This window comes from Moschus berezovskii, chromosome 10, assembly GCF_049115385.1.
Source record: "Moschus berezovskii isolate FMDL1 chromosome 10, NW_MosBer_1.0, whole genome shotgun sequence".
In the NCBI taxonomy this organism is placed as follows: domain Eukaryota; kingdom Metazoa; phylum Chordata; class Mammalia; order Artiodactyla; family Moschidae; genus Moschus; species Moschus berezovskii.
In genome coordinates, this window is record NC_142469.1 from 43,667,073 (window position 1) to 43,955,430 (window position 288,358).

A 288,358-nucleotide genomic window follows, 5' to 3' on the forward strand; every position below is an offset into this window, starting at 1 on the left:
TAGAAACATTAAAAATCTGAGTAGGTTCAAGGAAGGGTACAAAACAATATAAATCAAATTTTACTGTAATAAATATAACTAACAGCAGAGGGCTCTCTTCCACGTCTGGCAAATTCTCAAAGCAGACAATCTTCAAATGGAGTTTTTCTTTTCTAGTAACTTCTGCTAGCAATTGAATATTTTCATATGTAGTGGGGAAAAAAACAACTTTGCAATCGTAAATAAATTACAAACACAATATTTAGATCACCAGGTCCTAAGGCTTTTTAAAAAATTTTTCCACTGTGCTTTTGCTAATGAGAAACTTTATCTGAAATCATTAATACAATAATTCAGGATAGTCTAGTTATAAAATGCCTCAAGATAGAAGGATGACAAGAAGTTACAATCCAGAATAGTCAAATACTTAGCAATTATGATCTTGAATCATCTGATAGGATTTCTTTTTAAATGAAAATAAGATTTTTAGAATTAATAGTGATATATACTCATTAGGGGAAATAAAAACAGAAAGAGGAAAAACTCAGTAAGTTTGTCCTCCAGGTACATCCTTAGCTATTTTGGTGAGTTTTTTTTTTTTTTTCAATCTCTTTTATGTATAACTTTGTTTCCATGTTAATACATAGATTGATTATCAAATTGTGTATAGAATTTACAACTTTCATCTTGCTTCAGTAATGAACATTTTATTAAAACATGTCATACTCTAGTAAAAATTTATTTGTATACATAACTCTTAAAAATTACATAGCATTCAGTAACATGAGCATATGTACTAAAAACTATTTAACCAGATATAGCTGGATATTTAAGCACATTCTAAATATTCTTTTTACATAGTATAATACCTTTTTGCTTAAAATATCTCTTTCCTATATTGTGAATTACCTCAAGTTAGTCTTCTAAATAAAATTTTTGACAACAGAGTATGAAATAAGTAGCCAGTTTAAATATACTCCTGTTTAAGTCGAGATGAAATAGTTAAACTGTAAAACTTAGCAAAGCAATAGAATGACCATTTTTAGCCACACTGCTACCCCTGAAGGACAGCTAATAATACACGGTAAATACCCATAGCATAGAATACATCAGAGGAGACCACTTGGGTTTGATCATTTGCAACAGAAATACACTAAGTTATACCTATGTTTGTGTGTTTTTATATTGCTTTTAAACCTATTCATATTTTTTACTTTTAAGTTAACTGGGGAAAAGGACATAGTACATTCTGAAATATTGGTATCATTATTTTCTTAATTCATCATACTGTTGTTTTAAAATCCTGAATTAATGGGGACTTCCCTGCTGTGCTGTGGTTAAGACTCTGTGCTTCTAATACTGGGGGTATGGGTTCCATCCCTGGTCAGGGAACTAAGATCCCACATGCCACATGGCCAAAAATAAATTAACTAACTTAAAAAACTAAAACCCTGAATTAATGAAAACATTAAGAATTATTAAGAAGAGATATGTGAGTCAGTTAGTAACCACTGACACTTCAAGTAAAGATTCTGGTACTTGAATAGCAGACCCAAATAGCCACCCTTTAAAACACAGAGCCTGCTGGGGTGGGCTTTTGCCTTCACAGTGACCATGAAGTTTGAGTGGTGTGATGGGCTAAGCACAGAATCTGCAATAAGATGATTTGGATTCAAGTTTTGCCCTGATTGTTACCAGATGCATGATTTTGTACTAGTGAAGTAATCCTTGGAATTCACTTAGAGGATTAAAAAAAGAGAGAGAGAGACAGTAAAGTGATTTCTCTAAACCCTCTCATGCATTTCAGACTATTCACCTGATGACACAGACAGAATTTCCATAAAATTGCAATTTGGGGCCTATAATTCCTGTATCCAAACATGCAAAATGGAAACACAAGAAGGCTGTACTCTGCAACCAGGACCCTTGAACAAATCAGAGCCCAGAGAGAACAGACATCTGGTTAAACACTAAGATGTTTTAAAATCAAATCAAAACCCTCTTTATATTTTTATAAGATACTTTTAAAGTTTTTGAATAATTTATAAAGCACATTATGTAGTAAACTATGTAATACATTCATATTTTCAATAAGTTGTTTTTAATTTATTGTGAAAAATAAAGACAAAAATAAATTTTTGCCCCCAAATTTTGTCATTCAATTTGCACATTGTCCTTAGAAAGGACAATGATTTTTCAAAGACAGTTTTACTGCTAGTCAAGTAGGGCACTTATCTGAATACTGATATTTTTACTTAAATGCATATATCTGATAGCTTCTTAGGATTCATCAAAGCATATCATTAACCACATCAGGGGTCAACAGATTTCAGCCCTTCAACTCAAGGGCCAAATTCAGTTGGCTGCCTGTTGTGCACAGCCTACAAGTAAAGAATGATGTTTATATTTTTAAATGACAAAAAAATAAAAAGATGCATGATATTTCATAACATATAGAGATTATATGAAATTCAAGATTGTGTCCATAAAGTTTTTAATTTCACTAATAGAAAATTTGTGGAAAAAAAAAAGAAATTGTGGAAATTTTTTTTCTCTTGTTATGTAAGTGCTTACATAACACCCTTAATTTTGCTGTTTGGCTCACAGAACTTAGAATATTTTATTTACTACTCAGCTCTAAACAGAAAAAGTTTGCCAAGCTCTAAGCAACACCAAAACCCCAGACCATTATTTAATGCTCCTTGGCTCTTCATAAATAATTAAATACTTTCCCCACTTTAGCATTAGAAGCAAATAGTCTGTAACAAATTTTTTGGTTACCCAAATTATCTAACTGAAATTACCAGGGTACTGTCAAAAAAAATTTTGATGTTTGTGTCCCAGCCCCAGAGATTGTGACCTAATTGATCTTGGGCATGCCATCAGCTTTGAAAATTTTTAAGGATGCACAAGTGATTCTAACATGGAGCTGAGGAACCATCCAGCACTTTGGCAGATCTAATCTATCCAACTTCATCTAGTTCTCCCTTCTGCAGACAGTCCTCCGGCTCCTTCTGCTGATTCCCTCAAGTCAGTCAGTCAGTCAGTTCAGTCGCTCAGTCGTGTCCGACTCTCTGCGACCCCATGAATCACAGCATGCCAGGCCTCCCTGTCCATCACCAACTCCCAGAGTTCACTCAAACTCATGTCCATCGAGTCGGTGATGCCATCCAGACATCCCACTCTCTGTCGTCCCCTTCTCCTCCCGCCCCCAGTCCCTCCCAGCATCAGACTCTTTTCCAGTGAGTCAACTCATCGCATGAGGTGGCTTCAGCATCAGTCCTTCCAATGAACACCCAGGATTGATCTCCTTTAGAATGGACTGGTTGGATCTCCTTGCAGTCCAAGGGACTCTCAAGAGTCCCTACCACACAGCAAACTGCAGCTGCTCCACACCCTCCAAATTCTCCTTAAGTCTTCCATTCCCAATGCCCAGACTTCATTTCTAATAGAAAGTGACCTCCTCCCCAACGTGATTGAGACAATCAAGGCCAATTCATCACCAAGTTCGCCTACCTTACTTCCTGAATGGAATTCCTTCCTCAAGTTCATTCTCTTCTGCCCAACCCTTCTAGAGGGAATATACTATGGTGATTATAAAGAGATTTTGACTCAGGTTGATCTGAATTTGAGTCCCTGTTCCTCTACTTACAAGACATGTGACCTTGAACAAATTATTTAATCAGTTTGACCATCAGTTTTCTCATTCATAGAGTAGCAATAAAAATAATCCTTACCTCATAGGGATCTTTGTGAGAATTAAATGAGATTTGCTTGCTACTTAAAGTGTTGTCCTCAGACTAGCATCATTAGCATCACCTTTGCCAACAAAGGTCCGTCTAGTCAAGGCTATGGTTTTTCCCGTGGTCCTGTATGGATGTGAGAATTGGACTGTGAAGAAAGCTGATCGCTGAAGAATTGATGCTTTTGAACTGTGGTGTTGGAGAAGACTCTTGAGAGTCTCTTGGACTGCAAGGAGATCCAACCAGTCCATTCTAAAGGAGATCAATCCTGGGTGTTCATTGGAAGGACTGATGCTGAAGCTGAAACTCCAATACTTTGGCCACCTCATGCGACGAGTTGACTCACTGGAAAAGACTCTGATGCTGGGAGGGATAGAGGGCGGAAGGAGAAGGGGACAACAGAGAATGAGATGTCTGGATGGCATCACCGACTCTATGGACATGAGTTTGAGTGAACTCCGGGAGTTGGTGATAGACAGGGAGGCCTGGCGTGCTGTGATTCATGGGGTCGCAAAGAGTCGGACACGACTGAGCGACTGAACTGAACTGAACTGAACTGAAGCACTTGTTAGAATTTCACATCCCACCCAGACCTTCTGAATCAGAATCTGCGTTTTTATGAGATTTGTTTGTGATTAGGGGAGCCTGGTGGGCTTCCGTCTGTGGGGTCACACAGAGTCGGACACAACTGGGGTGACTTGGCAGCGGCAGCAGCAGTATACACATTAAAGTTTAAGAATCATGGTGCTAGGAAGCTTTTCATTTCACTGCACTCTTAGGCTGAGTCTCTTTTCAGCCCTTCAATAACAACACCACACATATATGACATGACGGTGCCCTGGAGCATGAATTTTATGTACAAAAAGAGATTTTCTTAATTAAAAGAAAACTGATCTGTAGTCATGTACAAAGATAATTTGAAATCAAGAGTAGTGTGGAGAAAAGTGAAAGTGTTAGTTGCTAAGCCATCTTCAACTCTATGTGATCCCATGGACGATAGCCTGATAGGCTCCTTTGTTCATGGGAATCTCCAAGCAAGAATACTGGAGTGGGCTGCCATTCCCTTCTCCAAGGGATCTTCCCAACCCAGGGACTGAACCTGGGTCACTTACATTGCAGGCAGATACTTTCCCATCTGAGCCACCTGGGAAGCCAGTGTGGGGAAAACAGATGGTTAAAAAGTTCAGGGTCACCCTCATGAAACGGAAAATATACCCCTCCTGAATATTTATGATCCCACATGTGCACACCTGGTGAGCTGAGTCCCTGTGTAGTTTAGGAAAACATACTCCTCTGGGCTTCCCTGGTGGCTCAATAGTAAAGAATCCACCCGCCATGCCGGAGACTTGGGTTCGATCCCTGGGTCAGGCAGATCCCCTGGAGAAGGAAATGGCTACCCACTCCAGTATTCTTGCCTGGAGACTTCCATGGACAGAGGAGCCTGATGGGCTACAGTTCATCGGGTTGCAAAAGTCAGACACAACTGAGTGACTAACACACACTGGGCTGTGCTGCCCTGTTTCAAAGCACATAACTTGCCAAACACAGCAGGGCCTCTGCCAGTTGGCCATGGGCAGTATGTGGCAACGCTTTGGAGGTGAGATTAGTTGAAGTGCTGAACTAGCTCGTGGTCAGTTGGAGAGAAAAGCAAGGATGGATTCCAGAAAAATGCCAAAATGATGGAGTGCAATGGGGAAAAGGTAGGGTGGAAAGTGAGGTTGTTAAGGAAGACTTCTGGGATGAGGTAGGATTTGCCACAAGGCCTTGTATAAGCAGCCCTTATATAGCAGGAAGAACAATGGACTAGAAAGGGGGAGGGCGTTATTGAAGAGTCTCAACTCCTAGACTGTGAATTTGAAACTATATTATTTTCTTCCAGTGATAGTACTAACTATGCTAGACCAACCCCCCCAAAACAATAACAACTTACCCCTAATTTATGCTTTTAGTCACTTTATTTGATTAAAATATCATGTTATATCCAGTTTATCACATTCTTCTCCCTCCCTCTAGACAGGGATGTGGCCTTTGTCAGATGCCAGCTCCCTTCCTCATCTTCCCTGAAATATCTCCTTTAGAGTTGGGGCAGGGTAGAGCGAGCTTGCATGCTTCCCCTTTACCCCCGTCTCTGCTTGACTGTGGCTCCAGCATGCTTCCCTCTCACCAACACTCCCTCCGAGTCATCACTCTAAGCATTGGCAATTCCTTACGAAATGTGGCCACATTTCTGGCTGACCTCAGCTGGCACTGTTATGTCACATTCTTTTGTCCCTTGTTATGAGATTCCTCTAGAGACACATGATCGTGAACTCTAACTTCCTTGGCCTGTTTGTAAGCTTGCAGCATATATATGTAGGAGCACTCTCAGTAGCTCTTAAAAGGGGGCACATGTGAGAAGTCCTAGTGGTCTCTGCATGGGAGGGCTCCTTCCCCTGCATCCAAGTACGTGTTGCCCATCTGCGATCTCTCCTCTCTCTCTCTGTCTCTCTCTCTCTCACACACACACACAGAATAGCTCAGAGGTAGTTCATCAGCTCTGCTAACTAAGTAGATATTCAACCAGGGAAAGAAGTGTCAGTGGGACTTTCATTAGCCACCCCCAAATAAATGAATGATTCTCTCAGACTTCCTTCTCTTGCCTTCAGTGAAAGAGATAAAGAGAAGAAGTGAGCACTTCACTCCTTCAAAAGGCTTGTCTTTCTCATACATCAGCAGGGGATAAGATAGTGGAACAATAATGCCCAGTCTGCTGAAATAATCCTTCTCAGTTACCCCTGCAAAGAAAGAGACAATAGGTCCCATTAGCTACAGCTCTCAGGGCTTAGAATCTGGGGAACAGCCCCAGTTCTGGGTCTTACTGATGATTCTGGGACAACAGGGAAAATCCTACTCAGCCCCTGTTGTTACCTTGTCACGAGATTAAGACATTAATTCTCAGAGTAGGGATATGTTTGCCCAGTATCAATTAAGAGGTGAGATGTAGATACCAACACCATGCTCCTCCCACCGGTTCTCCATAAGGCAGCTTACCTATTCATAACGTGAAAGCTTTTGAGCTAGGTGACTTCAGGAAAATGAGAGTGGACAGCCAAATTATGTAAGCACAGCCACCAGTTTATCCCAGTGAGTACCTCTACATGCTTTTCACAAATTGATGTGATTAGCCAAAGAGCTGAATGCTATGCCTAATTCACTCATCAGTTATAAGTATTTCAATATGTTATATTGGTTTAAAAAAAAAAAAACACTCCCAATTATCCACTGTATCCATTACCCCATAGATTTAGACTTGAACACTGGAGCATTAATACAACCAGCAAGGAAATGGGGAAGAACTTTCCTTGGAAACATTTTCCTCCCTACATCAAGACATTCCAACCTGTAGCTATGGATGGCTACAGTTAAACCAGCTTCCTGTGCCTTCAGAAAGGTCAAGCTGGAGATTATCTTAAGCAAATATTTATTTTTATGTTAGGCCAGGTCTATAAGAGCAAAGGGAGAGAAAACACTCTACCATTAACTAAAGCATTTGGTTCATCTCCAAGAACAAACCAAGATCCTTTGCAGACATGTTTATAGGTAGGACACTGAGCATTTACTTAAATCCTCAAGTTACTGAATATTTATGCTCTCTTTCATTTTACTGGGGATTAGAAGGTTTCCCTGCATGGAGATACTACATTGAGAAAGCCAGTGCAGGGCTGTGACCAGGAGGTCCATAAATACCACTGGGTCAGATGAAGGTGCTTTAGAGGCAATTTGAGTCAAACATGACTTCAGCTAACAAGTATTTAGTGAGCACCTGCTCTGTATTGAGCTCTGTGCAGGGGTCGTAAATCGTGACTCAATATAACTTCCCTGTGAGCCAGAGATATTTTCTATTCATTTTTTTCTAAAGGCACAATACAAAGATATTGTGGCTTGGCCACGTTTTCAATGCTTTGTTCATCCTTATTGCACTGATCCATGCTGTGAGGTTCAAGGTCTTTGGTGCTTTCCAGATGGCAAGTCTGCTTTCCCTCTTTTGATATAATCCATTTTGAGTTGGCACCAGCTGGGAAATCTTTGCTTGCCTCACTTAATTCAGCTGTCAGTCTAGTTCCCAATCTAGATTTGTTTCAAAAAATGAAGGAGGGAAGGAAAACAGGACGAGAGGAAGGGAAGCTAAGGTTAATTCTAGCCCCTAGTGTTACAGTCTTAACCCATGGCTTTTTGAAGTGGAATTAACATGCCATTCTCCAGATGCTCCATTTTGTGGAGTAAGAAGCCCCCAAAGAAATGTTTAAGCACTACTGTTAAACAGCCATCACTAAGTATCCCACTGTGGTTTGATGATGCATTTACCTCATTTACATATATATCCTCTTCACCTTGATAAGAAGTGATCAGTAAATATTTAATGGATGAATGGAAAATAAATAGATGTCCAAAGGCAACCAGAGTGTTTAAGTGCCTGCCCACAGGAACTAATGACCCACGACAACTGGTAAAAGGAGACAAAGGCACCAAGAAAAGGCTCAGCAGAGGGTTGAGCTACTCAGACACAAAGTTACTGGCCATGGAATAATCTGTAGATTTGCAACATTTAAAACCAGTAGCAGAAATAATAGAAGTTGCCATAGATCTTCCTTATGACCTGGAATAATGAAAATCCTACCAACTTCCTTTGTAGAAGTAGCTTAGTTCTGTTGAATACAAAGAACCAAGCAGTTAATTAACTTATTAGAAGAGATTAAAAAAATAACACCATAGAAAGTATAATAGAAAAGACAGGCTGTGGGGAAAGATAAAGGCAGAGGAGAGGAAGGAGGGGAGGGAGAGAGAGACTGATTTCTCCCCTCAGAGCTAACCTGGGGTGCAGACTCATTAAATAAAGAGCATGTCTCTCCTTGAGAGATGGCATTAGGTTCAAACTAATGCCACAAATAAGACATCAATTTTCTGCTAGTGCCACTGAAAAGAGATGAAGAGCTTGCAATGGTTGGGGGCAGCTTGGTGATAATCAGGAGCCTGCAGTCTGTCTGCCAAGTTTATTTCAGAAATGGACAAAGAATGAAGTTAAACAATGAAATTTATGTTCCTTTTTGGTCCACAGCTGAAACATCAAGCTCCAGTGTGAAAGAAAATGCAGTATCATCCCCTCAAGTGTTTTGTTCTCAATAATATGTGCTTGCCTGCTCCAGGAGAATTGTATTTGTCAGAAAATGCAACTGCATGTAATCCCGCTAATAGACATTGTTACGATGTCCATACTTTGCTTTAAAATGTTGTTACTTCAGCATCAGTTCAGTTCAGTTCAGTCGCTCAGTCGTGTCCAACTCTTTGCGACCCCATGAATCACAGCACGCCAGGCCTCCCTGTCCATCACCAACTCCCGGAGTTCACTCAAACTCATGTCCATCGAGTTGGTGATGCCATCCAGCCATCTCATTCTCTGTCATCTCCTTCTCTTCCTGCCCCCAATCCCTCCCAGCATCAGAGTCTTTTCCAGTGAGTCAACTCTTCGCATGAGGTGGACTTCAGCATAAATAGCACTTATTAAAGTAAAGCTTTAAGTTCTGTGTGTTGTCCTAAGCAGAAATTCCCATCCCAGGGATGGTCAGTAAGCTACTTAGTTACAGTTAATTGGGAAGCCCACACTTCAGAGGAGGCTAGCACAGCTTTCAGATATGCTTTCCTCCATCTATACCAGAGAGTTATGAAATTAGCATAAAGAATATTAGGAATGGGCTCTCAGTGATGAAATCATCAGTTCAGTTCAGTTCAATCGCTCAGTCGTGTCCGACTCTCCGCGACCCCATGAATCACAGCACGTCAGGTCTCCCTGTCCATCACCAACTCCCGGAGTACACTCAAACTCATGTCCACAGAGTCGGTGATGCCATCCAGCCATCTCATTTTCCGTCGTCCCCTTCTCCTCCCGCCCCCAACCTTTCCCAGCATCAGAGTCTTTTCCAGTGAGTCAACTCGTCGCATGAGGTGGCCAAAGTATTGCAGTTTCAGTTTTAGCATCAGTCCTTCCAATGAACACCCAGGATTGATCTCCTTTAGAATGGACTGGTTGGATCTCCTTGCAGTATAAGGGACTCACAAGAGTCTTCTCCAACACCACAGTTCAAAAGCATCGATTCTTCGGTGATCAGCTTTCTTCACAGTCCAACTCTCACATCCATACATGACCACGGGAAAAACCATTGCCTTGACTAGACAAACCTTGGTTGGCAAAGTAATGTCTCTGCTTTTTAATATACTATCAAGGTTGGTCATAACTTTCCTTCCAAGGAGCAAGCGTCTTTTAATTTCATGGCTGCAATCAGCATCTGCAGTGATTTTGGAGCCCAAAAAAATAAAGTCTGACACTGTTTCCAATGTTTATCCATCTATTTCCCGTGAAGTGATGGGACCAGATGCCATGATCTTTGTTTTCTGAATGTTGAGCTTCAAGCCAACCTTTTCACTCTCCTCTTTCACTTTCATCAAGAGGCTTTTGACTTCCTCTTCACTTTCTGCCATAAGGGTAGTGTCATCTGCATATCTGAGGTTATTGATATTTCTCCCGGCAATCTTGATTCCAGCTTGTGCTTCTTCCAGCCCAGCGTTCCTCATGATGTACTCTGCATATAAGTTAAATAAGCAAGGTGACAATATACAACCTTGACGCACTCCTTTTCCTATTTGGAACCAGTCTGTTGTTCCATGTCCAGTTCTAACTGTTGCTTCCTGACCTGCATACAGGTTTCTCAAGAGGCAGGTCAGGTGGTCTGGGATCCCCATCTCTTTCAGAATGTTCCACAGTTTATTGTGATCCACACAGTCAAAGGCTTTGGCATAGTCAATGAAGCAGAAATAGATGTTTTTCTGAAACTCTCTTGCTTTCTCCATGATACAGCGGATATTGGCAATTTGATCTCTGGTGCCTCTGCCTTTTCTAAAACCTGCTTGAACATCTGGAAGTTCATGGTTCACATATTGCTGAAGCCTGGCTTGGAGAATTTTGAGCATGACTTTACTAGCGTGTGAGATGAGTGCAATTGTGCGGTAGTTTGAGCATTCTTTGGCATTTCCTTTCTTTGGGATTGGAATGAAGACTGACCTTTTCCAGTCCTGTGGCCACTGCTGAGTTTTCCAAATCTGCTGGCATATTGAGTGTGGCACTTTCACAGCATCATCTTTCAAGACTTGAAATAGCTCAACTGGAATTCCATCACCTCCACTAGCTTTGTTCGTAGTGATGCTTTCTAAGACCCACTTGACTTCACATTCCAAGATGTCTGGCTCTAGGTCAGTGATCACGTTATCGTGACTATCTTGGTCGTGAAGATCTTTTTTGTACAGTTCTTCTGTGTATTCCTGCCACCTCTTCTTAATTTCTTCTGCTTCTGTTAGGACCATACCATTTCTGTCCTTTATCGAGACCATCTTTGCATGAAATGTTCCTTTGGAATCTCTAATCTTCTTGATGAGATCTCTTGTTTTTCCTATTCTGTTGTTTTCCTCTATTTCTTTGCATGGATCACTGAGGAAGTCTTTCTTATCTCTCCTTGCTATTCTTTGGAACTCTGCATTCAGATGCTTATATCTTTCCTTTTCTCCTTTGCTTTTTGCCTCTCTTCTTTTCACAGCTATTTGTAAGGCCTCCTCAGACAGCCATTTCGCTCTTTTGCATTTCTTTTCCATGGGGATGGTCTTGGTCCCTGTCTCCTGTACAATGTCACGAACCTCCGTCCAGAGTTCATCAGGCACTCTATCTATCAGATCTAGTCCCTTAAATCTATTTCTCACTTCCAGTGTATAATCATAAGGGATTTGATTGAGGTCATATCTGAATGGTCTAGTGGTTTTCCCTACTTTCTTCAATTTAAGTCTGAATTTCGCAATAAGGAGTTCTTTATTCTCGCGCAGACGCGAAGCGAGAGACGCCGGCCCCGGTGCAACGAACCACACAAAGAGGTGCGGCCGTGAGGAGCTACCCCACGCCTGAGGCCAGGGCCGGCGGCCGAGAGGAGCTACCCCACGTCCAACAGGCGGTGGCTGCGCTGGCGCAGGAGGGCTGAGAGGAGCTACTCTGCGTTCAAGGTCAGGAGGGGCGGCCTTGAGGAGATACCCCTCGTCCAAGGTAAGGTACAGTGGCTGCACTTTGCTGGAGCGGCTGTGAAGAGATTTTCCACGACCAAGGTAAGAGAAACCCAAATAAGACGGTAGGTATTGCTAGGGGGCATCAGAGGGCAGACAAACTGAAATCATAATCACAGGAAACTAGTCGGTCTGATCACATGGACCACAGACGAAAGTGGTCCACTGGAGAAGGGAATGGCAAACCACTTCAGTATACTTGCCTTGAGAACCCCATGAACAGTAACAAAGGGCAAAATGATAGGATACTAAATGAGGAATTCCCCAGGTCGGTAGGTGCCCAGCATGCTACTGGAGCTCAGTGGAGAAATAACTATAGAAGGAATAAAGGGATGGAGCAAAAGCAAAACCAATACCCAGTTGTGGATGTGACCAGTGATAGAAGCAAGGTCCGGTGCTGTAAAGAGCAATATTGCATAGGAACCTGGAATGTTAGGTCCATCAATCAAGGCAAATTGGAAGTGGTCAAACAGGAGATGGTAAGAGTGAACATAGACATTCTAGGAATCAGTGAATTAAAATGGACTGGAATGGGTGAATTTAACTCGGATGACCATTATATCTACTACTGTGGGCAGGAATCCCTTAGAAGAAATGGAGTAGCCATCATGGTCAACAAAAGAGTCCGAAATGCAGTACTTGGATGCAATCTTAAAAATGACAGAATGATTTCTGTTCGTTTCCAAGGCAAACCATTCAATATTACAGTAATCCAGGCCTATGCCCCAACCAGTAATGCTGAAGAAGCCGAAGTTAATCGGTTCTATGAAGACCTACAAGACCTTTTAGAACTAACACCCAAAACAGATGTCCTTTTCATTGTAGGGGACTGGAATCCAAAAGTAAGAAGTCAAGAAACACCTGGAGTAACAGGCAAATTTGGCCTTGGAGCACGGAATGAAGCAGGGCAAAGGCTAATAGAGTTTTGCCAAGAGAATGCACTGGTCATAGCAAACACCCTCTTCCAACAACACAAGAGGAGACTCTACACATGGACATCACCAGATGGTCAACACCGAAATCAGATTGATTATATTCTTTGCAGCCAAAGATGGAGAAGCTGTATACAGTTAGCGAAAACAAGACCAGAAGATGTCTGTGGCTCAGATGAAATCATAGGCACCATAAATATACAGAGGGGGCTTCCCTGGTGACTCAGTTGTAAAGAGTCCACCTGCCAATGAAGGACACATGGGTTCAATCCCTGAATAGGGAAGATCCCCTGGAGAAACAGCTTGACACGACTGAGCAAGTAACGCACCTATATAAGTAGAGGGGCTTCCCAGCCGATGCTCGTGGTAAAGAACCTGCCTGCCAGTGCGGGAGATGCAGGTTCAATTCCTGGGTTGGGAAGACCCCCTGGAGGAGGGCATGCAACCCACTCCAGTATTCCTGCCTGGGAAATCCCCTTGACAGGGGAGTCTGGAGGGTTCCAGTCCATAGGGTCTCAAAGAGTCAGACACAACTGAGCGACTAGACAATAACTGACAGATAGAGGAGGTAAAATAAAATCGTTGGAGAGATTCTCCACCCTAAAATAAAAGTTTAACCTGACCTGTAGCTTGTGCCTGCCGTCCTGTATCCAGCTGGGAAGTCAGAAGACTTCTGTTTGCTCGATGTCACCTGTCAGGGTAACAAAATCCTGTCTCCAGGAAATCGGTGTGTCTGCCTCAATTAAACTTTCCACGTAACAGGCAGTTAAATCACCTAAAATCAGATAGTTAAGACCTCCTCAGTCTTAAAGTGTTGAGCTGGTTTGGCCCTGCTTAGTAATAAATGTTAACAAGTGTCTATATATGACTCTAGAATTTTGTTTGAGAATTTCTTTCATCGTCACTTCATACAAAGGTGATGAGAGTGGAGCATCAAATAGCTGGAATCTCTGTGTGTGTGTGTGCTAAGTTGCTTTCAGTTCAGTTCAGTTCAGTTGCTCAGTCGTGTCCGACTCTCTGCGACCCCATGAATCACGGCACGACAGGCCTCCCTGTCCATCACCAACTCCCAGAGTTCACTCAGACTCATGTCCACAGAGTCGGTGATGCCATCCAGCCATCTCATTCTCTGTCGTCCCCTTCTCCTCCTGCCCCCAACCTTTCCCAGCATCAGAGTCTTTAGTTGTGTCCAATTCTTTGTGACCCTATGGACTATAGCCCGCCAGACTCCTCTGTCCATGGGATTCTCCAAGCAAGAATACTGGAGTGGGTTGATATGCGCCATTTCAGGGGAATCTTACCAACCCAAGGATCAAAACTGCATCTCTTATGTCTTCGGCATTAGCAAGTGGGTTCTTTACCACTAGCACCACCTGGGAATCCAGGAATGTCCTATTATCCACCAAAACTATCTTAAGTGTTGAGCATTTCCAAAATGTCCTGGCTCAATTTGCTATAGATAAACAATTAAGCTTAATAGAAACTCTTGCTTTCAAATGTGCCTTTCAAGTGTTGGAAAGTTCAGCTCAAAAAAGAGTTCCTGGAGCATCAGGCCACTCAAGTCTAGATATTGATAATTCTAGCTGCTGATTACAGGGACTATCCCCGCTGTGACTTTGGCCTAACCCTCACGATCACTGATACAGGCTTCCTCATGTTACAAGTAGGGATGAGCACTACTCTCATCACTTCAGTATTTGTTTTGATTTTATACATCACAAAATTTATGTCTCCAATATAGATGTGTCTCTCTGCATATATTTATATGCCTAGGATATTAATGTGGAAGATTAGTACAATGAAGAAGACTAGTGTACACTTTAGACAGAATGTATTCCACTAAAGTGAGCACTGACTTCCAAGAATGTCAAACATGCAATTAAAAATTCAACATTAAACAATGCTAAATACAAGGCATTAATGTAGCTTGTATTCAACAAATACATTTTCAGCTGAGACTGGATCATAGCTTTGGGATAGAAATAACTTAGACAAAGAGTATTTGACTTAAAATATAGAAGGTTGATGGCAAATTGGCTCATCACAGCTGACATTTATAAACATGTTTCCTTAGAGGGTTCCAAAATATTTTACTAAGAGTTTTTATTTCTTTATTTCTAAAGCATTGCCATGCTCACCTAACAGAAGAGTAAACTAAAGAAGAAAAATTCCAATGTTTGGTCCTCCGGTAGCATAGAAAGGTAAAAGATCAAAGGAAAGTGACTGTTTGAATGTATCTCCCTTCAAATCCGAATCATACAGGTAGATATTATAAAGATTAATTAGTCCTGCAAAGACTATGAAGGAAAACAGCAGTGACCAGCCTCACCCTTGCCCATACCCAGCCCTGCTTTCCAATGGCACCCAGTTTTCAATTTTATTTCCCATAGTAGTCATTCACATTTTAAAATGATATGTGTGCTGCTATTCTTAGTTTATGAATTTTACATGGTAACCTACTGGTTTCCTATTAAGGAAATTGAAGACTCTGACTCTTGAGCTCATTGGCAAGGTTCAGTTCAGTTCAGTTCAGTCACTCAGTCGTGTCCGACTCTTTGAGACCCCATGAATCACAGCACGCAGGCCTCCCTGTCTATCACCAACTCCCAGAGCTCACTCAAACTCATGTCCATCGAGTCGGTGATGCCACCCAGCCATCTCATTCTCTGTCGTCCCTGCCCCCTCCCACCCCGAATCCTTCCTAGCATCAGAGTCTTTTCCAGTGAGTCAACTCGTCGCATGAGGTGGCCAAAGTATTGCAGTTTCCGTTTTAGCATCAGTCCTTCCAATGAACACCCAGGATTGATCTCCTTTAGAATGGACTGGTTGGATCTTCTTCCAGTCCAAGGGACTCTCAAGAGTCTTCTCCAGCACCACAGTTCAAAAGCATCAATTCTTCGGCAATCAGCTTTCTTCACAGTCCAACTCTCACATCCATACATGACCACAGGAAAAACCATAGCCTTGACTAGACAGACCTTGGTTGGAATGTCTCTGCTTTTTAATATGCTATCTAGGTTGGTCATAACTTTCCTTCCAAGGAGTAAGCGTCTTTTAATTTCCTGGCTGCAGTCAGCATCTGCAGTAATTTTGGAGCCCAAAAAATAAAGTCTGACACTGTTTCCACTGTTTTCCCATCTATTTCCCATGAAGTGATGGGACCAGATGCCATGATCTTCGTTTTCTGAATGTTGAGCTTCAAGCCAACCTTTTCACTCTCCTCTTTCACTTTCATCAAGAGGCTTTTGACTTCCTCTTCACTTTCTGCCATAAGGGTGGTGTCATCTGCATATCTGAGGTTATTGATATTTCTCCCGGCAGTCTTGATTCCAGCTTGTGCTTCTTCCAGCCCAGCGTTCCTCATGATGTACTCTGCATATAAGTTAAATAAGCAGTGTGACAATATACAGCCTTGACGTACTCCTTTTCCTATTTGGAACCAGTCTTTTGTTCCACATCCAGTTCTAACTGTTGCTTCCTGACCTGCATACAGGTTTCTCAAGAGGCAGGTCAGGTGGTCTGGGATCCCCATCTCTTTCAGAATGTTCCACAGTTTATTGTAATCCACACAGTCAAAGGCTTTGGCTTAGTCAATGAAGCAGAAATAGATGTTTTTCTGGAACTCTCTTGCTTTCTCCATGATACAGCGGATGTTGGCAATTTGATCTCTGGTGCCTCTGCCTTTTCTAAAACCTGCTTGAACATCTGGAAGTTCATGGTTCACATATTGCTGAAGCCTGGCTTGGAGAATTTTGAGCATGACTTTACTAGCATGTGAGATGAGTGCAATTGTGCGGTAGTTTGAGCATTCTTTGGCATTTCCTTTCTTTGGGATTGGAATGAAGACTGACCTTTTCCAGTCCTGTGGCCACTGCTGAGTTTTCCAAATCTGCTGGCATATTGAGTGCAGCACTTTCACAGCATCATCTTTCAGGATTTGAAATAGCTCAACTGGAATTCCATCACCTCCACTAGCTTTGTTCGTAGTGATGTTCTCTAAGGCCCACTTGACTTGACATTCCAAGATGTCTGGCTCCAGGTGGGTGATCACGCCATCGTGATTATCTTCATCGTGAAGATCTTTTTTGTACAGTTCTTCTGTGTATTCTTGCCACCTCTTCTTAATATCTTCTGCTTCTGTTAGGTCCACACCATTTCTGTCCTTTATCAAGCCCATCTTTGGCAAGGTTAAATTTACACAAAGAAGTCAGAATATGAAGAAGAAAAAAAATTTGAGAAGAAGTATCTGGAGGAATTTATGCTGGGATAACCAGTTCTTTTCTACAAAAGGGCAGGGATGTCATGTCAGTTTCAACTTCTTTAGCTTCAAGTCCAAAAAAAAGAATCGGTCTTCAAAGTGAACAAACACCAGAGGGAATCACACATTATCCTCCAGTGGAACACAGTAGAAATGTCTCTAACTACTGCCCAAGAAATCTTAAAGGAAAAATCCAGCAGGCTGCTTTGGTGGCAAGACAGAGAAAGCTGAGTCTGTGTTGAGAACTGTGCTTCCCTGATGGTGGTCAAAAGTCTGTGAAACTCAGGATCCAAGTGTGGAACCTGTAGAGGGTATGGTGAACATAAGGAGATCACCAATGAATCACAGTCCCATACAATTCCCTCCTGTTGAATGGGGCCAGCACCTGTGACTGGCCCCTAGCTGATAGAATATGACAAGGACTGGATATCACTGCTTTGATTATGTTACATTGTATGATGAAGTGTTGGAATGTCCCTCCCATGATTAGGCAAAGAGGATGGGGTAGTCACTTGTGTGACTGTGTTACATTGCATTGCATAAAACGGCCTCTTTGCAACCAAGATAGAGATTCAACTTCTCTTCAAAAGAGTAGCTTCCATGCTGTCAAAGTGCCTGTGAGAGGGAATATGACAGAGAACTGTATGTTCTAGGAGCTAAGAACAGCCCCTGGTTGATGGCCAGCTAGAAAACATGGACCCCAATCCTACAACCACTAGGAAATGGAATTCTGCAAACAATCTCATGAGCTTGGAAGAGAACCTTGAGTTCCAGAAAGGAATGCACCCCATGCAAATCTTGACTACAGCCTTGTGAGACCATGAGCAGAGGGCCCAGCTAAGTTGTGCCCAGAGTCCTGACCCATGGAAACTGAGATAAGAAATGTGTGTGACTTCAAACCACTAATTATTTTGTGTGACAAAATAAAATTAAAATTAGTATAATAGAAATGTTGTCCTGGGGTAATAAGAGAAAGGAGCCTGCCCAGAGCACAAAAAGACCTTCAGTAGCAGGATTCCAAGGAATGATCATCTAAAACCAGAAGCTGACTGAGGGTTGGGAGTGGCCTGTCAAAGGATAACATGTACTGCCCATCACATCAGAAGTATCTGATGATGGGAGTCTCCAAATAACTCACAGGTCAGGGGAAAAGAGGTGAACTGTCTAATAAGTCTAGAGAGCACAAAGCCACTGTAAACAAAGAATGCTATTAACAGGCCCTCATCCAGAAATAGCACACTGAATGACCTAACAATGGAATCCTTGCCTGACCTAGGAATAAACCCTCCTAGCACCATGAGACAAATTGGTCAGGAACTGCCTCCTAAACTACTTGGTCAAATTTGACCAAATGAGGGCACTATAAACAATGTCCCCTACCATTCCAGTTCTATGAGGGTCAAATCATTAGCCACTATAGTTACTGACTTACAAGTATGCCTTGAAAGGAATTCAGGATGAAGCATTCTGTCTTTTGGATATATGGTCGGTAGGTAAAACACATATCTAACCTCATGCAAAGAGTTGACTCATTGGAAAAGACTCTGATGCTGGGAGGGATTGGGGGCAGGAGGAGAAGGGGACAACAGAGAATGAGATGGTTAGATGGCATCACCGACTCGATGCACGTAAGTTTGAGTGAACTCCGGGAATTGGTGATGGACAGGGAGGCCTGGAGTGCTGTGATTCATGGGGTCGCAAAGAGTTAGACACGACTGAGCGACTGAACTGAACTGAACTGAAGGAAGAATTTCAACAACCCCAGAGTCTTGCATCTTCTCATAATAGAAAAGCACTAAAATCATTGCGTTATCTGATCCTTATGACTGCTGCTGCTAAGTCGCGTCAGTCGTGTCCGACTCTGTGTGACCCCATAGACGGCAGCCTACCAGGCTTCCCCGTCCCTGGGATTCTCCAGCCAAGAACACTGGAGTGGGTTGCCATTTCCTTCTCCAATGCATGAAAGTGAAAAGTGAAAGTGAAGTCGCTCAGTCGTGTCGGACTCTTTGCGACCCCATCTGGAGTGGGGTGCCATTGCCTTCTCCAGATCCTCATGAGTAGTAGTAACCTTTTGCTGCAATCTTGATCTTGACAGCATGTGTATGTACTGGCTCCTCCTATACTTCTTTGGACTAGTTTCTCAGAGCTATGTGAGATGCTGTCTTCTGTCTCCTAGGCTGTAGTCTTTAGTGAGAATAAACTCAACTCAGCTTTTATGTTGTGTCTGTGTGTTTTTTGTTTGTTTTTTTTTTTAAGTTGAAACACCAAGGGCCAGGGCAAATCCAAGACTGACAGTGGGTTAGCAAAAACAGCTATCCAGAGAGGGGAAAGTCCTGACTTATAGCACTTACCAATTTCTGTGGTATAAAAATACCCACCATGATTGATTGGGAGATGGAAATGGCAACCCACTCCAGTATTTTTGCCTGGAGAATCCTGTGGACAGAGGAGCCTGGTGAACTGCTGTCCATCGGGTCACACAGAGTCGGACATGACTGAAGTGACTTAGCATGCATGCATGCATTGGAGAAGGAAATGGCAACCCACTCCAGTATTTTTGCCTGGAGAATCCCGGGGATGGTGGAGCCTGGTGGGCTGCTGTCTATGGGGTCACACAGAGTCGGACATAACTGAAGCAACTTAGCAGCAGCAGCAGCATGATTGATTTCAAGTTACCAACAGTTTAAAAACTCTCTCATAGTTTTCCTGATACTTAACAACTAGCTCTTGGGAGCCATTGTTCTAACACATCAGGGCTGCCTTCACTTTCCTTTACCCTCTTTCTTCCACCCTGGAAGGATTAACCAGCTTCCAGGAATAGGAGTTGCCATGGAGAGAAGAGAAGTCTGACCTTCAAAACTTCGTCTTCAGTCAGGGAGAGGGTAAGAAGAGACTTAACCTTGACTGGAGATTGATGTGGTGGCTAATACCTCAGAGTGGACTGTTGGAAAGTTGAGACTCCATCTTCATGACTTAAGAAGATGTGGAATTGCCTATTTTACAAGGATGAGTGAAAGGTCATAGGATCTGTCCAGAGTTTCATATACACATTCACACGCATGTGCACACACACACACACATAATGTGCCAGCAAAATAAAGCAATTTTCTCTGTAGGTTATCTCTATTCAAGATAAGAGATAAAAATTGCAGAGCTACCATTTTCTTTCTTCTTTTTTAAAAAACTATTTCTTAATATTTCCCTCTTTAATCAAAATGCCTTTCTAAACTCGGTGCCTCATAAATTCCAAAGTTCTAATCAGAGAAACGAATGATTAAATGTGTAGAGTCAATTTCCTAATGTTGTTTGTCTGTTTCAAAGTGCTGCTGCCGTCTCAGGAAGCTACCTGCTTAAATGCTCATTCAGTTAAAGCATACAAAAAGGTGCTCTGCTGTGGGGCATCTCAGGAGATGCCAGGAAAAAAAACATCTTCTTTTAAAAGCAGTAAGATGTGAGCAGCTTTTCATACCTAAACAGACCTGACAGCTAAGTGCGGCTAAGATGAATATTTACTTCAGGAAACTCATACGGTACAGAAGAGGAAAGACACTTCAACCTTGGGTGGAGCCGGACCTCTGGGGTCAAGATGAATTTGTCTATACTGTTTCCATTGGATTTCCACTCATTAGTCCTTGGGTGAGTAATATGGGAGCGGTTTGTGCAGTTGTCATGGGTTACCCTTTTAGAATATTCTCCAAGGGATCAAAGTCCCCAGATTTCCCACAATGTATACTGAGTTCTGGAAGAATATCACTTTGAGTCATACATCAAAGAGCTGCCCATGGCAGCTATTCTCTGTACACCCTGTTACAGTACTTCTCGAACTGAACTCTTCCCTCCACTGATTCTGTGTAAGTGAAACTGGAAAATGATGCTTAACAGAAACAGTTCAAAAGTAAAACACTTCTTTGACATAATATTTATAGCTTCGTAAAATTTTTTGACTCTCCTTGCTCTCAGATGCTGACCTCAATTCTCTCTTCACTGGGAAATAGAAGCAATTAAAAGAAAATTTCCACAAGCAACTACTAAAATATCCACCCACATTCTTTGCATACCCACCTCTTCCATGGATGAAATTTCCATTTTCCTAAGTGTCAGCCCCTCTCTGTGTATACCACATCCCATCCTTCTTGTCTAACCAAGGATATTGATCTACCAACTCTTATCTCCTACACCATTCATTTTTCACTGTCCTTTGAATCATTTTATCACTATTCAAACATGCTATTATGTGTCTGATCTTAAAAAGAAAAAAAAAGAAAGCACTTGTTCTGACCGCACTTGCCCTACCAACGCCCTTCCATTATCCCTTCCCTGCCTCCTGGATTAGTAACTCTACTTTTCCCTCAGGGTTAGTGTTGGAGAGCACCCACACTCAGCCCTTGGCCTCTTCTTCATCTGCCCTCTCTCCCTTCAGTTCAGTTCAGTCGCTCAGTCGTGTCTGAACCCCATGAATCACAGCACGCCAGGCCTCCCTATCCATCACCAACTCCCAGAGTACACTCAAACTCATGTCCACAGAGTCGGTGATGCCATCCAGACATCTCATTCTCTGTCGTCCCCTTCTCCTCCCGCCCCCAACCTTTCCCAGCATCAGAGTCTTTTCCAGTGAGTCAACTCGTCGCATGAGGTGGCCAAAGTATTGCAGTTTCAGCTTCAGCATCAGTCCTTCCAATGAACACCCAGGATTGATCTCCTTTAGAATGGACTGGTTGGATCTCTTTGCAGTATAAGGGACTCTCAAGAGTCTTCTCCAACACCACAGTTCAAAAGCATCGATTCTTCGGTGATCAGCTTTCTTCACAGTCCAACTCTCACATCCATACATGACCACGGGAAAAACCATAGCCTTGACTAGACGGACCTTGGTTGGCAAAGTAATGTCTCTGCTTTTTAATATACTATCAAGGTTGGTCATAACTTTCCTTCCAAGGAGCAAGCGTCTTTTAATTTCATGGCTGCAATCAGCATCCACAGTGATCAAAAAATAAAGTCTGACACTGTTTCCACCGTTTTTCCATCTATTTCCCATGAAGTGATGGGACCAGATGCCATGATCTTTGTTTTCTGAATGTTGAGCTTCAAGCCAACCTTTTCACTCTCCTCTTTCACTTTTGTCAAGAGGCTTTTGAGTTCCTCTTCACTTTCTGCCATAAGGGTAGTGTCATCTGCATATCTGAGGTTATTGATATTTCTCCCAGCAATCTTGATTCCAGCTTGTGCTTCTTCCAGCCCAGCGTTCCTCATGATGTACTCTGCATATAAATTAAATAATATAAGATCTCTCCCTTAGTGATCCCATTAAGTCCCTGACTTCCTCATCATCTATATGTTGGTAACGCCAAAATGTAGATCTTCAACTCGAATCTCTCTCCCAAATTCTAGATTCATAGCCAACTGCTTCCTTCATATCTTCAGCTGGATATCTCACCTCTCAAATTTAACACATCCAAACTGAACTCTTGACTTCCTGAAATCTGCTCCAACAGCAGCCTTCTCCATTTCATCTGGGGAAAACTCCATCCTTCTACTTTTCTCAGGCCAAAACCTTCAGTGGTATCCTCGATTCTTCTCTTTCCCTAATACATACAACCAACCAGAAGATTGCACTGGCTTTACCTTCAGAATCTGAGCACTTCTTACCACATCCCCTGCTCCCTGATGGTCCATGCACCATCCTCTCTCATCTGAATTACTATAACAGCCTTCTATAAGTCTCCCAGCATCCATTATTGCCCTCTAGTGTCTCTTGCAATATAACAGCCATTAATTTGAAACAAACTCTGTTATTCCTCTGCTTAAAACCCTGCAGTCCTCAGCATCTTCTGCAAGACAACTGCCTCAAGGGGGGCCACTGCAGTCTTCAGGCTGAAAGAGACTAGCTTCCCTAGTCAGAGAGGAAAAGATGCTTCTACTAGCAAAGTAAGCAGAGCTTAGAGGTACATTCTACAGCTACATTAAATTCTACATGTTTCCATTCTAATTTTCAGGGTCCACTACTTCACAATAAATGCCATCACTTCAACATAAGAGATCCAGAAATGTTCTGAATTCAGTTTACTGCTTAAGGGTAGATTACTACGTTGCATAGGTTTCAATAAACAGTGTTTTTCTTGTCACTACTTTTTTCCTAGTTTGTAATTGAATTTGATACCCTTGTTAAACCAAGAGCTGTTTGAAAGGGTGTTTTTAAACTTCTAAATGGATAAATATTTTTAAAAAGTATTCTACTCCTGTTAATGTCAACTTTTGTGAGACTGTTGTGAGATAGTATGTTACGTACTGCTTCTTTTTTCTTGAATGTGTTAAGATTTTATATGTGTCTTAATACATAGACAACCGAATATAACTATTTCCTGTGTGGTTGGGAAACAATTTCATTCTGTACTTTTACATATAGTTAATATGTTAATTCTGTTTATGAAATTCTCTCTAGCCTTCCATATTTTGTATTGACTTAATTTGTCAATTTCTGATAAAGGTACATTAAGGGAGAGAAATTCTTGTTGTGACTCTCATCACATGCAGAGAAAAAACCCAAGTCCTTACAGTGGTGGCAAAGCCCCCCTGCCTCACTGCATCTCTGGCCTCTTTTTCTATCCCCCTCCTCCTTCCTCACCACTATCTCTCTTCCAGCCAGAAGCCTGTTTGCTGCTCCCCAAACGTGACTTTTGCTCTGTGTTCCCTCTGCCTGGAATGCTCTTCCCCAGAATCCACCCAGCTAACTCCATCACTGCCTTTGAATCTTTGTTCAAATCTCACCTCTTCAATGACAACTACCCTCTCACCTTATTTAATACACCATCGTTCCCCACCTCCAAACGGCAGTCTCAGTCCCCCCTTCCCTACTCTATTTTTTCCTCTTTTTCATAGCATTTATATTACCCTTTGACCTACTATGTCATTTACTTATTTTGCTTATTCATTATTGTCTATCTTCTCTACTTGAAAGTAAACTGTGAGAGACAGATGTTTGTCTGTTTTGTCAACTAGTTTATTTCAAAACCCTGGAACTGTGCCTGGCACATAGTAAAGACTTTGTAAACACTTGATGAATGAATGCTCTATCTCTGAGCAGAGGCTTTCGTTTTGGTTACCTTCTGAAACCTTTCTCAACTCTCTACTGGGAAAAATAAATAACATTTTATATGTGTTCCAATGGGTCATTAGCCATAGGTCTTGTTATGAGATCACATCACAATGCATCTATTTGCCAGTTATTTACTTTAAAAGTGTAGCAATTTAGTTAGTATAAATGTATGTTATCATTACCAAAAAGATCACACACAGCCAGCATTTCTTAACTCTTTATGGCTTACTGCTATCATGGCCCAGAAAAAAAAATGTATGTACACATATTTTCTTTCAAATTCATGGTCTAAGGTACCCCAACTCTTCTTCATGAATCTCTAGGCATCCATTGAGGTCAGTAAGAGACTCCATGCACACATACACTCACAGAGGCATGTACGAACACTTGGCATATAATTTACATGGACTCTCTGATTTCAATCTTTTTCTCCTGTACTCTTTAACTTTCCCCTACATCTTATCAAGTTGTTGGGTTTTTTTCCTGTTTATTGAAATGACTTTAGAGTGTTTCAGTTTCACAAAAAGCATGCAAGTACAGGACGACCACATGAAAATCCCACGGGAAAGACATCGTGTAAATTTTCACTTCAAAGCAAATGAAATGCAAAATGAGGGTGTGGAAATAATTTCTTGGCTGATAAATATTTAATAAGCTTTTGGGTTGATGGGTGTCAAGTGGAAAACTTATAATGTACTGTATTTAGAAGTAAAATACATAGTCGTGCAATTCTTTGTGTGACAAACTATTAATCTACCAGTTATATTCCTTCTCTTCAGAATGCCTTATTAATTTGTATGCTGTTAATTATAATTATAAAAGGCAGTTCTGCTTGTGGTCTCTGAACAATTGTTTACTATCAAAAGTTTAAAAGTCTACCTAGGGGAAATAGGCAGGCTCTGTTTGTACTATAGACAAGTGGCTTTTGCAATACCTGAAGTTTATGAGGCTCTTCTGCGCCACTTTACAATTACGTATTGTAGTTTTCCTGACTCAGTTACATTCCACTGAATCAGAATCTCCCAGGTGGTGCCCAGGCATGTAAGTTTGGAAAACTTACAGATGAATCTTTGAAGACAAATTGAGAAGCCCTGCACAGACAGTGAGATGTATTTCTTTCTTTCTTTCCAGTTTGTATTTTGGGGTAGTACCTGATTTATAGAAAAGTTGCTAAAATCAAACAGGATGTTCCCATATCCTTTCATCCAGCTTCTCCTAACCTTAACAGTTTACATACTCATGAGTAATTTATCAAAACTAAGAAGTTAATATTAATTAGTTCAGTTCAGTCACTCAGTCACATCTGACTCTTTGCAACCCCATAAATTGCAGAACTCCAGGCTTCTCTGTCCATCACCAACTCCCAGAGCTTGCTCAAACTCATGTCCATCGAGTTGGTGATGCCATTCCACCTCAGTCATCCCTTTCTCCTCCTGCCTTCAGTCTTTCCCAGCATCAGGGTCTTTTCCAATGAGAAATTAATAGTAATTAATTAATTAGCATTAACATTAGTTAATGATAAATTAACATTAATACATTACCTCTAATTAATCTACAGACTTGATTTGGATTTCCCCAGTTGTTCCACTAATATTCTTTCTCTGTCCCAGGATCCAGGGGACCACACTGCATCATGTCTCCTTAGTCTCCTTTATCTGTGAAAGTTTCTTACTCTTCCTAGTTTTTCGTGACCTTGACACTTTTGAAGAGTATTGGTCAGTTATTTTGTAGAACATCCCTCAATTTTAGTTTATTTGTTGTTTTCTCGTGACTTGAGGGAAGGATACCCCAGAGGTGACATGCCCCATTCATTCTCTAATAAGGGGGAACATAATGTTAAAACCACTTATCAATCACTGGTGAGGTGATCACATGATTAAGGTACTGTTTATTAGTTTTCTCCACTGCATAGCGACAACTTTTTTCCGTTTTCTAACAACACTCATTAGAGGGGTGGTGCTAAGTCTACCTACACTAAAGGAGAAGAGAATTAAGTTCTCCCTCTCAGAGAGGGGAGTGGTATCTATTAATACATAAATTATTTGAAATTCTTCTGTAAGAGAGATTTGCCCCTCCCCCCTCATTTATTTATTCAACCAACCATTTATTTGCACTAGTATGAAGGTTGGAATTTTTAAAAAATTCTTTGAGATATAATTCAGTTCTCTCACTTTGCTGAAATTTGTTCTACCTTTGGCCATTGCAAGCTCTTTCAAGTTGATTCCTGTGTCCTTTTGAAATGCTCCATCTTTTTTTTTTTTTTTTTTTAATGCAGTTCCTCTGTTTCTGGCACTGTGAGTGCTCCAGGCTCATCACTGATTTTCTGTGACCCAGGACTAGAATCAGACATTTCTCCAAGGAGCTTTGGTTCCTAGTGTTGGAAAATGACTTCTGGAAACCAGGTCTACGTGCCAGCGTGCTTGTTGCTACTGGGGTTTCACTGCTTCTCGGCCCTCTCAAAGGACAGAGCTAGGAAATACACACATGTGTACTAACCCATGTAAACATACATATCAATAATTCTTTTGTATCCATCTGTTCAAGTATCAAACCAAACATGCATTCGTACTGATGTTTCCAACTCTAATCTTCTACTGTCAGGTTTATTTCAGCCTTCCCTACTTATTTGTAACTTCCGTTCCTGCCAGTTAGAAACCTGATCCCATTATCTGCAGTTTATTTACATATTTGTTCATTCCTTATATACCTGAAAGTAGTCTTACAACTGCTAACCCATAACCCTGTAAGAAATGAATTTCCCAACTAGAGTACAGTGTTATGTATCATTCTTTTCATTTTCAGTTTTATAGCATCTAGTAAAAACACTATTTTCCAAAGTTACTTAGATCAGCTCCTTTTAATCCCACCAGTTTACTTTTAAATAATATTTTTGCCTTGTTACACAAGTAATATATGCTCAGTATAGAGATACGAGCAAGCAAAAATAAGAAAATACAACTCATCCCAATACTATAACTCAGCAATAACAAGATAAGCACTGCTTACATTTTGCTGAACTGTGTATATGTATGTTATCTTTACTAATATTGAAACTATTCCTTATATTCCTTTGTATGATTTTTTTTTTTTGCCTAACACTATGGATCTTTAAGGAATTATAGATTTATAGACAGAGGCATCCACTGTTAAGATTTATGTTATAAAGTCCACTCTGGTGATAGGGAGAGAATACATTGGAAGTGTAGAGAAGGAAGCAGGTACTGAAATCAGAAACACTAATCCATAAGATAGAATTATCTAGACTGAGAGAAAATATGTGACATATTTAGAGGTACAATGGGAATAGTTGGATTTGAGAGGCATTCAAGACAGAATTTAGCAAATGATTGGATATTGAAGTGAGATAGAGAAAGAGAAGTTGAAGAACTCTGACATTTTAAGATAGAACGGATCCATCAGCAGTGATGACATTTACCAATGTCCACAAAGCAAAAGGATGGGTTTTAGAGAGAAGGTGATAGTCTTATTTTTACACATGCTGAGTTTGAGATGCTTTAGGTCTTCCAGCTGGAGCAGTTCAAGGATCAGTTGGAAGCTTGTGTCTGGTGCTCAGATAAGAGGATCGAACAAGAGGCAGAACTTGTAGAGAAAATTTTGGAGTTCATGCCAAGAGATTAGGTGAAAGTCAGGGTGATCCGTAAAGCTGAGGAAAAGAACAAGAAAGAGAGTTGGAAACTTAACAACATTTAATATTTAGGAAGAAGGAAGAAGTATCAACAAAGTAAAAAGAAGAAAAGGAAAAGTGGTCGAAGAGCTAAGAAGAAAACCAAAAGCAAGTTGTATCTAGAAAGTGAAAAGTGTGAAGACTTCAAGGAACAGAGTGGTCATCTGCCAGTGCTGCGGTCACAAAGATGAGAAGGTTTCCAAAGACTGAAGGAGGCAAGGATGCCGAAATAACACATCAGCTCGATTCCAAGAATGTGAAGGTGAAAACAAGCCAAATCATAGCCTGGTATCTTGAGGAAAGGTTAGGGTAGATGAGAGTCATTGTTTCCTTTCTTTCTCTCCTTTTCAGGACTGCGAACACTAACAGGCCACAAGCTGGAAGGAGAGGAGGCTTTCCAAAGTCTGATGTCCAGGTGGGTCTCCTGCCCTTTAAGTGACCCTTATAGATGAAAGGCCTAGTGAGAAGTTATTGCCAATGTAAAGAAATTGGAAATTCTTAGTGTGGGTTAGGTCTGGGCAGGGCTCACCGAAAATACTTTAAGTCTACACTATTTATACACACAAACATGCAGAAGACAAGAAGAAATAACAAGGTTACTTGTTTAAAATGGTGTCTGGGAGAGCTGTTGTATAACAGAGTTAAAGCTACAGTTAGAAATCCTGAGATTCCTTGAAGAGAAACATAATGCAACTTACCCATGATATAGTTTTTAAACTCAGTTTATAATGTTCAAGTTGTTCAAGAACAATAATACAATGTATTTCCTGAGGGTTTCATATATGTAATGAACTTGAGCATGAATGGAACTCCAGTTAACCACTATAATACTGTGAGAAAAATCTAAGCCTCAAAAGAAAAGTAGACATTTCATCATTTGTGTGGGGAGCAAATGTTTTAGATATGTCTAAACAAACAATTTCAACTTATTTACTTATGTTACATTTTATAGAAGACTGCATTGAAAACATAAACAATACTAAACTGAAATAAGGGCTGTTTATTTATTGAATGGCTCTTTTCAAAGATAATAATGTGAGTCACAGAAGTTAACTGTTCCCTTTTACAATACAACATGGAATTTCTTTTGATGTGAACAAAGAAACAATTATTTACAAGTAAAATAAATAGAATTTTTTAATTTTTAAAATTAAGATAAGAAGACTGATTTATATCAAACTTTGACTGAATACAGATAGAGAATTCTCTGTGCTCTGCACTTGCTACACTATTCTGTGCATGCACGCTCAGGTATATCTGCCTCTTGGCAACCCTCTGGACTATAGCCTGCCAGGCTCCTCTGTCCATGAGATCCTCCAGGCAAGAATACTGAAGTGGGTTGCCATCCCATTCTCCGGGAGATCTTCCCAATCCAGGGAGCAAAGCTGGGTCTCCTGCATTGCAGGCAGATTCTTTACTGTCTGAGCCACCAGGGAAGCCCACCACTGTACTATACTCTATACTTATTACAGCGTAAGTATATTCTGTAGAAGAGCCTTCATGGTGAGGAGTGAGAAATAGAGCTGTGAGTGCCAACCCCAGTTCTGTTGCCAAATGGCAGGCACTTGCAGTCTCTGGATTTTGATCAGAGTACATTTTGCCAGTTGTTTGATTCCAGTCTCCTATACGAAACGTGTGATTCCATTTTCATCTCTGGAAATCAGAGAGATAAAATCTTCTGATGAGGTGACTAAGGCAAAAAGAAACTCATTGACTTACTGAAGACAAAGAACAAAGACATCAAAAGAACCAGATAAAAGACAGAATGTCTCAGTTCACACCAGCACAGCACAGTGGCCAACAGTAAAAGCTAAGGATTGGGACTGCCTGAGCTGGAGCTCTGAGTAAGTTATTTTACCTCAACATCTGCATCCTAAAAACGGACTAATAAAAGACCTACTGCTTAGGGTTGTTGTGAGAGCTGAGGAGTTAGATAAAGAAAAATGCTTGAAACAGTGCCTACTACATGTAAAAGACTCAAGAAATGTTAGTTATTCATATTATTTGCACTATCTTCTTCATATTTAACCTTTAGGGGCTTAAATTTCTTAGTCAAACACAACATAGATTAAACTATTCAAAAAGTCAGTCAACCAAAGCCAGATGCCATTAGTGGCCTGAAGAGTATACAGTTTGAGAGGATTGTGAACACAGCAAAGCCCCTGTCAGAAGCCAGGCATTTGAGGATCCTGAAGTGTACGCATGATCAGCATCCTTTTCTATCCATCCTCCTCTGCCCTCCACCGTCACATTATAGAACACAGCATGTTACTATGCCTTGTAAACTCTCTGGTTGTAAAACAGAACAAATGTAGGAATTCTAGTCCTGACTCCACTGAGAGGTTCTTGGATCCTCTACAACTCATGGCTGGGACACTCACAGAATGTTTGAAGTTGGAAGAGACCAACTGGATGTTTTTATTATGAAAGCATGCTTTACGTGCAGGCCCAGAGGCCAGCTCTGTAATTGCTGGGTCCTGACATCCAGGAGGAGCAGACGGGGATGGTGGGGCTGCCAAAGAGCAGGGCCCCAAGCAGCTGCATGCGGGGCAAGTGTTGAGAGCCAGCTTTCTCAGACAGTGCTTGTATGGATGGCTCAAGTTACCCAACGCCTGGGTGAAGTGAGCTGTTATTTATTCTAAGAGAATAGAACTGAAGTGGGAAATGAACAGGATAACAGTAAAAGAAAGGGAAAGCAATGTTTCCTGCTTGTCCACTCAAAAGGCAAGGAGACATTTTCCTTAATGACTTCGCTCTGACAGGACAACACTCCCTTGAATACTTCACTACAAGGCAGTGAAAGGAGAGCCAGGCTGCAGGAGAGCAGGAGCATTTGAAGGCAAACAAATGCGGAGAGTTTTCTTTTTTAAAAAAAAAAAATTTTCCTAGAAAACCATCCAAAACCCATGCAGTTGTAATTATTTATCTCTACTAAGCAAGCTTAATCATTAACATACTAATAAAATTTCTTCTCCCTTTGTGGCGGTCCAGGCAAGGGTAGTGTTATGAAAGAAGAAAAAAGGGAATATTGGAATTATCTTTATAGATCATCTGTAAAATCCTTTTGAAGAAAGCAGTACAGCTCAGTGATTAACATGGCTTGGCTCCATTTCTTTTCAGCTGCATCCTGGATAACGGGTAAACATTTCTTAACCTTAGTCTCCTAGAATGTGAAACAGGGAGGAACAAGGCGCCTGTCTCATGGGAATGCTGGGGAGGCTGAATGAGACAAGACAAACCAAGCTCCTAGCAAGGCACCCATTAAGTGCTCTAAAAGTGCAGTATGAGCATTGGACTATTGGGTGTGACTTGATACTTTCTTCATCCAACATATCAATCACTTCACTAGTCAAAGCAAATATAACCTGAAGCTTTCTTAAAAGTTGTTGTTGTTTAGTCACTCAATTGTGTCCAGCTCTTTGCAACCCCATGGACTGTAGCCCCCCAGGATCCTCTGTCCATGGAATTTCCCAGGCAAGATACTAGAGTGGGTTGTTGCCATTTCCTCCTTCAGGGGATCTTCCCGACCCAGGGACTGAACCAGTGTCTCCTATTTGGCAGACAGATTATTTACCATTGAGCCACCAGAGAAATCACAACAATTACTAAACTTTTTTTTTTATTTTTCTTGATTGTTAACTCGCTGTTCCCCAAATTATAGCTTTGTGCTTTTAGTTTTTAAAATGTGAAAAATCACCAACTGAAGGCCTCCAAGTTGAACATTTCCATAGAACACCAGCTAAGGCTGAAACTGCATTAAGAAACAGTGCTCTCAGATGAGAACACAATGTTTGGAAACTTGTCATTAATATCCTATTAAACCCTGAAATCTATTCTTGGGAGGATACTCAGATCTGTTGCAGAAGTAGAGTGAGGTCCTTGGCCCTGAGAAGTTTATCATTTAATAGAGCAACTGGCTGTAGACAGAATCACATAAATAAATGTAACAGAAGCACATAAGCAAACATTTATACATAGCTGAGCACAGCTGCTTAGGTTTACACAGGTGCAAAATAATATATCAGGGAAAATATTTTTAAATGGTTATTATAGTACTTGGCAACTAGCATACCGAGCAATGTAAGTTTGAAACTGCATAGAACAACATACACACGGTCTTCATAGTTGCTAAAAATAAGTGAAGCCTAAAGAAGCTCAGAGATTAATGAAGAATCAAGGATTTCCAAATTTGGGGAAGCAAAAGGCAAAGGAGAAAAGGAAAGATATACCCATCTGAATGCAGAGTTCCAATGAATAGCAAGGAGAGATAAGATAGCCTTCCGAAGTGATCAGTGCAAAGAAAGAGAGGAAAAAATAAAGGAAAGACTGGAGATCTCTTCAAGAAAATTAGAGCTACCAAGGGAAAATTTCATGCAAAGATGGGCACAATAAAGCACAAAAACAATGACCCAACAGAAGCAGAAGATATTAAGAAGAGGTGGCAAGAATACACAGAAGAACTATACAAAAAAGATCTTCATGACCCAGATAACCATGATGATGTGATCACTCACCTAGAGCCAGACATCCTGGAATGCAAAATCAAGTGGGCCTTAGAAAGCATCACTATGAAGAAAGCTAGTGAAGGTGATGGAATTCCAGCTGAGCTATTCCAAATCCTAAAAGATGACTCTGTTAAAGTGATGCATTCAATATGCCAGCAAATTTGGAAAACTCAGCAGTGGCCACAGAACTGGAAAAGGTCAGTTTTCATTCCAATGCCAAACAATGTTCAAGCTACCACAAAATTACACTTTTCACAATTATTTCACAAGCTAGCAAAGTAATGCTCAAAATTCTTCAAGCTAGGCTTCAACAGTATGTGAATTGAGAACTTCCAGATGTTCAAACTGGATTTAGAAAAGGCAGAGGAACCAGAGATCAAATTGCGAACATCAGTTGGATCATAGAAAAAGCAAGAGAATTCCAGAAAAATATCTACTCTGCTTCATTGACTATGCTAAAACCTCTGATCGTGTGCATCACAACAAACTGTGGAAAATTCTTCAAGACATGGGAATACCAGACCACCTTACCTGCCTCCTGAAAACCTGTATGCAGGTTAAGAAGCAAGTTAGAACTGGACATGGAACAACAGACTGGTTCCAAATTGGAAAAGGAGTACATCAAGGCTGTATACTGTCACCCTGATTATTTAACTTATATGCAGAGTACATCATGAGAAATGCTGGGGTATATGAAGCACAAACTGGAATCAAGATTGTTGGGAGAAATATCAATAACCTAAGATATGCAGGTGATACCACCCTTATGACAGAAAGCAAAGAAGAACTAAAGAGCCTCTTGATGAAAGTGAAAGAGGAGAGTGAAAAAGCTGTCTTAAAACTCAACATTCAAAAAATGAAGATCATGGCATCTGGTCCCATCACTTCATGGCAAATAGATGGGGAAACAAAGGAAACAATGACAGATTTTATTTTGGGGGGCTCCAAAATTACTGCAGATGGTAACTGTAGCCTTGTAATTAATAGATGCTTGCTCCTTGGAAGAAAAGCTATGACAAATCTAGACAGCGTATTAAAAACCAGAGACATTACTTTGCCAACAAAGGTCTATATGATCAAAGCTCTTGTTTTTCCAGTAGTCATGTATGGATGTGAAAGTTGGACCATAAAGAAGGCTGAGCACTGAAGAATTGATGTTTGTGAACTGTGGCGTTGGAGAAGACTCTGGAGAGTCCCTTGAACTGCAAGAAGATCAAACCAGTCAATCCTAAAGGAAATTAGCCCTTAATATTCATTGGAAGGACCGATGCTGAAGCTGAAACTCCAATACTTTGGCCACCTGATGTGAAAAGCCAACTCATTAGAAAAGACCCTAATGGTGGGAAAGATTAAAGGCAGGAGAAAGGGATGAAAGAGGATGATATGGTTGGATTGCACCACCAATTCAATAGACGTGAGTTTGAGCAAGTTCTGGGAGACGGTGAAGGACATGGAAGCCTGGCATGCTACAGTCCATGGGGCACAAAGAGTTGGACGTGACTGAGCGACTGAACAACAACAACAATAAATTTGGGTAAGAGCAAGTACAATGGATTCGAAATGAATAGGGCTGCATTGTTGTTGACAATTATTCATGACTAATATTTGAGCATTTCGGGAGGAGAAGGGGACGCCAGAGAATGAGATGGCTGGATGGCATCACCGACTCTGTGGACATGAGTTTGAGTGAACTCCGGGAGTTGGTGATGGACAGGGAGGCCTGGCGTGCTGTGATTCATGGGGTCGTGGAGAGTCGGACACGACTGAGCGACTGAACTGGACTGAACTGAACTGAATGTACCAAAAGGGGCTTCCCTGGCAGCTCAAATGGTAAAGAATCTGCCTGCAATGCAGGAGACCCAGGTTCAGTTCCTGGGTCAGGAATGTCCCCTGGAGAAGGAAATGGCAACCCACTTCAGGATTCTTGCCTGAAGAATTACATGGACAGAGGAGCCTGGCAGGCTACAGACCATGGGGTCACAAAGAGTCAGACACAACTCAGCAACACACACACACAATATACCAAGAACAAGGCTTTAAATGAATCTCACTATCCAAAAAGGTTGTGTCTTTGTTACTTCACATTTCACAGACGAGGAAACTGAAACTCTGGAAAATTCAGCGCCTTCAGTGCTAAGCGTCAGTGAGTGCCAGTACTGGCACTTGAACCTGGGTCTGTCTGATTTTAAAACTCCCAGTGCATTGAGACAACCCAGAGGGATGGGATGGAGAGGGAGGTGGGATGGGGGTTTGGGATGGGGGGACACATGTATACCTGTGGGTGATTCATGTCAATGTATGAAGAAAACCACCACAATATTGTAAAGTAATTAGCCTCCAATTAAAATAAATAAATTAACAACAAAAAAGAAAACTCCCTCTTATTATTCCACTTCCTTGCTGTCATGAACTGAAAAGATAAGAGAGGTAAAAGTGACTAATTTTAAAGCAGACAGTGGGATAAAAGGCTGTTAACTAAGCCTCTTAAAGCCCCAAATGAAGATCATGACAGGACCAAACTGTGCAGAAAAGGAGGGTATGGGAAGAGGAGCCCTGGGTGAGGAAGAGCCAGCAAGAGCGGCTCAATGGCATACATTTCTCTAACATCTAAAGCATTACAGACAAACTCTTCCTTTATTACTAAGCAAATCATTTTTACCTGAAAACTTTTACTCCCTAACAAACACTGCAGCATCACAATACCACATAGTAAAGAGAAGGTCATTCAAAACATGCTTGTAGATAAACATAGAGTACTGGTTATATATTCGGTGACGTGGTCAATTGGTAAATGAAGTGGAAAACTATCTGCTGCCCTAACAACTACTCCATCAAGTTACTTTCTCTGAATGAGTTCCTTGTACAGCATTCTCTGTTAACCTAACCATTAGAGTAAGAGTGAATGTCTCAGAAGGGTGGACCTGGACTCAGGTCTCATTGGCTTTGGACCCCAGACAAGCTTCATGAGAGATCTAGGCATCATCTCTAACATATGCCGAGTAGATTTATTCTAGGGTTATGGAGAGGACTGAGATGATGCATGTGAAACACTCAGTATGAATACACTGCTTACCCCCAGAGTAAGTGCTCAAACATGTTGCAAGTGTGCAGTAATGTCTGACTCTTTGCAACCCCAAAGACTATAGCCCACCAGCCTCCTCTGTTCATGGGATACTCCAACAAGAATATTGGGGCCATTTTCTCTTCCAGGGGATCTTCCCGACCCAGTAATTGAACCTCATCTCCTGCATTGCAGGCAGATTCTTTACGGAGGAGCCACTGGGGAAGCCTGCTCTAACATATTAGCTGTTGTTATTAAAGATGTTATAAGATAGGTGAAGTCGCTCAGTCGTGTCCAACTCTTTGCAACCCCATGGACTGTAGCCCACCAGGCTCCTCCCTCCATGGGATTCTCCAAGCAAGAGTACTGGAGTGGGTTGCCATTTCCTTCTCCAGGGGATCTTCCCAACCCAGGGATCGAACCCGGGTCTCCTGCATTCCAGGCAGACGCTATAACCTCTGAGCCACCAGGGAAGCCCCTTACTTTATAACCCCTTCAAGGCAGTTAGAGTCATCCTTTCTCTTTGCTACTGAAATTACCAATGATATTCTTCTGTTGAGGATATTAAAATCTACCATTTAGCACCTCTGAATTAGACAAGCACACTTCTGCTTTGGGTGGTACCACTTATTCATGTGGGATAGAGATCTAGTTAAGCACAATACATTGGAATTCCAGTAGTCAAACCTTATAGCTGCAATGGTCTGGAGTCAGGGGTGAGGGTGCACTGCTAATTTGAACATTTCCTCTCAGCTTTTTGTTTCCCTCTGTCTTCTTACGAAACTGCTTGCTGGGCTCAAATGCAGTCAGGGTTTGCAGTGCATTTAAATGATTCTCCTATCACACAGTTGTACAAGGTTTTGTTTGGGTGCTGTTTGATCAAAATGATGTAGGGGTGGAGTGGGGAAGGGAATGCAATCTACTGCAGCTGTTCATCATTACCCAGATAAGCTGGAGAAGCCTCCCAATTAAACTTCATGTGTAATAAAGCCAATCAGTACATGAAAACAAGAATTTCTCATTTACTGAAATTATATTTGGCTTGTAATTGCTGTCTGGGAATGTTGAGCCAGGTAGAAAACACTAAGAAAACTGTCCTCCTCCCCACAGATTTAAGCTTGGTGATCACTGGGAAAAAAAAGACCAAGAACTTCATTTGATAGCCTAAACTGTTTTTATTCTGTTTTCAATGTAAGAATAAAAATATACATTACTTCCTCTGCTGTAAAATAATAAACTAAAGCATACTTGCAACTTTAAACCTGAAATAAATGTATGGGGCATATAAATGTTTTCCTAAGTCCTTATGGCTTAATCTAAACAACAGAAATTAATTTGAAAACATATTTTCCTTACATGTATGTTTCATCTTATCAGAGAAAGAAAACAAAGTAACAAAGAAAACAAATGATTCATTTATGTAAATAAGAGACAGACACATCACCATAAAAAATTAATAAAGCGTCAAATGATACCATTTTTTGAAATCTTGCTGCATATATATTAGTGTACTATCTATGCTGGATGATCAATATAATATTAAGGGTGAGAAGAATTAAGCCTCATTAATTTTGTGACTAATAGGCCCTCAAATATTTATTGAAATGACTTTAACTTAATTGAATTGAATTATATTGATGTGAATCAGGACAATTATAAGTCACTGCCACTATACTTAAATCTCCAAACTAACTAAAGAATTAAAATATAAATGCATGAAAATTTTAATAATACAACTATGAATAACAAAACATGACTATATATATATTTTTAAATAATGACTGTTCTCCAGAACAGTAGTTGTTTATCTCTGTCCACCTTCTCTCCAAACAAACATGTGCCATCAACCTCATGGAAAATTCAGTGAATGTGGGGATGGACCCTAGGGTTTCAGAACTATCTTTTTAGTTGTGAACTAAAGGCCAACGAAGATTATGAGGAAAACGAGCAACAGTTATCTTAAGAACAGTCAGTTCAAGGGCTAGTGCAAAGGATGAATTGCACACTATTGAAGCAGAGGCAGTGAATTATGAAAGCAGTCCAATTAAAGTAGCACTGGCAACTTTGAAAATGTCTATTCAGCCAACAGTTTCCTGTGAGAGCTCTGAAATAACACCACCTGGGATCTTACAGTTGAAGTGTGGTTTAGGGCTTGTGCATATTAGTGCACACACCTAGTAGCTGTAAAGGAAGATGCAGATCCAAAGATGAAGAGAAGGAGGATGTGACACTCTTAAGTATATCTGGAAAACCTTCCTTCCCCCAGAAGTGATATCAAGTTAACAGAAAAAAGTAAAATAAGATGACTACGATGTTGATTTTGGTAATAGGAAAGCTAAAGAAAAAAAGCTCTAGTAAAGAAATCCATATAAGATACTCCAGCCAAAAATGCACAAAAAACAAACCAGAATGGAAAAAAACCTCGAAAACTTCAACCCCAAGATCAAAGGTCAAGAATTCTTTAAAAAATAGGAAAGAACTCCTAAAACACTGAAAGAATCTAGTTCTGTAGAAGACATTAAAGCAAAAATACAAGCAAGTATAGAAAAAGAATGTTTCCCAGAGTGGAAGCCAACATCATCAACTATGTGAAGGATTATTTCCAGATGACTGGGCAGGAGTCTACTCAAGATCTCTGGCAGTGGAAGTGGAGGAAGTCTCTTTAAAAAAAAAAGTTTAAATGGTTTATTAAAATTTTCCATCTAATTTCATATCTGTAACAATTGACATCTGGCAGTCCTTTTCATAATGAAGAAGAGAACCATCCCTACCATGTCTGATAAATGTTGTCCAGGTTCCATTGCCAAGAGTGTGTTGTCCAAAATGCCTAATTGAGTTTTTAAAGAAGGAACTCCACCCTTTGCTTGGTTTTAAGTACACATGAAATGTTATCATAGGGCATAGGTATAGTGGTGGTAAGACAATGGAAATGGTGAGGAGACAAATATACATATGAAATAAATTCAAGATGTTAAATAAAAAATCAATATAACCTATAAATCATGCCCAACTCTTTGAGACCCCTTGGACTAGAGCCTGTCAAGCTTCTCTGTCCATGGGATTTCCCAGACAGGAATACTGGGGTGGGTTGCCATTTCATTCTCCAGGGGATCTTCCCAACCCAGGAGTCAAACTTGATTTTCCTGTGGCTCTTGCATTCGCAGGCAGATTCTTTCCAACTGAGCCACCTTCAGTTCAGTTCAGTTCAGTCACTCAGTCGTGTCCGACTCTTTGTGACCCCATAGACTGCAGCACACCAGGCCTCCCTGTCCATCGCCAACTCCCAGAGTTTACTCAAACTCATGTTCATTGAGTCAGTGATGCCATCCAATCATCTCATCCTCTTTCGTCCCCTTCTCCTCCTGCCTTCAATCTTTCCCAGCATCAGGGTCCAAGGAATCAGTTCTTCACATCAGGTGGCCAAAGTATTGGGAGTTTCACCTTCAACATCAGTCCTTCCAATGAATATTCAGGACTGATTTCCTTTAGGATGGACTGGTTGGATTTCCTTGCAGTCCAACGGACTCTCAAGAGCCTTCTCCAACACTACAGTTCAAAAGCACCAATTCTTTAGCACTCAGTTTTCTTTATAGTCCAACTCTCACATCCATACATGACTACTGGAAAAACCATAGTTTTGACTAGATGGACCTTTGTTGGCAAAGTAATGTCTCTGCTTTTTAATATGCTGTCTAGGTTGGTCACCTTAGATAAATATCACACAGAAAGTTGCGAAAGTGACACACAGAATCCCATTGATCTTTTACACAGCTTCCATAGTGCCACCTTCTATGACTGTAGTATAATATCAAAACCAGGCAACCGACATTGGTACCATACTGATAACTAGACTACAGACTTCATCTGACGTTCACTTTTTGCCTGCTACTCAATTGTGTGTTTATGTGTGTGTGTACGCTTATAAGCACATGTAGTTCTATGAAATTTAATCCCCTGTATAGAATTGTGTAACCACTACCAAGGAGAAGGTAATGGCAAGCCACTCCAGTACTCTTGCCTAGAAAATCCCATGGATGGAGGAGCCTGGTAGGCTGCAGTCTGTGGGGTCGCTGAGGGTCGGAAACTACTGAGCGACTTCACTTTCACTTTTCACTTTCACACATTGGAGAAGGAAATGGCAACCCACTCCAGTGTTCTTGCCTGGAGAATCCCAGGGATGGGGGAGCCTGGTGGGCTTCCGTCTGTGGGGTCACATAGAGTCGGACACGACTGAAGTGACTTAGCAGCAGCAGCAGCAGCAGCAGCAACCACTACCAAGTCAGGACACAGAACTATTCCCTCACCACAAAGCTACTCTTTCCGTATACCCCGTTGTAATCACACCCACCTTCTACCACAGTCACTAATGTGTTCTCCATTTTTATTGCTTTGCCATTCAGAGAACGTTATATAAGTAGAATCATATAGTATGTAACCTTCAGAGACTGTCTTTTTCCATTAAGCATAATGCCCTTGAAATCCATCTAAGTTGATCCATTTTGTCAATAGATTGATTTTTTATGGCTGAGCCATATTCCATGATATGGACATACCATGACTGTTTAACCATTCACCCATTAAAAGACATTTGGGTTGTTCCCAATTTACAGCTACTACAATCAAAACTGCTGTGAACATTCATGTATACGTACTTTTGTCGATCTAAGTTTCCATTTCTCTGGATGAATGCCCAGAAGTATAAATACTGTGTTGTACAGTAGTTGCACTGTTAGCTTTGAAGAAACTTCCATACATTCCCACCCACAGGTATGAGAGATTCGGCTGCTCCACATGCTCCAGTATTTAGTTTTACTACTGCCTTTCATTTTAACCATCCCAGTATGGTGTAGTGATATCTCATTGTGGTTTTTTTATCAATAATTTAAATGTTGCTATTGTTCAGTTGCTAAGTTCTGTCCAACTCCTTCGTGACCCCACAGACTGTAGCCCACCGGGCTCCTCTGTCCATGGGTTTTCCCATGCAAAAATATTAGAGTGGGTTGCCATTTCCTTCTCCAGGGGATATTCCTGACCCAGGGATCAAACCCAGGTCTCCTGAATTGCAGGCGGATTCTTTGCCGCTGAGCCACCAGGCTCAATACACAACAATTTAAGAGATGTCACATGAGAGTTAATTGATGGCCAAATTGTATGAACTACTTTTCTCTTCCATTTTGGTGGGTTTTCAGTATTGACTTTATGTTAGAATCACCTGGGAAGCTTTAAAATCATCTCTAAATCCAGACTTCACATACATGCCTGCTAAGTCACTTCAGTCGTATTCGACTCTGTGCAATGCTATGGACTGTTCAGTCATGTTCGATTCTTTGTGACCCTATGAACTGTAGCCCGCCACGCTCCTCTGTCCATGGGATTCTCCAGGCAAGAATCTGGAGTGTGGGTCGCCATGCTCTCCTCCAGGGGATCTTGCCAACCCAAGGATCGAACACATGTCTCTTATGTCTCCTGCACTGGCAGATAGGTTCTTTACCACCAGCGCCACTTGGGAAGTCCAAGTCCAGACTATACCTCAGACCAATTAAATTTGAATCTCTCAGGGCAAACCCAGGTATCATTACTTATTTGTTAAAATCATCCAGATAATTATAATATGCAACCAAGGTTGAGAACTAATGTTGAATCTAATTTCTACATAGACACCATAAATATAATCATAATTAAAGCTCTTTGCTGACTCTCTCGTAATCTGTGTGCAGATAAAACCCAAGCTCACTGACCAGCCTCTCCAAATCTTGCTCCCTGCATTATCTCCAGCCCTAATAATCTCCACTTTCTCTCCACATTTTATGCTCTGGTAGTAACAAATTATTTGTAGCTTTCCATGCAGTTAGGACCTTAGAATTTACTTTTTTTTAATCAAAAATTATAAATGATCCTGAGGAACAATAATATTTGAAAGACACTATACTTCCACTAATTGCAAAGTGATTTGGTTTTTATTACTCTATTCTTCATCTATTCATTCATCCCAAAAGTATTAATTGAGGACCTTATATGTAGAAGTCACTGAAGAGAATTACTTAAGGTTCAGTGATGGAAAGTCCTCGCAGACAAAAAAATGTAACAAGTACCAGCGTGGGTAAGCACAGGGGTTTAAGGAGATTACAAATGTGGCACCCCACCCAGTGATAGTAGATGTAGTTTGAGACTTGACGGATGAGTAGAATTAGCCAGGCAAAGAGGGACACAGGAAAGAATATAGAGAAAAAAGCATGTTTAAAAGTTAACAATAGAATAACATGCCTTGTTCAGAAAAGCTTAAGATCTTTGGTATGGCTGGAGGAAGAAGGAAAAGGAATAAACATAAACATCTAAATGCTCAAATATTTTAATCATATTAATGACTCTAATAAAGTAATATCAATTAATAAGAATCAATGGCAATGAAAGGGTGAAGTCATTTTTCTTAAGCAAACAGTAATTGCTAATCCAGCCTGAAGGGCTTTTGAAGATTCACTTGGAAATAACCTTCACCTCATTAAACTCTATTAACAGCATTTTTTTTTTTTTAAGCTTCTAACCCTGCCCAAGAGTCGTTGACCTCAGCTTCAGGGTCAAGAGATTTGCTTCAGGCACTTATTTCAGACCCTAGATTTTATGGGAACTAAGTACTCTTTCTTAATCCAAGCGTTAATCTCTGCTGAAGGAAATTGCTCTGTTCTCTAAATGACACTAACACTTCACTTTTCAAATACATGTCAGCTGTGTTGCTGAACAGCTACAGCATATGTCATTCTGCTGCCTGAGTCGGTGACTCAGAGAAGCTACCCTTCCAGCAGTGTGTGTGTGTGTGTGTGTTTGGAGAGGCTGCTGCTGCTGCTAAGTCGCTTCAGTCGTGTCCGACTCTGTCTCATAGACGTGCCGTCTCATAGACGGCAGCCGACCAGGCTCCCCAGTCCCTGGGATTCTCCGGGCAAGAACACTGGAGTGGGTTGCCATTTCCTTCTCCAATGTGTGAAAGTGAAAAGTGAAAGTGAAGTCACCCAGACTAGTCCGACTAGTAGCGACCCCATGGACCACAGCCCACCAGGCTCCTCAGTCCATGCGATTCTCCAGGCAAGAGTATTGGAATAGCTTGCTATTGCCTTCTCCTTGGAGAGGCTGGAGGGGATTAAAATATAAGATCCCAATTGAAGCACTTTTAAATTGCTAAAAATGCTGCAGACTCCATTGGAACCAAAAGGTGATGAATTCTTCAACTGAGCCATTGAAAAAGTTATCAAGAAAACTGAAAAGGAAAAGGAAGTAAGTAAAATTTCATTTTTAAAGGTTAACTTTAAAAAAAAAAAAAGCAAGTCTCATCTCACTGGGGATCTCTGCTGTTCCAGAATGGCTTTAAGTTCACTTAGGGATATTTTAGTTTTATTTATGTTTTGGCAAAATTTATGAGCTGCAGATCATTTCCTGAGAACAAGACACTCATACTGTCACTGCCAACACTGGAATAAGTTTCATTTTATCAAGCAAAATTATTCAGGCTCACAATTTTTAAAAAGAAAAAATTTATCCCGGATGCTACAGAGGACTTTTCCTCTTCTTCTGGAACTCTAAGAAGAATAAAGCCATGGTGTCTACTTGTGGGAGCAATTCTGCATTAGAAGACTCTGACCTGGATGTCTCCACCAACCAACTATGAATGAGGACTTGCCGCTGCCATCACAACAAAGCCTTAATTAAGAACCTTTCTGAACATGAGGCCATGTAGACAGACTAGCTATGGAGCAGATCTTCTGATAAATTTGAGGGTATTTCAAGAGCCAACAGAGCAGAACATCTGAAATCAGGGCTATCTTAGAAAATCTAAGCCATGTCAGCACTGTTCCTACCCTCAATCAACTTAGCATATTAACCCTGTTGACATGGATGAAGACCAAACCAAAGAAATAAGAACATGTGGTAAACATGGTTAAGAATACATATTCTCAACCAATTATGTTTTTTCACTGTCAGCAGTTATCAAGTCCTTTGAAGGCTCAAAATGCTATAATGGAAGGGGATATCAAAAAGCCCCACTAGCCAGCTTCTCAAGCTACTCATCTTTGCCACTTTATGTAATAAAACTGAAAACAACACAATCTGTTAACCAGAACTGAGGCTAGGGAGGCGGGTGTGTGTGTGTGTGTGTTGGGACAAGTCAGAGCTTGAATACAACACTAAAGAGATTCTACCCATGTCATTATTAAATATCTTAAGCCAATATTATTGCATTTGTGACTGCCCTCTTCAAAAGGTAACTCTGAGTGAGACAGGCCACCCCTTAGAATATCAACAGCCCTTGATACTTCCCTAAAGACAGCCTGAGAGTAGCAGGGTCTTTCTCTCCTGCCTTGAATCCATGTTCACCCAACTTTGGCCCTTTGGTTAATGGAGCATTCAATATGAAAATAAACAAAACCCTCCTCCAAATCACTGCCAGTGTTATGGTGATTGGTCTTCCCCAGACTCCTACACTGTGTGTCTCTTTCCCACCTATCCCAGGGGATGGGTGGGAAATTAAACAGGATGGGCAGAAGAGCAGCAAATTTCAAACTAACGTTTTCCTCCTGTCCTCCCCTCCCCGCACTCCTTCCTTGAGTCTTTGTCCTCTGCCCTAAAAGTGTCTTGTTTATTTCCCCTCTTGTCATCTGGCAGCCAAGAATATTGAATGCGGCTTAAAGAAATAACGTCATATTATGGAAACATCCTTTTATTAAGACAGCTGACTACATATGTTAGTGCATGTACTCATTCTTTAGATTGCTATGCCATTTTAGGACAGAGAGAGGATTTGGATGCAGTCTTCATGCTATTTTTTAAAATTTCATGTGCTGTGGGAAAAAAAAAAAAGCTTGCCATTTTTCATTTTTGCAAGATTATGAGGATTAAGGAGTATTTTTTCCATCCCAAGATTTAACACAACTTTGAAAATTGCCCGTTAACTCCCATTGAGATCTTGATATTGTAAAGCCTGAACAATCTTTAAAAAGCAAAATATAGCTAATTAACAAGGAAACAAAGATTCCTTTCAAAGAATGGCAAGGTACATTTCCGGAGTCTGGCCCAGAAAAGATGAGAAAGGTGATCCTCGCACATTGGCAAGTTCAAGCCTTTAGGCACCATTGTCTTTCTGCAAATGTGCACTTTCCAGCTCACATATGAGACCCTGGCATGTTTATAAGCTGGCTGTTCCTTTCTTGCCCTTCCCTCTCCTGTCTCTTTTATAATCCTTTCTTTTCTCTTCTATAGGAACTAGGCTGCAGGATGGTAAAAGGAAATGATTTCATTAGGGTGGAGAAGGAAAAAGATAGAGCTTTAGTCCCAAATCTTGGAAGTCAATTATGCCAAGCCACCAGCTGAGTCTCCTTAATTGGCAGAGCCTTGCTAAAGCAGATGCACAAGGGAGGGAGCAGTGCAGGGTGGGGTCAGGGAAGAGACAGAACCAAGACTTGCACCTTGGTCCCATGTTCACAATTCTCTATCCTACCATCCTTTCCCTCTCTATTTGAGCAGGAGCAGTGCTCTCCAGAGATCTAGAGTGCTCTGCTGGCAGTCATAACTTCTCTCTCACAAACTGCAGGGAAAGTGAAAGGATTACTAATCTTCTCTGCCTTGGATTGCACAAAATGCCTATTTCTTAGATGGTTGCATAATGTGCTCACTCTGAAAACTAATCTAGAAATAGTTCCAAAAAGTAAGATGCATTTAAAAACTTGGATTTAAGATTCCATCCCAAACCAGAAAAGCACAGTTAATCCTCGGGAAAAAATACTGCAAGGCATGTGCTTACTCTCACTGACTCTTGCTCATCCTGTCATGCTTTATCTCCAGCACACTTCAGAGAGGAGAGGATGCAGAATGTATTAAAATGGTCTGGGTTTTCAGCTCATGATCACACCCAAAATGGATGCTGGTGGGTTTCCTACGTGCAGTGGGGGAACCTGGCTCCTCAATCCAGCCTCTGAGGGGTTCAGATTTGGGAACAGCTGTGAACTTCTTTAAATACCTATTTTGTTAGTGTCTCTATTAATACTTTTGGATGGAAATCTTGGAAATCTCACATTTATTTCTGTCCTCATAATGAGAGGATATTCAAATTATTTAATTGTTTGATGACTGAGGGTCAATTTTTTTTAATTAAAGTCCACCATCTGACCCACCTCTTCCCCTTTGTCATCTCACTTCCTTTCTAACTCTTTCTCAAGGGGAAGGCCTTGTCAAATTGATCCAGCAAATTGTAAGACATTGGCTGGGTGATAATTCACTAGGAAGTAGGGTCAATCTTCATCATTAGACCCCAGCTCACTTGCATTTCTTATGGTCCTTCTAGAGAACAGATGTAACTATTCTTTTCAACATCCTTCGTCCCTGAAACTATTAAGAGGATGCCTTAAAATCTCTTGGCTGGGCACTACAAATACTACCCAATTAGATTTTATCACTAAGTCTTCATGATAATCCATGAGGTATGTACTAATATTATTTCCATTTTACAGATGGGAAGAATGAGTCTCAAAGAATGTTAGTAAGTACAAGTAGAGAGACAGCATCTAAAAGGAGGCAATCTCTTCTGCCTTGCTCTTGACCTCTGAACTATGGAGCATTTCATCTTAAACTCTGCTGCTGGACACTCCACATGAGTCCTGATATCCTGCCAAGGGTACTCATTCCCAGTGCTCCCAAAGTGGGGAGTGACAGGGGTGGAGAGTGCTCTTCTACAGGCCATGGACAGCTGTATTCTAAGCAGAGGCAGAAAGAAAGCCATGATCACCCACTCATTCCTATATGCGTTCTTGTTTTTTAAACTTCATGAAAACCATCCTCCAGTCCTGCCATAACCATTCTTTCTAAGGGCAAGACATGTATCTGTAGACCATAATTTTATCCCCCAGTCTCCCATCAGTGGGTGATTGGGCTCTTTTGTGTTTTCCTTGTCATGAGCAGCACTGCTGTGAACATTCTCAAGATCATGCCCTGTTGCACGTGTGTGGGTTTCTCCTAGGAATTCAGGGAGATGAGGAATAGCTGGGTCACAGGTATGAGGATGGACTTTACATTTACTTTCAGTTCCCTGGCAAGTGTAACGCCTGGTTTATGTTCAAATGGGGACCCCATTCCACAGGAAAATAATTTCTCCAAAGATGTGAGTCGGGAGCCCTGAAGACTCTAGATTGTGGAAAATAGCATAGTGACGAGCCTTAGGCCACAGATAGTTAGGGACTTTACTTACAGTGGTGTAGAAGGGCTCTGAGCTAACATTAGAACCATGTTAGGAAGATCTGTGTTTTTATGATGTCTTTTTATAATCGAGTTAGAGTTTAGCAAACTGTGCATAGTTACTTTCATACTGTGTGGGTTCAGTCATTCTCAATAAATTCTTTCACTGGTTTGTTGCAAATATTCAAATTAAGGAGCTTCTCCAAGTATTGCTGTTGCTACTCCCTGACCATTGGGCGGGGAGTGTTGTAAGTGCACTAACAAATATAGCAAGATTCTAATATCTGAAGGGAGCAATCAGATAAGTCAGATACCGTTTTGCAGATATTGCCTTACTGGCTTATGTGGGTATGCTACATTAAACCACCATTGTAGAGATGCTTCTCCATGCCAGTTATATAGAACTGTTTTCATTTTCAAGAAAGAATCCAAATTCTGTATTTTTTAATCTCTGATTTTAATTTTTTTTTAAATTTTCTCTCTTCTCCTTCCTGCCAAATTATTAGACATCATTTAGTTTTCTTTTATAATTGTGCTTGCTTTTCCCCTTGTGAAATAGTTTTATAATACACTGTGGGCTTAGAAACCACTAGCCAAACCTGTTATCATTGTGGGTAATATAAGAGTAAGCGAGGTCCGAGAGAGTCTGGAGAGGCTTTCTTCCAAGTGAAATGAATCTCATGGACTTGACTTCCAAGGGTTAAAGACTTTTTGGCTCACTTGCTTGTTCTCAGTTGTGTTTTCAGTGGGAGAAGAAACTAAATGCCAAAATTCAAACTATTTAAGATAATTGAGCAAAGGATTCAGATCACAATTCAGATTCTATTTCAGTCCTGAAGATTGATTTCTATGTGGTTAAGTAAGAAACTTAATCATCCCGACCTCTCTCAGTTTATGGAACTAGAAAATGAAAATGGCCACCTCTCCTAAGGTAGAGAAAGGCTTAACTATCATCATGTACCTATTTCTTCAGCTGGATAGCCTTGCCACAGCATAAGCCTTATCCTAGTGAATTAAGATTACTCAGAGCATGTTGACAGAGAAGGCAATGGCAACCCACTCCAGGACTCTTGCCTGGAAAATCCCATGGGTGGAGGAACCTGGTAGGGTGCAGTCCATGGGGTCGCGAAGAGTCAGACATGACTGAGCGACTTCACTTTCATCACTTTCATGCATTGGAGAAGGAAATGGCAACCCACTCCAGTGTTCTTGCCTGGAGAATCCCAGGGACAGCGGAGCCTGGTGGGCTTCCGTCTATGGGGTCGCACAGAGTCGGACACGACTGAAGTGACTTAGCAGCAGCAGCAGCAGAGCATGTTGATCCCTGGTTAGAAACCTCTAGGAAAGCCCCAGTTTCTAAGCCTTTCATTAGGCAAAGAGCCAAGTAGCTGAGCTTTCCTAACAGATATTCCAACTGGTACAAAAACATCATACCAGGCCTGAAGGCAACTATTTTACATAGTTGAAGAGAAAAATTTCAGAATATTGGATATGTAGAAATCGAAGTTTGTCTTAAACCATTATAATAAAGTAGTGTTGTACTGAAGTGGATCAGTGAAAGAAAAAGTCAAGGAGAATGGTACATTTATTCATCTAATTATCTTTGACTAAAATTCGCCAAAGCAGATAGCAGCGAGCTCAGTGTGGTATATTGCAAACATGATCACAAACTTGTCACTTTTGGCCAGTAGGACATTAGCAAACTGGACATAAGCAGAAGCGGAACTAACTGTTGCACACTGGAACATGCCTTCTTATTGTTCTGATAACCTGCCTCTACCATGTAAAGAAGCCTAGACTAGCCTGCTAGAGAACACAAGAACTTTTAAAGGCGAAGCAAATTCCCCAGCTGACAGCCACCCAACCCCTTCAAAGTAGAGCCACCCATAGCTGACTTCGGACACATGAGTCTGAAATTCAAAAGCAAATGCAAAGAACCATCCAGATGAGCCTAGCCTAAATTGCTAAGCCCCAAATCATACACTGAGTAAATGATGATTATTTTAAGCACTAAGTTTTGAGGTGGCTTGTTACTCCATAATAAATCGTTGCTATATTGAACATCTATTTCTCCCTCTTTCTTGCTGTCAGACTTCAAATCAGTCAAGTGATTTAAAGGATGGTGACCTAATCCCCTCCTCTAAGAATGAGTCTTGATTGATCTAGACCATTGATCTACTATCTTGCCATTGATGGTTTATTGTCTATGCCATTGATATCTACAAGTTGCAAATGATCTATTGCCATTGACTGGCGATCTGAAGGGGCAATCTGTCAGGAGGCTGGATCTTTCTCTGCTTCTAGATACTATCGTGTATGGCTATGAGACCTGGAATTGCTGCGGCCCAAGGATAATCAAGATACAGAGAAAAGAAAAACCAAGAGACTCGCAGTAAAGCAGAGCTGGAGCTCTCACATCCTGTGCCTATGGCCACAGCGCCTGCTTCTGGGCCTTTAGTGATGGGAGAACCCAAATTTCTCTATCGTCTGTGCCAGTTTGAGTAGGGGTTTTCAGTTTCTCGCCTTCCTTGAATACTCGCTCCCTGTACAGCAGGACATGCCAGCTAACAGCTAGAAATGTCACTTGAAATAAACATTTTACAGCTATTGCATAAAAATGTTTATCTTTTAAAAATAGAAACACATAACAAACAAAATATTTATTTTTCATGTTTCCACACACTTTGATTTTATTACATTCTGGAAATACTCTTTGATGTAAAAAGAAACAAAATTATGCTGGTGTAGCAGTGAATACAGTTTTGGGAACATAATTTCAGAGCTACATATAGGCTTGGGTAGTTATAACCAAAGTCGGTTCTAAAACCTAAAGAAAAATGTATTTAATCATCTGTTATCAAATAAACTGATAAATTTGGCCTTTATAAAGTGCTAACTATAATAATCTTGGAGCATAGTTTTTCTACTTATGGATGGAAATAATAGCTGTCAATAGAAATTAGTAAATACCACGTAAAAGACAGCCCTTTATAAACCCAAGCAAGGCCAAATGAGAGACAGAGTAAGACGTCTGCTGCTGCTGCTGCTAAGTCACTTCATTCGTGTCCGACTCTGTGCGACCCCATAGACGGCAGCCCACCAGGCTCCTCTGTCCCTGGAATTCTCCAGGCAAGAATGCTGGAGTGGGTTGCCATTTCCTTCTCCAATGCATGAAATTGAAAAGTGAAAGTGAAGTCGCTCAGTCATGTCTGACTCTTCGCGACCCCATGGACTGCAGCCTACCAGGCTCCTCCATCCATGGGATTTTCCAGGAGTTGCCATTTCCTTCTGGAGTGGGTTGCCATTTCCTTCTCTGTAAGATGTCTGCTGACCACTTAAAAGAATTTTGAGCTAAGGAACACTGAGTAAGAATGAAATTGTTTTTATCCATTTTTAAAAGTCTGTGCATCTGTGATTACCTACACATTGATACGGAACTTAAGTGCAACAAACTGCCAAATGTTTATTTCTGGAATCAAAAATAATGTTAAGCAAGAGCCCGCATCCACTCTGCATATAGCTTACTCCTGAATGAATTCAGTGAAATTACACATCAGATGCCTTTTTTAGAGGATGATTTTTTCTCTGCATACATTTGCCAAAATGCATTCCTTTACTTCCAGAGATTCCTCAATAGGTTTCTCTTGAAGTGCTCCTTGGTCTAATTAGTGGAGAAATGCATGGGACCCAATACAAGGCTCTGAGAAGTATTGTTGTTTATTTTTTTCTTAACTGTGTTTATCCTGTTATCTGTAAGATGATACTTTGTGAAAAGGTGCTTTAATCTATTGACTTGGCACTATTAATAGGCAATGAGGTTCAAAAAGGATACAGTAGTAAAAATTGTGTAGATATGTTGAGGCTGGATGATTGGGAAAACAATGGTTATTTTAACATGAAAGGAAGCATGAGAAGGTTTCAGATGTGGGGAAATGATGAGTTCCATTCTGAGCATACTGAGTTTGATGTGAAGACCCCTTATGGGCTATAATTGTTCATTAGCTGGAAATTTAGGACTAGAGCTTACTAGACCAGGTTTCCCTGGTAGCTCATATGGTAAAAAAATCTGCCTACAATGCAGAGGACCTTGGTTCAATTCCCTGGGTCGAGAAGACTCCCTTGGAGACGGGAATGGCAAACCACTCCAGTATTCTCATCTTGAGAATTCCATGGACAGACCGTGGGGTTGCAAGTGTTGGAAGTGACTGAGTGACTAACACACACAAAGCTTACTAGAATGATCCTGACCAGAGATTAAGGTTTCATAGTCACATACAGAAGTAACAACTAAATCCAGGGCAATAGATTAAATTTGTGAAGGAGCTTATGAAAAGAGAAGAAAGAATGCCAAAGGCAAAACATCTCACTGTATTTAGGGAGCTTGATCAGAGAGTCCATATCATTTCTGTCCTTTATTGTGCCCATCTTTGCATGAAATGGTCCCTTGATATCTCTAATTTTCTTGAAAAGATCTGTAGTCTTCCCCATTCTTTTATTTTCCTCTATTTCTTTTCATTGATCACTGAGGAAGGCTTTCTTATCTCTCCTTACTATTCTTTGGAACTCTGCATTCAAAGGAGTATATCTTTCCTTTTCTCCTTTGCCTTTAGGTTCTCTTCTTTTCTCAGCTATTTCTAAGATCTCCTCAGACAACCATTTTGCCTTTTTGCATTTCTTTTTCTTGGGGATTGTCTTGATCACTGCCTCCTGTACAATGTCACGAACCTCCATCCATAGTTCTTCAGGCACTCTATCAGATCTGATCCCTGGAATCTATTTGTCACTTTCACTATATAATCATAAGGGATTTTATTTAGGTCATACCTGAATGGTCTAGTAGTTTTCCCTACTTTCTTCAATTTAAGTCTGAATTTGGAAATAAGGAGTTCATGACCTGAGCCACAGCCAGCTCCCGGTCTTATTTCTGCTGACTGTATAGAGCTTCTCCATCTATGGCTGCAAAGAATATAATCAATCTGATTTCGGTATTGACCATCTGGTGATGTCCATGTGTAGAGTCTTCTCTTATGTTGTTGGAAGAGGGTATTGGCTATAACCAGTGTATTCTCTTGGTAAAACTCTGTTAGCCTTTGCCTTGATTCATTTTGTACTTCAAGGCCAAATTTACCCGTTACTCCAGGTATTCTTTGACTTCCTACTTTTGCATTCCAGTCAAGAATGAGGATACCAGACCACCTGACCTGCGTCCTGAGAAATCTGTATGCAGATCAAGAAGCAACAGTTAGAACTGGACATGGAACAACAGACTGGTACCAAATTGGGAAAGGAGTACATCAAAACTATATATTGTCACCCTGCTTATTTAATTTATATGCAGAGTACATCACGCAAAATACTGGGCTGGATGAAGCACAAACTGGAATCAAGGTTGCCAGCAGAAATATTAGTAACCTCAGATACGCAGATGATACCAAAGCAGAAAGCAAAGAACTAAAGAACCTCTTGATGAAAGTGAAAGAGGAGAGTGAAAAGTTGGCTTACAACTCAACATTTAGAAAACTAAGATCTTGACATCCGGCCCCATCACTTCATGGCAAATAGATGGGGAAACAATGGAAACAGTGAAAGACTTTATTTTCTTGGGCCCCAAAATCACTGCATATGGTGACTGCAGCCATGAAAGTAAAACATGCTTGCTCCTTGGAAGAAAAGCTATGACCAACCTAGACATTATATTAAAAAGCAGAGACATTACTTCACCAACAAAGGTCAGTCTAGTCAAAGCTATTGTTTTTCCAGTAGTCATGTATGGATGTGTGAGTTGGACTGTGAAGAAAGCTGATCGCTGAAGAATTGATGCTTTTGAACTGTGGTGCTGGAGAAGACTCTTCAGAGTCCCTTGGACTGCAAGGAGATCCAACCAGTCCATTCTAAAGGAGATCAATCCTGGGTGTTCATTGGAAGGACTGATGCTAAAGCTGAAACTCCAATACTTCGGCCACCTCATGCGACGAATTGACTCACTGGAAAAGAGTCTGATGCTGGGAGGGATTGGGGGGTGGGAGCAGACGGGGACAACAGAGAATGAGATGGCTGGATGGCATCACCAACTCGATGGACATGAGTTTTAGTGAGCTCTGGGAGTTGGTGATGGACAGGGAGTCCTGGCGTGCTGTGATTCATGGGGTCGCAAAGAGTCGGACACAACTGAGCGACTGAACTGAACTGAACTGAACTGATTCATTGGAAGGACTGATGCTGAAGCTGAAACTCCAGTACTCTGGCCACCTGATGTGAAGAGCCAACTCATTAAAAAGACCCTGATGGTGGGAAAGATTGAAGGCAGGAGAAGGGGATGACAGAGGTGAGATGGTTGAATGGCATCACCAACTTGATGGACATGAGTTTGAGTAAACTCCGGGAGTTGTCGATGGATAGGGAGGCCTGGTGTGCTGCAGTTCATGGGGTCGCAAAGAGTTGGATATGACTGAGTGACTTAACTAAACTGAACTGAACTGATGGTAAGAACCTAAGCTTTATGGAAAAGGCTAAGAATTGAAGGAGTGCAGAGGAACGAATGGCCAAATAGCACTGTCTTAGTATGTCATTGATGAAAGGAATGAGAAAGACAGGTTGGTAATTTAAGCAAGAGAATAGAGGGAAAACTCACATTTTTCAAATGTAGGATGGCCTAAGCTTTCTGTAGGCAAAGGAAGTGATTCCAGATGTAAGCTAAGAGGGAAATAGTTGATAAAGTAATATTTCAAAGGAGTGGGGGACTGAGGTCAGGAACCTTGTTGCTATTGATGTAAGACGAATTGATAAAGCCTTTTTAGAGAGCAATGTGACAATATCTATCAAAATTGTAAGTGTGAGTACCCTTTGATCTAACAATTTCACTAATACAATTCTGTCCCACAGAAAAACTATAGCAGGTATACAAGAATATTCATCATAATATTAATTGTAATTGCAAGAAATGGAGAACCTAAATGTCTTTCAATACAGAAACATCTAAATAAATCATGGTAGACCTCTTCTACAGGATAACACAGAGGCATTAGAAACAATTAAATATATATATATATATATGGAATGAAGCTGAAAAGGAATGAAGTTCAGTATCTTTCCACTGCACTGTGGAGTGGACTGCATAGCTCTCCTGGAGCAAGGACCATGTCTGTTTGATCAGCTTGTATACCCACACCCTAGCATAGAGCTTGACCCAGAGCAGGTGCTCAATAAATACTTGCTAAATGGAATGTTGATTTTAGAAACCTGTTGCAGAATAACATGTAAAATGCAAAAATATACATGCTTAAAATATATATGTGTAGGTTGGCATGTGTGTAGGAAAAAGTTCTGGAAGACTATTCAGCAAATTAGTTATCTTTGGGAAGTAGGGTTGGATGGGAAGTAGAGCAAGAGTACATATTTTATTGTGACTTTTATTTAAGTATTTAAATTTTTATTTATTTATTAATATTTATTTGGCTATGCTGTATCTTAGTTTAGGCATACAGGATCTTCATTCTTTGTTGCAGTATGTGGGATCTTGAGTTTCAGCATGCAAGCTCTTAGTTGCAGCAGGTGGGATCTAGTTCCTCAATCAAGGATTGAACCTGGGCCCCCTGCTTTGGGAGTGTGGAGTCTTAGCCACTGGACCACCAGGAAAGTCCCGACACATTATTTTAATCACTTCTGTACTTCCAAATTCTTAAATTCAAACATGGATTTCTTTCCTAATTTCACTATGTCAATAAAAGATACAAAAATCACTGGGGAAAAGGAAAGAACAGTGCAATAGAATGGACTAACTTTGAACAGGGTCAACCTCCCTCCCTGAAAGAAGGTAGTGAGTAAAGCCAATGTTACAGAAAGGAGGAGAAACTGAGGAGCCCAATCATTTTTATCAATAAAGTAAGAGCCAGCGTCATCCCTAAGAGTGAGGGTGGTGGTAACTGGCATCTGAGAAAGATCATGAAGTTTCAGAACATTGACTCTGTTTTAGAGCTGGGAGGCATTGGAGATGGTTTAGTCTAACCACCCATTTTCACAAAGACTTGTCAAAGAACACATGTTTTTGTGAGCAACAACGCCAGTTCAGTACAACAGCCTCTAGAGATATGAAAAAAAATTACTCAAAACTGATGAATACATGGATTGCCAGGAATTTGTGAGGACTCTGAAAAAGTCAAGAGGAAGGAATTGTAATATAGAATCTATGTTATACATGGCATTCTGTGTCAAGGCCAGGCAGAGAAGCTGGAGCAGAGGCAAGAAGCAGTGAAGAACGGGCAAGCTGGTAAGGGGAGATGGTGATGAGTCCTGGCAAATTAAAAAAAAAAGTTTCAAACAATAAATACATAAAGAAATGGAATGAGGAGCTGGAACTTGTGAGCTAACGAGAAAAATTCTTAGCTCAGGAAAACGGTGTCAAAATGGGAGACAGTTGCAACAGTGACTGACAGATTGTGGAGTTTAGATCGACGGGCTCAAATGAGGGATAGGTCACTGGGTTGTTCCACTGTCATCTGAAGAATCATGTCTATGGATAAGTGAATAGATAAGTGGACGGAGGAGCTGCTTAAATTGTAAAGGCAATATTCACTTGACTAATAAAATACGAAAGCATGCCAGTGAATGAGAAGTCTGTTGGTGAAAGCTGACCTACCACTTTGAACAAGTTTAACAAGCAGTTCAGCCCTTCAGGAAGACAGTGAGTGATTAAGGCTAAACGTAATAGCAGTTGTGTCTGACTGTGACTTAACAGAGGGGTGACTTAAGGACAAGAGAAACATTCTTAAATTCTTTTCCTTTTGTGGTCAGCAGTGGCCTTATTTTTTGTCTGATCTACAGGTCTGAATCTGGCAGAGTCTAAAATAATAACTCATCTTTCTCTTTCCTTTACTGCATTTGATTTATTCCATGAATTGTCCACAGGCTTTCCTGAGGTACCTATCTTCAGGCAGGAATGACCAGCTCCTGGGTTTCATTATTCTATTGGGGATGGTCATGGAATAGTGCTCTCAATCTTGCTTTCTAAACTATCCATTCACTCCTGGCCACGTCCAGAATTGGCATGGTGTCTGGGGATGGTTCCTTTTCTAGAAAATGAGAGCTATAAAGCTGAGTGGAACCCCAGGCTCATCCCGCCATTTATATTTTACAGAGGGAAAAAGTGAAGGCCAGGGAGGTGAGACGAGCTCAAAGCTGTGACTGAGAGGAGCAGCCCTGGGATGGAAACAGCAGGTCTCCAGCGCCCAGGCCAGGGTGTCTTCTCCCCACTGTGCTCTTCCCTAGGCCCTTTAGGGATCTGCTTGTCAGCACTCATCATAACACCAGGTTAAAAACCATACAAGACCTTTCCCAGAGGCGATCCCACTGAATTAAGCACAGAAATGTCAGAGGCTCATCTTCAGTAGCTAGCTGGAAAGTGAAAGTGTTAGTCACCCAATCATGTCTGACTCTCTGCAACCCCTGCCAGGAACCTCTGTCCATGGGACTTCGAAGACAAGAGTACTGGAATGAGTAGCCATTCCCTTCTCCAGGGGATCTTTCCAACCCAGGGATCGAACTGGTTCTCCCTGTACTGCAGGCAGATTCTTTACCATCTGAGCCACCATGGAAGCCCCCAGATAGCTGGAAGAACTGCTTATTTCAAGGTCTTTAGTATACAATCATTTTCACCCAGATTTCTTCCCTTAGAACACAAGCCTGGGCCATGATAAACCTAGGCCTTAAATTGTGCTCAGATAGCCCAGTTCACAAAGAAAGAGAATAAGACTTCATTTTTGTTCAATTGTTTAATGATGAAATATGTCTCCTTCTCTCCAATACATTCCTTCTCTCCAATCCCATGGGAAGGGCTCACGCCAGGCAGAGAACTTGAAAAGCAGCCTTTGCGTCTTGGTCTGCTACTGCCTGATGTTTTCCTTTCTCTCAGTTTCAAGTTGGATAATGGTGCTGACTCCACAGAGTTGTCAGGAAAGTTACTTGGGATAGTGTAAGTGTCAGCATTCTGCTTGCTCAAAATGAAGAAAAATGAAGTCCTATGTAAAATGTCATAATTCTAAAACATTTTAGTAATTATAGAGTCTGAATCTGAGTGCCTGAGAATACTAGACAGGAAACCGTCGCTTAAATTATGGTCTGTGTGCTGTGTTGTGCTAAGTTGCTTCAGTTGTGTCCAACTCTTTGTGACCCTACGGACTGTAGCCCGCCAGGCTCCTCTGCCCATAGGATTCTCTAGGCAAGAGTACTGGAGTGGGTTGCTTCAGTCAGTTCAGTTCAGTGGCTCAGTCGTGACAAAGATCATGGCATCTGGTCCCATCACTTCATGGGAAATAGATGGAGTGGGTTGCTTAGTCCCCTAGAAAAGCCTGTTTACTTCTAGGAACTTATTCATATGGATTTTTACTATATCTGAGTCAACAAATGAAAATTCAAATAGAGAACTGAGTCCATTAAAGGCATGATTCATAATAAAATCACTTTGGACTGAAAGAGCCAAGTAATTAAGAATGAAGTAGTTGGAGCCATGAATTATTTGGATGGTGCCAAGGAGTAAGATGGGACCTACAATGAAGAGCTAGATGTTATCTTAGACTGATAGTGTGACCGCAGCCATGTGATAGACTGAGTGGCAGGCTCCACAAAAAATGTTAACAAATATTAGATACCATATTGATAACAAAGCATCTATAATTAGCTATAGCTTCTGAATATTAAAATGACTAAAAGTGAAAAATAGTTACTGAATTGCTATAGATGACAGAGAATTCTTGATCATCATTAACCTATCTCTTTGTTTTCTAGTTTTCTCCAGAACACATTATTCATATAACCATAGTAACAATACTAAATTAGTAGTAATAATAGCGGCTAGAATTTATTGAGTGCTCATTATTGCCAGGCATCATTCTGGGCAATTTATACACATTATCTTATTTTTACCCTCACAAAAACTATGAAATAGGTACCCTCCCCATTTTACAGATGTGGCAGCTGAGGCTACGAGAATGAAATAATTTCCCAAGATCACACAGCTGGCAAGTAGGAAAATTGAAGAAAATAGACAATCTGAATCTACAGACCAGGTTTTTAACAAATACATCTAAATCCTCTTCTAATAAATGTCTCCAAACTGACAAACTTATGGAAAATCAGTATACACCTTGTTTGCTTTTCTGTTGTCTCCTTCTAGGAGAATAACATTGCTGCTCTGCTAGTGATCTATTTCTCACTAATTCACTCATTAGTAGTTCGTTCAGTTCAGTCGCTCGGTCGTGTCCGACTCTCCGCGACCCCATGAATCACAGCACGCCAGGCCTCTGTCCATCACCAACTCCCGGAGTTTACTCAACTCATGTCCATCGAGTCAGCGATGCCATCCACCCATCTCATTCTCGGTCGTCCCCTTCTCCTCCCGCCCCCAATCCCTCCCAGCATCGGACTCTTTTCCAGTGAGTCAACTCGGTGCATGAGGTGGCCAAAGTATTGGAGCTTCAGCTTTAGCATCAGTCCTTCCAATGAACACCCAGGATTGATCTCCTTTAGAATGGACTGGTTGGATCTCCTTGCAGTATAAGGGACTCTCAAGAGTCTTCTCCAGCACCACAGTTCAAAAGCATCAATGCTTCGGCGATCAGCTTTCTTCACAGTCCAGCTCTCACATCCATACACGACCACTGGAAAAACCATAGCCTTGACTAGACGGACCTTTGTTGGCAAAGTAATGTCTCTGCTTTTTATTATGCTATCTAGGTTGGTCATAACTTTCCTTCCAAGGAGCAAGCGTCTTTTAATTTCATGGCTGCAATCACCATCTGCAATGATTTTGGAGCCCCAAAAAATAAAGTCTGACACTGTTTCCACTGTTTCCCCATCTATTTCCCATGAAGTGATGGGACCAGATGCCATGATCTTCGTTTTCTGAATGTTGAGCTTCAAGCCAACCTTTTCACTCTCCTGTTTCACTTTCATCAAGAGGCTTTTGAGTTCCTCTTCACTTTCTGCCATAAGGGTGGTGTCATCTGCATATCTGAGGTTATTGATATTTCTCCCAGCAATCTTGATTCCAGCCTGTGCTTCTTCCAGCCCACGGTTCCTCATGATGTACTCTGCATATACGTTAAATAAGCAGGGTGACAATATACAGCCCTGATGTACTCCTTTTCCTACTTGGAACCAGTCTGTTGTTCCATGTCCAGTTCTAACTGTTGTTTCCTGACCTGCATACAGGTTTCTCAAGAGGCAGGTCAGGTGGTCTAGTATTCCCATCTCTTTCAGAATTTTCCACAGTTTGTTGTGATCCACACAGTCAAAGGCTTTGGCTTAGTCAATGAAGCAGAAATAGATGTTTTTCTGGAACTCTCTTGCTTTCTCCATGATCCAGCGGATGTTGCCAATTTGATCTCTGGTGCCTCTGCCTTTTCTAAAACCAGCTTGAACATCTGGATGTTCACAGTCCAAGTATTGCTGAAGCCTGGCTTGGAGAATTTTGAGCATGACTTTACTAGCGTGTGAGATGAGTGCAATTGTGCGGTATTTTGAGCATTCTTTGGCATTGCCTTTCTTTGGGATTGGAATGAAGACTGACCTTTTCCAGTCCTGTGGCCACTGCTGAGTTTTCCAAATTTGCTGGCATATTGAGTGTGGCACTTTCACAGCATCATCTTTCAGGATTTGAAATAGGTAATCTGGAATTCCATCACCTCTACTAGCTTTGTTCATAGTGATGCTTTCTAAGGCCCACTTGACTTCACATTCCAAGATGTCTGGCTCTAGGTCAGTGATCACACTATCATGATTCTCTTGGTCATGAATATCTTTTTGTACAGTTCTTCTGTGTATTCTTGCCACCTCTTCTTAATATCTTCTGCTTCTGTTAGGTCCATACCATTTCTGTCCTTTATCGAGCCCATCTTTGCATGAAATGTTCCCTTGGTATCTCTAATTTTCTTGAAGAGACCTCTTGTCTTTCCTATTCTGTTGTTTTCCTCTATTTCTTTGCATTGATCGCTGAGGAAGGTTTTCTTATCTCTCCTTGCTATTCTTTGGAACTCTGCATTCAGATGCTTTTATCTTTCCTTTTCTCCTTTGCTTTTCGCTTCTCTTCTTTTCACAGCTATTTGTAAGGCCTCCTCAGACAGCCATTTCGCTCTTCTGCATTTCTTTTCCATGGGGATGGTCTTGGTCCCTGTCTCCTGTACAATGTCACGAACCTCCATCCATAGTTCATCAGGCACTCTATCTATCAGATCTAGTCCCTTAAATCTATTCCTCACTTCCACTGTATAATCATAAGGGATTTGATTTAGGTCATATCTGAATGGTCTAGTGGTTTTCCCTACTTTCTTCAATTTCAGTCTGAATTTGGCAATAAGGAGTTCATGATCTGAGCCACAGTCAGCTCCTGGTCTTGTTTTTGCTAACTGTATAGAGCTTCTCCATCTTTGGTTGCAAAGAATATAATCAATCTGATTTCGGTGCTGACCATCTGGTGATGTCCATGTGTAGAGTCTTCTCTTGTGTTGTTGAAAGAGGGTGCTTGCTATGACCAGTGCATTCTCTTGGCAAAAACTCTATTAGCCTTTGCCCTGCTTCATTCCATGCTCCAAGGCCAAATTTGCCTGTTACTCCAGGTGTTTCTTGACTTCCTACTTTTGCCTTCCAGTCCCCTATAATGAAAAGGACATCTTTTTTGGGTGTTAGTTCTAAAAGGTCTTGTAGGTCTTCATAGAACCATTCAACTTCAGCTTCTTCAGCGTTACTGGTTGGGGCATAGGCTTGGATTACTGTACTATTGAATGGTTTGCCTTGGAAATGAACAGAAATCATTCTGTTGTTTTTGAGATTGCATCCAAGTACTGCATTTCGGACTCTTTTGTTGACCATGATGGCTACTCCATTTCTTCTAAGGGATTCCTGCCCACAGTAGTAGATATAATGGTCGTCTGAGTTAAATTCACCCATTCCAGTCCATTTTAGTTCACTGATTCCTAGAATGTCGATGTTCACTCTTGTCATCTCCTGTTTGACCACTTCCAATTTGCCTCATTATAGTCTCTTTCAAAAATCACATTTCTTAAATTCCTACTTTTGAAAATCAGAATCCTTTTCTTTGTATCAGAAGCCTTGGGAGTTGATTTAATAGGAAAGATTATCTTTTTATTAAAGGAAATATGTACTTGTGTGTGTGTGTGCTCACTCAGTCATGCCTGACTCTTTGCAATCCCATGGACTGTAGCCTGTCAGGCTCCTCTGTCCATGGAATTTTCCAGGCAAGAATATGGGAATGCGTTTCCATTTCCTACTCCAGGGGGCTCTTCCTGACCCAGGGATAGAACCTGAGTCTCTTGTGTCTCCTGCATTGGCAGAAGAATTCTTTAACACTGCACCACCTGAGAAGCCCCAGTATGTACTAAACTTTAGGTAAATATAATTAAAGACAGTGTGGGACTTTTGAGAAAACAAATGAAGACCAAAAAAAGGAGAAGAAGAAAAGAAAGCAAGAATGAGAGAGAGGAAGGGAGAAAACTATTAGTGGTTATTTGGAAGTAGTTGAAATAGTCAAAGTAAACCCAGGTCAGTAATTAATAAACTTTACTTAAGTATAAAGTATATCATGGATAGAAGCTATCTTAAGGAATTATTGTCAAGCAACACCTTCCGCTGGCAGAGGAGAACGTGTTGTTGCCTGGCAAGCTCATGATGGTGTGTGTTGGCAAGTATCAAAGATTGTTTTCTTTCCCAGCCTATCCATTCCCTTCAAGGGTGAAGTGTTGGGGGAAGGGTGCGGGGGGCTGACTTGAAATTCACCTCAGTTTCAAGGAAATATTGGTTTTACAAATTGAGATGGCTGTGACGCAACTGAATTGACCCAGGGATGGGGAGTTACGTTTGGGAGACACAGTGACAGTTCATAAACATTATTCTATGTGTCACCTAGACTGTTATTGCAACAATCTCCCAACTCGTCCCCCAGGCTCCAGTCTCTCCACTTCAGCGCCCTCTCCACATGGTTAACTCGCCTGTGAGCCTCTCTCTCTCCTAGTAGAAAACTAACTCTCAGGTCCATACTTATCCATTCCATACTATCTCCCATTATCCACCCAAATGAACTTCTCACAATGACTCAGCCAACCTGCCTTTGCCCTTGCCCTTGCATGAACAGGCATGTGTCTTCACTTTTCTATTCCTATGTCTATACTGTTCCATTTGCGTGACATTCCCTTCTCCATGTCCTTCCCACGCCTAATTCCTACATCTTTGTGGAGATCCGGCACAAATCTATAATGCCTTCTCTTAACTGAGCTCAAAGGTTTCCCTTCCTGCTTAAAGCAATGGATTTGCACCCACCTTGGCCACCTACTGTGACCTACATGCTACAAATCTCCCTTACTAGACTATAAGATTGTCCCTAGTATCATCCACAGTATGACCCACAATGGCTTGTAGATCCCAAGTAAAAACACAGTTTGTGCATGATGTATTATGAATTTATAATGTTTTAAAAACAAGTCTTTAAAACAGGAAGGAATACAGTATAAGAATCTTATATAAGAGGCATTTCAAAAACAAAAAAAACTTGTCCAAAACTGAACTTTTCACCATCTCTGTTACCAACTTACACCTTCAATTTTCCTTTCCATGTTAGTAATGGCAAATCAATCATTTAAGTCTGCTCAAGCCAAAAGTATGGACCTCAGCCTTGAGTCCTTTCTTACGCTCATATCCAGAAAATTTCATTAGTTCTACATGCAAATAAATCCAGAATCTGATGACTCTTCACATCTAATGCTAATACTGTGGACCAAGCCACCATCATCTCTCACCTGTACTATTGCAAAGGCCTCTGAATAGTCTCCCTACTCCTTCCCTCATCTCTTTCGTCAAATCACATCACTTGTGTGCAGAACCCCCAGATACTTCCCATCTCACTCAAGGCATAAGCCAGAGTCTTTACAATGATCTCAGAGGTCCTGCATAATCTACCCTTCATGGCCCCTTGCCTTTCCGATTTATCTCCAACTGCTCTTTACCTCAATCGCTTTATTCTAGCCTCTTCCTCAACAAGGTCCACACTTTCCGTACTCTGCAGCCTTCAATCTCTATCCCACAGCATTTTATTCTTATCCATAACACTTACTACTTGACATAATGCATTCCATACATATATGTATTTCTCTTGCTTGTTTATTCTCTTCCTCCTAACCTTGCCTCAGTAAGAATATAAACTTCACGAAGGCAGAAATTTTGATCTGATTCTCACTTACTCTATTCCAGAGCCTATAAAAGTGCCATTTTTGAAGTAGACATTCAAAAATATTTGTTGACTAAATAGGTGATGAATAAATCTTATTTAGAGTGTTAAATTTTCAAAGGCTGTAGGTCACCTAACGGATATAGTGGACAGTGACTTGAGAATCTTTCTTCTAAATGTCAGAATCTGCACATTTGAACTTTTAGAACCAGATCAGTGTCTTATTTTTTAGAGGAGCAATAACTGTACTTCAATTCCAGACGATAAAACACTGTGGAAATATAAGGCATTGTTATAGCTATGTGCTCCCTATTTGAAATTTGTTTTCCAAAGTCTGTTGATTTCCCAAGGTGAACATGTCCAGCATATGTTTTCTGGAGAATAATGCAAGGGATGCAGAGCAAGACTATAGAACATTTGAGTTAGCATCTTACAACCTAGTCTGCAGCTGCTCACACAAAGCAGGTTAGAACACATTTTAGCCCTCTGCCCAGCTTATACAGCCATCACACAGCAAGTCTCCTCTTAAAGAGTCTTCTCTTCCCTTTGTGGTGCTGGGGGTGGGGTATGTGCAAGGACACATAAAGCCCTTTCCTCAGACCTTCTCTTGAATGCTTCTCAGTTCTCCTTAATTGTATAATTTCATTGTCAAGTCTCGGGTGCTCCTGTTTTCTATCGATCTCATCCCTGAGTTAATGGATGCTGATGCCTCCCTACTCAGTTGATTGCATTACCACAGAGCATCCGTCACTTCCCTTTAGCCTGATGAAGTAATTATTCCAGCAGACCTAAAGGAAGGACACAGCAGAGGCGGTCGATAGTCCTCATTAAGACCATCCTCTCTCATCTGTTGGCTTCACCCCTTTCTCCATCAGGTTTGGATCAGGACATCCTCATTGCTATTATCAATCCCAAATGCTCTCCAAGCCCCTTCTTCATTGGTACAGTCCTTGCCCTTGAGGCTGACAGAGCCACTGTAAGAAGAAAGGACTTCCCAGCCTCCTACTGGTCCCTCTCAGCACGGCACTTATCCAGACTAGCCAATCTTCCTAAAATGCCAATCTGAACACTGTGAGCTATTCACAGTAACACCGGAGTTAAGTGATATGACATGGGGGAAAAACATTATATACAGTTTGATTCATTTCTATAAGAAAAATGTAGAAGGAATCTTTAAAATGGACATATATTAAAATATATTTTACATACACAAAAATATATATAATGGAACACATAAAAGGATGATGGAATTCATTAATATAAATGCAACAGAAGCCTGAAGGCATATGCATTTTCAGTGTTGTCAGTCATTGCCCCAGAGTGGTATGATTTCTGGTTCCTTCCTTCTTGCTGGCTATCTGTAATTTCCTATTCTACTGTAATTATACTATATTTTACTATACTTAATATATTTGGTTTTTGAAGCTGAAACTCCAATACTTTGGCCACCTGATGCAAAGAGCTGACTCATTTGAAAAGACCCTGATGCTGGGAAAGATTGAGAGCAGGAGGAGAAGGAGACGACAGAGGATGAGATGGTTGGATGAAATCACTGACTCAATGTACATGCGTCTGGGTAGACTCCGGCAGTTGGTGATGGACAGGGAGGGCTGCAGTTCATGGGGTCGCAAAGAGTCAGACATGACTAAGCGACTGAACTGAACTTAATATATTTGGTACTTTAAAAATTCTTTAAATGCCAACATGAGCAAGTCATTTCCGGGCTTAAATTTCTTGAGAAAATGATCACAATTTTATGATGGGATTGGTCAGAGAAGCAAGTGTGAGCTCTCCCCTACCATGAGATTTCCAGCTGACCATCAAGCGGCAGGAAGTTAAGGTTGAAGAGGGGCTCTTCCGCTCACTGTCTTCTCCAGTCACGCATCTCCTCTGCAAATGACTCCGGTGGGAGTTCAGGCCACCTGAGGAGGAGCAACCGCAAGAGTGCTGAGAGAGGATGGAGATTTTAAAAGCGGCTCTTCCCCGTAAATAAAATGCCATGCTGTACCCTTCAGAACTGGTTAAGAGGGTAGGTCTCGTGTTCTCACCACAGTTAAATTTAAAAAAAAAACAACAACACTTTTTTTTGTTTTCTTTTCAAAGTTGTTCTTCCTCCCAAAAGTTTTCTCAAGCTATTGAGCAGGACATTGGTGTAACTGAGAACAGCTCCTCAGTCTTCAGATCTGCATTTGGGAAGGATCCTTCTATTGCACCAAGTCGGAGGCTGGGAAGCCCTTTCTCCTTACAGGGCTCCCTCTCATGTCCCTGAAGACCATGCATAACTATGCGTTGTGAAGCTGGGGACTCAAAGAGCCTCTGGCTATCCCATGGTCTTCTCACCCTCCTGCCGCACTGGGGCTCTGATGCATTTGTCCTCTGCATACACAGTTCTCCCCTGGGACCACCCTTCTTCCCCTCCTCTCCACAGTTAGGATGCACTGTTTCCCCCTTCCGCAGCCTTTGCCCACCCTCCCTAGCCAAGTCCCCGTAAAGGGCTTCTTCTATATAGACACTTTGATGCCGTTGTTTAGTCACTCAGTTGTGTCCACTCTTTTGCAACCCCATGGACGGCAGCCCTCCAGGCTCCCCTGTCCATGGGATTCCCCAAGCAAGAATACTGGAGAGGGTTGTCATTTCCTTCTCGAGGGTATCTTTCCAACCCAGGAATCGAACCCGTGTCTCCTACCTGGCAGGTGGATTCTTTACTACTGAGCCACTAGGGAAGCCCATATGGATACTTAATTATCAGGATATCTGGACTTCTGTTTTCCATTCCTGGTAATCACTTTTTATTCCTTACAAGGGTCTATGTGTGGTCTGTCCCACCAGACTCTGAATTCCTTGGGAGACAGGATCATGTTTTCATTAGTTTACCCTCAGCATCTCACATGCCACATATAAGTGTTCGATAAATGCTGATTAAATAAATAAGCAAATTAATGACTACATTAAATAGATAATGGATGGAAAGGTTGCAGGCAGCACATGCTCAGGCCAGATGGGGCTGTGACAACTGTCAGAGTCAGGAGACGAAGCACAGAGAGCACGTATTACCCACATCCCGAGCAAAAGTCTGAACACACTGACCGGTAAAGAACCACTTTTAGAAGTCCCATTCTCTCCCAGAACTCTTGCTGTTTCTTCTCCTCAGGTGGCCTAAACTCCCACCAGAGTTGCTCACAGAAGAGACTCGTGACCAGAGAGAAGACAACAGGAAAAGAGGAACAGGAAAAGAGACCCCCTCCCACCTTCCTTACCTTCCTGCCACTCAACTATCCGTGAGAGACCACAAGGCAGGGAGAGTTCATTTGCTTCTCTAACCAATCTCATCACAAAATTGTCACTAGTACACAGTCCCCACAACAATGCTCTGTCTAATTATGTCCAAGATTAGCACTTAAAAATCCAAAATAGCATCTGACATGACTTTCTATTTGCAGAAAGACACATGGGATGTATTAACAACACCCTCACTAGATCCTTGGACGCTATGGACAGGCCCAACAACCAAGTGCTGAAGGGAGTGAGCAGCCCTGATATTTATCTGCTGATAACTGTAGCAGGGGACTCAGAAGAGAATTCCAGAACCCTCTGTTGATAAAGCCTCCAAACCACCAGATCTGCTGCTGCCAGAACTAAAAATAGCTTGGTCTGGTTGGGAAAGGATTGGTCCAGGAATCAGAAGGCATGGGACCCTCATCCTGCACTAACCAGCCTAATGTCCTTGCCATTTAACACCATCTAGTGAAACTGTTAGTTGCTCAGTTGGGTCTGACTCTTTTTGACCCCATGAATGGTAGCCTGCCAGGCTCCTCTGTCCATGGAATTCTCCAGGCAAGAATACTGGAGTGGGTAGCCATTCATTCCCTTCTCCAAGGGATCTCCCCAACCCAGGGATTGAACCCAGGTCTCCTGCATTGCAGGCATATTCTTTACCATCTGAGCCACCAGGGAAGCCCCATTTAACCTCTTAGCTTATCACAATGTTGTGCTCTCTTCTGTGCCTTGGGAATGACAGAGCAGCACCCCTTCCACTGCAGGGTGGGAATCCCAAAAGAGAGAGTGGACATGAAGGTACCTGCTGAATGCCTGGAGAGGGAGAGAGGGAGAGTTGTGATAAGAGAGCAGTCACACTGGAGACACTTCCCAGTTGTAGTATTAGCAGAAATAAAGTGAAAGTGAAGTCTCTCAGTCATGTCCGACTCTTTGCAACCTCGTGGACTGTAGCCTACCAGGCTCCTCCGTCCATGGGATTCTCCAGGCAAGAGTACTGGAGTGGGGTGCCATTTCCTTCTGCAGGGGATCTTCTCACTCATTCAGGCCTTTGATGGTCTTGAGGTGGGCCTTTGATGATGATTACCTTTGTTCTAGTGCCTTCCAATTTGCCATAAAATAGTTAGCCAGTCTCCCGCCTCGCCTGCCTGCTCTGTCACTCTAAGATCCATCACTGCCTCATTCATGGTTATACAGGGAAGTCCCAAGCAGCAACCAGAAATGTGAGCAGCTATTTTCAGCAAATGGAAGGTTATTCAAGTCACAGGATAAATAAACATAGCTATTTTTTCTCTTTAAAAATAAAGATCCTATTCTTTTTTAAGACTTTAAAATACAGTGTAGTTAAATAGTAAGTACTGAGAACTAACCATAGGCCAGGCTGTGTTAATGCTTTAGTCATATTATTCCATTTATTACTCAATGAAAGTGGCATCATGATCCCATTTTGCAGATGAGGAAACTGACGTTCAGAGAGACCAAGTTCTGTCAAACTCCCAGAACCACTGTAAACAAACCAAGGATTTGAAGCCTATTTTCTTTCATACAAAACCCATGTTCTTGTGTATTACTTGCTTTGTCTCAAAAATAATAGTGGCATCTGTAGAAAGAAGATGAGGAAGAAGAGTTAGAAGTACACATTTAATAAAAAATTAAAAGCTCATATGTCTTGAATAAGTGTATTTCTCCCCCCACTGCTCAGGCCTCTCAGAGAATCTGAACACTACCTTGCAAGCAGGAAAAAGAGACTCTGAATAAAATAAAAAAGTGTGCAGCTAACTGACATTAAACGAAGGATGGGACATAATCCTTCAGGAAACAAATGTGAACAGCTTCTGTGTACTGATGAGGTCTATGACTGAAGTCAGAATATTATATGTACATAAATAATAGTAACAATAATAATTATTATTATTAGAAGTTTTTGTTTTTTTTTTAAGTGACAGTGGAACAGGATATTTGAGCATCAAGTTTTTCCTCTTTAGAGTCTGGCCATCTTGTCTCCCAATATAAGTTTCTTGAAGAACCAACCAAACCAAATATATATTCTTAAGTTCTTTTACTTAATTTAGCAAGTTAACCAGCTTATGTGGAAGAAGATGATTGTAAATTAGCTTAATGCTTCATTACAATACTATTTTTATATCTTAAAATGAAAACATTACAGATACTTTGGGATATATGAAAGTTTTTTGCTTTTTCCAGCTTTGGTACTTTTGCACTATACCATTTTGTTGTTGAAAACTCAATGACCTTAGCATCAGATTTACCTGTTCTAGCAGTACTTTTACCACATACCTATTACCAAATGCATATAACAATACTTACCTCATTATAGTGAAGATGGAAATAAATTAGATAATGCAAACTTTTTGACACCTAGAAGGTACTCCAAAAAAAATGGGCATGTCATCTCTTCTGTCTCTGAATGCGTGGCCTTTATTTCACAAGCTTCAGTGTGGTATAAATGTGAAAGATAGTTTTGGAACCAGTGAGAACTGAGTCCAGCTTTCTACCAGCTGTGTGACGGGCAAATGTCCTAGTCTTTCAGAACCTCCCTTTTTAATTCTATAAAAAAGAAATAATAGTCCTATTTTGCAAAAATGCTGTGAGGCTCACAAATAACACATGCAAAGTATCTGGCATATGATAGGTGCAAAATAAATGGCTGTTTTGTATATTCTTAGATTAAATTTTTGTCCTATAAATAGAGCTAACAGTTAGGTTTACTGAAATGTTTTATTGCACGACTATGAGTGATTTCAAACACCTCAGAACTTACTTAAGTGTCATTGTATGAGTGTCTCATCTAATCCTTTTTAAGACATGTTTGGGTCTCATGGGAATGTTTAAAGCTCCTTATAAAGCCCATGAATACAAAGGTATCTCAGCTGTAGTGGCCACTGACCCATCCACATGGGTACCCCAACATACTTGTAGCTCAACTTCACCCCAAAGTCTTGGAAAGGTTAGACAGACAGATGCAGTGGGCATGAGGTTACAGGCCAGGAGGAAGAGGTCCGGCTGTAGGCAGTATATTTGACAGGCTCATACACTGCAAGCCTTGTTTCAGGCCCCTTACAAAGCACCGCTTTAGGAGGAAAACAAGATGTTCTTTGTAAATAAAAGTTCATGCATTTGGGTAATGAAGTCATTTTCCAGCGCTGGAGTGAAAGATATTCTTTTCCCAAGCCCTCTGGGTGAGGAAGAGGGTGGCCAACTAGTCTCCAGGGAAGGTATGAGCATGAAGACCACAGCAGCCTATCTCTAGAAAAGGAGAAAGCTGCCCAAGGAAGCGGGTGCCCTCTCCCCTGCCATCTGGGAGCATCCACCTCTGGCTCCAGCCCCAATCCCTTTCCCACTCACTTTCCTACAAACCAGCGGGGCCACATAAAAGATCTGCATAAATATAGATAAGACATCCGGCACCTTAGCTAAATAAATAAAGAGAAGTGAGGAAGCAATTACAAAAGCTGAATATTCATCTGGGGCACTTGGAGGGGCTCCAAACTGAGAGGGGAGGGGAGGACGCCAGGAAAGGCCCAGCCAGAGTGCCTGAAAGACCAGCTTGGAGGGGGAGGTCCTGGAAGAGAAGGTAAAAAGGGAGTGGTAAGAAGGGGTGTGGGAAGGAAGCCAGGGCAGCGCAACCCTTAGTCCCCACCCGACCGCCGGCCGGGGACAGGAGGTGGCCTGCGCTCCCGGGGCTCGTCCCAACCCCATCCGCCGCTTGATGCTGAGCTTTAAGCTTCATCCATCTGTACATTCTTTAGCCACTGTCTCTGGAGAGAGAGAGAGAAAGTGAGAGGGGGAAACAGAGGGGAGAGAGAAAGAAGAGAGGGAGGCAGGGAGGGAGGCAGGCTCTAGCTTACTCTCTCACTCTCCCTTCTTCTACTAAGTTGCTCTCGGGGCTGCCCTGAGTTCCCACATCTGGATACCGCAGACGCAGAGAAGGTGCCATAAGCGAGGCACCACCGCATCACAGCGGGGACTGGCAAGGACTAACAGTGGCCCGAGCCCCTGGACGAGTCCTGTCGGATGTCAGCGGAGAGATGGCTTTGAGCTCAGCCTGGTGCGCAGTCCTGCCCCTGTGGCTCCTCTGGGGCGCCGCCTGCTCCCGCGCCGCGTCTGGGGACGGCAGCGCCTTCCCTTTTGACATTGAAGGGAGCTCAGCGATCGGCCGACTAGACCCGCCTGAGACCAGCGAGCCCCGCGTGGCTCCCGGGAGCCTGCCGCCTGCCGCCAAGGTACAGTGCCCCTGCCGTTGTCACCCCACTGGGGCACCTGCGCCCGTGCTGCGTGCGCCACCCTCGTGTTCCCCTCCCCCGCCTTCCCTTTTCCACCCCCCTTGAGAGTTTCACCTGGACTAGGTCAGTGCAGAAACTTGAAATAAAGAGTCTTACTTTGTACTTTAGATTTGGACTTTGTGAGTTGAGAGCGGAGACTTTGGAACAGGTCCTTGTTCGAGCTGGCAAAAGGGCATGTATCCTGAATACTCGGAGTCAGTAGGCTAGACTCTGACCTAGGGCCACAGTGGCACTTCTGTGACTTTCTGCCATTTGTGTGTCCCAGCAGAGTCATTTTTGTCAAGTCACACCACATAATGTGTGTGCTCTGTCACTGGCTTCCTGCTCCTCCTCTCCGCGATATTAGGACAGTGGGAACAACAGTGTGGAGCCAATCTTTTGGTCACAAATTAATCAGAAGGTCCTCTGCAACAGGGGAGGGTGAGGGGTGGGTGAGGGCACTAAAGAAGCTGTTAGGAAACTGCAGAGCAAATACCTTAAATAGACAGGAGCCATTATATTCCAGAAACAAGAGGTCATGATGAAAGTCAAGCCACAAACCAAATGTAAAAATGATTAATATATGCTATTGATGATATTCAAAGAGCTGTTGTTTGAATTCCTTGCAATAGCATTTACATTGAAAACATAACCAAAGTGTAGAAATTGGGTAAAGGAAGATGGATCCAGGCTAAGTGATTTAAGAGCCACTTGAGCCAAGACAGACAATAGCATGTCCACTGCGTGGGGGATGTTAAGTAGGAGGAAAATGAAGTCACCTAAGTTCATGGGAAAAAAAAGAGCAGTTGACCTAAGAAGACACACATACACACACCCTATAGCTATGGTTACAGCAACTGTAGAACCAAAGCTATTATGTGGATTGATACCGCTTCTAACAGCACTGAAGTCTGGATTATTGCCATTAGTCCTACTAATTGTTAGTATAACTGTGGCTTTATTAATTACTACTGATAAGATATGCTGCGTGAAGATGGTCCTCCTCCAGGAGTGAGTTCCACCCACACCCTAAAATGAGGGGAGGATGGGTAGAGCCAGAGCATACCAACCCCTATTGTGGTGTGAAATGTAATCCCCATGAGAAAGAGGGGCATGCCTTCTAGTCAACTTTGTACTCAGATGCGGAGAGAAGCCAGACAGGAGACACTCCACACAGTGGGAAGGCTTCACTTCTCTACAGGCTTGGAATCAACCCCTCAGGAAGCATTATCTCCACCTGTTGCTTTGAGTGTGGAAAGTTCCAGGATGAAACGCTTGACTGAAGAGTAGGAATGCCAGATAGAATACAGGACACCAAATTAAATTTGAATTTCAGAAAAACAACAAATAGATTTTTAGTTATGTCTCAAATATTTCATGAGATGTATTTATGCTAAAAAGATTTTTCATTGTTGATCTGAAATTCAGTTTATCTGGGCATTCTGTATTTTTATCTGCTAATTCAAAAAAGACAGGCGCACATAACTTTTTGTAATTCTCCTCTCACAAAAAGTAAGAAAATAATTATTTTATTTTTAGGGAACCTTAAATTTATTGCTGAAATCCCAAACAATTTCTTATGCACTCACATACCCAGTGAAATAATATGAAGTCAGCACATCAGAGTTTTAGATTGCAGGCTTTGCAGTCTGATGGTCCCAAGCTCAAATTTTAGCTTATGTGCTCCTTACCTTGGGCAAACTACAGATGCCCAACTTGCAGATAAAGAAACTGAGGCTTAGAGAAGTTACTGATGTCTACATCATACTTCATATGCTAACTGTGGTGAAGTTAGATAAAATACAGAGGGCTTAACACAGTGACTGACAGTGTAAATGCTTTATACATCCTAAGTGTTGTCTTTAATATTATTATGAAGAATACATGGATTATTGGACTTAAAGAGACCCTTATTTGGGAATATTTCTCAGAAGTTTATTTTTATGCTATTTTACTTAATATTGCTTGTCTGTATTTTTTCAATCAAAAAGAATGTCCTGTAGTGAGTTAAATTTGTAATACTGTCAGAGACTAATAGGTCCAGAATGCTCATTGAGGTTTTTGGTTTAGGGAAACAGAAAGAAGCTATTAGTCATTCAAAGTATATGATGTAGAAAGGGTGGGATTGGGATAATTACATTCCCACTGCATAGTTTCACATAATGCCTCCAGTCAGCCTGCGGTCCCACAGCGATCCCAATGCCCCACCAGTCGGGTTTCCCATGCTCTTTATAGCCAGGAAGGAGACCTGAAATCAAATACATTCTGGAGATTTAATAACATGGTACAACCACTCTGATGAATTGGTTCAGGAGGCTGTATTTTCATCTATAGAAAGAGACATGGGTTCATACAGAACATAATTCATGGGAGGTTTGAGAAGTGGATGGAAGGATATTCTAAAAATACATTCATTTTATTTGAATAGGATACATACATACATATATATGAATGGTTATTCCTCAATTCGCCTTCAAAGGGAAGGAAGAAAAATATTAAGGCAAGCATGGAGCGGTGGGAGGTGCTAGGCTGGTGGTCCTTCTAAGGCTCCCCCAGGCTCCTCCATAGCAGGACTGACATCCTCTCCACCCCTGAGCCCTCCACCCTCAGCACAGAGGAAGGCACACTGGTGCACAGCGTGAGTTGGAGAACAGATGCACTAAATGTGCATTGAGGAAAAGGATAGGATTCACTGGCTGACCAAGAAGGAAGGCCCCTCCCTAGCTTCTAAAATAAGCACAGGCTTCTCCCAGGATGCAGAGAATGTGAAAAGAGGAGCACCCGTGGGTAACTCTGTGCTAGTTGGCAGGATTTCCTCACTATCTAGGTGAGGAAAACACTAGCTTTGTTTTTTTTATATAAGCAGATAATTTACTGAGTCCATTATTCCTGAGTGTATGGTGAGAACAATGATTTTCAGTAGGTAGGGGTGGGGAAAGGGGAAACTAGGTAGTGTCATAAAGTAGATTTAGTACCCTAATATTCCACATTTAAGAAAATAAAGTCTTAATTTTATTATTCAAGTGAATAATAGGCACAATTGAAACTAGGCACAAATCTCTGTGGCCAATATGGAGACACAGAAGAACGGGCAGGGATGCAGGGACGGAGAGAGTCACATCCCCAGAGAAGGGTATAAGAGTGTCCTTGGAAACAGTGACATTCTTGTCCATCAGCAAGAAGCAGGAGTTAAACAAGATCACAAACACTAGGTTAGAGGTTGATTAAAAGAAACCATTCCGTTCCGTTCCCTCGCTCAGTCGTGTCCGACTCTGCGACCACGTGGACTGTAGCCTACCAGGCTTCTCCGTCCATGGGATTCTCCAGGCAAGAATACTGGAGTGGGTTACCATTTCCTTCTCCAAAAGAAACCATTTGTTGGGCATATTTCTCAAGACTTCATGGTGCTGTTATACGTAATATCGCCATTTGTCTATATTCTTTGTGGCTGGAAAGAAGCCACCCAGAGAATCAGAAGGAGAATGGGGACTCTGCTGGAGGGGCAAAGTGTGAAGCGGTGGAGGGCCACAGCACTGTCACTGCTTTTGGTAGGTTATTGAGAAAATAAGGGAAATAATTGACAATATTGAGCAAACTTCTCTGAGAGGGGAAAACAGGAGTTTATCTCCTAATAACCTGCCTGGGTTTTGCTGCTGCTGCTCTTAGCTTCCCTCCAAGAAAATTTGTGCCCCATGAACTGCATGTACAAGTATACCTTGTAAGAGACAAACCTGTTTGCTAAAAAACAAGCGCTATGAAGTAGACTCATTCTGATGGACTTTTCTTCTAGACTCCCTTCATGGTCTATTTGTGATCCCGTATTCCAACACATTGTTAGGTACCTGGCCACTAAAGGACCACAGTATGTTTATTAAAAGACAGCTTAGATCTCTTTCACTATCTGCTTTCCTTTTCCTTATCTTGCTCCCAGACTTTGAAAGAGGCTCTGTAGAATCACACTGAGACTCCCAGTCACTGGTCTGGGCCATCATTCTGTACTGCTCTTCAACAGTGTGGCTGGTGATTTGACACCCTCACGTCCACCCTGGCACACAGTCATTCTTTCATGCACTTGTGTGTGTGTGCTATGTCGGTCTGACCCCGTCCAGCTGTCTGTGACCCCATGGACTGTAGCCCACCAGGCTCCTCTGCCCATGGAATTTCCCAGGCAAGAATACTGGAATGGGTTGCTGTTTCCTACTCCAGAGGATCTTTCCAACCCAGGGATCAAACCTGTGTCTCTTGCATCTCCTGCCTTTGGCAGGCAGATTCACTACCACTGTGCCACCTAGGAAGCCTATTTCATTCAGTATCCTCCAAAGAGGAGGTTTCGAGTTCTGCCATGTAAACAGCAATAAAGCAAGGGCCAGGAGGGACACAAAAAAAGCAGTCACATTCCAACCCTCAAGGAGTAAGCAATCTAAGATAGAAAGAGATATACATAGCCACTATATAAAGCAGAATGAATTAATGTTCTGTAAGAATGACTATCTGGAGAAGGCAATGGCAAGCCACTCCAGTACTCTTGCCTAGAAAATCGCATGGACAGAGGAGCCTGGTGGGCTGCAGTCCATGGGGTCGCTACTAGTCTGACACGACTGAGCGACTTCACTTTCACTTTTCACTTTCACACATTGGAGAAGGAAATGGCAACCCACTCCAGTGTTCTTGCCTGGAGAATCCCAGGGACGGTGGAGCCTGGTGGGCTTCCGTCTGTGGGGTCACACAGAGTCGGACACGACTGAAGTGACTTAGCAGCAGCAGCAAGAATGACTATCACTAATGCCATGGGGGTAATATAGAAAAAGTACTACTCCTGGGGTAGGAGACAGAGCACAGCCACTCATCAAACACTGAAGAAGGCTCGTAGGAAACATTTTAGAAGGACTGGAATATAACAACAACAACAATAATAATGGTAATGCCATGGCCTATATACTCATGACATTCATTGAGTATTTACCATGTGTTGGACACTGGTCTAAGCACTTGCCATGAGTTATTTCCTTTAACCTTCATAACAGTTCAATAGACTGGCATAGTTATCATCTCATTTTACAAACATGGAAACTGAGGCACAGAGCATTTGCCCAGGCATTCTGCCTGGTAAGTGGCACAGCTAGGAAGGAGTTTATGAAAGTAATTCAACTTGCAAGAGTATCTAGGAAAATGTGACTAGGTAAATAGAGCTATATGTGGAAATAATTTTCATCAAAGTTTGGGAATAAAATGAAGATATATAAAATACCATTCAAAGACCATTTATGCAGAGCTTCCCTGGTGGCTCTCAGATGGTAAAGAATCTGCTTGCAATACAGGAGACCTGGGTTCAATCCCTGGGTCGGAAAGATCCCCTGGAGAAGGAAATGGCAACCCACTCCAGTATTCTTGCCTAGAGAATTCCATGGACAGAGGAGCCTGGCAGGCTACAGTCCATGGGGTCGCAAAGAGTCGGACACAACTGAGCGACTAGTACCTGACCTGCTAGATGAGTAGCATAAATTACACGGACTGTATTACAGAATTTATTATAAGATTGCTGAAAAATAGAGAATTCCATTTGCTGTGATTCTAGAGTTCTCAGATTTAACCCGAAGAAAAAACTTTAATTGTGGTAAAATATACACAAAATTTACTATTTTAACCTTTTTTAAATGACATTAGGTAAGTTCACCATTCATCATCCTCCATTGCCATCCATCACCATCACCACCATCCATCTCCAAAGCTTTTTCATCTTCCCAACTGAAACTCAATACTGCATACGTTAAACAGTAATTCCCATTAGCCTTTTCCCCAGGCCCTGGCAGCCACCATTCTACTCTAGGTATCTCATTTAAGTGGAATCTACTTGTCTTTTCTTATCTGCCTTACTGCACTCACTATAACGTGTTCAAGCTTCATCCGTTTTGTAGCATGTGTCCAAATCTCATTCCTTTTTAAGGCTGAATGATATTCTATTCTATGTATATATCGCATTTTGTTTATCCATTTACCTGTTGGTGGACATTGAGTTGTTTCTGCCTTTTGGTTGCTATGAACATTTGTCTACAATTATCCATTTGAGTTTCTTCTTTCAGTTCTTTTGGGTATATACCTAGAAACAGAATTGCTGATCCGATGGAACAGAGAAAGTTTGGAAGCTCAGATTTTTATAGAGGCCAAGCAAAAAACAACTGGGCAGTGAAAGGAACACGTCCTATGAGTGATGGGGTCCAAGAAACAGCAGAGGAAGGCTGCCTCTTCTGGAGGCACCCACCTCTGTGCTTAACGAGGAGATAGAATCTCGATTCTTCAGGGAAACTGCTGACTCAACGTTTTTAATGCCCTGAGGGAAGCACATATGATGGTCCAGTTCAGCCTGAAGACTGTTTATTTGCAGTCCTCCGCTTTACATTTGAAATTCACCTTTCATCAAAGGCGTGATGTGCGCCTCTGGCCAGACAGATGTGTTAGGAATCTAGCTCCCCTACTTTCTAGCTGTTTGATTTTAGGCAGATTAGCTCAGAGGCTTGGTTTGTTTGGTTTAAAATGAGTACAATGTATTTGCCTTATTTGTGAAATTTAAGTGAAATATGTATATAAGCTGCCTAACTCAAAATCTGCCCTCATTCTCTCTTCTCTCCTTCCCTCCGCACCCTCTTTCTTCCACTATCTGTTTTTAACCTACCTGCAAATTTCGGTTTGTAGTATTTGCTTATTTTCATCTAAATTTTTATTTATTCTATAAATTTGATTACTCTAAACTTTTGCTTACAAATTTGTTGATTATTTAACATTGGAGAAGGAAATTAGCTTAATTATTATAATCATTGTATCCCTAATGGTTCTTCAAACATAACCTTTCCCCAGGAATCTAAGTAGTTAAGAAAAACGAACGAGTTTTTAAAAATCTCGAAAAAGTTAAACAAAAAGAAAAAAATGCAAAAAAGTTAAACAAAAAAGAAAAAATTTGATATGACAAGGACTATAACTTTCTTTCCCCCACTCACAATTAAATTCTCAAATCTGAATTGTTATAATTTCCTTAAACATATAATGCAAAAATACTCCTCTCCTTTAGGAATGGAGTTTTTCCTTGCTCAAAGTAATGATATAATGATGGCTAGACATAATTCTGAGACATTTGATTGATTAGAAACCATTAAAATCAGATCATCAGCACATGCTCTGAATTCCAAAACTTAGCATTTCCAAACAATTACTTATGTGTTTTCTAAAGCAAGTAATCTGCTACTTGACTGAGATATAGTCATCACATAGAAGAATATTTAAGTATCTACTCCAGCATTTGCCAAAAAGCAGCATTCTTTTTTCAGCTGTTTTTCTTTTTGCTCCTAGTGTGGTAAAGTTAAATTCTGGGAAATGGTTTACTAAAGGGAAGTTTAACCACAGATGTTTGTAATTCCAACTTAAGTTTCCCATCAAAGTCTTAATGAAATTCAGCTGCCAGCAGTTCAGCTCTGAATCTGAGTCTTTTTATCCTGAGAAACTTAGGGAAAACAGCATTCCGAAGATGAATGGTAGTGGGAAAATGTCCATATTAAAGCCCAAATCCAGTATATAAAGGGAAAAAAATGCACGAAGAAACAAATTCTCTTTAAAAAAAAAAAAAAAAACAAGAGAGGCGTGACCTATACTTTGAGTAACATGCAATATGGCCCTCCTTTCACTTCCAGGAATTTCTTAGTTTGTGTGTTGTGTTTTGTTGGAAGCTAGAGATTCCAGTGTTTACCTAAATGGAGTCAAGTATCAACGTTTATGACTCCATGGGAACCAATGAGTTGGAGAAATCCCATAACATTAAAAGCTGCATTAGCCCAAGTCTCTTGGAGACGAGAGCAGTGATCCATGCTGCATTCTACGGCTAACAGGACTCTCGAGCACAGTGCAGACTCTGTATATTAATATTTATTTTGAAATTATGCCCTCTATTACATGGAGTGGCATGGCTGCTTTAAAGGAAATCGGGATGTCTAGAGATCAAAGATGTCTTCACTTAAATTCACCGTGGACATGACTGTTACATGCTATACTGTTGTCTATTTACAAAGTGAACTACAGCATGGCACCCTGCACTGAGCAGCTCTAAAAAGCCAAATGTGGGACCAACGGAATGCCTTATATAGACACCAGCAGAAGGCAAGACAAATGTCTAGCAAAGCCTTGTATTGTGGGATGCCAGGGCTGTAGAACCATCTACAATTACAACAAGAGCCAGAGCAAAATCAGGGTTTAAAATCACGGCTGGCTTCTTTATCCATAGCAGAATTATTTTATAGTGCCTTTCAGGGTTCACAGTCACAGTGTGTATGCTACCCTTTGATAAACAGTGCTATAATTTGACAAGCTAAGTGTGCCCTAAGTGTAACCTCTCTTCCTATCGGTATGCTATTAGTCCTGGGAACAGCAGAGCAGTTCTGCCATCTGTGATTCTGTCAGTCCCCAGGTCACAGGTGAGGTGCTAAGAGCCTGTTATTTGGAGGCTGAACTGAGTCTGAATGCCTGGAGATCGGCCAGTGTTTCTTTGTGGTGCATGAATGATTGCTTCATTCTGTATTGTTCCCTTGGAATTATTGTCTGTTGTGATTAATGCCAGCAGAAACCTTGAAATGCGACTTAAACTAGAGACAAGCCCTCAAGCCTCTGCTGCAGCACAGAATTCAGCATAGAGGAGAACTGTTTGAATGCCAGCCAGTGGGTGGTTATCACTGGATGTGTAACTCTATTGGATCTTGCAGTGAGAATCGTAAAATCAGAGGGGTCACAGGATATTAGATCTGGAAGGGGAGTTTAGGGATTCAAACCCTCTCATTTCATAGGTAAGGAAGTTGAGTCTTAGAGGGGTTGAGGTGCTTCACTCAAGGACACAAAGCTCACAAGCAGCAGTGCCAGGAACCATGTCTTCTGACTTCCAGCCTTATTTTCTTTCAAATTGTTTCAAGGGACTTAATCATCCTTAGCTTTAGAACCGGGAATCATTAAGTGTTTTATATGTATGTGCTGTGCTTAGTCGCTCAGTCATGTCTGACTCTTTGAACCCCATAGACTATAGCCTGCCAAGTTCCTCTATGGGCATTTTCTAGTCAAGAATACAGGAGTGGGTTGCCATGCCCTCCTCCAGGGGATCTTCCCGACCCAGGGATGGAACTCAGGTCTCCCGCATTGCAGGTGGATTCTTTACCACTAAGCCCTGGTGGTAAAGAATCTGCCTGCCAATGCAGGAGACACAGGTTTGATCTCTGGGTCAGGAAGCCCCTGGAGAAGGAAATGGCAATCCACGCCAATATTCTTGTCTGGGAAAGGTCCATGGGGTCACAAAAGAGTCAGACATGATTTAGTGACTAAACAACAACAATAATATATATATACATAGATGATAGATAGATAGATCTTTAAGAAAAAACTGTTTACTTCTAATATACTAGCCCTGGAGGAGGAAATGGCAACCCACTCCAGTATTTTTGCCTGAAGAATCCCATGGACAGAAGAGCCTAACGGGCTACAGTCCATAGGGTTGCAAAGAGTCAGACATGACTAAGCAGGCATGCATGCAATATACTATCACTTCACTTAAGTTGAATTATCAATAGGAAAGTCTCCCAGAATTGAGTGGAGTGGGAAAAGGCACTGAACTGTGAGTCTGGAACTAACTATTCTGGTTCTTGGCCATGCCGCTAACAATCATATCACCCTTCTCAGTTAAAGGAACCTGAACAAGTCCCTTCATCTCCTGGGATGACTTGAAAAGAATAAAACAAAGTCAAGGTTAATGCAACCAACAAAGTTCTATAATTGTCTAATAGATCAAATTATAAACTGTTAAAGAGAAGCCAACTTAAGGAATAGAGTCACTCAGAGTCCAGCTGCTGTCCTAGTTAGAACCCAGAGATTTAGTATCTGAGCCTGAGGGAAACACGTGGTCCTGATCTGGTGAAGAGGGTGGATGGGAATGGTTTAACAGAGTCCTGTTCCTGCTTCCTCAGAACCCCAGGGGCAGGGCTGAGAATGGAATGAAGAACAGAGCACTGGCCCAGCCATGGACATGAGCCTTTCCAAGGTGACTCACCCAGGAGGTTCCCAGCCAGTATCCAGGACAGAGACCTAAGTGTATCCAATGAACATTTACAGTCTCCCACATCGGGGTTCCTGGATACTGCTGTCTGCCCCCTCCAGACCCCTCAGGGTGACTCTAAGCATTAAGCTCCAAATGGAAAAACAGGAAGTATAGCAATAGACAAGATGAGGGACATGAGGACTCGTGTCCATGTGTCTTCTAACACTTAAGTGACCTGTGACAGAGGGTCCAGAGAGGAGACTGTCTTTTCACTCTGCAAAAGGAAGGAAGAGCCAGTGAGAGATTACTGATTCATCATAAACATCAACTGAAATCACTGTATTATAACAGACACAGTATCATTGCTGCCAACTGAGCCTCTATGATAAGGTAAAGAGGAAGCTTAATTCAATAGCCTTTTCTAGCCTGGGCAGAAATCAGAACTCAACATTTGGAAGCAAATATTTTTTGAAAGGACCTTTCTGGAAGTCAGAATTGTCAGTGTATCAGAATTGCTCAGGAGCGTGAATGACTATGGGCAGGAGGAGTCATGGAGACACCAAGCGTGGCCCAAGGACAGCAGCGCCAGCAGCACATAGGCCGGTGTTGGGCATGCAGACTCCCAGGTCCCACTCCAGAATCAGAATCTGCATTTTCTACCAGATGCCCAGGTTGTTCACAGGCACATTAAAGTATGAGAACAGCTAGCCTCAAAAATGCAGCTGGGCTTAGACTTTAATGGACTTCAGGAAATTGAGAATCCAGAAAAGGAAGTGTTTTTGATGTAATTACAAAAGAGGCCTAAAATATAAAACTAAATCATGGCTGCAAGAGGCTAGTGAGAGAGCTCACAGGTTCACCCCAGTACTAGTGCCTGACCTGGAAAGATGCACTTTAGAATAAAATTCAAGCTTCAAAGAAAACTGCTGCTTCGAGTTCGAGACATCTGGAGGAGCTGAGAAGTTAACATCGCTTCCTGAGAGCCTGGTGAGCACACAGTAGGTGTTCATGATGGGGATTTCAAGAAAGGCATGAAATGATAGGGAAGGTTTCTCCTACTCCCAGCACACACGGCCTAGAAACAGGACCACTGGAGACTCTGTGTCCTTCACAGGAAGGGAGTGGAGATGGGGAGAATTTACTCATGGAATCTTCTTGAAAACAGGGTGTTGCCAGACTCTTAGGAAACGGTGGGATTATAATGTTTCTCTTGCTAATAAGGGAGGCTTTCTATAGGGAGGATGATGTGACTTTGGAGAGGGAGGAGTATGCTCTCTAATATAAACTAGAAATATACTGACAAGAGATTTGGAAAAGCTGCTGCTGCTGCTAAGTCACTTCAGTCGTGTCCAACTCTGTGTGACCCCATAGACGGAAGCCCACCAGGCTCCCCCGTCCCTGGGTTTCTCCAGGCAAGAACACTGGAGTGGGTTGCCATTTCCTTCTCCAATGTGTGAAAGTGAAAAGTGAAAGTGAAGTCGCTCAGTCGTGTCTGACCCTTAGCGACCCCACGGACTGCAGCCTACCAGGCTCCTCCATCCATGGGATTTTCCAGGCAAGAGTACTGGAGTGGCTTGCCATTGCCTTCTAGCTCCCCAAAATGAAAATTACCAAGGCAATTTTAAATAGTCCTTAAGCTAGTACTTTTCTAGAGGGGGCTGAGGTTTGCAGGAAAGTGCTCTTGAGACAGAGTCTCTGTCTCTTCCTGCTTCCGTGGAGTAGTCCCCATCCTCCTGGATGATTCCAGGTCTCCCTGACGCAGCCTCAGCCCTGAGAGGGCCCCTTGTTATTTTATAACAACCTTACAGGACAGCTGTCATTCTTTTAATGCCTAAGCATCTGCTTAGCACTTACTGTGTCCTAGGCATTGTCCTAGGCGTTATTATTATTTTTGCTCATAATGAGGAAGGCACTACTATTAGCACTAGTCTACAGATGAGGAAACTGAGTCATATAGAAGTTGAATAAAAACTTGAGTAACTCACTCAAGGTCACAACTCAGGAAATCTGGCTCCAAGCTCTTAATCTCTGTCTTGTAAATATCCTCTAACATCTGTTTCTAAATCTCAGAGTGTCTTACAGTTGCTCAGCTAATAAGGGTCCCCCGTATCATCGAGGAATGCCAGAGTGGTCTTAGTAGCTGATGAGTTTATTTAAAGAACATTAAATTAGTGGTATGTTTATACTTTGACTTGTTTTTCAAGTTCCAGAGTAAACTCACTCTATCATCTCAGTAACAATGGGAGGTTCTTCCTTGGGCAGAAGAGCCTTAAAGATTGACATAATATCTGAATGTGTATGTATTTATTTATCTCCACCTAAGCTAAACATTACTCGCTTCAGTGGAATCCTGAGTTTACATTAGGAACCTATAACTTAAAAGAACTTGATAGAAAGCTAAAGAAAGAACTTGAACTGTAGTAAAGGCAGACTCAGGGGAAATGATTAGACAAAGTATGTCCACTATAAGAAAACTGAGTGAAGGCTTGGAAACTATTTATCTTTAAATTTTTTCTCTATAAATGACAATATGGAAAGAAAGGGAGCTTAGAAACTGCAGGTTTCAAGTCAGACCTAAAAGACATATAGGCTGTTAACTTCTTCCCTAGAAATTTTCAAGCACTATATATTAATAAAATAACATGTCTGAAATAAGTGAATTACTCACTCAGCTCAAAGTGGCTAAGAGCTGAGAGGAACCAGGCAAGGCATCAATGATTCCATCTGCAACAAACCCAGGTAGCCTCTGCCCTCCTGAACTAGGAGGTCAGCTCTGCTAGCAGTCACTTGTGGAGTCTGTTGTTAACCTTGGAGAAAGGAAGGTGTTACAGCACTGCTTCCCCAGATTGTCATGCCCAAGAATCTCTACTGCTTCTCCTGTTCCTCTAGTCTCTGGTTTTAAACTGTTTGACTTACTTTAGTAGTTTGCTTGGGCTGCCATATTATAGCACAGACTGGGAGATTTAAACAATAGAAATTTATTTTCTCACCTTTATGGAGCCCAGCAGTCTGGAGTCAAGTTGTCAGGATTGGTTTCTGCTGAGAGCTCTCTGCCTGACTTGTAAATGACCATCCTCTCTCTGAATCCTCACATGGCCTCTATTCTGTGCACGGGAGAGAGAGAGAAAGAGAGAGAGATCATCGTGCTTTATAAAAACACCAGTTCTATCAGATTAAGGATTTACCCTTATGATCTCACTCAACCTTTATTACCTCTTTATATGCACTACATCCAAATACACTGATATCATGCATAGAACTTTAACATATGGATTGGATGGGGGTAGGGCAGGGAGCAGTACACATAATTGAGTCAGTAACACCTACCAAGGGAAGTATGTTAAGCAGTATCTCAGTTTTTAATGAGGCAAAGTAATTTATAACAGCAAAAGAGAGCTTCTGATAAAACAATGTGTTATCACTCTGTATTAACTTCAGCCAAAAGCAAAAACAACACAAAAATTTAGCATTTCAGTTCAGTTGTATGTTTCTATGAGCATGTCACAATTAATTTTATTAGATATTTTGAAGTATGAAGAACAGTATATTCAGTCCTATATTGCCACTTTGTATTCCTTAGGTGTCCAGAGACACTTGATTGATCAGCATCAATGTTTTTGTTTTCTTATTTTCAAAGGGTACCTACTACCTCAGCAAGTTGCTTTGTATGCTACAAGGGTGCATAGAACACAGTCAAAGAGATAAAACAAGTAACTAATAGTGTACGACAACTAAATTGGTATGTCATCAAAACTTTTATTTAGGAGGGTTTAGAAGGAATATTCGGAGAAGGAAATGGCAACCCATTCCAGTGTTCTTGCCTGGAGAATCCCAGGGACAGGGGAGCCTGGTGGGTGCCGTCTATGGGGTCACACAGAGTCAGACACAACTGAAGTGACTTAGCAGCAGCAGCAGCAGCAAAAGGAATATTCAGTTCCAGCGGGAAGTTCATAGGTGACTTCATGGATTAGGTGACATTTAAGTTGAATCTTTAAGACTGAGGAGAATTCAAGCTGAGGGTATCAGATAAATAAAGATCAAAGACACAATGTTCTTCTGAAAAGGGAGATAGTCCAAATTGGTGGGACTGGACAACAAGGATTCACTGAAGATTTCAAAGCATAAAGAAGCTCAATGAGAATTCATCAATATTGATCTGGAAAGGGGCTATTGGATGGATAAGGCAGTAGGCAACAGGGAGCCTGGAACCAGAGTAACTTATGTCATGTATTGGTAATTGTCCAGGAGAAAGTAAGAAGGGTCTGGATTTAGATGGTGGCTATGGTCTGCAACAGAGAAAACAGATGCTGGGGTCATTGCAGAGATTTTATTAGATGACTTGCCATGTTTTGGAGAGCAAGGATGACAGAGGAGTCAGAAGTGCTACTGTAGAATTGTACTGTATTACTGTAGTGGAAACAGTGTCAGACTATTTTGGGGGGCTCTGAAATCACTGCTGATTGCAGCCAGGAAATTAAAAGATGCTTACTCCTTGGAAGGAAATTTATGACCAACCTAGATAGCATATTAAAAAGCAGAGACATTACTTTGCCAACCAAGGTCCGTCTAGTCAAGGCTATGATTTTTCCCGTGGTCATGTATGGATGTGAAAGTTGGACTGTGAAGAAAGCTGATCGCCGAAGAATTGATGCTTTTGAACTGTGGTGCTGGAGAAGACTCTTGAGAGTCCCTTGGACTGCAAGGAGATCCAACCAGTCCATTCTAAAGGAGATCAATCCTGGGTGTTCATTGGAAGGACTGATGCTAAAGCTGAAGCTCCAATACTTTGGCCACCTCATGCGACGAGTTGATTCACTGGAAAAGAGTCTGATGCTAGGAGGGATTGGGGGTGGGAGGAGACGGGGACGACAGAGAATGAGATGGCTGGATGGCATCACCGACTCGATGGACATGAGTTTGAGTGAACTCCGGGAGTTGGTGATAGACAGGGAGGCCTGGCGTGCTGGGATTCATGGGGTCGCAAAGAGTCGGACACGACTGAGCGACTGAACTGAACTGAACTGCAGTACAATTGTAGAACTGTAATGCATCATAGGAAAAAAAAATCTCTCTAGAGACCTTTTAACACAAGACCTACTAAACCAGTAGCTTTCAAACTGAGGCTTCATGGAAATGCCCTGCCTCAGGTACAACTCAGGGTGTGGGAGTGTGAGCAGCAAGAGGCAGGGGCTCTGCTTCCTTTAACCAGCGTATCTTTTTAATCAGTTTCATAGGTGAATTCTATACGAGATTTTCCTCATTTAGAAAGAAAAAAAGGGAATTCTTTGCTCCACAATGTTTGAGAATCATGATACTGGGGCTTCCGACCTCATATTCATGACGGATCTCCAAAACGTTGCGCACAATCTCATTCACATCAGTGCTTCCTAGGCAGTCTCTCACTGTTACACACACCTGCCTCAGAGTCAGTGTGTACTGCTGATTGCACAGAGCTTCTGGTGCTCTGAGCACCTCTGCTGCAGCTCCAAACACAAGCTAGAAATCTCTAAACAATTGGTGCTCTCCTGAGAGATATTTTTATGCTTCCTGTTCCTGTCAGAAGATATTTCTGGCCCTTTCCTAGGAAATTCCACTTTTGTCTCAGTTATTACCGGGGAATGCTGAGCAAAACAGCAAATGAGTTTTGGAAAGTTTTGGGGGGTGGTGTTGGGCAGAGCAGATGATGGTATCTTTCAGTCCTCATAGGAACAGTCAGACGTTTGCATGGTTCTTATTTTTCTAAACCAATGATTTTATCATTATTAACATCCTCTTATCTTAAAATCTAACCACCCTTTCTCACCTGCACTCTGACCTGAAAAGATAACTCTTGGTCTTACTTTCCCCTTCCTCAGCACAGGATTGCGCCCATCTGTAGTGCTTCATCTCCAAAGGCCAAAATGCTTCCATATGAATGCTGTGTCTACTAAAAGGGAGAAAATAAATACTTTAATCTTTTTTTATTTGAATAAAAAAGTGACGCCTTTAGCTTTTCACAGTGTCATTAAGGCAAGCTGCCAGATATTTTATTTTGCTTCATGACATATATTCAGAATATGAGACAGAACTGATCTTCTGATAAATTTGGAAAGCTCCCTATATATTTCAACCCAAGTTTAAAGAGCACAGCTTTCAAAAAGCTACTGATATTGGACAAATGTTATTTACAAATGAAAAATAATGGAATTTCCAATGACTAACTTAATCAAAAAACAATGTTAATACTTATAAAGCTTCCGTGATTTACAAGATATATTCATATATATTTCCACCTTTATTCCTTGCAACCATTTTACAAACCAGGCAGGCTAGCTGTTATTAGTCCAATTTATATACATATGTTAGTGTTAGGCTCCCCTGGTGGCTCAGACAAAAAAGAATCTGCCTGCAATGCCACAGGCAGGGGTTCTATCCCTGGGTCAGGAGGATCCCCTGAAGAAGGGAATGGCTACCCACTCCAGTATTCTTGCCTGGGAAATCCCATGGACAGAAGTCCATGGGTTACAAAGAGTTGGATATGACTGAGCTACTAACACGTTCACTTCCCAAAATGTGGACATGTTAAATAATTTGCTCGAAGTTTCATAGCATGGAACAAATATGAAACAGCAGGAAGGTTTACAGAATTCTAGATCATTAGGACGGAAAAGAGCCTAGAAAGCATCGTGCCACAAATATCATTGAAAGAGGAGGAAACTGGAGCTTGAAGCTAAGTCACTTCCTCAAGGTCCCACAGCAGGTTTCCAGAACCAGAACCAACCCAAGTTTCCTGACTTTTAGAGCAGTCCTTTTGTAATACTGAATCATAGCATGGGCACCATAACCAGGGCAAATAATAGGGGTGAGGAACATCTGGTGATCTGTGTGTTGGGATATTAAACAAGTTGGATCAGACAAGAGTGTATCCATGTTCACTTTCTTGTTGTGACATATCACCATTGATGCCTTATTCCTAAATAATTTAACTACTAAGATATTAGAAATTCTCTTGACTTTTGATCAGTATATTTATCCAAATTTTGAATTTAATTTATAACCACACTACTCGTAGCTTCTTTCATTGCAAGAATTTTTGCTTAGGCCCCATATGGCTACTGATTAATTATGCTTTCAGCACCTATACTTAAAAAGAAAGCTTTCAAGTGCAGTAAGATTTCAGAATTTCCGGCTAGAATTTTTCTGATGGTCATACAAAAATAAACAACACATCCTGGATCTCAAAAGGAGGAAAGAAAAAAGATCTACTTCAAAAACGAACAATGACTCTTTTGTTTTAAAACAATTGAAGAACTAAGTTTAAAAATTCCCAGACCACATTATGTCTGCTTTTCCTGCTGCACACAGTCATCATTCAGGTTTCCACATGACTTTAAGAAACTTCCCTATCATGATGCAAAACAATTACAAGTTGAGAAATTAATGAAGAAAATTAAATGTGTGCTGGCACCAAAGTGGTCTCCTCTGGCAGTTGTACCCCATTGTGACTGTCCCAAACTGCTTTGTAACAGTTCTGAGTTTCAGCATCTCCATTTTTATCTGTGGAGCTTTTTCACTGCTGATCTCAAAGCCAAATCACCCTACTTTTCAAACAGAAAGTTTCTCAAAGACAGTCTACCAATTCCCAACAGAACTATAGTTAGTAAAATCCAGGGACTGACCCTGAAATCCAGCCTGCTAGACTCCTCTGTCCATGGGATTTCCCAGGCAAGAATACTGGAGTGGGTAGCCATTTCCTTCTTCAGTGGATCTTCCCGACCCAGGGATTAAACCTGCATCTCCTGCATTGGCAGGAGGATTCTTTATCACTGAACCACCAGAGAAGTACCCCCCACCTCCACACACAAAGTCCAGGGATTGCCCCAGAAATGGCACTGCGTAGATGTGTCCTGAGTCTAATAGGGAATGAGAAATAAGAAAGGCTTGAGGGGGTTAGGGCAGCCTCCACGTAGTCAGCAAAATAAGAAGGTCTCTGGGAGGCAGAACAGCTCGAACCTGCTGCATACTCAATGGTTCACTTTCAAAATAGTGGGCACCATCATCCCTTGTTATCCTCCGGATCTTTGTTGTGGGGAAGATCCTCAGTATGGTGAAAGTAACACTGTATTTAAGAAAATATAAATATCTTTGTAAGATCGAGTAATTATCTTTATGGGGGAAGGATACTACTCTTTGTAAGGTGCTTAAAATCTCTGGACTTTATTAAAGGGCTGGGCTCTTCCTACTCTCAAAGACTATCTGTGATTATTTTGGCAGGTGAAGCACATTTTTCCTGTGACCTGTGTTTCTGGACCTGCAATATATCAAAATGTTCAGTGGAAATAAGCGTTTTGTTCTTTGCTTTCTGCAGAACATCTCTTTGTCTGCTCTCCCATTCAGTTGTCTTGAAAGCTAACAAGTGTTGTACCCTTGTTTTGATTTTAAGACATTGTAACTTCATCTCTGATTATCTAAACTGTTTTGATTTTCCTTTGATTACAGTCTCTCTTTTTTAAATCTGTTAACATAAATTCATCTAGAAAATGTGGTCTCTCCTCAAAGTCATGAGTCAGCATGGATTTCCTTGGAACTTAGCTCACATCATCTAAGAAATTTACCAACTTTTAAAAAGGAGAAAAAACTGAAATAGCAGTCAAAGCTTTAAATGAGGATAGAGTTTTGCTCTGTTTCAATAGTGACTGGGCTATTAACAGTAGAGTAATAAAAACCACGTGCACAAGGTTCTTGCTTTAATTTTTAATAGATTCTCAATCAATTAAATCAATCTTGTAGCTACTGAGAGGGTCATACAACCAAGTATTTCTATTATCATGCTTTGGCTCATCTCACTTTTGCATAAAATGCATTAGATAGCAGAATGAAAGAGGATAATATGAAAATATTCTCTTCTTAGAGTTGAATGGCATTATCCCTATGCACAAATTTTGACTTGGAAATTATTGTCAGTTCCAAACTCCTAACTCCTAGCTACATAACAGTTCTTTATGGGATCCTGGTGACCACAAGGAATTAATGAGGCTTCCAGGCATACCTAACACTTAGTTCAGGGTTTAGGGCATGCCTCCAGTGTTATCTATGAAAACAGAAGGTGGTGTGGACAGAAAGTGGTATCTCCGTGTGAGTATACTGTAAGCCAGAAGGTTGCTGAAGATGTCACATGAGTTTAATCGCTAATATTAAACTAATCCTTCCAAAGAAGATCCCAGAAAGTAGAAAAAAAGTCATTCCATCTGGTGCCTTTTATTGAAGGTTACTGTGGGCTGGGAGGAAGGGAGTAGGGAGGATGTCTACTTGAAGCAATAAAACAATGAGAGGAATATGAGTGCTAGAGCCTCTCTGCCTTATGGGAAGTGATTAAAAACCATCCTGTGTTCCCAGCCGTTCGGCTTCAGTGTTATCTTTCAAGAAAACCCTGCACAGATGCTACCTCCTCTGAAGAATCATTCTTGATCCACTACCCACCCCCAGGTTAAAAGTAAATTTCCCTTCCTCGTCAATCTCTCAGCATTTCTCTGTACTTCTCCTATATTATGATTCTTACCACTTTCTACTATATATTATACCCCTGGTGGCTCAGAGGTTAAAGCATCTGCCTCCAATGCGGGAGACCCGGGTTCGATCCCTGGGTCGGGAAGATCCCCTGGAGAAGGAAATGGTAACCCACTCCAGTATTCTTGCCTGGAGAATCCCATGGACAGAGAAGCCTGGTAGACTACAGTCCACGGGGTCGCAAAGAGTCGGACACGACTGAGCGACGGAACGAACGGACGGAAGTTACATATATACCTTAAATGCCCCAACTAACCTCCTGGAGGCCAGAAGTATCCATAATTCATCTTCTGGTTCCCCAAATTGCCTGGCCAAGTGCCTTCAGGATAATAGTTGCTCAAGAAAACAGGTCACGCTTTCCTTATTTGTTGAATACCTGCTTTGTGACACACACTAAACCAGGCCCTGGGTAAACAGTGCTACATCAAAGAAAAAAGCAGAGCGAATCAACGACCTTGGCAAACACTGAAAGCCAAAATGGTGCTGAGTTTTCTATTTGTGGTACATGTGCATTCTGACATAATCCTGTCATATACTTCTGATGAACAAATCAGCATTCAGTGAACCATGGCGTCCCTAGGCTGTTCACTCCAGGAGCTCTGTGCCACGGGCAAGAATGCCTTTTAAGCTAAAAGCTTTGTCTTTCCCACTGTATACGGAAAAATTGACTATGCACTTTCATGGAGAAGGTCTAGCTAAGAAATGTTTATATTGGAACAAGCCCCATCTCTAAATCTGGGCTTGTTGTTGAATGGTATTTTGTTTCCTTGGATCAGGGAAGGGGTCTGGAAACATCTGTAACTAAACGATCGCTTTAAAATCAGTACAATTTCCCCCCCTTATATGACAGATAACAAAATTACTTTAAATCAAACACTCTCAGCCTTCCTCATCCATTTCCTTTCATAAATGTGTATTATTTTGCTGTCATTAAAACAGCAGTGCAGAGAACAGATCTATGGCACTTGAGGAATTGTCATCTCTACAGTCATTTTCTTTTCACTTTGTATACTTTACCTTCACTTTTATAAACATGCTTTAACAGAATAACTCTCTGGATCAAAACAGTAATTTGGGGACAAAATTTAAAAGCTACAAACAGATGATACCAGATTGTAAAGTGATTCTGAAACTACCCTTCAGAAGTTTTACTAAAAATAAAATGTGCAGGTTATTTATGGTATTTATCAATGTACAATGGAATGAAATAAAGATTTAAATTAAATAGTATTTTACCAAAATCACAAAATAAAATTTTAGAGGAGGGAAGTTAGGGAGGAAAATTGTGGGAAATAATCCCAAATAAGATGAAAAGAATGGAAATTCTGTACCAACTTTGAATATCATTCATGTTCTAAAAATAATAGAACTTATGAACAGTTCATGATATTGTAGTTAACATTTTGTGAGTGTAGATGTTGGAAAAGTTTTTCTGTTGTTGTTTTGTTTTAATTAGCTCCCCAAATTGACGAGCTAAATGTTCAGGATGATAACTCATTTGCCTTGCCTTCTATAAGCGGATAGTGTTTGATATATTTGTTTATTTATGAGCTGTTTGAAAACGGCCCTGTCATCAGAGTCTCTGAATAGACCACCACTCTGAAATACTTCAGTCATGGCCTAAAGATTCTGTCTCCTGAGCCTTCTAAGTGCTTGACATATAGAGATGTAAAATGTTAGCTTAATGAATTATACTGCTCCCATTCTGCAAATAAGAACACTTGGGGTTAGATCACATTGTCATTTGCCTCATAAAATTTGTCTTATAAAACACATCAAAGGCAGCATGTAGGTTCAACTTACAATCCTAAGCTTTGAGCCACTCACAAACCCTCTGTGTGGGATCTAGCCTCCTTCAGTGTTGAAGGACAAAAGTGTTGGTTTCATGGCCCAGTCAAAATGGGAGTGATGGTATTTTATTAGTACAATTTACAGGTCATAGTTTTCCTGTTAGGTGAGGCCAGATGTGTGTCAAGCTGTCACACTTTCTGCCTAACCAGGCATCTGCTTCTGACTCATAAGGGGAAACACCTGCATATGTTACATGAAGGGGGCATCCTTTCCCAAGGCCCATTGTCAGATCCCTCAAATGAAGCAAGGGAGGTGTCAGGGATGCAGCTGGATGTCACATAACCAGCTTCTAACAAGAGCTGACTTCTTTAGTGAGTAATTACATTGTTTGCTTCACAGTCTATTTCTATCTGCACTAAGTAGAAACTGTTAAAAATTGAAATACACCAGCTATAAATTACTATATTTCAATTACAAATAATTGCCATATGTCAAATCTAGTACTACAGAGGGATGATGGACAATGTTTCCTATCTCAACTGAGCCACACACTCACCTGAGCAAGGCTTAAAGTGTTCTCCTCCCTCGCCTGCCCCAACTTCTCCATCCCATCTCACCCCACTCCCTCACCCTCATGCCTGGGGACTGGTATTCAGACCCTTTGATGATTGATAGCACTCAGTTTTGAAATTCAGGAGATGGTACTAATGGGATAACTTTAATGAGATTCTTCACAAATCTAATAACCATGAGCAAAGTTGATTTTTCTCCCAGATATGCCTAGGAAAGGCAGAGATAGACAGTGTGGGCCAGTTTGCAGCCCCAGATGAAGTGTGAGCTTAAGCACAACCCTTTTTTTTTTTTTTTCCTTTGGCCATATCATGTGGCATGTGGGATCTTAGTTCCCCAACCAGTGACCTGGGCACTGGAAGGCAGAGTCTTAACCACTGGACTGCCAGGGAAGTCCCACAAACCTGCACAATTCTTAACATCACTTTTCTCATCATCATCAAAAAGAAGTGTGGTTTAGTGGAAGGTACTCTAAAGGTGGCATTAACTCACTCTATGTAACTGGCTTTAGATAAGTCCCTTACTTTTCTAGGTTGCAATTTTCCAAACTTTAAATGAGAGGTTAGATGAGGGAACCACTAACATCCTTGGCAGCTCTGGAATTCTGTGATTCTGTAATGCCAAGATACATTCACTACATATTCATTAAGCACCTGCTATACAAGGCACTGAGGATACAGTGACAAACCAGAAAAATCCAGATTCTGTTCTCAGGGAGTTAAATCTTCTGAGGAAGAAAGCCAGTGAACCAGGTGTCACTGCTGAGCTATGTCCCATAAAGAAAGACTTAGAGCTTAATGAAGAGCTATCAGTTAAAACAGACAACCCTGGCACAGACACATCCAAAGGAAGGGAGAAAACTAATAGCTATTGAACCCCTTCCATTGGGCTTTAAATGCACAATATTAGTTGATCCTCACAACCACTCTGGGAGATAAAATGGTGATCATTCCCCCTTTTTTTTTTTTCCAGAAAAAAACAAAAACAAAAACCTGAGACCTCATGTTAAATAAGCCAGGCAAGGTTAGTAAAACTGGAATTGGAATCAGATCTCATGCTTTCCACTGCTCCAGTTTGTCTCCAGGGGATTTAACTACAGTGAATTATGGCTTCTCTAAGGAACAGATTCAGAGAAGGCAATGGCAAGCCACTCCAGTACTCTTGCCTAGAAAATCCCATGGATGGAGGAGCCTGGTAGGCTGCATCCCATGGGGTCGCTAGGACACGACTGAGCAACTTCACTTTCACTTTTCACTTTCACACATTGGAGAAGGAAATGGCAACCCACTCCAGTGCTCTTGCCTGGAGAATCCCAGGGATGGGGGAGCCTGGTGGGCTTCTGTCTATGGGGTCACACAGAGTCGGACACGACTGAAGTGACTTAGCAGCAGCAGCAGCAAGGAACAGATTATAGTACACCACATCGATACACATAGGAGATAAAACGGTGAGGTCTAGAATCTGGGGGTATCCTCAATGCAAACATATTTGGAGGAGAAATTCACTCAACAAATATTTACTGAATTGAATCACTGCCAGATGCATGGCTGACAAATGGGGACTTGAACATGGATATACATGTGTGCACTTAAAATGCCAAAGAGTAGGTTTTCAACATATTCTGACAACTTGGGGTGCAAATTCTAAAAAGAAATTACCTACAGATATATGTTACATGGGGAGTGGAGGATCTATTAGCTGTTGGAAGAGTAAGGGGAAAAAAGAGACAGAGAGAACACATTTGGAAAGAAAATTGCCCTACCAATGAAATGCTCTTAATCTAACAACTGTTCCGTTCCGTTCCGTCGCTCAGTCGTGTCCAACTCTATGCGACCCCACGGACTGTAGCCTACCAGGCTTCTCCGTCCATGGGATTCTCCAGGCAAGAATACTGGAGTGGGTTACCATTTCCTTCTCCAGGGGATCTTCCCGACCCAGGGATCGAACCTAGGTCTCCCGCATTGGAGGCAGACGCTTTAACCTCTGAGCCACCAGGGAAGCCCCTAATCTAACAACTAGCTGACTGCAATTCATTGAGAAATCTATCAAAATTGATATTTGAAAGGGATCCTTCCTTTGAATAAAATCTCTTATCTATTTGGATTCCTTGAAAATATGCTTTATCAACTGAACAGGGGAAATCTGTCACTTCTCCCAGATTGTTATAAATTATGAAAGAAGGGTCCAAATATGTGAAGTGCAATCCATCTTTAGATGGTGCAGTTTCAGTCTCCAGATGGATAGAAGTCAATTTGCTAGTTCCTTTCAGTCTATAACAGGCTATTCCAAAAATATGCTTTGTTAGAGACACTCATATCCATATACTTTCCTGACTATGGTCCCTAATAGAACACTTAAAAATCTGTTATCACCCCAAATTAATATTTAGGATGATTACCGCTTAAAAAAGACCTTTCCACTTCAACAAAGAACAGTTATTTTCCAAGAATTGATGAAATGTATATGAAATGTAAAACTGGGTTCAGGATGTTGGAAGAAATCATGGGTGTGGTTATGGTTTTGCCTGTTTTCAGAGGTAAGTCCCAACTAGAATAAATAGGCACCCTTAAAGTCCTCCATATTACACAGGTAGCCTAGGATACATAGCTTTACTGACAGAATAAATAAGTGTAAATCAAATTGTCATTTAAACATTTTAGAAGAATCTAAAAGTTGGTGTATGTTTTAACTTAGACAGACATACAGACATGTGAAAGGCTTCCACATAAGATAAGGTAGCTATTAGCTGTATGGTAGAAAACAAAGGAAGAACAAATTAAGTAAGGAATGTTCTTCTGCTTATTTTTTTAACTGCGTGTGATGATAATGGTACATAAGATGAATAACAAGGAAGTTAATATACACAGGCAGTTGAATCTATTGTCATGACCACATTAGTCACTTCCTAGAGAAGATATTTTAGAGACCTCACCAGGTCTAGACATGTAAATACAATAGCCAGCCAATCTAAGTGGGACCCTTTGTTTTTCTTTCTTCCTTTCGTGGCAACCCACTCCAGTACTCTTGCCTGGAAAATCGCATGGACAGAGGAGCCTGGTAGGCTGCAGTCCACGGGGTCGCTAAGGGTCGGACACGACTGAGCGACTTCACTTTCACTTTTCACTTTCACACATTGGAGAAGGAAATGGCAACCCACTCCAGTGTTCTTGCCTGGAGAATCCCAGGGACGGGGGAGCCTGGTAAGCTTCCGTCTATGGGGTCACACAGAGTTGGACACGACTGAAGTGACTTAGCAGCAGCAGTAGCAGAGAAGATATTTTAGAGACCTCACCAGGTCTAGACATGTAAATACAATAGCCAGCCAATCTAAGTGGGACCCTTCGTTTTTCTTCCTTCCTCTCGTTCTTTCTCTTCCTTTCTTTTTCATGAGCATTTGTATCCCCTACATGTGTATTAAGAAATAAAATATTGCCCATATAGTTAAACCCAGATATCTTCAATCTCACTCTTCTCCTTTACTCTTAAATTGCCTGATTTGGTAGGTTTCAGTTTATTTCTTCTACTTTTCTTTATATGCATGCATCCCTACACGTTATCGGAGAAGGCAATGGCCAGCCACTCCAGCACGCTTGCCTAGAAAATCCCATGCATGGAGGAGCCTGGTGGACTGCAGTCCGTGGGGTCGCTAGGGGTCGGACACAACTGAGCGACTTCATTTTCACTTTTCACTTTCATGCATTGGAGAAGGAAATGGCAACCCACTCCAGTGTTCTTGCCTGGAGAATCCCAGGGACGGGGGAGCCTGGTGGGCTTCCGTCTATGGGGTCACACAGAGTCGGACACAACTGAAGTGACTTAGCAGCAGCAGCAGCAGCTACACGTTATATAACATAAAATTATTTTGCATGTTTTAAAATACAATATAAATATTGTACTGTTTCTATTCTAAGGCTTGCCTTTTTCTTTAATATTTTTCAAAGATTCATTCACGGTTGGAGGTTTTCATTTGTGAGATCTGTCAAATCGCTCTTCAAAGTTTTTACATGATTTTCCCCTCTCTTCATTCCTTCTTTTCAAGTTCAAATCCACTTTTTCAACTAACATTTTCAGCATCTACTGGCTATTTGTTAATCACTCTAATATTAATAGATAATAAGGATACAAAGATGAATAAGACACTATCCCTGTTCTCAAGCAGCTCATGGTGATTTCAGGGCGGCGGGGGTGGAGCGTAAATTAAAACTTGCAGTCGGGACTGCCCTGGCAGTTCAGTGGTTAAGACTTTGTCTTTTAATGCAGGGGGTACAGATTTGACCCCTGGTCAGGGAGCTAAGATTCCACATGACTCATGGCCAAAAAACAGAAGCAATGTTGTAATAAATTCAATAAGGACTTTAAAAATCTTGTAATAGCATGTTCCATGTCTCTAATGAGGTGTGTACAGAGTGCCATGTGAACACAGAGGAGGGACAACTGGGTCTGAGACTGAGGAAAGGAGTCGCAGGGGATGGAGACAAAAAGGCGCCCGAGCCCCTGCTGCACAGCACGTGCGAAGTCAAGGTGGTCAAGAGAAGAGTATGTTGTGCGGTGGAGGAAATATGTCAAGTTAGAGCAGAGGGAGCTGAGGTTGACGTGAAGAGATCGTCAGAAACTGTATTGTGAAATAGGAGCCTTGTATGTCATGCTAAGGAATTTTACTTACTCATGTATGCAATGAATAAAGAGCCATCGGGAGGTCTGAGGCAGAAAAGTAGTATGGTGAAGTTATTAAAAATTACCTCTGAAAAAAAAAATTACCTCTGGTAATAAAGAATGGACCAGAAGGCAGAAAAACTGATGCTCAAGAGAAGAGCATGAAGGTAATCATGATAATCCAGGAGAGAAATGCCAAGATTCTTAACTAAACACTGGTATTAGGAACAAGGAGGAAGAGTCATTTTGCTAAATATTTCAAAGGAAGAGTGCAAACTCTATGAAATCACAGTATACAAAGGGCGACAGGAGGCGGGATCAGTCTTACCCAGGTGGAGGCAGTAAGGGGCGCATTGTATACAGAGAATTTAAAACAGTAATAAGCTTACTAAGCCACAATCTGCTTTTTATTAGCACTGTGTGCCAGCAATTCTAACTAATGTCCATGACAACATTCTCTTCCCTAAAAAATCTTCTGTTGTCTAAATTCTAACCAGTCACTGTGGTAACTGGTAAGTTTTAACAGTATAACAAATACATAAGCATCAAATTAGCACATTCCAGTTAACTTAACCTTGATAAACACTGTATCCTACACAGAAATTAATTCGGCAAACATCCAGTCCTACTGTCCTAACAGATAGAGATATTCATTTAGAGAGGAAATTTATAACAATTCAGAATTGTGTAAAGTAGTTTCTAACTTGAGACTCTAAACTCTGTGATACTTCATTTACCTCCATTTAAACCAGATATTTGAAATAAACAAAGATAGCATAGTGTTTGTAAAAAAAGAGATAAAATATGAGTACTTAAACTTTGTCATTCTATATGCAAAGAATTCCCTGATTATTGCAGAGTTCACTCTTTTGGAAGCATTTCCAAAACCTACATTAATGCAAAATACATTCATGTGATTGAAAAGCATTAATTCATTACTTTTTCCTTTTATGTTCCATAATCTTTATCATTAACCGAGCTATAAGAAGAAAAATAGATTAGGGAGAGACTATACAAGGTCACCGTGGGATACATTTAACTCCATGTGCTTACAGAACTGGAAAAGGACTTGTCTAACAAGCACTTGGAAACAAAAGTGTGGCATAGGAGAGCGAGATCAGGGTTATGTAGCGAGTTTGGGGGGCTACCAGAATATAGATGGAGGCTGAAATTGTGGGAGAGGCTGACCTCACCAAACAAAAGTATGTAGATAGAAAAGAAGGACACAGAGGTTATCCTGGGGAACACCAACCAAGTAGGAGCAGCAGAGGAGGAGGAACAACCTACCGTCCTCCTCAAATGCTCTCTGACCCCAAATACTGAAAAAGACAGGCAGGAGCAAAACCCAAAGAGGGAGTTTTCCTGCAGAGAGAAGAGAGAATTTCAAGGCAAGGCAGTGGGGGGAGGCGGAAATCTCAAAAATATTAAGTACTGGATAAGAACAAGTAACATTGGAAAAGCAAAGCCACAAAGACATCACCTGACAGCTTTGTCAGGGCAGTTTCAGCAGCATAATGGAGACAGAGGCTGGGGTCAGCATAGAAGGAAGCCGAGCCAGTGTGACTGAGTTCTCACTCACCAAACTTGGCTGGGCAAGAATGGAGGAAAATGAAGACGGGGCAGAGCTGAGGGAAGGTGTTCGTACAATCTGAACCTGAGGGAAGAAGTCAGGGCTCATCCAATACAGGACCCGGCACCCAACTGTACCCTGCTTCTCCTCATCACCCTGTGGGTGCAAAGAGACGGGTGGCATGTTAGGGAGGGAGGCTAGGTGTTGGAACAGAGCCTGCTGGCCACAGATGTGCGAGCCCCAAAGCATGGATAGAGGTGAGTCTTTCCTAAGAAGAGAAACATGACCTTCTCTGGGGTGGGCAGAGGACATTAGGACGAATCACGATAAAGATGAGTTTTGAGAAAGAGAAGAGAGGTAGTATGCGATTTTGCACCCAGTGACCTCCATCTTCTCATTAAAAGAAGAATGATTATCTCCTAAGATTAAAAGGATAGAGTAGAGATTTGGCATGAATTTCTCCTTTCATACTAATTCACCACAGTATTTCTTCTGTGATGCATAAACCCATGAGGAAGAGCATAAAGAATGACAGGTACTGCCAGTCACATTCTACTTTGCATCCTGAGTGGTCCGGTGTGAAGGCAGCAATGAACTACACCAGGTACCTCAAGCCAGAAACAGGTATATCTACTAGCAATGGAAATTGATGAAACACCCCAAACAGAGGACTCATCCAAGGAAGCACTGCTGCCTTCCCAGGGCACACTAAACAGGAGCCATTGTCAGTCTATAGACAATTAAACTACTCAATTTCTTGTAAAAAGTAATGGTAATTTAGGCAGACATTTGCAATCCTGTGGGTAATGATCAAATTGGAATATCTATAAAGAGCACTTAGCTCAGTGCCTGGAGTCTGTCAATAAACATTAGCTGTTATTATTCACAAAAAGCAGTTGAAGAGGACAGAGATGTCTGCATCTTACAACACTGATTCCCACTAAGCGGTTAAGGAGTCATATCAAAATCCCCTAAACCTTGTAACTCTGAGGTTATTTCTCTCTCCTTGCTCTTAAGGCTAGCCCTTGTGGTTCGCATCTCTTCCTTTCTTGGAAATGTGTCCATGGCATTTGCCCCAGTAAATTAAATAAAACTGAGTCAGTTTTCAGATATTAAAAAAAAAAAAAATTTGGCAGAGGCTGTGTTGTGTAACCATAACTTGGAAGGCAAGGAGTGAAACGCACAAGCCAGCAACATGAGGCAATGTGAGGAGGACCTGGAGCAGAAAGGCAGATGTTGCAGATTTCTTTTCTTTCCTTTTTTTTTTTTTTTTAAGAAAAATCGAAGGGAAAAAAGGCATTGCTAAAGCCCCATTATGTTTTGTAAGTGGTAATCACTACTATAAATGAGCAACTTAAAAAGTGTTTTAAGTAACTTTTCAAGGAGGAAATTGAAGAAATTTTCATCAGCAATAATGAACATAATCATGCTCCAATCCAGCTCTTCAAAAGGAAAATTTTTATGGCTCTGGGGCTCTAAACTTTTCTTGTTTGATCCTCTTGGTTTTTTAACTAAAGAGAGCTATTTATTAACACACATGGTAAGTATTCCATCACAGCCTGAGTCTGGTGTTATCTACAAGTCCAGATAAGCATTTGATCAAGTACGGGGTTTGAGAACAGTTATTTGAGAAATTTGAGTGGAGTACTGATTTCCATGCCCAAGAGAATACCAAGAAGACCTACAAAGTGTGCTGAGGAATAGCCACAGAAATACAAAGCAAATGCCATGATAAATATCTCTCCACTCTACAAAATTAAACGAGCTGACTTAACTGTGGACAAGATAGTGGTGTTGTGTTCCTCAGAATTCCTCAAGACCTAAATCAGTGTCTCTAGTTCATTTGATTATTAAATTGAGAACTGGAGAGTTTTATAAGCTTGCCAAGGAATGGCAGATAGAGCTCCTAAGCAATAAGCACAAAGGTAGTTCTAAGAGCCAACTAGGAGAAACCAGCACCATGGTTAGTGTTCAGCTGATACCCTAGCTTTATGATGTCAATCCTAAGAAGAAATATCTTTGAACTGGATAAACCCCTGAGGAATGTTGAAACCACTTTCCTAATCAAGCTATGGTGAAATCACTGTCCAAATCTAAAAATTAACTTCACCTATTGAAATGTAGGGAATTTCAATTACACAAACAAGTGCTTAAAGAGACCCAAGGGAGGATACATGGGTAATTCTCTCCTTATTCTAGTAAAGTCAATCAAAAAGGCAATTTCTTGCTAACTGTAGCCCATTTCATAATGCATTTAACTTATTTTGGCACTTCCATTACAGTTTTGTATATGAATAATCAGAACATGTTAAGTCCTATCAAAAAAAAAAAATAGGCAAAGTTATCAATAGCTTAATTAAGGACTGCTTTCCATGACAGATACTTTATCTTTTGTTCTTATAGATATAGAAAAAAATAGCCTGTGAGATGCCTGCATGCATGCATGCTAAGTCACTTCAGTCGTGTCTGACTCTTTGTGATCCTATGGACAATATGCAGCCTGCCAGACTCCTCTATCCATGGACATTCTCCGGGCAAAAATACTGGAGTGGGTTGCCATGCCCTCCTGCAGGGGATCTTCCCAACCCAGGGATCAAACCCACATCTTTTATGTCTCCTGCATTGGCAAGTGGGTTCTTTACCACTAGTGTCACCTGAGAAGCTCGTGAGATGCCTACCCATGTAATAAATTAATATGTTCTTATAAGTCACTCTTCCCCAGCAAAGGCTTAATTGATTTATTTTTATTTTTTAATATTTATTTTTATCTATGTATCTGGTTGTACTGGGTCTCAGTGGCAGCACATGGGATCTTCGATCTTCGTTGTGCATGGGGGATCTTTTAATTGCAGCATATGAGATATTTAGTTAAGGCACGGAGGATCTTTTTTAGTTGTAGCATGTGGGATCTAGTTCCCTGACCAGGGATTGAACCCAGGCCCCTTGTACTGACAGCCCAGAGCTTTAGCCACTGGACCACCAAGGAAGTCCCTAAATTGACATTTTTAAATAGATTAAACTACTGGTTGCTGTTAGGTCCCTAGATACTGATTTTAATTCTGCTCAAGTTTTAAACAGATGGAAGTCAGCATTGTGTAAGATCCAGAGACCCCTGAGTAAAGGCACAAAGCTTTAGATCCTAAATTAGCATAACATTCAATCTTAAGGTGACTAAATTTTAAGGTGATTCACACATTAAAAACGGAAAAAAAAAGGAACTCACTTAAACTAGAGCTAAAATCATTGTTACCTGGAAACAGAGAAAAGTGGATTCATTATGCCCATACAAAAATTGAATCAGGAAGGTAACTGAATGTGGGCTGTTAAATTTTAAGAATACTAATTTAGAAGATAGCAGTGACTCTGTATGCAAGTGAATGAATTTAGAGAAAAAAATTTTTTAAGCTTTCCACACTAAGTCTTCGTAAATTAAAGCAAAAATTAATGAATCAGAATTTTAGGAGTCCAATTCAGAAAGCAAGATGAGTTGAAACATTTGTAAGATATTTGTAGATTCTTGGTTGAAGACACAATACAAAAATTCCAATAATAGGTCAAATCCTATTAAAACAGGCACAGGGCTGTGGAATATGCTCTCAGTAATGGAATTTTATTATCATTAATTCATTATTTGTTGGAACTGGAGATGAGAGTCTGTTTCTCTTTGGGACATCAAGTACCTACTCAGAGATATGTCTCACTCTCTCAGATGACAACTTCAGGCTTCTCCTGCTTCTGCTGCTGCTAAGTCACTTCAGTCGTGTCCGACTCTGTGTGACTCCATAGATGGAAGCCCACCAGGCTCCCCCGTCCCTGGGATTCTCCAGGCAAGAACACTGGAGTGGGTTGCCATAAGTCTGGTCAATTTTTGCCATTGTTAGTTTTTTAATGGGTGACTGGAGACCTCAGATTCCTAAAGAATGCTGTTAGGCTATTTAAGCTGTTTAGTCAACTGGGCTTTTCAACAGTAATTTTGAAGGTCCTCAGTTCAGTTCAGTCCCTCAGTCATGCATGACTCTGCGACCCCATGAACCTCAGCACGCCAGGCTTCTCTGTCCATCATCAACTCCTGGAGTTAGCTCAAACTCTTGTCCATCAAGTCAGTGATGCTCTCTGAAGGTCCTAGAGATTCAGTATCTATGTGAAAGCAGTGGCTTGTAGCCATTCCAATTAATTGGCTCCTCTGTGATAATATTTGGAAAACACAGTGAGATTTTTGTGAGTTTTTAACTTGAAACAGTATTACTTTGCTTGGTACTCACTTTATTTGATAACTCCAAGAGATTTTTAGGAATTTGTCACAACCAAAGGATGCAGACTGAACTGTACTTCAAAAGACTACAATTTAAGAACTTTTAAGAAAATTCAAAACATCTGATGACAGTATTGTTGGTTTAAGTCTAGTGTTTTCAAGGGGATTTCTTTCAATGAGGACAAAGATGATCAGCTGTATAAATGTTATCCTCATTGTTAAGAAACAATCTTAATTATAACTATAGTGAAATAATTAACACCGTGATTATGTGATGAACCTCTGGAAATAATGTCTTCTGCAGAGATATCAACATATTTAGTTCAGTTCAGTTCAGTCACTCAGTCGTGTCCGACTCTTTGCGACCCCATGAATCACAGCACGCCAGGCCTCCCTGTCCATCACCAACTCCCGGAGTCCATGTGCCATTTATATTTAAAAGAACCCACGACTATCATTTTGGGTTCTTTTAAATATAAATGGCACATAGATATGCCACACTAATTTCCTCCTAAGGACCATCTAGTTCTAATTTCTATAAATATAAAATTATTCAAGTACACATACATTCATTTTTTACTCCAAGTCAGACATCACACTACTCATAAGAAAGTAAGCAAATGGCAGTTGTAACTCTTATTCTTCAAAGGCAGAAGTAAATGTTATTGATTAATCCAATCTCAGTGTCAGAGAAGGAGGCAAGCTGTAGTAACAGAGTGGCTTAATAGTGGAGAGCTGTAAAAGGTCTACAAGTGATTTAGTGGAAAGTAACTGGTCAAAAGGAGAAGGCAATGACAAGCCACTCCAGTGTTCTTGCCTGGAGAATCCCAGGGACGTGGGAGCCTGCTGGGCTTCCGTCTATGGGGTCACACAGAGTCGGACACGACTGAAGTGACTTAGCAGCAACAGCAGCAGCAACTGGTCAAAACAACAATGTGGCTGAAGTAACTTGTTTAGAAAGTAAATATTCTCATTCAGTGGCTTTTATATATTAATAACTGGATGTATTTTTAAGCATGTACCTGTTGTCTTTTTTTAATTTTCTGGGGCTTAAATGAGAGATTTTACATGTTTATTCATTTTAGCCTGCTTTGGATTTGCTGTTTATAATAGTAAAACATTGGAAATAACCTGAATGCCCAACAAAAAGGGTTTGATTAGCATATATTAATGGTACACCAGATGGTTAACAGCTCAAATTGATAGTCAAACAATGGATCTAATTTCTGGGCCCACCACTTCTTATCTGTGTTATTTGATCTGGATAACAATTACTGTAAGCCACACAGACCTGATCAGCAAAATGAAGGTAATAGAAGCTACCTCATAGGGCTTTGGTGGGATAAAAACAAAAGACCTATTACACCATGACCAAAGCAGTGACTTAAGCATGGCAGATATTTATGCTCAATTAATTTAAAATGTAAATTAAATACATTTTAAAAACTTATTTACGAGGGGCATCATGGTATAGTAGAGAAACAAGATTCGGGTCAGTCTGAACCTCTTACAAATCTGTGTGATACGATACTGGATGCATTGCTAATCTTCTCTCACTCTCAAGTTTGTTCACTGCTAAATCCAAGTGCTGTGCTCTGCTGCACTGTGCTTAGTTGCTCAGTTGTGTCAGACTCTTTGCAACCCCATGGATTTTAGCCCACCAGGCTCCTCTGTCCATGGGGAGTGGGTTGCCATGCCTTCCTGCAGGGGATCTTCCCAACCCAGGAACTGAAACGGGGTCTCCTGCATTGCAGGCAGATTCTTCACTAGCTGAGCTACCTGGGAAGCCCAAAATGCAGATATTTACATCTAATGCACAGAGTTGCTGTGAAAAGTAAATACTATAACATGGATAAAGTACTTATCACAATACTTGGTACATAGACTTTCAGTAAATAGTAATTATATTATGATTATCATCATTATTGCAATTATCATCCTTGTTATTATCATCAATTTTTTAAAGGTTGTGGCACCATGCCAGAAGGTACAAATCCCCCGAGTGCTCTCTAAATCACCCACCCACATGTTATACAGTTGTCTGCTGTAGGTCAATCTTAGAAAGGCAAGAGGATTCAGGGTGGCATTGAAAAATTGACTGTAAGACTTCTTCTCTTGCTTACACACACATGTATATACACAAACACATCTTTGTTTAGTAAATTCTGGAGAATACTTTCGAGGAAAGCAGACAGGTAATATTTTCTTTGTAAGAAGACTATTCAGCATTCAGTTCAGTTCAGTCTCTCAGTCGTGTCCCGACTCTTTGCAACCCCATGAACCGCAGCACGCCAGGCCTCCCTGTCCATCACCAACTCCCGGAATCCACCCAAACCCATGTCCATTGAGTCAGTGATGCCATCCAACCATCTCATCCTCTGTCATCTCTTTCACCTCTGGCCCTCAATCTTTCCCAGCATCAGGGTCTTTTCAAATGAGTCAGCTCTTAACATCAGGTGGCCAAAGTATTGGAGTTTCAGCTTCAACATCAGTCCTACCAATGAACACCCAGGACTGATCTCCTTTAGGATGGACTGGTTGGATCTCCTTGCAGTCCAAGGGACTCTCAAGACTCTTCACAAGCATCTAAACATCACAGGTCTTGGATTACTTTAAAGATTGTTAAACAGGAGCAAAACTAAAAAAATAGCCACATTTTCATTCTTAAAAATATCACAAAGGTCAATTTTGTCAGTTTCTATAGAATTTCAAACAGAGATTTAGTAAAAATTAACAGAACTTTCTGGGGGGAAAATGATGAAATATTTTTACATGAAAGAATCAGCCTTAAACACTCTTACTAAGGATACTCAAGCTTCTGTCAAATCACATAGCAATCTACCATTCCAAGAAATCCTCTAAAGTTCTACAATTCAAGGTCTAAGTTATCAAGTGTATGGGGTCTAGTAATGGCATCAGAAGCTCCCCATATCCAGGATTTTTATTATCCGATAGTGGTGCCTTCCTGTGAATTTTAAAATGGTGCCTCCCTTCTGGATAGATGAGTTAGAAAATACAATCCTTCCAGGTGTGCAAAACCCAGCAACAAATGAGCTGGCCAGGCTTCCAACTTTTGGTGCCCTCTCAGCAGGGGGCCAAATGACTGTTCCACACAACCTTGTCCCTGCCTCCCTTCTCTTCCCATATCCCACAGTATAAGACCTGAGCCAAGACATCTTTCACATAAGGTCAGAGTCTTTGCCTAATGGGTGGGTAAGTTGATAATGAGAGTGAAGTCACCTCCTAAACTTGGCATAAAGTAAAGATTTCATCTGGTACACAGTCTAGGTAGTGGTTTCCTGGACTGTGATGAGAAAGACTGCAGACCCAACGCAGCCCCAGTAGAGAGCAGTGAGTGGATTAGCAGGATAACCACCGGTTTCCAACAGCTTGTAAGACTCAGATGTGCTATCCTAGTCCAAACCATTCAAATCACAAGCGTTCATTGAGCAATGACCATGTACAACTCACTGTGAGTGCCTCTTTGAAATAATCTTTTCAAACCTGATCTCACAAAGAAATTTCATGGGGTCTTTTAAAAATACATATCCCTAAATTTTTTTCAATATACCTAAAATTATTCTAAAATACAAACTCTTCCCCTTTTTTGTTGCTTTTTGGGTTTTTTCCTACGTTGTGGTAATTTTAGTTTTTTTAAAAATGAGTCTCTTAATTTACTAGGGCCTCAGGGATATAAGAGATTAAACACAGTCATATTTAAAATGATGCATTCATTCAGGGCAAATCTTATTTTCTTTGTTTACTTCAGAAGAGCTGCAAGAATGCCTAAAAGACTTGAGCTACTATCAATTTAAAACACCCTTACAGAAATTTGATTCCTTGGGCCAGAGGAAGGTCTTTACTATAGTTGATGGTACAAGTGGAGCTTTTCATGTACTGCTTCCAGGCATCATGTACTGCTTTTCACGTACTGTTTCCAGACTCTCTGCCACCACCAGTGTGTTTTTCTGTTTCAAATACACCTCCGATCTCTGCCCCACTCCTTGAAAGGCATAGAAACAGAGGCCAGAATGGCGGTTACAGGGGCTGGGATGGGAGACAGGCAAACTGAGAAAGGTTGGTCGGAGTATAACTTCCAGTTTGCTGCTGCTGCTAAGTCACTTCAGTCGTGTCCGACTCTGTGTGACCCCATAGACGGAAGCCCACCAGGCTCCCCCGTCCCTGGGATTCTCCAGGCAAGAACACTGGAGTGGGTTGCCATTTCCTTCTCCAATGTGTGAAAGTGAAAAGTGAAAGTGAAGTCGCTCAGTCGTGTCTGACCGTTAGCGACCCCATGGACTGCAGCCTACCAGGCTCCTCTATCCATGGGATTTTCTAGGCAAGAGTACTGGAGTGGCTTGCCATTGCCTTCTCCGAACTTCCAGTTTAAAAGCTAACAAATTCTGGTTATCTAATGTACAGTTACTAATACTGTATTATACACTTGAGAGTTGCTAAGAGAGCAAATCTTACATGTTTTTACCACAAAAAAGAAATGGTAATTATGTGACAAGATGGAGCTGTTAGCTAATGCTATGGTGGTAATCATTTTGCAATCCATACTATCAAATCAGCATGTTGTATATCTTAAACTTATACAATGTTATATGTCAGTTATATCTCAATAAGGCTGGGGGAAAGAGTTAAACAATTTTTAAAATACAGTATTTATTTTATTCAAAAATGTAGATTCTTTTGCTTAACCATCAGACCTGCTGAATCAGAAACTCCCCAAATCAAATGTCCTTAACTTGGGCAGTTAGAAAACTCAGAAACCACTGGTTTGGAGGCTCCTGAGATAACTAATACTAAGCCCTTCACTACTGTTATCCATTCCTCTTATAGTTAAAAATTTCACCATATGTGAAATTAGGTGGTCTGAATTAAATGCTTCCTACAGCAATTTTAGCACATTTTCCTCTCTTTTGTTCCCTAGTGGAAACTGAAAAAAGGCTTACCATCAACTATAAAGTCTCCATTATAAATTGGTCCCCTCTCAGCCTTTTCACTTAGAAAGACAGAATTTCTTCACCTTTTCTTTATAAAAAAATGTCATTGTGCTGTATTAAACTTCTTTCAAATGGAATATATTAAATTTTAGTTTTAGGACTACAGTGTTTTTATACTGTGAATGGTATCTAGTGAGTCCTTCTCTAGAGAGAAACAAGCAAGAGGAAATGGCTTTGTGTAACAGTCAGGGACCTCAGCCAGATACAATGAAGTTTCCTAGTCAAAGGACAGTACAAACTACAATGAGTCAATGGGGGGTGTGATGGGAACCCTCTTACTTTGTAAGTTTGTGGAAACAACCCAGATTCTTATCTGTCTGGAATTCTTTAGATGTAAATCTGTCTGATAGGCAAGGACTGAACTTCCAGACCTGTGATGGCATGGCATTTCTGCCTTGCAGCGCTGAAACATTCCAAAGAAATGCAAAATACATATCTGTAAGCCAGGAACCATGGCATAAACAATGAACAATCTCATAGTTTCTCAACCTGACTCTACGAGTGACATTTGGGGAGGGCCATTCAGCAAACGCAAGATGGTTTACCATCACAACCCACTGCATCTCCGGGCTTAATTATCTCACCCACTGCATCTCCGGGCTTAATTATCTCACCACTAGAAGGAAGGAAAACAATGTATATCTCACAGTCACGCGGATAAACAAAATACAGGGACGGCACCTACACACAACCCACGACATGTATAAGGATTCATTAACTTCCTAACCCCTCCTTTCAAATCTTTAGGATCTGAAAAGAGGATTTTTTTTAAAGGTACGGCTTTATGAGGCACATCTTTTAAGTTGTTCTCCCACAGCCAATAATTTCTGAACTCGTTAAGTCGTTATTCACAGGAAGCACGATGTAGTTCTTCACCCTGATGTGGTTTTGTTTTGTCTTGTTTTGGAATGAAAGACAAGATTAGAAAATTTCTCCTTCATTGTTAACCTAAAATCTTCTCATTCTTCCTAACAACGTCGAACGGTGTTAAAGGTGTTCCTATTGTCCTCAGAAAGTGACTGGAGTTCGCGCGGTGCAGACGAGGTCACGTGCGCGCCGGCAGCTGCACATCGCGAGAATTGGGCGTCATTTGTTCTCGCGGTGTCCCGGCTGCGTCAGGCGCCCTCCCCCGCAGCCCCCCAAAACCGCAAAGAGTAGGAAAAGAGGAAAGAAAGGTACATAACAAAGACAATTGAATGGTAGCATAAATAGTTCATTTCAGTATGTGTAAATAAATATGTAGATCGTTTACTAATCACCTCTTACTCCTCCCAGAAAATGTTGCCCAAAATTGACCTTTTCAATCATGAAGATGCTTTTGTTTTGTCTGTTTCAGAAATGCGACGCTGGATTCTTCTTTGCCTACTCGGAAGAATGTTTGCCCTGTGACTGTAATGGTAATTCCAACGAGTGCTTGGACGGCTCAGGACTCTGTGTGGTAGGTCTGGGGCATCTGTCACTTTTCATATATTTCACTGAGCCTTTCCATCTCTGGTGGAGATGAAATAGTCTTCCTGGGCATTTGAGCTACGGAGGAGCAAACTGCTAATCATGGTTTCTCTTTACTCTTCAGTTTTTTCTGTAAAACACCTCATATAAACTGCTTATGATTCTAAGTGGCCACCAAGGTATATCTGTGAATGTGCCCCTGTCCCTGGTGGTAACTGCCCCACCACTTTCGCAGCTGGTTTCCATCTATCGGCCAGTGGGGATGGACCTGAAAAATAATACACAGAGGAGGAAACCATCCATCCAAATTCCTCTGTAATAGTATAGGTTGCCATATGTTTGACTTCACGCCACATAAACCAGGAGAATAAAACAGTTGTTTCATAGCCTATTTTATAACTTAAGATAGTCAGGTCTATAGATCAAAATTTCCTAAAAACTGTATTTGAACCAAATAGCTAATAAAAATGAAAACTTTGGCATTGTGGTCTTTGTAACTCTGTAATCAAGCCCCCAGAGACTTTTCCCCCCTTAACTGGAATGAATTTTCTAGTAGACAGTGAAACATGATAGAGATTTATGAAGGAAACTGAGAAACCTTTTAGCAAAAGTGCTTGCTACATATTTCCCATTTTCACTGAATGGATTGAAAACCTAGTGAAAATAGGGATTGAAATATTTACCAGAAGTGACTTCAGTAGAAGTCGTAGGAGGCATTTTTAAAGACTTATACCCTAAAATCATGTTTTCCTTCATGAGCTGTACTACATAGCAGAAGTGGATTCTTCTAGTTCCCAGGAGGCAAAAGAAGCTTCCAAAACGCAAGAATATTTTCGCATAGACTGGAAATTGCAAGAATACTTAAATACACCTATCTACCTCAAAATTAGCATAATTGATGGCATTAGGCAGATGCTTTTGATTATAAGTGGTCTTCATGGTGTGTACGTGAAGGTGTTATTTTACTCACGCATTCCATTAAGATACAAATTAGAACATTTCCATTTATTTTAAACCTAACAATTCACATTTTTCTAGGTACAGAAGTGGCAAACACTAAAGGTTGCTAATGCATTGTAGTGTTTGTTTAGTCCTGGTGTTTCTATTTTCCCCTTCCCCCATCTTCTTAAATAACCATTGCATCCAGGATGTCCTCTGCAGCAGTGTAGGCACAGGCAGCTGCCAAATCGACCCCTTTCTAATGCCTCCATCTCCGGTTTCCTGTTATTTTAATCCCAATGACATTTGAAAAGAGAATCCCATGAATGCACTTGAACTAATAATGTACATCTCTGATAATTTGACCAATTAAGGGCTCTTCGTTATCTGGTTTATTTAAGAGTAAGACAATAGGGACTGGTCAGCCCATCAGCTGCTTTTAGGCAGTCAGTAAGATGGAAGACTGAAATAAATTAGAGGGGGAAAAAATCCCTCCTGTTATGCCTATGGAGAGCTATGATAAAACTACTCTTCCTTACAATGACCTTGTTAAAAAAGGAGCTATCATGGTTTTATCTTCGACCTGGACTTGAGCTTCCAAAGGAGTCAGTCATCATGTGATTCCTTCATAGTTCCTGGGGCATACAATGTTCTGATAAAAGTTTGGGGATGGACTTGGGTATAAACGTTTATAAACACACTCAGGTCAGTTGCCAGTCTTCCTGAAATTACTTTGTTCCAAGTCAGAACATTAAAAAAAAAAAAAAAAGGCCATCTTACTTATCCTAAAAGTGATCCCTCCACCTCACCCTACCTAGACGGAAGTGTCTTTTCCCCGATTAAAGTAATATACGCTCAAAGTAAAAAAGCAAAAAAAAAAAAAAAACCACAGATGTATACTATTCATGGAATTGAGAGTGAAAAATCACCCACAGTCTTATCTCCAAGAGCTAAACATGTGTCTGTATTCCTGCAAATTTAATTTAGGTAAGTAAGACTAGATGATGGGCTTCCCTGGAGAATTTCATGAACAGGAGCCTGGCGGGCTGCAGATCATGGGGTCGCAGAGTCGGATACAGCTGAGTGATTAACACTAAATGTAAGTGAGGACGCAGAGGAAGCCTGCCAATATAGAAAGAATGTGTTGTTACCTAGTTGGCAAATGCATTGTCTGTGGCGGCACTTTAGAATCAAACTCATATTTTTCTGTTTCCTTTGTCATCCCTGTTCCAGTTTGCTGGTCAAGCGGGGCCAGCTTCTCAGCTCCTGCCCTGTAGGAGTTGTAACCCCAGCTCATTCTCAGCTCCACCTAACACCTGGCAGTGCACTCTGGGCACCAAAGCTTCAGCCAGTTCTTACAGTTTGCCTGAACTAACTCATTTCTCCCACCTTCCATAAGCAACCAAAAATAAACAGTCTTCTTTTGTTTCATTTTATTTTGAACGCTTGTGATGCCTCTGTCTTGTCTTCCCCTGTTTAATTCTCCCTCCATTCCCATGTTCAGTTTCAATTTAACCTTGTATTTTACAAACTGATTTTAAGAAACTAAGCCATTTGACAATAAAATACAGAGAGACAAAGTTATGCTACCATTTTAGACATACCAAAAAACTTAGAGATTTCCTTACAAGAGAATTACCAATTCTTCAAATGCAGAAAGGTGGCCAAATGGAAAGTGGCTTAACTAATGAAATCCAACATGTATTGGTGGTCTTTTGAAAGGGCTGTGTTGTATCTTATCAGAATTTTCGTGCGTTGAGGTTTCAGCAGAATCAGCTAGGCAGAGGCCAGGCAGCTCCAGTGGGCATGGCAGATTCTCTAGGAAAGCACCTGAAAGAGGCATGAGAAAGGAATTAAGGTGTAGAAATCGAGCAGACAGATGGCTAGTGATGGAAATGCCTGGTTGCTGATAACCCATACTTTATCCCAGTTCTAGAGGCTAGGTACAGAGAACCAAGAAGAGGTCATGACTAAGGCCAGTTACCATCTAAAGAACCGGTGCTTCATCTTTAGCAGAAAGCATGGAGCCCACTGACCAGAACTAGGGTGGAGAAAATCTGACTTGAAATTCACCACTTGCACGGGATTCCTTAGATTCTTTTGACTAAGGATTGATTTGTTGATTTCATTTATCCACTTAACAAATAAGCATTTTTTGAGTACCACTTATCTGCCTGACACTATTCTAGGATCTGGGTTAAGTGGCCTCCACTGTGTGGACTGACGGGCTGTAGGGCAGAACACTAGTTGAAAATGCCTGTGGATGTGGCCAATGTAATGAAATTCAAAGTATGAGGACCATGGGAGCTTCAGAAATACATGCAGAAACCCCCACTTGCTCAGTAACAATAAAAAAAAGATAAAGAAATTTCAAGGTCTGTGCCAGAATTTCAGGGGAGGGGGGGAAAGCTAAATCTGAATGAAAATAGATTTGAAACCACTCAACCGCAAAAACATAATTGAAACCTAGAGAGAAAACCATCAAGCTGTTAAGTGTTCACATCTGGCTGGTGGAAATGTGAATGGATTTTTATTTTCTTCTTTTCGCTTTATAGTATACCTGCCCAAGTGTTCTACAACTCTCTGTAATAATTTTATAATTAAAAAGATTGATGTTCGGATGAACTTCTACCTCACCCTAAGCACAATGGAGAAAGGGAAGTAATTCAGCATATTTAAGGCTAATGAATTTTTTATTACTCCCAAAGCCTAATTAAAACCTAATTCAGGAAAGCAAAGATTTTACATCTCTAATTTCTGTAGCATTTTTCTTGTGACTTTCAAACTCTCCTTTATGTGTGTAAAGCCAAAATCAACCAATCTAAGTGCCTTTAAGACTACACATGTGTGATCAGTAAACCAACACCCTCATTAGGTGCCAAAGAGAAAAAAAAAACCAAGTAATAGGGAATTTTTTTTCATGTTTTACATGCAACTATAAAATCAGTATCTGAATCAAGAGCATAATTCTTACATTAAAATCTTGACAATTTTCCAATCTGTTGCAAGCTTGGAAAAGCCCAAATTTTTCAAATAGTGATTTATTTACTTGCTAGCCAAAGTTTTGAAATAAAGTCATAAAATTACATGTGCAAAGGATTCTAAAGATGGCTAGCTCAGTGGAGCCCCCTGGAGCTTTGTGCCCCTAGTGTAACAATATGATGAGAACCAATACAGGTAGTAAGTTCTCTGTACATTGTTTTTCCTTCTTCTCCCAACCCTGAACAGGTCTCTCCTTTCATATTCCCCACCTCAGTTAATGACAGCACCATTCTGCCAGTCCTCCATATTTAGGTGTCCTACATGCTTCATCAGCTTCCCATTTTCTCTTCACCGAAGTTTAGCTGGACACCAAATCCTACTAGTTACCTAGGAGAGAGCCTCCTCTGTTCTGCACCATCCTGCTGTCGTAATTCATGCCCACAGCCTCCCTCCCTGATGACTAGTACACCTTCCCAACTATTCACAATGCCCTGCTCCAGACTCTCCTTCCCTAATCTGTCTTCCTCACTAGCAATGGAGATATTTTTTAAAAACAATCAAGGCATACCCTTTTCTAAAATCCTTCAAGGATTTCTATTCTAGCCTCAGTGAGCTTCTCACTGCCATCTCCCTGGACATATTTTGAGAACCACAAGTCTAGACAGGCTACAGTGACCCATGAAGCATCTGACCAGCCACTAACCTGATCCTTTTCGGCTTTCTTCTCACCTTATATTGGTGCTGTGGCCCAGGTGTCTAGAGACTCCATTTCTCACATGAAGGAGACACAGCTGGTGCCCAGATGTCATTCCTGACACCTAATCTGTGATTGATTGTCCAGACATAGCTTTCTTAACCATTGGCCAAAGATTCAGAATGCCTTTTTCATTTTTAAGTGAGGTCAGTTTTATTGAAAAATTAAATTTTTTTAATTTAAAATTTTCCCAACAACATACTATTTATTGTTGGTTTTTTTTTTTCCTTTCTGATTTTTAAATGGCAGAACAATGAAGGTAAAGGGTATTTGCAGTCTCAGAGTAAAAGATTTAAGAAGCATTATATACTGTCTCAGCTAGATCTTTGTTTTACAGACAGAGAATAGAGACCTAGAAAAGTCAACTGACTTGTTCAAGTTCAATCATCTAAAAACCGGAGGAGCTAGGGAACTCTCCCTGCTGCCGGCACTGTCCCTGCCAATCTCACAGAACGTACTTCATTTACCTTTTAGGAAATTTCATAGCAAGCTCTTTAAAAGAAGGCAGATGACTAAAGTCAGTGTTTGCACTCTGAGCACTTAGAGGTCATAGTGATATGGAGGCTTTGCCCTTGAGGGTAATTGCTCCCTGTGGCTCCCATGGCAGAAATAGGGCCCTGACAAGGAAGCCAAAGCACCCATGGAGTCGCAAAGAGTGGTCTGACATCTTACAACTGTCCTGTTTTCTTCTGCACAGATGGGTTTCATCTGTCCAACAAGGACTCAGACTAGTTTGGCCCCACTCTAGAACAGCCCTGCCAGATTGCTTATGGCTTGTGCTGCTTGCTAGGTCGCTTCAGTCATGTCCAGTTCTTTGTGACCCTGTGGACTATAGCCTGCCAGACTCCTCTGTCCTTGAGATTGTCCCAGCAAGAATACTGGAATTTGTTGCCATGGCCCCCTCCAGGGGGATCTTCCCAACCCAGGGATCGAACCCATGTCTCTTACATTTCCTGCATTGGCAGGCGGGTTCTTTACCACTAGTGCCACCTGGGAAGCCCTGCTTATGGCTTAAATTCTGGGTAGTTGGACAGGGCTCCTTGGTTTTCCCTGGGATAAGAGACTGCCACCAATTTTGAGCTGGCTCTGGGTGTATGTTAATTTCCTTTACTTGCTCCAGATACTAATTTATCCTTTCCCACTTTGGCCTTCCTCTTTCTTTTCAACAAATATTTGCTGAAAATTCACTCAGCACGTGATGCAGTGCTAAGAACAGTGAGGGAAATATGTTAATATCTTGTTGTCTGCACATCACACTCTATTTTTCAGTTTCTCATCTGTCAGGTGTGCTGAACTAGCCTCTTAATCCTATTCTGTTAACATAATTCTAATCAGCAGTCAGAGGTGGTCCACGTCTAATGGCTGATCAATTGGCTAAAGACCATTCAACCATGATAGCTGTGCCCCACTGTCTAGTGTGTTGCGCTTGATTTGAAGTCCAAACTGTTAGTTAAACAGTATAACACTTTCCAATGCAGTCATTTTGTGACTCTTTTGGTAAAGGAACCTTTTCTCCAACACACTGGAGAAGCAGTATAATACGGGAATTTCCAGCCTAACTTCTGGAGCCAGATTGCCTGAGCTGAAATCTCACTTTTGAGACACACCTACCATCTGTGTAACACTGGGCAATTTGCTTAACTTCCGTGTATCTCTATCCATTTTGTAAAGTGTGAAAAAAGAAAAATAGGACCTTAGAATTATTATGAAAATTAAATTAGTTAATCCACATAAAATGTTTAGAGCAGGACTTCGCTATTATTTTATTTTGAACCTCAGCATAGAACATAGAGACAAATAAAGAGCTCAAAGTTAAGTTCGCAGTCACTCCATCTTGCCTTCCCCAAGATTCCTCCACAGAGCCCTGTTTGAAAAAAGTTAACTGTTAAAGTTCAGGTGCATAAGTGTTACCAAAGGAATTGCTGAAACAGTAGGGTGTCTCTTCAGTGGTGTTCTAATCCTAGTAGTACAGTTTTTCACTGAAAACCCTATTCAAACTTTATACACTCTGGTGAATACAAAGATGAAAACATCGTCATGCTGCTGGCGTTGCCCTGTGCAATCTAGTCTAGTCCAGTTGGAGAAAATACCAGTAGACCTGCATCACTGCCTCTTATAGAGGACTTCAGTTCAGTTCAGTCGCTCAGTCGTGTCCGACTCTTGGCGACCCCTTGAATCACAGCACGCCAGGCCTCCCTGTCCATCACCAACTCCCAGAGTTCACTCAAACTCATGTCCATCGCGTCGGTGATGCCATCCAGCCATCTCATTCTCTGTCGTCCCCTTCTCCTCCCGCCCCCAATCCCTCCCAGCATCAGAGTCTTTTCCAGTGAGTCAACTCGTCTCATGAGGTGGCCAAAGTATTGGAGTTTCAGCTTTAGCATCAGTCCTTCCAATGAACACCCAGGATTGATATCCTTTAGAATGAGGACTAGTGAGAAATTAATCCACCAGTTCAACAAACAGCTGCTGAGTACCACTCCATTTAAGTTGATAGCAGTGCAATGCTGAGAGACGGTGTAGGGGGAAGCACTGCTGAGGCTGGGTGTCTCTGTGTGCTCGGTTGCATCCTGACTCTTTGCAGCGCTATGCACTGTAGCCCTTCAGGCTCCTTTGTCCGTGGGATTTCCCAGGCAAGAATACTGGAGCAGATTGCTGTTTCCTACTCCAGGGGATCTTTCCAACCCAGAAATTGAACCCACGTCTCTTATGTCTCCTGTATTGGCAGGTAGGTTCTTTACCACTGTGCCACCTGAGGCTGGGAGCTGATAATAATATGTGTAGGGAAGGAGGGAAGGATCGAAGAGGGGTCATCAGGAAGGAATCCTGAAATTCTCAAAGGCCTGGTGCAGATCTTGAATGATAAACAGGCATTCTAGGCAGAAGAATCAACTGTTGTGAGCTTTTCTTCCATTTATCCCCACCATAAATGGAAGAATCACACAATAAACCAGCTTACTATTTCTCATATATCATTATGCAAGATACCAGCCCATTAGCAGAATATTCTTTATCTACCTTCTAGTCCATTTATACTTTACTTAGACACATTTTATTCTTCTGAGCCCATAAATTCTTAAAATGTTCCCCTAGTATTTAGCAGGAGGAGATTTTTTTTTTTTCATTTCATATTTATTCCTAGTCAGTAAACTGATGCTTCTAGGATATTCAGAGCTTGATAATTCTGATTATCATTCTGAATTGAAATGAATGACTGATAATCTTTTCACACCAACTCTAAAGAGAGTCCCCAGGCTGCCAGTGCACACGCAGAAGTCTTCCCCATGGTTCACACTTTGTAGCATCACCGGGGCCAGCACAGCTCCTCTGTGCTGACCAGTAAGTATCATTACATACCATCTGTTTTGTCAGGCCTGATATCCCTTTTGCTTGAAATACTGCTTGATTCCCACATTTGCTGTGTATAAAATTTCTTGTGTGCCCTTGTCAATTTTCTTACCTTTTTGTCTCATAGCACTGCCAGCGGAACACAACAGGCGAGCACTGTGAGAAATGTCTAGATGGTTATATTGGAGATGCCATCAGGGGACCCCCCCGGTTCTGCCAGCCGTGCCCCTGCCCCCTGCCTCATGTTGCCAAGTAAGTCTTAAAGGAAAATAGCCTTTTCTACTGCTTATCCCCTTTGTTTTTCTTTTCTTTTTTCTCCCTATACAGAGTTCTAGGGTTTCTGTACAATCAAAATTGAGTATCTCCTGTTGCAATGAGACTGGAAAAGATACAGGAAAGTTTTCTAGCCCGAATCTGTTTTTAGGAAAACTTAAACACTTGCAATATAGGTGGTGACTCTGTTCCCTATATTGGGGGTAGGTTGCAGGAGACGTCACAGACACAATGGTTTCCCAAGCTTTATAAGCAAGGCTAGTCTCATTTTTTCTAGGCTGTCCCCTGACCTAGAGAGATTGCAAATGGTGATGCCAACAGACATGATAATTCAGTGTTTTCAGTAGTAGTAGTTTCTTCTGACTCCCACAGAGCAGACCTTTTCTACATGTGGCAGCTAAGTGGATTTTCAGTTAGAAATAGAGCATAGATAAACAGAGTGCTTTAGACCAGTTAGCACATAGAAGATTTCTGAGAAAATGAATTTTCACTTCTGGCTGTGTTTCCTGAATGAGAAGTTAAAGACAATACACATACATCTTAGTGGAAATAATGGAATTCTTTTCAGGCACATATATGTATAAATCTAGTAGTCAAGTCAGGACTAGCCATTTTATTGGCTTAAAAATGTAGAATGTAATGTAGAATTAAACGTAGAATTAAAATGATGTAATGGTATTTAGTTTTCCAACATTTTGCATACTCTATATCAGGTACTCTTCTAATTGTTTGGATGTAATATTTCCTTGATAGTTGTTGTAAAGATTAAACAATGCATATAAAGTAATTAGAAAAAGTCCTGAATGCCTTACATACACACACATTCTCTCTCACACACACACACTCCCTCTCTCTTTCTTGTTTTCTTTTTTATTATGGCTTAATACAGGATATTGAATATAGTTCCCTGTGCTATATAATAGGATTTTTTCGTTTACCCACCTTGTATATAATAGTTTGCATCAGCTAACCCCAAACTCCCAATCCATCCGTCTCCCACCCCTCTCAGGCCTCCTGACAACCACCAGTCTGTTCTCCATGTCTGTGAATCAGTTTCTGTTCCATAGATAAGTTCATTTGTGTCATATGTTTGATTCCATATATAAGTAATATCATCACACACACTTTCTTATAAAGAGAAAAGAGATGACAACCAAGTTTCCCCCTAACTGTTTTCCCCTTTATTGAACACCAGTATCACCTAACATTTCACCAAATAGCTTGTGATTTGTTCAGATCCTCTGATGCGTCTGGCAGGCAGTGAATAAGTCAAAAGTTTTACAGTCCCATCTTTCTTTAGAAACCATTAAACTGCCTTAGCCCTTGCTTTGTGATTTTTCATGTCCAGTGGTATTAATAATATGTACTAAATGGATGATACTGAAAATGAGAGTGGAAAACTCAAACACTGTGTTCTATTATTTTTATTCAAGCATGTCCTGATTTATGAGCTCCCTTTGCTTCATCTAGATATATTATTTAATTGTTCATTAATATTCTGCTCTCAAGCACGAGTCTTAACCATATCTGATGGCGTGTTCAGTGTGCCCGTTCCCTTTCCGTGGTGTAGTTATTTTGTTAAATATATTTACCTCCAACTTTCTAATAACAGGTTTCACTCATTCTCCCACATGAACAAAGTTGTTATATAGCATCATCTGCTCAAAGCCGGTTTATAAGGTTAGAGCTGCAGTTTCTTTAGAAATTAACAGATGAATTAGAAAGGTAATCCCAAATTCTTCATTATGTTGTCTGACTTTTGTACTTTTTTGCACCATACATATGACAATTACTTATCTAAATTATGTGACATTAATGTTTTGAGATATAAGGCTTCTGGAACCTCATTGGCTGAGAAGTCTTATCTACGTAAAATCAATAAATATTAATCAAGCACTTATTACGTGCCAATCTTGTACTGGTTGTTGGTCACAGTTGTGAATAGAATGGTCAAAAACTCCTGCCTTCCTTAAAATAGATCAGATTACAACAGTATTTTGAAGCTTCTAAAGCAAATGACCTTTTAATCTATGAGACAGATTATCCAGTGTCTTAGTTCATCAAGAAGCTCTTTTGAAGACTGTTAATGCTTTTAAATAAAATAAGCAGAAACTTGCCAGTCGGGTAATGAGCTTCATGTCTTAAAACAGAAAACACAGGTAGTTCCATCGGCACCAAGAAATACCATTTCCACCCATGTTCTTTCTCTGCTTGTGTGTGTAGATCTGAGTTCAGAAGAGCAGCTGAGGGACTGAGGGAATGGATTGTGCAGTTAAATACGTATTCACAGATATAAAAGCTGAAGTTTCTAGAGGGCAGATTTGAGATGAAAAACCTGTTGAAAATTAACACAAAAGCAAAAATACACAACCTATAAGTAAAGAACATATGTGAGAGTACTGAGGAATGGGGATGGTAGGAGAGACCTGCTTTCTCTGTAGTGGCAATAGTTCTATTTCCTGAATCCCTCTGGGGAGAAAACTGGCTCCAAAAAGCTGGGAGTAGTCTGCAATCATCGAATAGGACAAATTGGCCTGGATCCTATAAAGTGCTAGTCTTTGATCTGGCCTTATTATTGACTGAGTTAACTAATCTCAAATGCTAATCAAATATCATATAAAATCAGACTCCCCACTGCCTCTTTCAGCTTTTCTTAAAATTCATATTGCTGCTTTCTATAAAAATCATTCATATTGCTGCTTTCTATAAAAATCAAAGTGCCAGAACTTTTATTTGAGCTTTCAGAAAGGCACCATGTGTAGAATCTCAGTTCCGTTAGAAAGATACACTAGTTGAGCCTGCAGACCCAGGATTTGGATCCCCAGTTAAAAGAGCCACATCTGAAAGCAAGAAAGTGATGCTTCAGGGAGTTTTGCAAACAAACCATGCTGAGTCTGTTTTCCTTTAAGTTCCCTGAGGGTTTTTCAAAAACATAAGACTCCCTTCCACTTGGAGAGGGCACCGTGGTTGTTAGTTTGGGCTGAGAAAGGCGCAGTGATTTCATTTCCCTAGCTCCAAACAGACTTTAGCCTAAGCAAAATGTAAACAGTTAATGCTGATGAAAAACAAAAAAAGGAGCTCTCGATGGCCCTACTGCCCCTGCGTCTCCCTCCACCAAGACCAGTGGTCACATAGCTGTTCCCAGGGTCTATTTGCACAGAGCTCAGTTATTTATTTGGGGTTTGGCCAGACAGCCTCCATGTCTACTAATAATTGCTCCAAGTAAGGAAAATGTCATCTGTTCATAACAGTAGGATGTTAGCTCAAAGCAGATAACTCCAGGCAGATATTTCATTCCTTCAAGCCATGGGTGGGCCACTGGGTGGAACATCTTCAAAGAAATATGCATGTTCTGGATGCTTAACTGATGGTGTTTCTTTAAGGAGGCTGAGGAATAAGAACAAGAAAAATAAAGGATAAATGCCAAAGAAATGTAATTCATTGGAGTGTTTTTAACCAAACCGCTAGAGAAAATAAATTGTGTGTACTGCCTTTTACTGAGAAGCACATGTTATTTTCTGATTGATTTTATAAATGTATTCACACAAAGCAAACATATCCATTTGCTTTCCTCCAAAGACCATTAGGTCTTTGCTGATACATGCAGAAATGTGAGAACAGCAGGTCATACTCCATGGATTGTACACTACCTAAGCCAAAACTAATTTAAAAGTCTTTAAAATTTTCTATACCATCCTCATAGGGATAGATTCCTGTCAATGTAGAATTTTCAAAACATATAGAGTAATATTCCATTTCCCTGCCTTGATAATTAAAATATTTATTCTGCTGAAACAGTGTGTGTTTGTTTTCTGTTCTGTGTCCTACTTTTTATTATCAAAAAAAGAAGAAGAATCAAAAGAGAGGGTTTCATGGACTAGAATCCTTTTACTGTGGGTCCTGTTTTTCACTTGAGTACTTGCTTTGTGACTTTGGTCAGTTGAGCCAGTCCCTGTACCCTTTATTCCCAACTGTTAAGGTACACATGAAAGAAATTAAAGTTCTGTGGAGATTATAAAGCATAGTTTAGAACTGGCTCATGACGTTGAAGAGTGAAAGAGAGATAATGCAGGGAAAAAGAGGAAAACTTTCAACATCACAGAAAGTGATGGAAAAAAGAGAAACTTCTCATATGAATCTAAAATCACAGGTAAAATTTGCTTATTTTGTATCCAGCTTTGGAGTATGTAGTTTAGACTTGCATTAAATAAACACACACACACACACACACACACACAAATATACGCGGTGTTCTGCAAATTCCCACTGTTTCAAGTCAAAATAATCAAGTGCCTCTATGGAAAAATAAATGAGGTAGACAGAAATGGTGTCACCAGTGGTGTGCCACTTTCTGTCTGAGCCTGATATTCTAAGTTTTCCTAAAAGGAGAGAGATTTAATTTAAATGAAGCAAGTGATCACACCGATTTGACCTTGAGGGGGACCAAGGTAGAGATGATCTAATCAAAATTAAGACAGCCTCTTCAATGATGTATGGAATTGACTTCTAATATTCTCTTTCAATTCTAGTTTTGCAGAGTCCTGCTATAGGAAAAACGGAGCTGTTCGGTGTATTTGTAAAGAACGCTATGCTGGACCTAATTGTGAAAGGTAGGCTCCTGAACACCCCTATGTTCTGTGAGGGTAAAAGGAAACTTCCTGTTTCCTGCATTCATCAGTTCTGCCATGCTCTCATTCAATAGGTCTTAAGAAGGAATGAGGGATAGCATTTCAGAACCCTTTAGAGGAACTTTCCCAAACCCCATGCCTCAGATACAACTATAAGAATGCTCCCTAGGGACTTCCCTGGTGGTCCGGTGGATAAGAATCTGCCTGCCAATGCAGGGGACCACAGGTTCAGTCCCTGGATGGGGAAGATCCCACATGCCACAGAGCAACTAAATCCGTATGCCACAACTGCTGGAACCTGTGCTGGCTAGAGCCTGTGCTCCACAACAGGAGAGCCACTGCAGTGAGAAGCCTGTGCACCACAGCTCGAGGGTAGGCCCCGCTCACCACAGCTAGAGAAAGGCCGAGCAGCAGCAAAGACTCAGCGGACTCAACAGTAAGTTAATTAATAAAAAACAGAGAGAGAGACAATGCTCCATAGGCGTCCATGGCTACATTGCAGGATAAATGGGTAAGGAAAGAGGAAAATGAATGTCTGTATTTTGAAGAGATGGCTTTGGCAACGGTCCTTTCTCTCTCTCACTGAGAACTAGTAGTACAACAATTCATGTCCAAAAGAGAGGGAGAAAGAAAGACTTCTTCAGGCATTCCTTTTTTTATTAACTGGCCAATTAATAGAGTGATACATTGAAAAAGGCACAAACCTATTATTTAACCTATTTTTTTATACCATTTCCTCTCCTGAAAAGTAATTTCATGAGTTTGGATATTTTGAATCCCTTTTTTGGTATTTATACCTAACACTTTTTAAAGTTGCTTTGGGCTTTGCTCATACAGGAAAGGACTTGGCAAGCAAGAATGCACAGCTTCCCACCAAATGATTTCTGGCAACATATTTCCCATCCTCCCTCAGCTGCTCACAGGTTTCTAAGATAAAAGGGCTTTCACTGAAAGAGTCTCACAGAGAGGCCTTCTTATTTTTAACAGAAATGCCATTAACGTCGGCCTCCCCATGTGTTTAGGCAGCAAAATGATGCGTGGTGTCCTCAAGACAGGGAAGGAAGGGCCAGAAAGGACCAATCAGACATCTAGTCCCATATCCCCATGGCCGTGGGGTGCTCACTTCACACAGCACACTGCCTACTTCCCTGGGTGGGGCTCACAGACTCAGCCTAGGGTTCAAAAGGTAGACCTTAATTACCTTTTCACATCCAAAGAAAACACCCTCCATCTCTCAAAGTGTAGCTCTGGAACTCTTTTTAAAAAGCCGGAGTGTCTATGGAACGCAGAAAATCTCTATATTTTGAGGAGATTGTTATTGTAACTGTTAAATATGCAAAATATGGATAATTCTTTTGCTAAAGAGTTGTGGGATTTTCCCCCTTTTTACTGTAAGGGAAGAAGAACATGAAAACTAAGAGACCATGTGAATGTCATCCTTTAGGGAGACTGCTAGAGTTGATCAGATGACCTTTGGCTGATGAATGTTGGTGACACACATATTCTGTATTTCTTTATGTGGGGGCCCAGGAACATGAACCATCTGATTTACTCATTATCTGGCTCCCCAGGGGTGTGAGAGGTTGTTCTTTATCCAGGGATGGAGCTTCTTCTCATCAGTGTCTGAGGTTAAACTCAGTTTAGTCTGATAAGGATTGAGCAATATTATTGGCTAATGGGTGCTGGATGGCTCCTGAGAGGGGAATTAATAGTCTTAGAGGCCTGCTGACCGAACACACATTCCCCCAGAAGTGAAGTAATCTGGGACCCAAGGGCTCAGTTCTACACAATCACACAGGGGTGTGGATAGGGTTCTGTCAGCGACAGCAGGGGGCCTGGCACAAGACAGCATGTACCCTCAGACATGGAGCTGTGGGTGATAAATCCCCCGGCACACATTGGAGGCTCCTGGAACCTGGCATTAATCAGCAAGGCTCAGTGAGATCTGCTGCTTAGCTGGACCTGGATTGATAGGATGGAGGGGAGAGCACCAGTTTGGGAGGTGGAAGTAAAGTGCTGAGATGTAGCGTCAGCCTGGCTGAGTCCATCTCTCAGCTTTGGATTCCTTTGTGATCCCTTTGTAATCCTCCTGGGTAAGTTATTTGATCTCTCTGTGGCAATTTCCACGTCTCTAGAAAGGAAAAAAATGAAAAATACCCACCTCATAAGACTGTTGAGAGGAATACTGTGAAGTTCTTAGTATGGCACCTGGGACTTAATAAATGCTCAGTAATAGTTAACTGGAGACAGCGTGAGTCATTGTGCCTGTTTCCACCACTGGCGTAATATATGCTTGGGACAAGCTGGCTTGTTTCCCTGAATCTCAGTTTCCTTAACTAGAAGTGGTACCTTTACTATAACTGTCTCTTGTGTCCTCTCTTAGCCTCATAACTACCCCTCGAGATGCTCATATTTTATCATTTTGCAGGTGAAGAAACTGACTGGTCTAAAGTCGTATCACTCGCAAAGTGGGAGAACCAGGATTTGGAAAGTTTGGGCTAAACATTTGTATTCTTCTCCCATTCTGCTTTTCCCAAATGTCTCCCTAAGAGTCTCCTATTTTAAACGTTGATGATTAATGAGCTAGAAGAACTTCTGATATGGAGGAGAAAAATGGTTAATCTGTTGACTAGATTCTCTTTGACAGGAGGCTATATCTATAGGGGCGTTGGAAGTAAGCAGCTCTTCTGAGGCCTTTCGTCTGCTTTGGGGGAGGATCACTTAGAGCAAATGTCTCCATATTTCCTGTCCACCCTTCCTCACACCCTGCTCTTTTAAAGAAAATGTACTGAGGTCTTTTACATTAAAAATTGACCTGATAATCCAGGGAACTCTTCCTCAAAATAGAAATGACCATGGAAACAGATCGTGGTGGAACAGGTAGGGATGTGATACATGTAAGATATGGTCTCTTGTCCTCAATGAAGTCAAAGCTAAGGGAGGAGACAAACCTCAGAAGCATTGATTGCCAGACAGAAAAAAAGGAAACGCCAGAGAAGGCTAGCAGAGGCTCTTCACAACTGTAGTGGAAGGAGAGATTTCCTTCCCATGGAGGGCCTGGGTCATCTCACAGGAGGCGGCCTCAACTGCTTGTGATTTGTTTGACTCTGGAACTGAGGGGAGGAGGGTCTCTGTTTTGAGTTTAATCATCAGATTGTTAAGTTTTTCCAGTTAAACTTCATCTAATATGTTTTCAGTTAATTTGTAAACTCAAATCTGCCCACAAAATCTTTTCAAAATATGTAGCTGGTTTGTATGGGTATCTATCTCATTCGTCCAAACAAGAACGCACTGAGTGTTTCTGTACTTAGAGATCATTTAACCAAAGGTGGTTTTCAAGTCTGACTTTGTGTATGTATCTCCTGGAAACCTTTTGGATTCCCGGGCCCTGCCTAAACCCGTCCGTGCCCCACTGAAAAGACACCTCTCAAGTGAGGCTGAGGACCCATATTTTGACTCCCCGTTGGGTTCTCACAGCAATCCTCTCACTGGCTTGTGAACTACTGCTCTGTTTCAACCTTTGATACCACACCCACAAACAATAGTGTTTCCAAAGCTGGGACACAAGAGCCTCAGGTGTCCTCGGATATATTTGTGGAGGTTCATGGGTTCTCAGCAAGTTTTTTATTAATTCTGTGTTTTATTTCAGTGATAATCCCAAGGGAAAAAAAGTTCACTGAAACATATTCTATACATTCTTTAGTATCATGTTATAATAGAGGAGGATCTATCTGCCTCAGAGCTAAGGAGAAAATAATGGCTGATGGTGTGTCAGTGAGACATTACAGACAGCTGGAGGCCCAAAGACATGACACTGAGGCAAATTGAGTCATCATACAGCAGAAGATAATAAGAAGAGGTGCCAAGAATACCAGAAGAACTATACAAAAAAATCTTAATGATCCAGATAACCATGATGGAATGATCAGTCACCTAGAGCCAGACATCCTGGATTCAAAGTCAAGAGGGCTTTACAAAACATCACTATGAACAAAGCTAGTGGAGGTAACGGAATTCCAGCTGAGCTATTTAAAATCCTAAAAAATTATGCTCTTAAAGGGCTGCACTCACCTTGCCAGCAAATTTGGAAAACTCAGCAGTGGCCACAGGACTGGAAAAGGTCAGTTTTCATTCCAGTCCCAAAAGAAAGGCATTGCCAAAGGATGCTCAAACTACCGCACAATTGCACTCATTTCACACGCTAGCAAAGTAATGCTTAAAATTCTCCAAGCCAGGCTTCAACAATATGTGAACCATGAACTTGCAGATGTTCACGCTGGATTTAGAAAAGTCAGAGGAACCAGAGATCAAATTGCCAACATCCATTGGATCATAGAAAAAGCAAGAGTTCCAGAAAACATCTACTTCTTTATTGACTATGCCAAAGCCTTTGACTGTGTGGATCACAACAAACTGTGGAAAATTCTTCAAGAGATGGGAATACCAGACTACCTTACCTGCCTCCTGAGAAATCCGTATGCAGATCAAGAAGCAGCAGTTAGAACTAGACTGGACATGGAACAGTAGACTGGTTCCAAATCAGGAAAGGAATATGTCAAGGCTATATATTGTCACCATGCTTATTTAACTTATATGCAGAGTACATCATGCAAAATGCCAGGCTGAATGAAGTACAAGCTGGAATCAAGATTGCTGGGAGAAATATCAATAACCTCAGATACACAGATGACACGACCCTGATGGCAGAAAGCGAAGAAGAACTAAAGAGCATCTTGAAGAAAGTGGAAGAGGAGAGTGAAAAAATTGGCTTAAAACTCAACATTCAGAAAACTAAGATCATGGCATCCAGTCCCATCACTTCATGGCAAATAGATGGGGAAACAATGAAAACAGTGACTTTATTTTGGGGGGCTCCAAAGTCACTGCAGATGGTGACTGCTGCCATGAAATTAAAAGACACTTGCTCCTTGGAAGAAAATCTATGACCAACCTAGACAGTGTATTAAAAGGCAGAGGCATTACTCAATGCTTGAGCTGTGCAGTGGTGAACCAGTCATCCAGCTTCTTCATCGTCTGGTTTCCTCATCTATAAACTTGGAGTCAGAGGGGGCTTAGTACAAAACCTTTGCGTTCTCAGGCTATAACATCTGTAGGGTTGAAGTTGGGACTGTGACTTCAGAGTTGCCTCTGAGACTGCCACCAAAAGATGTTCTTGAAATTCAAAGTAACTCAAAGTAGGTCTCTACTGTGGTTGAGATTCTGACTTAGAGAAGAAAGAGTTTGGTTTTTCTCTTGTAGAAAACCGGGAGACCACCTATGGAGATCAAATACAGTGGAATCAAACAGAGAAAAGAAAGTAACTGGCATTTGGCTTCTGTGAGCTTGGACAAGTCCGTTCACTTCCGGACCTCAGGCTCCCAGTTGCACACTGAGGTGGCAGATCCACATCCCATTTTAGTGAGCTTAAGAATCCTAATATTCTGTTTGGTGGACTTCAGCCCAGGATAGTAACTCAATCCAGCCGTGAGTTCCACAGAGGAATGATGTATGCTGACTTGGGGACCAGAGGGCCTGTAAACTAGAGGTACAGAGATATGAGTATGAATAATAAAATGTATCAAACATATCCTCTTTGTGGGTTATGTGGCACTTAACATTCATTCTTATCTTTTTCATAGTCCTCAGTATCTAGAGTTTGTATAATTATGCCTAATGCCTTTCCTGTTCTTTCAGTGCATAGGCTGTGTGTTTTTCCTCTTCCTGTCTCTCCATGCCTTAAACAGAATAGACATGAATTGTCCTTCTGTTGGTTGAATTCACTCATTCATGTAAAACAGCAGCAGTGTGATCCAGGGTGGAGTGAAGAACATCACGGTCAGAGGGTCTAGGTCATATGCTGTCATTTCCTGGCTGTGCGAGACTGGGAAATCAAACTAGCCTCTCAACCTCAGAATGCCAGGCCTGGGTGCCCTCCCTCCTGGGTGTCTGTGGTAACTAAATGAACTTACCTAGTTGAATCCATGAGATGCGATGCAAGTGACTGAACATACAACATCATCACGATTACATCAAGAAACTGAGACAGGAATAAAGCCTGGGAAAACATATGCAAAATGTTGAACAATGATTTTGTTAAGATCTTGGGATTACAGATGTGATTTTTTTTTTTAATTTCTCTGTTTTTCAAACGTTCTGAATCATAATTCTTTTGCTTTAAATGGAGGCCTTTAAAAATGTGGTGTCTTATTATTACTGGCTGGGTCTTATTGGTTTCCTTGGAAAGTCTTCCTTTCCACTCCCAAGGCCAAGGTTCCACCCAAGGCCCTCCCCACCCAACCCCAGTCTCCTATTCCAGCCCACAGTCCATCCTGAACTCTGATGCCAACACTGGCTTCACTCACCATTCCTTTTATCACACATGAAAACCTTCACTGGCTCTCTTCCTTTTTCTCGGTCTTCAAAACTAACTCCTGTGCCCAACCTTCAGTCCCATGATGGTACGTCTGCACATTCTTTCCAGCCACTCCCAAAGCTGCTTCAGCCCACCTTAGCCAGTCTTCAACACTAATTTAGCAAAACAGGGACAACAGCCAGCCAGAAAATGTGTATGTTGGCTCAAACAGTATTCTTATAAAGTTTGAAGCAACCTTTAAAAACTGAGATTTCACATACAAATCCAAATTTCAATATTTCCTTTAAAAACAGTAAGATTTACAGGACAGATCATTCCCTCACAGGTACAATGTGGAAACAGTTGATAGGAGCTGAGAAGCACCTGCCCCCTCAGATGAGGCCTTTGGTCCCATCACGCTCAGCAGGGCTTCTGCTGGCCTACAGGTTACCTTTGGAAACAGTAAAGAAAGGCATTTTTCCTCTGGGCAGAGGCAGCCCCACCCAGAGTGTGCAACTTGGCAAAGCCAGCAAAGGCTGGAAAGATTTCAGTCTTTGCTCTCCAACTGGGCTGGATTCTCTTCATTAAGGGCCAGCTGGCATGACCATAGGCATCAGCTCTGCCCCCACAACAAATGCAGCTAGGTATCTGCCCTCTGTATGCTTATGTATCTAAAACCTACAGAGTAATGGCCATCTGGCTCCAACTCCACTTATCTGTGGGACTCCCTCAGCTCTGCCCTCTGCTTCATGTTCACACTGTGTTCTTTCAGTCACAGGATGGCTGCCAGAGCCACTCGTGCTGCCTGCCTCTTTGTTCACCTGCAGATGGAGAGAATGCCTTCACAAAGCCCTCAAACAAGAGCCCAAGCTCCACTCCAATTGAATCACTCTTGTGCCAAACCATTTTGACTGGGACAGCGCCAGGCACTGATTGGCTCAGGTTTAGTTTATCAGAACAATCACTCTGGCAAGGTGGAATATATACCAGTGATTCTCAGTAAAGGTATTATTAAAATTTTGTCCAGAACAATTCTTAACTGTGCCCTAGTGGCAAATCTCATGGCCACATTTAGCATATCTAGTACAACCATCCTATGGCAGCAGTGCATCCCAGTCACTGGGGTGTAACCACAAATGCCCACAAACTGGTTACCGCCAGACACTCCTGCACCTGAAGGTCTTGCTGAACTGAATGGGCTGGAACACAATGGAGAAAGGTAGTTCCTTAAAAACAAAGTCCGGTTCTACAGGAAGGTGGGAGAGGAGGGATTAATTCTGGGAGAACAGTCCAGAGAGGTTCGTTATACTTCCTTCTAGGTAGGAAAGAAGACAAAAAGGAAGAAAACTATGGATGCTCAATTTTTAACATGTGATTCCCCTTCAGATGTGCTCCTGGTTACTATGGAAACCCCTTGCTGATTGGAAGCACTTGTAAGAAATGTGACTGCAGTGGGAATTCAGATCCTAACCTGATCTTTGAAGATTGTGATGAGGTCACTGGCCAGTGTAGGAATTGCTTACGCAACACTACTGGATTCAAGTGTGAACGGTGCGCGCCTGGGTACTATGGAGATGCGAGGAGAGCCAAGAACTGTGCAGGTACAGTGCTGTGCACACTACTGCAGCTACCTGACTGGTGCATGAGTGATAGGAGCAGGTTCTCTGTCAATGCCAGGTTTAGGTGAATTTCTGTTGGGGACATACTGCAGTTACCCCCTTTTACAGGGTACACTTTTACAGTTACACTTTTCCAGGGTAATATGGAGTCTCAGGGCATGCATCCCATATTCATAGGGTTAGATATTTTTGTCACAACTAATGTAACATAGCTCATGGGTAGAATGGACCATGAGACACTTAACACCAGTGACCTTTTGTCTTATCTTAATCTTTATGTCCTTCCAGTTTTGACCAAAGAAGTAAATCAGACTTCCACAGATAACCTATCGTTGACCAGAGGACTGAATGAATGAAAGCTTGCGTGGTTCACATCAATTTTCTTATTCTGCAAACTATGTATTTCTTTTTAGTTATTTTTGGTAAAAATTAGCATTTCAGTGAAATAGATTAGCAAATCCAGAAGTAGTTTCATCCCCCTATTTCCTCAAATTATCAGAGAAGATATTTAAGGGATAGTATCTTCCTGGTTAGACTTCAGTTAGGCTGAAAAGTACCAATTTTATTTGGGATTTCTCCAATCCATTTACCTCAGAGTGAAGCTCTTCAGAAGTAAAGTTAAATTGCCTTCCTGCAGGATTAAAGGGAGGCTGAGACCAAGTATTCCTCCTTTTATGTGCCTTTGAGATGAAGAAGACTGAGGAAGAGGTATTGTGCTCTTGTGGCTTGCTTCAGTTGGAGGTGCTCTCACTGAAACAGGTTTCCACTTAAAGAGATGTTTAAGAAGTGAAGAGTTTGAAATTGAGAAGAAAACAAATATGATCTGCAGAAGTCACAGAAAAGTAACCATGCCTCCAAGAAAGCTATGTGCACAGAAGCATAACCCCGAGAATAACAGAGGGAGGAGAGGAGCACTGTGTCCAGCCAGACTAGAGAGAGAGGAAGCGGGCATCAGCAAGAGGGTTGCAAAGCCAAAGACTTAAACATTGGCATCCTGATTCTCAAAATATTGACTAAACTCATGTTTAAATGACATGGATGCATATCACTCTTAGAAAAGAAGCTAATGTTGAAAGCAATAATGCATGACCTTGCTGAATTGTTTCATAAATCTGTATTTTGTGGAACATTTTAACAGCCAAAATGTAATAAATGTATGTTATCCTTGAAGCCAATTTTTTATGATTATTCTGTAAAGACAGTTAAGAGGTGGGAGGAAATTCACAATTCTATTCCAGCTTACTGCTAGCCTACGTAACTGAAGAAATCCTTTATAAATATTAAAAATTAATCTCCATTCCAAAATGCACTGGAAAATGAACAGTCTGGTGAAATTGAGGTTTTGTTTTTGTTTTTTCCCAAAAAAGCATTCTTGAAAATCATCAGTAGATTAATAATGGGCTCTCAAGTCTTCTAAATTCGTGTAAATATGGTCCTAATTCTTTTCACAACATTGTTCCCATCTGTCCCACTGGTAGCTATCATTGGGAGGTTTGGAGTCAGTCTTGCCAAGGGTCAAGCCCTGTAGGAGCCAAGAATCGCTCTTGGGTCCCCTCACTCACTTCTAGTGGGCGGCTCCTCCCTCACACCTGGCAGGAATCAAACCTAGATTTGGATTAAACTGGAGAATCTGAATGTGATAAAAGGATGACTTGGATTCCAGCTGGATGATGGACTCTGTGATCATTTTGTACCTTGTGAAACTGACCCAGATCTCTTTGGACTGAAGCAGTTGCAGAGTCATGTCAGAATCTCAAAAAGTTGGGAAGGGAATCCCAGAACACTGAGATTTATCTACTTTTGGCCCAGGGTCACCTTTGAAAGTCTCACCAAGCTGGGGCTTAATTGGGTAAGAGGAGTAATCCCTAAATCATGTATTCCTCATGATCTTAAGAAAGAATATAAATTAATCCCCACTGAAGAATTATATACTGATAGCAAGTATTTCTGCAAACCACAAAACACTGTGATATTTTAGGCATTAAGAAAATGAATCCCTAATCTCTTGTCTTTGTTTCCCACAGTGTGCAATTGTGGGGGAGGCCCCTGTGACAGCATAACCGGAGAGTGCTTGGAAGAAGGTTTTGAGCCCCCTACAGGCACGGACTGCCCAACCATAAGTAAAAATAACAGTACATGATTGACTAACCCCACTTTCTCTAATGTGCTGCAGGTGTAGGATTAAGATGAGCTATGCAGTCCCACCCTCTCTAGAAACTGTCTGAGTCCCACCGTTGGCTTTAACCCTGTCTGTGCCTCAACCAAATGGACCCTAAGCCAAAGACATTCAGTCCACTTGATTCCAGTTAGCAAATAGCAGGTTGCATTTAAACAGCTCTATTTTAGAAAAATTATTTTTGTCAAGTCTTTAAGTTCAATGTCTTACTTAGTAGGTAAAGTTGGAAATACAGTTCCCAATGACTGAGTTCATTTTAGGTCTTTTTTCTATATTATCTCTTCAGGTCCTCACATAATGTAATCCATAGACAATGCTTTACAACATTTGGTAAACTCATATACCAAGAGATTTAAGTGCTTTTCCCCAGATCACTCCAAATCTGAAGTGGCACCAGTAATATAATATTCAGTCCTTATGCAAAGGAGCTGCCTTCTCTCTTTGCTGTCTCTCCTGTCATTCAGATCATGAAAGTGAATGTTGCTCAGTCGTGTCCAACTCTTTGGGATCCCGTGGATTATACTGTCCATGGAATTCTCCAGACCACAATACTGGAGTGGGTAGTCTTTCCCTTCTCCAGGGGATCTTCCCAGCCCAGGGATCAAACACAGGTCTCCCACATTGCAGGCAGATTCTTTACCAGCTGAGCCACAAGGGAAGCCAGGAATACTGGAGTGGGTAGCCTATCCCTTCCCAGCCCAGGGATCAAACCCGGGTCTCCCACATTGCAGGCAGATTCTTTACCAACTGAGCCACAAAGGAAGCCAAGAATACTGGAGTGGGAAGCCTATCCCTTCTCCAGCAGATCTTCCCAACCCAGGAATCGAACCAGGGTCTCCTGTATTGCAGGTGGATTCTTTACCATCTGAGCTATTAGGGAAGCCCAATTCAAATCATGAGTTGTCCTAATGGTCCAAGAACCTGCTGAAATATTTCAGAACAAATGCCCAGAGCCAGTCTTACTGACTTCTCAAGCGTCCTTTAAGCCAGTAGCCTAGAAAAGTCCATGATTGATTTTTAGAAGGATTTAAGGAAAGTTTTGGCTTAGGAAGCCTTCTATCAAGAAAGTAACTAATATTTGGCTTTAAGTAGAGTGTTTTAAAGACTACTTTAATATTAGATATCCCTTCCCCCAAGCAAAAACATCTTGGCCTCTCAGTCCCTCTGGGCACAAGAGATTAATATCACTGATGAATCCCATATTAGAAGGTGACATAGGATGGAAGGCACAAGCTGGGCAGTTTGCATACTGACAGCGTAGGTGATCCTCTGTGCACAGTCACTTTAAGGACATCAAGGTGCCTGCTTGGCCTCTATGTGTCTCCTCTACCAGCCTGATGTACTGACTGGGGAGTCATTCCTTAGAGAGAGCGTATGAGGAAGACGGCATTAAACTTCAAGTAACAAATTAACATATTAACAACCATTAACCCTTTAGTCTCCATTTATCAGTTCTCTAGACGAGAGTACGTCTGGTGGAAAGAGGTTGAAAACAGAAAAATTTCAAAGGGTGTCCTTAGTGCGTGGGTCCCAGGAGGGCATTGGATTGTGGGGGTGATGACAGTGGTCAGGGGAACTCAACCGTGAAATGCAGGAAGGAGCAGGAAACTGCCACCCTCCTCACCACACGTGCAGGTCGTCAGCTGTCAGAGAGTAATACTAGCAAACAGTGAGGTCCTGCCAACCTGTTCAGACAGGAGGTCAGGCCATGGGGAGGCACCGGGCCATCTGTGGAGTGAGGAGAAAGCGCTGGAATCTGAACAGTCAGTAAGGAACGCTGCTGGGAGAGGAGAAATGGCAGGCGAGTTCCATCTTCACTGGCCGGCGCCAAGCGGAAACCCACAGCCTGAGGTGGAGGGCGTCCTCCCCGATGGCTTTCCCCGACCAGAGAAAAGTGGGGAGAAGTCTCTTTACAGCCACCGTCTCAGATGCCTTGCCCTTTGTGCTTCCTTTCCTCCTCAGTTCAGCCATTAGTGTTCACGGTAACCTGCTATTCAGTTGCATGTTTGTTTTTTGTTTTAAGCAGGGATAGTGCCCAACTGTACACTTTGGTCATCTGAGGCTCTCTGAGTATAAGGACTAGTTCCATGGTCCAGAATAGCTCCTTGGGAAACAAAAATACGAATAGTATTAACCAAGGAAGGGTATATGATGACCAACTTAGAGCAGCATGCTTCCCAGCTGACCTTTGATTTTGAGGAAATGACATGCCCATTGTACCACCAGGCTGTGATAAATGCATCTGGGATCTGACTGATGACCTTCGGTTAGCAGCGCTCTCAATTGAAGAAAGCAAATCTGGCCTGTTGAGTGTGTCATCTGGTGCCGCAGCTCATAGGCACATGAACGAAATCAACTCCACCATCTACCTCCTCAAAGTATGCACGAATGGTGTACTTTCTGTGTATTTTCACTCTGGTTTCACAGGGTCACTCCTGGTACCTCCTACCCTTTTGTTATCTGAGTCCAGTAGTTATATTACAGATTGCCAGACCTCGGAAATTATGAAAAGTTGATTATAGTCATGCACTCCATCCTAATCCAGGAGCTGTCATCTATGAAAAAGGTTAATGGAAAATGAAATGACTGAAAAACTAGTATCTATGTACAAAGCTATTGATAGAGGAGAAACACTTATTTTCTTAAGTTGTGCATTGGTTACTGAAGTCAACATGACAAACATAATATTAGCTTAGTTTCAGCTTGCTGTTTTCGTGGGTTTCTCTGAAAACTAATACATACACTCTTGTTCTCTTTTCCTTTCTTTCCTCCCTCTTTCTTCTGCCCTTACCATTCCATCTCACTGACACACATTTCTTCTCATTTTTCCATACTCACACACACACTCAAACACACAAACATGCTCCTATGCTCTGTTTCTCTTCCTTGATCTAGTGGTTAAATCTGATAAGCAAGTTAAAGGCAGACAGTAGTCAAAAACTGTAACAATGCTTATATACCTAAGCTTTAAGAGGTGTTTTTTCCCTCTCTAAATTATAGGCTTCTATCACAACCAACAGATACTTTTTAAAAAAATGATAATCAGCTGAAAAGTTAATAGAACTAATACCAGCATACTTTTTTATTTTGTTAGTCAAATTAGCATAGTGGTTAAGAGCATAAATTTTGACACCAGAATGCTTAGATTCAAATCCCAGCTCTGACACTTACTAGCTTTGTGACCTAGAGTAAATTATTTAACCTCTTTAGTTTTCATTCCCCTCATCTGAAATTGAGGATAATTATCACACCTATCTCATGGGTTTTTGACAAAATTCAGTAAGTTGTTATATAGAGCAGTCAGAATAGTATCTAACATAGAAAGTGCTCAATTCTCTGCTTTTAGGAGGTACAAATAATATCCACAGCAATTGCCCAAATTGGCAAAGTGTAGAACAAAACAAAAATCACAAAGTTGTAAAGCTGGATGAAGTCTTAGTAAGCATTCTATTCCCAGTTTAGGAATTGTTTTTTTCCAAACTCATCTATTTGGACACATGAAGGCAGTAATCCTCAGAGGAGTCACCCAGACTCCGTCCTCTTGATACTGCTTGAATCCTCTTTCCCCAAAAGGACATCTTCAAGGTAGAAATAGTTATTATATAAGACATAATAATATTGTAGCTGATAGGAAGTCAGTGCCCAGATTGAATGACTTACTCCAGAGTAGTTGAAGGAAAGCTACACCTGGTGCAAACTCCTCAAAAATGGAAATGAAAAGAGCAAACTGTGTGAAATAAAAATAATTGTTCTCCTTACACTAGCAAGAGGGAACTGAATTTCTAGAACTCCATTTTCATTGATCAAGATGGGTTATCATTTCTTTGAAGACCTGCCAGAATTGAAATCTTAAAGCTGAGACACGCAAAGCCACCGCCCGTCTATATTGAGCCTTTTTGCAAATTTGCAAAAGGTACCCTTTCCCCAGAACCAGCACAGCTCACACCAGATTCTACAGCCTGCTGAAGGGAGCTCACAGAATTTCTGTCCCCAGAGTTCTCAGTCCCCTCGTGCAGACCTCAAATTTCATACCAGCTTGCAGTAGCCTGTGGACCCCACTATTTTGAGAATAAAGGCTGACTCTCTACTGCAGTCCTCTTACACCAAAAGGGTTTTCTGTGTATTTTTATAAACCTGGTGTACACATCTACTGACTATGGAAAAATACATGTGCTTTGTTTTTTTTTTAATCCACAGACAAAATTGTCAGAAAGAGAAAACCAGTATGTCCTAAGAAAGATACAAATCAACAATGCTGAAAACACAATGAAAAGCCTTCAGTCTGACGTGGAGGAATTAGCTGAAAGGGTATGTATTCGGTTTCTGAGACTAACTTCAATGAGGGATTTAGCTAGTGTGAGACTGGCTAGTCACAAATGATTGAGGCTTAACACAGCCGAGAAAAAATGCAGGGACCCAGGTGCCTTAAAATAAATCAAGGCAAAACCTGAGGATAAACTTAACACACTTGGTCTCTACTATATCTTCCCATTTTGACTGGTTTCCTTGAAAAATCATGTTTATGGGGAACTTTCGTTGTTTGCTGCTGGTAAATATCGTTGATATATATTTCATTTGGATGTTCGTTCAGCTGTTTGCCTTAACATTTTATGGCTAAGAGCTATAGAGCGTCCAGAAGTAAACTTTATTACATAGAATATAAACTTTAAATGTTTGCTACAGGATGCATTAAATAATAAAAGGAAAGAGGAGAAATTGTGTTGAGAAAGCAATTTTGCAGTTTGGCAGGGGAAAAAGAACACTTTGGACCCTCATTTTTTACCATATACTATTAATAAAATGAACTTCAAACAGATTAAAGACTTTAGTTTAAATCTAAAATTTTCAAGAAAACAGAACTAGATAATTATTAAATCTTGAAAGGAAATAAAAATACAATTAAACATAGTGTGAAGAATTATAGTAAAAAGAATAGATTTGACAAGGAAAAGTTGCAAATACTCAGTAAAACAACTAAATAAATGAAAAAAGTCAGTAAGACTAAGAAAAATGTTGAGGGAAATGTGGCTTGTAAAAGCTCTCACAAATTAACAAAAACATTAAAACATGAGCAAAGTCATTCCCTGAGGGTCTAATGGAAAAATATCCATCCTCTGTTCTAATAAAAAAAATAGAAAATGCAACTAAGCTCCAAGGTACCATGTTTAATATACTAAAATCTTTAACACATTTTTTCCCCTGATTATGTTCCACCAGTTGTGCCCAGAGTACCCTGGAATTTCTGCTTTCAGATACTAATATTTGACATAAACTGTTGTTCTTTTCAAAAATAATTCTCATTTTCTGCAAAAATAATGGTTAAAATGACTCTGATAATCTCTTTTGACCTTGGACCTCTTAAACTAAGAGATTATGCTTCTAAAAATGTGAATTACTTTAATTGAATCCTTGGAAGATTCAACTGCTTTTAAATGCATATAAAAATTGTGTCCCCCTTTCTCCATGCAATAGAGCATATTAATCCAACCATCAACATTTGAGGAGCAGTGAGATCTCTTAAATTTCAAAGGAAAATACCATGAAAGAAATCTTTGTGAAAACTCATTGTAATTTCATTTCTATGTCATGGCTGGAACTTGCTGGAAGTGTCTCAAATTCTTGAGGAAATGTTTTCACCAAGATTAGTTCCTCCGATAGCTTAGACACAGAGTTACTGATTGTTTTCTTGTACAGTTTTCCTACTTCCAATATTAATTAAATGCAGGTTTTCATGGGAAGGAAATAATGTAAGCTTCAAAGGAATATCACAGTAGAAAAGGCTCCTGAAAAGCAAGAGCAGACCACCAAAGCAGGAAGTTGATGATAAAACTACTAGAACATTCACCCAGTTGTTTCCATTGATTCTTACTGAAAATAACATCCTTCTTGTTGTGACGTCAACAGTCCTGATGGTACAAGAAGCTGCTGAAACATTTTGAAACAAATACACAGAGCTAGCTTTAATGACTTCTCAAGCATCCTTCGGAGAAGGCAATGGCACCCCACTCCAGTACTCTTGCCTGGAAAATCCCATGGATGGAGGAGCCTGGTAGGCTGCAGTCCATGCGGTCGCTGAGGGTCGGACACGACTGAGCAACTTCACTTCCACTTTTCAGTTTCATGCATTGGAGAAGGAAATGGCAACCCACTCCAGTGTTCTTGCCTGGAGAATCCTAGGGATGGGGGAGCCTGGTGGGCTGCCGTCTATGGGGTCACACAGAGTCGGACACTACTGAAGTGAATTAGCAGCAGTAGCAGCAAGCATCCTTCAAGCCCTTGGTCTGGAAAAGTTTATAATTGGTTCTTAGAAGGATATAATAAAAGCTTTGTCTTAGAAAGCTTTCTATCAAGAAAAGTTAACAATATTTAGCTTTAACTAGAATGAAGAATTTCACTGTAGATTCCCACAGTGTGGTAAAATTCACAGTAATGTTGCCTCTTAAAATTGAAAATGTGGTTGATCCTTGAACAACATGGGTTTGAACTTCGAGGGTCCACTTACACACAGGTGTTTTTTGATACTATGGTACAATGGCATTACATGATCCACAGTTGGTTGAGTCCAAGTATATAGAACCTCAGATATGGAGGGCCAACTATAAAGTTACAAGTGCATTTTCAACTTTATCGGTGCCCCAAATCCCTGCATTGTTCAAGGGACAACTGTACCCTCTGTATGCAAAGTAGCTGTTACATGAATCTAATGTAACCCAAATCTCACAGTTTACATTAACTTAAAGTTACTGGGGTTTTGCCCCAACTTCCATATCTAAGTCCTCTAGCCCTCTTTTGATAAATCCTACTGCCTCTTCCCACCCCATACTTATGGAAATTTACCTGCCTTCTGAGAAACCTGTATGCAAGTCAAGAAGCAACAGTTAGAACTAGACATGGAACAATAGATTGGTTCCAAATTGGGAAAGGAATACGTCAAGGCTGTATATTATCACCCTGCTTATTTAACTTATATGCAAAGTACATCGTGCAAAATGCCAGACTGGATGAAGCACAAGATGGAATCAAGATGGCCAGGAGAAATATCAAAAACCTCAGATACGCAGATGACACCACCCTTATGGCAGAAAGCAAAGAGAAACTAAAGAGTCTTTTGATGAGTGAAAAAGCTGACTTAAAACTCAACATTCAAAAAATGAAGATCATGGCATTCAGTCCCATCACTTCATGGCAAATAGATGTGGAAATAGTGACAGACTTTATTTTGGGGGCCTCCAAAATCACTGCAGATGGTGACTACAGCCATGAAATTAAAAGACATTTGCTCCTTGGAAGAAAAGCTATGACCAACCTAACAGCATATTAAAAACCAGAGACATTACTTTGCCAACAGAGGACAATATAGTCAAAGCTATGATTTTTCCAGTAGTCATGTATGGATGTGAGAGTTGGACCATAAAGAAGGCTGAGCACTGAAGAATTGATGCTTTTGAACTATGGTGTTGGAAGAGACTCTTGAGAGTCCGTTGGGCTGCAAGGAGATCAAACCAGGCAATCCTAAAGGAAATCAGCCCTGAATATTCATTGGAAGGACTGATGCTGAAGCTGAAGCGCCTGTCCTTTGGCCACCAGATGCAAAGAACCGATTCATTAGAAAATACCCTGATGCTGGGAAAGGTTCAAGGCGGGAGAAGAAACAGACAACAGAGGATGAGATAGTTGGATGGCATCACCGACTCAATGGACATTAGTTTGAGCAAGCTTTAGGAGATGGTGAAGGACAGGGAAGCCTGGAGTGGTGCAGTTCATGGGGTTGCAAAGAGTCAGACATGACTGAGCGACTGAACAACAGCAACTTCTGGGAAACCCCTAAAGGATGCCCATGCATTTGTGTTCCCAAAGAGCTGCTGCTCAAAAGAGTCTCGATTTTGCCACTGCTGATCTTGTCTGTAATGAAATACCAAAGCCTCTGTCAAGATTCCACTCTCCCGTGTTCCCAAAGGCACCATGCTCAGAGCCAGAGTGGACTAGGCTACAGCAGAAGTGAAGGTAGTGGCCCTCTCCCAATCTCAGTGCTGCCCTTTGCCATCTGGATCTAGGGCCCAGTCTCCCAAGAGCTGGCTCAGGAGGGTGCCACACTGTTCCCTACACTTCTCCATCCCCTCCATCTCATCCGTACTCCTTCAGCTACAGCAGCACGTATGAAGACCTTTAGGATTGGAAGGAAAGTAGGTCACTTCCATACATCAAAAGCCTCATCTCCAATCCTGATGAAAAGACAGGACAAAAAGTCAAAGTATGTTTCAATTACAGTTGACCAGAAGACTGTAGAACTTCAGCCTTGGCATTGCAGAAGATTAACTAAAAAAGCAAGGAGCAGAAGACAATGCTGAAGAGGTTGTCCAAATCATGAAGAACGTTGCCCACCATGCTCATCCTTTGGACTTTGGAAGATATTGGAGCATTTACCTACAACAGTGAGCTGATTAGGTGTGAAGTTTCAGAAACATTCCTCTGTAGTGGGAATGATAAATTGGTGAGTTTAAGACTGAAGACAGGGACACCAGTTAGTAGACTGCCACAGTAATCCAAACAAGAGCAGTCAGTTGCTACCTTGTATTCATTGGAAAGGAAAGTGCAGTGAACTGGGATGAATTGAAACTAGTGGTGGGGAAGAAGAAGAGAGGCCAGAATGGCAAGTGAAATAAAAGTGATTCAGTGACCAGTTGAATATGAAGAGTTGCAAAGATGTAAGCTGTTAGACTTGGAAAGATAAATGGCCAAGACTGATAATTCAGGATGAATTCTCTGGATCTCGTCAGGTGAAGTACCTATGGATGCCAGAGATTTGAACCTGTAGCTCAAGAGAAGAGATCAAGGCTAGAGAAGTATTTCAGTGTTTCAGTTCAGTTCAGTTCAGTCGCTCAGTCATGTCTGACTCTCCGCGACCCCATGAATCACAGCACGCCAGGCCTCCCTGTCCATCACCAACTCCCGGAGTACACTCAAACTCATGTCCACAGAGTCGGTGATGCCATCCAGCCATCTCATTCTCTATGGTCCCCTTCTCCTCCCGCCCCCAACCTTTCCCAGCATCAGAGTCTTTTCCAGTGAGTCAACTCGTCACATGAGGTGGCCAAAGTATTGGAGTTTCAGCTTTAGCATCAGTCCTTCCAATGAACACCCAGGATTGATCTCCTTTAGAATGGACTGGTTGGATCTCCTTGCAGTCCAAGGGACTCTCAAGAGTCTTCTCCAACACCAGAGTTCAAAAGCATCAATTCTTCGTTGATCATCTTTCTTCACAGTCCAACTCTCACATCCATACATGACCACGGGAAAGATAGGAGATACTTAAACCGACACAAGTAGACATCACTGTACAGATTGTGAAATGGCACACCAATATTCCTACTGCTGTTTTGTCCAGCACTGCCTCTGTTTATGCTTGTCTTAGAGTTATTATAAAAGATCCTCTTTCACTCTCAAGAGAGTCTGGACCATGCTAGATAATGATTATCATCCTCACTCATTAGAATGGTATTAGGTACACTATTGGAGAAGGCAATGGCAAGCCACTCCAGTACTCTTGCCTAGAAAATCCCATGGACAGGGGAGCCTGGTGGGCTACAGTCCATGGGGTCACTAGTAGTCGGACAAGACTGAGCGACTTCACTTTCACTTTTCACTTTCACACATTGGAGAAGGAAATGGCAACCCACTCCAGTGTTCTTGACTGGAGAATCCCAGGGATGGTGGAGCCTGGTGGGCTGCCGTCTATGGGGTCACTCAGAGTTGGACACGACTGAAGCGACTTAGCAGCAGCAGGTACACTATATTTTATGGCCTGTATAGTAAATGAAATTCTTGCCACCTTTTACATCAAATGTGTGTCAAAATTCACTGCTGAGGTGAGTAAGTGATTAATCCATTTGCAGTGCTAAACATCAACCAGCTTACAGTTGTGAGCTAATTTTTTTTAATACAGTTTTCTTAGAGCAGGGTGCACCTGTTTTACCATGTGCCCATATCATTATTTTCCTTCCGTAATCAAAGTTAAAACTGTAGAACTTTCAAATAAGGCATCACTGTATATTATATCCAGTAATTTTGCAGTTTAAAGTAACAGATGTTCCTCTTTGCTGCTTTTTGTAAATATGTATATCTAAGCGCCCTCTGGTGTTGGTCAAAAGAGCTTGTCTTTGAGTTATCCTCTAGCTGTCTTTCATTACTTCAGTGAATTCAGAGTTTCCATATCAAGAAATAAATGAACACAATAATAACAATAAACCTTTTCCCTTGAAGGATGAAGCCAAAGTCAAAAATATGCATGTTGTATTTTGTAAATATAACTGAATTTAAACTGGACCAAAAATCAACTTAAACATTTTTTTTTAATGTTTTATAGGTCTGTGTCCCTATTTTTTAAAAGCAGGGAGGGATGACCTGCTTTTCATTTTATGAAAAGATTCATTTTATCTTCTACATCATCTAATTTTAAAGTGACCACAAAGCTTCTGTTTCCAGAAAGCAGTAGAACAGGGCAAGAGGGAGATTGAAATTGTGGGGAAAGAACATGTGACTCAGATTGCTGTGTCCATTTGGAGAGCATGCATTTCAGCGAAGGAGCTGCAGTATTGCTGCACAGGGAGCTTTGTTTGGAGGGATTTTGGATACAATGCCGATGAAAAGCTCCTTGGGCATGTGTTTGCTAGGATACCATTTCTGTATTCTCCTCCTTGAAGGGCTGGTGGTTTGGGTAATGCTTCGTGGCAGTTGTTTAGTCACTCAGTAGCATCCAACTCTTTGTGACCCCATGGACTACAGTGCTGGGCTCCTCTGTCCCTGGGATTTCGCAGACGAGACTACTGGAGTGGGTTGCGTAAAAACATTCCAGGTAAAATCATGGCCTCATCCTCCCGCTAGAACAAGAGATGAAAGGAGAGAGATTTGAAAGAGTCACTCTCCTATTCTGGGGGCCTACCAGCCAGCACTCTGTGTGGCAGGTCACCTGGCAATCCAATCAGGTTCAGCTCCTTTGTCACAGAGCTGAACCAGAAAGACACTGGGCAAGGCAAGTGGCCACTTGATCAAATGGCAAACTGAAGAAGTATCTCACCTCTTAAATATAACCCATGAATCCGTCTTTCTGATGCCAGAGTAAGTACCCATCCCCATGCTGTGCATCCAGGCCAGTGTCCTGGCCTTGAACCATTTTTTAAGACATTCTTCCCTTGTGGCTCAGACAGTAAAGAATCTGGCTGCAATGCATGAGACCCAGGTTCGATCGCTAAGTCAGGAAGATCCCTTGGAGAAGGAAATGGCCTTCCACTCCAGTATTCTTGCCTAGAGAATTCCAGTATACTTGCCTAGAGAATTCCATGGACAGAGGTGCCTGGCGGGCTATAGTCCGTGGGGTCGCAAAGAGTTGGACACAACCAAGTGACTACACTTTCACTTTACTTTTTCGTCTGTCCTTATACACACAGAGAGAAATACACTTGCACACCCACACATGCTTTCTTCAGGAGCCACATTTGAGTTGGGATTTCATCTTGACAGATCCTACGTGTGAGTTCTGAAACAGAGTTGAAAGAATGAAATCAACTTCTCAGAAAACTTCATTCACTCTGAGCCAAAGCTGCTTGAGTAATTATTTGTACACAAGTGCCTTCAGTGTTGATGGGAATTTGGAAGGCAGCACTGAAAATAGCGTTTAGCCTAGTGAGCATAATCCTTTCAATCTCTGTGGTAATTTAGTTGCAGCAATGGCTGGACCACCCAGAAGCCACTGGATGCATGGAACATTTTGAGATCTGCCTGCTTTCTCAACATGTTTCCCTTTGAACCCTTAAGCATTTCAGTCAGCACAATGTCAAACTAATCAGCAGACATGGATAATTCCCTAGTCTGGCATCTTGAGATACAGTAAAAATTCAAAGGGTAGATTACTTATGAAAGATGGGTGGTTTGGATTGAACTGTGACTGATGGCTTAGGAATAGAAATAGCATCTGTAATTCTAAAGCTGGTCATCACATCCATCTGCATGCATGAGTCCATTTTATATGTTACAGAACTTTCGCATGTCAGAGAAGTTTATGTTTACAGAATACATTATGCTCACCCACCCCCACATGTGCATACACAGCCTTTCCTTCTCATAAAATTAATCTGGTGTTTATACGGATTATTTATAGGAAAGCCAAGCTTCAAGAAAGGTCCAGTTGGCTCAGAAGGAAAGCATGGATACCATTAACCACGCAACTCAGCTTGCAGAGCAAGCCCACAATATGAGGGATAAAATCCAAGGTAAATATACTCTCTACTGGTTCAGCTCCATGTCAAGGAATCACTCATGTTATTAACAGCAATAAAAGTAATGGCTGCTGTTAGTGTTTATTGTGTGCCAGGACCTGTTGTTAGAGTGTTACCGTTTCAAACTCATGTAAGATCTTCTTTCACATTTGTTTGTCTGGGACTTCTGAGCATTCATCTCCACTTACTGTCTATTTTCACTAATAAATGTGGAGAGTAGAGGAAATTTCCTGACAGTCCAGTGGTTAGGACTCAGGCAGTGCAGCCAAAAGGAAAAAAAAAAGAATGTATGTAAAAAATCATTCCCTTTCCACGCATTTCACATAAGTGAAATGCCAGTATACCTTTCCAGTAGAGGAAATTACATTCAGTGTTGTCTCTAAAATGGAAGAGTTGAGTAGGAGTCACATTTTTCTCAGTTATTCGCAGTGAAAACCCTGCCTTTAGAGTGGCAGTAAACTGTCCGCTAATCCGAGTCATCCTGCGCTGTCTCTCTGATGCTGTCTAGAATCAGGCAGGTACACGCTCTGGTCCCCAGTCTAGAAGAAAAGCCAAGACGGGGTGTGGAAGAGTTCTTTGCCTTAAAGCATAAAACTGGCAGATTTTACCTTTCTTCTTGAGGGTTTACTTACTCATAAACGCAGGCTGCATTTTGAAGACTATCTTAATAGCACGCTGAAAGCAAGCCTTCAGATTGCTTTGGTTCTAAGATAAAGAGAATTTACTTGGGTTACAGTCTGCTAAGATACAGTATTTGTGTGTTTCCATAGTTTTTATTATCCTATATATTAAGAGCTTGATGACAACTACAAGTACATCTCAAGGGCACAATGACAGTAAAGGGACCTACAATGGAAGATTCATATCTTTGTACTGAGGTAGAGGGAGCATATTCCAGGACAAGGGATGTATTGAGCCGAGATTAACCATTCGCTGTATTTCCTTCAGTGCCCATAATACATAATACATAATAAAAACAAAAGGTATGCATTTCAAACATCCCTTGCTCCCATCCTTACTATTTCATGCTTTTGCATCTACCAATATAATGTTCTTTCCCTATAATATTTTATAGTTAAAATTTATTTGTTCAAAAAGTAAGATTAAACCTAGATTAGCTGATCTCAACTAAGAAATAAATGTCCCTCTCGGCAGCAGATAAAGCCAGCATCCTATATCTTAGCCATTCTGGGAAAAAAAACAGTTCACCTTTGCTGTCTAACTCAAAATTTGATTCTAGGGTATTTCATTTGGAAGCAATCTAAGCCTTCTTATTTGACCCTTAGGACATAGGATAAGAAGGAAAAAATACAAAAGAAATGTAAATAGAAAACAGTAATTTCCATCAGTTTCTACCTTTTTAAAATAATGTATGAAGAGCTTTCAAAGACCAAAAGCATAAATGTTATTCTCTGTATTTCCTTTTTCTAATCTAGACCAGACATGGCTAAAATAAAATAAGCCAGATTGTAAATATAATATCTGCATCAAAATGCCAAGAAATTCAGCATTGCCAATGCTAGATCTAAGGAAAAAATTTATGTTTAGTTTATTTCAAGGGTTAATATTTTAGACTTTTTACTTGAGAAATGAGTATTTAATTCCTTCTTGAGTTTTGTTTAAGCATATCTTAGTTTCTCTAAAACTTTTATCATTAATATTTACAGCACTGAAAACCTCTTCCCCATTTATCTGCCTTGCTTCAGAATTCAGGGATGCTGCACAACACCAATAGTGTGTTATTCCTTATTCCCAGCCATCTCTAAAATAACTACTGGTGACCTTCAAGCTATTATCCATATAAAATACAAGCCTTTATCCTGGTATGATTTATGTGAGACCAGTGTTGTTTACCCATCTTGTCTGGCCAACCACATAGATCATAGTAAACCACAGACAGACAATTTCATTTATGCCAGGAAGATAAAATGCTTCCTCCTGGAGCTACCGTAGGACAAGGTGGCAGTTACATAACTTTCATCTGATCATATATAGTAGGAAGAGGGAGCCAGAGGCCCGCTTAGCTCTGCCAGTATTCAGACAACCCATCTAATGCCTCAGAGCCTCAGCAGTCCCTCTGGTTCTGAGATGGATGCTACTTATGGATGTAGGCTGAGAATGACCCAGAGTCAGAATTGAACAGTCTTGCCAGGCAGTCATACCACAGAAGGCAAACAGCAGTTGCAAAAAAATGTATATATTAATGAGGAAAAGCTCACATCCTGCTGTCAGAAACCTCTGTATTATATCTAGTCTGTACAACAATCTGAAAGACTCACTTAAACAACCATCAGTATACATTCATTTTGGCTTAGAGCTTAGGTAAAATCCTTGGCTAAATTACAATTAATATCTCCAGTGCCTCCTATATGTGACAGGTGAAACATCAGAACATTTCCTCCAAATTATATATTTTATTATATAAAAGATTGATCAAAGACCCTAGATTTATGTTTCTTAAATATTAACGTTTTTGAATCACGGTAAAATCAGACTCAACTGAAATCAAAGCAAGTTCAGTTCAGTTCACTTCAGTCGCTCAGTCGTGTCCGACTCTCCGCGACCCCATGAATCACAGCTTTGTATTAATTCCACTCCTGTTCTGAAGTTGCCAAATGAAAAGCAAAGAAGAGTGACTTCCTTTGGTTTAACCTCTCCCTGGAATATATGATGAACCTCCAGGGCTGACACCAGTATTCACAGCATGACCATCACCACGCTGTCTTTGCATCGGTTCTCTGTCTCCGTTTCAGGATAAGCCCTGCCTGTTGCCATCACTGTTCGTGTTTTCAGTGACGTCACTGTCAGACTCCCCATCACCTCTCCCTCATGCCTTCTCTCACCATGCCCTTCCTTTCAGAGATCAGCAGCAAGATGCTGTATTATGGGGAAGAGCAGGAACTTAGCTCTGAGGAAATCTCCGAGAAGCTGGTGTTGGCACAGAAGATGCTTGAGGAGATCCGACGCCGTCAGCCGTTCCTCACCCAACGGGAACTTGTGGACGAGGAGGCAGACGAAGCCCATGAATGTAGGTATATTCAACTTCTAGAAGCCAGCATATGTCTGCTTCCTTTGTGGGTCCAGGAGAGTACACCCAGTCACAGGGCAACGTTTGGTCAAAGCAACCAATTCCCAGTATTCAGAGTCACTGAGCATTTAAAGTGGCTTCAGGGAGTTCTTCAGGACAACTTGACTCTATATATATAGACCAGGAATTTTAAAGCCAGACCCAACCTTCAGCTTTTGAGAAACTGCTGAGATTCCACAAGGAATCTACAAGATTTTACTCCTGAGGAGAAAAAATAGGAATGTAGCAGCTGGTGAAAAAAACATTGGAAGGAAAGCTAAGGGAAGCAATTCCTAGCACTTCAATAAAAGAAGTCTCATTGAGAAGGAAGTAAAGATGTAAGGAAGCCCAGCAACATTCATGTTCTGATGTCCGTGAGTGACTTTTAATGACTTTGAAACCTCCCTGGAAATTTAACATTTCCTTTAATGATTAATGTAAATAACAAACCACAGTAGTATTAGTGAATCTATGACTTGGTCACTATATCACTTATCAATTACTATCTCACAGTCTGCCCCAAACGTTAAAACAATAAGCATTTATTTGTTCATGATTTCCTAGGTTGGCAATTTGGGTTGGACTCAACCTAGACAGGTCATCTCTGCTCCATGTGCTGGAGTTCACTCACATGTCTGGGGTCTTAGCTGGGATGGCTGGGCATCTCCCTCCATGTGGGGTTTTATTCTATGGGAAGCTCACTGAGCTTGTTCATATGGCAGAAGCCTTCCAGGAGGGCAGGAATGGAAAGTACAAGGTCTCTCAAGGCCTGGCCTTGGAACTCAGCAATGTCATATTCATTCTGTTGGTCAAAGTGAAAATCCATCGGTCATGTCCAGCTCTTTCCAAGTCCATGGGCTATACAATCCATGGAATTCTCCAGGCCAGAATACTGGAGTGGGTAGCCTATCCCTTCTCCAGGGGATCTTCCCAACCCAGGAATCAAACCAGGCTCTCCTGCTTTGCAGGTGGATTCTTTACCAACTGAGGTATGAGGGAAGCCCTCTGTTGGTCAGAACCAGCCCAGATTCAAGGGTGAGGAAAAAGACTCCACTCTTGCTAGGAAGAGTTACAAAAAATTGTGTCCATTTTAATCAACACAGTCAACAAAAAGAGACTACAGGTTTGTGTATCATATTTTAGTTGTCACTGTTATTTCACAATGTTAAATTCATCAATAATTCAAGAATTTTAGTAGTTATTGGTTTCACCTCTAAATCTTAGTTAACACAGATAAAGAAGCACATGTATTATTATATTACCAATTTTTATACATCTTTTTAGTTCTACATATTTTATCTTGTACATTTAAAAACATATAAGAAGGGATCTGAAGGCTTTGCCAGGTTGTCAAGGGGCCCATGATACAGAAAGGGTTAAGAACACCTACATTAGATCATTTTCCTACAATTGTCACTATCAACTTCTGTTAAAACTTATTGTGAATATTTTAATAGAGGAGTATTTTTGGCATAGAGGTATATTGTGATAGCAGGCTTACAAGGTCTTAGAAACAGTAAGAAATAAGGCAGAATCTCAGGCCCGTCTCTGAGTCCAGATGAGGCCAGCAGTCAGGAAGGCCGGCGCTCTCATGTCACAGCCAGATGCTTTCCCTATTTGGGAATTTAACAAGACTACTCTGGGGAAATGGAACCAAATACATCTCCCACTTAGCAGCCTTCCACCAAGTAAAGGCATTTTTTCAGCCACTTTCTCTACTTAGCCATGAACTTGTATCTTCTGCCCGTGATGATGAAAGTAAATACAAAACCTCAATAAGACAGACTGATAGTCCCTGGAGAAAAAAATAGAATCAAGGTACAGAAGCAACGCATGTAACTTTGATTAGAGAATTAAGACATAGGCAAAGTTTAAGAATATTTCATTGCCATTTAATCTTTCAGAATAATGATTCCAGAATAATGATTAAGTTTGACCTAAATAAAGGAGCTAACTAAAAATAGCTGCCTGGAGAGAATACAGAAGATGAGTGGTTGTACATTTGCCAATAATAGACAAAATAATTGGAGATATCTCTAATAATAAAACTGTAGTATATCCAAGTTTCGTTTGTATGGTAAAACTATTAATAATCTGGGTAATAATAAGCCTAGTTGAATGACATCATTTCCACATAAAGCATCATCTTGACAGGAAAACTAATCAATTTCCTTTTTAGCTGATGGTGATCTAGGACGGTCCAAATCCTACAAAATAGTATTTAAAACTTCAAATAATGGGGCCATTTTTGTGACCAACAGCTTCAATCGCTATTGCTAAAGACATCACCTGCCAAATCTGCATCTTTGTTTCTGTGGGCTGGGATGGGAGAAGGGAGGAGCCCAGATTGAGTTTCTGTATACCTTTCTTCCCAGTGCTGAGCCAGGCTGAGAGTTGGCAGAGGCAGTACAATGACACTCGCTCTCTGTTTCCTGTGGTCCTGGAGCAGCTGGATGACTATAACGCCAAGCTGTCAGACCTCCAGGAATCACTTGACCAGGCCCTTAACCACGTCAGGGATGCTGAAGACATGAATAGAGCCACAGCAGCCAGGCAGCGGGACCACGAGGTACGGTGGACACTACATGTAAATGCGTTTGGGGCATATATTAATACAACACCAAGTTATCCTAAGAAGAGACAATTGGTAAACAGCTTTAAAAATATCAGTACATTTAAATCTTTATTTTTAAAATTATCTGCACATTTTTTGCCACTGTCATTTGCTAATGTAAGTATGTACAACTAAAATCAAGTTGAAACTGTTGCAGTTGTTTAGCTTGTGCATTGATTAAGAAGAATGCAGTTGTTCTTCATGCGGCTGTCCGCCTGTGTTGGATGTATTTCTCTTGCAACTGATCAAACAGGCATGATTCTTGTGTATAACTTCTTTTATACCGAGAGTATTAAAAATCCCAAAGCAACCCAGAACTGTGTTTCCTGTAAGGATATGTGTGATTTTGGAAAGGCCTTATTAGCAAATCTCACAGCCTGACTGGTCAGCAGCTGCAGAGATAGGGAGTCTAATTCAAGCTAAGGTCTTACAATTACAAAGAGGTGAAAAAGTTTCCCAGGCTTGGCCAGAGCTTGCCAAAGCGGTCACCTTATGGGTCCAGGATTTGTGCATGCCCACACCTCCAGATTTAGAACTGGTGGTGCTCACACTTCTACCCTGCGCAGGACATGAGCTCACACCATCACTGTGAATCATCATTTTCTGATAGCAAGACCTGTGCCTCTCAAAGCAGTGTCAGAAATAGGAAGCAGCCATGAGCAAGTTCATTACTTCAGTTATGTTATCAGCAAACCCAGCTTAAATTAGGTTCTCCATCCTGATTTTCAGTCATCGCTACCTTTCAGTAAGTCATCGTCAGATGTCCTAAATAAAAGTGAATTATACTTATTGTCGCCATTTTGCACCATTGGAGCAATCTCTTAGCCAATATTTTTTAGAATAATAATGGTCAGGATAGCATTTTTGTTTAAAAACAAAACCATGATTATCTGGCACAACAAAATTATGAGTGTAACGCAAAATAAATTCTTTACTCAGAATTTAAGAAAGTTATTGGGACTCATCCTTATCCTTGAATTTTTCACACCCTCACAACTCGTCAGTCACAGGATCTGGTCCATTTTACCTTTGGAATATTTTTAACTATCTTCCTTCTTTTCTGTTCCTCTACAACTTCTTCAGTGTGGGCCTTTGTTATTTCTCAACTAAAATAGCCTCCTCCACTCCCCTCCATTCTTGCTTCTGTATTGTGATCATCTGCTAGTAGATGTCTCCCCCACTCACCATAAGTGTTTTAATATCACATGTCACTTTAAGAACTACAGTATGGCTTAAAAAAAAATAATACCGAAATTTCAATCCTTATACAAAACCAAAAATAACCACAAAGTTTAATCATTTTGATGTGTGCAAATAATAGCCACACAACTAGTGATTATTTATTTTGTATTCCTACTCCCAATGTGAAAGGATAACAGAATAATAAAAATCTTTATCAGATGAATATGAGATTCTGTCTCTTTAGGGACTCTGATAAACCAAAGTTCCACCTTCCCAAGACTTTCTCTGTCTCTTTTTTTTAAGTATGAGGAGACTTTTGTTTTATTTTTTGCATTGAAGTGGATACTGAAGCATGCTGAAAAATGCTAATTATGTCATTTTCCACTAATTATTAGTTTCTAAATTTTCTTCTGTTCAAATTTTCCATCTTCTGTGAGCAGATCTTTGTTTCAAAGCTAATTTTATTCATTTCTGTCTAATTCTATATCTGGCGAGTGACAGAAACCCTTTAACTTGAAGCATATCGTTTCCAGCTACTACCGATGAGCTTATCAGGCAGTGCTGTTTGCACGTGGTTTTGAAGCTTGGCTGTTACTTCAGGGTGTTAGCTGTGTTCCCATAAGGCAGCTCAGATAGACGAGCTTCCGGAAGGGGTCATATCTCATATTCTGTAACGGGAAAACTGCTCTGAGAGATCTAGATAATACCAATCTTTTTCACCCTTCTTCCTTACATACTTTAAAATATTGCTTTTGTGCAGAGTTGTATAACTACCTGTCCTTGTGAAGACAAGAACGGTTAACCCCAGATAGTCATGCTGTTGCTTGATGGATTTTGAAGGGAAATTTATTTTTTTTTTAAAGTTCTTACACTAAGAGGATGTTCAAATGAGATGCTTTTCTGTCGCTAGACCTATGTCTTCCCCTGTAGCAAGGTATGTGGAGAAAATGGGTTTCATTCTTCTTTTCCACTAAATTAGGAAAGAGTCCAGGGAGTGACACAGGACAGTAAGATGAACTTTAAAAGTTTTAAAATATGTCATTCAAGTGTAGGCTTTTGTAATGATTTCTGTGATATCGTACCATAACAAAAATTTCAATTCCAATTTAAATTACCATTTCTAAAGTAACTTCAGCTCATTTTTTACTCAGGTTACAAAACAAGGCTTTTACTTTTTCCCCTCCTAAAGTATCATTCTGTGTTCCTTTCAATCTCTGAAGTGCCACAATGTTTCTTCAGAATCACAACATCCCTGAATGTGAAACTCCAGAGTGACAAGTATAAATGAAAGTGTTCATCAGAAAATATATCCACACTTGGAACAACCCAATGGGAAAATGGAAATTTCTCCAAAGAAGAAATACAAAAGGCCAAGAGGCACATAAAAAAAATACTCAACACCACTAAATATTAGAGAAATGCAAATAAAAACTGCAATGAGCTATCAGTTCACACTGATCAGAATGGACATTATTTAAGTGTTTACAAATAACAAATGCGGGAGAGGGTGTGGAAAAAAGGGAAACCCCCCCCCACAGTGTTGGTGGAAATATAAATTAGTGCAGCCACTTTGGAAAGCAATATGAAGATGCCTTAAAAAACTAGCAGTTGAACTACCATATGACTCAGCAGTCCCACTCCTTGGCATATACCTGGGGAAAATCATAATTCAAAAAGATACAGGCACCCCAATATTCATAGCAACACTATTCACAATAGTGAAAACATGGAAAAAACCTAAATGTCCATTTCCAGATGAATGGATGAAGAAGATGCTAGGTATATACATACAGTGGAATACTGTGTATGTGTGCTCAGTAGTGTCTGACTCTTTGCGACACCATGGACTGTAGCCTACCAGGCTCCTCTACCCATGGAATTTTCCAGGCAAAATAACTGGAGTGGTTTGCTGTTTCTTTCTACAATGGAATACTACTCAGCCGTAAAAGAACCAAATGCCATTTGCAGCAACATGGATGCAACTAGAGATTATCATACCAAGTGAAGTAAGTCAGAAAGAGAAAGACAAATACCATGTGATATCACTTATATGTGGAATCTAAATATGGCACAAATGAACCTATCTCCAAAACAGAAACAGACTTGTAGACAGGGAGAACAGACTTCTGGTTGCCAAGGAGGGGTGTGGCAAGGGAGAGGGATGAACTGGGAGTTTGGGGTTGGTAGATGCAAACTATTATATTTAGAATGGATAGACAACAAGTTCTAATGTATAGCACGGGGAACTATATTCAATATCCTGTGATAAAACATAATGGAAAAATAATATAAAAAAGCAATGTATATATGCATGTGACTGAGTCACTTTGCTGTACAGCAGAGGTAACACAGCATTGTAAATCAACTATACTTCAATTTTTAAATTTTTGAAAAGGGAAAAAAGGAAGAAAGAGCTCCCCTGGTAGCTCAGTGGTAAAGAGTCTGCCAGTGCAAGAGACCTGGGTTCTATCCCTGGTCCGGGAAGATCCCACATACTGCAGGGCAGCCAAGCCTGTGTGCTACAATTACAGAGCCTGTGTTCTAGAGCCCAAGAGCTGCAACTACTGAAGCCCGTGCACTCCACAAGAGAAGACCCCTCACTGAGAAGCCCGTGTGCCACAACTAGGGAGTTGACCCCGCTTGCTGCGACTAGAGAAAAGCCCGCGCAGCGAAGAGCCAGCACAGCCAAAAATAAATAAATAAAAATTTAAAATATTTTTTTAAAAAGAGGGACAAACTGTATCCACACTTGGGCAATTTACCTCTTCAAAACACCTGAACATCTAACGTAAAGAGTAGGAAGAAGCGAGATCAGAATTTTATGCTTTGATATTAGGATCACTTTAAATTTCTGAAAGGACTTTAAGATTCTTTCGTGTATACTTTATTCCTGTCCAGATGAGCTATTTGTGCCTGGCCCAAAGTTAGCACATGATAAATGCTTTCTGGAATTCGGTCACTTTTCAGTGACTGCAAATACGGAGCCTGTGTTCAGTCCTGTAGCCTTGGCCCCACTTCACATTTATGGAGAAAGAAGCAGGGGCCCTCTCTGGAGTGTCAGTTCTCTTTGATGTGGTGGCACTGTAAGTAATAATCATAACTGAGTTCTTCAAAGCTCCTGAGGAGCTTACCTTCATTGTCTCCGTTTTATAAATGAGAAAGCTGAGCCTGGGCTGGGTGGAATTCCCCAGCGTGGCACAGCAGTTCAGCAGTGGGTCTGAGATAGGATCTGGCTGAGTGCAGTGACAGCAGGCTGACAGCACTCTCCTAATGCCTTCCTTGTCTAAAGTGACCTTCTCTCTCTCTCTCTCTCCCTTGCTTTTCCTCCTGCAGAAACAGCATGAGAGAGTAAGGGAACAGACGGAAGGGGTGAACGCGTCCCTGAGGACGTCTTCCGACTCACTGATGTTGCCGCGGCTGACCCTTTCAGAACTTGATAGCATAATAAAGGTAAGGACACATGTGACTTTTTCAGGTTAGTATTCATAGTAGGTTAGAACATTAACTCAGTGTCACAGAGGAGTAATCGACTCCATTCTATCAAGTTAGGTGGCATCGTTAAACTGACTGCCTTTTTCAGTTTCACTGTTCAGTTGCCACTGGCCACATATGGCTACTTAAATTTTAAATTACTTAAAACGAAATAAAATTTAGAACTTCCCGGCTGGTCCAGTGATTAAGAATCCACCTGCTAATGCAGAGGACAGAGGTTCAATCCCTAATCCGGGAAGATTCCACGTGCCGCAGAGCAGCTTAGCCCAAGCGCCACAGTTGCTCTGAGCCTTCATGCTGCAACTACTGCTGCAAGCCTGCTCACCCTGGAGCCTGTGCTCTGCAACCAAAGAAGCCACCACAGTGAGAAGTGCTCACCTTGCAACTAGAGAAATCCCTCTTGCAGCAAGGAAGCCAAAAGTAAATACTTTTTAAAAAATTCTTCAGTCACATTAGCCACATTTCGTGTGCTCAGTAGCACCACATGTGGTTGGTGGCTGCCATTTTGGGCAGCACAGCCAGTCACAGAAAGTTCTGTTGAAAGTGCAAATGTAGATGCGTCCTACTTACCCTTTATGCATAAGTTGTATGTTTAATAAAGCTGGGATTCAAAATCAACGAAAGTCACATTTTTTAAAGTAGAAATTTTCCAATAAATGCAGTGAACCAAACTATCACTGAAGTACTCTTGGCTCATTTTTATTACCTTTGAAAGGATATTATCTTAAAGTCATCTGATCACCGTCCTACTCTTTGACAGTTTTAGCTTCCTTTCTATCCCTACCCTCATCTGGTTCCTCAGTGACATCAAAACCCACATGAAAGAGTCTACCAGCTCTCAGACCTCCGGTTCCTTCAACTTTTCCTCTCTGACAAGCTTTTCCTCCCCATCCACCTCTGTAATCCCTCGTATGACCAGACCCAGATCTTGTCATCAATAAGAGTACCTCTCCCAAATCCCAGTATCAAGCACCTCCCTCCCTAAGCTTGAAGAAGGAAATGGCAACCCATTCCACTATTCTTGCCTGGAAAATTCCATGGACAGGGGAGCCTGGCAGGCTGCAGTTCATGGGGTTGCAAAGAGTCGGACGCAACTGAGCACCCTAAGCACCATCTCTTATCGCCCTTACTGTAGAGTGTACACTCCAGAAACTCTCTGCTGCTGCTGCTGCTGCTAAGTCGCTTCAGTCATGTCCGACTCTGTGTGACCCCATAGACGGAAGCCCACCAGGCTCCCCCGTCCCTGGGATTCTCCAGGCAAGAACACTGGAGTGGGTTGCCATTTCCTTCTCCAATGTGTGAAAGTGAAAAGTGAAAGTGAAGTCGCTCAGTCGTGTCTGACTCGTAGCGACCCCATGGACTGCAGCCTACCAGGCTCCTCCGTCCATGGGATTTTCTAGGCAAGAGTACTGGAGTGGCTTGCCATTGCCTTCTCCGAGAAACTCTCGAGCCACTCCAAGATCTCCTCCATCTCATTTGCACTACTCCTTTCACAGTCTTTCTTCCTTCAGTTCAGTTGCTCAACTCTGTCCAACTCTTTGTGACCCTGTGGACTGCAGCACGAGCAGCTAAAATTATCAGTATAATCATTCTTTGCAAACACCCTTTACTTCCATACATGCTTCTTTCTCTTTTATACTCACCTGAGGATTCTAATCCCATAACCCAGTAAACCCAAGTACCCTCAGCATCGTGGCCACACCAGAGAAGCCAGTATGACTGGTGGGAAACCCGCCTCCCGTCTATCAGTCTGGCTGGTGAACTTGCTTCATGCTTCACTGAAAATTAGGAACAATGAGAAGAGAACTCCCTTCATTTTCGCTCCTCAAATCTACCAGTCTGCTTGCATGTATACCCTACTTCTCCCTTCCTTTCTGTTCTCATTAGTGAAACATCCCTTCTCCTGTCAGAGTTCAGTCCCTCCACCTGTGTTCTGAATCCCACACTTCCTCCGCTCAACAGTAGGGTTACTGGGTTTCAGTCCATCAACTTGTGCCCTCTCTCTTCTGTTTTGCCTATTTCTTACTCTACTGAATCATTACTGCCAACATAGAAACATACTCTAGTATCTGATATCTTTTAAAATTAAAAAAAAAAAACTTTCACATCCCCTCTGATCTCTGCACCATTACTCTGCCTCGCAGAAAACATCTCAAGACTTCTATATAGTTGCCATTTCCACCTTCCAGCCCCCCACTGTCTACTGTACTTAATCCATTTGGAGAAATTACTGGTTTTCAGTGTTGCAGTCTCTGAGGAGAACTATCAGTAAATGCTACCCACCTTCAGGACCTAAGTTCTAAACAAAGCTGAAAAATAGTAAATAGGAAGATCAGGAATATCACCTTTATTTCAGCTAAATTGAGGTGTGGCTTTTTATAATATTGTAAAATAATTAGCCTCCAATAAAAATTTAAAAAAAAAAATAAAAAAATAAATTTTATTTCAAGTGGATTGGCTGATACTCAGTTCCAGAATTAGCAGGTCTGCCCACTGAAACTGCCAGTATCACAAGGTTCATAGGGGTGCCCAGGGCAGCTTGCAGTGCATGGAGGAGCACAGGAAAACTCAGCTTTCTGCTGGCAGCTTGCTCCCCAGAGGCAGCGGTCTGGAGTTGAGCAGAGTCTATATAGTTATACCCCCAAATTTACCAATCAAATAAACCACTTCTCCTCTCAGAGCAAAGTAAGGAAAAGGTTCAAAGGTCACTAACTGAGCTCCCTTCATAGAGATGGAACATCACATCAGGAGCTTGAAAAAAGTGCTCCCCACTAACAGTTGGCTTATGTCTTCTAGATAAAAAAGAAAACTAAGTGACCTGCTGAGAATCAGATAGAGGTGAAGGGAGGAATTCCTATTGGCTTTGGAACACTGACAGTGTTTAGAATCACTCTGTTGAATGACCAGGAGAGCAAATTTCTTTTCAGAGGTGAGGGCCCAGCCAAGGCTGGAAGTAATAGGTTTGTAGCAGCATCCTATGTGTGATCTTTAGCCAAGATCATAGGTCCACAATTGAACTAAAAATTAAGAGAGGTCACATCGCAAGGTGAGTGTCAGTGAGAGTAGCCAGCACAGGAAATGCAGGTGAGAGGTCAAATAAGATGAGAACTGAATGATAACCCTGAGACTTAGTAGCTCAGAAATCATTAAGTAAATTTCTGTGTTGGTGGAGCAGTGAGGTAAAAACCAGACTGGAATAAGTCAAAAGTGTGAATTTTAAAATGATGAAATAGAGATAGCATGTATAAACACTTTATTTGCAGAGGGGTTCTATTTTGCTATGGAAGGATTAAAATTAGGGAAAAGTGAGGACAGTGGAGCATTTCTATTTAGTTTAGTTTTCTTTTTAGACAAGAGATGGCAGAGCATGTCTGAATCAGTAGAGAAGGAGCTGAAGATGCCAATAGGTAAATAACTATGTATATAGTCTTTTAGACTTCCCTGGTGGCTCAGCTGTAAAGAATCCACCTACAGTGCATACAATGCAGGTTTGATCCTTGGGTGGGGAAGATCCCCTGGAGGAGGGCATGGCAACCCACTCCAGTATTCTTGCCTGGAGAATCCCATGGACAGAGGAGCCTCGTGGACTACAGTCCATAGGGTCACAAAGAGTAGGACACAATTAAATTGACTAAACATGCATGCATAGCCTTTTAGACTCTTCTGGATCTGGCCTGAAGCTTACTGAACTTCACAGTAAGGAGGAATAGAGATTATCTTTGGTGCTCCCTAGGAAAAATATTTTAAGTCTCTCTGAATTCAATTTTTTTCTTTAGAATGCTTCAGGGATTTATGCCGAAATAGATGGAGCCAAAAATGAACTTCAAAGAAAACTATCCAACCTGAGCAACCTCAGTCATGATTTAGTTCAGGAAGCTGTTGACCATGCACGGAACCTTCAGCAAGAGGCTGATGAGTTGAGCAGGTAATACCCTGGTTGTAAGAATGCAGACATCTCCAGACTGAGTAACTTATTTATGTTCACTTTCACATGACAGGGTTGCTGGGATACTGTGTTAATAGTTTGTTTTTAGGGTTGGGCTTGCGTGTTTGTTTGTCTGTTTGTTGGTTGGCCAGTTTGAGAACCAGTTGTTTACTGAAATTGCCTTGGGGAGACAGTCTTTCAATTTTAAAAAATCTGTCAGATTAGAGATCTGTGTTGTAGCAGGGTAGCTCTGTTCCACAATTAATAGGATAAGCTAATACATTTTAGTTAGGGATATAACTGCTCCACAAAATATTATCAGGTAAATCAGATCCCTCTGCAAGGTCTAATTCTGCCTTCCTTTCAGAGACAGCATGAGCTTTTCATACCCAGTAAAGCTGGTAGGAAGTCGACAATATAAGGGACTTGTGTCAAGTCCTCTAGCTGCTTCACAGTGCCTAGCAGAAACTATTTTATTTCAACACCTGTTAAGAGAGCATTGGTTGATGGTTTTCCTCACAGTGCCTAGAAGAGAGTCATAAGCACTCATTTAATGTTAATTGAAATGTACTAAAATATTGGAATTTAATTCATGATCCTGAAAAATATAGGTAAATAACAAGATCATTGAAAAGAAAGATTGCAAATATGGCAGTTAGAAACAAGGATTGGTAAAGGTCATGAGTTAAATAAGAACCAGTATTCACTTCTGTTCAAAACTAAATCACCTTTTTTTTCTGATTGCCAAATTTTTCAAATATCCTTCCAAGTCTCCCGAGAAGAGAGGGCAGGGTTGGAGTGGGAATGGATAGATCATGGGTAAAATCTTGGTGTGTGAGACGGTGTTGTATACAGCTCAGTGTCATGTTCCCAGGAAATGGGCTTTTTATCAAGTCAGTCAAATGGAACTTGGAGAAAATGGTAGCTTTGGTAATAACTGTATTGGTTGGTTATTGTTTTTGAGATTAATTTTTTGGCTGTCTTCGTCGTTCTTTTGTCATTTAGTAACTACAACTGTTTGGGAGTTCCCTGGTGGCTCAAATGGTAAAGAATCTGCCAGCAATGCAGGAGACCTGGATTCGATCCCTGGGTTGGGAAGAACCCCTGAAGAAGGGACAGGCAAGCCAATCCAGTATTCTTGCCTGGGAAATTCCATGGACAGAGAATCCTGGCAGGCTGTAGTTCATGGGGTCACAAAGACTCAGACACCGCTGAGCAACTAACAGCTCATTGAATGGGATACCAACACAAACCTTCTCTAAATGTCACCCTGCAGCAAACAGAGTTCTAGCTAGAACTTCTAAGGAAGTAACCCCAAGCTGTACATGAAACATAATCAGAAATATCAATCACCTTAAGTCTCCTTTTTATGGTTAGCATATTTCTACATATATTCAGGAAAACATCCAAATTTATAGATGTCTTTCCTTCAAAATGTGAATATTCTTCGACATCTATGTGGTATACCCAGTAGATCTGCATATTTTGTCTCAAATAGAAATACATATAATTCATCAAGAAGCTTCCATTTCGAAAGCACATTTTTGTTTTGTATATCGATATAGTACCCGTTTTGTGCCTAGTAATGAAAACAAAGAAATAAAGGATTTTTGTTTCGAGTTCTTAGGTACATCTGCTCACCAATTCTAGCCAACAGAATTTCTAAGTATTTAAAATATTGGTAACATTTTATATCTTTTATCCATTTCTTTTAAAACCTTCTCAGATTTTAATCTCTTTTCCATTTCTGAACAGGGAGTTATAGGGAGATATAAGTAGCAAGCATTTGGATCAGAATTACCTCTGCAGAGCAGGGCTGCATTATAATTTTCATGGGCTGTAAAAAAATTTAATTATATGTCATAACTACCTTGATATAAAGGCTAATGTAAGAATTACTGTTATCCTCATTTTTCTTCTGATTTCAAAAAAGAAAAAAATTAACATGAAAGCATCTTTGTGGGCCCTTAGTGTGCCTAATAGATATCAGCCCTATTGTAGCGGAGCCAGAATGATGGTGACCTTGGACAAAAGAGAAGGGAGTTGCCAAGGAAGTACAGAGGAAATCTCTCTGAGCCTAAGCCGATGCGCAGAGACCGAAACTGGATGGAGGAGGCTGAGAAACGATAGGCCAAGCTCAGAAGGTCCAGGCGGTGTGAAGAGAGGGGCCAGTGTAGGATCTATAATGTCGTGTAGATCCCGTCACAGTGACTCTTCTGAGAAGTTGCTGATGAATAAAGTGATACTAGTCATCTGTATCCAGAGTTGGAGGGGAAAGGTTGGAACTGGTGGGTTGAAGACTGAATAAAATTGAGACAAAGGGTTTAGGATGGGTTGCGGAAGTGAGGGTGGAGTTCAGAGTATAGAGGAAGAGTTTGTCAGTAATATGAATTACTATGTGGATACCCATACAGTTTGACATTTCCATTTAGGAAATAGTTTAAGTGTAATAGTAAGCCCTGAGATTCGCTAGATGCCAGGCATGGTACCAAGCACTGAACATATTTTATCCCGGTTGGACCTCACTTCAATCCTTTGAGGCACATATTGTTATCAACCTCTGCATGGGGGTGTCTAGTGCATGATGTGCTGTGCTGTGCTTAGTCGCTCAGTCCTGTCCAACTCTTTGTGACCCCATGGACTGTAGCCCTCCAGGTCCCTCTGTCCATGAGGATTCTCCAGGCAAGAATACCGCAGTGGGTTGCCATGTCCTCCTCCAGGAGATCTTCAACCCAGGAATCGAACCCAGGTCTCCCTCTTTGCAGGTAGATTCTTTACCATCTGAGCCACCAGGGAAGCCCAGGAATACTGGAGTAGGTAGCCTATCCCTTCTCCAAGGGAACTTCCTGACCCAGGAATTGAACCAGAGTCTTCTGCATTATAGGCAGATCCTTTACCAGCTGAGCTACCAGGGAAGCCCCCCAGTGCATGATGGGTATCAGTAAATATTAGAGGAACCTTACAGGAGTCAGAGGAGACAAAGGCAGAGAAAGTGGTATAAGGATCAGGGTGATTGTGAGGCAGGGCTGTGCACTTAAGGGGAGTACCTAGGCCTCAGCAATGAGACAGACCTGAACCATGTTTGCCCTGGGCAAGTTGTGCACCCTTCCTCAGAGCCTCAGCAACTTTTATGGGAAAGGAATAACAATGTCAACTTCACAGGTGTGGTAAGATGTAGAGATATAGTCTATGGAATGGGGCTGACCCCATATCTGCATGTGATGCTCAATACATATTATAACCCTTCTTCAAGAAATATGTGATCTGTTGTATAAAAGAAAGAAAGAAGATTGAATAAATAGAGTGAAACCAGCTAATATTTATTAATAACACCATGCTGAGGTTATGCACCCTCTCTGAGAGCCTTACTTTCTTTGACAGGAAGGGAATAACAGTGCTGATTCGGGTAAGCAGTAGGTGGGGATGAATGTGGGTTCATTGCTCTGCCTGACGCCACCACATAAACAAGCTCTTGCTTGAAGAGGTGCAGATGCTGTTTTAAAATCAGCATTTCTTTTCCTTGAGGCTGCTGCCAGGCAGGCAATTGCCAAGGAGCCAAAACAAGGTGAAGTCTTGAAAGAACTAAAAGCAGGGGAATGGGAAGACGATGTGCCCCTAGGAAAGGCCACGAGGTGGGAGGGCGGGCAGTGAGGGGTGAGGAGGGGGCGCGTGGTTGAACACTGCCCAGCCAGGTAACTTTAAAAAAACGAAAAGGAAGTGCCTATAGTCCTGGAAGTATTCTAATCAGACTCTAAAAATGGCCCTATTTCCCAGGGAGGTAAAAAGGGGCAATAATGCCAGGTTTGTTCATTAACAGGAATTTGCACAGTTCAGATATGAATGGACTGGTACAGAAGGCTTTGGATGCTTCAAATGTCTATGAAAATATTGCCAATTATGTTAGTGAAGCCAATGAAACAGCAGAACAGGCATTGAATATCACTGATAGAATTTATGACGTGAGTATTCCCTTATTTTAACATTCATTTTTATATCCATATGTTGCCTTTTCCTGGCTTATGACTTTGTTTCCTAATGTCATCTCTTGAGCTTCCAATATAACACAAATGGCAGAAAGAGCAGCAGAACTGAGAAAAGACCATTTTATTTATGTTATGAATGCTTCAGTAGTACAGGTTCTTCAAGATGTGTCATACTCCAGTCAGTGAATGCCAGTTCCTTTAACATAAGCTTTTTTAAACCAAAGTCCCTGAATAAAAAATATCGAAGACTAGTTCCTGCTGATATAGAAGATTGTTGTTGTTCAGTTGCTCAGTCGTGTCCAACTCTTTGTGACACGTGGACTGCAGCACGCCACTAAAGAAGATACTTTATGCATGTATCCAGATTTCCTCACCTCAAAACATTGTTTATTCCACAGCTTCTTCGTGACAAGCACTTTGGTGGAGCCTTGGCCAGGCACTATTCTGAGTTCACTGAATTTTCTTCAAAAACCATTTATCTTGTAAATATCAAGGATATTATTTTCTCGTGTTTACATTTGACCTTAATTTCATGAAAATGAAGCTGTATGAATTTTGTTTGGTGTTTAGCAGATAAAGTGTAAAGCATTTAAATCCTAGAACAATGAAAATTTGATTTCTTTTGCTGTCATTCTTACTTTCTCTCTCCGATTCCTTTGTAGGCTGTGAGTGGGATTGATACGCAGATCATTTACCATAAAGATGAGAGCGAGAACCTCCTCAATCAAGCCAGAGAGCTGCAAGCAAGGGCAGATTCTAGTAAATATCTTCACTTTCCTGTCTGCCTTCTGATTTGTAGCTGCTTCCCTCCTTTCACACAGTGTTTCTGCATGTAAACAGAGGTTTCAAAATTCTAGAAACAGAAAAAAGAAATTGTTTCATTTGAATATTGCCTTAATAGTTTCTGCTCATAGTCAAGGTATAAAAAAAGCAGCTATTAGATATTTTTAAATAAATTGTGGTTTTAAAAAATTTCCATGTAGTAAAATTACATGGAAACATATAGTTATCCAACATATAATAGATATTCTTGCTAATCAAAAAGGCTAATTAGTAGAAACTTGCTATAAATACCAATTTTCAGGGAGTTATTACCATAAAATACGCTTCACCCTAAAATTATATCACACATAATGTAACCTTTCTTGAAGAATTCAGAGGCCCTTTAAAACTTTACCATGAAGGGGGTCTTCTCTGGTGGTCCAGTGGCTAAGACTGTACCCCAGTGCTGGGGGAAGGGAGGCGGGTTTGCTCCCTGGTCTGGGGACTAGATCCCACGTGCCGCAACTAAAAGATCCTGATGCTGCAACAAAGACCTGGTGCTGCCAAATAAAGAAATAAAAATAAATACTCAAATTTTACCACGAAGAGATGGTCAGCAGTGAGTCAGGAGGACAGGGCACCGCAGAGCCCTCTGTTTTTTTGCACTTTTTTGTAGTTTGTGTTCTACCCAGTTGCTGCATTTAGGACAATCCTAATGACCACATGGAAAGAAGCACTTCCAAAGGCTGAGGCCTGCATCTGCTAAATCAAGCACGTCTAAGATTGGGAGAGGGAAGAAAAAACAAAAGTGAAATGATTTTAGTTAGCTTTGAATCTTGTTTAGTTACTCTTAAAAACAAACTGAAAATGTTTACTAAAACTTACTCATTTCTGGGGTAATGAGCTCATTCCTAAGGATATTCGAGCATTGACTAATGAGGTCGGAAATCCATTATCTAGCTAACTTCTGCCACCTAAAAACAAAGACCAAGTTTGAAACTGAAGATTTCATGTGATTTTTTCAAAGTAATTAATCCCAAGTCTAAATGTTCATTTTTCTCTTTTTTTTTTTTCCAGAGAAAATAAATGCATTTATTTTTATATGCAGACTGTTTAACTATTTAATTAAGTAAAACAACTATTATTTTTTCTGGGTAAACAAAGGCATTAAAAATGCTGTTTCTTCATTCTAATTAATTTATTATACAAGTCTAGTCTTACACATGCTCTTTAGAAAAGAATTAGAATATTAACAGTAAAGAATTAGAATATCAGTAGTAAAATATTTTTGGATAAATGTTGTCATATCTGTGTATTGCTTTTGTTTGTGAAGACCAGAATATGTGGGTCTTTGTGATGCAGTAACAAAGTATTTTATTCTCCTTGATAATTTGCAATGTATTTTCTCAGTCTTGTCGTTATTTAGTTGTTGAACCTCGTGAAAGCAGTTTTTGTATTCTAATAATGTTATCTCTTCAAAGTTGCATGTTTTATGTGCAGATTAGTCTCTTGGTTTGGTTTCTGAACATTTTGCAGATTTGGTCACCTATTTCACGATCTTGTTTGGTTAAATCCCTTCATATGTTTATTTGCAAAAGAGACACTTATGGGAACTTAGGACTGTATGGCTCAGAACTTGCTTCCCTTTAGAAAATATGAGTGTTTATAATATAAATTCACATTTTCAAATTAAATCATATTCATCTCTTGAGTTATATTGTAATTTCAGATTACTGTTAATTCATTTCCAAATGAGTTCCAGTGATCAGTAATCTTTATTTACCAGGTTTCCTTTTCTTCATTATCAATGTCAAATAGCAATCTGTAATAAACTCAGGAAGCTACTCTTTTTAAAAATCTTCTACTGAAGTCATTTGTAAAATGGAAAATGTTTATGTAAGACAGTAAGTTCCAAATAGGACAGACTTTTTATGAAGCATTTCTTCTTTTAAACATCCAGCCCCAAATAGATTTTCTTTCTTCTATTTTTATCAGACTCCAAATATAGTTAAATATATTTAGCCTCAGTATATCAGCCAGTGTTTTTTGCAATAGCAGACCAAAAGAAAGAGTGAATAGACTGCTTGTATCACAATATTAAAAAGTTAAAACTAAAAGGAGAGAAGGTGCAAAACAACTACAAAAGATGTTTAAGACCCTCCTTGCATTCTGGGGAATTATTGACACTAACCAGAGGAAACAAGAAAGAAGCGCTTGTACTTTAGTTATGTTGTACTTGGTACAAGTACATTGACAGAATCAACTAAGCATCACCTATATATACCTGTTACACACATGTATGGGAAAAAAAATAACTGTACAATAAAACCAAGCACACCAATACTGTATAATTGAAAAGAGACAGTATACCTTCAGAGAGTTTATATCTGTAAGCCCATTAGAGAGAAGGAAAAGAAGAATGGGAAGTGAAGAAATTACTTATCTGTCAAGAAACATACATTTCTTGATGCTTTGGAAGTAAACAAAGCACGAAACAGTTCTTGGGAAGTTGATCCTTCAGTTTAGGTGACGAGATTTTACATCGTGACTTGTTTATATTTGTGCCAAGATAGCCCCAGTTAAGATCTATGCTACAAGCACATTTTCGAGAATAATTTTTCAAGGAAAAGACTTATAATCAAAACAGGTACTAGAATGAATGGAAAATCTGATGTATGTAATCTGGAAAACTGTATGTATGTGCATATGTATAATAAATCTAATCAGTAATTAAGTCCTCCCATGAGAAAATCTCAAGGCTCAAATGGCTCCAGTAGTGAGTTCTCCAAAACACTTGAAGAAATAACTCCATAGTATATAATTTCTTCCAGAAAGTAGAAAAATTGGAAATACTCTGTTTTTCCATGAAGTCAACAAAATTTAGACATCAAATCCTAAGGACATTATAAACAAGGAAAAATATAAGCCAAATTCTCTCAGGAACAAAGATGTGAAAATCCTATAAAAAAATTAGCCAATCAAATCTAGCATACATAAAATTGGTAATACATGATCAAGTTAGGTTTATTCCATAATTTCAATATTTTAACATTTAAAACAGTAGCAGTTCACCACATTTACGAAACATAAGAGACCACGCATATGCTTATCTCACTATGTGCAGGAAGATCATTTAACAAAATTCAGTACCCACTCATGTTTTAAAAAAACTCATAGCAAACTAGGAATAGAAGGAATCTAACAAGGAAGAATATAATAATATTCATCAAACATATATTCATACTGAAATATTGAAAGCTTCCCCATTAGAACTGGAAATAAGATAAGGATGCCCCACATTATCAATCCATTGTGTAAGTACCTAGGTTAATTCTGTGTAAAACAATTAGAAACTAACTTTTAAAATAACACTGTTTGCCGTAACATAAAATACCTAGGAATAAATCTGATGAAAGATGCTAAGATCTTTACATACACATCAAACTATAGTACACTACTGAAGAAATTAAAAGATGATATAAATAGAGATCAAAATGAGAATTTAGATCTAAGGAAGAATAAATAAAACTGTATTATATTTATATATATTTAATATATAAAAGTACATATACATTTTTATATAATAAAAACTTCCATTAAATGAAAGTTTTTATTATATTAAAAACTCTATAAACTGTATTATTTATATATGTTTTTGTTCAGTTGCTCAGTCATGTCTGACTCTTTGCAACCCCGTGGTTGCAAAGCAGCAGGCCATGTTTCCCTGTCGTTCATCATCTCCCAGAGTTTGCTCAAACTCATGTCCATTGAGTTGGTAAGGGCATACAACCATTTCGTCCTCTGTCATCTCCTTCTCCTTCTGCCTTCAATCTTTCCCAGCATCAGGGTCTTTTCCAGTGAGTTGGCTCTTTGAAACAGGTGGCCAGAGTATTGGCGCTTCTGCTTCAGCATCTGTCCTTCTAATGAATATTCAAGGTTGATTTCCCTTAGGATTGGCTAGTTTGAGCTCCTTGCAATCCAAGGGAATCTCAAGAGTCTTCTCCAATATCACAGTTCAAAAGCATCAGTTCTTCAGCACTCAGCCTTCTTTGTGGTCCAACTCTCACATCCATAATGACTACCGGAACAATCATAGCTTTGACTATACGGACCTTTGTCAACAAAGTAATGTCTCTCTTTTTAATATGCTGTCTAGGTTTGTCATAGCTTTTCTTCCAAGGAGCAAACATCTTTTAATTTCATGGCTACAGTTACCATCCACAGTGATTTTGAATACCAAGAAAATAGTCTGTCACTGTTTCCATTGTTTCCCCAGCTATTTGCCATGAAGCAATGGGATCGGATGCCATGATCTTAGTTTTCTGAATGTTGAATTTTAAGCAAGCTTTTTCACTCTCCTCTTTTGCCTTCATCAAGTGGCTCTCTAGTTCCTCTTGACTTTCTGCCATAAGGATGGTGTCATCTGCACATCTGAGGTTATTAATATTTCTTCCAGCGATCTTGATTCCAGCTTGTGCTTCATTCAGCCCAATGTTTCTCATGAGGTACTCTGCATATAAGTTAAATAAGCAGGGTGACAATATACAGCCTGACATACTCCTTTTCCAATTTTGAACCAGTCCTTTGTTCCTTGTCTGGTTCTAACTGTTGCTTCTTGGCCTGCATACATGTTAGGTGGCAGGTAAGGTGGTGTGGTATTCCCATCTCTTAAAGAATTTTACCACAGTTTGTTGTGATCTATCTACACAGTCAGAGGCTTTAGCATAGTCAATGAAGAAGAAGTAGATGTTTTTCTGGAACTCTCTTGCTTTTTATATGATCCAGTGGATGTTGGCAATTTGATCTCTGGTTCCTCTGTCTTTTCTAAATCCAGCTTGTACATATAGAAGTTCTTGGTTCACGTACTGTTGAAGCCTAGCTTGAAGCATTTTGAGCATTACCTTGGCTAGCATGTGAAAGGAATGCAATTGTTTATTTATGAGAGTAATGTATTATTTATATATATATTAACATTGTATATATAAATATAGTTTTTATGTAATAACTTACATTAAGTGGAAGATTTGAATTTGTAAAAATAAGAGTTTCTGCCAGAATATATCTGTAGATTTAATATAATTGCAATTAAAGTACCAGAACTGTATATACATATATGGGATATTTCTAGAATTTCTTTGGAAATGGGCATGGATAGGGGAAGCAAGAATAACCAGCACAGTCTTAAAGAATAAAAAAACAGTTGAAAGATTTAAACTACTCAAGACTTTTAACTGTACAGAAATTAAGACAGTGATACAAAAGATATAAAAAATCATAATATTCTATGATTTCTTTTGAATAAAGCTTAAAAATAGACACAGCTAAGGAACAGAGGTAGGACTACCTTTGGGTAAGCATAGAGGTCCCAGGAAACTGTAAAGGGCTAACAATGCTTTTTTGTTGCCCTAGGTATTGTTTATATTTAGCATTCAGTTTGGGAAAATTCATCAAGCCATGCACTTGTAATTGTGTACCATTTTCTAGATGCGTGTTGTGTATCAATTAAAATTTTATTAAAACAAGTAAGAAAAAAGAACTATTCTTATCTAACCAGTCCGCTCTTAATCAGTTGTGCTGCTGCTGCTAAGTCACTTCAGTCGTGTCCGACTCTGTGTGACCCCATAGACGGCAGCCAACCAGGCTCCCCCGTCCCTGGGATTCTCCAGGCAAGAACACTGGAGTGGGTTGCCATTTCCTTCTCCAATGTGTGAAAGTGAAAAGCGAAAGTGAAGTCGCTCAGTCATGTCCGACTAGTAGCGACCCCATGGACTGCAGCCCACCAGGCTCCCCTGTCCATGCGATTTTCTAGGCAAGAGTACTGGAGTGGCTTGCCATTGCCTTCTCCGAATCAGTTGTGCTACTAGGTGTTATTAGTCACAGCAGTACTATATTTTTCAATTAAAAAAATTAGCCATTATCTCTGTACCCTTTATGAGTTACTTTATGACATCCTATATCACTCCCAAGCAGTGTTACAGGCTTTCTGCAGTCCTTTACCTCTTAACTGAAGTGCCACTATTGCGGACGACTCCTTTGCACAAGGGGCTTCCCTAATAGCTTAGTTGGTAAAGAATCCACCTGCAATGCAGGTGACCCCAGTTCGATTCCTGGGCTGGGAAGATCCACTGGAGAAGAAATAGGCAACCCACTCGAGTATCCTAGCCTGGAGAATTCCATGGACTATGTAGTGCATGGAGTCACAAAGAATCAGACATGACTGAACAACTTTCACTTCACTTCATTTCCATGGTACAAACCAGAATTTTTTTCATTGAAACAGAGATTTCACCACACACCCCACCCCACCCCCACCCCCGGCATCTTTGCCCTACTTGTACTTCTTTTGGCTTCTCCACAGGCAGTGATGAGGCAGTGGTGGACACCAGCAGGCGCGTGGGTGGAGCCCTAGCAAGGAAGAGTGCTCTCAAAAACAGATTAAATGATGCCATTAAAAGACTACAAGCCGCAGAGAGAGGTGAGAATCTCAAACAAAACTTAAGCTCATTCGTTTGTTCACTAATATTAAGGTAAACCTCTGAAGAAAGAGTAAGTGATTCCCTGCTTATTAATCTTTTTATAAATAATATTGCTTTCTGATGACAAAAGAAACTTCGTTTATCTCTCTCTCTCACACACACACACATATACACAAAAGTCCTGGAAGATAATAAAAGCTGTAGCTACATCATCTAGGGATGACAATTAAATTTAAGAGCATTTTCCTCCAGTCGTGTGTGTGTGTGTGTGTGAGAATGAGATCAGGTTGTTTATACTGTTGGGTAACCTACTTTCTTGTGAACATCCTTTTTCATTAACAAATAAGCCCTAATTTGGTTACTGGGTTTCTCTGGCCCCAGCAATAAACAGCGGCTCTCTGTTACATGGCATGTCTTTCTCATAGTGCAAGCAGAGACCACCTAGCCAGAGAGGGAAGCAAGAGCACTCATGTTGCCTAATCTGAAACTGCGGGGTATCTCAGAAAGATGTGATGGGAAGCAGATGTGCCTTTCCTGGCATAGTGAAAGTGAGCACATTACTGCTGGATGTGGTATTTCACTACATGGAGCAAATCCAGCGGCAGTACCACAGGACACCAAAGCCCTGACCGGATGGGTCTCATCGGCATCATCAGAGCTACTGCATGCTAAGCCCTGGGCTGCATTTTACAAACATCATCTCATGTGGGAAAGTATTGCTTTTAGGCTGATGTGAACCCCAAGGCTTGTCAAGTTTGGGGAGCTTGCTCGGAAAGGTACAGCAACACAAAGACGATGACCCAGGATTCAAAGCCACACTGTCAAGAGTTCAGAGCATGAGAGGTTGAGTTAAATGTTTCTCTGGTTTAAAAAAAAAAAAAAAAAATGCTAAACCTCACCTGAGAGATTTTTAATTGTTTTTATTACAGAAGTAATGCATGCCCATTGTAGAAAATTAGAAAATATAGATAACAAAAGAGAAAAAACAAGAGAAATCTGTTATAATTTCTTTATCAAGGAAACAAACGTTTTGTTGTAAACTTGTTTTTAATTTTAAATATATGACTTAAAAATTGCACTATAGATCTCTTTTGAAAAGTACTTTTCTTATTCAAAAATACCTTTCCTTACCAATTTATGTCTGCATCATTTTTATGGCAGAAGGTGTCCTACAGAGATGAAAGTGATATTTACAGTGAATTTCAGGCAAACATTTTATGAGTTAGTAGCTCATGCACATTTTATATAGTTTTCACACCAGGTCTCTAACCTGAAGTAATATTACTCTTTAAAAAAAAATTACCTCTAATTTGGAAATGTTTTAAATGAACTACATGATTTTATTGAGACTTTAGAGTCTTTCAATCTCACTTGTCAATACTGTTTACAGGATTCTTATGCACCTAACTTACATCATGATTAACATACATGTAAAGGTCTCAGTTTGACTGAAAACCCTGAATTTGAGGTCTGTTGCGTCCCAGTGATTAAATGAGTATTCATGATCCCATCAAAGGCCCTACTTCTTTGCAAAATAAATGTCCTTGTGCCCTGCGTGAAGGTGATGCTCAGCAGCGCCTAGGCCAGTCCCAGCTGATCACTGCAGAAGCTAACAAGACCACAATGGGAGTCCAGGAGGCAACCGCCCCGATGGCTAGCAATCTAACCAACTGGTCACAGAATCTTCAAAGTTTTGACTCTTCTGCTTACAACACTGCCGTGGACTCTGCCAGAGATGCAGGTATCACCTAGCAACTTCACAACTTGCATCCAATTGAGGGACTGGTCATTAAACCCTGCATATCTTTTGTTAAGAAGCAGTTTTTTTTTTTCATTTGAGTTTTAGATTAGAATGTTGTAGAAGTTAGCTTATGTGCTTAGTCGCTCAGTCATATCTGACTCTTTGTGACCCCATGGACTATAGCCCACCAGGCTCCTCTGTCCAGGCAAGAATACTGGAGTGGGTTGCCATACAAAACAAGTAAATAAAAAAGCATATTTTAATATGAAAGTTCAAAAAAAAGCATATTGTAATATGAGAGTTCATAAAGACTCTAAAGTGGCTGCATTTCTCTGAGAGAATTGAGGGGAGAGAAACCCTGTTTTGTACACATTTTCATAACCAACATTTAATGTAATGCTTTTAATGTACTCTACTGCCTTTAATGTTAAAGACTATTATACTATATATAACAATAGTCATTTTATAGTATGGCTCTTGTGGTCAGTGATCCAAATAACATACATTTACCTCTGTATTAATAAACACACTAAATTGATAGTAGCTAATTATTTACCTAATTTCTTTCCTTTTGTTGGAAAAGCAGTTTGTTTCCTAAGTACAGCAAAGAGATGTTTCCTAGGTCCTCACTGAAATATTCTCCTGAAGTATGAAAATGAATGTAGCTCAGTCGTGTCTGACTCTTTACAACCCCATTGACTGTACAGTCCATGGATTTTTCCAGGCCATAATACTGGAGTGGGTAACCTTTCCCTTCTCCAGGGGAATCTTCCCAACCCAGAGATCAAACCCAGGTCTCCCGCATTACAGGTGGATTCTTTACCAGCTGAGCCTCCAGGGAAGCCCTGTTCTCCTGAATCTGAGTTTAATTTGGCTCCAGGAAGAGGCTTGCTTTTGCTCAGCTGCTCATGCTCAGTGACCATGCCCTGCCCTTAGCTAGGAGTTTGCCCAAAGGTATTTGTTTTCTACTCCAGTGGTTCTCAAACACGAGTGTGCATCAGAACCACCTGGGCCCCATCCCCATATTGCTGGTCTGAGGACCACACATTGAGAACCACTGCTTCAGTCCATGAAACTTTTAAGAAAGCTGTGCCATTCTCTGTTTTGGATTTTTTTCCATCAAGTTGTATCCTCGTGATTTGTGCTCTTTTCTCTGTGTAAATTATATATCCCCTCCTCCCCCGTTCCCCCCCACACACACAAAAAGAAAGTAACCTTAAAAATCAATATGGTCTGCTCATACTATCACCTTTGTCTAGGATCATAGATCATGACTCCCCAACCCCCAACCTTGGCACAACTGCCACTTTTCCAGGCGCGCTCCCTTATTTCTTCCATCAGGCTCTGCTTCTGCTGGGACCACTGCAGTGGCACTGTGATGTATGAAAAGGCATCTTAGAAAAAACCTTACCCCACCCCACCTTGCCCAGCATTTCTTTTGACCTGTTATATCTTTAGAAATGTAAGCAGAACTTGTGCTCTTTAGTGAAACATCTGTGTATTTGTCATGGGTCCCGCCCTTTAGAAATGTACATTGTATGTCAGCTTACTCTGCATACAATTCCCACTCCAGTGTTCTTGCCTGGAGAATCCCAGGGACAGCGGAGCCTGGTCGGCTGCCGTCCATGGGGTCGCACAGAGTCGGACACGACTGAAGCGACTTAGCAGCAGCAGCATGTATTGTAAACATCGCAGGATAGAAACTGATTATGCTTTGGACTTAACTATTAATTTTTTAGAGTTAAATATAGTTTCTTATAGTTCTACCAGAAGTAACCATGCATTTGTTGTCTCTTCACCTGATTGCTGAAGTAGACTTAACTACTGAGATATCTATTCAAATGATTCATTTTTATTAACCACAGTTGGAAACCTGACAGAGGTTGTCCCTCAGCTCCTGGATCAGCTTCGTACGGTAGAACAGAAGCGGCCTGCAAGCAACGTTTCCGCCAGCATCCAAAGGATCCGAGAGCTCATTGCTCAGACCAGAAGTGTTGCCAGCAAGGTAACCGGTGAAAGGAGTCATTGTCAGTCACTCAGTGATAAGGACAGCGTGAGGCTGAGCTTGGATCCTTGGGCAGCTTCCAGAAACTGGAAACTTTCTACTGTATTATCCAGCTTGATAGTTCTCAGCTCCACCTGTTCATTAAACTCAGCAAGGAGATTTGAAAACCAAACCAATTCCTGGTCCCAACCATAAAGCAATAATCGGGCTGTCCAGATGAGGGCTCAAAACCTGTGTTTTTTTGAAGCTACTCAGTGATTCTGATGTGTAACCAAGATTCAAAAGTATACATTTAGCCTAGTCAACATAGCTCATAGAGCAAAAGGAATCAAAGAAGGCCAACCCCAATTAAAGACTCAATTTTATTGTTACTATTCATTATCCTAACAGCGATCTTTGTATAATTACTAAATGGAATATTCTTGCCCATCTGCCTCTTCAAAGAATTCTCTGGCACAGCACAGATGATACAAAACTTTTACTGACCTCTCCACAGGCTTAACACATAGCAGCTAAACTGAACAATTTCGACAAAGTCCCCATTCTGACATGCTATACAGAAGCAACACAACACCGTAACTAGTGCCAGCATTGATAGGAAATATCCTAACATAGCAATTAACATTTTCACTGTGGCACAACGGGGCTTGTTCTTGGCCCCTTTTCTAATTTGTTTTTTATTCATTTATAGACCAGCATGATTTTTTTAACTACCAAATTATATGGTTTTATTTTCTCAATTGTGAGTCAACCTGAACAGACTATTGGCCCTAATTACTGACAGAATTAAGAATTGGAAATCAACTGTTTTGTAATGAAGGAAATTATTATTGCTAAATATACCCAACTTTTAAATGATATATGGTAATTAGCCCTACGCCACAAATCACCTTTTAGATACCTTGGAGAAGATTTCAGAAAAGATTTATTGTCAGTAAATGGCATTTCCAAAGCTAGGTTTCTGTGAATGCCTTCTGGTACTTTTATTTCTACAGAGTAGAATTTAGGAGCCTTAATCACCTAAAACCATTTTCTGAAGAAAGTCCTGGCAATGCCTTTGGGAACCCACACAGCTCCCCAAAGGGAGATGCTTTCTAATACAGATAGATATCTTTTTCAAACTCTCAATTTTTTTTTAATTTTTATTTAATAAATGGTACAAAGCACAGTGCCATAAACATTAACAGTTAAAATTTCACCAAATGAAAAAAATACTATAGAATACACAGTTTCAAAAAGCTACATTAAGTTATTTTACAAACTCTCAAATTTTACAGACTTTAACCCCATATACTACTTGATTATTTACCAAGATGTATTCTTCTCAACTGGCAGCATAGAACAGCTGCACTTTAGGCACTTGGAAATATAATCTTGAACTCACTGACCATCAATATTAACTAAATTAATATTAGTCAATTGATGTAATATATCTAATTATTCATAAACATTTACATAATGGCGTGAATACACACAGTCCATCCACTTCTAAATATTCTGAAAATCACCTTGAATCAGACCAGGGCAGCATGTTATATTGGGCCTCTTAGAAATGCATTTTCTGAATTGTGCTTCATTGTGATGCCTTTCTAAGGATCATTATAAGGAATATCTTAATGAAGTCATCATTACAGTTACTGTGATAGAGCCAGACGCTGGAAAATACTTTATAGTTATCTTGTTTCATCCTCTTAAATCTTTTGTCGTCATTTAACGATGAGGAAACTGCAGGTTAAGTGATTTGCTCATGGTTCTACAGCTAGAGCCAGGTTTCAAGACCCCATATAAGACTTCAAAGCTGGGTCTAGACCCCTTCCAACTGTCTAAACACAGTCTAGGATACTGCTCATAGCCTCACCAGTGCTCCTCTTTTGAAGACCCTAGGGAGAAGGTCCTAGCTATATTAGCACCCGAGTTTAGTTATTATTCTCCTGATCAATTAGTTGTTAAATTCATGGGCCTTGTGAATTGTATAACAAAGTATCCTTTCGAGCTGTTTAGTTCACTTTAACCAAATACCTGGTTCGTTGTGGAATTCATATTTACCCTCATTCTTAGACCTACTTTGTTGCCTTTTTGTTTTGCTTTCTTTCAGCTAGCTTTAAATTTAAGCTGTATTATCTTCTTTAAATCCTTTCTCCAACAAGATAAGGACATAAGAAAACAAAGGCTTGGAGGTCATGAGTAAAGCTCAGAGACCTCATAAGAAATGAGGGAAGCCCATTGAGAACCATGGGAAAGCACTATGCCCATTTATATACGTCTGCATTTCAATGAAATAATTTTCTAACTTCAGATCCAAGTCTCCATGATGTTTGATGGCCAGTCGGCAGTTGAAGTGCACCCCAGAGCCAGCATGGATGACTTAAAGACCTTTACATCTCTGAGCCTGTACATGAAGCCTCCTCCTGTGAAGCAGCCAGAAGTGGCTGGGACTGCAGATCAGTTCATCCTGTACCTCGGAAGCAAAAATGTAAGAACAAGTGGTTTTAAAAGATGGAATTACATTAAAAGGAAAGATAAGTGCTTTTCTCTTGCCTCAAAATAAAACTACCTGTGCATACAAACAAAATTCCCATTCTAGCATCTCAGAAGGTGTAGATCAGAGGTCAAGACTAAAGTAGCAATTCATTCTTTGTGTGGAACAGGTTATTATCCCTCTGTGGGGGATATTTCTGTGGTTTCCTCATTTCACCCTCACACTGCTAACTCTAAGGAGTCTGATTGCTGCATTTCAAAAACATCCAGAGTACAGAGACTTACTATATTTAATGCTGAACCCTGCTTGAAGGTATTGGCAGTCAGCATTATATTCCCAGATTAACGAAACAAGGTTAGCACCCTCTGGGCAGCCACCAAATGTCCACAAGCCCGAAGTTGCTTAGCTTCCTGTCCACGGTATACTTGGACAGGCACAGAGGGGTGTGGTGGGGGGTGGGTAGTGGGCAGGGGCTTCACACTGATGCAGCAATAGGGAAGCTGGAAAGGAGGAAACGCTACCCAGTCTAACAGGCACTTTGGTAATAATTCAAGCCACATATGCCTTATATTACAGCCAAACATTTAGATTGCTAATTGTCCTTTAAAGAAATGAGAACAAAAGCTGATATTCATTCATATGAATTTTATTTACGAGGCTTCTTAACATTTCAGGCCAAAAAAGAGTACATGGGTCTTGCAGTCAAAAATGACAACCTTGTGTACGTTTATAATTTGGGAACTAAGGATGTAGAGATTCCCCTGGACTCCAAGCCTGTCAGTACCTGGCCTGCTTACTTCAGCATTGTCAAGATTGAAAGGTAACGTGCAATCCATGACACAGGGCTTATCTGCACATTTCATAAGAAATCTATTGAATGCCCTCACGCACACACAGATACATACACACAGTCTTTCTGTGGATGTTGCTCCTCTTTCTTCCATTATTTATGTATTTCTTCACAAGTACCTTGGTAGGAAACAAAAAATTAGAAAAAACAGTCATCACGTCTAAATAGAAATCTGATTATTAGTTGTTTTTTTTTAATCTGGCCAATCCACAAATCCAGTTCCAAGGTGGAATGTGGTTTTTCCCCTTCCAGTTGATTGTTGACATTCTGTAAATGCTTATGAAAATGACAAAATCAAGTCACCAAGTCTGTGATGAAGGGATTTTCACATTTTGACATTTAAAAAAAAAAACGTATTTTATACAAATTATCTGGCTACTAAGGAGTGAAAATTCTTTATCTGAACAGGGTAGGAAAACATGGAAAGGTGTTTTTAACAGTCCCAAGTCTAAGTAGCACCGCAGAGGAAAAGTTTATTAAAAAGGGGGAATTTGCAGGAGATGACTCCTTATTGGATCTGGATCCCGAAGACACTGTGTTTTATGTTGGGGGCGTGCCATCAAACTTCAAGGTGAGCTATCCAGCCATATTTTGATTTAATTGCAAATCTACAATGATTGTTTTTAGAAGTCCATAGTACCTGCAGTGACTCGGGGTTGATTGGAAACCTTGATACCTTAAAAATAGAGTTTAGGTCAGTGGGTGGTAGAATTCTGAATCAGGGTCTGTAAATATGCTATGTAAATCTGATCTCTGCTACACATATTTTCGTAGTGTCAAATACTTTCATGCTATAGCTAAAACTTGAATATCAAGTGGATTTCATCCTGATGCATGCATTTATAATTAATATTACCCCACCTATTGCAAGAATGCCTGTACTTTGTGGGTTTATAGCTAGTCTTCAGGTTCACAGATGACAGTTTCAAAAACTAAGTTATTTCAGCTGATACACAGGCAGGAAATGAAATACCTGGGATGTGGGAGGGGGTAGGATCTAGGGAGAAAGATGAGACCTGATGAAGGGCAGATTCAGGAAAGGCCCAAGAAGATAAGGAGTTGATCTACAATTTCAGGTGCAGAACTATTACTCACTAGTTAGAGGCACATTATTTAACTTTTCTGAGAATTACTTTCTCTCTCTTTATGCCTACCTGAGGTAGGAATACCTACCTCATGGAGATAGTGTGAGGATTGACTTTGGTCATGAATCCATTATCAGGCGAGTGACTGGCACATAGTATATGCTCAGTAAACCCACACCCTCTCCGCTAAGATATGAACAGTCATTCTTAATCTGATTGCTTTGGCATAGAATAGACACAAACTCAGGTCTTGAATGATATTTCTGTCAGTGGGAAGGTCCCCTTGACCTGATCTGTGTGGACTGGATGAAATGTAGTCATGGAAGAATTGACTTCACTTTGTTTCACAGCTCCCTGCTAGCTTAAACCTGCCTGGCTTTGTTGGCTGCCTGGAATTGGCCACTTTGAATAATGATGTGATCAGCTTGTACAACTTTAAGCACATCTATAATATGGACCCCTCCAAATCAGTGCCCTGCGCCAGGTAAGAACATGCTCAGAGCACTAAAAATTTGATGGCTATGCAAGAGCTGCAAATAGGACAAGTGTGGGTCAATATTCAGGTTTTCAGTCTTTTCTTGGGGAAAACAAATTTTGAAACTGCTTAATAGTCATGCATGTAAACAACTTTTCGATTCTTCTATATAATAATGAGCATACACAATTATTAAAAAGTTAAACTCCTGAATTGCAGCTTTGGTTTTGGATAACAGAGACTGGGGTCTCACTAGAACCTTCTGTTATCTTAGCACACAGGGTGCTAAGGAAAAAAAATCCACCACAGACAGTTGTTTTTTTTAATGCTTCTTTATGTCTCACATGCAGACATCAAGACTTCATTTAAATGCTGTAAGACCCATAGAAAATGTCATGAGAATGGGTTGAAAAGAACCTAATTTGAAAGCGTAACAGATACTGTCATGTTTATATGATCCTTGCATTTTTATTTCAGAGACAAACTGGCCTTTACGCAGAGTCGGGCTGCCAGCTATTTCTTCGATGGCTCTAGTTATGCCATAGTGAGGGATATCACGAGAAGAGGGAAGTTTGGTCAGGTGACTCGCTTTGACATCGAAGTTAGAACACCAGCTGACAATGGCCTCGTGCTCCTCATGGTCAACGGAGTGAGTAAAAAGTCCTATATCTTCTCCCTTAATGCCTTTACTTTCCACCATGCATATTTCTAGGAACCTTCCCAAGTTGAGTGTGTCATGCTATAAAACTGAAGGTTTAGTTTATAAGTTTTCTTTTCCTCCAGGGCCATGATGTCAGCAGTAAGTAAAAGCAGCCATGAAATGGCATTTCCCTGCACTTTATTTTTGCTGCTGCTGCTGCTAAGTCGCTTCAGTCATGTCCGACTCTGTGCGACCCCATAGACGGCAGCCGACCAGGCTCCACCGTCCCTGGGATTCTCCAGGCAAGAACACTGGAGTGGCTTGCCATTGCCTTCTCCAGTACTTTATTTTTAGATGTATATTAAATATAATACATTCAATAAACTAAGAGAACTTTGATGAAAATCAGCATCAAGATCTAAATGAGCATCAGTTCAGTCGCGCAGTCGTGTCCGACTCTTTGTATATGTCTACAGAAATTTAGCACTTACTTTTTAAATCATATGCCCTAACCAGTTAAAAAAGAGTTTACATGCTTAACATATGTGTGTGTGTATATATATGCATTTCTTTATTAATGATATACACTTACTGTATATGAATATAATATTCAAAGCTAGGAGAAATATAATTTATATAAATATAAAATGTTGAAATAACTGCAAGTTTAAAATGATGGTAGTGGTTTAGTTGCTAAGTCATGCATGACTCTCATGACCCCATGGATTGTAGCCCTCCAGGCTCCTCTGTTCATGAGATTCTCCAGGCAAGAGTACAAAGAAGTTTAAAAAATTATTTTTATTTTGCTAGTGACACAAAAATTATTTAATGGTAGTGTTAGTGAGAACAATGTAATTAAATATGTTTAAGAATTTTTTAAGTCACATTAAATTCTTTGTGATACTAAAGTCTTATCATGAGTCCAGTTTATTTCAGTACTAAGTTTTATTGGCTATCATAACTAGACAAGATACCTCATATAAATAAAAATGTAGGAAGTATATCATTGGCTATGCTTAGTAAATCGTGATATCGTTATTATTTCATTCACTGATTGGCAGAAGTTGTCTTTGAAAATGGCTGGCACGTTTTCATCTTCCCTGATATCAGTTCTTGGAAGCTAGTCAGACAGTATTATCATTTTGTAAACTTTAACAAAAGAATTCAAGACCATTAAAAATCTTCATTTGAAAAACTTTTAAACAGGTTAGAAATTTCTTTCCAAAAAAGTTTTAGTAGTGTAGATATGAGAGTTTTTATGGTAGGACGTAAAAACATGAAAACTTACATTGTTTTCATCAGCAAATTTACTTAACAGTAGAAAATTTTTCAGATATTTTTTTAAAAAAAACCGTCTCTCCAGAATACAACTTTCTTCCCCACCAAAATAGTTTCTCCTTCATTATAATGCCCCTACCTTGAAACAACAGATCAAGTATATTTTTTTAGTGGCTAGTAGGTTTCATATTACTAAAAGACGTTTGTCATCACAAATAAAGGTCAATAAGTTTAGAATAATTCGTTTTATAAAGCAAATGTGCAATGCTCTTGAAATTTGACCGCATTTTTAGTAATTTGTAGGAAAGTAATCTGAAAATATCTATGTGTCTCAGAATATTTTCACATCACAATATTTCAATGGAAAATCATTATAAATATTCTATTATTAAGTGGCCTTATTCATAAATCCATGTAACCAGGCACCCATAAACTGCAATAATTGCAATAGGCTAAACACAAAGAAATCAGTGCAGAGTGGGCCATGGGCCGTGGCCCACCTTGAAGTGTGTAACTTGCTACACACCTTGAAGTGTGTAACTTCATTCTGAAAGTGTGAATCTGAATCCTGTGAAAACCCACTCACAGGACAAAATGAAGGCCCAGAGTATGTATTAAATATTCAATATGTATTAAATATTAAAAGTTGGCTTCTCTATTTTAGAGTTTTAAAGTGAGTATAAATAGAAGTTGAAATGTTTTCTTTCTATCCCCCAGTGGATTGTGTACCACATTCTTAGGAGTATATAAACTCTGTCCAAGAAATCACTTTCAGTGAAATAGGGACTTTACCATCACCAACTCAGTATACATAAATTTGAAAAAACTCCAGGAGATAGTTAAGGTTGGGGAGCCTGGTGTGCTACATGGAGTCTGTGGGGTTGCAAAGAGTCGGACACAACTTAGCGACTGAACAACAACCATATTACTTTATTCTTCATATCCACTGAATTCTTGTGTCTATGAACTATCTTCTGAAACAAGCAAGCCTGACCAGTAAATTACTTGAGTGTTGTAGAATTACTCTGGTTGTTGAATATCATGTGATCTAAGTGCGTAATAATTCCATGTTTATTTATGTAAATCCAGTGTTACAGAAGTGGGCCTTCTTTTCCTTTTATCCACATTTACTGATAATTTTCCAAGATTCTTTTCTGCATACCTTGGAATTGTTTTTCAGTGGTACCAATTTTGCTCTTAAAATTAAATGTAGTCACATCTGTTGGCCTGTTACAGCTTTCAAACATTGCCTTAAAATAGGGCCGTTGAATACATATGGCCTATAGTACTCTGTTTTCAAGATTGTTAAAAATCAATAAGGTAAATTTAAAATTTCATTAATGCACAAGTAAAAACAGTAGAAGAAATTGTTTTAAATTGTGTGTGACTATTAAAACTTTGGTATATGAGATGTAACTGCTGATCTGGATGTAGTTGTGATTTTTATTTCATAGTAAGAATTTCTTGAGACTTCTGTAGTCTTCAGACAGTTTCAATAATAAAAAGTATAGTGTTATTTCTCAAATTCAGCTAAACCTGCTCTTTCACAGTAGCAGACTCTCACGTCTACAACTTTTTTTCTTCTCCACAGAGTATGTTTTTCAGCCTGGAAATGCGCAGTGGTTACCTGCATGTGTTCTATGACTTTGGGTTTAGCAACGGCCCTGTGCATCTTGAAGACACATTAAAGAAAGCTCAAATTAATGATGCAAAATACCATGAGGTACTATCATTGCAGTTTGAATGCTTTGTTTTATTTGTATTTGGACCAATTGATCTAATCACACGGTCAAATGAGATAGGTGAGAAAGTAATTAAACTGAACACTTTCACATATAAAAACCAATGAAGGGCCCTCATATACTCAACTCCAGGATAACATTTGCTTCAGAAGAGTGGACATTTTTGTCATATTGGAGTTTCCAGTAAAAGAGTCAGTGAAGATACATTTTAATTGCTTCATTGATCAAAAGACTCATGTTGATATTCAATATATTGATTATGATGGCACTTCTGTACATTTGTTGAAAATGAGAATATAGATACACAGCTATTTTATTTTTGCTTTTTCCTTGAGTCCCATTAAATGTAAAAAGAGTAGATACAAGTGAAGAATTTCCTTTTTAAACCTTTTCTCCAAAACTTAGAATAGTAACACACATTTTCTTATAAAATGAGAACCCACAAAGAATGCTCATCTGTTTTGAAACAGATGTGCAGTATACTGATATTTCATCTGTTTTTACTAACAATTACTTTAAATCTATACTTTAATAAAATATATAAAAGTCATAGTATCTTCTAAGCTGAACTAAAATGCAGAATAGAGGCTATATTTATCTTTTCAGCTCAAAGTCCATAGCCTTCATTAGGGTGGTTTACAATAGAAGAATATTTTAACTATTTCTCTGACTAGAATTTTCCCACACTCATTAAAGCTTATTATGTCACCAAAAACTGATATCTGGCAACATGCAGACCAGGGTCCAGAAGGCACCTCTTTACAGTTTTTTCCTGAATCCCCTCAAAGGAGCAAAATATTAATAAAAAAGTTGATCTTATAACAAAATTTTTCTTAGGCTAGCTGTGAATCCATGTGGAATCCTTCTCCAGCAAATGGAAACTTCTGATAATATGACTAAGAGTTTTCAGGTCTGTGAGTAAGGAAGATCTGCTGCCCATTTTGTAAACAAATAAGCGTAAGATCATGGAGGCCCAGCTAATACAGCATAATTAAATAATTATGAATAATAACTAAATTATTAAATAATTAAAATACATAGCAGTCTTGAAAAAGCTGATTGTTAAACAATGGCCAGGACTTATTATGTATTATTTCTCCCAGATCTCAATCATTTACCACAATGATAAGAAAATGATTTTGGTAGTTGACAGACGACATGTCAAGAGCATGGATAATGAAAAGATGAAAATACCTTTTACAGACATATACATCGGAGGAGCTCCCCCAGAAATCTTACAGTCAAGGTAAGCTTTTTTGTATTTGTTAAGCTCTTTGTTCCTAACAATGCATTGGGCTGAGGACCCAACATCCAGGAGAGGTGTAGTAAATGTTCGAGCCTTCCCACCTATTGCCTCTGTGCACACGTACAGGGGCACACACACAATGATATACCTGTGTGCCCTGTGCAGCCAGTCCTTGTGACCCCCTTAAATTAACAACGGGTAAATGTGATCTACAAAAGTCTTTATTTATTACTCTTAGAACATAGTCTAATACAGTATTTCTCATCCCCAAGAGGAAAGGTGGGGCATATGTGAAAGCAAAGAAGCATTGTGTCCATTTACTTTTGTTTTAGTGTTAATTTAGAGTTATTTGAACTCTCAAATAGTATCTGAGAGTAAACCACAATTTTAAGCCTGTCCCAGGAGTTGTGAATTAAGTATGTTGTTGTTGTTTAGTCAATGACTTGTGTCCGACTCTTTTGTGACTCCATGGACAGTAGCCTGCCAGGCTTTTCTGTCCATCAGATTTCCCAGGCAAGAATACTGGAGTGGGTTGCCATTTCCTCCACGAGGGGATCTTCTCCACCCAGTAATCGAACTACATCTCCTGCTTTGCAGGCAAATTCTTTACCGCTGAGCCACCAGGGAAGCCTCATGAATTAAGTATGTGTGCGTGCCAAGTCTCTTCAGTCTTATGGACTCTTTGCAACCCTATGGACGGCAGCTCACCAGGTTCCTCTGTCCATGGGATTCCCTAGGCATGAATGCTGGAGTGAGTTGTCCTGCCCTCCTCGAGGGGATCTTCCCAATCCAGGGATCGAACCTATGTCTCCTGCATTGGCAGGCGGGTTCTTTACCACTAGCACTGCCTGGGAAACCCAAATTAAGTATAATGAAATATTATTCTGATATATTCAAAAATTCAACTATCTCTTATTACAATCAATTCATAGCATGAGAGAGCCTATACTGAGAGCAGCATTAGGATATTCAAGTCCAGTCACTCTAAACCCTGGTTCTCATTAGAATGACCTAGAGAATGTTTATAAACGTCACTACCCACATTCTCCAGAAATTCTAATTTTTCTGGGATAAGACCGCAACTTTAAGCTTCCTTTCCAAACTAAATATCCTCAATTCCTTCAGCCATGCCGCTTGGGATCTTTAAGCATTGTGGTTGCTATATGTGCACCTCAATCTATCAATTAGCATGTCATCCAGGCATGATCTTGTGAGAACAGAATACAGTGAGACTGTTACCCCTTAGGTTGGTCAGTGTTCATCTAAAATACATTGAAGTCATTGTAACTTACTCAGAATTAACTTCATTATTCATTCAGAATCCAATACTATGTTCTTGGGCACTTCCTATCTATTAGGAATAATAATGGGTACTGTTCTGAGCAAAATGCCATCTTTGATCTTAAAGATAAAGGATTTCTCACTTTCCTCTTGCTCCAAAACCCCAACGTTAATTGAAAACTTCTCTAGCCTTGGTTGATTAGTGTGTTGCAAATAAGACAAGTAATTGAGTTCATGACTCAAGTAGGATTAGTGGACAACTGAAGACCTGGGTTCAAATCCTAACTTTCTACTTGTGACATAGGAAAAAAAGACTTAATATTTCTTAGTTTCATTTTATAAGTAAACCATGTTAAACTGCCAAGAGTTCATAGGTTTTGACTTACACATATGTCAGTTCATTATGGTTCAACCTGTTAATCATCTGTAAAAGGGAAAGAATAGCATCACCATCTAGCTCACTGAATTGTTATAAAGATAAAATGAGCTGATGTAAGTTAAAGGATCTTGAAAACTATAAAGAAGTAAACAAATTGGCTCCATGCAGAACAAAGCTGTTCTATATGTAAAGATTAGAAATTACTGTGTGCTTATGAAAGAAAGCATGAAAATGTGAATAATTACAAAGCTATTAAAAATATCTATAAGTAAAATCAAATTTTACATCCTGCATATGTAGGGTGACATCATCATCACCTCCACCACCATCATCATCACAGCTGTATCAGTAAAGATTGATTTTCTTTTCCAGGACCTTAAGAGCACACCTTCCCCTAGATATCAACTTCAGAGGATGCATGAAGGGCTTTCAGTTCCAAAAGAAAGATTTTAACTTATTAGAACAGACAGAAACCCTGGGAGTTGGCTATGGATGCCCAGAAGACTCTCTTGTAAGTACACAATTGAAAGGTTTTTAATAAATAGACAAGAAACTTACCTCTCTTAAAAGCTAAAAAAACTCTGTTCTCTGTGATCCTGTGTACACCTTGGGTTCCTTTCTGCCACCTGCAGACAGAAGGATCATTAAGCTAAAAAGACTTATGGGAATCCTCTGAACTTGTCCAGTTGCTTCACCCTTCAATGGCTTGAATGCCAAAGCCTAGAGAGGCTACGTGAGCATCTTCACTCACCCACAGTAGAGGAAGTAGGCAAGCTGAAACCCCATCTGTTAGCAGCATACAGAGGGAAGGCTGACAGGCCTAAATTCTAGCATAAACCAGAAATTAAAATATAACTATTAATATAGGAGCTAGCAGATGAGGCCTTTGGTATGTAGGAAATGGACATTTTAGGCATTTGCTAATTATCACAAACTGTACATTCATACTTTCTTTGGCACACAGATATCTCGCCGAGCATATTTCAATGGACAGAGTTACATTGCTTCAAGTCAGAAAATATCTTTTTTTGATGGCTTTGAAGGAGGTTTCAATTTCCGAACATTACAGCCAAATGGATTACTGTTCTATTATGCATCAGGGGTAAGTATTTGTTTTTTGTCGTGGAAACTTCTTGGTGGTAATTGTTTTGTCTATTAAAAATACTTCTAAGCACGTTAAAAGTAATTTTCAGCTCAGTTTAATTTTGACTCCTGTACGCCATGGAATGTCTCATTTCAAACAGTTTGTAAAATATTATAAATATATCATATGTGAGTCTTTAACCTGGGCTTCATAAACCTCCCTAAGGAGTTCATGAAGAGAATTCAGTGGGTCTGTGAACTAGGTGAGAAAAAATTAAATCTTTATTTTCTCTAACTAAAATTTAGCATTTTCTTCAATTGTGAATATCAGCAACAAACCACAGTAATATTAGCAGTACCTATGATTTTGTCTTTAGTAGAAATTAAAGGTATTTTTCATTTCACGTTATAGCTGTCATGTATATCTCGAAATACCATTTTTTTAATTGCTACTTCTAAATTAAAGTAGTTATTAGATCTGCTACTAGATTTTATTATTTAGTACCTTAATGGAGAAGTACATATATATCACATATTTATCATTTTGGTATTTTGAAACTGTATTTCAGTATAATTGGTTTCCTTTGTATTCCTACACATTTTGTTGAATAATTTTAAAATATTTTATGAAGGAGCCCATATGTGTCACCAAACTACCGAAAGAGTCATAGCACAAAATATGTTAAGAACCTCAGTGTATATATATAGTACTAACATATGTGACTCAATTTATGAAATAGTTTTTTAATTTGCTGTAGAACTTTAGCTATAGTCCATGGATAGCAGTCCTTGGGGTCACAAACAGTCGGACACAACTGAGCAACTGAACTGAACTGAACAAAGATATACTAATAGTATGTCAAGAATAAAATAACATTTATAAAAGTTTGGTAACCTTAAAGTATTTATGTTGAGAGCTAACTGTAGAGATTGAGGCCCCTATCAGGGAAGAAAAGGAAGATTATCATTTTGCCAATATTTTAAGGAATATTGCCAAACAATAAAGAAATTCAGAAAAATAGATGTTAACTTCTGCTATTTTTTAAATTTTTCTGCCTCTGTAGATGGAAAGTGAAACATTTTTTTCTTTTTTTCTGTTCTTTTTTTTTTAATTGGAGGCTAATTACTTTACAGTATTGTGGTGGTTTTTGCCATTCATTCACATGAATCAGCCATGGGTGTACATGTGTCCCCATCCTGAACCCCCTCCCACCTCCCTCCCCATCCCATCCCTCAGGGTCATCCCAGTGCACCAGCCCTGAGCACCCTGTCTCGTGCATCGAACCTGGACTGGCGATCTATTTCACATATGATAATATACATGTTTCAATGCTATTCTCTCAGATCATCCCACCCTCACCTTCTCCCACAAAGTCCAAAAGTCTGTCCTTTATATCTGTGTCTCTTTTGCTGTCTCATATATAGGGTCATCATTACCATCTTTCTAAATTCCATATATATGCGTTTATATACTGTACTGGTGTTTTTCTTTCTGACTTACTTCACTCTGTATAATAGGTTCCAGGTTCATCCACCTCATCAGAACTGATTCAAATGCATTCTTTTTAATAGCTGAGTAATATTCCATTGTGTGTATGTACCACAGCTGGAAAGTGAAACATATTTAAAAGCCACAATAGCAAAATAACTCTTGCCTAGTCATCTCACTACATCCCCAAGGAAATTAAAATACTGGTTTTTCAAAAGTGAGGCTGATGACAGAAGAGAAATGCTTGAGTAAAGAAAGTAACTGAGACTAGGATAACAGCTACTTAGCATGACAAAATCACCTGAAATTTTCAGTTCAAATACAGGAGATTCCTCTTTCCATTGAAATGTGTCTAATTTTATAAGTAACATACCAATCCAGGCAATAGAGTATTTTCTTGTTGCTGTTCATAGAAATTATTTTTCAAGCAAACCTCTCACATGTATGTTCCTTTAAACAGTCCCATAAGTAAATGTTGAAAATATGTCCATCTTTTGGATCCCTGGCTTCCATTGTTAAAAAAACTGTGCTTGCATTTCAGTCAGACATGTTCTCCATCTCATTGAATAATGGCACCGTAATCATGGATGTAAAGGGAATCAAGGTGCAGTCGGCAGATAAGCAGTACAATGATGGGCTGTCCCACTTCATCATTACCTCCGTCTCCCCAGCAAGGTATAGCTCCTCACTCTATATTCTTTCCACCAGCTGGCTTTACCTGTAGGACATGAATTCGTCCAGTGACCACTACTAATAGTAGACTATCTCTTATTACCTTTCTAGTAGTTAAAAAAATGGTAGAAGAAACAACTTACTTTTTTCAAATTGCTGTTAATTTTTAAAACATGCCAAATAAGTCACTATAAAGTTAATTAACAGGCATATAAAGATTTTCCCAGTGAAACCATAAGCTGTAATTTCCTTGAAGGAAGTACCAGTACATACCACTTAAACTAAATGGAGTACAGTGTTTTGTACACAGAAAAACTTAACAAACAACAGGTTTTGTTAGGTTTTAATTAAACAATTGAGAAAGTTACATTTATGGTCACATTTTACAAAGTCTTTGGAGAAGGAAATGGCAACCCACTCCAGTATTCTTGCCTGGAGGATTCCATGGACAGAGGAGCCCGGTGGCTACAGTCCGTGGGTTCACAAAGAGTCAGACACAACTGAGTGACTAACACTTTAACTTCACTTTAAAAAGTCTTAACTTTATCTTTAAAGTATGTAATACTGTATTTCTCTTTCATAAAAGGAAAATTCTTTCTGTAAAAGCAATATATTTTCTGTTGCAGACTGCTGCTATTCTGTGTCCATTCCTGGGGAGCCCTCCCATTAAAAGAAAATGTTAATAGGTCTTTTCAAGATGCCATTTCCAATCACTGTCAATGTGCTTTAGAATGAAAATAGCTTCCCACAAATGTGATTAAATGATCACCATGATTTATGTTCTGATTTTTCCACACCAAAAAAAAAAAAAAGAAGTTGCTGATGACTAGTCATTCGAACCTGCTTTTATGGGTTTAAATTGCAGTCATGATTTGGAGTCTTTTCCGCATATAGAAATATTCATCCATTTTATCCTGAGCCTTTCAAAGAGTCTGGCAACTTGTTATCTTGTCATTAACCAAATGTTCCATTTCTCAGTTCCATGAGAAAACATACAGCCTAGATTGGAACTCAAGTAATACGTTAGCTCTGTAGTGCTTAAAAAAACTTTTTCCCTTACAGGTATGAATTGATAGTAGATAAAAGCAGACTTGGGAGCAAGAACCCTACCAAAGGGAAAGTGGAGCAGACCCAAGCAGGTGAAAAGAAGTTCTACTTCGGCGGCTCACCCATCACTCCCCAGTATGCTAACTTCACCGGATGTATAAGTAATGCCTACTTTACCAGGTACAGTATTTTTAGTAATAAATCTGCATGATCACTAAAGACGTTCAAGTTGATAATTAAAATATTTACCTTATTAAAACTAAGAACTATGAAATATTGGGGGCATAAGAGGGAAGTAATTAAATGCTTGCATGTACTTGAAAAACTGACACACTTGGGTTTGTGTGTAAATTTTTTGCCTTTTAATTTTTGTATGGCATCGGCTAAGTAAGCCTTTGTTTCTTCAGCTGCAAAATGCAGATAATAATAGGGCCTGCTTGGTAAACTTGTTATGAGGATTAATTGAGATAATATGCATAAAGCACATGGCACACAGCAAACTGTGAATGTTGTTGCTGCTGCTGCTGCTAAGTCGCTTCAGTCGTGTCTGATTCCGTGCGACCCCATAGACGGCAGCCGACCAGGCTCCCCCGTCCCTGAGATTCTCCAGGCAAGAACACTGGAGTGGGTTGCCATTTCCTTCTCCAGTGCATGCAAGTGAAAAGTGAAAGTGAAGTCGTTCAGTCGTATCCAACTCTTAGCGACCCCATGGACTGCAGCCTACCAGGCTCCTGCATCCATGGGATTTTCCAGGCAAGAGTACTGGAGTGGGGTGCCATTGCCTTCTCCAAAACTGTGAATGTTAAATGTGGTTATTTCTGTACTTACTGTCAGTGGTACAATACAGAGCAACATACCCAAGTCATTCTCAGAGGTTTAAGAAAGTCTTTTTTTATATGCATGACTATTTTTTCATTAACTTTCTCTTGTTGAAATTTGTTTGATGTACAATATTATGTTAGTTTCAGGTATACTACATAGTGATTTGACATCTGATTGTTGTTCAGTCTCTAAGTCAGGTCTGACTGTTTTCAACCCCATGGACTACAGCACACCAGGCTTCTCTGTCCTCTGTTATCTCCTTGAGTTTGCTCATGCTCATGTCCTTTGAGTTGGTATTGCTATCTAACCATCTCATCCTCTGCCATCCCCTTCTCCTTTTGCCGTCAATCTTTCCCAACATCAGGGTCTTTTCCAGTGAGTCGGCTCTTCACATCAGGTGGCCAAAGTATTGGAGCTTCAGCTGCAGCATCAGTCCTTCCAATGAATATTCAGGGTTAATTTAGGATTGACTGGTTTGATCTCCTTGCAATCAAAGGGATTCTCAAGAGTGTTCTCCAGCTCCACAGTTCAAAGCATCAGTTTTTCAGCGCTCAGCCTTCTTTATGTGTTCAACTGTCACATCCATACACAACTACTGGAAAAACCATAGCTTTGACCATACAGACCTTTGTCAGCAAAGTGATGTCTCTACTTTTTAATATGTTCTCTAGGTTTGTCATAGCTTTTCTTCCAAGGAGCAAGCGTCTTTTAATTTCAGGGCTGCAATCACCGTCCACAGTGATTTTGGAGCCCAAGAAAATAAAATCTGTCACTGCTTCTACTTTTTCCCCATCTGTTTACCATAAAGTGATGGGACTGGATGCCGTGATCTTAGTTTTTTGACCATTGAGTTTAAGCCAGCTTTTTCACTCTTCTCTTTTGCCCTCATCAAGAAGTTCTCTAGTTACTCTTTACTTTCTGCCATTAGAGTGGTATTATCTGCATATCTGCTGCTGCTGCTACTGCTAAGTCGCTTCAGTCATGTCTGACTGTGCGACCCCATAGATGGCAGCCCACCAGGCTCCCCCATCCCTGGGATTCTCCAGGCAAGAACACTGGAGTGGGTTGCCATTTCCTTCTCCAATGCGTGAAAGTGAAGTCACTCAGTCCTGTCCAACTCTTAGTGACCCCATGGACTGCAGCCCACCAGGCTTCTCCGTCCATGGGATTTTCCAGGCAAGGGTACTGGAGTGGGATGCCATTGCCTTCTCCCTACATATCTGAGGTTGTTTCTGTTTCTCCCAGCAAACTTGATTCCAGTTTGTGATTCATCTAGCCTGGCATTTCTTATGATGTACTCTGCACATCAGTTAAATAAGCAGGGTGACATTATACAGCCTTGACGTACTCCTTCCCCAGTTTGGAACTAGTCATTGTTCCATGTCCAGTTCTAACTGTTGCTTCTTGACCCGCATACAGGTTTCTCAGGAGACATTTGCATGTATGAAGTACTCACCAAGATAAGTGTACTAACCATCTGTCTCCATACTGTTACTATATTATCGACTATACTCCTTTTATTGTCTATTCCATGCCCTTGGCTTATTTGTAAGTGGGGGTTGGTACCTTTTAGCCCTTTTCGCCAATTTTGGACTCACACTCCCCTTCTGCAGCCACCGTTTGCTCTCTGTGTTTGTAACTCTGTTTTGTTGTTTGTTTTGTTTTTTAGATTCCACTTCTAAGTGAAATCATATAGTATTGTCTTTCTCCATCTGACTTATTTCATTTAACATAATACCCTCTAGATCCATCCATGTCACAAATGGCAAGATTTCATTTTTCATGGCTAAATAATATTTCATATACATATACATATCCCATCTTTATCCATTCATCTATCCGTCAGCACTTAAGTTGCTTCCATATTGTGGCTGTTGTAAATAATGCCTCAGTGAAACTAGGGGTGCATGTATCTTTTCAAATCAGTCTTTTTGTTTTCTTCTGGTAAATACCCAGCAATGGAATTGCTGGATCATATGGTAGTTCTCGGAGAAGGCAATGGCAAGCCACTCCAGTACTCTTGCCTAGAAAATCCCATGGATGGAGGAGCCTGGGAGGCTGCAGTCCGTGGGGTCGCTAAGGGTCGGACACAACTGAGCGACTTCACTTTCACTTTTCACTTTCATGCATTGGAGGAGGAAATGGCAACCCACTCCAGTGTTCTTGCCTGGAGAATATCAGGGACAGGGGAGCCTGGTGGGCTTCCGTCTATGGGGTCACACAGAATCGGACACGACTGAAGTGACTTAGCAGCAGCAGCAGCATGGCAGTTCTATTTTTAATGTTTTGAGAAGCCTATTTTCCATAGTGCCTGCACTAAGTTACGTTTCTGCCAACAAAACGTGAGGGTTCCCTTTTCTCCGCATCCTCACTAACACTTACTGTATCTTGTCTGTTTTATGATAGGCATCATGAGAGGTGAGTAGTATTTCTTTGTGGTTTTGATTTGCATTTCCCTGATGATTAGTGATGTTAAGCATCTTTTCATGTGTCTATTTTCTGTCTTTATGTCTTCTTTGGAGAAATGTCTGTTTAGGTCCTTTGACCCTTTTTTCAATCAAGTTGTTTGGTTTTTGTGTTGAATTGTATGAGTCCTTTGTGTATTTTTTATATTAACCCCTTATCAGATATATTGTTTGCAAATATCTTCTCCAATTCAGTGGTCTGCCATGTTGTTTTATCCTTAACAAAGACAATGAGAACCCCCCAAGTTCAAAAACATTCAAGGGAAGAATTTAATACAGATTAAGTAACACAGATGAGGTCCCCATCATCCAGGACATGGGAAGACATGTTCATCTGTCAGAGTGTGCTGTGCCAGGCACAGAGTTATTGGTTAATTGGTTAAATGATCATTTAAAGGGTTCTAATTAAGGCGTGCTGTGGTTCATGGGGTCGCTAAGAGCGACTGAATTGAACTGAACTGAATTAAGATAGTGGTTGGTGGATAAAGACCCATCACATACACACACACACACACACATATTAATTGCTAAAGTTCTTTGATTTCCATTGTTTCATCATGTAATTCTGAACAACATTCTTAAAGTTTTTCTTTCCTGTTACAAACGCAGGTTGGATAGAGATGTAGAGGTCGAAGATTTCCAGCGATATTCTGAAAAGGTCCACACTTCTCTTTATGAGTGTCCCATTGAGTCTTCACCATTGTTTCTCCTTCACAAAAAAGGAAGAAATTCCTCAAAGCCTAAAACAAATCAGAATAAAAAGGTAAAAGATATTGCTGCGCCACCTTCTAGATTGCCCTTGTATTCCACACACACAATTCTAGGCACTGGTGCTTTATTGAATTTACTCATTTGCAACTGTGTTTGCATGAAAGATATGATTTCTGTAGTATCTGATGTTGCAGTTTACCAGATTTGTTGTATCAGTCCTTATTCCCAAGGAAACAGTTTGAGTAACTTCCAACTGCTTTTCATTGCAGTGGTTAAAATTGATCTGTATTTTGTATAAAAATGTATACTATTTACTGTGATCATTCTCTCCTATGATTTGTTGCTGCATAACAGTCTCTAGTTTCTGTTGCAGTCCTAGAAATCATTGGTTTCTGATCTTACCTTGTTTTTCCCTCCTTCCTTGACCTTCCTTTTGACCACTCACATCCACAGTTGATCTGTGGCATCAACTAGAGTGACTTTGCATTCAAAATCTTGAGTCTTAAATTGCGGTCACTGATGACTGTTCTCTCATTCGTGTTACACCTAGCATGTACATTATTTGCCTTCATTACAAATGAAAATCCAGTTCCTTCTCATTCTTTCAGTCTGACCCTCCCTACTCCTTCCTGGCCCAATGTAAACAATGCAGTCAAGTGCCAGTGCTCCCATCCTGGTCCAGGCCATTGTCGTCTCTCATCTGAATTACTGTAATAGCCTCCCAACAGACCTCCCTGTTTTACCTTGTTCCCCAATAGTATATTCTCAGCACAACAGCCAGATCCTTTTAAACATGCCTTATCATGTTACTTCTGAGTTCAAAATGGTCCTCCCACTGCACTCAGATTAAACGCTGAAGTTCCTGCAATGTTGAAAGAGACCTTTGTTCTCACTTGCTCTTCTCCTCCTCTTGATCTACCGGCTGTTTCTAGAACAAGCCAGGTACACTCCTGCCTTAAGATCCTCCCGTGAGCTTTCCTCTTACCTAGACCATGCTTCCCCCAAATAACTTCATTGACAGCTTCTCAAGGATTGCCCAACTCTCATCTGATCAGTGAGGTCAGCCTTAACCCCTATTTTATTTTGTTTTTTTGATTGAAGTATAGTTGTATAATATTACATAAGTTACGGGTATACAATATATAATGATTCACAATTTTTAAAGGTTGTACTCCGTTTATAGTTAATATAAAATATTGGCCATATTCCCCATGTTGTACAATATATGCTTGTAGCTTATTTTGTACCTAATAGTTTGTACCTCTTATTCTCCACCCTTGTAATCCCCACTTCCCTCTCCCCCATGGTGACCACTAGTTTATTCTCTCTATGAATCTGCTTCTTTTTTGTTATATTCACTAGTTTGTTGTCCTTTTTAGATTCCACATATAAATGGTATCCCACAGTATTTGTCTTTCTCTGACTTACTCACTTAACATTATGCTCTGCAAGTCCATCTATGTTGCTGCAAATGGCAAAATTCTGTTCTTTTTATGACTGAGTAGTAGTCCATTGTGTGTGTGTGTATAATGTATATATCTTCTTTATTCATCTTTTGGTGGTCTCTTAGGTTGTTTCCATATCTTGGCAATTGTAAACAGTGCTGCTGTGAACATTGGGTATATGTATCTCTTCAAATTAGAGTTTTTGTGTTATTTTTGGATATATACCCAGGAGTGGAATTGCTAGGTCATATGATAGTTCTGTTATATTTTTAGTTTTTTGAGATACCTTCATACTATTTTCCACAGTGGCTGCACCAGTCTTCATTCCCACCAACAGTGTAAGAGGATAATTTTTTCTCCACATCCTCACCAATTTGTGTTCTTTTTGATGATAGCCATTCTGACAAGTGTGAGGTGATAGCTCACTGTGGGTTTGATTTGCATTTCCTTGATTTCTTGGATTTGCCCAGAACACAAACTTTTTTGGAGGTCTTACCTTTTTCCCTATGAGATTAAGAGTTCTGGGCTTCCCTCATGGTCTAGTGGTTAAGAATCCACCTGCTAATACAGGAGATGTGTGTTCAATCCCTGGTCTAGGAAGATTCTACATGCCCTCCACTTGCCACAATTAGAGAAAGCCTGTGCACAGCAACGAAGACCCAGCACAACCAAAAAATAGATATATATTGTCAAATCTGTTCCAATCTGCATTACAATATTGTTTTATGGAAATTCCACACTGCTTTGTTTGACTAGTAGAAATCCTCCTATACTTCCAGGACTACGGTGGATTTATTTTTATGTGTATAGTTCTTCTGACATTTCAATGGGAATTAGGGAGGGGGAAAGCTATGTGCATTCATTCAGCAGTCCTGAACCAGAAATTGTCCTCTCCCCTCTGATCCTGTGTCTCAACCTGACTTGCTGTGTTCTCCAGCTCTCCCTAGCTCCAAACATTTCCTCTCTCGTCTTACTTTATTGCAAGATTTCTTCCCAAGTGGATCAGATCAGGCCACTCCCTGCTTTTCAAACCTGTGGTGCTTCTCATCACCTAAAAAACAAAACCCCATCCTTTTCTAAGGTCCTTTCTATCCAGCTGCAACCTGTCTTCCAATTTGTTGTTTAAAAGCCAAATCAGTTTTCAGTCTTTCAAAAACAGGAACCATGTCTCACTCACCTTTCTGTTCCCCACCACACACTGCCCACTGAAGGCACACAGAAACATTGTTTTTTTTTCTTCTTCACTCCTACCTATTAGGTACTCAGTAAACATTTGCTTGAATAAATGAGTAAATGACTCAATGCTCAGATTTACTTGCATTTACTTTTGCTTCAGAAATTGACTAAATAACCATTAAATATTAGTCTGTAGTTTCAGAACTGTAAATTTTAAAATCAATAGTGCAATTTTAAGAGCACAAAATAATTTTTTAAAATTGTTCTATATCCTGTCACATAAGTTTGCTCTATATCTTATCACCCAAAACTTTCTTAAAAATTATTTTGAAGATGTTACTAAGTATTTAACTTTTTATGAAGGATATATAAATAATAATATGTGTATTCAAGTGGTATTATTGCATATGATATGAGGATTTTATTTATCGAGTCTCTCAGGGGTCTTTATTGCCAACTTTTTCATTTTCCACCATTGATTAAAATGTGCATTTAATTTAAATCACAGAGCACTTGTCTCTATAGCTTCACTATACAAATTGTTTTCAGACTGTAAATGGGAATTTTGGGTTTGTTATCATACTCTGTTGTGTGTTGTTACTGCTGCAGCTACTGCTGGCATTTGCTCATGGTAGTAGAGGAACGGAGAGGTCTAATATTTTACAAGTGGAATATGTACAAAGAATATACACTTTAATTATTTAATCATTATTGTTAATGATAAAAAATTAAAAGTGAATTTTTGCTACTAGTATGTCAGTTTTATCCCTTAAATGAGTCATTTCCTACTCTTACAGGGAGAGAAAAGTAAAGATGCTCCTTCGTGGGATCCTGCTGGCCTAAAATTCGTAGAGAGGAATAGTCCAAGAGACTCGCACTGCCAGCTTTCCAACAGCCCTCGAGCGATAGAGCACGCCTATCAGTACGGAGGGACAGCCAACAGCCGTCAAGAGTTTGAACACCTAAAAGGAGATTTTGGTGAAAAGTAAAGTAACACATTATCCATTTAGAAACTTGATGCCATGGCTGGGCTTCATCCTTACTTGCCATATGTTCTTTTTCCTATAATTTTTCTGTGCTACTTTAATCTTGTTCTTTTTTTCATCAAAACAATTACTAAGTAGTACATAATTCATACTGTCCAATAAATAACATTCTCTGTGACTTTCTTCCCAAAAGTAAGGTGCATATAACAGCATTGTCCTAGGAGTTTGCTGTACTTAATGAAAAAGAAAATACAATCAAAGAAAGGAAGATGGGGGAAATTTAAATGACTCATCATCTAACCTTACTGTCACCTTCCCTTTCCGACACATAATAGCTTTCAGACTGTAAGTGGGAATGCATCTCAACTGCTGGAAGGTTAATAAGGAAAGACACTAAAAATACAAACGCACTGTGTCTCTGTTGACTCTCAAGCTGTCTCTAAAGTTCATCACCTCTTCCTGGTGTTTCACAACTCTCCAAGTTATTTAGGATTATTTAAGATTTCTTTTAAAGTATTAGCACCCAGTTACTCTTATATAGCACCCAGTTACTCTTATATAGCTCTTTCAAACATTCATACCATTCAATAAGAAACTCCTAATTTCCTATTTTCCTAATAGGCAGAATCAGTATTTTGTATTCTCAGGAAAAATACAGAGTTAATCAAACTGGAAATTAGCTTAATAAATGTATCTTATCTGTGGCCTAAAGCTGAATGTCTAGAAATTTTATTTGATTTCTACACATTTTGGTAGCTGTTTTTAGCATATGCTATCCATTGATTAATTTTTATGGGGAGAAAACTGAATCTGTATTTTAGATAGTACATAAATCATATTGTTTCTATGCAAATTTTTATATGCATATTAATTGCTCTCTAGTATTTTGTCTACATGAAGCTTCCTTAGCATAAAGATTTTTACTAAATTAAGTGCAATCAATTTTTCAAAGCAAGACATGATATTATCCTTTACTGAAACAACACTTTTTAAAAATATTTTTTAATTGGAGGATAATTGCTTTACAATGTTGTGTTGGTTTCTGCCATACAACAATGTGAATCAGCCGTAAATTATATATATGTCCCCTCCTCCCTGAACCTCCCTCCCACCCCCACCCCATCCCAACCCTCTAGGTATCTCTGGTTTGAGCTCCCTGTGTTATATGGCAACTTCCCACTAGCTATCTATTTTACATATGATAATGTATACATTTCCATGGTACTCTCTCAATTGGTCCCACCCTTTCCTTCCCTCGCTGTGTCCACAAGTCTGTTCTCTGTGTCTGCATCTCTATTCCTGACCTGCAAATAGGTTCATCAATACCATTTTTCTAGATCCCATATGTATGTATTTTATGATATTTGTTTTTCTCTGACTTACTTCGTTCTGTATAACAGGCTCTAGGTTCATCCACCTCACTAGAATTGATTCAAACTCTTTTCTTTTTATGACTGAAGAATACTCCATTGTACATATGTCCACAACTTCTTTATGCATCTGTCAATGGACATCTAGGTTGCTTCCATGTCCTGGCTGTTGTAAATAGTGCTGCGATAAATATTGGGTCTTTTTCAGTTATGATTTTCTTAGGGCATATGCCCAGCAGTGGAATTGCTGGGTCATATGGTAGTTTTGGGCTTCTGAGGTGGTGCTAGTGATAAAGAACCCACCTGCCAGTGCAGGAGACATAAGAGATGTGGGTTTGATCCCTGGGTTAGGAAGATCCCCTGGAGGAGGGCATGGCAATGCACTCCAGTATTCTTGCCTGGAGACTCCCATGAACAGAGGAGCCTCGTGGGGTATAGTCCATAGGGTCGCAAAGAGTCAGACACAACTGAAGCAACTTAGCACGCATGCATATGGTAGTTTTATTCCTAGTTTTTAAAGAAATCGCCACACTGTTCTCCATAGTGGCTGTATTAATTTACATTCCCACCAACAGTCCAGAGGGTTCCCTTTTCTCCACATTTTCTCCAGCATTTATTGAAACAACACTTTCTTAAATGTGGGATTTATCCCTGTTGTATGAGGAAATGGAGACGGATTTACGTTTTTGAATTAGCAGTGCTTACCCGATTTTCACAATAATAATAAGATGTAATTATTATTCACAATAATAATTTAGATGTAATTGTAAATTAGAAGTAATGTTGCTTAGGATTAGATCGGATGGCTTTATTCTTCCTTACGCTGTATTGTCTTGGGAAGTTAGAGATCACAGTCTTCTCTGACAAGTGGTAAGCTTTTCCTTCTCATTTACCAGATCCCAGTTTTCCATTCGTCTGAAAACACGTTCCTCCCATGGGATGATTTTCTATGTCTCAGATCAAGAAGAGAATGACTTCATGACTCTGTTCTTAGCCCATGGCCGCTTGGTTTTCATGTTTAATGTTGGCCACAAGAAACTGAAGATTAGAAGCCAGGAGAAATACAATGATGGATTGTGGCATGATGTAAGTTGAAGGCAGAGAATATTATTATCAGCAAGCGCCCACCATTCTGATACCCCACTAGTGGTTTCTCTGAAAACATCCATTTACAAATTTTGTTGCTATATGTTCAGAGTTCAGTTTCAGAAACTTTCGTTAATTTATTACAAAAATCTTGAAGCTTATTATTTTAAAAGAAATATAATCTGAGTATAATTTTTTTGACAGATGAGCTATTTTTAGTGCAGTTATTTTAAACAAAAGATAAGTGGCCAGCATAAGCCGAAGTTTGGTTTCTAAGGATTTTTCAGTTGACTGGGTTTTTTTCCACTGCCTATAATATTCTAAATTTTCTATGATTGCTGAGGGTCTCACAGACTAAGCTAAGGAAGGTACAAAATAGAGTAAATCTGTTAGGAAGAAAGGATACAACAGGTAGAATAACCTAAATATCAAAGCAATTCAGTATGTGTATAGTGGGAAAAGTAAGCAATGTCAGCTGCATTACAATTAATTATAATTAAATTTAGGAGGGAGAGCATGTAGGCTGCCAGCTGGGACAAAGAACTCTGCTAAACATAAGCTGTATTTCAGAGATTAAGCCCGTAACTTTAAATCAGGCTTCAAAAGAAGAGACAAACTCCTGACCTTTGGTGAAAGGACCACTCCTTAGAGAACTTCTGCAGCACTGTAAATGGTAGCACAGCTGGGAGGAGACGCAGCACAGCCTTTCCACTACTCTTTGGGTGTTCCGAAGACACACTGTTGTCCTTCTCTCCATCAAGGTGATATTTATTCAGGAAAAGAGCAGTGGCCGAATGATAATTGACGGACTTCGAGTCTTAGAAGAAAGTCTTCCCCCTACAGGAGCTGACTGGAAAATCAGGGGTCCTATTTATTTGGGAGGTGTGGCTCCCGGAAGGGCTGTGAAAAATGTCCAGGTAAGCCAGGTGTGATCAGGTAGAGCCATCGACCTTTAGAGCTGAAAGATGGTTTAATCTAGCCCTCGCTTTATGATTAGAAAACTGGCAAATGTAAAACTGTACTTTGGCTGGAGATGGGATACATAAGTGGGTGTTGTTTTATGGTTGTCTGTCCACCCTGTGACATCACAAAGCCCGGAGTAATCTTTTGATTCTAAGGTAGAGGTGAGATGAAAAATGTTTCAGAGGTATAAACTGTCATGAAAAGTTATGTCTCAAGGGGATGCTTATTTGTTCAGCAAGTACCCATGCTTTTAGTCTTAAAGAATACCCAAAAGAGAATTCCTGGGTGCTCCAATGGTTAGGATTCAGTGCTTTCACTGCCCAGGCCTGGGTTCAATCCTTGGTCAGGGAACTAAGATCATGCAAGCTGCATGGCACAGCCCAAAAAAAAATTACCCAAAAAAGAAAGCAAGTCATTATATATTATTGGGTGAAGAAAAACAAAACAAAACTTTCAGGCCATTATGTAAACTATGATCTCATTTTCATTTCTTAAAGACACACACACAATTTGTAATTGTACAAGGAAATGTGGTTACCCCTTGGGGGACATGAGGATATGGTAGACGAAAACAACATTATTTTTGTAATTCAAAAGTTTAAAATATTGGACCTTCAAAAATATTTAGCAAAAAAGGAATGCATCAAAGGACTAAGTTTATTTTTAATATAAATACAGGTTTGACTTTAACACAAAGAATACACTTCTAAGATCCATTAAATGGCTTCCCTGGTGGCTCAGTGGTAAAAAATCTGCTTTCCAATGCAGGAGATTCAGGTTTGATCCCTGGGTCAGAAAGATCCCCTGGAGAAGGAAATGGCAACCCACTCCAGTATTCTTGCCTGGAAAATCCCATGGACAGAGGAATATAGCAGGCTACAGACCACGGGGTTGCAAAAAAGTCAGACACAATTTAGCGACTAAACAACAACAACAAAGATCCATTAATATGTGTGTGTAAAGCAAAAATGGGGGAAAATGTTCATATTTGATTTTAGATGAGTAGCCCCAATTCCATGACAGCTTCTTTAAAAATAAGATTTCTAAAACTGTGAAATCAGTTATCTAAAGTGGCCCGTGTTTCATGTCCTGTGGTATGATAAATGCTCAAACACAAGCCAATAAAGTAAATTCTCTGCTGTTTATTTAACCATCATAGATTTAATAGTTTCTTTTTTTTTTTGCATCTTTTTATAAGTAATTTATTTTTTACTGGAGGCAAATTATTTTACAATATTATATTGGTTGGTTTTGCCATATATTGACATGAATTCGCCCCGGGTTTACATAAGTTCCCCCTCCTGAACGCCCCTCCCACCTCCCTCCTCCCTTTATCCTCCCTCTGGGTCATCCCCGCACGCCAGCCCCGAGCATCCTATAACATGCATCGACTATGAACTAGTGATTCGTTTCACATATGACAACATACGTGTTTCAATGCCATAGATTTAACAGTTTCACTCTTTGCTAGCCCTCATCAACATTAGGTGATCTAGGGCACAGCTGTCTTTCTTGAAGAAAACGAGAATATTTCTAATTCAGTTTGAAAACCACAGCTGCAATTTACCTTGTGAAAAATGTTGAAATTTTTCTACCTTAATTACGGTAGGCTGTTATTATCTAATACAAAATTCTAGCTTCAAAGATCTAGTTAAAAAGCAACAACCTGGAAAATGATTGATCATTCAGATAGCTAAAACAAATAGGGCAAGAAATTACTAGGTTCCTCTCAGGACACAAATTCCTTCGCTGGTGCATCTGTGAGTGTTGAGAAAATGGACTTTAAGAAATGTCTTCTCCTCTCAGATAAACTCGGTCTACAGCTTCAGTGGCTGCCTCAGCAATCTTCAGCTCAATGGGGCCTCCATCACCTCCGCTTCTCAGACGTTTAGCGTGACTCCTTGTTTCGAAGGGCCAATGGAAACAGGAACATACTTCTCAACAGAAGGAGGTTACGTGGTCCTAGGTAAAAGGACTTATGTTAAAACATGAATCATGAAATACTTCTTTTCTAGAGATGGCTAACAGGGATACTGGGCCCAAAGTTAAAAACCAGAATATCAGACTCAGCCCTTGAAAATGGTCACTTTTCTTAAGGACCACCTTTCTCCTCTGCTGCCGTCCAGATAGACACATGGACCATGCCAATCCGTTTGCTTTCCCCAGCCAGTGCTGCTCCACAGCTGCCAAACCTCTGGGGATAGACCATCTTGGCTCCTTTGGACTTTCCGTGCTGTACCGTGGTCTACCCTGTGTGGGCTTTTGGCTACCTCACACATCGGGGTTTTCTCTGCTCCTTCTAAGCAGCACCCATTGTTCCTACTAAGGGAAGTTCCACTTGCTCCCCTCTCCAGAAACTCCAGCAGACAAAGCTATCCTTAAAAAATTTTCTTTCTGGATTTTTATTCTCAACTCTTACTCTCACTCAACCAAGTTTTCATTGTGTGCCTCTAGTGTGACAGTCCCTGTGCCAAGTGATGGAACATAATAGTTCTAAAAATAAGGACATAAAATCCTAAACAGACTACACACAATCACCATCCAGTCCATTCCAACAGCATTCTATAGCGCAACTGTTAGGTGTGAGGAGGGTACCAGAACAGGAGCTGAGAAAGAAGATAAGAGAATGTTCCTGCCTTCAACATGCCCTGAATAAAGACCTTACAGTGCAGCCAGCTATCCCTTTTCAAACCATCCCCATGTCCAACAGAATAACCAGAGGCAATATTTCCTCCTTTTGTCTAGTTCATGATTTTACTTTCCTTTCTCCTTCTATCTCCCTTCTTTATCCCAACAGGCACATTCCTCTGCCTTTCATTGAATTTCAGTGAAAAGAACTCAAAGGTTTAGACAGCCTGAAAAGCATAGCAACCTGCACAATTTATGTTCTCAATAAACATTAATAGCAAGAAAACTTTAAAAAGTGATCTATAAGAAGCCACATGAAGTGAATACTATTAAGATGCCCAGCTTTGCAGTGAGTCTCTTGGAGTGAACACAGCTGTTCTTAAGAATTCATTTTCTTGCATCACTGCAAAAACAGCTCCTAACCGCTTTTGCTGTTCTTACTTTCTCTTCCCTCGCAAATGCTCTGCAGCACTGGCTCCAGTAATCTTTTTTAAGAATTATTTTAAATACAGATCTGATCAAGTCAGCTTCCTTGCTCAAAGTCTGCAGTATAAAGTCTATCTTCCCTACTGGAGCCCTGGAGCCCTTGCCTGTGTGGCTCCTGCTGGCCTTCCCTACTCACCCTCCCTCCACCCTCGCTCGCAGGGGATGGACCGTCCAGCCACACTGGCCTCTGCAGTGCTCTCCAGATGTCCCAGACTCTGCACTTGTGTTCAGACCAGTTCTTCCTAGTTAGCTGTTTCCTGCTTCTCACTTTTGAAATAATAAATGGTCCTGCTAGTTGGAATCAATTTTTCCTCACCTGAGCTCCCATAGCCGTGATGTATTTTCAGCATGCTGTTTCCACCCCACGCTCTACAACAGGAGTGGTATACTAGTTATCTCAGACCTGCTCAGGGCTTTCCAGTGTGTTTGACATGGACAATGACACTTTCTACTTATCTACTGAAAAATGCATCAAACTTTCCAAAAGAGATACAAAAATGTGCAATTATGAAATCATGCCATGGTTACAAATTTTAGCTTGCCGTTCTTGAGAACTAATAGTATTTCTCTCCACAGATGAGTCTTTCAATATTGGATTGAAGTTTGAGATTGCATTTGAAGTCCGTCCCAGAAGCAGTTCCGGAACCCTTGTTCATGGCCACAGTGTCAATGGGGAATACCTAAATGTTCACATGAAAAATGGGCAGGTAGTGTGTTAAAAATTGTTTTAACAAGCCTGTCTTCTCTGACCTTGGATTCTAGACCTGAAGCAGTTTTATTTCACAGAATTATTTCATCGATCTTTCCTAACTGAGGGGAAAAACAACAGGGAAGCTAAAACATAAAATTTAAATGCAGGCAATTTTTGGATTCAGATTCATGTGTTGGGAATTGATTTGATTAGAGCAAACAGCCATGAAATTGTGGCAAAGCCAGAAAAATCAACAATGAAAAAGTTTTAATAAAAGAATCAGAAGAGGAATTTTTTACAACAAATGGAAGCAGCAAATGTTCATGTGTCTGTAATACGTATGCATACCATACATACATTGTTTTCAGCTGCTAAAAATAAAAAAAATTGTTATAATTAAACACCACTTTCATCCTTAAATATTACTAAAGAACATTCATGAGAGTATTCAAATAAATATGAAGGATATTTTCATCAATTTCCCTAGCTTAATATAATTGATTTTCACTTGAGTTCCAGTATATTCTATGAAACCATATAACAATGAAAACAAATCCTTATATGGTTCTTACTGTGTCAGATACTATTCTGAATGCTTTATATGGATTAACTCATTTAATCCCAATAACTCTGTGAAGTATTACAGTTATCACCCTTATTTTGCAAACGAGAAAACGTGGCACACAGTGAGGAAGTAGGAACGCTGGAGTATGAGCCCAGGCAATCTGGCTCGAGAGGCCATGCTCTTCATCAGTACCTTTGCCTGCCTTGTACAGCACGTTCCATCTTTAAAGGAATTCATTGTGCTATCTTATTGTTCCTCTGCCCCCTCTTCTCTCCGGTGACTTTATTTTGTTCTCTTTCTGAGGAACACATTTTCTCTAGTCTACTGAACAGTGACCCCTTGTGTTCAAATTGCAAAGCTAATGTCTGGATGTTCAAAGTTTTGCTTCCCTGTGGTAAATCTAAGAAATCTCATCTTATCTCAATGAGGAGAAATGAAGTGAAATTCCACAATGTGCCCTGTTTTTTGCAGGTCATAGTGAAAGTCAACAATGGCATCAGAGACTTTTCCACCTCAGTGACACCCAAGCAGAGTCTCTGTGATGGCAGATGGCACAGAATTACAGGTGAGGAAAGCTGTGTGTCCTGGGTTTCCCTGATAGTGAGCCTCTACACCCACCTCTGACATGATGACTTGCAAGAACTTAGTCTGTATAACTTATATGACAGGATAGGTAATAACTGACAGTCTAAAAGTAGTCAAGAAAAGAGAATCAAATGTTAATGTACTAAAATGTGTATATTGAATCCACATGTGATTTGAAAATATTAATGCTGCCAGAATAGTCTTACGGAGTTGTTTAAATAAGGCATTATTTATGAAGCAAAGACAAAAGTATCAGAAAGAGTATTCTAAATATTCTCCCTTTCAAAGGAAAATTTTAGTGATTGGTTAGACATTGATGTTTTCAGTGATTAGAGGGGAAGTGTATGGTTTATTGTGGAATAAATAAAAGCTATTGCTGTAATAAATTATTCCCTTTCATGTGAAAATTAATCACCTCAATATCACTTATGACCACTCTTTTCCCTGTTTTTCAGTTATTAGAGATTCAAATGTGGTTCAGTTGGATGTAGACTCTGAAGTGAACCACGTGGTTGGACCCCTAAATCCAAAACCAGTTGATCACAGGGAGCCTGTGTTTGTTGGAGGTGTTCCAGGTAAGAGTTATTTAAAGTGACGAGTTTCCAAATCCAAAAAAACACTTAAATTCTCATAACTGTTATTACAGCATTAAGAGTTGAGCTATGTATTTTTATAATTCACCTAGTAACTCCAAGAATTTTATATACAATATCCTTTCATAGGGGACTTTTCCAGGTGGCGCAGTGGTAAATAATCTGCCTGCCAATGCAGGAGACGTAAGAGATGTGGGTTCAATCCCTAGGTCAGGGCGATCCCCTGGAGTAGGAAATGGCAACCCGTTCCAGTATTCTCACCTGGAAAATTCCATGGACAGAGGAGCCTGGAGGATACAGTCCCTGGGGTCACAAAGAGTTGGACATGACTGAGCGACTGAGCACACACACATCCTTTCATAGGTAAATGTATTCTGACAGTTACTAAGCACACAGCACATCCAAGGATCAAAACAAAATAACAGATAAGAACTACACGCAGCATTCTTAACAGTAGATACTATTCTCCCTCTGCTGTATCTGCTTAATTTTTTCTCTTCTCTTTACACACATCTCTCACATACACACAGCGAAACACAGTTTTCTCTTACACAAAGAAAACTCATTTGCTATTGCTGCTGTAGGATCTGAGAACCTTAGAAGACTAACTAAAACTTTGGTGACAATTACTCCTCTTCCACACTAAGAGAGAATACAGTTCTTCCCGTCCAGGACTATTGTGAAATGTGAAAACAGCTGCAGACCACAAGTTCTGTTGTTCCTACATAGTGACATTCCCTAAGAGAGGTTCCCAGCTGCAGCTCTGTAAACATCATCAGTAACATCAATGCTGTCATCTGCCAAGAATGGTGGATAGTCCCAGATGATGATGGGGCACTTATGGACCCCCTACAATTACTTTAAGCTTCTAAAGCAGGGACCATGACCTTTTGTTGAAAGTGTTTATTTCACACACTTCATTCACTTGGGAAAACTGAGTGATAAAGGTAGCATGAGGGAAAAATCAAGCTTTCACAACTGGAATTTAAAGGAAAAACTTAACATAGTTTTTCCTTGCATCCTAACTATACTATTTTAGACTGACCCATGTAAAGGCAAATAATGCTTTAACCAACAGAGTGAGAAACATTAAGCTTCCAGTCTTCAGTTCAGTTCAGTCGCTCAGTCGTGTCCGACTCTGCAACCCCATGAATCACAGCACGCCAGGCCTCCCTGTCCATCACCAACTCCCGGAGTTCACTCAAACTCATGTCCATCGAGTCGGTGATGCCATCCAGCCATCTCATTCTTTGTCATCCCCGTCTCCTCCCACCGCCAATCCCTCCCAGCATCAGAGTCTTTTCCAGTGAGTCAGCTCGTCACATGAGGTGGCCAAAGTATTGGAGTTTCAGCTTTAGCATCAGTCATTCCAATGAACACCCAGGATTGATCTTTAGAATGGACTGGTTGGATCTCCTTGGGTACTCACAAAATAGTAGCAACTAAGCAGTCCTCTGCTCTGTAATGTGGATTTTTCAAAATGCCAGTATAGACAATAACAACTCACTGATGAAATAGGAGACCCTCAAAAAGCAATCTTTCTCTTTTACTTCTATTATCCACTCCTGTCTCCATTCCTTAGTCCTCTCCTCCTGCTCCAGGCTTTAGGTCTGAAATACTGGCAAAGACCACATTGCACTTCATGCAGGCACAGTGCTGAAGATGGATGCTGTCAGTCCTTCCATTTCTGCACATTGCTTTCTTCCTGGAGATCACAACATAGTTTAAAATATTGCAGGTTCCCAGAGGCCTACAGGGTCAAAGTCAGCCTAGCATGCAAGGTCCTGATTACCTCTCCCCACTTTGCCCCCTTGTCTCTAGGGCCTCCCCCTACCTCCTGGGGCTTGCAGTTCTCTGAATGTTCAGTAGTGAACTTTGCTCCAGGCCTTCAAACAATTGAGCACAAGGCCTCAATTTCTAGAAAATGTTCTTTCTTGTTTCTCCCACTTCTCCACCATCTTAACTCCTATTGACCTTGAGGATCCAGCTCACACTTCTTACACACATGCCCCACCCCACCCCACCCTGAATATCACTTTTATGGCACTCACTGCAGAATATTGTTGAAGCCAAACAGCATGCTCCTTGCTTCCAGAGAGCATGACTCCATCACACAACAAACACGCACATGCTGTCGCTTCAGTCGTGTCCAGCTCTTTGCGACCCAATAGACTGTAGCCCGCCAGGGTCCTCTGTCCATGGGGATTCTCCAGGCAAGAATACTGGAGTGGGTTACCATTCCCTTCTCCAGAACATCTTCCTGACCCAGGGATCAAACCTGCATCTCTTATGTCTCCTGCATTGGCAGGAAGGTTCTTTACCACTCGCACCACCTGGGATACTGAGTGTCTATGAAGCACTGTGCTAGGCTCCAGGAGATGGATCAGACAAGCATGGCCCCCTCACGGAAGTTACAGTATTTGTTCTTTACTTTGCACCCAAAGTGCTTACTGTATCATTCAGACACAAATTTCTCTCTCCGATTTCTGGTTTTTTGAGTCTTATTCCAGCATGACACACTACCATCATCTCTCACTACAAGACTTGCTCCATAGACTGGGTGGGCAAGATATACCTAAAGCCAAATTCTGCCTACCTGAGACATATCATGAATAGCAAATTTGAGCTAATGAGCCAGCACATAGGAATTAGCAAGGCCAATGAGGCCTACCCACCAGCCCACTGCACCACTGCAGCTTTTAATTGCATCTACAGATCATGCAGCAAGTCTAGGAGAAAAAAAAAAGTATAATTTAAGCTGAACATCATTAATTACATAATTTTTGAGCTGTTGAAGATTAACTCCACTAAAATCACATCAGAAACTGGGGCATGAAAAAGAATAACTAAAGGAAATCAGGCATAAACAAAACCATGGTTTGCACTGAAATCTTAGAATCCCAGCCAGCTCTCTAATACCAGGCAGAGCTCTGGTAACACACTATTTCTATCAACAAAGAGTTAATGCATTGAAATTCATGAACTTTGCATCAGAAAATTCAACTTTATTGTATGATCATTTAAAAGTCAAAATTAAAACGTAAGTTTTTGAGTTAGTAACTATTCATTCCTCTGCCGAAAATCTTGCATTATTCTGTATATAGTCAAGCTTTCAACCTGAGGAATGTTTGCTCTTAAAATCATGTGTTTTTATTAATCAATTACTTGGGGTTCTGGGGCACTTTGCCACCACTGTAATAAACTGTATAGTGAATTATGCAAACCATAATTTCTATATGAACTCTTTCCTCTAGAATTTGTCCCCCATGAACCAAACAGTGGTAAGCCTGGGCAGATTCAAAATCATGTTCTAAAACTAGTGTCTAAAATGAACAGAAGAAAGAGATGTTTCACCCCTTACATTCTTTCCTGTTCAGTTTATTCTGATAATGTACATACACTGTACAGTCTTGAAGAATGACAAAAGTATGACAAAAAGTCATATAATCTAGAGACAAGGGGAACTGATCTCTTAGGCCCCTTCCAAATCTAAAACTTGATGCTTATCATTCTAAATATGAAATGCTATTTCCATGATTTTCAATAAACAAAGCTTCTGCATATTCTTAATCTGTATTCCTTAGAAAACTTATTACAGCCCCTTGATGGTATTTAACTTGCTGTCCTTTTTTATGTTCTTTCCCAGGTTACTGATTTCTGAGTGTTTTCCTTCTATCTGCCACTGCTCACATAGCTGTTTTGTACATAATAATAAACTTTGACTAAATGGATTTTAATTTCATATTCCTAAGCTCCCTAAATTGTTTTAAATTATATTGCTTCTATCATTTCAACACATTTAATTGTGTCTGTGCAATTAATAAGCACAAGGCTTCTTCCAGATCTCTAATTAAGATAAGGGGAGAAAGTTCCTCTGGCATACCCCAGGGCACCTGTACCTACACAAAGACAAAGCTACTTATCTTTATCCTATTTATAGTTCTTAAACCCTGAGAGCTCAGGAAAATTAAAATTTAGTTTATTTGAATTCATTATTTTCTCATTATATTTTACGAGCTTGGCAAAAATGTGGGGGAGTAAGGATGAAGGGTAATGATACAAATTAAACAGAAACATTAACCAATTCCAAGAAGAGTTTGGAAGCTGAATTTTCTTTCCTCTGAGTAAATCATACAAAATAAGTGAGGCCCAGGTGAAATTAACTCTAAAAAGCATAAGCATATCCTGAAAATTCACTGCTGAGATTTCACTTGTAAGTGGTAAATTTCGGTGGTAAATACACAGCTGAATTATACTCAAAACTCTAAAATTACTACATGTTCATATTACTTCAAAAGCAGATCATGTTCCTAAAAAAATAAGTAAATTACTATATTCCATCTTTGACATGTAAATCATCTTGATAATGTAAGTGGTTATGATATATATTTTTGCCACAAAGTAGTATTTGGGCTTGGGATGCTCGGTTGCAAACTTGGTGTTCATTTCTTTTTCCAGAGTCTCTACTGACACCACGCTTGGCCCCCGGCAGACCCTTCACAGGCTGCATCCGTCACTTTGTGATTGACGGGCGCCCGGTGAGCTTCAGTAAAGCAGCCCTGGTCAGCGGTGCCGTGAGCATCAACTCCTGTCCAGCAGCCTGACACAGCAGAGCCATCCAAGCACAAAGTTCTTTAGAGCACTGAAAGAAACACAAGGCCAGCCAGGAGGAGTGGCAGTTCTTCCTCTCCGGAGAAGCTTTCATCTAGTTGAGCAGGACTTAAATGAGTCATCAGGGACTGGATGTTTATTATTTCTTACTTGGATTCTTACCTTGAATCCAGAATGTCTGCCATGGATAACAATCAAAGGAGCGTTAAACCTACCTGTATTTTATAACTTCCTGCTGGTGAAATTCCTGTTCGTTTCTAATAAAATAGAAGGGATTCTAAATAAACACTGGCACATATTTTTAAAGTGTGGCTAGATCCTCAGATTCCTCTTTCATTTAGGGATGATAACATTCAACTTAAACCAAACTGTCTTTAGTATACTTCCTTTATCCTGAAAAGATTTACTGATTTACATAAAACCTAAAATTAGATGATCAGATTTGCTTTTACCACTTTGGTCTATCAGGATAACAAGAATATTTTAGGCTTATCAAGGTTTAAGAAATTTCTAACAAATTATCAAAATGGTAATTTGTTTCCAGATTAAAAAAAAAAAGCATGCCTCAATCGAATAAATGCTTACTTTTTTCCCCTTACTTCCTTAAAAGAAAAATAAAATTGTGTGAGGAGAGGTTCTTGTAGGATATTATTACAGTGCATTTTGTAGGGATCATGAAGGACATTATATAGCAAAAAGTAAGACAAAATCATGCATCCACTTAAAAGTATAAAAGTCCTTTTATTAAAAGTTTTTTCCCACATACCTGCAACACAAATAGTCTTATTTATAAAATGTTATAATCATTTTAAGGTATATATATTAATAAAATCTAGAAAAGGAAAAATTGGCTTTACTAGCTGATAGGATATTAAAATATAGAAACTGAAATAAAATAATTATACATGAAAAGAAAATCAGCGTTGAAGACAAAATGAGAAAATAGGCCCTCATATCAACAGGACTGAAGGTATGTAAGAGGAGTAACTGGGAGTATGGGAAGGAAGTCTAAAATGTTTTGAGGAATTACTAAGGGAATAAAATAATCTCTTACATATATATGTAATTATTTACATTCCCCTACTACCCTCATGTCTCTGAAACATTGATAATAATCATGATGATCAGTGAAAACAGCTAATATCTACTCACAGAGCACTTACTAAGTGCCAGCCTCACAATAAGGTAAATTGAAGTAGGTTTCACTTGATCATCACACATCCTACGAGGCAGCATTTGCAGATGAGAAACCTGAGTTTAGAACTGTTAAATAACGTGCCAGCTGTCATTCAGCTAGACTGAGGAGCCAGAATTGGTAACAGGACCACTGCCTACCTCCAGAGCCAGCCTGAGTGTCCCCTTCCTTCTTGCCTCCAGGGGACTGTCTGCCATCGGGCCAACCCTCAGCTGGTCTCCAAAGCTGGAGTCACAAACTCAACCACCTATCCAGCCAGGAAGATACCGTAAGAGTGCAGCTGGTTGGGTCTGACAGAAAATCAAAAGGGCACTTGCCATGGCTCATCTAGAAGGGCAGCAGGTACTCGGCCAATTATGACCATAAAAGAACACAAGTCTTAAAGGGCCAGAGTTTCCAAAAGAAGATGGAAATGTGAAATTTGAGGGGCTTGAAATGGCCTGATTTTTCAGTTAGTAACTAATTAAAAACAACAGCAATTAAAATGACAAAAGCACTGGGCAGACCAAACAAAACCTTCTGAGAGCTAAGGGGCTCTAGGCTAATGTGGTTTCTGGGCTAAAGACTCTGAATCCAGTAGGGCCTTAACTAGTATAGGTTGAACCAATGCTTCAAACACACTAAGCCCTCACAGTATTTCCTACACTAGATCCAAGCAGGAGGCAGTAGCTCTGAAACACCCTACCATTTTCTTTTCCCAAAATTTCCTGAGACATCCTAGAGGGCCCTTCTGTCCCTTCACTCTCAGCAGTGGCCCAAAGTCAGCTCCACCAGCCAAGCTGCAGACTGGCTGGACCGCCAGTAGCTCCAGCTGGTGTGTACACAGACTCACATGTATGCAGACCAGAACCACAAAAATTCTTCTATTTAATACCTTCCCTACAATTACAAGGCCACTTCTTTGCAGTTAGTGTTTCACACTTATGCTCAGCAAAGAAGAATCTACTGACCCCTATCTGCTGACCCGGTCAACAACCACACAATGACATTTAGAAACTTTTGAGTTTACCATTTATAAAAGCTTGATTCAATTCGTAGATGGAACCCCTTCTTCTCTCAACTTCCGTCTAGGGAAAAGTTGTCCTTTCTTTTAATCATAGTATATTGGAACTTCATACAGAGAAACATGGATGAATGTTGGGAGTAATTTTGACTGGTTGTCATTCATGACCCCTGCCTGTTCAAAGCACCTTCAGAATGAGGCCTCCCATAGCCCTGGTTTGAAGAAACAGCCCTATTCAGGCCTGTACCCTACCGTCCTTATCTCACGGCACAGCTGATTGGGAGAGGGCACCCTCCAACAGCTTTACAGTGAAGCAACATCCATTATCGACTGGTGTGAAAAGATGAGTTCCAACAACTGAACATTTTCTCATGAAACTGTGACTTGCAAAACACAAAGTATCAAGCACATAGCAATAAAAGCTGAAGCACAAATGATCTCATCTAGAAGTACGGTTTTAAGTGTTTACCATACACAGACACATAACTTCTCATTCTATAAACATACAACAATATATATCCACCTACAGTCCATAGGGTCACAAAGAGCCAGGCATGACTAAAGCAACTTAGCCCACACACCTTTTGTCCATTAAGAACCACCTCAGTTCTGGGCTCACAGTTTGTAAGGGGACATCTCAAAGACACTGGGCTATTTCTGTTCCCTGGGCCCTATTTCCTTGTATGTAACATGGCAGTATAGGGTGTTAAGTAGGGTCTTTGCTTACCTTAATCGGTGAATACAGACTTCAATTAAGACCATAAAACAGTAAATACACAGTTCAGGTTCACCACACTGAGGCGTGAAGCCAATCCCTTCTCTTTAGGACTGGCTCAGAGAGGTCATTTCAGTATAAATGGTAAAACCACAATGCCCCCAACACACCACATACCACATACACACACACACACACATACAGTCTGTGTAAAGAAAGGCAACAGTAGAGGTACTGTCCTGCCTGTCAAGTTTCATGAATTTTGTGTATTATCCACTGATGTATTGTAAAAACCTAGAACAGTAACTGACATGTAGGTATGTGCTCAATAAATGTTCTTTGAACAGATTTCAGGAAAGCAAATTTTCCATAAAAGGTACCCCCTCATCTTGCCTCCCAAGACAATCACTTATAAAGTACTTGGCAATCTTCAAAAAGGAAAAAGTAATACTGACTCCTCCACTTGGGTTCCCCTGAGCCCTAGGGATCTCTGATTTGCCTGAATTTATGGAGACAGTCCCCAGAGGAGGGCATGGCAACCCACTCCAGTATTCCTGACGGGAGAATCCTGTGGACAGAGGAGCCTGACTACTGCCTGGCTACTGTCCAAAGGGTTGCAAAGAGTCACACATGACTGAAGTGACTTAGCATAGAGCGAATACCAAGGAAAAACTGGCCTATCATATCAGAGACAAGCATTCCCTCAAGCCTTTAGTAACCTTTAGTAACCTTTCAAGTCTTCAAAAGTAGACAAAAATGTTGGCTACCATGGATAAGGTCACTCAATTTATAAACTTCATAGCACCAGAGGACACCATTCCCAGAGGATACTACCAGGGGCAGGATGGTGTGGGTAGAGTTGTAGATGAGTTTTAGAGATGAAAGCCTGATACTCTGCCAAATCATGGGATGGGCACGTTATTTCCCCTCTTTGGATGCAGTTTAGTTACTTGGAATCAGTTTAAGCTTTATTAGGGCAGATTCAGAGCAGGCTTCAGTCCACAGCTATCCTCCACTCCAGACCCACCCACTGAGGCAGTATCTAACTGATATATCATTAAATGATCCTTCCACTATGGTTGAAACACAAATTACTCCCAGCCTTGTATGAGCTCAGAGGAATTTTTTATGACTCCTTTCTCTGTTCCCATCATGCTTTCCCCAGCCTTGGGCAATTTCCTTTATGGATTTTGTTCTCTTCCTTTAAGGAGTCTTAAATTTTTGTTTGGCAAATAATTAAGTTAGTCATGAATCACCTTGATTCTCTCAAGTCTTACTTTTAAGCTTTGTTAATGTTCATGTAAATTAGTTTTTAGTCTACTGCTAGTTTAGACCTCCTACTAAGACATGTGACCTTTCTGAGGTCTCTATTCATGCCACACGTTTACTAAGTCTTTCCAATCTGGCTGCTTAGAATTCAAACACCTCTCACCACTATGTGAGCGCTCAGAATTTCTCCATTTACAAATCCCTGATGAAAAGTTCTTCTTTCCACCTCATGTAGCACACACGCATCTATGTCCATGTAACTATAGCTAATAAGCCTTTCATTTAAAAAGGCTAATGTATAAGCCTTATGTCATGTAGGAAAGAAGACAAGAAACTAGGGAAACTGACACTAAAGTCAGTCTCCTGGAGAAAAGAAAATTTTATAGAATGAAGGGTGGCAACCATCAAGGGGAAAAGAAAGCAAGCTGAGTTTCTTGGAACCATTACAAGAAGAAAAAGAAAAGAGAAAAAGCTGGCCTAGACCTCAAAACTGAACCTTAAGTCTAATCAAATAAAAAGATCCATCTGAAGTTTCTCAATACTAACTACAGACAATTTCAAGATGACTGGCTAGGACCTGAGGTCGAGTGTGATGAGGAGACATCATTATTCCTTGGGGTTAGAATCATAGCCTTGACCTCATTATAATAAAGTTAACCAATAACTGAGCTCCCTTATGATAGCAGTGCGTATGCTTTGCAGATTAACCATGGACTAAGAATCTCCTTTGGTCCTGGGTATTATTCCAAAATGCATAACCCACAGGGTTCCATTTCTCACCCAGTATAATCATTCCTGGGCAGAACATTATCAAAAGACAGAAACTGGCTTAGGGTATTCAAGTGAAAGGGTTCAGCTAAGGAGCACCAGTCAGAATGGCTGCTATCCAAAAGTCTACATGCAATAAATGCTGGAGAGGGTGTGGAGAGAAGGGAACCCTCTTACACTGTTGGTGGGAATGCAAACTAGTACAGCCACTATGGAGAACAGTGTGGAGATTCCTCAAAAAACTGGAAATAGAACTGCCATATGATCCAGCAATCGCACTCCTGGGCATACACACCGAGGAAACCAGAATTGAAAGAGACACACGTACTCCAGTGTTTATTGCAGCACTGTTTATAATAGCCAGGACATGGAAGCAACCTAGATGTCCATCTGCAGATGAATGGATAAGAAAGCTTTGGTACATATACACAATGGAGTATTACTCAGCTATTAAAAAGAATGCATTTGAACCAGTTCTAATGAGGTGGATGAAACTAGAGCCTATTATACACAGTGAAGTAAGCCAGAAAGAAAAACACCAATACAGTATACTAACGCATATATATGGAATTTAGAAAGATGCAAATGATAACCCTGTATATGAGACAGCAAAAGAGACACAGATGTATAGAACAGTCTTTGGGACTCTGTGGGAGAGGGTGAGGGTGGGATGGTTTGGGAGAATGGCATTGAAACATGTATATTATCATATGTGAAACGAATCGCCAGTTCAGGGTCGATGCATGTTACAGGATGCTCGGGGCTGGTATGCGGGGATGATCCAGAGGGAGGATAAGGGGAGGAGGGAGGTCAGAGGGGGGTTCCGGAGGGGGAACTCATGTACACCCGGGGCAGATTCATGTCAATGTATGGCAAAACCAACCAATATAATATTGTAAAATAATTAGCCTCCAATAAAAATTTTTTTAAAAATATATATATAAGCAAAGGAAACCAGCCCAAAACACATTAAGCATTGAGGATGAGCCCTTCCAGTCTGATAATCAAGGTGACTTAAGCTTCACCATGAATTATTGGTATTAATGATCCACTGTGAGCAAGATGATCTCGAAGGTGCTTTCTAACTGTGAAATATTTTTCTGTCTTATCTATCAAACATAACTGATGACTTATCACTGCACACGTTTTACAGACTACATTTCTGTCTTTCCCAACTAAAAGTAAATATTTCAACTATTGTCATCATCCAAAGGTGCCACACTTTTATTTGTTTACTAGATCATAAGATGATACTGGCCCATTACCCTTGACCTAGTCAGGCCTCTACAAAAGACTTAATGGTGCTATTTGGGATGCATTTCCTTGCTGCTTTGTGCAGGTGGCTTTCGCATTGTTGCATAGACAGTGATGGGAACATCGGTTATTGTCAGGCAATGACTTCCAGGGCATCTTCGGAGTTGCCTAAATCAAACAACAAATGACATGTAGTGAGATATAAAAAAGGAAATTTTTTTCAGAGCACCAAAGTTTGAATGCATATTTGTTGGGGTCCTTTGTGGACCAGGGACCTGGTGATCTGAAGACGACGATAAGAGAGAAAGAAAGAGGCTGATATTCCCCAGTTTACGCAGAAAACCAATCAAGTCCTTGGCACAGGACTTCTGTCTCCCACGAAGGCACCGGGCGCCCTCTCGAGAGGGAGTGAAGGCACAGGGTGCCTTCTCGAGAGTCTTAGAAGCCGGGGCAGGAGAGTGGGCAAGATGGGTCTCTATGCTCTAAGGAATCAGTCGAGGAGAGAGAGAGAAAGAAAGAAAGACACGGGGACCCAAGCTCTGATGGAGCAAAAGTATTTTAATGATTTCTCTGTGAGTATATAAAGGCTGTGGTACAAGAAATTTCTTTCAACAATGATAAAGATCAGTAAACCAAACGTATAGTAACCGTTACCAAGGTGAACCAGGGGTTAATAATGGTCACAAGGTCAGGAGACAATCCATATCTCAAAGAAAAGGGGGAAGAGACTAAGCAGTTTTATAGTAAAGAGAATGTTTACTAGAGGAGATCCAAGCCTGTCTCACACAATGACCCCAGTTCCTGGGAGAAGCTTGCTTACTCCACTTGAAAAGAAACAAAGGACTTGTGAGAAACAGCACGTAGGAATCCTCCTGTTAAACATTCCCTGACACATATTCAGCTAAGTTATTTTGAAATCTCTCAATGTCAGGAAATAATTATAACACAGTGGCACTAATGGAGCAGACATTTTAGACTTACATTGCAAAGAAATTGTTGCTAAATGGTGTGGCATGCATTGAATCAAAGTAAATTTATAAATATAAGGATAACCTTCCACATGTTCATTCTGAAAGGTATGCAGTGATTACTTAATAGCCAAGAAAAGTGGAGGGGGAAGTGCATAGTTGTAAACCTAAGTGATAATACTATGGCAATTCATATGTATATGCATCTTAAAATCACTCCAGTTGAGTGATTTAAAAACTAGACTATTTGTGGAAAAATATGGAACTGAACATATGACTCCATGTACTGTTCAAATGTCGATAGGATCTCAGGTTTAAAAAGAGCCTTAAACGACATCTAGTCCAAAAATACACCGAGCGCTTGAATTTCCTTTCCAACATCCCCACCAAACAATGACCCAACCTTAAACATTTCTAAAGACTAGTGATAACTATTTCTCAGTCATCTGTTTTATACCTGAACAACTCTGATGTTTAAAGTACCTCCCTTATTAAGTTTAAATTCGTGTTCTAGAAATTTCCAAGCCATGAGAAATCAATGTACTATTTGCTATGGTAAACAGCAGAAAAAATCTTATTATAGTTTTCTTCAGTTTTGCAAAAATGATTTTGTTTCATAGAATCTTCACGTCTGTATCACTTCCGTTCTGTTCCATTCTGTCGCTCAGTCGTGTCTGACTCTTTGCGACCCCGTGGACTGTAGCCTACCAAGCTTCTCCATCCATGGGATTCTCCAGGCAAGAATACTGGAGTGGGTTACCATTTCCTTCTCCAGGGGATCTTCCCAACCCAGGGATCGAACCCGGGTCTCCCGCATTGGAGGCAGACGCTTTAACCTCTGAGCCACCAGGGAAGCCCTGTATCACTTACCTTCTGCCAAATGTCAAATAAAAGCCAAAGTGACACTAAATCTGAGGTCTGACACTAAATCTGAGTTTTTTCATATTTGATAGCCTTATGCCTAGAACAGTGCCCTGCACATAAAAAACACTGAGGTTTGCTTATTTGATGGAATGTTATATAATCTTGAAACTATAAACAAAAAAATCAAGAGAAATATTTACCCCCAAAAACTGGTCTCCCATTCAGACTTACAGAGGTATAATACACAGACTCTATGCTAAGAAAACCTAGGCTCTGTTAAGATTAATTTAATGGGACTTCCCTGGCAGTCCGGTGGTTAACACTTCACCTTCCAAGGCAAGGGGTGTGGGTTCAATCCCTGGTCAGGGACCTATGATCCCACATGCCCTGCACTCAAAAATGGAAACATAAAACAGAAGCAATATTGTAACAAATTCAATAAAGACTTTTTAAAAAGTGGTGGACATAAAAAAAAAAGCCTTTATAAAAAATACCAATTTAATAACAGCAATATTCCGGGGCTTTTTCGTACTAACTGTTAACTAAAGCTCGTATCAATGATAGCCATTATATGTCTCCTCAGTTATTAGGGTAAGAAGACTTTTTACCTGGTTGGTGACATCTCTTTCCCATTACAGGCAGCACTGGAGCTCAGTCCAGGCTCCAGCCCAATTGAAGAATCTCCCCCTTCCACCGGAAACCTCCTTGGCTGAGTCCCAAACCAAAAAGGCATAATTCACTGAAAACCTAGGTTAGAAAGTTAAAATAAGGGAGATGAGAGGTGAGCTGTTTTCAAAAAGCTCTTCGGAATTCTTAACATTAACTCTGCTACAGGCACATAGAAACATTCTGAAAAATGACATTTTTAAAGATCTGTAAAAGTGCATACACACTCTATTTATATAACTCTCTCTTACATACAATTTTAAGTCTTGAGCAAATATAAAATGGCCACTAGATGATAAAATTAAACTGTGCCCCATGGTTAACATAACTGAAGTCCATTTCTGTTATATGAAAAAAACTAACTGAGTTATGGCAACAACAGGCTTGACCTCCCTGCCTCCCTGCCTATCTAAGTGCTTCTCTTCCTTTGATGCACAGCCGTTTCACATCTATGTGATATTTACAGCTATTCCTTCCATCCCTGGTGATCATTCAGTAACCCCCGCTCCTCCACGTATACAGTGCATTAATTAAGAAAGTGCCATGGGAGACTTGGATTGACCTGGATTCAAATCCTGGTTCTGGCACTTCCCAACTACGTAATCTTAGGAAAGATACTTAACCAAGCATGTTTTCAAAAATAATCTGAGCTTAGTAATGGTATCCACCTCCAGGCTAATAATGAGGATTAAATGAAGTAATACATGTAAAATGCAGTGCCCAAGACATAGTACATGCTCAATAGATGTTAACTACTATTACTCAGCAGTTGCTGAGCATCATGAAACATATATACATATATAATGCAATGTATTGGAGCTTCAGCTTTAGCATCAGTCATTCCAGTGAACACCCAGGACTGATCTCCTGTAGAATGGACTGGTTGGATCTCCTTGCAGTCCAAGGGACTCTCAAGAGTCTTCTCCAGCACCACAATTCAAAATCACCAATTCTTCAGCGATCAGCTTTCTTCAGAGTCCAACTCTCACATCCATACATGACCACTGGAAAAACACACTGCGACTCCATGGACTGTAGCCTCCCAGGCTCCCCTGTTCATGGAATTCTCCAGGTAATAGTACTAGAGTGGGTTGCTATTCCCTTCTCCAGAGGATCCTCCCAACCGAGGAACGACCCAGCATCTCCTATATTACAGGCAGACTTTACCGTCTGAACATAGTAGCTCTATCTTGTATAAATTGACATGTCTTCAGCAAAGGATAGGAAAAGTGAAAAATATCTCATAACTGTTTCTTTTGCCTGGTGCAGTATTCTATGCCTAATAAGTATTTATGATGGTAATAATAAAACTAAATTATTAAAGCTTTGGAATTTGAATATTATAGTCGTTTTTATAGACTGTGTATTGAAGGAAAAAAATGTCATGTTCAATGACAAGTTAGTAAAACCATAGTAAAAATCTATGGCTTAGTTTAACTATTGTATATAAGTATTAAGTTTCAGCTAATTCGATACATAGATTTACCAAAATAGGCCCAGTCTGATTCCTGTAGAGGTGAATAAATCAATTGCTTCTACTGACCTTCCAGGGAGGGCTTTCCTGGTAGCTCAGACGGTAAAGCGTCTGCTTACAATGTGGGAGACCTGGGTTTGACCCCTGGGTCAGAAAGATCCCCGGAGAAGGAAATGGCAACCCACTCCAGTATTCTTGCCTGGAAAATCCCATGGACCGAGGAGCCTGGTAGGCTACAGTATGTAAGTATAAAGTTTCAGCTAATTTGATACATAGACTTACCAAAATAGGCCCAGTCTGATTCCTGTAGAGGTGAATAAATCAATTGCTTCTACTGACCTTCCAGGGAAGGCTGGAACTGCCAAAGGAATGATGATCAAATGTTCCAGTGACACCCAGAAATTGTGACATCAGAAGATTCTTTCACATAGTTTCCTACCTGCTAACAAATAAAATATCACAATTCACAGCTCCAGCACAAGCTAAAACTTAGCTAAAAATTGTCTCTAAAGTATATATGAAGGTTTTATTCTTGCTGTCATGGCCTTGTTTTCTAGTAATATTAAATATTTTAATCTATGAATGCTGCATCTCTATTCTAAATCAACCATCTAATTAATCTGCACAAAATCACATGAGATTCTTCTCACTTCATATGATATTATTCTCATTATCTTTGTCTCCCAGGCTTTCCCTTAATTAATAACCCATATTAATTCAATCTACCTATTCCTCATCCCACTGAAAAGGCCTCAAACTGCACTTTTACAAATTTCTCTCTAGTTTTTCCTGTACAGGACTTTCTACAACCTCTCTAATGCCTGCTGCTGCTAAGTCACTTCAGTCGTGTCCGACTCTGTGTGACCCCATAGACGGAAGCCCACCAGGCTCCCCCGTCCCTGGGATTCTCCAGGCAAGAACACTGGAGTGGGTTGCCATTTCCTTCTCCAATGTGTGAAAGTGAAAAGTGAAAGTGAAGTCGCTCAGTCGTGTCCGACCCTTAGCGACCCCACAGACTGCAGCCTACCAGGCTCCTCCATCCATGGGATTTTCTAGGCAAGAGTACTGGAGTGGCTTGCCATTGCCTTCTGGACTACCTCTAATTTCTTGTTTCCTCAAAAGAGCCTTGAAATTCCTAAATGACAGGAATAATGACAACTGAGAAAGGGAGAACATATCTTATATGGTCCTCTCTTCTGTTCCCTGAATGCTAAGATTCTCCTCCGTTCATACCATCTTTGCCAAATGAATGATGATCAAAGAGCCCAGTGACACCCAGAAATTATGACATCAGAGATTCTTTCATATAGCTTCCTACCTGCTAGAAAATGAAATGCCTCAATTTGTAATTCCAGCAGCAGGCTGAAACTTATCTTCTGGCCCAAGCTCTCTCTCCCAATTTCTGTAACAACAGCTTACTGTACTGAGTGTAATACTTAACGCTTAAGCCAGAAAATAACTTTTCAGCTAATCAAGTTTTTTCAGCTTTCTTAGCGATGACTGAACTATTAAATGCTAGTAAGCATTTTTTACATTTAATGAAAGTCTTTTTTACTACCTACATTTTACGCTAAGTTCCCACTGTTCTGCTTTCATATGCTTTCTACAGTAGGAAAATAGCATTTTACATAATCAAGTTGATGTTAGACAAAACTTTAATTCTACCTTCTCTTTCTTATTAGGGTGCTATTTGTGAAGAGTTTATCACAATTTTAACTCAGAGAAACCACTTAACTGTTATGGTCAGATAAACTGAAATAATTGCTAGCCTTTATTAGCTGATAAATCGCTGGGACCAAACATTTGGTCCTTAGGATGGCAAAATGTTTTTTAGCAGTTTGAATTATTTATGGAGGTGGCAGTGTGGAACTCACGGCTTTTGGCATCAGAATTAGGTTGAAATTTGAACACCATGTTAGCTCTGAGACTTTGAGCAAATCACTGAGCTTGTAAAATGGTACTAATTCCTACATCACGGAGTTGTTTTGAGGAATAAAAAGCTAATGCCTGGGATACAAAAATTCAATCAGCACAAGTTCTCTTATCTTTTTGCATAATTCTTAAAATCAGAGTGTTGAGGCACTGACTTCACTTTTCAATCACTGACATATTGACACTACCTTTAAACTGCAAAATAAGGTATTTGTGAGTGAAATGTTCTTAAATTCCCCCAATTTATCATTTTAAACTAGTTTATTTGGCACAAGTTGTGCCAAGTTTCTTCTTTAATATGGACGATACAACAAAACAAACCAAAAAGTAGTCTTAATGATAAAACTATCCAGCACAAGTATATACATCAGAGTATATTCACAGAGAAATGGATGAATAAGCAAATTATCAACAGCAAAAAAATGGTGAAACCTCTAAATATTCTCTCTCCATTCTCATAAACCCAAGAATAAGTGATCTTTCAATCTTCAGGATATTGATTCATGAGATACAGAAAAAGAGTAATGTTTGAACTGGTCACATCCTAAGAAAACAGATCCATTAGTACAATTACCTCATTCATACTGCTGCTGCTGCTAAGTCGCTTCAGTCATATCTGAGTCTGTGAGACCCCATAGATGGCAGCCGACCAGGCTCCGCCGTCCCTGGGATTCTCCAGGCAAGAACACTGGAGTGGGTTGCCATTTCCTTCTCCAATGTGTGAAAGTGAAAAGTGAAAGTGAAGTTGCTCAGTCCTGTCCGACTAGTAGCGACCCCATGGACTGCAGCCCACCAGGCTCCTCTGTCCATGCGATTTTCTAGGCAAGAGTACTGGAGTGGCTTGCCATTGCCTTCTCCGTCATTCATACTAAAAATATGTATTTGCTGATAATCCACCATAAGCAGGCATGTGTTAAGTACTAAAGATAAAATAGCGAGCAAATCAAATACAGTGTCTGTCCTAGTGGAGTCTACAGGTTAGGGGAGAGTGCACTAGACTAGGAGAAAATCTAGAGGATGAGCAGGCATTAAGTAGGTGGAAATGAGTGGGAAGCAAAGACTGAAACATCTGGGAAGCGGGCAAACAGAGGAAACAGCATGTACAAAGGTCATGTGCCAACAGAAAGGAAAATAGAACAGAAAAAAGAAACCAGGTCAGAAAGAGTAAGTAGTGGCTAAATCAAGCAGGAACATGAGCCCAGCTAATGAGCTAAAGAGTTTAGACTCTCTAGCTAAGAGTTTATGAGCAAGGGAGTCCACAAAAGAATTTTAATCTCCTGGAAAATATATTTAGGTTTCAGTGATTTTTCTCTATTAAATTTTCTGCTTTCTATTTATTTGATTTCAACTCCAATCTTTGGCACTTCCTTTTTACTGTTCACTTTGGGTTTGTTGTTGTTTGTCTGCAGCTGCTGCTAAGTCGCTTCAGTCGTGTCCGACTGCCGCCCCACAGACAGCAGCCCACTAGGCTCCCCCGTCCCTGGGATTCCCCAGGCAAAAACACTGGAGTGGGTTGCCATTTCCTTCTCCAATGCATGAAAGTGAAAAGTGAAAGTGAAGTCACTCAGTTGTGTCCGACTCTTCGCTACCCCATGGACTGCAGCCCACCAGGCTCCTCCATCCATGGGATTTTCCAGGCAAGAGTACTGGAGTGGGGTGCCATCGCCTTCTCCATTTGTTTGTCCAGTTTCTTAAAATAGAAGCGTAGATCATTGATTTGACACCTATTTTATTAACATAAGCATTTAATTCTATAAATCTCAATCAAAGCACTGCTTTAGCCTCATTACACAAATTTTGAAATTTTGTATTTTCATTTCCTTCAGTTAAACTTTTTCTTTTTGGTTTCTTCTTTCACCTACAGGTTATTTGTTAGTGTTAGTCACTTAGTCTTGTCTGACTCCTTGTGACCCCATGAAGCATAAGTCTACCAGCCTTCTCTGTCTATAGAATTCTCCAGGCTCTACTGGAGTGGGTTGCCATTTCCTTCTCCAGGGGATCTTCTGTGAGATCTTCTCAACCCAGGGATCAAACTTGGGTCTCCCGCATTGCAGGCAGATTCTTTACCATCTGAAGTACCAGAGAAGCCCTTTAGAACAGAGATATTTTGTTTTCAAATATCTGGAAATATTCTAGTTATTAATATCTATTACTGATTTCTTGATTCCATTGTTATAAGAGAACATTCTTTGTATTATTTTAATTCCTTTAAATTTACTGAGACCTGTTTATGGCCAGAATATGGACTATCTGGTAAACGTTCCATGTACACTTGAAAATAATGTGTATCCTGCTGCTGTTGGGTGACGTGTTCTATACATGTAATTAGATGATTGACAGTTTTTCAAGTCTTCTACGTTCTTATTTTCTGTATACTAGTTTATCAATTATTGTAATAAGGATATTGAAATATCCAACTATAATTATGAATATGTTTCTCTTTTCTATTCTGCCAGTTTTTGCTTCACATACTTTCAAACTCTTATTAGGCTCATAAATTTTTAGTAGTATTGTGTACTCTGGATAAATTTTTGTTATCTTTCTTTATCCCTAGTAATATTCTCTGCTCTGAAATCTACTCTAAAATTTACATAGCTACTTTCTACTCATTAGTATTAGTATAATTTATCTTTTCCTATAGTTTTAGTTTTAACCTTTATATCCAATGGATCTTTCTTATAACCAGTATACAGTTAAGTCTTGCTTTTAAAAATCTACCCTGATGATCTCTGACTTTTAAATTAGAGTGTTTTGATTATTTATATGTAATATGATCTTAGAGTAGGAAATGGCAACCCACTCCAGTATTCTGGCCTAGAAAGTTACATGGATGGAGGAGCCTGGTGAGTTACAGTCCATGGGGTTGCAGAGTCAGACAGGCTGTGACTGAGCATGCATGTATATGTAATGTGATAGATATGACTGAACGTAAATCTGCCTTCTTGCTATTTATATTCTATTTGTGCCATCTATTTTTTGTTCCCGTTTTGTTCTTATTCTGTACTTTTGAAACAAACAACTGAATATATTTTATGAATCTATTTTATCTCCTTTATTAGTTTATTGCTATACAACCTTGAATGTTGCTTTGGATTACTTTAAGGCTTAAGGTATACATCTTAACATTTCAGTATGCCTTCAATAACATTATACCACTTTTAATGTGAGAAAATTACAGGAGTATATTCTATTTCCCCTCTCACATATGCATTACTTTGTTGTTATATATACTGCTACATATACCATAAACCCCACAACACATCATTATTTCTTCTTTAAGCAATCATCTCTTTAATTTTTCAAGAGAAGCATTTTGTATCTACCCACATATACATCATTTTCAGTGTTCTTTATCCCTGGGAGTAGGTCTACATTTCCATTCAAACTCATTTTCCTTTTGTTTTCCCCTGCCTGCCACAGATACTGTGTTTTGGTGTCACGTTTGCAAGTGCTCATGGTGTACTTCCAAACGTTGTTCATCAAGTATTTCTGGCTTTTTGTTTTCCAGAAATTGTAATCCCTGCTCTCCTTATGATACTTGAAGCCCATGTGACTAGTTTTATCCTGACTTATACAGACTTAAGTCCTGCCATAATAAAAACATAAAATGTAAGTCACTAGCACAACGGTCAAGCAGGAAGTATCAAGAAAATTATTCCTGGAAACTTTAAGGATACTGATAGTTATCTAAGTTATTCAGTGACAAACCTATTGGAAAAAATCTTTGGAAAACTGTGATAACCTAGAAAGCAGCTGATTTGCTAATGAACTTGAATGCTAGGTGAAGAGGTTGAAAGACAGAATGTCAGTAAATAGAGGCCTTGGATGCTAATCCTAGCCAAACCCAGGAGAAGCAAGTTGAGATAAACTGAACAGCAGCTCTCTACCTTCTATTTACGTGTTTATATCCTCACCCACTGAATCCTATTACACTTACACTCATGGTCATAATTTTTTGAGTATTTCGTGTGTATCTTCAATTAGACTGCAAGCTTCTTGGAGCTGGATCTATGCCTTAATTTCTTTTGAATCCTCCAGAAGGTCTATAAGTTAATGTTGGGAGCATACGGCTTCAACATACACAGCTTAGGTCTCTGAAGCGCCATTAGAGTCAGGGGGTATAACCACCTAGTTTCGGCTGTACCCTGACACGTCTGTAGGTCTGGGTTTCTCTGTGCTCATCCACAGTCTGTTTTCTATCAGAACAAAGGGCCTGTTGAATAGATGAAGTAACTCAGCGTCTCAAGTGATCGGAATAAACGGAATTTGACCCACTGACTCGAGCATTAAGACTGTGAACGAAGACTAAACCTCTGACAGATCAAGATAGCTTTAAAGACACGTGTTTTAACATCCCACTCCAAAGCCTAGTTACCCGCCAGTTACCACGGCCTCCGGAGCTGCCGACGCTCAAAGATGTTGACAAGGCGGCGAGGATCCGCAGGTCGGAGGCCAAGTCACTATGGTAACGGTGGTAATGGCAAGTACACTGGCGCGGCCTTCTGACGGAAAATCTTAATCTGCACCTAGAGAGGAGCGGAGCGACGGCGGCGACTTGCGGCAGCGGAGTGACTTACGGCCGCCCCGCCCCCTTGGCGAGCGCCAGTTGGTGGGCGCGGAATACGGAGGCCGGCGCGGGCTCGGGGGCGGTAGGCTGGCGGTGTGGAAGCATGACCCAGTCGGTGGTCGTACAGGGTAAGCCTCCTTAGGAGGATGGGGACCCAGCAGCCGCCGAGGCGAGTGGCCCTTTTTTCCGCCTAATGTCTGTTCTCTTTCCTTCCTGGGCACAGTGGGCCAGTGTGGAAACCAGATCGGCTGCTGCTTCTGGGACCTGGCGCTAAGGGAGCACGCCGCCGTCAACAAGGTACAGCTAACCCTAACTCCCCACCCGCGCCCCAGGTCTGTCGCTGAGGCTCTTCCAAAAAATGAGCAAGAATCACTCTCTGTGAGCTCTTGTCGGGCCAGTATTTTTATATGAGATCTTGGTAGAGGGCAAACTGGTTTTTGTTTTTAAATTTTACTGAAGTACAGTTGACTTGGGGGCTTCCTTGGTGGCTCAGCGGTAAAGAATCCGCCTGCCGATGCAGGAGACGGGGGTTTGATCCCTGGGTCAGGAAGATTACCTGGAGTAGGGAATGGCAACACACTCCAGTATTGTTGGTGGTTCCCAGGTGGCGCTAGTGGTAAAGAACCCACCTGCCAATGCAGATTTAAGAGACCCTAGGAATCCCGTGGACAGGGGAGCTTGGCGGGTGACAGTCCTTGAGGTCGCAAAAGAGTGGGACACGACTTAGCAACTAAAACAACAACAACATGGTTGATTTACAGTGTTGGGGTTATCTCTTCTGCACAGCAAAGTGACTCAAACTTATGGACAAACGTTAAGGACAAATTTAAGTTGGCGGTAGACACACAACAGTCTTAAGGAACACTGGCCAGAGACCTTAGTCTTAATTCTCAGAGTTGCATCTTTGTCAGGGTTCTTGTGAGGAGCAATGATATAGCATATGTGAAAGTTGTTCAGTCGCTAAGACTCTGTGACCCCATGGACTTCAGCAGGCCAGTTAATAGGTAACATGTGTGGCACTGTAATCCTTAATTTAACCAGTTAGCTTTTTAAATGATTGCCAAGAATCTAAGGAAAGCTTTCATTTGATGCACCTGTTCTACAATTTTGTGAGGACATCATTCTTCAGTACGTCAGCTGAATTTAATCCATAGATCTCACGATATTTTCTCTTCTCTAGATTGGGAGAATGAATCTAAGTATTTTATGATTATTTGCTTTTTTTTATTGTAGCTGTATGACAGCCTTTAAAGTATTGTGGGATAATTAAATTAATAATCCTTAAATTAAAAGGACTTAATTTGGAAAAGAGGCTAAATGTAATCAAACACCAATACATGTATTTTTTCTTTTTAGAAAGGGATTTATGATGAGGCAATAAGCAGCTTCTTTAGAAATGTGGATACCAGGTAAGATGGGGTTAAAGTTTATCACATAGCATAATGATTATTTTTATGTCAGCAGTTTGGGGATACAGTTTTTCAAAGAACAATAATAGTTGATAGCTATAAAGAAGTTGTCCATCTTGTTGTTTTTCTCATTATTGAAAGCGTATTCTCTTGTCATTAATATTCTCATATCATTCAGCAGAGCAGGACTACGTTTCCTTTTTATTCCTTTATATCAAGAAATAAAAAGAACCTTTAATGTGTGTTCTTTTAACTTGACCTTGAAATAAAGTTTCACTAAAAGGAATGCTGAAAATTTCCCTGAGAGTATCTTGTTAATGCATTCAATCATGGCTAACTTTTGAAAGAAAACTGTACTGTTTAAATTCCTGTGATATTACTTGTGGTCAGGAGTATTTGCTCTACAAATAGAATGTGCTAAAAAGAAACAAAGCAGATGTTGTCAGATTAGTTTTGTTAATTTAATAAAGGGTATTTGTAAATATAGAGCTTCCCAGGTGGCTCAGTGGTAAAGAACTCAATGCAGGAGTCGCTGGTTGTATTCCTGGGTCAGGAAGATTCCCTGGAAATGGCAACCCACTCCAGTATTCTTGTCTGGGAAATCCCATGGACAGAGGAGCCTGGTGGGCTACAGTCCATGGGATTGCAAAAGAGCTGGACATGACGTAGTGACTAAACAGCAACCACAAATATGTAAGTATTTATCTTTTACCTGAAAGAGTAATATGATGTTCAGAGTATTTTTTCTAAGCTTTTAATGTTAAGTCATGAAGTTCATGCATTCTCAAAATGCTTAATAAAACTAAACCTGCTGGGCTTGAACTGAAAAATAAATGGTTTATATATGAGTTTTAATCTAATAAAAATTTCACTTCTACTTTGAATTAGTTGGTTGGATATCTGAGGCAGTTATCTCCCAGGCCCCACTTTTCGGTGAATTTCAGATTTTGATCCTCAGGCTTGCAAACTCAGAAACTTCATTGACACCTTGAGAATGGGTCCACTGCTCTCCAGTACAGGCAGAAAATCAAACTAAAATGGGAGACTAAAAAGCAGAAAGTCAATGTAGTCATGGACAACAGGAACTATAACTCAAGACTAGATACTTATTATCTTTCAAAGGCACATTCTGTTCTGTAAGAAATCTATCAGGAAATCTCAGTAATAGAAAGTTGCTTAGTGACCATGGAATCAGACCAAAGTAAGTTAGATATATTACCTAACTTAAGGACTGGTGTTATCGTTATTAATATGGAGACATCTATCACATAGACCAGGTTTCCTCTTGTTTGTACACTGGAATATCTTCTCCCTTAAATACTATTAAGAGACTCAAATTTGCCTTTGCAGTGCTTCCTTGTAGGTAGTATTCTAACTAAATCCGTGCTCCCATTCCCTCTGTAATATTCCTTTCATTGTTCCATAGTTGAGACTCAGCCTGGAAGCCAGTCTCTCTTAATAAGGTGATTTTACATAACTATATTCTCATCTCCTTGCTTTATTTTGTAGTTTAACCTGAGAGCATTCTTATTTCCCTAGTATCAAGTTTGAAGAGAGGGCCTTGGCATCTTGCTCTTCTTTCCATGCGCTATAAGTACATGCAGCATCTATTCCACAAAGTAGTACAAAAATTCTTTTTCAAGAACAGGACCACATCTTTTTTTATACTTCTTTATCTATTTGAGGAAATTATCATACCTTTTTAATAGCATGATAGAAATTTACCAATACCAAGGGTTGGCAAGTCTTTCCTATAAAGGACCAGATGGTAACTATTTTAGGTTGTGCAGACCATAAAGCCCAGGCCACATCTCATTTAGTCTGCTCTGATAGCATGAATGCAGGTATAGATAGTACATAAACAAATAATGTGACTTTGTTCCAGTAAAACTTGTTTTCACAAGTAGCTGGTCAGAGCTGGTCTGAGGATTATATTTTATCAACTACTGACCTATGGCATCATCTATACTCAATGCAATTTTCCTTCATATATTCTGTCTTGTAAACTATATTGACCTGTACGCTGTTTGTAGTCACAGATTTAGTTACTTTGGTGACTTATCTTCAACATGAAATTCTAGAAACAGCCTTAGATACTCAACAGTATATAACTGGTAGGTAGTTGATGTGTGTTTGGCTGCAACAGGAAGCCTCACTAATGGTGGCTTAAACAGTAGGTGTATCCAGTTATGTCACATTCAAAGAAGACTGGAAATCAGATGATCTGTGTCTGGAGAAGTGCCCTGAAGACCAAGATACTGTCATATTGTTTCATGCATTGGTTTTTTGACCTCGTGTTTTTTTACTTGTAACTATAAAATGACAGCCTCCACTGCCAGGAATCCCATCAATGTTCATGTTCAAGATAGGAAAAAGGACCAGCTGCATCTGGTTATTTTTATCACAAAGCTTCCCAGAATACCTCCTTTTTATCTCACTACCCAGAACTAGATTTCACGGCCAGCCCAAACTGCAAACAAAGACAGGGAAATAAGTACCTCACTTTTTCAGCCTGATGGGAGATGGATGAGAGGGATGGAAGTTAAGAATGACCCCTTTGTTGCCTTTTGTGTCTGCCTCTCTTGGCGTATAAGTAGCTTTACTCTACAAATGGAAGTTAACTTATTATCGAATAGCATTATTAGCCACGGGCTATCTTACGACCTTTTCTCATGTTTTCTCTTTCAGAGTGGTTGGTGATGGTGGCAATATTTCCAAAGGGAAAATTTGTTCTTTAAAAGCACGTGTAAGTTGTATACACTTGGCTTCTTATATTGCATGTGTTTTTAAAATAACTGTACTTCTGTAAATATTATTAGAATAAAATTTTACTTATCAACTTTTAAAAAAGTATTTGCTAAGCCACATTTAATACAAATATGATTAAGCAGACATTTGTGTCTCCATGAAACTTCAGGGGAAAAATTTTGTGCTTAAAGTAAAAATGCTGCATATTTAGCATTTTTTGTCTAAATATTTTAGGGGAAATATATGTTTAGATAAATAATAAAAGCCATCTTAACTCTAAGCCTAAAATACATTCTTAGTCAGTTCAGTTGCTCAATCATGTCTGACTCTTTGTGACCCCTTGGACTGCAGCACACCAGGCTTCCCTGTCTATCACTGACTCCTGGAGCTTGTTCAAACTCATGTCCATCAAGTTGGTGAAGCCATCCAACCATCTCATCCTCTGTCATTCCCTTCTCCTGCCTTAGTCTTTCCCAGCATCAGGATCTTTTCCAGTGAGTCACTTCTTCACATTAGGTGGCCAAAGTATTGGAGCTTCAGCTTCAGCATCAGTCCTTCAGTGAATATTCAGGACTGATTTCCTTTACAATTGACTGGTTTGATCTTGCAGTCCAAGGGACTCTCAAGAGTATTCTCCAGCACCACAGTTCAAAACCATCAATTCTTCCGCAATCAGCTTTCTTTATGGTCCAGCTCTCACATCCATACGTGACTACTGGAAAAACCACAACTTTGACTAGATGGATTTTTGTTGGCAAAGTAATGTCTCTGCTTTTTAATATGCTGTCTAGGTTTGTCATAGCTTTTCATCCAAGGGAGCAAGTGTCTTAATTTCATGGTTTCAGTCACCATCTGCAGTGATTTTGGAGCCCAAGAAAATAAAGCCTGTCACTGTTTCCATTGTTTCCCCATCTATTTGCCATGAAGTGATGGGACCTGATGCCATGATCTTCGTGTTTTGAATGTTGAGTTTTAAGCTAGCTTTTTAACTCTCTTTCAACTTCATCAACAAGCTCTTTAGTTCCTCTTTGCTTTCTGTCATAAGGGTGGTGTCATCTACGTATCTGAGGTTACTGATATTTCTCCCGGCAATCTTGATTGCAGCTTGTGCTTCATCCAACCTGGCATTTTGCATGATGTACATATAAATTAAATAAACAGGGTGACAGTGTACAGCCTTGACATACCCCTTTCCTGATTTGGAACCAGTCCATTGTTCCATGTCTGGTTCTAACTGTTGCTTCTTGACCTGCATACAGGTTTCTCAGGAGACCAGTAAGGTGGTCTGGTATTCCCATCTCTAAGAATTTTCCACAGTTTATTGTGATCCACACAGTCAAAGACTTTAGCGTAGTCAGGGAAGCAGAAATAAATATTTTTCTTTAATTCTCTTGCTTTTTCGATGATCCAACAGATGTTCGCAATTTGATCTCTGGTTCCTCTGCCTTTTCTAAATCCAGGTTGAACATCTGGAAGTTCACGGTTCACATATTGTTGAAGCCTGGCTTGGAGAATTTTGAACATTACATGTGAGATGAGTGCAGTTGTGCAATAACTTGAACATTCTTTGGCATTGCCTTTCTTTGGGATTGGAATGAAAACTGACCTTTTCCAGTCCTGTGGCCACTGCTGAGTTTTCCAAATTTGCTGGCATATTGAGTACAGCACTTTCACAGCATCATCTTTTAGGATTTGAAATAGCTTAGCTGGAATTCCATCACCTCCACTTGCTTTGTTTGCAGTGATGCTTCCTAAGGCCCACGACTTCACATTCCAGGATGTCTGGGTCTGGCTCTAGGTGATTGATCACACCATCATGGTTATCTTGGTAATTAGGATATTTTTTGTATAGTTCTTCTGTGTATTTTTTGCTGCCTCTTCTTAATATCTTTTGCTTCTGTTAGGTCCATACATACCATTTCTGTCCTTTATTGTGCCCATCTTTGCATGAAATGTTCCCCTTGGTATCTCTCATTTTCTTGAAGAGATCTCTAGTCTTTCCCATTCTATTCTTTTCCTCTATTTCTTTGCACTGATCACTGAGGAAGGCTCTCTTACCTCTCCTTGCTATTCTTTCGAACTTTGCATTCAGGTGGATATATCTTTCGTTTTCTCCCTTGCCTTTCACTTCTCTTTTCTCAGCTATTTGTAAGGCCTCCCCAGACAGCCATTTTGCGTTTCTGCATTTCTTTTTCTTGGGGGTGATTTTGATCGCCGCCCCCTGTGCAGCATTACAAACCTCCATCCGTAGTTCTTCAGTCAGTCTTGTCTGTCAGATCTGATCCCTTGAATCCATTTGTCACTTCCACTGTATAATTATCAGGATTTTATTTAGGTCATACCTGAATGGTCTAGTGGTTTTCCCTACTTTTCAGGTTAAGTCTGAAGTTTGCAATAAGGTTTTCATGATCTGAGCCACAGTCAGCTCCCAGTCTTGATTTTACTAACTGTATAGAGCTTCTCCATCTTCGGCTGCAAAGAGTATAATCAGTCTGCTTTCGGTATTGACCATCTGGTGATGTCCATGTGTAGAGTCCATCTCACGTTTTGGAAGAGGGTGTTTACTATGACCACCCTGTTTACTATGTTCTCTTGGTAAAACTGTTAGCCTTTGCCCTGCTTCATTTTGTATTCCAAGGTCAAATTTGCCTGTTACTCCAAGTATCTCTTGACTTCCTACTTTTGCTTTCCAGCCCCCTACGTGACTTCCATCACCAGACACATCCACTCCTGGGCGTTGTTTCCAACAGCTCAGCCTCTTCGTTCTTGCTGCAGCTGTTTCTCACTCTTCTCCAGGAGTCTGTTGGGCACCTACCGACCTGGGGAGTTCATCTCTTAGTGTTGTATCTTTTTGCCTTTTCATACTCTTCTTGGGGTTCTCAAGGCAAGAATACTGAAGTGGTTTACCATTCCCTTTTCCAAAATACATTCTCATGGAGGTTAATTTTCATTTGAATATGGTGAAAAGTTTCCTTTCATCATAGTTATTGCTCCCAGTGCAAAGCATGGATTCAGCCATGTTGTAGTGAATACATACCATAACCATGTAAAAACTCCTGAACAAAAATACTTGTAGTCAATAGCTTGTGTTTAGTCTCAAGCTAATTTTAACAACACTTCTCTTCTGTGATTGTGTCTCTGCAACAAACTGCTTTTTCCAACTGTTGATCAGTAATATTTGGTTATGACAAAAATAAAGGTAATTTAGATGCTATGGAAATAATTGAGATGATAACGATCAGAACTTGAGGAGTGGCTGAAAGAGTAGAGAACAGTAGTGTTATTGTACCTGGGTACCATCTCCTTGTGTTTTAGGAGACCATGTGCTTGTTAGGATAATTGATTAACTTAATTAGAATAATTGATTAACCTTTGGTATAGTTCATGCCTTAGGGAGTATATTAGTCCCTACCAGATCTTACTCAGAGATAAAGAAATGTTGACTTTTCCTAATCCACTCCCAGTTTGATCTCTTTCCCACCACCATACCAGTGAGCAAGTTGGGAAATGGAGGAAACACTGTTGGGAACGGGTAAATCAGCATGTTTCTGTAGCATTTGACTTTTTTCCTAGAAAGTTTTCTTCCATTTCTCCTTAGTAATCTTGGTATCATGTGGCTACAATCACTGAAGAGTCTAAACTTTAAAATATAACTTGGTAGTTGGGTTCCTCCACTGTGTCCAATATCTTAGGTTAACAGGCAAACACTCAAAATTTGGTAAATCCTGTGTTACAGTTAGGGAAAACTGAAAGGCCTGACGGCTATCACCAGGTAGCTCTGTAATAAAATAATAAACATCAAATCTTAGAAGCTGTGACTCCAGACCTAGGCTGGCTAAGTGAGGAATCCAGAATAATTCCTTCCAGTTGTCATTAACTTCCAAGGGGAGAAACAAAGGTCTGATATGACAAAGAAAAGATTGAAAGAGTTAGAATCTGTCAGGGTTTAATGCTAAGTGACTAAGAAAATGGTGATTCTCTTGAAACTGACTTCAGAAGGTTCTCATTTTCTTTTTAGTAATAGATGTTGTTTCCCACGTCAGTAAAGCTTGTGGCATTTATGAATTTGTGAATTTTTATTGGGAATTACTGGCAGGGAGGGACACTGTCATCATCTTTGACATCTGTCCAATACCTTGGCTTTGCACATATAAGTAGTTTACTGATTTGAATTAGACAGTTTTCAGCTGTGATTTCATAAAGAGCAGCATGGTTGGTACCTACTAAGCAAATACGTTAATGCACTCTATTCATTGAGGATTTTTTCTGGTTAAAGTTACCATCTAGACTTCTGAGGCCTTGTTCTCAAGAAATTTATAGTCACATAGGCATGTAAAGGGCTTCCCTGGTGGCTCAGAGGTTAAAGCGTCTGCCTCCAATGCGGGAGACCCGGGTTCAGTCTCTGGGTCGGGAAGATCCCCTGGAGAAGGAAACGGTAACCCACTCCAGTATTCTTGCCTGGAGAATCCCATGGACGGAGAAGCCTGGTAGGCTACAGTCCACAGGGTCGCAAAGAGTCGGACACGACTGAGCCACGGAACGGAACGGAGGCACGTAAATGGCTGAGTGACTTTTACTATAGCTATTCTTACTTTCCCCTGGAGAAGGAAATGGCAACCTACTCCAGTATTCTGGCCTGGAAATTTTTATGGACAGAGGAGCCTGATGGGCTACAGTCCATGGGGTCACAGAGTTGGACACGACTAAGCAGCTAACACTAGGCATATGCATAAAAGAATTGTTAGAAAACCAGAGAGAATCATTCAGTTCCCTTTTTCCTTCTTATTCTTTGGGTAAAGGTTCAGAATCCATCTTTTCATTGAATTCTACTTTTGGAGCAGAGAAATTAATTTTTTAATTTTTGTAACAGATTCTATATAAAAGAGTCAAAGATTTGATCTGGTTTAAATTATAAAAAGAACAGTGCAACTATAAGCTCAGAAATTATTTTTATTTATAGAGTGACTAAAGAAAAATATGCTGATTACATTTTATTTCTCTTTCTCAGGCTGTCTTGATTGACATGGAGGAAGGGGTAGTAAATGAAATTCTTCAGGGACCATTGAGAGATGTATTTGATAGTAAGCAGCTCATCACTGATATTTCTGGCTCAGGGAATAATTGGTGAGATTATGCCGAATGTAAAAATCAAATGTCATCTGAATAACATGAGGAATCTGTTTCATTCTGTTAGGTCCTACTGACGTGAAAGCAAGGTGTAATTTGCCACACCTAACACTCGGCCTTTCAGCCCATCATCTTATCCTTCATAGATGACAGTGTTTCACAGTGCTTGGAAGCTGTCTGCATCCTAGTTGCTTCTCTCTCTCTTTTTTCTAAGAAAAAGATGAATCATGAAAAAATCATTTACTAAATTTCTCATTGCAATTTGATTCTTCGTAAATGCTAGGTAGTGACAAAAGTTGCAAGTATAAACTGTTCTCTTACCTGTTACTATAGGTAATAGTAAAGACTCTATCAAAGTTTTCCCATCAGTTAGATTTAATAGAAAATGGTGATACAGATACCGAGATGCAAGCCAGACCAGTGTCCCAGCATTCAAGCTCAGCCTGAGGCTGTATTTGGCCCTGATATATATAATGGTCTCTTCTCAATGGGAATAAAGCTCCAAAAATAATCATTTAAAAATTTCCATTGAGACTGGTTTTGCTCTCTTTTAAAAATTAAGTAGCTTCTTGTTACTACCAATGTTCGTTATTTAAACAGTTTGCAGTTAGTCCTTCAGGTTTATAACGTGTAATATTATGATTTTACTAAAGCATGAATTGAAGTGTTCTGTTCTGGGAGACTCATTTGGGGAAAAGCAGTCACTAAATAAGTGAGTGCCTCTGACCATCTGGTTGGCTTTTCTCTAATTGTTCTGTAACTTTTGAGTTAAACCTGACCACACGTTGTGTGGAAGTCATTCTTACATTCCAGTTCACCATAATAATACTTGCAAATCTGGGCAGCCAAAAAGGCTTGGAGAGCCTCATGAATATTAGTACTAGATGAAATGTGTGGCATTTCATCTAGTACTAACATGATGTTACCAATGTTTTTCTCATATTTTAAGCCTAAGGTCCACTTAGAATTTTTTATTTTTCCATGTCTTTCTAGTTGACCACAATCTTCTTCTTAATACATAACATACACCACAGTCAGAGATTAAGTGAAGATGTGGGAAAAAAAATCTATATAACTAAAAGCTCATTTTGTTGTATTTATACCTTAAGAGAAGATAAATTTTAAAAACTAGTTTAATATCCATTGATAGTGAACTATCTTACGAGGTTATTTGTGGATTATATTTATAAATATATATGTGTGTGTGTGTGTGTGTGTGTGTTTGCTCAATTTTCTACCAAGTATCTTTGAGATTATATAATATGATTTATTGATATTAAACAGGAATATAATTTACTTAAAACAGTAAAAATATCTTTTCAAGTTTATAGTCTTTTAAGTCAGAAATAATAAAATCTTGAAATAAAAAATGCAAGATTTTTTTTTTTTAATCTGTATTCTTTTTTCTAGGGCTGTGGGTCACAAAGTGTTTGGCAGTCTTTATCAGGAAAAGATTTTAGAGAAACTCAGAAAGTCAGCAGAGCACTGTGATTGTTTGCAGTGTTTTTTTATAATACATTCCATGGGAGGAGGTAAAATTATTCAATCATTTGTCTATTACAATGTGAAAATGCAAGTGGGTATTCATTTTATCAACATAAGTCTTGTTTTCAGGCCTTTACTTTAAAAAGATAGAACTATTAAGAATTAAGAGTGTGTTTATGAGTGCATGTACATAACAGCTTTTTATCTTAAATTTTTATCAAATTGTGTCACAGACCATTTTTAACAAACTTAAACGCATTTAAAGCGCCAATGGAAGTGAATCTGAAAAAACTTTTCTTCTATCTTTAGTGGAAGGTAGATTTCAGTATAAACTTTTTGGGAATGCTGCCTTTCTCCTAAGAGTTTTCTTGTGTGGTTCTGCATCCTAACTAGAGCTAAGTATTTGTACATATTCATAGATGTGCTTGCAAAAGAGTATCAGTACCCTTTCTTTACAATAAGAGAAATAAGTAAAAGAAATACTCTTAATCAACTCCTTTAAATCATTCCTTACATGGTAATTAACCACCTTAACCTAGAATAAATGATCTGCACTGCTTTCTTTCCCGGGGAAACCTGTACTTTGCAAGTGAAGTATTTTGCTCCTCTGTTCCATGAAGTAGAAACTGATCATGATTTGCTAATTTCAAAAGAAAATTAGCCTATTTTAAAAGAGAAACTTGCCACACTTTTTTCCTCCAAGCTGAGATTAAGATTGTTAAATACAGCAGGTTATGTACAGTTGACTTTCTTTATTATTCAGTATGATAGTATTTGAAAATTAAAATTGCAGTGTAACCATGCCTTTAGAAGGCCATCATAATCATTAAATTAAGAAACTAGTTTTCTTTGTACTGAATAATTAACCTGCAGATTTTGAGTAAGTTTTCCAAAAAATGCCAGTTTGATTTATAGTTCTTTAGGGTACCTCTTTATATCCCTTTATTACTCAGAATCTCAGTAGATTGTACTTTATTCATAGTTCAGTGAAAATGGCAAATATACTTGAAACAATATTGAAAATTAAAAATGAAGTCTTTTCCCACATCTAATCCCTAATCTCTCCTCACAGATAATCAAGTTTGCCAGTGTCTCCTTCCAGATATTTTCTGTGCACATTTTGTGTGTTTTTACATAAACAAGATCATGCAATACGTATTACTCTATCATATTTTCACCTTAAATTGTTTCTGAACATTTTTCAATATCAGCCCTGTCCAGTTGTGTAAATATGTAATAATTTTTAAAGTCAGTTCCTCATTGATGGATGTCAAATGATTCATGGTATTTAGTTACCACATAAAAATCCCCAGCAAACATTTGGTATCTGCCTCTTTGTTCATTTGTGCCACAACAACTGTAAGCAATATTCCCAGATAGGAAAGTGTGACCAAAGTTTGTTGGTACATTTTAAGTTTTGATTGATACTGCTAAATAACCTTCCCACAATACTGCACCCATCTGTATTATTAGCAGCAATTTATAAGAGTTTATTTCCCCACACTGTCACCAACACTGCGTATTATGAGACATTCAGTTCAGTTGCTCAGTCGTATCTGACTCTTTTACATTCAAAATTATATTGTGTTAATTTGCATTTTTAATTAGATGAAAGGTTAAGCATCTTTACATCTATTTGCAATTTGGTTTATTTTTTTCCATTGCATTAGTCATGTTTTTTACTGTTGATTTGTAACTATCTTTATTAAAGAAATTTAGTCCTCCATCATATGTTTTGAAGATTTTTTTCTTAGTTTGCCTTTTTTTTCATATATATGGAGAGAGGAATTTTATTTTTAATGGAATCAAAACTGTCTTTTTCTTTATTCACATGGGGTTAGAGCATTGGCTTTTAAACTTTTCTTTCATCAGAATAGCAAGAAGTACATTTTATATCACAGCCCAGCACACACACACAAACATGCACAAACTAAAACAGAAGATCATTTACCCACACTATATGTGACTTACTAATATTTCTTTTGTTTCATTTAAGAAAAGAGAATGCTAGTCGTAGTCTTATAAATTAGGTTTATAACCCACTAATGGTTCACAAGCCATACTTTGAAAACCACCAGGATAAAGGATTCCAGTTTTCTCTCCTTAAGTTCTTAAAAATATCTGAATTTGTGTAAATAGAACTCTGTGTCAGAAAGTTACCTGAATGGAATTCTTAAGAGTGTCTGCTTTTAGACAGATAGTAAAGAACTTTCCTGTTTTAAAATTATGTAAATTATAGTTGGTCATGCTTAGCTTTAAACCGTTTTAACTCGTGTTTTAAGTTGCTTCATGTCATGATACCATTCATTATTAAGATTATGTAGGTTACACTAAAGATGTCAAGATAGTTTGGTTTTTTTAAGTTGCTTAACATCAAGTGTAGACTCAATACTGTCTTAGGTAAATTTTTTACTCTTTGAGCAGTTCTCTTGGCATTGTATAGATATAATTTAAATGTAAAAAAGTGTGAAGTGTAGAAAGGTCTCTTATCATCATAGCCAGACACAGAGGTTGAATTCATGACTTTTAGTCTCACTACCTATATTGTCTTCATTTCTCTATCTGAAATTAATTAGATAATATATATATAATCACAGGTATGAGTTGAAAATTGTCTTTAATAAATATTTATACCAAAAATACCCCACAGAAATCCGGGTTCTTTAGTTACATTCTGAACCATTTATGCTGTTTTCTTTTTGAAATCTTAATCCTCAGGAACAGGATCTGGACTTGGCACATTTCTTTTAAAGGTGCTCGAGGATGAATTCCCAGAAGTATACAGATTTGTTACTTCAATTTATCCTTCTGGTGAGGATGATGTCATAACCTCACCTTACAATAGCATCTTGGCAATGAAGGAACTTAATGAGCATGCAGACTGTGTTTTGCCCATTGACAACCAAGTAAGAAATGGCATTGTAATTTATGGACATATTGTGTATACATTCAGTCTTCTGATGTGTTTATGTGAAACAATCTCCACTTTTCAGCCTTTCCATCTAAGAGAAAAAATAAGTTTAAATTGATTTTTTTTTTTTTGTCTTCCTGGAAATGTTGTCATCTATGTCTTCTCTTCTTAATTAGCTTCTTTCCCAATATTTTTCCCTTAAAAGTCTTTATTTGACATCATTAGCAAAATTGACCTCATGGTGAATTCTGGAAAGTTGGGTGCAGCTATAAAGCCAAACAGTCTGGTTACTTCAAGTACTGGAAGAGTTTTTAAAAAGCGGCAGGAGAAACCTTTCGATGCAATGAACAACATTGTGGCAAATTTGCTGCTCAATTTAACAAGGTAATTCTAGTCACAGTGTACCTAAGGGCAGTTTAAAAACTTCACTGTGCTTTTGATGATGTTTTGCAGTAGCATTTTTTAGTTAGTCTAAGTTGTAGAAACTTTTTTAAAAATTTTATTTTAAAAATTTTAGTTTGTCTAGTATTTTCAGATCTTTGAATGACAGATCATAATTTTATTTTCACTGACTCCAGAGCAGCATTTTCCCCAAGTACATTCCATGAAATATTAATAGCTGTTAAATGATAAAAGGTTTTGTGGCAGATATACTTGAGAAACACTTTGGTTAGACAAAAGCGAACTTTTTTTTCTTTTCCTTTCTGTAAATTAACCTTTTAAACCAGCTGATCTTATTAGCTGGTCCAAAATATTTCTCTGATCTAAAAGATTACTTTGGCATTATTCCAAATTATAGCACATATAAGCAAACCCTGGGGGAATTTATTAAGATTTATAGAATTAACTATTGAACTATATGTATTTGATTCAATCTGAAGTCTGTTTTAAGTAAAAATTTTATGTATATAATTAACAACTGTGGTCATGTGTCTGGTTATACTTTAGATAATCTAGAAATAAGAATTGCTGTAGATGTTGTGTTATATTTTAATTATCTTTATACATTATGTTCATGATACTAAATTTCACTAATACAGAAAAAGCATATATTCTCTATTGAAGTACAGTGTACAAAAGTAAGAAAGTGCCTGCTACCTAAATCAAGCTACATTAACTTAAATGTTTTTCATGTTTTAATGTTAATTTTTTAGCTCTGCCAGGTTTGAAGGATCCCTTAATATGGACCTGAATGAAATCAGCATGAATTTAGTTCCTTTTCCTCAACTGCATTATCTTGTGTCAAGCCTAACACCTCTGTATACACTGGCAGATGTTAACATTCCACCTCGAAGGTAAGATGTAGTAACTATTTCAATTATTTGAGGGTTCAAATTACTTTAAAAACAAACACATTTTTAAGAGATAAGTGTACAATAACTCTAGTTGTTTCTTCATCTTCTTTGTGAGAAGTATATAAAATAGTTGATGACAGCCTTTTTCTATTAAGTGAATGCTGCTTCAGAAGTCATTGTTTAAAATAAAAAATTAATAAAAATTTAAAAAATAGAAGTCTTTTTAAAAGTCTCAATATTAAGTTGTTTGAACTTAAATCTGATAACTGAATTTTAAGGATATAATTTTTATTGAAAAAGATTTAACAGCTTTGAAGTCTGACATACTTAAGTATGAATGCTGACTCTGTCACTTACTCATTACAGGACCTTGGGCAGGAGACGAACTTTTAGTTTTCTCATCTTTAAAAATGAGAGTCAGAGTACCTACCTCATAGGCGTTTTGGGTATATAAAATAAGAATATCTTTTAAAGCTCTTAACCACAGTCTAGCACCGTAGAAGGCTTACAGATATTGCTCTGTTCAGTTCAGTTCAGTCACTCAGTCATGTCCAACTCTTTGCAACCCCATGGACTTCAGCATGTCAGGCCTCCCTGTCTATCACCAACTTACAGAGTTGACTCAAACTCATGTCCATCGAGTCGGTGATGCCATCCAACCATCTCATTCTCTGTCGTCCCCTTCTCCTCCTGCCTTCAATCTTTCCCAGTATCAGGGTCTTTTCAAAAGAGTCAGTTCTTCACATCAGGTGGCCGAAGGATTGGAGTTTCAGCTTCAGCATCAGTCCTTTCAATGAATATTCAGGACTAATTTCCTTTAGGATGGACTGGTTGGATCTCCTTGCTGTCCAAGGGACTCTCAAGAGTCTTCTCCAACACCACCATTCAAGAGCATCAATTCTTCAGCGCTCAGCTTTCTTTGTAGTCCAACTCTCATATCCATACATGGCTACTGGAAAAACCGTAGCTTTGACTGGCAAAACAAAGACCTTTGTTGGCAAAGTAATGTCTCTGCCTAATATGCTGTCTAAGTTTGTCATAACTCTTCTTCCAAGGAGTAAACGTCTTTTAATTTCATGGCTGCAATCACCATCTGCAGTGATTTTGGAGCCCCAAAAAATAAAGTCTGCCACTGTTTCCACCATTTCTCCATCTATTTGCCATGAAGTAATGGACTAGATGCCATGATCTTAGTTTTCTGAATGCTGAGTTTTAAGCCACCTTTTTCACTCACCTCTTTCACTTTCATCAAGAGGCTCTTTATTTCCTCTTTGCTTTCAGCCATAAGGGTGGTGTCATCTGCATATCTGAGGTTATTGATATTTCTCCCAGCAATCTTGATTCCAGCTTGTGCTTCATCCAACCCAGCATTCCCCATGATGTACTCTGCATATAAGTTAAATAAGCAGGGTGACAATATACAACCTTGACGTGCTCCTTTGCCAATTTGCTCTGTTATAGTAGTTATATATCATTTTCAGAATACCTTGTTTTCTAATTTAAGCATAAAAGTCATATCAATTTACTTGACAAAAAATGTAGTTGAAAAATACTCTTAGTATATACAGTGATGATGAACTTGAAAAGGTCGCACTGACATTCACAGTTGACTGAGAAAAAAGGTCTTGGCAGACTGTTATAGGAAAGTCGGAATTCCCTGGCTGTCCAGTGGTTAGGGCTCCAAGCTTCCACTGCAGGCAGCCTGGGTTCCATCCCGTTTTGGAGAACTAAGATCCCTCATGCCTCACTGCATAGCCAAAAAAAGTAATTTTTAGAGGAAAGTATGTAAATGATAAAGTGAAAACTAGACTGCACATTTTTTAAGAGTTTAAATTTTGGCAAGCTGATTCTATACTGTGGAATGTCACAGTGATACTGATTAAATTTTATTTGAGCAAGTTTCAAATAGCCAGTTATGCCAACTAGTAGGCATAGTCTCTTTTTCTGTGTGAGATGCTAATGAGCTTAAGCAACCTGCACAATGGGTTTTATAGAACATGGGAGTCAACCATAAATGTTCACTTTTATTATCAGCCTAGCATATTTAAAAATGAGTATATTGGTGAAAAATACAGCTTCAGTGTGAACACACAGAATGTAAAGTGATGCAAACTATTTATTGAAAAGTAGTGATTATCTGGACATTTAAAGTTAATCCTTAAAAACTAAAGACATGTAATTTCTAACTAAGTTCAGCATAATCCTGCTTGGTGTATTTTGATAAAAATACCATGTCAACATTTAAAATTCTTATTTATATAATTATAACTTGTTGAAGGTTTGTTTTTAATTAAAACATGTTAGGAAAGTCTGTAGAGAACTTTGAAAATGTTAGACTGTTAAGAAACTAATCACAATATTCTTTCTAGCTTTGTGTTGTTCTTTTTTTGCCTCTGCTATACTGGAGATATTTCAAAGGCCTCCATACCTACATACAAACATATTTGTCCTTGAGCAAATAATAAATTGTTTTAAAATTATACTGTTAGAAGGTATAGTTTTAAAACTTTATTAGTAGTCTCCAACAACTGAGAACGATTTTTGGTTGTGCTTTGTATTAATAAATGTCATCTTGTCCATTTTTATCAGTGAAACTAGAAAAACACATATTGGAATGTGTATATGCTCCTTTAAATTCCTTATTTCTAATGTAAAAATAAATGTCCCAAGAACTATAAATAGCTCCTTGCTAGTTAAGTTTTTTGACAAATGGTAAATCAAGAATGAGTTTACCTGCTTATTGTATAGAAGGTTAAGAACCACTATACAGTAACCACTATACTGGATTAAATGCCCAAAAGCCTACCAAAATTTTGAACACAGTAGACGAATCATAAGTCCCCCAAAGCTCACCATACACTAAGAGAGTCCCCTATCCCTCTTACTATAGAAGAAGGAGGACAGAATATAGGCTCCAGTAGAGTAGGGAATTTTTATTGTTGTTCACTGCTGGGTCTCTTGCACCTAGAATGGTGTTTGGCATTTAGAAAGTTATGACCAACCTTGATAGTGTATTAAAAAGCAGAGACATTACTTTGCCAACAAAGGTCCGTCTAGTCAAGGCTATGGGATATGAGAGTTGGACTGTGAAGAAAGCTGATCGCCGAAGAATTGATGCCTTTGAACTGTGGTGTTGGAGAAGACTCTTGAGAGTCCCTTGGACTGCAAGGAGATCCAACCAGTCCATTCTAAAGGAGATCAATCCTGGGTGTTCGTTGGAAGGACTGATGCTAAAGCTGAAACTGCAATACTTTGGCCACCTCATGCGACGAGTTGACTCACTGGAAAAGACTCTGATGCTGGGAAAGGTTGGGGGCGGGAGGAGACGGGGACGACAGAGAATGAGATGGCTGGATGGCATCACCGACTCTGTGGACATGAGTTTGAGTGAACTCCGGGAGTTGGTGATGGACAGGGAGGCCTGGCGTGCTGTGATTCATGGGGTCACAGAGAGTTGGACACGACTGAGCGACTGAACTGAACTGAATGAAATCGCAGCATAGTGTAATTTCTGTGGCTCTTCCTAAACAGTCTGCAGATTCAGCACACAGAGTTCTGGCTAGAGTTATTAAAGGAACTTAATCATACTTGTATTGAGTTAAATGGGATTTAAGAATCAGACTGGGGCCATATTAAAGGGCTTGGGAGTCTGTATTATTATATAAACTTCATCAATCACTTTTATCTTCTTCTCTTTAAAGAATAAAAGAAGTTAAAAGCTTCATTCACTTAAAAGTATCCATTTTCAGGAATAACAGTAGAGAGTTGTGTCTCTTTTAGAGAACCTAGTATTGTCCTTTGATAGTTTGCTCTTAATTATTCATAATTTTTGATATATTTTATAGATAGTAGTCTTAATAGGTTTTTAATTAGTTTTGATAGTTCTGATATTAGGAAGTAGATAAGCATATTGAACTACGTAATAATGACATAAGTTTTAGACATTAGTACTACATAGAGTTAACTGATGATTTAGTCAATATTTTGTAGCTACCTGAAATCACCAGTATATTGCAGCTTTTTTTATCACCCCCCTCAAAATTGCTTGATTTCCTCTCCTCATATTTACCCAGATTGCTTTGAGAAAATGATAGCTGAGATTCAGAATATAATTGTGTGTGGTTTATTTACCTATAGATGACTGTCTTCATCTTATAGTTACAGATAGAAGAATGAGGTAATATTTGTATAAACAGTGACTCTTCCATTGTTCTAGGCTGGATCAGATGTTTTCAGATGCCTTTAGTAAAGATCACCAGCTAATTCGTGCTGACCCCAGACATAGTCTTTACCTCGCCTGTGCCCTCATGGTTAGAGGAAATGTACAGATTTCTGATCTTCGCAGAAACATTGAAAGGTTCGATTTTATACTTCTCAAGATAATGTGTTATGCGTACTCTTTACAACGGTGGAGCATGTGAACTTCAACTGAAGTGTGACCTTGAGCAAGCTACTTAGCCATTCTGAGCCTTATTTTTCCTCAAATTTAGAAAATAATAATACAAAGTTGCTAATTATGTTATGCACATTAAATGATGAGATGTTATTTTCTGGAAGTGTTCAGAAAATTTAACTATTGTTGTGTTTATTACCACCCCCTCTACTACACTGCTTCTTAGTTTCTTTTACTATTTATTGACAGTGTTTTTTAGAGAAGTTGCTTTATTGAATTTCAAAGCAAGGAAAATTATAATACCTTTCTTTTCATCCCCAGATTTCTAATGTTAAAGAATATGTTTCTAGCTTCTTGAATCACCATTACAGCCAATTTAACGTCCCTTAGTTCACTGTCAGACTATACCTTGATACTGCTAGTATTAAAAATTAGATAACCTACATTATAATCTAAGCACTTAGAATGGTACCACTTTAATTCTTACCTTTGAGTTTTTGCATCTCAGATTAAAACCTTCTCTACAGTTTGTCTCCTGGAATCAAGAAGGCTGGAAGACTAGCTTGTGTTCAGTACCTCCTGTGGGCCATTCCCATTCATTATTAGCATTAGCAAACAATACGTGTGTGAAGCCTACCTTCATAGAACTGAGAGAGAGATTCATAAAGCTCTACAAGAAAAAGGTAACCATCAGTACACCTTTCAACTGTGTGTTTATTTTGGCTGTTTACAGTCCATGGAGTTGCAAAGAGTCGTACACGACTGAGCGACTAAGCACACACAAGGGGTATTCTCAAGAATTACACTAATACAAATCAGGCATGATCCTGTTTGCTATATCAATGTATTGATTATAACTGAAGAGGAGAGGCTTACTCACACTCTAAACGAGAAATCTCATGGGTTTGTAGGATTTGGGTTCTCATGTCTCTTGTAAAGTTGAGTGAACTATCATTTTAATAAGAATATATTACATTATAGGATAGTTGTATTAAATTCCTAAAACTGGTCAGCGTTGGTTTTTTTATTTATAGGCTCATCTTCATCATTATCTACAAATTGAAGGGATGGAGGAAAGCTGTTTCACAGAAGCCGTGTCATCTTTATCAGCACTTATACAGGAATATAACCAACTGGATGCCACAAAAAGCATGCCTGTGGAAGATTTACCTAGACTAAATGTAGCTATGTGAAAAAGAAACCCCAAAGATAAAACTTTTTTTTTTAATTTCACATTCTTTACCCCCTTACCTTTCTGTTTCAGAATTTTTGTGATTCAGAAAGCCTAATGTGTTTTTCATATTGGGAAGACTTTTAGAATGGTTTCCATTTAATTACAATTTGTTGATACCATTGTGTGAAATTAACCAAGTACTAGTGCCTTAACGTCAAAACTTTTTTGTCTTCCAAAAAAGTCTTGTTTTCTAAAATTGAGAGAACAGAGCTCAACACTATATTTATAGTCTCATATTTAGTCATTTATACAGAGATAATCATGTCTGCAATAAAAAAATCTTGTACAGATATTTTTATATTTATTTATAATTTGTTTTCATAGTCTGTTTAAATTCTGACTCTTTAAAAGTAAATACAGGAGTAGAACATAATATAAATATTTCTTTTGTAATAGCCACTAACTTCAGGAATATATTTTATTACAATTTAAAGAGGTTTTATTTCTTCTTTGGGTAACCACTTGTTTGCACTCTAAAGAATCACAGTTTACAATTAACTTGTATTAAGTTATTATAAAATTTTTTTTAATCAAACCAGTTGATTTTGTAATAATAAATGTCCACGTTTTAAAACTGTTCCTTGTTATCAGTTTTGGTTGTCACTGTTTATATAGCAAACAGAATATTACTAAGCTTGATACTTTCTTTGAAACTTTGCAGTAAATGTAATAGTTTAGTGAAAGTGTTCCAGTTTTAGTCTTCAGCATTAATTTATTATATATTTCAAATTCACGATGGACTTACCATTTAAGGAAGTAATTTTGAGAAAATTTATTTTCAAGCCAAAAAAAATCTTGTGTGCTTTAGTGTTACTTTTTTAATTTATTTCCTTTGCAAAGTAAGTATACTGCTCTTGGTCTTTACCTTGGAAATCAAATTTTTTATAGTTTGGTATAAAAACTTAGATAACTTTCAACAGTAGTCGAAGAAGTTCCATTTTTTCCTTCCAAAAGAAATCTTAATTGATACTCAGGACAGGGAAATGGAAATAATAAATATATTTACAGCTTAATCTTACTCCTGTTTAAGATTTAATATAGAAAATCTTATAGAATAAAATGTTCTCTTGTAAATTGTGTAATTTTTCATTTCATGGAATATGTAGACGGAACCAACTATTACATAATTATACATTTTAAGAACTCAATTTTAAGGTTTTCATATTTTACATATATTTTTAGGAGAACCTGTTTTAAAGTTTCTAATGCCTTAAATATAGTTATCTGAGAACATCCAGGCATTCTTACTGTTTTAAACTAATAAAACCACCCTCTTAAAACCATTTTAAGTAATGACATGATTAACCTTAACTTTTCCTCTTTGTGCTTCATTTTATAGAATCTTGAGCTCAGAAAATATATCTCCTGGATCTCTGCAGTTTCTCTGACATACACAAGATGTAATCCACAGCATCTTCCATTTAAATGACCCTTCATTTGGGCAATCAAATTGAATGGTAATCATTTTAGACTTATTAGGCACACAGCATCTCTTATCCAAGCATATTCCACAGAAAGTGGGTCTATAACTCTGAGTGCTTGAGCATCCAGAAAAGACAAATTTTTCAGCTTTGACAGGTTGGAAAGTAGGTTGGCACATTTTTCCTTTGGGAATCTGAAAAGATATATAACATTAAGTAGTCACTCTTTAAACTTGATTATAATAGTTCAGAAAAGTGATACTTCATAGAATATAGACTATTATACAAACACACAGAAAATAGTTGCATTTAGGGCATTAATAGTTGCATTTTATTAATATTAATAGGGCATTAATAGTTTCATTCAGTCATGTCCAGCCCTTTTCGATCTTTAAAATCCCCTCCCACAAGAGGACTTTGAAAGTCCTCCCTGTGCATCCTCCATCCACTCCCCAATGTTTTTCTCTTGTCTGCCTTTCACTTAGTTCCACAATAAATGAAAATCTGTTTTGTTTACTGTCAAGGGCCAAGACTTAGCGAATTAGCCAACACAGTTTAAGTAAATGGATAGATGAATAAACATCTTAATCCCTTTGAGACTGTCAGCTTTCTGATAGGGAATAATTTGGGGATAAGACTGGTTTTGTAGCATTTCTAAAAATTAGTCTCGAGACAGTCATCTTGCTTAGTTCTAGAAATAGGACCTGCTCTAGTTATACCAAGCAACCGTAGGGTGTGTATTATGACATTACAGTCCTTTGGGAAGCAGTAACTAAGCAAAGCATTCTGGAAATGGTGTGGTTCCCTCTCCAAGCTGGTAATATATAACTTAAGATCAGAACTGCTCTGCTGTTCATATGTTTATTTTCATAATTACAGAGTAGCAACCAAAATCTTATTGATGGCTCTGATTCCACTACATAAAATTAATAGAGGAAAAAGAATCTGAAAAAGATCTCCTAAACAATATACATGGTGGGGTACCACAACAAATCAGACTGATCGAGACCCAACTATTATGTTGTTAGAATATTCTAGAATCCACAGGTTAACATTTTCTCTCTGATTGATGAAAATTTTTCCCACAAAGTGCAGCTAGTTAATATTTGCTTTCCTTCAAGATAGTTTAAGAGTTTCATGAAGTGGTTTTATTAACAAACACCTCCAGAACACACACATACTCACACTTTTCAGGAATCTCACTATTGAGTTATAATGAAGTTAAATATAATTAAACTTTACCTTTACCGTCTTTGATAGATTATTGTCACAAGGCTGAATGTAGCACAGTCGTTTCTCTTTTCTCATTTCACAGTTGCTGTTTTCATTGGTCACCCTGTTAGATATTCCCATCCCACATGTTCTGGAGCAAGGGGTCCACTTTGTTGCTTGCACAAGACATTTTCTTTTCCAAATAAGGGGGAGATTCCTATATGCTAAAATAGAGGAAGGGGAGTACATGTGCTTAAATATGTATGTACTCATGCAGATAATTTTTAATCCTGATTTTTAAGCTAATAGTTTACAGATCTGAACTTTACATAATATAACTCTGAATAAAATAAGCTTATGGTCTAATTAATTATTTTCCCTACTCCCCAAATTATCTTTTGACCAAATATTATAGTCCAGTACCTGAGGAATAAAAATGCATTATCTTTGAGAGACTGAGTAAAATACCCATTTACTTCTGTCTGCTTAGCCCATCCCCTGAGTACTAAACAAGCTTATGCTTTGATGGACAGCCACCTTTTCTCCAGTTCTTGGCTTATGCTTGATGTTATTTTCAACAGATGTTGAAACAAACATGAGTAGGATTAGGGAATTCAGGATATTAATCAGACAATGTGGTCTTATTATTAAATTTCATGGTTACATTAAAATCTAAAACACAGAAGTTAAATCTGAGAATTCAACTATCAATGAGACCAGTTATTTTTTTCACCACTTAAAAATCTAGTCTTTTAGAAGATTCTCTACACTAATCATATACTAAGTCATGAAAAACGTGCCATCTATTTTATTCAGTTTAACTGTTAGATTCCCTGTGGTATCAGGCCCAACCCTTCCATTGTCTAGACATTTCATGCCACTTCAGAATGAATGGAAAGCAGTTCCTTCAGGTTAATATACATCCTAAAGTGGGTGCTTCAGAAGTAAGGTAGAGATTTGAGTCTGCAATTGAACACAGCAAAATTCTGGCTACATTGCTTTATTATTTTTTTTTTTGGCTACATTACTTCAAAATGTCAATTTAAAAAGGACTGCTCCCCATGCCTTCTTGATAGGAAATAGCAGTCACTTGGAAGAATGTGCTGTCTTTGAATACAATGATACTTTGATACTGTTGTCAGTTTTATTACAGTAGGATCTTGCAACTGCACGTAGAACTAAGGGAGAGGAAGCAGAAAAATGGAGATACCTGGAAGGCAGGCAACAGTTTAAAGACATCAGTGCAGGAAGCAGGTTAAAAGCTTGGCACACATCTGCAATAAATAAAGGTAGTTTAGATGACCGTATTACCAATAATCCTCAGAGTTAAGCCAAGAGCTGCAGTTCAGGAAATTTGCTTAGTATTCATTTAAGGGCAAGAAAACTAGAAGAAATTGTAAAAGTTTAGTGTCTGATGAACAGTGAGTAAAGCATAGAGGCATTAAGTCATTGCATGCTTCCTGCTGTCTAAGCAAAAGCTAGATTCCAACCATAGACTGTGGAATTAACTAAGTTACTAGACAAATATATCTTAAAGTATCTGTCCTTGTGCTTCATTTTAAAAGCCAAACTTGTTTGAGCCCACAAGTACAGTTTTAAAGGTAAGCAAGAGACATTAAACTGAACGTATACTTCCTCTGAAACAAATCTAGGTCTGTATATTAATAAATGGAGCACTTAAGAGAGTCTAATTTTTTGTAGCAAAGCACTAACCACCAAGAATGACCATCTGACGTGTCCTCCACCAGGTTCCAAGTGAATCCACTGAAGCCAGTCTGACTTCACAAATGAGACCAGCTTCACTTTGATCCAAAGGCCTTTACCTGGGGACAGCTGCTTTTCTAAGGTGGTCTCATCAGGAGGTTCACACATGGGTCCTAAGAACTTAAGCCACGCAGATTCAATGCAGAAAATCAACTGATCTTGTCCATTTGGAAAAAAAGAATTTGGCTTATAATTTTAAAAAGTTTTAGAGTATTAGTAGTATTGTGCTGTTAGCTGGAAAGCCACATGTGGTAAATGCCGATTTGCCATAGCCTGTTAAATTTTTTTGAATTAACGGTCATAATTGGAATCCCAGAGGATGTTCCCCCTCTAAGGATCAGGTTTTAAAGATCTAAAACTTATTTCGCTGATTATGGTTGCTTTTATTAATTATTCCCATAACACAAGTGAATTTAGGAGTCTTTAGCAGTCCATGGGGTTGCTACTAGTCAGACACGACTGAGCGACTTCACTTTCACTTTTCACTTTCACACATTGGAGAAGGAAATGGCACCCCACTCCAGTGTTCTTGCCTGGAGAATCCCAGGGACGGCGAGCCTGGTGGGCTGCCATCTATGGAGTCACACAGAGTCGGACACAACTGAAGCGACTTAGCAGCAGCAGCATATATAAATACTCCATATTTCCATGGCACCTTTCATTTACTAAGCTTTAAATTTCAAGAAAAAGCCAGTCTTGATTTCTGGATGAAAACATGGATGTGAATAATAACCAGGCATGAGTATTGCTCCCTTTTGAGTCCTGTGCTTCAGCTGCTGGCAATTTTGAAAACCCTGTCACCCAAAAAACCCCAGCACCTAAATGACGTGCTAACTCAGAGCAGACAAATAGAAGGGTCATGAATACAGAGACACCAGCTATAAATGGCCAGGTGCTCCAGCTGAGTAATACAGAATCTCATTATATTGTCTGACTACTCACATACCTGGGTAACCTACTTAAAGATGCCTGTGTGCACATTTATTTAGAGAGGCTGGTAATTGTTAAGCTTCACTTTGAGAGTGAAGGAAAGGGTGATTTTATCTATTTTTAGAAATATTTACAAATTCAACACATACCCTCTAATATTTTTAATCAGTAGCCTTTCATTTCTGCTTTTACCATACGGAAAAGTTGCCTTTGGAAATTATTGAAACTGAATAGTTCATGCTTCTTGCCCATAATAATACAAATAAAAGTTTTTCCAAGTTAGGGTACATGTCAACAATATTTGGTCAGTTTTTCTATGCACGTGCATGCTAAGTCACTTCAGTTGTGTCTGACTCTTTGTGACCATATGGACTATAGCCTGCCAGGCTCCTCTGTCTGTGGGATTCTCCAGGCAAGAATACTGGAGTGAGTTGTGATGCCCTCCACCAGGGGATCTTCCTGACCCAGGGACTGAACCCATGTCTCTTAACATCTCCTGCAGGCCAGTTCTTTACCACTAGCGAAATCTGGAAAGCCCTGAGAGGTTAAATGGAAATAAGTAGAGGTAGTAATTTAGAAGAGTTTCCTGATCTAGTAGAAAACGAATAGTTTGGGAGTTCTCTAGTGGTTAAGATTCAGTACTCTCACTGCCATGGCCTGGGTTCAATTCCTGGTTGGGGAACTGAGATCCTTCCTGCAAAGCCACATGACCAAAAAAAAAGGAAAAAAATCTAAAACACTAAAAAATTCCCTTTTCAGATACTTAAAGCATACCTGCCTGAGGCAAAGACCAAGTACAATGGCACACTCAAACTAAATCACACTGACCACCAATCAGTAAGTGCGTCCTGAGTCCCTTGGTACATGAAAAGAACATGAAAGAAAGCCAGGCAAAGTCGTGCGTGAGAAATAGTTCTACATAACAAGTACCTGGCATTGTTTTGTAGCTTGTTGAGAGCTGTTTCTGTGATGACCCGAGACCACATTTTGACTGATCAGTCTTCTCTCCACCTTTAGCCCCAGAGCAGTGCCTGTCGGCCAGCTTTGGTATGAACAGAGGTGTGCATCCGATGGCCCCGCTGACACACAGGCAGCTGAACATGGGACTGGGCTGAAATGCCTGGCCATTTTGATAATGCACCCCATTGAACTCACATCCCACAGCGATGAGATCTGAAGGGAGAAAAGAACAAAAATCACCAAAGAACCGTAACTGCTATTCTAGACCTCCAGCTGTAAACCCTAGAGCAAACTGCTCTCTCCTTTATGTAGTTCTCAATTTCCTTGGTCCCATCTGGAACCTCCTTCACAGAGCATCTGTAAAAAGTGAACATGAGACATTTTCATTAGACTTGGAGATAATCTGCCCCGAGTGATTACCTTCAAAATTCAGACCCTGTTCTGCAGTAAATTAAAAAAAAAAAAAACACTCTATGAATATAGCACTGTGTGCATGCTGCATGCTAAGTCACTTCAGTGGTGTCCGATTCTGCAACCCCATGGACTGTAGCCCACCAGGCCCCTCTGTCCATGGGATTTCCCAGGCAAGAATACTGGAATGGGTTGCCATTTCCTTTTCCAAGGGATCTTCCCAACCCAGGATCAAACATGCCTCTTTTACATCTCCTGCATTGGCAGGCCAGTTCTTTACCACTAATGCCATCTGGAAACCCCCGTAATACAGCACTGAGATGACTGGAAACCTCAGAGCTGAGCTGATGGCTGGTGAGACACATATCCCCAGATGTCCAATAATAGGCTGGGATATAGTCTTAGAAAGTTGGGGTAAGTGAATGGATGAAGAAATCATAATCTGTTTACAATACTGCACGGTAACATTTTGTTTTTAAGAGAACTGGAAGAAAACTTTCACTTCCTCTGAGGGGTATTCTTGACCTGGATCAGCGGTTCTCACAAAGTGTGGTCCCATGGGCCCCTTGGCAATACCTGAGGCCCTTTCGCAGAACTGGAAGGTCAAAACTTTTTCAGAGTACTAAGATGTGACCAACTTTCTTCACTCAGTTGATACTTGCACCGAATGTGCAAAAGGAGTGGTGGCTAAACTGGCTGCTGGCAACTTAGAATGAATCAGACTGTACATATCAGCCATTGGATTTTTCCTTGTCATGCATTTGTACATAAGTGTACTTTTTTAAAAAAGAGTTCTTAGTTTTACTAAGAATGTCCTTAACAACACAGATTTTATTAAATCTTAATGATCAAATATATCCTTTTAATATTCCATGTGACAAAACAGGAAGTATGCATAGGGCTTTCTGTAAATACTGTACCAACGCATGATAGTTATCTCGAGGAAAAGCACCTATGTTATGGTTTCAGTTGTGGGCCTAACTAGCCACTTTTTTACTGGTAATTTCCCCTGAAGAAGTGACTGACCGATAAATCATGTATATTCAGACGTGGGCAGAGATTTTCTTAAAAGGTGAGCCTATCACTTCAAGGAAAACAACTGACAGTACTTGTTGCCAGTGACAGAATTTAAGGCTTTCGAGCAAAAATTAGAATGTTGGAAAACTTGTGTCGACCACTGAGATCTTTATAGCTACCCAAGATGAAGGCTTTTCTGATGAGTTTGGTACTAAATAATGAGATTTTAAAAAGAAAAAAATCTACATAACTCATTGTTCCAAACTGGTATTTTCCAAATAACCAGTATATGCTATTGTTATAAAATTATGCATAAAGAAAAGCCCTGTTCCAAGTGGGTCTTTGACTAAACCAATGTATTTTAATGTCACAGAGTTTGATAAGTTCATTGACGTGGTTTCAGAGTCCACATAATTAGCAGTGATGCAGCTAATTTTTAGAAACTCCACTTAAGTTATAATATGAAAAAATATAATTATTTGAAAAGTTAAAACCTTCCTTTTCCAACAATGTATCTGTGTGAGGCTGGACTCCCTTCATATATTCCAATCTAAAACAACATATAGCAATATATTGAATGCAGAAGCAGATGTAAGAATCTATCTTCTATTAAGCTAGACATTAGAGAGATTTGCAAAAATGTAAAACAATTCCACTTTCACTCGTCTCTAAATTTTTCTTTGTTTTTAAAGTACTTGCGGAAATAATATTTCTATTTATTTGCAATGGGCAGGTTATTTTATTTCAAATGAATTAGTAATTTCTAATCCATTAAATGCCAAGAAATAATTCATAAACAGAACCTCTTTGGGTCCTTATTAATTTATAAGACTTAAGAGATCCTCAGACGAAAAAAAAACTTGAAAACCATTGTTCTGTATGATGAATCAGCACAGTCTCTGCAAAGTTATATAGCCTTTATAGACTATTTGGTCTCTGTTGCAACTATTAGACGCTGCTATTGTAAAGCAGCCACAGATTATATGTAACTGAACTGGCATGGTGGTTCTCTGATGAGACATCATTTACAGAAACAGTCTGTGGACAGATTTGGTCCCAGAGTCACAGTTTGTGACCCCAGTTATAGATCATCCCACCCCCATTCTCATGGCTGTGCTCTGTTACGATACTCATCATACTGTACATGAAATTACATTTTTGAGAATTTACTACATACCAGATATTGTGATACCAGATATTTTGGGTTTTGTGTCATCATTTCATTTGACCTTCCTAAGAACTCTATAAGAAAGAAAGTACATATGATATAACTGAGCCACACTCCACAGACAGAGTTCAGAATCTGAACCCAGAGCTAATCAATGTAATAAACTACTGACAGAGGCATCAGGCTGCTGAACTTGAACGATTCCACACATTCACCCCAGCTTGAGAGATGTGGTCTCACTCCACACTCACAGCCTAACTTCTGCTGAAATTAGTCTTCCCCCTTAGACCGCTCTACAGAGTAACTTAACCACTCATGAATATTCATTGACATGAATGTTTCCCCTTCCCTTAGAAATGTTACTATTTGTTCCTAAATAAACTGGCATCCTGGATTATTGTCAAGGCATAGGTTTAGATGGTCTCGAGCAGTCTCCCCAAGTGGCGTTAATGGTTAAGAATCCACCTGCCAATGCAGGAGACATAAGAAACACGGGTTTGATCCCTGGGTCAGGAAGGTCCTCTGGAGGACAGCATGACAACCCACTCCAGTATTCTTGCCTGGAGAATCCCAGTGGACAGAGGAGCCTGGCAAGCTACAATCTATAAGGTCGCAAAGAGTCAGACATGACTGAAGCAACTGAGCACACACGCACGAGCAGTCTCCAGAGCTAATACCCTCATAAAGCTCAGGGCCCAATTGAGATTTGGGGTGCCCTGCCCTCTTTCTTACAAATCTGCTTCAGTAAAAAATACAGTAACTTGATGGTTAGTTATTAAAGCAGTATGTCTGAATACTAGAGAGACATCCTCACATTTTAAGAAAGAATATTTTTCGGGTACACGAAAGGCTGAATTCAGATTGCATTTGATAGGATAACAAAAACTGTCCTTTTTTGCACTTTAATAAGTCAGACTGTTTACAGAATTTCTCCTATTTTTTATCACTAAAAGCAATTACCTGAGAACTTCAAGATCATTTCAATGCAATAAAAACAACAGGTTTCTGACCGTGTATAACATCTGCTCAGTTCAGATGTGTTCAATACGACAAGGCCAGTATCACTGGGGCATGAAAACTATACCCACCTCAGATTTAGTCAAATGAAGATGCTTATTCCAACATAAAAACCACAGAAAAAAGTCCTGTCTAGACTCAACACTTTCCAGCCAGTCCAGAAGGAAACACTTACATGCACACACTCCGGTCTCGTACCTAGGCCTGTCTGCTGAGTAGTCACAGTATAGCCCTTTGTGGGGGTCACAGAGGTCAGCTTCATTGCAGGTGTCCCCTGGCTGTCTGGCACAGATTTTACAGCATCCGCAGCCATCTCTCACCAGGCTCACTCCAGGAGGGCAGCTGGGCTTCCGACGGGGACACTGACAAGGCCAGTGACAAAACTGCTTACGATGGTGCACTTCTGCCACCTCTCCAGGACTTCCTTCGACTGCTGTGTCTGACAACCCAGTGCCCTGGGCCCTGCAGCAGAACTTCATTGGACAATAAGGTGGTGTTAGAAACAGTTCCTCAAACCGATTTCAGAGGTTTTCTAGAAATAGAGTTCACCCAAATTATTAATACTAGAATACAGCATGGTAAGTTGTAATAATAATATCTATCAGTATCTGACATGATCACGCATGCATGCTCAGTCGTGTCAGACTCTGTGACCCCATGGACGTGGCCCACCAGGCTCCTCTGTCCATGGGTCCACACAACTTCCCAGGCAAGACTACTGGAGCAGGTTGCTATTTGCTTCCCGAGGGGAGCTTCCCAATCCAGCAATTGAATCCGCCATCTCCTGCATCGCCTGCTTTGATGGCAGCTTGAAACGGCAACCCACTCCAGTACTCTTGCCTGGAGAATCCCACGGACGGAGGAGCCTGGTAGGCTACAGTCCACTGGGTCGCAAAGAGTCGGACACGACTGAGCGACTTCAGTTTCACTTTTCTTTATCACTGAGCCACGTGGGAAGTCCGATTGACATGATCAGTCTTTCCTTAAACTTTTCTGCACTCAGTTTCCAACACATGACTCTTTCTTCCTCCTCCTTTCTCACCGATGGCTCCTTCTCAGTCTCCTCTGCCGGTTTCTTCTCATCTCTGAGCACTGCAGCTCCCTGTGGGTAAGTGCTCTAAAGTAACATTCCTCATTGTATCTCGTATCTCCACCCAGACTTCTCTACTGAGCTCAGACTCAAACTGCCTACTTAACAGATCGCCACTTAGACATGCAATAAGCATAGCAAACTTCACAAAATCAGACACATTTGCCCAATTCTCCCCTCCAATCTGCTCTCCCTTATAAGGGAAAGAGACAGGCAGGTGCATCAGAGATGTGATGCTAGAACCAGAGGGAACGTCCGCTGCTGAAGGGAGGTCACAGACCAAGGAATGCAGGCAGCTTATGAAAGCTAGAAAAGGCAAAGGACAGACTCCCCCTAGATGCCCCACATGGAACACAGCCCTGCTTTGATTTTAGCTCTGATTTTAGACTGCAGATGCCAGAACTGCAAAAGAATAAATCTGCACTGTTTGAGCCACTAAGATTGTAGCCATTTGTTTCAGTAACAACAGGAAATGATGCACTCTATGTAACAAAGGAAGACTATAGGGCTCAGACTGCTTAAGATACTCCAGGTCACACATCAAGTAAATAGAAGAAAAGGGACTTAAACCAGGCAGGCAGCTTCCAGAACCTTCCCACCTCCCTTCCCTAGGCCGGGTCTTGCCACAAATCAGATTGGATACTGAACAGATCACTGAATCTCTGCACCTGGGTCTCCTCTCCAGCCCAGACTCTCCCCATGGGCTCACAACTAGTTCAATCCTTTCTGCAAGATTTCTCCCACTTTAATGCCCCACAAGCACCTCACTTTCTCTCTCTCCCCAAGCAACTGCTCTCAGCTGGTCCCCATTTTAGCGAATGGTGTGACACCATCCACTGAGTTTCCCAGCCTTACCTGCTCCATCTCCTTCCTCCCTCACACCTGAAGGTCACAGACCTGCAGGGAGGTCCAAGCTCCTGAGCACAGCATTCAGGGCCCTCCTGTCTCTTGACTTCTTTACATCCCTTCAGTTCAGTTCAGTTGCTTAGTCATGTCCGACTATTAGCTTCCAGCAAATGAAAATGCCTGCGGTTCCCTGCATATCTGAGGCTGTTCAATCTTCCTACAAACTTCTTCACCCACCCCCCACTCCCTCACTGAGTTAGACCTTTTCTGAAGACTTTCTGTAACTTCTTCACGCTCCTTTTTTCCTGTGTACTGAAACTGTGAATAGGAGCCTTTCTTCACCACTGGCCATAAAGCTGCCCAGCCACAGGGACCTGAGGGTCACTTGCTGCTGTACTGCTGGCACTTAGCACAGAGTCTGGCAAGTAGTTTCTGTAATTCTCAATTTTTATTTGATGGAACTGAAGGCAGTTAGATTCATCCAGAGATCTAAACCTCTTTCCAACTCAAAACCCCTACATTTTAAAGTATCTGTTTGAAATTCCGCCATTAAATCTTCAGCCTTTTTTTTTCTTACCACTGATGAAATATGAATTCCCCAGAGTAACACTTTCAGCTACTATTTGAGTTAAATGTACAATGTGAGAATAGACTTTGAGGGTACAGTGCTGGGCTTGTGGAGGACGAGGAGGGTCAATGGAAATTTAAAATGTGAAAGCAGTCGAAATAGCAAGGGTAGAAACAGTATGTGCCTGCTTCTCATTCTTGCCCAGGTTCAGCCGTGGATACCAGGGACCCCTTGCCAGGCTCAGTGGACTCTCAGCTGGACTCATGCTCCTGAACTCTCTGTCCCCACCTTACCCCCGTCTCCAAGGCACTGGACTCTCAATTCTCCACTCTCCCTTGGCTTTCATGACACCAGCCCCTCCCTGTCACCCCAACCCAATTCTATCCCTACCTCTGGACCTATTTTGTCAATCTCCTTTGCAGGCTCCTGTAACCCTAAAATTGACCTAGATTTAGGCTCATGGGTGCTTTATGGCCTTAGTGGATGGTTGATCTCACTGTCCCCACTCTCACCCACCCTCTTGCCTCCGTTTTTAACCCTATGCAGCTTCAAATATAAATTTCCATCCAGGACGACTCCACTGAGCTCAGACCCACATAGCTGACTGCCTGCTGGACATCTCCACTAGCATCTCCTACAGGAAAACTCACATCACAAACTCATCATTGGCCCACCCACCTAAGACAGTGTCTCCACACTCTGGAGGTAGGAAGTTGGGAGTCATCCAGGTCATCTTCCTCTCCCGCACCTCCTACAGTCATTTGGCAACTAATCCTTCTTACCGTCCTCATATCCCTAAAACTAGTCATTCTTCCCTCATTTTCACTGCTACTGAGTACTGCTGCAGCAAGTTCCTAACTGGTCTCCTTCTCTCAAGAAGCACTTCAATGAATCTCCCACTTTTTAAGGATCTCTTTAAAAAATATCTGTTGGTCCCCAGCATCTCCACCAACAAACAAACAAAAACGTATCTGATTTTACTTCTCATCTTGTTAAAACCCTTCAGTGGCTCTCTACCGTCAAGCGTATACAGTCCAAACTTCTGAGCAGGGTATGTAAACCCTCTGTGTGCTGATTCCCGCCCTCCTCTCTAGCTGCGCTGCTCAGTGCACGCTCCTCCTATGCCATGCGCTTGACAACAGGGACCAGGTCGGCTTCTCCTCCACGTCTTTCCTCATGTTGCTTCCTCTGATGAAGTGCCCACTCTCCAAACTTCCCACCTGGGGACACACGTTTATCTTTCTGGTCTTGAAGCATTTCTATATACAGGTAACACTGTTGAAAACCAAGGCTAAAGAGAAAACCGTGGAATCAGTCTAAGGAAGGGAGAGTATGACATACAAGAGAAAAAACAATAAATACGTGATCTGACTTCTCATCAAAAGAAGGAAACCAAGATGTCCTTCAGTAGGTAACTGGTTAAACTGTGGCACAGCCTGACAATGGAGTAATATTTCAGTGCTAAAAGGAAATGAGCCATCAAGCCTTGAAAAGACAGGCATATCACTAAGTGAAAGAAGCCAATCGGAAAATTCTACATATTGTATGATTCCAACTATATGACATTCTGGAAAGGGTAAAATGATGAAGACAGTAAAAAGATCAATGGTTGTCAGGAGTTGAGGAAAAGGATCAACAGGTGGAACCGGAGGATTTTTTGCAAAGTGAAAATATTCTGTATGATACTATAGTAGAGGATATACATTATCATGCATTTGCCCAAACCCATAGAAGATAAAACACCAAGAGGGAAAGCTAATGTAAGCAATGGACAATGAGTGGCTATGATGTGTCAGTGTTTAGCAATGGACAATGAGTGGCTATGATGTGTCAGTGTAGGTTCATTAGGCTCATGTAGAACTACTACTACAATGTAGTTCACAAGTTGTAGCAAATGTACCACTGTTGCGGGAGACATTGATAGTCAGGACCGGAGCGGGGAGGCTATGCACCTGCAGCAGCAGGTGGTACACAGGAAATCCCTGAAACCTTCCTCTCAAATTTGCTGTGACCCTAAAACACCACCAAAATATTAAAAAAAGGAGAAGGAAAATAAGAACAAGACACCCTGAGGCAATGCCGAGAGCGGGGGGCGGTGGGGGGGGGGGTTGGGGAACCCCGTCAACCTGGGATTCTATCTCCAGGGGAACTATCTTTCAAAAATGAAGATGAAGTTAAAGACATTTCCAGATAAACAAAAACTGAGAGCAACTGTTGCTAGCATGCCTGCCTCACAAGAAGTAGTAAACGAAGCTCTTCCACCTGAAAGGAAAATTACAACAGATAGTATGCTAGAAATATAAGAAGAAATCAAGGGTGCTGGAAATGGTAAATATGTGGGTAAATATAAAGAATTACATGTAATTTTCTCTTTTCTTCAGATATTTTGATTGTTTTCAAAATCAAAATATTAAGACAACAAAAGAATCATCAGAATAATACAACAGAGAGAATGAGGGTTTTGACAGAGCTATGCTTATCTTAGATAACATTCATTTATTTGATGTTTGAGCTTCAATCCTCTTCTGTAAAACAGGATCAATAATATTAACTTTGCAAGGTTATTTTATTATCTTAATCATTAACGTGTGAAGCACGGTTCTTGGTACATATTAGATTTTCTATACATGGTAGGTACTATCAAACCCTTCAAAAATTCAGACCTTAACTTTGCCATTAAGCATAATATTTTCTTGTTGCTTCATCTATAACCTCTTTTTATTTTTGTTTTTTTTATTTTGGGCACATCTCTCTCTGTTGGAATAGTTGCTGCTTAGGGATATGCTGTCGTTCTCAATCTACAAAAGTGGCAGGCTTTTTTCTCAAGCGCAGTGGGCTAGGCAATAGACAGCCCCATCTCACTCCTACTGGGGAAAAGCATCTCTCCATCCGTCCACATAATGGTACCACTGACATTCTTGTTATGACCCTTTTAAGATCTTAAATCTCTCCATATGTGACAATTTTCAACCCCCCGTTTTCTAAAATACATCTGCTGCTTAACTACTTCAATCAAATTAACTCACACACACATCCTTGTATTTTAAAACACCAGGTTTCAAAAGCTCTGTCCTCTAAGCTAGCAAAAACCTCCACCATGTAGATAAATCCATAAAATAAGCCACCCCGTTTCAATCGTCTTAATAAAAAAAAAAATGCTAAAGCAAAGAATCGCTCATATTGAATTAAACTTCCCTTTGGTCTGCTGCTCAAAATATTTAAAAATCCTGTGGACTGATTCTGTCTCATGAAAAGTGAAAAACACATGGGTTGAGAAAAGACCAAAAAAAAAAAAAAGAATGTTTTAAAAATATTAAGTGTTTGCTCCGAAGTGTTCTCAAACAAGCACAGGCTTCGCTGAAGAGAGCCGTCAGGGTCAGTTTTTCCAGCAGCTCTGTGCAGCCCGCCCGCCTGGCGCCGGCAGAGGGGCACCGCCACCCACCCCGCCCGCAGGGCAGCCAGCTCCCGGCTGACTCCAGTTAGAAAAAAAGAAAAAAATACAGTTTATGAAAACCTGGGAGCTGTTCAAACATATCAGAAGCAGGACTGAGTGCCCAACCCCGAAAAGGAGCAACGTTCTCCACTCTTCCCCGAAGCTAATGAACTACAACAGGGCGTGATTAGAAGAAGAGCATGGCTCCCCGCTCGTCTGGAGGTGTTTCCACAACGAACGCACCCCTCCACTTCCCCCATCTTCCCTTCCTTTTTGACTTCTGACCTGAGGCAGTGAGGGCCACCGCAGCCCCCGCGGGACGGGGCGGCGGCAGCGCCGGGACCTACCTGCGGCAGCGCGGCCAGGAGGAGCGCGGGGAGCAGCGGCGCCCGCATGGCCCCGGCGGCCCCGCGCAGCCGGAGATGCTGCGAGGCCGGCGCACAAAGCTCTCCTGTCTCCTGGAGCAAGGCCCCGCGCCGCCACCTCCCAGCTCCCGACCTGGTGCTCCAGCTCTCAGACTCTGCTTTCGCTTTCCCAGATCCCTTTTAATACCCTGTTGGCTTTCAGGCGACTCTTCTCATATTTACCTTCGCGGTGGCCTGGAACGCGCTTCTCCCGGGACTGAGAGGGGGCAGGCCAAGGGTAGCTTCTGTTTGAAGGAACTGTTGTTCTTCCCGCTCCAGGAGATCAGAGCCAGCCTTGAGCAAAGTGGTGATGTTAGACTGTTACCCGCCTTAACCCTCAGCCTCTCCTCTGGGTTTGCGGTCCCAGGCCCTCTCTCTGGGGCTTGCTTGTTTTCCCGGGGCCCTCAAACACAGGGGATAAGTCTGGCCTCTGACCACCCCATCACAGCCTGCCCCTGCCCAATTCTCTCTCCACATCGTAACAGGTCCGCCGCCCCTTCCCTCACTCTGCAGCTTCTCATCACAGTGCCGGGTGCTTACCTCTGTTACAGCACGTTTCTCCTACCAGGTGGATTAGGTTTGGAAATACTGTAGATGGAGCCCAGGTGGACACCTACAGTCTGGGGCCCAAGAGAAGCCGCTTTCTGCGGCCACAGCCCCATGACAGACTAAAGTGAACCCCAATCTTTTAGGGCTAAGACAAAACAGTTACACTAGTGGCAATCATTCATTTAACAAATCGAGATTTTTTTTTTAAGTTATTACAGATTTGTGCGCCCCTTCCCTTCTAATTCTCACCTCCCCAGCATGTGTGGTCACCAGCCCATCTCCTTCTGTGTCCAGTGGTTTGTGGCTTTTTTACCCAGCTTTCAACTATGGTCTTTGTGTTTCTTGGGGTTTTGTCTTCTTGTGGATGCAGCGTCTGGCCCATCTTCCTGCCCCCATTCTAGGGCCAATTTCTATTCCCTGTGATCTGTCACCTGTCTCCGATTTACCTGTTACCTCTCCTGGGCTCACTGCTCACCTCTCTTTCTGTGTATAAAGACACAGTGACTGAAGGCCCACGACCTGGAGAAAAACTGGGCTTCCTGCCAACAACAAGGACTCCGGGATCCTCAGAGAGCCAGGGACTCCATAAAATGTGCAAACATACCCCGCATGGTTTACTAAGTAGTTAATTACACCATAATCACACACACACACACCAAACAACAAGGAATACCCAGCGTAGGTATGATGTCAACTCCTCATCTTCCTGCCTGAGAAGTAGGATAAATCCTGTGTAACAGGGAAAAATCTTCGTGTTCTATTACAAGTTAATCACTAAAGGGATGTTGTCTATAAGCTAAAATTAAACATCATGGCCCATCTCTGGGAACCCTGCCTCCCAGGTAATGAGAGTAAAGCTATATCAATAAAATACCTTTGTTTAGCTCACAGAAAACACCAGGAACAGACCCTCCTGTGAATAACTGCAGGAAGGAAGAAATTAACACATCCCCTCTGGAGGCTGACAGATCAGGAAATGTTTGACTTTCCTCCCTTCCCTTTTAGTATAAAATAAACCTGAATTCTAACTCTGGGAAGATGGTTCTTTGGGGCACGGTTCCACCATCTTCTTGGCTTGCTGACTTTCCAAATAAAGTTATGTTCCTTGCCCAAAGAATTCATCTCTCTATTGATTGTCCTGTCGTACAGGGAGCAGTATAAGCTTGGTCTCCCGAACACCTGAAAACAGCCTAATGAAGGAAGACGGGTCTGTGTTAGTCCAACCTGATCCATTATTGTTATGTCTCTGGTTTAACACCATCTGATCTTTGGGTCCCAGCCGCAGGGATTCATGCACCACAGTGGTCATGAGAAAGGATCATCTCTCATTTCCTCACTGGTTCATCAAAGGCAGAAGAATACAAGCCCAGGATTAGCATACTCGTGAACCTTATCCCTCCGGTTCTGAATGTGATACTGCACCTGTCTGTTCAGTGTTTGAATTTAAGGAGACTCACGCTCCTTCCACGCGTTCTCTGTAAACGCTGGCGGCGGCAGCCATTCTTCTGGAAATGGCTTTCCTCCCTCTGCAATCTCTCTGCCACGGGGCAGGGGAAGGGGTCAAACTCCATCCTTGGCTCTTGGTAGGAAAGGAACATCTTTGTTGAGAATGAACTTGTGAGTTGTCTCCCGCAGTGTACAAGATGGAGAGGCCCTGGGCTACCGATTGCAGCTTGTGTTTAGACATCTCCAGCCATGGGTGTGCTCCTGTTTAACAACTTCACGCCCACTATGGATGGACTGAATGAATACAGCTTTTCTGCCATCCTCTACTTTGGACACCAAGAGCCATCCTGGCATGTGTCTTGCTCTGAGCACATTCCTCTGTTATCTCATTTAACAAAATGCTAATCTGCCTAGGCGTCCATTTCACAAGTGTTCAGTTTGTGATGTACATTCAAATAAACATGTACATTGAGCATAACTAATATCTGCATCATGTTTCATGATTTACAAGGAAGTTCACATGTATTATCTTTTTTAATTTCACAGCTCAGTGAGGTAGGCAAAAGCAGTATTTAAAACCATCTTCATTTAGCAGATTAAAAAGTTGAGGTTAAGTGATTGTACTTGGTCCACAAAACACACTTAATCCCTGCCCTCTAGAGCTATATAATCTACTGAGAGAGAAGATGCTGAACAAATAAACATGCAAAGTATCCCTGTAGAAAAATTGAATAAAGGTTCAGTTCAGTTCAGTTCAGTTCAGTCTCTCAGTCGTGTCCGACTCTCCACGACCCCATGAATCACAGCACGCCAGGCCTCCCTGTCCATCACTAATTCCCGGAGTTCACTCAAACTCATGTCCATCGAGTTGGTGATGCCATCCAGCCATCTCATTCTCTGTCGTCCCCGTCTCCTCCCGCCCCCAATCCCTCCCAGCATCAGACTCTTTTCCAGTGAGTCAACTCTTCTCATGAGGTGGCCAAAGTATTGCAGTTTCAGCCTCAGCATCAGTCCTTCCAATGAACACCCAGGATCGATCTCCTTTAGAATGGACTGGTTGGATCTCCTTGCAGTCCAAGGGACTCTCAAGAGTCTTCTCCAACACCACAGTTCAAAAGCATCAATTCTTCGGTGATCAGCTTTCTTCACAGTGGCTAATAATAAAGAACAAAAAACTACAGGGGAGAACGACAGGTAGGAGCTAAGTTAAATCGGCAGCAGGGGGAACTAAGAGTTAAGACAGGAAGCCAGAGGGAGAGTGGGGAAGACTCCTGGTGCAGGGTTCTCTCCACTGGCAAAACACACACGGAACAGACATCACAGTGAGGACAGTCCCTTCTCCTATGTCACCTGGGCAGGCAGAGATCAGCACCCACACCTCTGTCAGTGCCCTGAGCAGGGGAGGAGTCCCCTTTCCTCACCCCCTCAGCGGTGCCTCCCTCTCCTGCTGGTGGTGGGGAGGGAAGCATCATCTGTCCCAGAAAAGAGACCGACATTGTTGGTGCGATCATGCCCTGAACATGTGTGTCAGGGAAACTAGAGATTCCCAGGTGGCTCAGAGGTAAAGAATCTGTCCGCCAATGCAGGAGACGCAGGAAATGCGGGGTTGATCCCTGGGTGGGGAAGGTCCCCTGGAGAAGGAAATGACAACCCACTCCAGTTTTCTTGCCAGGCAAATCCCTTGGACAGAGGAACTTGGTGGGCTACAATCCAAGGGGTAGCAAAAAGTCAGAAAGAGACACAACTTAGCAACTAAACAACAACAACAAACAATAATAATAACCACAGCAAACAATGATCAAGTGCTCGAGGAGCCCCATCCCTGTTGTGCCGAGTGCTGTACTGGTGTGGACCCAGCTGCTCCTCCCAGCATCGCTGCAGGAGGCAAGGTTATTACCATCTTGAGGAAACTGAGGCGAGGCCATGTGAATAGCAAGAAGTAGGACCGAGATCCCAAGCATTTAGCCCCTGCTCTGCTGCCCTCTGCATGGCCTCTACGTTACAGAGCAACCTGCAGCAGGATGATTCCGTGAGACCATTACTCTGCATTGCATTCTCAATGATTCCCCCCCCACACACTCCCCTCTCTAGTTTTAAGAAGTTAGTGAGGTCATTTAGCATTCCCTCCAAGCAGAAGGATTCCCTGGTGGCTCAGATGGTAAATAATCCACCTGCAATGCATGAGACCTGGGTTGGACCCCTGGGTTGGGAAGATCCCCTGGAGGAGGGCATGGCAACCCATCCCAGTATTCTTGCCTGGAGAGTCCCATTGACAGAGGAGCCTGGCGGGCTACAGTCCATGGGGTCCCAAGGAGTCGGACACGACTGAGCAACTAACCTTGCCCTTGTACTTGTCCAGGCAGAAGGGAGCTGCCACAAGTCTTTGTCTCTTAGGGAAACTTGATCTCACGGAAGAGGTGATGCTGGGAGAGGAAAGAGAAGGGACTCTGGGGCAGCCAAGGGGATGAGGAAGCTTGGGAAGGCCCTGAGTAGGGGTTGGGGGGTGGGGAGGTGAGAACAGGACGCTTCGGCCATTCTGCACAAGTTCCCGGAGGACCTCTGTGTCCTCGCAAGAGCCTTCACTGCCCATTCGGATGTGAACCATCAAGGTATGGGCAGGAACCTCAGAAAGAAAAGGCCAAAGGCCTGGCCTCTTCTCCAGGCACCAGCTAGGCCTCCTGCATTGTTGTTCAACCTGCCATGATGGTGGTGGTAGAAGCGGGAGGAGCCCACCAATGGTGGCTTAGAATAATACATTTATCTCCAGATGGAGATGGGGGAGGTTGGTTCGGAGCCAGCGTTAATTTAAATTTTAACTTTAATTAAAATTAATTAACTGAATTGAATTAATTAAAACTTTAATTTGAGGAAAATGAAGAAACAGATATTCCTACACCCCTGGATCTGTGGCTTCACATTCATCCTTGCTACAAATACTGTTAAGTCTCACAAAATCGCCATTCTCCGAGAGTATGTACTCTCTCCTGAAAACTCACAGGCCTTGAAACCAAAACCGGTGCCGGGAGCCTCCACAGCATCTCCTCCGGCTCTCTGTCAGCTCCGCCTGGGCCAGCAGCTAGGTCTCTAATCAGAGATTCTTCCAGTCCGGCTGCTACTGTGGACCCAATGGCGCTGAAGGGCATTCAAATGGCAGATGTCCAATGAAACCTTGTTGGTTATTTAAAAGGACTCATCAAAATCACCCTAAAACAACTGAAGTAGTTATGCATGTCTCTAATCTTGCATAATTTATCCACTGTATCCATCCGTGCCCTTTTCTAACTAATAATCTCCAGTCTCACGTGCCTTTTTCCTATGTGAGTATCTTCTGTTAAATGCATCCCATTTTTTTCCCCCACAAAACTCTGCCCCTACAATTCTGACATGAATTTCAGGATACATGCCTGGAAGGGCAGGTTTACACTCTCTTCTTCCTCCACTAGCCGACAAGCCTCATTTCCCAGCGCCGGTGCACGCTCTGAGGGGCTGCGGTGTGTGCGCTAAGGGGATTCAGTGCTGCCACCTTGGAGGGCAGGCTGGAAGGGTTGCCGGGCTCTGCCTGGCCTCCCATCCAGCTTTTAGTGAACCAGGTCCAAGAAGGAGCGGCCAGAGATCAGCGGCCCTTGCATCTGCGTGGGCCTCGAAGCAGTCTCCTTGAAAAGAGGCAGGTGCCCTCGTTCCCAGGGCATCAGAAAGTTAGGCTGTGACCCAAGGAAAACAAGGCCAAATGGCTCGGAGGATCTAATTCACTCTGTCACTTGGCTCTGTTAGACTGGTTTGCAAAAGGCGCCCTGTGTGGGTAAGAGGGCCGAGGTAATCAGACGCGGGCGCTGAGGGGCCTCCTGAAAAGTTGGAAGGGAGAGGAGAGGTAGTTCCTGTATTTTGCAATGTGGGTGGAGCTCATCCTTCAGGAAGGAAAGTATGCATAATGTGGTGTCATTCCTGAGCCTGAAAATGACCGCATGTGTGAATCATAACCCAATTAGATGGGCAGGCCCACTGGCAGACTTGGAGCCAGTGGACTCCAATTCACAATCCAAGTTCTGCTACGTACCAGCTCGCTGACCTTGGACAGTCTCCACCACACCTCCCCACCTCTGGGCTTCTTTGCCTGCCAGATACTGCTGCAGATTTATCTTCCTTCGACACAGATTTGACCACGTCACCCTCCTACTCAATACCCTTCTTCTACTCCCTCTTTTGAATTGATGCCATCAGATTGTGGTGCTGCAGAAGACTCCTGAGAGTCCCTTGCACCGCAAGGAGATCAAGCTAGTCAATCCTAAAGGAAATCAACCCTGAATTTTCATTGGAAGGACTGCTGCTGAAGCTGAAGCTCCAATACTTTGGCCACTTGATGCAAATAACTGACTCATTGGAACAGTCCCTGATGCTGGGAAAGATATCAGGCAGGGAAAGATTGAAGGCAAAAGGAGAAGGAGGCGGCAGAGGATGAGAAGGTTAGAGATCATTGCCGAGCCAATGGACGTGAATTTGAGCAAATTCCAGGAGATAGTGGAGGACAGAGGAGCCTGATATGCTGCAGTTCATGGGCTGGCAAAGAGTCGGACACGATTTAGCTACTGAAAAACACCACCACCACCTCCCCTTTCACCCAGGATAAAACCCTACTCCAGGGTAGCACAGTGAATGGCCATACGCGATACAGCAGCCTTCTAAGAGAAGGCCTCTCCCGTCCTCACCCCTGCACTTATGCAACACAGAATTGCTATGCTATGTGTTCCTCCAGCCTCCTGCCTTTGTTTGTGAGGTTCTACTGAGAGAACCCTCCTCGCCGTTCACCCGTTTGGTTATGTCCGAGAGCCTCCCCTGAGAAGCCTTCCTAACCAGCACCTCTGAGCTCCTCAGTCCCTTTGTGTACCACTAATGGCCTTGTAAAACCTGTACTGTAATTCATGTGTTTCCATGGAGGGTTGTGAGATTTAGCTAATAACAAGAATGGTAATAATAATGATAGGATGCCCAGTTACATTTTTAATATATATGAGACACATTTATACTAAATATTTATTCATTGTTAACGTGAACCTCAAATTTAACAGATCATATGTTTATATGGATTTTCCCTACTGGACTGAGTCACATGAGGGTGGAGATTTATGAGACTGTATTTGTATGGCAACCCACTCTAGTATTCTTGCCTGGAAAATCCCATGGACGGAGGAACCTGGAAGGCTACAGTCCATGGGGTCGCGAAGAGTCAGACACGACTTCGCTTTCTTTTTTCTTTCCCGGTAAGCACAAAATGACTGGTAAGTGCTTTAAATCTTTATTTACTTTACATGATTGGCACCTGGAGTTTCTAACCTCAAGTTATTCATTTTGCAAGCAAATGAATAAACACGACAGTCTTTTTTTTTTTTTCTTTACCTTTTCTTAGCCTTTTGAAGGTTAAGTGGTGGGGTCCCAAGCACAATTTAGACTGCAGTTTCTGATTTCCAGATCCAACCTGCAGCGGACACTGGTGGCCGCTAGATGGCGCAATGGGCCAACGTACGGCCCCCGCCCCGCGGCGGGACCCGGGTAAGCAAGGCGCGGCGCTGCCGCAGAGCCCTGCATTATTGATTGTAAGGCTGCCGCAGCGGTGGGAGGAGCCCGCCGCCATCGCGCCAGCTCTCCCGCAGCATCCGGGACGGCCCTTCAAGATGCTTTCCCCTCGCTGCCAAGCCCCTCGATGTGGGAGGAGAGAGCTCTGTGTCGCACAGTGTTCTCATTCATAGGAATACCGGATCTCTTCGATAGTCAGAATTATGTTTGTTTCACGCTGTCACTGTGAAGAAGGGCTCCAGAGAATCGCAGCTGTACTTCTTGAAGGCCACCGCCTTTTAAATTAACATCTGTTTTTAAATAGTATCGAGTGTAATTAAAAGGCATTAAGATCATGTAGGGGTGGGACGAGGGTGTTCATCAGCCAATTATAAAAGATTTTTTTATGAATGAAACGGATAAAAATAAATAGACGAAAACAGTTTGGATGTAAAATAATCTCATCATATTGTTATACTGACGCGAGTACGTTTTCATCCCACATTGTAACTGGAAATCTGCACATTCTAACTGAAAAGATGCTCTGAAACTAAACCGTGGGTGGGGCCGCCATGTGATCCATGGTTGGCAGCCCTCACTAATGACCAGTAGAGGGCGATAATCCACTCAGACAAAAAGGATCGAGGGCATAAATTTATGCAGCCAACCTTTCATTGTAAAAGGGAACTCAAAATGTCTATTCACTCACTAGTTCTTTTATTTAGCCAATGCCTTTTCTTAAAACATGGATTACCGATTAGAGTGCCGTGTTATTTCCTTTCTTCGCAAACCACACACACACACACAAAGCCTGTATTGTTTCACTGGGTTTCCTCAGTGAAATGAGAATGTAAAGACAGCACAAAGCATCTGGACTCAAGAATCCTTCCAGATACTGTAACTGATGATCATCAAATGTAATTCAACAATGCTTTTTATGTCAACTTTCCTTCACTGAGTCTTTCCAAAGCGTTAAGTTGAATTTTCACTGGCAATCTACCCCTTTCTTTGTGTACCAAGGTATCACTAGTTTTCATAGTATCTGGTCAAACTGTGTAATTATTGGAAAACAATCAATTGGAATTAACAGGTTAGGAAAGAAGCAAGCAATGCCCTGTAGACCCTGAGCAGTAGCCTCTGCTGTGCCACCAGCCCTCAGGGAGCTGTGGGCATCAGTCAGCATCTTAGCTCGCGCTACTGCAATCGAACACCACAGACTGGGTGGCTAACCCGTGACAGAAATTCATTTCTCACAGCTCGGGAGACTGAAAGTCTGAGATCGGGACATGGTCGGATTCTGGTGCAGGCCCACTTCCTGGTTGAAAAACAGCAGTCCTCTCTATAGGCTGATGTGAGCTCCCTAATATCATCACAAAGGAGGCTGGATTTCAACGTACAACTCTTGGAGGAAGACAAACATTCAGTCATTACGGTCACTAAATTTCACAAAGGAAATGGAGAGCTAGTTAATCTGGCCAGTCAGTTACATGGAAGTCATTTAAAGAGCTTCTCCTTAAATTCAGACAAGGAATCATTGTTTTTCAAAAGGCCAATGAAAAAATATATCCTAATCTACCACTTTACCAAATCCACTTGCAACGTAATTGAGTCAATTGCAAAATCACATGCTACCCTAAGACCCGGCAGAACGAAACGGGGCTCACTTTCACCCTCAACAAAACGGGGCTGTCAGTCAATGAGGCTCATCCACAAAGGCCTCCCCAAAGTGAGTCTCATGTCAAATTTTCAGTGTGGATAGCAACTCTTCAGTTTTGGAAGCTGGAATGCCATCTGTGTCCCCTGCCAGTCACACAGAAACTGTTCTTAACAGCCCCTCAGATTTTATGCCCAAACTTAGTATATCCAACTGCAGCAAGCAAGAATTTTAGTCCTGAAACTCAGACGCATGAAAAATATCCTATATTTTTAGGATCCCTTACATCAAGTTAAATGTGACTCCAAGTCCCCCTTCCACTAAGCTGGGGGGCAGTTGAATCATAACCATCATTGGACACCTGCTCCGTCCTGATCTGTGTCAGGGTTGCAGGTTCCTGCAGCCCACAGGCCACACTGTCCCCGTCCCTGTGGTTCCTTGGGGTCTGAAGACCTGGCTGTTTCTGTGCCACTCTTGGGGCATGAGAACCCCTGGTGAGCTGGAAGGTCCTGCATCTGGGGTCCAATCTCTCTGGCTAGGTACACTCTGGGAATGTCCTGACCCCTTCTCAGCACACAGACAAAGTGTGGTGAGCAGCTCCCACTCTCACAAGGCCTCTGACCACTCGTAGGGGGAAATCTCTCCCTCAACCCCCAGCTGCCTCCAAAGACACACCTCCAGGGCAGAATTTACTGTAAACAGGAGCAACTGGGACCCCCCCACCCCCGACACACACACACACACACCGCCCTTAGCATCAAAGGGTGGTAGAAAGTTTGTGGATTGGCACTGCATGGAAATGAGTTCTTTTTTAATGAGGATAAAAACAATTTTAATGATACAAAGCAGCTTTCATCAAGAATACCTTGTCTTTCCTGAATAGTTATAAAAAGAGGAGGCATGGGAACTTCCCTGCCATGGAGAATACAGGGCCCCTGCTGTTGGACTCTGGAAGCATCTCCATATGCAAACATGTCATCTTACTAACCAGCAGCTCCAGCTCAGACATCACTTCCATCCCACCTCTAATTAAGCAAGTGCATTACATTTCAGTATCAGAAATAAATGTTCCTCCAGCCCAGGATATTTCTATTATAGTTACACACTGATTCTACTATAGAAAAGAAAAAATAACTCGCGTTTATGTGATTCTAGTGTTGGCTTTGAGAAAACGAATATGGGAGCAAGTCAGAAAAGAACTGGCAGGAGGCATAGTGATGAGAAAGCAAACTAGAATTCACAGCCCCTGGGAACAGAAGGGTCGGTCTGGGTCAGTGAACCACTCTGTTAGGGACCACTTGCATTAAGGAACTCCATTAGGGAATCTTTCTGATGGAAAGATTCTGTAATATAGAGTTTGCTATGATAGTGTGCCTGCTACTAGGTACTTAAAATATGGCTTAATATAACTGAGAAACTGAACTTTAAATTTTACTTTAATTAAATTTAAATAGTCATACATGGCTTTGTTTTGTTGTTTGTTGCTGGACAGTACAATGCTGTGGTCTTTTTCGCTTTTAATCTATGACGTGTACATCACCTACTTTCATAAAAGTTCCAAAAAGGATTACCAAAAAAAAAAAAAAAATCAAGTGTAGCATGAAATGGAAAAATTGAAAAAAAACTTAATAATCAAAGAAGAAAGCAATTCTGTGAGAGAAATAGATGTTCCCAGACACATGGAATGAGTTAGTCCTTGCCTTTGAAAATTAAATTTATTTCTAAATTGCTGGAAAGTGAGGCAAACACGAGGAGTCACCCAGGAGGCACGGTGGAAATGTATAGTTAACAAGTGTTTGTCTGCCAGCAACCCTTATTTTTTTAGAATGGTTGCCATGCCTCTGAAGCCCCCAGCCCTCGCCCATGACATCTGCTTGGTTATGACACAGCGACTCGGGGTGACGCCCCCTCTGGCACCTAAACTGGCCAATCACAGTGGTCCACCTGAAAGACTGGACTTGGGACACGGGAGAGTGTGATGTCTCCCTGGGCCAGTGGACACGAGCGTGAATCTCGGGGTCTGTGGAGCTGAGGTGCAGAGCCCGGTGGTCTGCACCAAGGAGGCAGGAGAACACGGTGTGCTGAGGGTCATGTGCACAGGTTATAGGTTCACCAGCTCTCTTTACTAGCCGTGTGACACTGGCCACAAGCCCTAACTGCTCCAGGCTTCATCGTCTGTAAAATGGGAGTGATTTTAGTTCAGATTTCACAGAGTTGTTGTAAAAAAAAATAATAAATGTAAGGACATAAGTGCTTCACAAATATTATGATTAATTATAATAATATTTCGGTCAGGATCCTGACAGCATTCAAGTCACTGGACTGTGTCGTCACCACAGTCTTAACAATTACCAGTCCCTGGGCTCCAAGAAACACATGCCTCCTCGTACTCTTAAAATAATATTCTGTTTCGAGTCAGGGAATTCAGACTGGGTTTCTAGTAACTGTACCCAGCAGAGTTCTAACTTGTGTGCCATCTTTTGGAATGCTACCTTGTCATCTTCTCTGTGCAGATGGCCAGGTGGACCTAACCTTCCTCAGATGCTTACCACAAGCAGGGTGTGTGGAATAGGAGAGTTCGGCTAGACACAGCTTTGAAGGTATGACCTTTGGTGGACTTGTGCCATATTTTTGGCTGCCCAGTAACCACACCTGTTTATTTGGGAATAAGCCTTCCAGCATATGTGTCTTGCAGGGAGATAGGGTCCCATTTCCTATCACAGGAGCTGGGAGTTGCCAAGTGACACTTTTTTTCCCCTCTCCTGGCAGATACAGTGTGGACACATGACCTGGGCCGGGATCACTGAATGCTCAAAATCGGGACTCTGGAAGGAGTGACACAGATGTGACTTGTGGCCGTCAGGGTGATGGCGGTGCTGGCATCCAGACTCCAATCCGGAGGGGCTAGCGCTGCTGCCAATGGGCTGCCCTGATTATTCCTGATATCTGACCATCATGGACTCCCCCTGCCCACCCTCCCATTTTCCAAGCCTAGTTCTGCAATCTTCCTGTCCCTTCTGTGAGTTACCCAATATGTTGCCAGTGAACTCTTCTACCTTTGGTCTGTACCCAAAAACTTTGCTTTTCCCTTTCACCTCTTTGAGTAACTAAGTGACCAAAAATAAACACAGCTTCCTCCTCTTGCTGGACCGCCTTCAATCTACGTTCCTGCTCCAGCCCCCAAGGTGGGCACATTTCTATCAGTTCAATTCAGTCACTGTCATGTCCGACTCTTTGCAACTCCATGAACCGCAGCACGCCAGGCCTCCCTGTCCATCACCAACTCCCAGAGTTCACCCAAACCCATGTCCATTGTGTCGGTGATGCTATCCAACCATCTCATCCTCTGTCATCCCCTTCTCCTCCTGCCCTCAATCTTTCCCAGCATCAGGGTCTTTTCAAATGAGTCAGTTCTCCGCATCAGGTGGCCAAAATATTGGAATTTCAGCTTCAGCATCAGTCCTTCCAATGAACACCCAGGACTGATCTCCTTTAGGATGGACTAGTTGGATCTCCTTGCAGTCCAAGGGACTCTCAAGAGTCTTCTCCAGCACCACAGTTCAAAAGCATCAATTCTTCGGCGCTCAGCTTTCTTTACAGTCCAATTCTCACATCCATATATGACCACGGGAAAAACCATAGCCTTGACTAGACGGACCTTTGTTGGCAAAGTAATGTCTCTGCTTTTTAATATGCTGTCTAGGTTGGTCCAAGGAGCAAGCGTCTTTTAATTTCATGGCTGCAATCACCATCCACACTGATTTTGGAGCCCAGAAAAATAAAGTCCGCTAACTCGTGCACAGTCTTGCAGTGCTCGGCCTGCCGCCGGGCCGCGTCTGACCTGACTATTGAATCACAGCCCAGCCTGTGACGGGAGAGGTCAGAGGGACCGAGGAGGTACCAGACACGCTGCTCTGCTTCCAAAGTTACTAGTTTGGGGCTAACGTCACATTCTGGAGAGAGGAAAAGAAGTTGTCTTCAGAATGAGTGAAAGAAGTGAAAGTCACTCAACCGTGCCCAACTGGTTGCCACCCCATGGACTGTAGCTCATCAGGTTCCTCTGTCCTTGGAATTCTGTAGTCAAGAATACTGGAGTGGGTTACCATTCCCTTCTGCAGGGGATTTTCCCAACCCAGGAATCAAACCCACATCTCCTGCATTGGCAGGCAGTTTCTTTACTGTCTGAGCCACCAGGGAAGCCTAGAATGACTGAATGTATACACAAATCAAATGGCCATCTTTTACTTAAAGTGTATGTGCCAGAACACCTCTAATAATGATCTTGTCCTTTAGGTTAATAAATTAGTATTCTCTCTTGGTGAAGTAGAGTTTATAGTTTCACCTGGCATACAGTTTTCACCTAACATCCCAGAAACTTTTCATTCAACAGTCTGTCCACAGGAGTGCTTTCTCTGAGTTCTGGGTAGACATGAGCATATGTACCCAGAGCCTATTGCTCTTCACAATAAACACTAGATAATAAACCTTTGTTGAACAAATGAACAAGGGAGCTAATTCATGAGGGAAGGAGTAGAATGAGGGGCCTGCCATTCTTGTTGGCCCTGGAAGGACAGGCCTTCCGTGAGCTTGGTAATGGAGAAGGAAGAGAACAGCTGATGATCCAGAATATCAACTCATTACAGAAGTATGTGGCTGTTTGGGTCTATTTGTTTTGCATCGTGAGAACTGACAATTAATTCCTTCTGTGAAGGTAGTGAGCACGCGGAGCAGGAGACATGGGCTCGGGCTTTGGGACAGTCACTCATGGGGCCACGAGTGGTTCGCCTCTGTCACGGGGTCGGGGAGCGGTGTTCCACTAAGCTCCTCATCTTTGCCCACCCAGCTCAGCACCATGAAGCTCCTGGGGCAACAGACTCTTCTTTCCTGACTCAGGCCAATTTGGATGACTTGGCTGATCTCTTACGGCCTAGATTTCTGATTTTCCCCCATTCTTTATTTAACCCAAAGCTTAAAGAACCATTTTGGACACCCTTTATCATCTCTGTAAATCTAACTACATTTCTGGTTTTGTTTTTTGGGTTTTTTTTTTTTTTTTTTTTTTACTTCATCAGGGGAACACAACTAGACATGTCTCCACAAATTTAGGATTGGATAACTCAAAATACTGACTTAGAAAAATTTAATTTGGGGACCCTGGAGGCTCCTTAGAGAGCCAGGCAGTCAGGCCTCCAGGGTAGCAGACCTGAGGTCTAGGAGGCTGGTGACTACGGACCAGGAGAGAAATGCCTTCCAACCCAAGATGAATGAAAAGCCCACAGGCGACCTCTCTGGATGGCATTATGCTGAGTGGAGCTGCTGTGCTGGCTCAGTGCCTCTGGGCCAAATGCAGATCTCACAGGGATCACTGTTCAGGACCTGGAATTTTGCCCCTCTGACCAGCCTCCAGGTGGAATCAATGCTGGTGGTCCTTAGACCCCACCTGAAGCAGGAGGCTCAGGCCCACAGTTAGCAGCATGGCCATTACTTAAGCAGCAGAAGTTGACAGTCTCCCAGAGCAACTTCTGGTACAGCAGACACACTCAATAAAGGAACCCCAGCATGCAGAAGAACTGATCCTTTTCAACATTCCTATTCCCTTTCCCCTAAAGCAGTGGCTCTCAATTTGAGCAGCAACTGGAATGACTTGGGGAGCTTGAAACCTCAATGCCTATGACTCACCTCAGACCAGTGGCATCAACATCTTACAGGGTGAGACCCAGGCGTCTGGATGTTTCCAAGCTCCCCCGGGTGATGCCAGTTGGCAGCCAGAGCTGAGCCTGGCTGCCCAAAGCGAACCCTTGTTCAGAAGTCATTAGTATGAACTGCAGCCCTGCCTCCTGCTGTTCCTCCTACTATTGTACCCTGCCTGTGGAGCCCATTCCCCATCTGAATTTGGGAACAGCGGTCATTGGCCCATTTGCCGATGTCTCTGCCTTCAGGCCTACCTGCGCTCTCGGGGCTGACATCCACTCTGTCCTCTGCTGGGGTATGGCTCCCAGAGTGTGTTCTACACAAACTCCATGGGGGATACTAATAGATGCTATGGAAAATGGAAAATGAATGCATTTTTTATATTAAAGTAGTTTGGGTTAAAGTCAACCAGATTTGTTTACTCTAGGATTTCTCAGATCCTTTACTATTTGAATGACCAGTGTGCCCATTTCCAGTAGGAAGACCCTAGAGGCAAAATTTTCCAAATGAATTTGATCGCAAAAACTATCTTAAAGAACAAATTCAAGAAGCGGTCTTTGGAACACACTGCTTCAGGGTATGATTTAAAATTTAAACTTTCCTGGATGCATTTCCTAATATTTTAAATATTGATGTCGTCATCCATGTCTTTTATTCAATTGACTAGTGTTTTATGGGTGTCTACCTAATGCTCTGGGCTCTATCAGGTACTAGGAAGTATGAATTTGGTATCTGCGTCACATGAAACAAGTTAAGAATAGCAGTGCCTAATTGAGCTGTATTATTAAAATACAATAAAAGGTAATTCAATTTTAAAAATAAAGGAATAATAAGAGAAAGCTACTTGAGGCAGGGAGGCCTTCACGGAGGAAGTGGCACCTTCTTTGAAGACCCTGAATGAGCAGGATTTATACAGACATGCAAGAGAGCAGAAGGAAGGGCATTTGTAGTGGTGGGAACAGCATAAGACAAACCTAGGAGCAGGAATGAGGGGGGTGGGGGGTGGTACAGGGAGTAGATCACAGTGTGGAGGACGCTGAGTGGACAGGCCTGAATACAACACTGACGGCGGGCTGCTGCCGCTGCTGCTAAGTCACTTCAGTCATGTCCAACTCTTTGTGACCCCGTGGACTGCAGCCCACCAGGCTCCTCTGTCCATGTGATTCTCCAGGCAAGAATACTGGAGTCGGCTGCCAATTCCTGGGGGTGGGGGGAGTGCTGAGGGTATGCAAATAAAAATATTTGCTCATAAAGTAAAATCCAATTTCCCAATGAGATTAATTTTTTAAATTGGTAGCCAATCTGAATGTATAGACTTGTCAGGATACAGATATATCCTAGTCAGTGTCTCCCTGTAATGTTTGTTAATGTGGTAATCTTACTGTCCCGGGCAAGTTCTCTGCAAGCAGATGCTGAGAGGGAGTTTGGGGTGCACAATGTCAACAGAGATCAACACCCACAAAAGGACGAGGTGGGGAGGGGCTTGAGCATCTGTGGATTTTGTTATCCACAAAAGATTCTGGAACCAAGCCCTCATGGATACCGAGGGAAAACTGTACGTGACTGGTGTATTCCTAAGGAGTGGTTTTGTAACCTTTGTTTAACTGCAGACTCTGGTTGATAGCTCTCTGGAAAAGGTTTTAAGCCACAACAGGACACAGCGCCTACCTTCATGCCCTCCCACCTGTCCCAACAGTTTGCTTTTCGTCAAAAGTGAAAACCAAAGATTTTCTCTCTGTTGTCACACTGACCGCTCACTATGATGGAATCACGATTAGCTGAAGTTGCATCCCGACCTCTGTGTTTGCAGGATCCTCAGACTTACCAAACGCCTCCCACTTACTACTACCTCCCTGGACCTAGCTATTGTCCTTGATCCTGCTACCACTGTGATGAAAGTTTTTACTTGGGAAACACGAGGACTGCACTTTTTTACTACTTTGATCTCTGTATTGGTTATCATGGTAAACATGGTTGATGTTCTATAAGAAATGTAGGCATTAACTGGCTGGTTAGTTGGTTGGTGTATAAAAATCAATAAAGAGAACCCGCAATTGAAACAGAGCCAAGAGGGCAGAATGGGGAACTCTCACCCCCTCCCACCAGAGCAGAGCTCAAAAGGAAGAAGAAAGACCTCCTCTTCTTGCCTGGCAAGAGGTTGGCCAACGAGAGGTTGGCCAACGAGAGGTTGGCCAACGAGAGACTGTCACACTCAGCCAATGAAAAACCACTATACTTGGAACTCTCAGTTCCTCCAATGGCCCCACCCTAGCTTCCTCTCCCCAACTTCAGAAGAGTTTTCCTCTCTTTGCTTTGATGGGACTAGCATATAGTTCACCACGGTTGCAAAACCCCAATTGTAATTCTTTGCTGACCTTGGAATAAACCCAATTTTTGTTGGAGAAATAACCAGCAGTCTATTTGTTTTAGGTCAGCAGTTGGTTGAGGCTCCACATATTAATAGAAATCTAGACTGCTTGAGTTGCTCCTAGGTGTCAAGCCCAGTACTTCTCTTACTACACTGTGCGCACAGATCACCTGAGCATCTTATTAAAATGCAGGTTCTGATCTCGTGGGGCTAAGATGGGCCCTGACAGTCTGCATTGCTAACAAGTTGCCATGCTGACCGCTTTTTGTAGAAGGCTCTTGGCTATGAAGGTGGCCCTGGGCCCCTGCAGGCTGACCTCTTCTGGAAACTTAGACACATACTATAGATGGTGAGACAGCCACTGCGGATTCAGAAAAGCAGGGAAGCTCAACACAACAAGGCTTCAGGACAGTTCGAAGCATCCACAAACCTCACCTGACAGGGCCTAATGGTGAGGGGTGGATCCTATATCGACAGCAAGAATGTAGGACTTGGAGAAGCTGCGGAGCTTCTGTCAGTCAGCCCCTTCTCAGAGGAGGCTGTGGAGGAGGGGCACCAATTTCGGCAAGAATGAGGACTATTTTCTTAGGAAGAACTCCCTAATTATGCAGTTAGAGAACCCTGTGAGGCACATTCCTGGGCCTACACTGCTCTCATAAGGATTTCACTGTTAATTTTAAGAAGAGAAACAGCAATGCAACTTTCTCAACTCCCACGCCATTCACACACTGACTTTGTGTGCCAACTCAAAGCATACCCACTGGAAGTGAAAACAGAGTTAAAGCCAGCCCTTATATTGAAGCTTGTCAAGCTACAGAGCTACACACGGGGGAGGACTCGGTTTTCTTTCTCTCATTTCAAAACAAAATTTTCCCTCTGCTGTTTCTTAAATTTACACCAGACTTAGATTTGTTAAATCAAAAATGTCAGAGCGCCAGTCGCCTAACACAGGCCGCTTCACATAGTAGGATCCACATTTGTTTATTGTCGGTCTGGTCTTGCCTGCACTTCACAATTGACCTAAGGACACAGCCTCTGATGAGAGCCCCTTGTGAACGAATCCACGAACCCACACTCTGGATGCTGCCCAAGCAAGTCGATCAGTGTTGGACTCTCCCTCTGGAAATATGAGTGGGCAGCATGGATGGAGCTATTAGGCGGCTGTGCAGCAACCAGACTGCAAACCCAGATCTGATCGCTGGCGGCTCCAGCCAGCTTAGTCCCAGTGGAGCAGCAAACTCTAGATGGCGAGGGCTTTCAGTCTCTTGACTGTGACTCTTAGTAAGAAAAACAGTGTATCACATCCCAACACACACAATTGAAACAGAGTTTTATAAAATCATCATCACCCCTGTTTTTGAGTGATGGTCTCTTCTAATGTATCATTCAGACAACTCCCTAAACCACGTTCTTTTCATGAATTTTTTGTGGTTGTTTTTTTTTTTTGTTTTGCTGAATCGGCAGCATGTTCTTAGTTCTCCCTTAGTTCGATTCTCTTAGGAATCGAACGGGTGCCCCCTGTAATGGAAGCTGGGAGTCTTAACCACTGGACCACCAGGGAAGTCCCATGAATTTTTCTTTAACAACAGCAAAAAGCTCCAGGGCAGCCTTTTTCCTGATCTCACAGTTTCAAAGCACTATTTTAATAATTTCTTTATCCTTCATCATCCCCACTCAGTGCATTGCTCCTATGGTTTTTCTTCCTATCGGTGACTTTTATTCTCCTCTTTTAAAATCTGGGGGAGCAATAGGAGCATAGAGTCTGGAGCCAGACTAACCTCTACGACTGTGTGACCTGGGGGGAAGTTCCTTAACCTCCCTGTTTCTCATCTATAAAAGGAAGATACTAACAAGGCTACTTCATAAAGCTGTTCCACAGACTTAGTGTTGACACAGGAAAAGCGCTTAGAGCCGTATGGAGCACGAAACCACGAAAGCTGTTAGCCTTCTCATCCTCTCTTCTGGGAAGGGAGGCCCGCTGTGGCCCGCTTGCTCACACGTGCGACCCAGACAGTGTCCTTCCGCGTCTGGGGACACAGCCACGCTACACTTTCCCCGCGCTTTTCTGATTTTAAGCATGCAAATTTCTTTTCTTTCTGACATTTCTAAAATGTTTTATTTAGCCTAAGTGATTTCAGAAGGTACTAAATCTACTCGAGGCTTTGCCTGATTACAAATGGCCATCATTAAAATCGTCCAATTATGACATGAGGGCAGGCCACTGTGATGCCTCCTGGGCCTGCGACAAGTCTCCTTTTTAGCCAGATGTTCCCATCTTGCATTTGCTCCAAAATGTTTCTCTGAGGTTGGGAGCCCAGAGAAGCATGTTGTTCGAAGAACAAACAAAATCGTGAGAACAAATCGGCTCTGTTTGAAGACCTCCTTAATGAGTAAAGGGCATGTGCGTTGGTCCATGCGTTCAGGGGTATTTATTCTGGCTGACCTGGGGACACTGGTCTTCAACTATGTTCTAAACAATTGCTGCTACCCAAAAAGGGTGTCTCAGTTAGTGAGGTATCCTTAGACACTGTTCTCGTGGTATTTCATGGGTGAGTGTAGCCTCTTCCCAACCTGATTCTGTGGTTCAGACTATGGTTTTTAATTAATTAAATCTTTCTTTCTTTCAACCAAAAAGTGCTCAAGTGCCAGGCTTTCCGCTTGGTGATGGAAAATAACAACAAGCATGTACATGAGTTTTTATAGTTGTCAAAGTGCTTTGGGTAGATGACTTCATTTATTCCTCTAAACAGCTCCATGAGACAAGTGATCTTATTCCCATTTTACGGGCAAAAAGAAAAGGAAATGATGCAAAGAAAAAGTAAAGGGAAACGAAAAGAAGTTATTTATTAACTGACCAAAGATCTTAAACATGGAAAGTCAATACAATGAAGCGGCATAGACCTCAATCCCTGAACTTATCTGCTGCTTTGCCCAGCACAGCACTGTATGCAGAGAGTCACTGAAGAAACATCTTATATGAAGACAATTTTGATGTTCGTAAGATTTCAGATTATGTCTGGGTAACTGGGAAAGGATGGTAATGAGTTCCAGGAGCCTAAAAAAAGGAGGAGATTAACGATCCTGGTCCAACCGAATGTGTGTGAGTGAGTGTGTGTGTGTGTGTGTGTGTGTGTGTGTGTGTGTGTGGCAGGGGATGCTGGGAAGGACAGGCAAGTCTTAAAGGAAACTAATGAGGGGAGGTTGATTTCAGCCTGGGGGAAAGGACAACCTGGCTGAGGGGACATGGGGCCCGATGAAGGCATTAGAGCACAGGGACTTATTATCCAAGGACTGTTTCCAGAATGTTACAAACTGACCTCAGGAAAAAGGAAACACTCTCCATGCCTTCACCAACAACTTGCAGCCAGCAAAGTGGTTCCAGATTTTTGGCAACCTTTTAAATAAGCTTCAGTCCCAAATTCAAAGCAGAAGCTGCCCTAGATTCCTTTGTTTCTCAAAATTTCCCTTTTCAGTTGCACCAGCCAACTCCAGATACCCCTCACTGATGAGTTCAAAGACAGTGGCTTCACAGATGAACCAATGAGTCTAGTATCTACTGGAGGCCAGCTGCGGGCTCCTCTCGGCGAGGCGTGCTGTGATGAGGATGAGCAGTATCGCAGATGGCACTCTGGCCAGCAGCTACACTGCGTGCCGCAGTGAGCTTGTGGTATACACTCATGGGTGTATGTACTCAGCCAAAGAGGTTACAAATGAGTGGGGAGTAGGATCAGATAGGTGGCATGGGGCCATGTCACAGAAAGCCTAAAGAGGGAGGAGGTTAAGTCAGAAGCTTTCATTAAAGTCTAGTGACACAGTAGGTAGGTGTCCAGATGCGCTGAATACACACAGGCGTGCATGATTTGTTTATTTGTTTGCATGATTTAAATCGAGCATTTTGTCCCAGACCCAGGACACAGTCATTTCCTCTAAATTTAGGGGGTCCTGGGTGTCAAATTGTGTTAAAACACTTATATGATAGGTACAGCTTTGTAGAATTATTCTGAGATTTGAGAAGGAAGGAGGGCCACACGTTCCCTGAAGACAGTAACTTTTGACTCCCTGAATCTGATCCCTGGGAAACAGGGGAGAAGCTGAAAGAGAAGAATGCTTGCACATAATGCACCCTACAGATGGCTGAATAACAGAGAGACGATGCGTGGAAGAGAAAAGAAGCCACTGCTGTCACCAGATTCTCCTCCTGCCCAAGTGTGGCCCCAGGAGAGCAGCCACAGGCTCACCATCACCTCTGCTGCGTTCCTGCTCAACAGCCACTTCTGCAATAGTTCACACTGTCCGATGACCAGTGCCATGACTCCTTGTGCCCTCCTGACTCCTGTCCATCCTAATATATCTTGTTTATTGTTAGTATCAAAGACAGAATATGTAGAAATCTGCATAGTGAGGAGTGACTTTAGGTGGTTTTAGCATCTCCAGCAGAAAGTCTTGCAGATGAAGACTGTACCGGTCCACAGAGGATGCTTTCAGAAGCCAGTCAACAGATCCGATCTCATCAGAATCCTCCTGGGATAGAACTGTGGGCTCCTAGCTTTCTCTTGTCACTCCTCCTGCCTTCTGTCTGTACACAAATCACAGCATGTTCATCTGACCCTCAAACCAGTCTCAGGACAACTGCCATACAGCTTTGTATTCTAGCCCAACCTTCATACTTTGAACATGAGAAAATCTGTTAGGGCAAGTTCATTGTCTCAGTGTACAAGGAATCTGTGATGAGTACCAACAGGGGACTCATCCTAGAGGGAGCTGGTGAGTGGAGCCTACAGCGTACAGGGGTAGAATGATTCCTGCCCTAGATTTCTTTCCCTTAAATTTGCCTGAACCGCTCTTAGAGCAATTAAGAACAGAAGAGATATTTCTTCAACAGTCCTTTTCTTTCCCACAATATAAGGTCCAAGCAGTAAGAAGGTGGGCCCTTCCGTGAAGGTCCTCTGCTCTTGTGTTTTCTTTGTGCCATTTCTCTGAACCATCATTTACCACTAGTGCAAGCCTAGGGTTTCTCTGGATGCCACACTTCTTAGCTCTATCAGTTGGTTTGCATTTTGTTTGGCCAATAAAAAGGAGGAAGTTCGCAATAGAGACTTTTAGGTATACACATTGAGTTCAAACCCAAAACCCATTACTCCGTCCAGGTTTCACTGACTTTGCTGTTCAGGTAGATATCCCAGAGGTCATCGACCTCATAAGCCCACACTTCTGTAAAGTGTGTTCCTAGGGCTGCATGAATGGAGGAGAGAATGGGGAAGAAGAGGAAGAACAGAAGCCAGATTCCTCTGTCTTGCCCTTTTGGAGGGCAGTAATCACCCCACCACTTGGGAATTCACAACCCAGACACACGATGCTAAAAGCTCCTGCAAGGAGAGCGGCTGCCCTCTGACCCTTTCACCAGGAATTAAACTCTACAGCTTAACTTGTAGCTGTGACCTTCAACTGGGCATATTTACTCTGTGTATCAGATATCTTGCCTCACAAGATGAGAGATCCTGTTTAAAGATCAACTGGAATGCTGAGAGTTTTTTCCTATGGACCCTGCCCTCTTCGACATTCAGGAAAGATCATCTCGGCTCACATCTGATTAACAAACAGTAACGGCAGTGGGTCTCCTACTCTTGGAGGCAATTATCCAACGTTACTATCAGTAACCTTTTATCACTTTAGACTAGTAGAGTCAACTGCTTTGACAAGTGCTTGGGTGGCAAGTACCTGTGCACAACAGGATGTGGTTAGACAGTCAAAACTCACATGTCTTAGCAGCCCTATGGGGCTGGATGACACAGAGAGCCTGGAAACCCCAGCCCAAAATGTGTAGGGTTGACTGAAACTGTCAGAACATGTAGTTTAGTTCAACATAATTTCATATATATATACACAATATATATGTATATTTATTTAATGCCTGCCACGTATAGTGCTTGGTGCTATGGGAAGTAAAAAACCAAGACACAGTCCCTGTTGTGTGATGAGGGTGTAAGGTACAACAGACTGAGATAAGCTGTGTCCTAGCTCCATTCTGGAAGGTGTATGATTTTCTAAGTTTTCCCCCCTCTGGCCACTGAAAAGATTTGAATATTCCATACAGACAACCATCTAAAGTGACACCTGAGAGGGTTCTTGGATCAAGGATTTTTAAGGACATGCTAGAAGCATTTATTGGGAGAAGCTGAACCAATATGCTGGACTGAGAGCTAGATGCATGTTACACAGAGTGCACTTTGACATCTCTGCACACACAACTTCAGATGATGGTGTGCGTTGGGATCCAAGACCTAATTCCACCTCTTTATCATTCGGGAACTAGTGAGAAGGAGTTTGCCGCCAGCTGGCTTGAGTTCCGATGTGCTCAGGCCCCTCTTCTCCTGGGCCGCCCCTCCCCTGTCGGTTGCTGCCTGACTTGGCCTCTCTCCATGCTGAGCTGCAGCTCTGTGCCTCCCACACACTGGGCACCACGCTGCCTGCCCGCTGAATCTTTTCCTGCCACTGGGGGACTGGCTGTCTTACACACTCTCTCTGCCCCCGGGCTGTCACGAGTGTGTTCTCTGCCCCATGTTCTCTGAGCTTTGGAGTAAAATGGTGGAAGGGAAGCATGTGATGGAAAGAGCGATTTCCAGTGTTCAGAGAAAGATAAAAATGCATCCTGCCTGGAGCAGAAATAAGACTCCTGACATTGTCTGTTGTGAGCTGTCCTGCGGCTGGTTTTCCAGCGTGGTCTTTGACACCGACAATCATGTGGGCTGGGTAGAGGTGGAAATATGAAAGGCTTGACATAG

General features: G+C 40.7%; 4 protein-coding genes, 1 non-coding gene and 1 pseudogene across 18 annotated transcripts; 3 read left to right on the forward strand and 3 right to left on the reverse strand.

Moving 5' to 3' along the window:
• Nucleotides 1-35,790: 35,790 nt before the first annotated feature.
• TRNAS-GGA (transfer RNA serine (anticodon GGA)) lies at nt 35,791-35,862 on the reverse strand. The gene has a single exon. It is a non-coding gene; the product is annotated as a tRNA-Ser (tRNA).
• A 1,394-nt stretch (nt 35,863-37,256) lies between these two features.
• Nucleotides 37,257-38,055, forward strand: LOC129560781 (nucleophosmin pseudogene; annotated as a pseudogene).
• A 31,578-nt stretch (nt 38,056-69,633) lies between these two features.
• On the forward strand, nt 69,634-211,303 carry LAMA4 (laminin subunit alpha 4). Of its 3 annotated transcripts, none has more exons than XM_055432776.2 (39): nt 69,634-69,699; nt 70,001-70,348; nt 109,172-109,273; nt 117,435-117,559; nt 122,110-122,190; nt 129,947-130,161; nt 132,204-132,299; nt 134,582-134,733; nt 136,553-136,663; nt 144,510-144,621; nt 147,488-147,655; nt 150,070-150,263; nt 154,824-154,940; nt 158,759-158,907; nt 162,725-162,866; nt 163,553-163,649; nt 170,011-170,127; nt 171,690-171,869; nt 173,735-173,874; nt 176,171-176,347; nt 177,028-177,173; nt 177,612-177,774; nt 178,639-178,772; nt 179,241-179,412; nt 182,273-182,404; nt 183,527-183,669; nt 185,702-185,840; nt 186,294-186,431; nt 188,443-188,576; nt 189,636-189,800; nt 193,517-193,670; nt 197,037-197,224; nt 199,492-199,681; nt 200,443-200,598; nt 202,451-202,610; nt 204,335-204,465; nt 205,486-205,579; nt 206,055-206,174; nt 210,651-211,303. In XM_055432776.2, exons 2-39 carry the CDS (start codon nt 70,154-70,156, stop codon nt 210,794-210,796), a joined length of 5,475 nt encoding a protein of 1,824 aa, XP_055288751.2. In that variant the 5' UTR covers nt 69,634-69,699; nt 70,001-70,153; the 3' UTR covers nt 210,797-211,303. The 3 variants fall into 3 exon arrangements, with proteins under 3 accessions (XP_055288751.2, XP_055288750.2, XP_055288752.2); XM_055432775.2 differs by lacking the exon at nt 69,634-69,699 and adding an exon at nt 69,732-69,902; XM_055432777.2 differs by lacking the exon at nt 69,634-69,699 and having other exon boundaries at nt 69,732-70,348; nt 132,204-132,278; nt 210,651-211,302.
• Nucleotides 211,304-216,077: 4,774 nt separating this feature from the next.
• On the reverse strand, nt 216,078-227,431 carry FAM229B (family with sequence similarity 229 member B). Of its 9 annotated transcripts, none has more exons than XM_088840614.1 (4): nt 227,298-227,431; nt 221,319-221,418; nt 219,448-219,586; nt 216,078-217,175 (listed from the first exon to the last, which is right to left on the reverse strand). In XM_088840614.1, exons 3-4 carry the CDS (start codon nt 219,570-219,572, stop codon nt 217,058-217,060), a joined length of 243 nt encoding a protein of 80 aa, XP_088696740.1. In that variant the 5' UTR covers nt 219,573-219,586; nt 221,319-221,418; nt 227,298-227,431; the 3' UTR covers nt 216,078-217,057. The 9 variants fall into 9 exon arrangements, with proteins under 9 accessions (XP_088696740.1, XP_088696736.1, XP_088696735.1 ...); XM_088840610.1 differs by having other exon boundaries at nt 221,262-221,418; XM_088840609.1 differs by having other exon boundaries at nt 221,319-221,421; nt 227,298-227,425.
• A 65-nt stretch (nt 227,432-227,496) lies between these two features.
• On the forward strand, nt 227,497-248,658 carry TUBE1 (tubulin epsilon 1). 4 transcript variants are annotated; one of them, XR_016038403.1, is made up of 12 exons: nt 227,497-227,606; nt 227,702-227,775; nt 228,835-228,887; nt 231,576-231,633; nt 236,644-236,759; nt 238,173-238,294; nt 240,966-241,153; nt 241,364-241,542; nt 242,313-242,453; nt 246,670-246,810; nt 247,374-247,529; nt 247,881-248,017. XR_016038403.1 is itself a non-coding variant. In XM_088840604.1 (12 exons), exons 1-12 carry the CDS (start codon nt 227,582-227,584, stop codon nt 248,037-248,039), a joined length of 1,431 nt encoding a protein of 476 aa, XP_088696730.1. In that variant the 5' UTR covers nt 227,497-227,581; the 3' UTR covers nt 248,040-248,658. The 4 variants fall into 4 exon arrangements, 3 of the variants coding, with proteins under 3 accessions (XP_088696730.1, XP_088696732.1, XP_088696731.1); XM_088840604.1 differs by having other exon boundaries at nt 247,355-247,529; nt 247,881-248,658; XM_088840606.1 differs by lacking the exons at nt 227,497-227,606; nt 227,702-227,775; nt 228,835-228,887 and adding an exon at nt 228,925-229,580 and having other exon boundaries at nt 247,355-247,529; nt 247,881-248,658.
• A 699-nt stretch (nt 248,659-249,357) lies between these two features.
• Nucleotides 249,358-264,441, reverse strand: CCN6 (cellular communication network factor 6). Its single transcript, XM_088840607.1, has 5 exons — nt 264,265-264,441; nt 258,156-258,453; nt 254,338-254,580; nt 250,744-250,937; nt 249,358-249,695 (listed from the first exon to the last, which is right to left on the reverse strand). Exons 1-5 carry the CDS (start codon nt 264,310-264,312, stop codon nt 249,414-249,416), a joined length of 1,065 nt encoding a protein of 354 aa, XP_088696733.1. The 5' UTR covers nt 264,313-264,441; the 3' UTR covers nt 249,358-249,413.
• Between the last annotated feature and the right edge of the window lie 23,917 nt (nt 264,442-288,358).

Bases quoted from the DNA above. Each gene is read 5' to 3' on its own strand.
- LAMA4 (XM_055432776.2), top strand. From the start codon at position 70,154: ATGGCTTTGAGCTCAGCCTGGTGCGCAGTCCTGCCCCTGTGGCTCCTC. The intron at 147,656-150,069 runs GTAGGTATATTC...CTTTCTTCCCAG, and splicing joins GGCAGACGAAGCCCATGAAT to TGCTGAGCCAGGCTGAGAGT. The intron at 202,611-204,334 runs GTAAAAGGACTT...TTCTCTCCACAG, and splicing joins AGGAGGTTACGTGGTCCTAG to ATGAGTCTTTCAATATTGGA.
- FAM229B (XM_088840614.1), bottom strand. From the start codon at position 219,572: ATGCCTTTTTGGTTTGGGACTCAGCCAAGGAGGTTTCCGGTGGAAGGG. The intron at 217,176-219,447 runs GTAAAAAGTCTT...TGTTTGATTTAG, and splicing joins AAAGAGATGTCACCAACCAG to GCAACTCCGAAGATGCCCTG.
- TUBE1 (XM_088840604.1), top strand. From the start codon at position 227,582: ATGACCCAGTCGGTGGTCGTACAGG. The intron at 227,776-228,834 runs GTACAGCTAACC...TTTTCTTTTTAG, and splicing joins AGCACGCCGCCGTCAACAAG to AAAGGGATTTATGATGAGGC. The intron at 241,543-242,312 runs GTAATTCTAGTC...TTAATTTTTTAG, and splicing joins TTGCTGCTCAATTTAACAAG to CTCTGCCAGGTTTGAAGGAT.
- CCN6 (XM_088840607.1), bottom strand. From the start codon at position 264,312: ATGCGGGCGCCGCTGCTCCCCGCGCTCCTCCTGGCCGCGCTGCCGCAG. The intron at 254,581-258,155 runs GTAAGTGTTTCC...TTCTCCCTTCAG, and splicing joins CGAGACCGGAGTGTGTGCAT to ATCTCATCGCTGTGGGATGT. The intron at 250,938-254,337 runs GTACTTGTTATG...CCTCTATTTTAG, and splicing joins AAGCTACAAAACAATGCCAG to CATATAGGAATCTCCCCCTT.